Source organism: Oreochromis aureus, linkage group 1 (assembly GCF_013358895.1).
Source record: "Oreochromis aureus strain Israel breed Guangdong linkage group 1, ZZ_aureus, whole genome shotgun sequence".
NCBI classification, from domain to species: Eukaryota; Metazoa; Chordata; class Actinopteri; order Cichliformes; family Cichlidae; genus Oreochromis; species Oreochromis aureus.
Window position 1 is genome coordinate 24609431 of NC_052942.1, and position 288358 is coordinate 24897788.

Consider the following 288358-nt stretch of genomic DNA (forward strand, 5'->3'; position numbering starts at 1 on the left):
TTTACTCTGCAGACTTTTAGAGATTTTCATGCCATACTCATTCTTTTGGGTACAACAAACCAGTGCCATAGCTGACTTTCTTCCCATGTAGTGACTTATTTTCCTCTCTCCATCTGCTTCTCTCTTTGTCCCACCATTCTTCCCTTAAGTGGAGGCTGAAGCAGTGACGGCCTTACCCAGGGCTAAAGATAGAGCTCTTTAGAGCCTTCATCTGTCATTCTGTGACAGTATTGTAATCAGGCCCAGAAGATCCTGCCTACAGGCCGGACTCGACAAGGGGCTTGAGCAGTCCTAAGCCCACTGGACAGCTGCCAACCCACGGGAGGCATGCAAGTAAACCCAGCATAACCCTCATGCTCTAGCTAATGTCAGAGCATGGAGGAGAAATTTATACAAAGCTGCTGAGAATTGAGAACACTTAAAAAACATGACTAAATATTGGAGCTTCTACTTAGACTCCGGTGGTGCCACCAAAGAGAGGACTCCAGCTATTTGGGTATCAGTGTGTCAAAATAAAATGTAAAACCACAAACCCCCTGGATCTAAAAAAGAAAATACTGCATTCACCATACAGACTGATGGGAAAGATGGTCAAAAAAACAAAACAAAACCTCAAGCTGCAAACAACCTGAAGTTGATCATAGCAGTGAGAGCTGCTAATATTTATACTGGTGTAAATTTAATTTAGCATCAGTGACTGTGAGACAATATGTTTTTGGCTCATCCAGCCAAAAAGTGTTTTGGAAACTGAATGACTTTTAAGGAGAATTTGAAGTTCAAAGTTAAGTGTTTAACATGTTAATATAGCCGAAATACTAAGCATGTATGTGTGCAGTTGTTTATGAATGGGGATGGTTGTTAAGGTGAAACATTTCACCTTAACATTTAAAGTCCTCTGGGGTCCTGCGCTGCTACTCTGAGTAATATGTTTTGGTGTAACATTGCTTTGTTTTGCTTAAATCCAAAGATTTCAGATTACACAAGAGTGCATGGATAGTGTAAACACTCACAATGAAATTTCAACATCCTAACAATGGATTTTCCTAAATTTCCTCAAAAGAAGACGTCTTCTGCTACCATGAGTAAAACCAGGGATGGTTTTAATCGATGATTAAGATAGCAAGTATCTCTTTTTTTCTGTGTGTGATCATTCACATGTGTACATTTGCTCCTGTGCATATTCTCATCTTCATTTTTGTTTTTCGGTTCAGTTTTCTTATGATGAACTTTCTGGTGTGGGCAAAAGTGGAGGTCGACTGAGAAAAAGCAAAAGAGAGACAGAGATACTATCAACATCCTGTCTGTGTGACCTGGTGCTAATGTTCATGTAAGACAGCAATCTGCTGGATCGTGTAATCCCTCTGAGATTGCAGCACAAGGAAAGAAAGAAAAAACACGAGGCTGTGTTTATGAGGCTCATTCACAGAGATAGAACTGGATTATTATACTTCTGTAATCAATTTAACTATTAAATTACATTTTTTATTGACTGCATGAAAGTTTTATACCAAAATTTGCGCATAGCTTTTTAAATAGGTTTATTTATTTAAATGGTCATTTCACCCAAATTGCAAAAACACATTTTGTTATTTGTTTCCTATAACAAAAGATTTAATATCCACAGGTTTTTAGGCACCCACATCTGAAATTTCTTCCACTGCACACCAGAATGAGGGCAAATGGAATTTTATTTGTGGTTTTCACAGCACTCAAACTTAAGAAACCATCCCTATACTTAGATAACCATTCAGCATGACATACAATCAACAAGTTTTTATTGGAACTGTCTACCGAAGAAATTGGCCTTAAGGAAACTGGCAGTGTGTTCTGTGGATTCTCTTGAATAGAGAAGAGAGATGCTGTTTCCAGAAATGACTAAAATGTAACAATTCTAGTGGATAACAAATTCAGTCTGTGGGTCAGCTGCTGGCCTAAACGCCATTGCATTTTACAGACAGTGTAGCTGCAGACATTCATGGCAGGCAATCTATTCTGCTAACTTTCATGATCCCCCTGACTTTTCCTCTAGCTCCACCATGAGGTTAATATCTATGGAGGTGGGTAAAATGCCTCCACATGTTTTGCTCCCACTTGGAACAGTTGTAATCTGTTTGGTATCTAAACTGAATATGTTTGTTTTTTCTCAAAAACACTGATGTAAAAACGTGGAGTCACACAGAGCTGTGATGTAATGAAGTATCAGATGACACATCTCAAATTTTGGAATGATTAAGTAGATCTATCTTTATGTTAAGAATAAATAGCTTCACAGTAAACAGAGATTTTTGTTGCACCAAACCGGTTTTTTAACAACATAACCATTGAAAATAATGATTTGCTTTAGTACTACGTGTACCATAAACCACTGGTAAGCGTGACAGCAGAGAACTAACAAACCCCTCCTATAAGGTAAAGTCACTTATCACCCACCAGCATGCACACTTGCATTGAATATGACACGTGAACAACTCAGGGGATCACAAGTCCACAGAAAAACAGACGCCTGAAAAAGAGAAAAAAAGAGACTATAACAGGAGTATGTTTGCAGCCAGAGATTGGAGTAATTTCCTGAGAGTGGGCATGAAAACGCGGCTCCAGCTCTCCCAGGAAATGGGTTAATGTGGGAAAGCTGAGAGTTGCAGCCATGTTGGGTTTAAGGGTTAGTGGTAGGGTTGTGGTTAGAGCGTGTATAGGCCTGGAGCTGTAGTCAGTCTGACTAATGATAAATGGATGGTGCAAGTAAGAAAATGGTGGGTGGATGGGGCGGAAGTTCTTCCTGCTTTTTAAGCTGACCTTAACAGTCTTCTTTTTTTATGACCAGAGATTGAGAAACAGCTTTCCCCTCACATACAAACACATCCCCATACGAATCCTCATACATGCTAACATATTAAACATCTGCACATCAGTTCATTTTTGCTCTTTTTTTCCGCCAAATATTACACCAGTGTAATTAACTTTATAGGGTTTGGTAAATGTTCATTGGTATGCAGACAACACTTTAATTTTTTGGGGTCAGACATGGGCAGAATTCCCTAGTGTGCAGGTATCACTGGCTGGCATCAGCTTGCTCAGAGCTCATCGTCTCAAACTGCTCTTTTATTACAGGAAATTGCGTGTGGAATGAGCACCAATCTGGCTCCCTATGACACATCTGTACCAAGGGAGCCCACTGATGCAGGTCAGAGTTTGAATAGCAAGTGAGTCAGTGCAGTTAGAATCAGTCTGTTCACGTGTTTGAGTCCCAGTGGGAACCCACTGAGTTTTAAATGTTCTGTATGAACATATTTTCAAAGATGAGGCTATAATTGTCAAGGGTTAAAGTTTCTTTCTTTTATTTTAAGTTACAAGACAGTAACTTTGGGTTAGTAAGAGTTATAGCCTCATTTTTATTAGGATGATGACTTTGATTTGGGTTAAGGTTAATCAAGAGATAATAACCTTTGAGTTAGGGTATGTGTATGTGTGTATTTGTCTTTGTGTATGTCACGCATGTGTGTGTGGTCTGCTGAAATGATAGATGTGTAGAGGGAGGAGTGTGAGGCGGGCAGTAAACAGTGAGACATGCATGTAGGAGGTCTGGGTGCAGACTAAAGCCAGAGCTGTCAGGTTCCCAGACAGAGATACAGATAGATCCCATCCCTTGGTCTACACAGCACTATAAACCTTCCCACCAACCAGCTGGGATTAACAACCTTTAGACCAATAAATGATCAGTTTTCTCTGGTGCTGGGGTCATCATTAGGTTCTTAGGAACTGTATTGCTTAGCCAGAAAGATAAAAGTAAGAATTTCATGTGTATTTATTGTCTGTTTTCTTGTATTTTCTGATTCGGACATTAGGAAAACCCCAAAGAAGCTGTGCAACCTCCACGTGTGGATGGTGGTGATGCTAAGTAAATCATATAACTTAAATAAAGATGTCTTTATATTAAATAAATATTAATATTAGAAGAAGAAGTTACTCAAGTGTACTTTTATACTGCACACATTCATAGACTTTGAAATAAATACATATTAGAGTAATATATCCAGCTATTTTAAGTAACAAGACTAATGTTAATTAAATGCAGAAAAGTGTAAGTGGGTCATATTTAGAATTGTGTTCCTATTCACTATATACAAGTCAGTGTAACTTAATGAAGTGAGACTGAATTACTTTCTATACATTTTGCATAAATAAAAAAAACATTTGGCAATAAAGATTCTGAAAAAACTATGATTAAAAGTATCCCAGAATTCCACTGAATACATTTTAATAAGATAATCTTCAAGAAATGGATCACAATTGGAAAAAAGCAGGTGATTTGGCTTGCTTTTGTATCATTAATTCTAACTTGTTCTAAACTGGTGAACTCTATATGTATGAGCTTTTTGGCCATGTATAAAGCTGCATAACAGTGCTGCTGGAGTACTGATAAGATTTGAAAATTCTGCCAACCAGTGTGATCTTACGTCCGCAGGGTTTACTCTGAATTCCTTTTTAGAGTAGGGCAGAGTGGCGTATGTATTGATGGGTGTGCATATGTGTGTATGTGCATGAGGGTGGAAGGCTTCCTCTTCTGACCCTCTTTGCACCCAGGGGTCACACATTGTTTCAGAGGATGCAGACACCCAGGCTGATGGATGGCCGTTCAGTCTGCTTCCCCAGGCTCGGCGTTACTCGGGAAATCGTAATTCACCCCAAGGGAGAGGCTTAAGACGAACCAGGTCTTCTCTTCTCCGGCCGTTTGCTGCTGGATCCAGGATGCGATGAAGAGGGTGGAGAGCTCAGCTGCTTCAGCTGGCCTCTTAGGAGAGGTGGAGTAAATCTTAAGCTTATATTATATTATACTGCGCTGATGGCTATTGCCATATATGGGGCAACCAAAAATACAGCTTGTTTTTTTCCCTTCATTCTTGCATATAGCCACTATATGTGTGCAGTAACTTAAAACTCATGCTTGTTTACAGACAGCCTTTGTCATGTGTTGAGCTTACAATTGGGATGATACAGCCGATGGTCTCTGCTCTCTTTCAACAGATACAGCTACAACTTTTGTTATGATCCAAGGTCAAGTGCATTTTACAACAATTTCTCAGCATTTTGCAAATTCTAAAAAACACAACCGAAAACCTCTTTTCACATGAGGCGCAAGAAAAAAGCCCCTCTCTCATGGAAACAAGCTTGGTCAAACCACAAAAGGTACTCTCACATCCCCAAACTTTGAAGGAACTCTCTATTTCATACCCAAAATAACAATGAAAAACAACTTTAACTACTTTTCTCACAGACACATAAAGTGGACATGTGGACAAGTTGTTCCATTAGTTTTCTCAACAAGTCAGAGTACCTAATAAGACTAAAGACTAAGACTGATGAATCCTTAGTTCAGTGCATGCCATCACCACCCGTGCTCACTGCCAAGTATTCAATTAGGATCAATGAGTGATTAGGTGTAGATGAGGTAGAAATCATTGTAAGGCTTGGTGTGGAAAGTCTTTAAAATATATGTATCTGTGTGTGTGTGTGTCTGTGCATGTGTGTGTGTAACAAAGACAAAATGAGACAGACATAGGCAGAATTTTTTTCTGTCCGGTTTTGAGTGACTCAATAATACAATGAGCTTCTAAATGAGCCACTTAAAGACTCGCAGACCTGTCTGGGCTTCGACACCATCTGCTTTTGTGACTCATTAATTGAACAAATGTTTATAGTAAAAGACAAGAAAGAATATTAAATAGATGTCGAGTCATCTCACACTGTCAAACACTCTACGGCATCAAAACTATTTTAAAAAATCTATTTTAAGAGCTCTAAATTAGAATTTTTTAATCTTCATAGTTCTATTTTTCTTTTCTTTCAAAAGTCTTTTTATTAAACAAAGGTTTCAATGCAATGTATACAATAACACAAAGTGCTTCAGAATTTTTCAAAATTTCAATCTTGTTCCCACCCTGACCCTTAAAACAACAAATAACTGGCAGCCTGCTGCCCAACTAAACCAAAAAGACAGAGAAAAAAACAAACAAACAAAAACCAAAACAAAAAAAGCAAACAAACAAAAACAACAACAAACAGACTCATAAAAGAAAAGAAAGAGAAAAAAAATATGAGGGGGGGGGGGGGGTTCCTTGGACTACTCGGTAACAGTAGTTGTGGGCCTCTCAAAGAAGTCCAGAAAGGGGGACCACAGTTTATAAAATTTATTTTTACACCCACGAACTGTATATCTAATTTTTTCTAAATCCATACAGGACATTATAACCTTTAGCCATTGTGTGTGTGAGGGGGGGAGAAGAGTCTTTCCACTTCAGCAATATAGCTCGCCTGGCCAGCAGTAATGAAAAGTTTAATGTTCTGAGTCTGGAGTTGGACAGATTCAAATTCAGTTCTATTTCTCAATATAATGTCAGCAAGACTATCAAAGAGATTCAAATACTCCGCTTTAATATAATAGCAATGGTTTCTGTGGTGACTAATTTTCGGAAAAGATTAGAATTCGCAACCTCCACAGGACAACCATCTTAAAACTTTTTTTTTTACAGCTGTATTTCCCAAAATAACAACAGACAAGACTGCCAGAGAAGAGCTCAAAAGTTGAAAACATGTAATAAGGACAATCTAAACTTGTCCAGCAAAGTAGTCACACATTACCAAAGATACAAGAAACTTTCTGTAGATACTGCAAATTAATATCTTTTTTATTGTATCACATTCTTAAGTTGTACACAGAAATGTTATTACCACAGCTACTCACTGTACAAAACAAATTTTTACAACATAATTTGCAGAGCAATCACAGAAAAATATCTATAGCTGGGGGGTGGTCACGCGTGTGACGTCTAGAGGCTTTAAATGTAGCAGAAACAACAAATAAACAATTAGCCCTGAGAGCTCATAGACAGATATGATCTGCTTTTCCTGAAGGAGTCGCTTAGGAAAATGAAGGAATGGAATTATCTGTAGTGTGCATCAAGATGGCAAGCAGTGCCAAGAAGAATTAGATCCTGTTTGTTATCGGTGGCATACAGGCAGCCTTTGGAAATAATACGAACTTCATGAGACACTGTTTTCCACAGATTTTACATATTAAATGCAGAGTTGTGAAGTAACACTCTAAGCAGAATTTTCAGGTATCTGTACTTTACTTGAGTATTTATTTTTCTGACAGCTTTTTACTTTTACTTTTTATCTGTACTCTCTGTTCCTTTTGGGTTATCCGTTACCAGTGCTTATCGCATACAAAGGGATAAAAGAGGCACAAAGATAACGAGCTTCAGTTACACAAAAGCTGTAAGAATTTTACTTTCTTACTTTGAGTATATTTCAGAGCCTTCGCTTTTTCACTTTTACTTAAAAAGGTTGAATCAGTACTTCAGCTAAACTAAACGAAAGCCAGTGTACTGTTCTGTAGTGTGTGGCTAGTTTCTAACCTCATGATTCCACTAGATGGCAATGTGAAGCTATGAAAGCTGAGGTGAGCTGCCGGTTTTCTCTTTCAGGACTCACGTCTTGAAGCAAACTCACAATGAAATGTGCAATAAAAACCAATAACTCATCTTTCGCCAACAGGATAGTTCCTCTTTTCATAAATTTCACTATTTCCTTCTCATGCCGTTGAGCACTCTTATGACATTAGACCTTTCTTTTTGCCCTAAATTACATAAGCAGGATTTTCCCCTGCGCACTCTCTATTGATGTGAACTGCAAACTGTGCAAACCATCATGGTTAACTAGCCATAGAGGATCTGCTTCAGTGGTGACACTTTTTCTCTTCTTCTTCGACGGGGCACGGCAGAGAACGGCAACATGCAAATCTCGTGATAAAAATACACTTGAATCCTTCACCGGGTTTCTGCTTTTAAAAATGCAAATTTTTCTCAATTTTTCCTGTGTGCCATATTTTGCTTTCAATCCCCCCTCAAAAGTGCTTATTATACATGAATGCATTTTTATAAGTGTACTATGTTCACAATATCACAATCCATAACTATGCAATATTTACAACAGATCTACCACTTTTTGTATTTTTAATTCAACTGCATTAACAGGTAATTCCACCTTGGTCATGTGATGGTCATGTATGGATTATGGTATTTCAAAGAGGGAAGTGCATAATGTGACTGTACTTTCTACTAAGGCTTGTGGTCGACAAACAGCTTGGCCCACAGATTCATTCAGCTGTACTGGAACCAATTTAGAGCGACTTTAAATAATCCATAACAGCAGCACCTGCTGCCTGGCCCATGTGTGGGTTCTTATTCTGAGAGAGGTTGTGTAATCAATGTGACTTATGCAGTCGGTCCAACGATATAGTTGGAAACATGGTTTAAAACCACAAAGGTCCTGTTCCTCAATCAAAGATGGAGTTAAATGTAATCCACCACAGATCATGCATGCATGCATGCAAAAACTAAATACTTACAAATGATCAATTCACTGACAAAGTAATATAATATTGTCTGTTTGCTACATGATGTTGTGCAAACAGTGCTTGCTGTATTCTTCTTTTGCATGTAACTGATAAAATAAAGCAATATTGTTAATACTGTACATATCTAAAGAGAGTGATGTCAAAATGTAATGTAATGTAATGAAAGTCTGTTTCACAGGTATTTTTCTGCTATCACCTTTCTGGCTACCCACATCCCGTCACCTTTGTGCTTTGCATGCACATACACATGCTCAGACAGAGAGCACTGAGCTGTGAGGTTCATGTCAATATACCTCTCATGCTCGCCTAGCTCTGGTTCCTCTGGGACTGTTACCCCACCCTGGCGTTCCCCTTCATTTCATCATCCATCACCTTCTTTTTGTGTTGATAAGTTTTGCTTCTCTTGAACATGAAACACAAAAACATCATGCATGAATGTTGTTTGTTCGCATACTATGCATGTATTTCTGTGTAGTTCAATCAGTATGCGAATCAGTATGTTACCAGTAGCAGCTTATGCCATTTGCTGCTGCTGATAGCGGCAACATCAAAAGCTCCAAACAATCTTGTCAAAAAATAAACTTGATGAAAGTTGAGAAAGAAGTCTCATTTTGCCTGACATCAGGAAACCCAACAATTATTCTAGTGACTGTTGTAAAAGGTGGAAAAAGAACTCCAGACACATTTTAAAAACAGTTACAGTGTGGATCCAGCCTGTCTCAGTTAAATCGTTTCTAAAGGTCATGTATGAGGCCTGCAAATTCTGGCACTCAAAAAAGCTGACATATAGGTAAGTTTCAAACTGAAAAACAGTCAACTGTTTTAAAAACAATCGACATTCGTCATTCTCATCATAAATTAGTCGTTTCTCTCCCATTCAAGTTTTAGTCCCATAAACCACTTCTCTGTACTTTGCCACTGCACGCCTGTGGAGCAGCTGTTCCTCTTTTTTAGGGGAGAAGTTCACTGCTGGATCTTCTTTCTGGGCTTCTTTCTGTATTTCCTGTCCAGAAACAAATCAGGCGGTCAGGGATCACTCTTGTCAAAGAGTGCAACAAACAGGACGTAGAGTGATGCAATTTTCAGCTGTTCCTTCACCCACTGATTCAGGAATACTGCATTCACACATGTCGTTAAAAGGTGTTTTAACCCAAGCCTCTGATCACTTATAATTTTCAATTTAATCTTCTTTCAGGGTTTCTTTTAAATTACCACAAATGTTAGCTGTTGATACGAATGCCTGTTAGATAAGTCACATGTCAGATATTTAAAGGAAACGTGTGTACAAAAAGAATGAAGGGCTTGTCTAGCAAATGTTTATAAAGCAATAAACTACACGTGCCGATGTAAAGCAAATCGACTGTAACCTTTGAATACTTTGAAAGTGATGGTGCCTTACAATAAAACCCTTTCCTATAAATCTGTAAAGTTCCTTATTTTCACTTTTGCATGTTAATTTTTTTCCTCCTGCGTCACACACTTTCCAGTGGGTGTATGATTCTATTAAACAGTCTTGTTGTCTTCATTATGAAATTGATCTAACAACAAGAATCCGAATATCAGTTTCTGAATGTTTTTACTGCTCTTTGTTCACAACACATTAGCAGCTTACCCCACCCCACCCCCACCTCTCCACGCCCACCCCTTTCCCCCTCAAAAGACCACCATAGGTGTGTAACTAAAGGGACTTTTGGGTTGAAGGACATGAACTGATACTGATTAGAGGATATGATCCTAGATAAGTGGCTACCATAGTGTGTGTGTGGATGTACATGTGTGTTTGTGTACGCGTATGAGTGTGCGTAGGTGTGTGTTTGTGTGTGTGTGTGTCTACACAACGTGTGTGGTTAGGTGGCTTTCTCCCTGTGTCCCAGGATGTGGGCTCCTCGTCCACCTGTCTCTCCACTCACAGTGTCCTCAGTGCTCTCCCAGTTCCTCTCTGAATGCCTATTCTCATCTCACCCACACTGAGTCTAAACCAGTGTTCTCCCCAGAGACACCACCAACGCCTTCAGCAGCAATACTTGCATAACACAACCTGTTCAATGTAAATCATAACTTCCCACTGAGACATTTCTTACACTCTGACTAGCTCACCTTTCAGGGCAAAGAATAAGTCCTATAATTAGGCTCTTTTACATAATTCTTCAAAAATCTACCAGACCACAAATGATAAAATGACGTGGTGCGTGAAGATATTTTTCATTAGAACTTATGACTGTGTCTATTACATTACAGCTGATACAAACTGAAGAAAAAAAGGAAATTAATTTAAAGGTCAGTGCTGAGCCTGCAGCCAACCTCCGCACAATAAGTGAGGAGTCAGCATTAGAGAGAAATCAGGAAACAACAAAAAAACAAGGAAAAATAATTTCTTTAGTCTATCAGAGAAAGCTTTCAAATTGTAGTGATTCCTCTTTTGCTTAATTTCCTTGAAGCGCTGCTTTTCACGGGAAGAACTGCTTCCTTTAAGCGCCTATATAGAGCACAGATTGAAATGTTACAGCAGATGGACATGGTTGCGTATGATAGCAACATTACTTCTGTTTGTGATCAGTCTCTAATGGTTTATTGTGGGAAGCCTCAGACGCCACAAAGAGATGTTGCAATGCGACAAGAACCACACTGCAGACACTGAAAATCTGAGCAGAAAAGCGTCCCTTAGCAGAAAACACACAGAAGCATTTGTCTACTTCTCTTCCGTCTGCTCACCCTGCAGATCCTGCCATGTCAACACAGCAATGTTTTGGGGTTTTTTTAGTTTTTCAACATAAGTGAAAGGATAGAAGCAGTTCCAAGAATCTGTGTTTTAGAAATAAAAACATTAAAAATAAAATTGATCATTCACAAAAGTTAATGTTTTAAGATTTTGTCTCTTCCCAGAAAAACTTTTTCCACTATGCCATTTCTGTTCAAGTGGGAAAGAAATCATATTATGCAGTACTGTCGAAGAGAATATTTATCACAACACACAACACAACACAGCATGAGATACAAAATACAAGAGTACAGATCAAGTAATAGATCCAATCTATAAAGGTAATGCAGTGTTTCAGAGCACCAGTAATGTACCTATCTTTAAAGATAGATAACTATAGATAGGTAATTTAAGTGCCTAATAACTTGAAGGTATGTACTTTACCTGAATTGTGACTTAACAACAACAACAACAACAACAACAACAACAACAACAATAATAATAATAATAATAATAATAATAATAATAATAACAATACTAATAATAATAATAATCATAATCATAATCATAATCATAATCATAATAATAATAACATAAGGCAGACTGACAGACCAGTCTTGTAATTTTTGAAAGTGGTCTTGTGCAATAGTTCTGCTTTCTGAAGTGTTGTTGTTGTTTGTTTTGCTTTTGTTTTGTTGATATTTACTGTTTGTTTGTGTTTACTTATTTTAAATCAAGTACATTTTCACAGGGATGTTTTTCTTCTTTTTTGAAATTTAACACTGACCTGTGAATCATTCAACCAGACTTAAGGGGTGAAACTGTGCTGTGTTTACAATATGACTAATGTTGCGGACACATTGAGTAATGAATTAAACAACTGTTCTTTGTGACTTTGGTACTAGCAGCCTGTCACAAAAATATATAATTCCCTCGCATTTCTTTAATTAAATCTATGAAAAATGCCAAAGATAACACAGTTATAATCGTGTTTTGCACCAACACGGTGATTCCCAAAGAGCTGATAACTTGGTATATCATTGTCTGGAAAGCATCTGATTAAGGCTTCATTTGTCAGCATGACGGTGGTCCCAAACACACTGCTAAAGCAGTAAAAGCATACCTGAACAGAGAAATACAATGGGACACTGTCAGTCATGAATTGGCCTCCCAGAGCCCGGAGCTCACCATTATTGAACATTATTAACAGAGAATTGAACAAAGAGCAGCCCAGAATTGCACAAATTATGTTTTTTAGCTTATATACTATATTTCTGTGTTTGCACTTGTTTCAGTAAATTGACATCTATTTACCATTTTCCTAAAAAAAAAAAATATAACAACATGAGGGTGGACTCAAGATTTTTCAACTGCTTTGGATGAAATCGTTGTTGAACCAGTACAAAGCACAATATTTTAATCTTTTGATTCAAATTTTAAAATCTTTTGATTAACATCAAGAATGTATGTTTTAAACAAACATACATCCTTGGTGAAACTAAGGGCCTCTCTTTCTTCCTGTAAAGGCCTCCAAAGACAATCATGGTAATTGGAGGAGTCAAATTCATATTGCAGAGGGACAGCGTTTGTAGTTTTTAGACTCTCCAAACAGAAATACGGAAGTGAAGTAAAGCTTTGAGTGAAAGCATGAAGTGCTTGTGAGTCAGATCTGTGCATATGGAACATGGAACATGCACATATTATACTGTAGCATGGTTCTTCATTTACAAGACTCATGTGAAGAGACTAGTGAATGGCATATTTTTCTAAATGGCAAAATAATCAGAAGTTAGTGGTAGACAGGAAAGAGGGGGAAACAGGCAGACCAGCTCTGTAAAAAGGAGACATCTGCTTGGCAGCACTTCTAAAAGCTCTCTAAGTTCAGTGCCAGACATTTTAAGAAACAACAACAACCCGTAGAACTGAAAAGCCATGCAACCAGTTTTACCATTAGACCGATTTACTGTCTACTTTATAGGCTAACCTTGCTGGTTTCTGTGTGTAGCTGCAAATTTACTATACAGTATTTCCCAAAAGCAAATTCTGTAAATGCTGACAAAGTAATAATATGTGTTTATCTAGCAGTTTAGCAATGTGGCTGACACTTCAGCAGAACAATAAACACTAAAATAATCTTTACCAACAGAAAGAAAAACTAGATGAACTTGCAAATAATTAATCCCAAGCAGAGTTATTACATTTTAAAGCTTCAAGAAGGCTATAGCTTGAGCTGCATTAAACTTCAATGTTCTGGATGTACTGAGCATGTTTTCAAATTAAACTGACACTCATTTGTCATTCATGTGTATAATCACAAGAAAGTGTAAAATACCTAAAAAAAAAAAAAAAAATTAGTTTCTTCTAGTGTGTAACATGATATTTGAGGGTGGAGGGGGTGAAATCAGTTTCCTGTGACAGTTTTTGAAGTAAGTTCCTGTTCTGTGGAACTTAGACAGTACTCCCCCATGTAAATAACCACAAACACACACAGACAGACACAGTATTCCACCTGTGCGTTTATTCAATGAACCATTCAATATTCTAATTTAAGTGAAAGGTTTTATCCAGAGATGTCATATGAAGAGCACATGACTCCTTTAATTGGGTGATTTTTGTGTGAGTCATTGCAGCAAATCTGCTTGTCATTATTAAAAGCTATTTCAAGTCTTACCCATCCCTGGTACCCAGAAGCATCTACATACTAAAAATTTGTGATATTGGGTCTATAGTTATTCTTTTCAACCAATGGCTTGTACTTGTAGTTTGCGTTTATGTTTATGATTGGTCTATTTACACGTATTTGTTCTTTCTCTATTCCTGTAAATTCCACTCTGAACTTTTTCTTTTACTTTAGGTTCTTAACTTAATGAAAACAATATATGTGCACAATATGGTGTATTGAGTGAGTACAATACAATGACTACCATAGAAACCAATGCTTTTCGTATTAGGGAACCGAAAATACATACACACACAAACTGTGTGTGTACTAATAATTTTCATGTCACAGGGACCCATCAACATTCCTGAAAATGTATGTGATTAAATGCAGGGATCTGGAATTAAATTTAACCTGTTATTTGATTTTCTTTGGAAGTACAAAAACAGCAGAGCTGAAGCTGAAATTTTGTTTGTTTGTTTGTTTGTTTTGGAAACACTGGCCACTATATTAGATACACTTTGCCTTTTACCTTCAGAAGTGCTTCATGCAATATGCTCAACAAGGTGCCGGAAACATTCCTCAGAGATTTCAGTCCATCCTGACATGACGGCATCACACAGTCATCATACAGTTGCTGCATATCCATCCCAATCTCCTTTTTTGCACAACATCCTAAAGCCTCAATTTCCTGTCCTTCACTGACCTAAGTGGCCTCTAGCATGGTCTTCTGTTTCAAGTTGTGCATTCAGAAATGTTTCAAGTTGTGCATTGAGAAATGTTCATCTGGTTATCTTGGTTGTAATGAGCGGTGTTTTTACTTACTGTTGCTTTCCTAACAGCTCAAAGCAATCTGGCCATTCACCTCTGACCTGTGAGGCATTTTCGCAAACAGATCTGCCGCTATATTTTCACCTTTTTTTCTGTCTTTCTTTTTTTCGCCCATTTTTTTTGTAAACCCTAGAGATGGTTGTGTGGGAAAATCCCAGTACATGAGCAGTTTCTGAAATACTCAGACTAGCCCATCTGGCATCAACAACCATGTCACATCAAAGTCACTTAAATCACCTTTCTTCCCTATTCTGATGCTGTGTTTCAACTGCTGAAGTTCAGTCACTTCTTTGTTATACCTGCATGCCTAAACGCACTGACTTGTTGCCATATGATTGACTGATTTCATTTTTGCATTAACAAGCAATTGAATAGGTGTACCTAATGAAGAGGCTCAATAGTGTACATGCTTATTTTGAATTTTAATTCAATAATGATGAAATTGACTGGTTATTTAAAATCAAAATAATATAATTACAAGAGATCTCTTGGATGACGCTGTGTTAAAAACAGACATGATTCTGTGGTAGAAATCACTGCAGATGCTCTACACGAGCCCCCCTGAAAAGCACTGTCACTCTATCCAAGATGCTTTAATTTAATCATACTGTACACACTTCCCTACCAATAATGACACCATATACCCAGTTTAACGCCTTGTCTGATACAATCATGGCCCACAGTGACCAACTGTGTGAAACACAGAACAAGAAGTAGATGAAGAAGAAGAATGAATGAATGTCATTGTCTTATTGGGAATCATTTGATCATTTAATGGTACCAGTTGATCCATTCTCTTCCTGTCTTTTGTCATCATTAGTCACTGGGAAGATGTTTGCGTGTGTGGGGAAGGAGCAGTTGAGAGATTCCCTGACATATGTTGTCTAGATCCCTCTTTTAGTTTCAGATTGTGTCTTCGTTTCATCATTTCTAAGCCAGAGGCATAAACATTGTGTGTTCATAGTAAATGACCATTTTAGCAGTGGAGGAGTTCCCTCTAAATATACTTTTGCTGCTGTCACTGTGACAAAGTAAGTGGCAATTTTCATGGGTAGTTGCTTTTATAATGATTTAATAATTTTCAAACTCAATAACATGGTTAAGTTTTGTTTCACAAGAAGTGTATATGGATCCTGATGTCCTTATATGTTATTTGTTTTTAGCCACTTCATCTTCACAACCATTTGTAGTTTTTGTAGGTAAGCATTTTAAAATACATACATTCCTATTTCTTTTTCAGTTTCCAAAGTCTATACTAAATAATGACCAAGATTATTGTTTGTTCTTTGTTATTTCCCAACTGACATGCACTAGTGGTCAACTTATGTTTCAGTACGGTTTAGAGGCCCGGAAACTTACATGAGGGGGGTAATTCATCACAAACACTAATTTTGCTTTTGTTTCTGGTATCAGATTGTGATACCAAAAACAAATGTCTGGTATCAGTTTACCATTTAGGTGTAGAATGAAGTCATAACCTGTATATAAAAGATGGAAGCGGCCTGGTCAGTTACTGGTTTGTGAATTCCCATTGGAAGTTTCAACTTTAGTGTTATAGCCTCCAGCATGTTGTTTTTTGGAGCCAGAAATAACCCTATTTAGATGACAGGGTGAAATGCTAAGTTATTAGCTAAAACTAACAAGCTTGGTTAGCAATCTGCATCCATAGACTGTCGAGGCATTCCTACTAATAAGTATGCACCAAAAACAAAACAACACAAAAAAAACCCCCCAGCGATATTATTTCTAAGATTATAATATTAAAAATAATCCAAAAGACACCGACAGTACGAACATATGGAAGAAGAAGAACTCCAGTTAGCGGAACTGAACAGCCACACGCTCCAAACTTGTAGCTTTGGCTTAGTTAAGGTCATGAGGCTCATTACTTTGACCTTAGGATAAAGTTGCTGTTTTTTAATTTGTTCTTTTGTTTTTGTTTTTAATTGCACGTAACCTACAATAATACAGAAACCCAACAATCATATGACTCCCTATGAGCAAGTGCTTTGGCAAGAGTGGAAAGGAAAAACTCAGTTTTAACAGGAAGAGAGAACAAAGACATTCTTTGGAAAAGAGTCAGAGATTAATAATAATTAATAATTAAATGCAGAGTGGTTTATAAATAGATGGTGAGTGAAAAAGGTGAGTGAAGAAGAAACGCTCAGTGCCTCATGGGAAGCCCCCAGCAATCTAGGCTTATTGTGGCATAACTAAGAGAGGATTCACTGTCACCTGATCCACCCCTAACCACATGCTTTGTCAAAAAGGAAAGTTTTAAGCCTAATCTTAAAAGTAGAGAGGGTGCCTGTCTCCAGTGATACTGTACTACAAAGTCTTCAACAGACGTTGTATGTGACAAGAACAATTTTAAATTCAATTCTGAATTTAACACAGAGCTAGTGAAGAGAAGCTAGTATACTCTGATCATAACAAACTACAGTAGTCTAGCCTTGAAGTAATAAATGCATGAACTAGTTTTTCAGTATCACTCTAACACAGGATGTTTCTAGTTTTAGAAATATTGCGCAAATGGAAGAAAGCAATCCTACATATTTGTTCAATATGCAGACTGAAGGAAATATCCTGGTCAAAAATTACTCCAAGATTCCTCACAGAGTTGCTGGAGGCCAAAGTAATGCGATTTAGAGTAAGCATCTGGTTAGAAACCATATTTCTACGATTTTTAAGGCCCGAGCACAATAACCTCAGTTTTATCTTAATTTAGAAGCCAAAAATTAGAGGCCATCCAGGTCTTTAAGATATTCAAGTAGCTTGACTAATTGGTATGTGTCATCTGGCTTTAAGGATAGATAAAGCTGGGTTGAATAGAGGTGGAAATGTATGCTATCCCTGCTAATGATACTGCCTAAGGGAACCATGTATAATATAATCAGAACTGGTCCTAGCAAAGAACCCTGTAGATTTCCATAATTAACCTTAGTGTGGGAATATTTGTTTTAAGTGAGCACAAGGTTTTTGGTAAACCACTTAACAAAGTTTACAGCAAACTGATTTAAAGCCGTCACACAGGCAACCTGTCAGCAACCATCTAGTAACCACCAGTTCCTGGGGAAAAGTGTGGCTGTAACCAACTGATAAGTGGCTGCTGGAGGCTGGTAGAAGCTGTTTGCATGCTCCTTGTGATTTCTTTGATTCATAGCAGGTTGCTGCAGTTACTCATAGACCTTTTGCTTTCAAAGTAAAAGCTATGTCTCACTACTGCAACCAAAGCATTTCAAAAGCTGCACCTTTTCAAATGTAACTATAGCTTGAAGAGTGAATAGCAAGTATTTGCAGACAAGTTAGTGTTTCCATGCAAACTTTGAGTGAATCACAAGGTGGCTTTTTGGCACAGCACCCTCTTTGGAGCTGACTTTAACTGGTGACAGCCAGGAACCTCCTGCTAATCAACTGGTCAGGGAAACTCATTTTCAGGGAAACCACTGTTACAGTGTTCCAGACCAGACTCTAGGCCTGTGTGAGTAGGGCTTGAGTTCATACTAGTTATAAACTGTGAGTAGTTCGGACTAAGTTTTCGTTCTCCACACTGGTAAGATTACCTCTCTTTCTATTTTCTCCCTTTTGACAAACTGTCACTGAAATAGTGCTCCAAAAAATTAAGGAAATTCAATAAGTGCTTAGATTGTGTGTACTTTAGCTTGCAATACCAACCATTCCTGGACTACCAAGCATAGGATAATAAAATGGAACCCCTGGTTTCATTACAGTATGCTTTGGGAATATGCTGGCATAATTTTAACACATATATCATTATTTCATGTAATTTCCTTGATCTGAACAATAGTACTTTCTCTGCAGGTTATTTTTGTCAAAATAGAATAGTCCTTGTTAAACAACACATAAGTATGACTGTACACAAATGAATACAAATGTAGTTCAGTAAAAAAAAGTTTTATTTGAAACACAATCTACAAAAGGTTGAACTAAAGGTCTATCATTTAAAAAGTCTGATAGTAAAACCTATCTTTCATTAAATGCCACTTTGCATCTAAAACTTTATGCAACTTTTATCAACTCAACACTTGATAAAATTTGGTTGTTTATTCAGCTGGTTGTCAAACAAGAAAGAAACTCAAAAAGTAAGAAAAAAAGTCGCAAAAACAGCAAGAAGAAGATAGAATATCAAAAATAAAATTCAGTTTTGCAAACTAAATTGCTTTTATATATCAAACTGCTGCCATTTTGCAAAAAGACTTTGAATAGAAATCTTTATAGAAACGAAAGATTTGTTCGGACTTGAGTTGTAGGAAATACAGTATTTGAACATGCATGAATATGCTACCTGTTCTCTTGAGTTGGATAATAAAAACATCTTACAAAAATGAATCAGACGTTAGGCAGAGTTATGCCCTGTATTTATACAAAAGTAAACATTACTTGTATAGAAAAATTTGTCGACTTTCTAATATGGAGCTTCACCTTTAAAGTCTTATAGTCAAAGAAGAAATGTGCCCTTTCACGTTTGGCTCGCCAGTGTATGTTAGAAAAGCAAAGAATGTCCTTCCTATGTTCTATATTCAGTTTAGAGCAAGCCGAAGAGCTCTTGTCAGGTATTACTGCTCACATCTTAGGCAGTGATTGGCATGTTGTCCCTGTAAGTTGGCCTTTGAGGAGCACTGTAGCTGCACAGATCCTGGTAGATGCGAGCCATCTGGTCAGTGGCCACATCATCAGACATCTCTAGGTTTGGGTTGTTGCAGTAAGGCTGGGCACGACGCATGTTCATTGTCTCAAGCACGTGCTGGCAGTTCACTGAAGTGATCTGCCATGAGGAGAAAAAAAAACAAAAAATGATGTTTTTTGTTTTTTCTCAGAACAAAGCCATAACTAGCTCTTGTTTCAAAACTTTCAAGGCTCAAAAATAAAGTGAGTGTCTGAGTGAGACATGTTATCATTTCACACGTCTTACCTGGACGATGATCAGTTTGTTTTTGGCACTGTTGTGATCATGCAACTCTTCTCCAAAACACAGAGTCACTGTTGGATCAGGAGCAGGAATCTGACCCTCCTGGTACAGCTGTAGAGCTGGAGCGTATAAAACAAACGAACGGCTGTTTAGATAATCTTCGCAAATTATCAGTATCTAGTCTTACTTCCTTTAAGCGAAAGAAATATAAAACAAAGCTGTATTTTTCTGTAAATCCAAAATATGGAACCAATATAGAGCCTCACCTTGAAGAAACCTTCCTGTATCAAAGATCTTGACAACAGCATCCCTGTCAAGTTTGCCAGGCATTGAGCCATATTGCGAGCCCACATCTCCCAATCCGCTCCAGAAGACACGGCTCTGGCACAGCCTTTTGATGTAGATGCCGTCTTGGTTTGCACGGACCAATACACCTCTCTCCAGGTGGCCCAGAAGCTTGCGCGTGACATAGCGCTGCCGTTCAAACTCAATGAGTTCAGCGGGTGGGAAATAAACACTCTGCATGCTGTCTGAACTGTAGAGGGCACCCCGACCCAGGGGTTGTTGCGGAGAGATTCGGCATCCTTCAGGATGAGTCACCAGTGTGGAGTGCATTAGCTTTCCTCCATAGTAAAAACTGATCATCATTTGGCAGAGGGCTATAGAAGAAAACATTTGGTCAGATTCAGAAATGAAAACAAATATGTACAAATGTAACAAAAACATGGAAGCTGAAAGCTTGTCTACAAGTAGATGATATAAGGTACTCTCATGGATAACAATAAGCAAATACCTGAACTGAGACTGCTCGATGGCAAAGGTTCTTGATGCAGTGGGAAAGCTGTGAATTAGAGGAGGAAGAGGTGGGTTAAGGCCTTTTTTTCAAGGCAGTGGACACGACCACAGTGTCATGTCTTTACTTTGCTGCGTCATCAGAAATGCCATTTCTCTATTACAATCTCACGAAGAAATAATCACAAGAGTCAGCAAAGTTTTACAGGATGTTAGTCAATTCTTCCATTGCAGAATTCAACAGTCAAGTAAATAACCTCCATTTAGCACCCACAAATGCAGAGACATTGAGTTTTCCGCTGGGTTTATTTTGTGAATACATTCAAGCTTATGTCTCTCAAAAGTGGTGTCACAACAACAGTGTGATATATGAAGGCTGAGACAAAAGACTCAGTGACAAATTGCTGTGAATAGCTTCATTTAATCTAGCTGTGTGTTGCATTGTAAACTGGGTACAAAGTATAATCTTACCATTGACACTGCCCTGGGACCAATATTCTGGACTGGCTTGGATGCTACAGCTTTCCTCCTGCAAAAGGACAATAATATAATAAGATGTTATCAAAAGCACCTTTGTACACTTTACAGCTGTGAAGAAGCGGGACGGTTTTCATGCTGAGTGCAACAAGCGTGAACCCCGTGAAGTGCGTGAAGTACTGCAGGAGACGGCACAGTGTGGTAAGGGGGGGGGGAAAAAGTGACAAGAAAGCTAAGTGACAATAAAGGCTAAGTGCATCTAAATATATGTGGGGGTGGGGTGGAATGAAAAAAAGATTTTAAAGTTAGACATCATCTCACCTCTTTAATGAGCTCTTCTAGCTCGGGGTTGCAGTCCATATCTGTGATCTCACCAGAGCTGGTGGTAGCTGTCACAGCCATCACTGAACTTTTGCCGTCTGTGGGTGAAAGAATAGTAAACAATGAGTCGGTTCAAAGTGCATATATAGTCTTTTAATTATTCACTGATATAGGAACTACAGTCTGTAATTTGTATTTTGCTCTCAGTTCTAATCACAAATGAAAAAGTGATTTTGCTAACTGCTAGAGATAACAGAGTGTATTGTGAGATATGATAACACAAACTCACGTTTTTGCTCTTCTTCTGGAACAATGCGGTATACTTTATAAGGCTCAGAAATATCAAGCTGTGACCTCTCAGTCACCTCCTCGAAGTCAGGGCTTTTATTCAGGGCACAGCGAAGTCTGGTCTTCCATGTTGCAGGCTCAGCCTTGTCCCCCTCCTTATACTTGCCTTTAAACACAGCCCAGGCCTTGAGGATAAAAAAAAAAGTATATGATTGTACTGGATAAAACCTTAAGAATTTGAGAAGAGACATCATTTTTGTAAACTCTTCTTTAGAAAGAAAGAAAAAAGAATGAAAGAAAGAAAATCTAACAGTTATATAGCTACACCACAATGCATTAAAATGTATCGACACTTCATAACACCATAACTCTAAGTTAAAAATGCACAAAAAGGACAAAAAGAAAAAAAGTGAAAAATTATTTTAATAGTCTAAATCACATAAAAGAATCAGACTTATAGTCAAAGGAGAAGTGCTGGACAGCTTTAAGAATCACAACAGTTCTGGTTTTAGCGCGCAGGACTGCGCAAAAAAACAAAAAACAAAACAATCTTTAAATGGAGCAAAATGAGACGAACCTTAAAAATGGATGCGTCGACTTCTTGGTTGTAATCCTGTTTTCCTGCGTGTTTCCATGGAATTCGGAACATAGTGCGGCTTTCATCCTCCCACAGGAGTCCAGAATACTGCGCACTTTGAATCTGCTCCATCAGCCACTGCTTCAGCCTCCGACCTCCCGTGTTTGACATCTTGATGGTGGAAACTCCTTTTAGATGGCGCGCTTATAGCTAAATGTGGAGAATGTCGCGTAAAGTTCGTTAAATAGTATAAGTTAACTTTCTTTAAGATATTATGAAAATGTCTTATCTCTTCGAGCCGAAGTTTATAAAGCGCTATCGTCTTTTTAAAAAAGATAAATTAAAATCAAAGGCACTTACAGATTGACAGGTAGATAAGCTCTTGGCAGGGGGTTGTGATCTTGACAGAATGCGCACTGTCAGATTTAATCAAGTGAGCTCTCCGAAACGCATGCCTTTAAACTTTTTTGTGCCCCGTGTCATGAATGAATATATCTGCGGTAGGATTTGACAACGCTGCCACACTCTGACCAATGACGAGTACTGACGCTTCAGTAAGACTGCCCATACCGGAAGACTTTTTCTTCTAACCGTGGGCATTTACAAGAAATGGCCTGACACAGACGATGGTTATAAAGTTACTGCCTACGCTAAAAGCTGCGTGGACGCGGCGCTATGAATAAACCCGTAAAGTCACAAGTTACCTTGTGCTTTGAGGGGATTTCTACTCTCCAGACCAAGGTACTATATCCCTTCTGCGCCCACTCATCCTCCGATGAGAACGTTCAGAAAGTTGTGCAGGTAAAAGTGGTCAGCTGTCAGTCCGATGGTGAGGTGGACTGATTCCATGTGTCAGAGACACCTGGGAGATGTTCCACTCTTACCGTTATTTAAAACGATCGTGATATGTGAAATATTAGGCTCAAAACGGGGAACCGCAGCGTATTATTAAAACAAAACATTAACTATTACTCTTCCCAGTAAAAACATTTACTGTTATTCTCTGTCCATCATGAATTCCCTGTGACATCATTTAGGGACTAATGTGCCTGTTTATTACAGAAACTGACACTTACTGTCATAAATGAACTAAGATTTCAAACAGAAACATCAATCTGATTCTCACTTTTATATGAACATAGGCTTATATGAACTTGTGTACACCAAAAAAAGAATACAAAAACAAAGTAGCGAGCTAATTAAATACTCAATTCTTTATGCACATGTAGAGTCATTTAAATAATTTCATCATCTGTTAAAAAAACAAGACTTGGGAGATTTAGTTGGGATTCAGTTCAATTCATTACACATGTCATAACAGCAGGCTTCCAGTTAGCATTTTAATATTTTGCTTAACTGTAAGGTAGTTCTCTGGAAATCCTGCCAACAATTAACCTGTCTGGACATGCCTATGTGATTACAAAAATCCCCCCCACACACACACTTGGTGTGTAAAGGAATGTTAAGTAAACACACACTTTCAATGAGATACTGCTGTTCAGAGGAGGAAACTGGAAGCAACCCCACCAGCCCAGCAGGAACGAATTCCATGGAAAGACTTGCACTTCACTTCTTGGAAGGCTGGCTTCATAACGTAATCCTGGCTTCATAACGTAATCCTTATTTTAGACTTTTAGACTGATATTTGTTTCATTATGTAAAACAATAATGAAACAAATCTCATTTTTTTCCTTAAGGAAAAAAAATGAGATTCATTTCATTATTTTAACCATTCTAACGTTTTATCCTCAAATATACATCTTGAGCTAAATCTGCTTCACTATAAAGACAAAGACACCGTTGTCTTCATAGGTTGGATTTATTAGCAATTCCATTTTTTTCTCCATCACTGCATTTCATTATAAAACACAACAAACAAAACACCATAAATACACAATTAGGACAACAAACATTATCCACAAAACTATAAACAGAAATTCTTTAAAAATCTGTTTTGACACAGTAAAAAGATAACATCAGAGCTTCAGTAAAATCAGGAAGACTTTAACATTTGGACTACAGGCATCCTGAATATGTAGTTTTACTTTAAATTCAAATTCCCAAATTTAACCTGCTGTTAATAAACTTAAAGGAACATTTTGCCTTGTTTTCAATGTATTTTTAGGTGTCACTCATAGTGGTTTATTTGTAACGTCCACAGTGCGGTCTCCGTGTGTCAACCTACTTAAAAAGGTTTGGCTCTTCTTTAATCCTGTGTGCCTGGTGAGGGATAACTTAGTACCAGTCTTCTCAGCCCTGCAATGAATGCAATGAAGAAATAATTGCTGGGAACTGATAACAGTTTTCTTTTTAGCCTCACACTATTCTACTAGTTTATATAAAGTAGAATAAAATATATAAAGTTTTGTTGTTTTGGTGTGGATTGCTGATACTAGATTTTGTAACAAATATTGGTACTAGTGGTGTGTACACAGCTTGGAATTTTCTCTACGATGAACCAAATGAAAGTGAAAGTGCTAACTATACTGAAAGAGCAGTATCCAACTATGTCAACATGAATATAAATTACATAGGCAGTGATAAACTCATTGTTTTATGGTCTCTGTAGGTGGCTAGTACAATGCTTATGATGTATGTTGCAGCTATTTATATGTAGAATGAATGTAACAACAAATTTCCTGCTGTCAAACCTACAAACACAAAAAGCAGTGCTGATTTGCAAACTTGTACATATCAAATCAACCATCAGTTTGGTTTTAGATTTAACTAAGATTTAACAGATTAGATATTTATATAACTATAGGCAAAATGTTCATTTAAGATGCCGTTAACTGATTATGGCATTAAGGCTGCTGAGCTGAACATTGCAGGAGTCCATGTGGAAACAAAGGTCATCACTCATCATGGCTAAGGTGCTGAGGTGTTTAGAGTAAGGCGTCTGTGAGCACCAATACCCCTGTTTTGGTTGTAAGGGACTGTGGCGGGTACTGGTAGTGGTTATAGGTCTGTAGCACAATTCTAAATCAACCTCCATCTCTTCTTAAAAAACAGACGCGAATAAAGTAAAAAGTGCTCGATATGTAAGAGGGGATTTATATTATCTTATGCTTTTAGAGTTGTACTGTAAAAGCTATGACTGAGGGTTGATTTGGAAATGAGTACAGAATAGTAGGTACTGCCTATTTCCAGGCAGCAATTGACAGAAGTTTGACATGACCAGACTTGTGTTTCAGCTGCTTCCTTCATCATCATCATCATCAGCATCAGCATTGGATGGCATGGATGGGTAGCCACTGACAGTTATCCAGCTGTGATCACCTCCCCTCTTCTGGCTCTGCTGTTGCTCTGTGTACTGGCTCAGCAGGGCACCCACCTGCTCCTGGTCATTGAATGGACTGGGACGGAAACTTGACCGTAACCAAACTCTGTACTGAAGATGAGAGGGGAAAGGAAAACAATTAATTAAAATAAAAAAATTTATGGTTAAGGTCAAACTACATAATACAATTTTACATAACTCACTGTCATATATTTTATATACATGCAACATGCAAATATTTTAAGCCTTATTTGGGGTTTTTTTTGTAATGACTAATTCATAGCTTTTGAAAATCAGAAATCTCAATTTAATACAATTTTTCAAATTGAAAAAGAATTTACCAAAAGAAATATCCAACTTCTGACAAGTACGTTCATTAATACACAATACCTCGAGCTCCTTTACCACTAAATACTGCATCAGTGGAGTGTAGCATCGAAGCAATTAGCTTGTGGCACTGCTGAGGTGTTACTGAACACTTTGGCAGTGCCACAAGCACAACTTTAGCCTGTCTGTATTTTTGGTTCAGCTGTTTCTTGTCTTCCTCATAGATTATCTGTAGGGTTAAGGTCAGACGCAACAGAGTTGGCTGGCCAGTAAAGCTTGGTAATGCCATCGTTACCAAACCATTTGGTAGTAAAGCCTTGATGCATGCTCAATCATCCATGTTCATCTGGAGCATTCGTCATTCAGATGAGTGACAAAATGTTTCTCCCACTAAAAACTCAACGTCTAGATGAACAGAATCAACTTTCTGGCATTTGGCATCAGACACTGTGGGCAGGTGATGAGTTCTGCTGGAAAAGGAAATCAGCATCCCCATAAAGCTTGTCAGCAGATGTATGCATGGAGTACTCTAAAAATCTGGTAGACAGCTGCACTGACTTTGACTGGACTAACCACAAAAAGCACCAAAAGATAAAATGGCACCCCAAGTCATCAGACTGTGGAAACTTCCTGCTGGACTTTCAACGTGCCTCTACGGTTTTTCTTCAGATTCTAGAACTTTAGTTTCCAAATAAACTTCTACTTTCACCTGAAAAGAGGATTTTGTCCCATTGAGCAACAGTCCAGTTCTTTTTCTCCTTAGCCACATAAGTCTCCTTTGATACGGTCTCTGGTTCAGGATATGACTGATATTATGAATGTGACAGTTGTAGCTCCTTTGCCAAAGACTGTGCTTTGTTGGCTCCTGATGCACTAACACCAGCCTCTGTCCACTCCTTATGAAATTCACCCAATTTCTTGGCTCAACTTTTGTGTCAAGGCTGTGGTCATCCCAGTTACTTTTTCTACCACATTTCCCCCCCAAGACAGCTTACCATTAATATGCTTTCATATAACACTCTGGGAACAGCAAGCTTTTTTACCAATAATTTCCTGTGGTTTGCCCTCCTTGGGGAGGGCGTTGATGATCATCTGGACAACTGTCAACTCAGCAGTCTTTCCCATGATTGCGGTTGCATGTACTGAACTAGACTGAGGCACGCACAATATTTACACTGACTGAATAGTAATCTGAGATACTAGATTCCTGATTTTCATGAGCTAAAATACATCAACACAATTAAAACAAAAAAATAATGGAATGTTTCACCATGTGATGAATGCAGAATATAGTAAACTTTACATTTTAAAATTAAGTTATTTGAAAAAAAAAAAAAGTTTTACAATATTTTTTATTTATTTATTAACCTTTATTTAACCAGGAAGATCCCATTGAGATTAAAAACCTCTTTTTCAAGGGAGACCTGGCCAAGATAGGCAGCAGCAGGTGTCTCACAGTTACAGAGATTACTCAAACATAGGCATCAACAACACACATGCAACAATAAGTGAAAGAAAACAAATAAATACATTTTTTTTTAGATTTGCTAGTATAGTGACTTTTTAGTATAACTGTATTCATACTGTAAGTTACAATAACAAATATACAACATAAATTGTCCTCTCCAAAATTCACAGATCTCCTTGAAACATAGTTGCCTCATACCACATCTACAGTGTCTTCAAACAGTACATTAGTCTGCTTAACATTGAGAAACAGGTGGATTATAAGCTATAAATACATATCCACCCAAGTTTCATTAGAGAACATGTCAAAAGCATAGTTTGAGTATTCATACCGAAAAGCTAAATTTACAGAAAGCAGTGTAATTAAAATGGTGACACACTTGTTTCTTTTTTTTTCCCCATGGAAATTGCAACTCTATTGTTCCTCTTTTCCTAAACCTATATGTAATTTGTGCAGCTTTGTGATCATACATATATGCATAGATATATACATATATATATATATATATATATATATATATATATATATATATATATATATATATATATATATATATATATATATATATATATATATATATATATATATATATGTATTCCTGAGCATAGCAGAACCGTCTGCAGAGTCCTCTATACCCACAAGTCCAGTACTGTGTTTCTGGGTCAGTTCCCTCCCAGCTGCGAACATCAGGAGAAGCACGAGGAGAAGCACGAGGAGAACCAATATATATATATATATATATATATATATATATATATATATATATATATATATATATATATATATATATATATATATATATATATATATATATATATATATATATATATATATATATATATATATATATATATATATATATATATATATATATATATATATATATATATATATATATATATATATATATATATATATATATATATATATATATATATATATATATATATATATATATATATATATATATATATATATATATATATATATATATATATATATATATATATATATATATATATATATATATATATATATATATATATATATATATATATATATATATATATATATATATATATATATATATATATATATATATATATATATATATATATATATATATATATATATATGTATATATATATATATATATATATATATATATATATATATATATATATATATATATATATATATATATATATATATATATATATATATATATATATATATATATATATATATATATATATATATATATATATATATATATATATATATATATATATATATATATATATATATATATATATATATATATATATATATATATATATATATATATATATATATATATATATATATATATATATATATATATATATATATATATATATATATATATATATATATATATATATATATATATATATATATATATATATATATATATATATATATATATATATATATATATATATATATATATATATATATATATATATATATATATATATATATATATATATATATATATATATATATATATATATATATATATATATATATATATATATATATATATATATATATATATATATATATATATATATATATATATATATATATATATATATATATATATATATATATATATATATATATATATATATATATATACACATATATATATATATATATATATATATATGTCTGTTGTCACCAGAGATTCGAGTGTATTTTGAACCTTCTATGAAATATTTATATTATTTATATTTAAAGTATATTTTAATTTAATTTAAACTGTCTTATGTGTTTAAAAGGGAAGTGTGTGTGCTTGTGTGTATGTAAGTGAGAGCGCAAGAGAGAGTTGAATGAATATTTGCTGCTCCACATTGTTAAAAAAAAGTTTGTAGTTTCCTGATCCAATAACACCGAAGTGAACTCCTTCAAATGATTGTAATTAGGGGTGAGCGATATATAGACTATATTCGATATATCGCAAGTTTTTCCATGTATGATGGTTAAAGTGGCTTTATCGTAACCATCGAGTATAAATTTCCATGGCAATATTGAACTGTCTGCATGTAATTCACTGTGAGGTTTATTTTTCTGCCCACATGCTGCAAATGCATCATCAGCCCCTCCCAACCGAACAATTTTCTACCTGGTACACATGCGGTGAGCATGTGTGTTTATATACTACCAGGTAGCGAAAAATATGTCGACAGTGGGAATTTCAGAGGAGCGAGGGGATGAGACTCACTGCCATTTGTATTTCACAAGGAGGACGTCAAACAAAATACGGCAATTTGCAAAACGTGCTGTAAAACTATTGCCGCAAAAGGTAGCAGTACCGCAAATTTTTCCCACCAGCTGAAAAGTCATTCATTGCAAAACGAACAATGTTTTAAACTCTGCATGTCAATGCCTCCCTACACACCAAAGAAAATGTTAAATAAACCAGCTGTGATACCTGTGAATGTTCTTGGTCTAGGGTTGACCACAGAAAGAGTCTTACTGTGACAGTACTATCATACCTGAAAAACCTCTGTGTGCAACTGATGGTTAAAAAATGGTTAAAATAAAACATTTCAATTCATTCAGATGTTTTTTATATTCAAAGTTGGAAAAAAAAATATTGAATGGTTGATTTGAATGAGTATACCAGTGCAATTTCAGGCACTACATGCTTGAAAATAACATTTGTTTTTGGAGGTTATTTAAACATATCGTGACATATATATTGTGTATCGCGATATAGCTTAAAAATTTTTTTTTTTAAAAATCACATTATTAGATTTTCCTCACATTGCCCGGGCCGAACTGTAGTACAGTTTTTTGACTTCTCAGAGCCAACATAAACACTAGAAGTCGGTAGAAGGGGTAGTTATCAGTAAGTGTATTATATGCAGCAGCATTACTTTGCAGTAAACATTTAAATGTTTGTTTAATAAAAGGTCAAAAAGGGAGGTGCTGTAATGATGTCCAGGAATTATTCAATTATTTTGTGCAATACCTTACTCTTTAATGAAGTGAAAGTCTCTATCTTCCTAAAATTAGTACTGTCACACTCACCCTAAAAACCAAACAGAGCACGACTGACTCATAATATTAACAGAACTGTAAAAATTAATAACAAATCAAAGCAAAGATTTAAGATAAGCCATCGATAAACTCAGTCATATCCGAATCCTATACAACACCTGCTCCTATCTGTCATTATACCATCTTGATAAAGAATATGAATCATGTCAGAAGCATTTCAATTGGTACACAAACTGAAAGTAGAAACTCATAAAATCGGTAGAAGCTCACCCAGTGAGAAATTTGTTCAAGTCATAAGATTAGTAAATTCTGACAAGGCTCCAGTTTATTGCCCAACTTCACAATGAAGGCAACATGAAAGACCTGCACCTTTTTAAATTCATCATGCTACTCATAAGCAGATAGATCTGCGGTCATCACTGCCACAACCTACCAGTGCACCTGCACACCCACACAAACACGCTTTCCAATTGTCAGATTGTTCTTTTTGTAAATGACAACTCAGTGATCCAGTTACAAGTGAGCATTTGGCTAGCTTACAATATTATGATCTGTAGCAAATTTATAGATATGTTTAAGGCTTTTTAGAGAAATTGAAATTTAAAAAGCCTGGAGCTTTTTTGCTTCATTCAGCTTCAGGAACTTGTTTTTCTAACCTTTGTGAACTTTTACAGAATGTCTACAGACTACAAAGCTTTAGTCACTATGTATATTACACTGTATCTCACATGCACTGTAACCATGACCACTGATACACAATGTTGCTAGAGCTGTATTGAAGACATTGCTGAATTCAGATTCTTCACTTTCTATCTGAGACACATGTGGGAAAATCACAAATACACAAAACCCATTTCCCTTTAAATCCTCGAAGTCAATGCAAAGTCTACCATTTTTTTTCCAGTCATGTTATTTTGCAAGATGCTGACAGTAATGCTTAAACACGTGATGAGCAGTACCGAGCTAATGCAATCCCAGCAAACCCCCTACAGTTCCCCTTCTGTGTGCAACGACTACTCCAGTGCCAATGGAATAGAATCACACAGTTAGAGCTATCGCTAAATAAATTAGGTAAAATTATGCAAAATGTTTAAGCCTGTCTACAACCACATTTTACCTCTGCTGCCAGTATTTGAAATATTATATTATTAATATATATAATAAATAAATTATAATTAAAACGCTTTACAGTAACATTAACAATAAATGAGAAATGTATGGTTAATTAAACAAATTAGCTTTTACTATTAAACTAATGGTAGAAAGTTTGGGTACAACTGACGTAATCTAAACTTATCTGGTTAATAACTGTTGTTTGAAACATGTTTTGGATAGTTATAATGTAAACATGGAACTGATACTTAGAATGCTTGTTTTAAAGATTATACTGGCAGGTAGGGTGGCAGTGGTTTAAATCACAAAACTGTGAACCTAGACCACAGTTTGTGTCCTGTTTGACGAACTGTTTAATTTCATTTTCACTTTTGTTTACTTGGGCTTTGTCTTGCTTTTCGGTTAGGCTTAGGCATCAAGATAAGTCAGGTTTACAAAAAGATTTGATTTTCTGTTAAAATTCAAGTCAGGAGATGGACCAACGTTGCCAACAAGCGTGCACCATAGGACTGAAGCTAAAGGAAACCATGGATATATATTTGAGATTTGCTTTGACTACACGACCATAGTTACCTGGAAATATTTTCTAGGACAGACAATAAAGTAGGAAGTTAAAATTCACATTTAAAGGGGACCTATTATGGTAATTTGCATTGCCATGTTTTTATTTCTGGACTATGTGGACTGATTCATAGTTTTTTTTTTTTTTTAAATATTATCTTCTTCTAAACTTTGCTGCAGTTTCTTAGTTCCCACTGTAATTGGACAGTTGACTCAAAGGCTGCCAAAAAAAGTCGTCCTTAAGCTGTGAAAACAGAAAAAACCCATCTGAGAAATTGCTACAATATTAGGAGTGGCCAAATTTACAGTTTGGTAAATCCTGAAAAAGAAAGAAAGCACTAGTGAACTCAGACATCCACAGAAGACAACAGTAGTGGATGATCGCAGAATCATTTTCATGGTGAAGAGCAAAACAAGTGAACAACACTCTCCAGGAGGTAGGCGACATTCAAGTCTGCCAAGAAAAAAAGAAAAAAAAGACTGCATGAAAGTAAATACAGAGGGTTCACAGCAAGGTGCTGCAAGCCACTCATAAGCCTCATAAAGGCTTATGAGTGGCTAGATTGAAAAAAAAATAAACATCTAAAAAAGCAAGCACAGTTCTGAAAAAACATTCTTTGGACACATGAAACCAAGATCAACCTCCACTGGAATGATGGCAAGAAAAAATGTATAGAGAAGATTATAAGAACAGCTCATGATCCAAAGCATACCACATCATCTCTAAAACATGGCGGTAGCAGTATGATAGCTTGGGTATGCATAGCTGCCAGTGGCACTGGGACACTAGTGTTTATTGATGATGTCTGTGAAGGTTCACAGTCATCCAGGTCATCGTAGTCTAAGGAGCTTGGAAAGAAAAGCATCTAGACTTGTTGATGGAAGATATTTCACCTCTTATGTGAGAAGCTTCTTCAGTTCTAGGGTCAAAATGTGGAGAGTTCCAGATTTAAGCTTTCTGGAAGTGTCCCCCCAAGAGGGACAATGGACCCCCTAATCATCCTCTACCTAATCACATGAGCCAAGGTGTAAAAAACGGGTGTAGGTCACAATCAGCCAAGGTTTCGGGTGAGCTCATTGTGAAACCTAGCCCCACCTTATCGTGATTTCCTGAGGTCAAATGGCCCAGGATGTGAGTGGGAATTAAGGTGTCGATGTGACACAGTACAGAAGCAGCTGAATTCATTTTAGGATGTTCAGAGATGTACTGTCTGCTCAAATCAAGCTAAATGAAGCCAAATTGATTGTCACTGTATTATGAAATGCCGCAAAACATACAACCAAAGCAACTCAGGAGTTTATTAAAGCAAAGAAGTGGAATATTTTTGAATGGCCAAGTCAGTCACCTGATCTTAAACACAATAAACATGCATTTCATTTGTTGTAGACTAAACTTCAGACAGAAAGGCCCACAAACAAACAGCAACTGAAAGAAGCTGCAGTAAAGGCCTGGCAGAGCTTTCAAAAGGAAGAAACCCAGCATCTGGTGATGTCCATGAGTTCAAGACTTCAGGCTATCATTGCCAGCAAAGGGTTTTCAACCAAGTATTTGAAATGAACATTTTGTTTTTAGTTATTCAGTTTCTCCAATTACTTTTGAGCCCTTGAAATGAAGGGATTGTGATAAAATGCTTTAGTTCCTCATATTTTTTTTGTTCAAACCACCAAATCAAAGCTGAAAGTCTGCACTTCAACTGCATCTGAGTTGTTTCATTTAAAATTCATTGTGGTAAGTCCTTTAGTTGGTTACCAGAGGTGTAGAAGTGTGTCATGGGAGGTAGGTCCTAGATCAATAGGAAGTGCAAAAGATTGTCCATAGAATCTACCAAACAAAGGCTCACAGCTCTGGACAGAGGCCATGGGAATAAATGGCCTTTTCTCCCAAGACCTATCCATGGTACACTCTCAGCTGCAAGTACAATAGTATGAGGGCAAATCCATGCAGAGCTGAAAAGGAGCAATAGTGAAAGAACATCTTGGAGAGAAAGGTGTCACACAACACCAGCCTAAGAGCAGACCAAACCAACCTTTCAGAACAAAAAACAGTCAATAACAAGTCTGCAGAAGGAAGACCTGAATAGCACCAGGACCTGACATCCAAACATACTGGGTAAAGAAGCTAACTGCACTTCACAAAAGCCTGGCAAAAAACAAATAAGTGAGATGTTAACAGCAGGTGTTCATCCAGGTGTTCAGACTGGCTAAGACCAGGTAATCAAAGCACCATCTACTGGTTGAAAGAGCAATACATCAAGACTCTAAGAACAGTAGTCCAACCTGAGTATGGCTTGGATTGATGAGAAGAAAGTCTACTCAGCAATCTACACATTGGAAATACCTCCATGAGGTAAAAAAGATGATCAGAAGTCAGCTCAATAGAGGGAATAAGATCTAAGATATTATAATACACATGCTTTATTGGTCATTGGCTACCCATCTGGAAGAATAAGCTGGCCACAGAAAGACATGGATGCCACTCATGATCGATGTGCAACTTGCTAAAAAACATTTAACTAAATATTAGTGTGGGTTTATGTATATATTTGAGCATGTATTTTTACTTTTGATCCTGTATGAATTAGACAAAATCTAAAATAACTTCAGACTTGTGCACCAACTTCTTGTTTTTTTAAAAATTACTGAAGATGTATGCTGCATAATGATTGCACCCAACGAAAACCCAAAATTACCATGACATTTATGCCCATGATAAGTGGATGTAAACTTCTGACGATAACCTTATGTATATATGTATTTATATATAAGAAAAAAGCAAGGTAATATTCTGAAAGTGGATGAATCAAAACTAAAAACATTACAGGAATGGTTTTTTTGTTTTGTCTTTTTTAAATGTGTGATCACAGATTAGGTACCCTAAAAGTTAAAACAGCTATGCAAACCTGTGAAGCTGCTGGTGGCAAAAACAAAACAAAACACAAGCAACTTTTTAGAAAGGTGAGAAATGCAGAGATGATCCTCCGTGATGTGCAGCAGAGGAGCATTAGAAACCCTTGCTGTGAGTTCTGAACATAAGAGTTAGTACTAAGATGTGTAGGTGATTGAATGCAATATTAAGAACTTAGGTACTATTTTAAAGACTGGATTACTCATTGACAAAATGAGTAATTGGCTTGTGTGTACAAAAGACCATTATGCCATTGTGATATCAAAATATTTGAGGGTTTGTAAACCATTGCATATAACAGAAGATGATCGTGTGTGCTGGTTTAGTTTTCCAGTTGTAAATCTCAGATCTGTCATTTCAAACGAATACTTCTTGTCCTCAACAAGAATTACAAGCAATTTAAAAAAAAAAAGAATATAAATAGGTATGCATCAGTTGAACAGATTAACAGTTGCTAGACTGACCACAGACTGCCTGTGCTGTGTAATGGTGTATGTGTCATATCCTGTGTGCATGTACGCGTGTGGGCCTGTATGCCAATACACCACAAAGCTACTGCTAGAAAAAGATAGTTTCTAAGCACTTTATTTGACTTTGACTTTAAGCTGAAACACTGAAGTAGTAAAAGGGAATTGGATGCATTCTGTAGGTAGTGTACAGTGTGTGTGCATTCATGTCTTCTCTGTTTCTTTGCATGTTTACCTCTGAGACTTGTGTAGTCTGGTACTCCTGCAGCTGCTGCTGGAAGCCATAGTTTGGCCCAACAAAGGAACGAACAGCTTTGACAGCAGACAGACACTCCTCCCAGCTATAGTGGGTGACAGTCATCAGGTAGGCCACCACCATGGTAGTGCTCCGTGATACACCTGCAAGGCTGCAAGAACACAAAGGACATTTGGCTTATTTGGCTCTTTTCATTAAGCAGCTGGATGTTTAATACCTTACTTCCTACGGTTAACTGGTAAAAAAAAAACGGGACAGGCCACAAACCATCAGGACAAATGTCATGTTGACTGTGAAAGTACCTAAAAAAGACGGCTGATCTGTTCTGGTTTTGAGTAGGAAGCTGGCTGGATGTAAATACCTACCAGTGAACTAGACAAGATCCACCATTCAAGCGACATTCGTGGATGAAGCTAATGGACTCTTTAAAATGCTGCAGTCTGGAAAGACATAAAAAGGCACAGTAAAGTTTTCTGAGTCAATATAGTATTGCTCATCAAACAGAAAACAACAGTTCACTTTTACTAAGGTCATAGTACAGGGTTCGTACGCTTTTTTCAGGGTCAAATTCAAGCACTTTTTAAGCACTTTCAAGGTCCCTTTTTAAGCTTTTCCAGCACACAGTTGCAGCAACTGTGACGTTCACTAGTAGAACTGACACACAAAACAAAACGACTACACTACACACTAACTACACGAGACAACACACTAACTTGAGACTCCAAACATGATAAACATCACAAATCTCTCACGTATCAAAACTCTCTCTCTCTTTTTCGCTCACTCGCTCTCTCTCTCTTCCCAACAACCAAATGCCACATGTTGCCGTATCATTTTTTGATTGGTCGACATGGTACATTTTTCCACCAATAGGGAAGGAGTGTTTTTTCTTTTTTCACTCACAAGCAAAGCGTGTTTGCTAGCGCTCTCCATAAAAACGCCGTTTTACCGTTTCTTCCCGGAGTAAACGCCACTGTTTTATTCAGAAACCCCCAAAACATCGGTTTTACGTGACCTATCAACACAATTTAAAACTGGTATATAGCTTGAAGTCCGCACGCTCGACCCAAGTTGAAATGGAGACTCTGGGTCCGTCGACCCCAGAGGGTTAATCAGAAAGCCTTAAGTTAGCTAGTTATGTACCGGGCTAATGTTTAAAGCTTTCACTTAAGTAAATTAACTCATATTACTGCTAAGTAATGTTAGCTAAGTTCACAGCATATTCCGTAATAGCGCTGCCATACTGCATCACACTCAGTGCATTTCAATCATTTCTCCAGCGAGTTTGGTAGCTAGCAAAATAATAACCATAATTTAAAAAAAATAGCATGTGTAACGTTCGCGTACTGGAAAATTATTTACTAGCACTCACCTATCATGCGACTGGAGAACGCAAACTCCGCCATTGTTGTTTTCCATCAAACACTCATTAAAACAGCAACCTACAGGTATGTTAGCGCACTCATCCCCGACTGTCCGAGGGAGGGGCGGGGTCACATATTGAAACAGACGCAAGGCAGCCCAGGCGGGAAATTTTGCGTTTGCGACTCATTTTATTTCTCTATCTGATAAGAAAACAATTCAATCAGATAGCTATTTATTGTGAATGAAATACAGTTACATTTTCAAGCACTTTTAAGCACCACATCTGAAATTCAAGCACTTTTCAAACCTTGAAAAGACGACATTAGAATTCAAGCATTTTCAAGGATTTCAAGCACCCGTACGAACCCTGTAGTAACATTTAAGGAGTGTAAAGCTAAAAATGGAATACACATTATAGGATATGAAAAAGGCCACCTTGAACTGAAACTGTGTTGAAGGCCCAAACGTTGTGGTTCCATACAGGTTGTTAAAACCATAATAATACACTAAGATTAGCTGTAGAAACTACAGATTACTCTCAGATTTAGAGATAAGTTCAGAAATGTGTGAGGTAGTTTCAACAGATTTATGTTATATCTCAGAAACAGGAGAACATGCTGTGGTGTGTTTTTTTTTTTCCCCTTCAGCTACTCCAAGCTGTCATGTGAGAAAGAGGTTGGATATGCTCAAACAGAGAGTCTGTGGTCGACCAGAGCACAGACAGTAGGGACAGACAAGGGAAGTAAATGCCGTCATTTTGTCTTAACTGCAAAATTTGGTCTTTTTCCAGCACTGGTTTACTCAGTGCGAACAGAGGCATCATTTTAGGTTTACACCAAAAATACAGCAAATGCCATTTAATGGGTAAATTTAAAAATAAATCACCGCTAATTGTAAGATCACAACAATCCACACAAAACATCTTCCAATATAAAGCAGCATAATGCAATGCTACTGCTCCTTAAATATCCTCCTTATACACTGTCAGGAAACACTGCTGGTGTTTTGCATAATCAAGAATTGCATGGCTGATAGCGCTGTCTCCTGAGGAGCAGATGCTGGTTACTCAATAGCAGACAGGGTAACAGACTGGGGCTAAAATAGACTGTCACTTTACTTTTTTCCTCCTTCCTGAGATCCAAGCTCTTCTTTAAAAGATGTCTCCTCAGCACTTTGTTCTGTCATCCTAGCACAGAAGTTTCCGGCAGTCTTGTTTAATATGCAGAAAACTAAGTTGTGAAAAACATTTACGGTTAAGTAGAACTGAAAAGAAAATGACTGTGAGGAGAACACTGGAACAAAAATAGTCCTCTAGCAACAAAAAGCTGTTAGATTACTGTATGTTTAATATGCAAAATGAGCTTCTGCATTTCTATGGTGATTTTTAAAAATATAATTATATCAATATGCCTAAAACAACAACAACAAAAAATCATTTTTAAAAAAAGAGCTTCCTCAGTTATGACCAAAGCACATCACGTTGATGCAAATGCAAAAGTTTACACCTTCATGCTCTATGCACACTAACAGACTTTCTCAGAGAAGGTTCAAAAAAAGGGGAACCCCTGGCTCTCTACAAATATCTACATACATTGTTAGCAGCTATATAAATAACATTTAATGCCATTTCAATTAAGCACTTGCTGTCTTGGGTGTGAATTCCTCATAGCGTTCACTGTCTTCAGTGTGAATTTCACAAAACACTGACATCACAAAATGCACAGAAGCTTAAATAGGTTTAATCTGCTTGCTAGTTGCTAGATGCATTTATTTTGTTATGCTACTTGTTGTCTGCTGCATGAATAACAATAAAGAAGGGCTGTTTCTGCAGTCTGACCACAGTTTTGCTGTATTAGTATTATTTATGTGATTTAGGACACAGGTCTAAGATTTGCTGTCACTTTAGTTTTCTTTTGTATAGTATGTGATGATTCCTAGTGAGGAAGTATCTAAACACATCAACTTTAACCCTTTTCTGCTAAACTGAAGCAATCATAGAGGTTAAGGTTTTTCAGAAAGCTTTAAACTTTTACAAAATCCATGTGAGACAGTTTCTGCTGTGTACCATCAACATGTAACAGAGGCCATCACTTGTAATGACAGGGGCCCCTAGATCATGGCATGCATGGTGGGGCGGCAGTTGGCCTCACCCTCCCATCACTCAGACCGGCGATTGTGACAGAGGGGGTTTATTAAAGCCCTGGGTGGTCGATGCAAACAGCCAGATGTCACACTTAGGTTTCCTTCCTCTGCTGCCTGAGGGAAGGACGCTTGATTGCGACAGTGGAGGTCAGACATCTCCAGCCCAACAATCATCAACTTCCAACCAGCCACTAAACCTCAGTTCTCACCAAGTTACATTTGACTCAGTTCTACTTTTTTACAAACTAAAGCAAATAAAGTTCCCCTTCAAATCAAGGAGAGGTTGAGTAACTGTGGAGCTCAAAGTAACGCTGAGAATTTTTGACCCAACAAGGTAAAGTCTTTGACATAATGTACTGGAGATTTATCAAATTCCTAATAATATCCCACTTGTACCTATGCAGGAACCCTGACTAACCACATAGGGCACTAGTGCAGACATAACAACGTAAATCCTCTCCAACGCCAATAAAGATCTTAAAGTAAGCCATCAACCAGGGTCATATGACACTAAAGTTTAATGCTTAAACTCCAACTGAATAATGGCTCTTTACTGTCCCCTCAGTTCATGCTTCAAACTTAAAGCAACAAGGGATGTGTGAGGTCAAAGACTGCTATGACTAATGTGTCGTGTTAGCGGCTGCTCCCAAAGCAGCAACAAGTCAGACTCTGGATGAACAGTGACACATTAAACATACTTACTCATCTGTTATTTTTTTCACTTAACCTTTCTCTCACAAGCACATGAAAAATAAAAGCCCTCTTTTGCTCAATCTTTGGGAACAGGATGAAATGAAGTGAATATTAAATAACTTTAATCTATCATTAGATGGCTGTAACTCCTATGTATGACTACTATGTTTGAGTTACTGCTCTTCTCTCCTATAAATAGTCTACTGCATATATTTTGAAAATCGCAAAGGAACCAAGACATACTAGAGGGTGAAAAAGAATCCACCAATGTTTTTAAACCTTAATGTACGCGTTTACTCACAGGTTCTGGCTGGAAGCATCAGCTGCATGAATGCAAAGGTATGTCATGTCCTGCAAAACATTAGTGAAAAATGTTAGGAGACAGCTAACTAAAAATTGGACAAGTTGTGTAATACTAATAAAAAAGACACTCAAGTGAATTAGTGACATGATGTGTTAGCATCTCAAAAAGACAGTGTCTTCAAGAGAAGTTTAGCGCTCTGTGTAAGACTAAGAATAGTTTCCCAGATTACAATTTTAAATATTTGAGATTTCATCACATATGGTGTATAATATTATTTAAAGAATGACATTATTATAGATTAAAAAGAAATTACTTGATGCAAGAACAAGCTTAAAACCACAGTCGGTGTGGAGCACCAACAAGTTCGTTGTACATGTACAAGCTATTGTAATCTACTCTATTCTATGCAGAGGAGACGAGAGGGACTGTGTTGTTTATTGTCACAGCACATTTCAAACCCCAATGACCTTTGATGTCATAGGCAACATAGTAATGCTGAACAATATAAACTGTTTATTAACATAAGCTGACAAAGCTTTCTGCATTTAAAATAAGCGTGCCTTGAGTAGGACAAGCGTCTCTGTGTTCAACTGACTTTGATATTTTTGTGGTAAATTACAAAAAATCTGTCATAACAATACAACAAAGGAGGCTCCAAACTGATAGAAGCTAAATTTATACATGAAAAGAAAATGTTAAAACACTTTCAGAATTATAGTAATTGGTGTCCTTAGTTTCTAAACGTCTACAGGTTTGTATTAAAATAGGAAGTGGCACGCACGGTAGTAAACGTGTCCCTTTTCTGGAAGATATTGCTGGAATCAATTTCAAAATCAGTATACATTTATTTTTAATATTTCTTCTGTTTTATTTGTACAATTTTCAGTTAATATATATGAGGTATGGGGTTTTATTGAATTTTGATTTTTTTTTTGGAAAACATTGTAACCTTTTGTCAGTCTGGTTGTACATCAATATCTAATGTGTTCCCCTGGTCTTGGTCACTCAAAACAATGCATTTACAGTAAGCAGTGTGTGAAACCAGAGACAATGTGAAACTTACAGATATATACTGTGGTTATTAATATCGGTGTTCTAAATCATATTTCTCACACTTAACATTTTTCTTTACCAGAGTAAAAAAAAAGTTCACAGTTTTACACATCATAAGATTCTGTCTTTTAATACACATGAACCTCATAATTTTAACTGTCAATCTCAGTCTCAAAACTTCAAAGCAATCCAACCATAACTCATCACCACCCCCAGATGGCTGAAAGCACAAATTACATTATTAACATTGCATGGCTGACCTTAAAAAAAAAAAAAAAAAAACACCAGGTAAGATTTTCCACAGAAAGTAGCAATTTTTAAATCATAATACATCCAGAAATACTAACCATGATTTCCCACTAACCTCAAACACCGGTTTTGCATTGTTGTACACAGACAGGATGTGTGTGATGCCATTCTTAGATAAACTTTCTCTGTTTTCGGAATCTGTGACAAGGAGGGAGGGAAACATATCTCAACAGGTCCTTTGGTATGAATCTTACACAAATAATCGTGACTTTGAACAGTTACAAGCAGCTACAGTAGCAGGTGTGTGAGTAGTTTGTTATCCTGCAATATTACTTAGTACAGATGGGCTAGTGGTCACTTGTCCCTGTCATTTTAGCTATATTTAGCCATTATACTCTTACCGTCATCAAGGCAGCTAAAGTTAGAATGTTCCAAATGCCATATTAACTTGAAGAGGTTGCGTCGGACTAGTGTGAAACACAAGGCTCTGGATTGTTATTTTAGTTTTTATGCCACACATTCTAGCAATTTAATTTTCTTGTGGGCGAGACTTTACAATATTACATTATTTTACTCTTTAAGCTACAAATATATGTGCTTGAAAGGGGGGGCTTATGTTAAAAATATGTATCACCTTTTCATATAGAAGATTACGTTATGTTGAGTTAAAATTCCACTAATTAAACATTATTTGAGAATTAATAATACGTAAAGTGTGCTCAGAGCAAAATATTGTACTCTAATGCTACACCAAACACCTGGCCCAACTGGGCTTTCTATACTGTATGTAATTAAAGCAATAAATCTACATACATGTTTGTCTTACCTCTTATATTCCCAAGGTAGAGTCCATCAACAACCTGTGAAGGAGCAGTCACAGACATGTTGCACTTAGAAGTTCATTACAATTCAGCTTCAAGAACCTCGCATGAAAAGAACAAATGTTCTAGTTCGAGCCAGATTGGATTTAAAGCTTAAGGCTTAAGATCCTAGTGGAGCTATGAGCAAAGGAAACGTTCCTTATGGCCATACAAGGCTTGAAGCAATGATGCATGGTTTTCTGAATGATGTGATGGGTGGCAAACAGCCACTGAGTGTTACTGTACAGCTTTGGTACTATACCTATGAAACAATAGCTGTATGAAGGTAATTAAGTGCTGGATTGATTCTAATGAAACATTTCACTACAGTACCTGAACACTGTTGTGGCAGTTCAAAATAGATGCGGATGACCAATTTCATTTTTAAGAACAAAACAATATAAACAATCTTACTTTTTAATACAAGCAAAATGAGTTAGATTTTTCTTTTTAGGAGGACTCTTTTAACTGTCAGTTAACAATGAGAGTGCAATATCACAGCATCAAAACATGACATGCAGACACCGATGCTTAAGGTTGGCAAACAACAGTATTGAAGGTTAGAGTCTACCACAGGAGCTCTGGCTTGGATTCAAATTTGTTTTTTTGACAGGGCAGAGCGTGTCACGTGATTGATTAGCGACGAGTGATTGGCGCCTGCGTTTACCAGCCACGCTTTGGACTTTTAACCATCAAAAACACCCCCAAACAGCGTAATGACATGACATAAACAACAACAGCAAACCTACCTTATTCATTCCGTTGCCCATGGTATCCCTGGAACAGTCTGCGGTTAGCTAAAAGACTTTAATGCGTTGAAGAGCAAGGATATGGAATCCAAAATGCGAGGTTAGCCTGTGTGACTGCACTGACTCTTTAAGCGGTTAAATAACCTTCGCTTCAGACGCTACTTTTGCCTCATATTTAACAGCATTATTAGATTAAACTGCTTTAAAACCACTTGTATTTGTTTTAGCTTTGACCTCGTTTCAGCCCCAACAACAGTTCCGTCATGCTGTGTCGTCTTCCGGATTATTTTGACGTGAAGCGGGTGCAGCTGCGGGTTCATCCGGCGTGTGACATCACAGCATGTTGCAGGCGACACTACTGTGCTTTCTGAGCTTACACCTTCAGGGGGGAAGCTAGAGATAAGCTCACAATCAGACCTAGTATACAGTATAAGATTTAAACTTAATTTTATGAGGAACACAGAAAACCCATAGATATCGCTGCAATTTCGCCTCAGCCCCACCTGGATTTGAACATTTTTCGTAAACGGGGATCAAAGTTAACCCTGTATGGTTGTTTAGTCTTTAATGTTAGCCCTCTATGGTATGCTGATGCCTTCAGGCAGCAAACAACATTTTTGGTGATTATTATTATTATTCTTTTGTCACACAAGACACCTCCGTGCTTAGCTAAACAACGAGTAGAAGAGGTTTTGATCTTTGATCTGGGGGTGGGGCAATCCTTTCCGGGGCCAAGTCTGCATGTGACACAGCTTACAGTGCTAGCTGCTGCTAAGTCTAATTTCATTTTTATGCATGTTTAAATTGAAATACGTTTTTATGGCAGATTCTGATTTAATTTATTTACTAAAATACCATTTTTGGTTTGTTGCCTCAGAGCAGTATTATGCAGTTTGGCCACTTTTCTTCAGGCAATAATGGTAAAACATTGGCTCTAAATTCTGGTCCTTGGGGCTGCCTGTGCTCCCATAAAAGCACAGGATGTTTTCCAATTTCTTGTGTCAATGTGATGTTTGTAAAGATATGACACACGTTTCCCTCTCATTGTAATATTCATTACTCTCATAAGAGTACATTATGTACAAGAGTCCAAACATTCCTGGATCCAGATTTCAACGAACCAAGACATGCATCTTGTAAAAATTTTCATGCAAATTCCTCCACAACTTTTTCTGATTCTGATAAACTCCATCACAGCTCGGTAGAGCAGGCCACGTAATTATTGGAAGGTTGGTGGTTTGACCCCTGTGTGCTCCAGTTTGCATTTCAAATATCCTTCGGGAACTAACCCCAAGCTGCTGTAAATGCGAGTGAATGTTAGAATGCACTTGCATAGAAATACCATTGTGCTTGTGCAAATGGGTGAACAGAGTTGTCTTAAGCATTCTGAGTGCTCAGACAGAGTAGAAAAGGGCTATATAAGAACCAGTCCATTACACCCTTCGGCAGAAAAAGAAACAACCAAATAGTTGCATCTTATTTTCCTCAGAAAAACTGGAGCAATATTCAGCGGTCCATAGACCAAAATGTACTCAAAATTCAGGATTATGGTTACAGAAAATAATAAACAAACAGATATATATATTAGATATATTTCAACCTTAAGAATAATTTTATATCTAGCTGCCATAGTTTGTACCTGATATGTAAAATCAGTGTTAATGAAGAAGTCATACAGTTAACACAGTTAATCAGAAGTTTAACCAGTTTAACAATTTTTATTTTTATTATACACAACGACCTTAAGAGGAAGTGGTCTTCCAAAAATCACAGGTAATGTGAGGTAATGTGGACATCTGATAAATACAGAAATATATGTATTTTTGTATCTTTGAGTTGGTCTGCCTGTATATAGAACTGTTATGGTCCTCTTGGTCTTTTACTTTTTCCACTGCTTGTTTTCGTAGTCCCAGTGGGCTGAGAAACCCTGCACTGGGCCCATTCTCATGTCCAGCATTCTCTGCAGCTCCTTCTCTTTGTAGTCTCCCTCAAACGTATGTGGAACAGGTCCATACACTGGAAAGAAACAAAAAAAAATGAGTCAAGTGATGAGCCAGATTATACCGCAAAAAAATGTGTTCAATACTGCATTCTTTACTTAACCAACGTGGAAACCTGAGGCAGCTGAACATCAGATATTACACAGGTTTCCTTGCATATAAGCAATATTTTTCATAATTACCATATTTCCTCTGCCAAAGCACAACCAGCCCAGTGAAGCCAATGAAGAAGAAGACTCCTCCAACCACAGACTTCCACTCTCCTGATCCCTGGTTCATCTCAGCGAAGCTCTGCTTGAAGCTGATGCGGTACACTGTAAAGTGGAAAAACAACTCTAGATTACATTTTTTAAGAATTTGGAAACACAAATACTCTTGGAATTTAATATTACACCACTCCCATTATTTAGCATGAATTTAAACAATTTTAGTACTCGCTATCCTACATAATAGGAGTGGTACAGTTATACATTACATTAGTATAAATGGGTGAACAACACTATAGCATTATTGAGTCCTACATGCAATCTTCTCCTCATTAGAGAGTGCAACCCAAGAACCCTTCTCCTTCTCCTTCAGGGACTTCTGCTCTGCACTCAGGTTCTGCACATAGCTGACGTCGGGGAGAGGGCTGTCACGCCTGTCAAAGTATGCAGGGAGGGCATAGTCCTCAACCTTAGCAACACCTGCAGGGGAGACCACAGTAACTCATCAAATTACTTTCACACAATCCCTCAGTTCATGTCAATGCTTTTTTTAAAACCTTATTTTAGTTACCGGGCTTATTCCAAGACCAGATTCGTTTTAATTTTGTTCTTACATTTCTGCTCTCAAATGCTGGATCTAGTTCACTGTAGTGTTGTTTATCACTGTTTAGATGTACTGCCACTTGAAACTGCAGAACACTGCAAGTCAAACTGTGAAACTTGTCAACATTTTGATTGATATATTTATTTGGTGCAAGCTTGGTCTACATTGTTAGCTATCAAATAACATTATAGCTAACAAAATGTTAGAAATATTCACAGGTAGTATAAAAGATTGATAGTAGCTTTCAGGTATGAAAGGTGAAGCCACTGGATAAGTGCCTTAAACCTGCATTCTTTTTTATGGCCAGCAGTGAGGCCACTTCTCTGACTGGATAAAGACTTGTTAGATACAAGTTTATGGGAAAACAGCCCCATCCATGTCTTATATACAATTAGTGTGTGTGTGTGTGTGTGTGGGTGGGTTTCTGATTGTGAGCAGTGTTTAGTTTCTCATTTGGCCTATAATAAACTGCAACATTGCAGCAGCAACAGCACTCCTGAAAAGTCTGTTTTGTTTTGTTTTTGTTAATAAAGTAAAACCCAGCGTAATCTGTACTTAAAAAAAAACATTTTATCTCTGTGTATTTTTGGATGTAAAACTGGTGCATCTTCTTTAATCTATTGCCATACTTACTAACTTAAGGTGTCAGTTACTAGAGACAAGTTTTTTTTCTTCACACCAGCCAAGCTCCCATTACATATTAGAAATGTGGTATTACAGGAAGAACATGGATTAATTTTACAACACAAACAGCTTCATTTATTTTAAATGGCCAACTGAAGGTACATTTTAAACGTTTAGGTGTATATGAACAGAGATTTCAAAGGGTCAGTGGCACAAGCAGAGTCTATTGTTTTACTGCCAGCCATAAATAGAACACATTCAATGTATTTCTTCTTATACCTACCATGTCCTCCACGCACACAGACAGATGTGGAAATGGCACGTTTGCCAATAAGGCTTAGGGCTCTGGTTGCCAGCATTCTGTGGAAAACGTCATATAAGAGAAATTAAGAAACCGTATTAAGCACTAATAAAGGTTAAATAACTTTACAATTGTTTCTGTCTTTTAATTTTTAAAGTAAACCCCGTTTCAATACGAGATCATGTACATACATAACAGAGAGTAAGATGCACAGGGTAGGTGCTCCATATTTACATAGTACGCATCACAATCTTTTATAAGCTATTTATATACATAAAATCCTGACTCATTTTAAAATAAGTCAGTTACCATCAATATGTAAAATTTCCATACATGAAATAATCGTCCAGGTTGGTGGGCTTATTGTTAAGAGTGCAAAATGTTTGGTTTTACTACGACCGTCCAGCTAACCTGATGTTAGCATTAGCAACAAACACAAGGTCATAGCACCAGAGGATAAATATTCGTAGAAATACCAGATTCTCTGATGCGACCATGCAATATTCATCATTCTTCTATTGACTGAAACTACATTAATGCGTAATAACGGCAGATGACTGAAACATGTACTATCTTCACATCAAACCCGCCTTCATAAATCTGATGCTACATGCTAATGACAGCTACCCGGAACATTAGCCAGTCCTCGCTCCTATCCGCTCCGACAAAGTCACTACTTATTTCGGTTAAAATAGGCGATTCTTCGCAAGCCGTTACTTTTTCCTAGGATGCACATGACGTGGATGCTAAAATTATGTATATCTACGAAGGATAAGTAATTTATTATTGAGTTTAAAAAAATAAAATAAAATCATACCTCTTGTCTCTTTCTTGCTCCCGTCCGCCGACAGTCTGAAGGGAAGTGTGACTGGGAACGGAAAAACGTAAATTGTGCGTTTGACCGGATGGACTCTGATCTCGTTTTACGACAGTTCTGATTTACGGCACCACCGGTGCTACAGCAACGAGTGGAAGGTGGAAGTAAGATTAGCTTCTGTGACTGCACGCCGACTAATTTATCCAGCACAAAAGGACTGCTGTCATTTCGGATAATTGTAGAGCTTAATGAACTCATCACAAACTGTACTTCCGACCTCATATCGTGGCAGCAAGTTAACTGCTGAGGTGTACATCTACTTTTCTCCGGGCATGTTAAGTAACGATAGCTAACGGTAGCAGGCAGCTGTCCCCCCCTCCTTATCGTCTAACTTAGCCACTCTGGCAGCTTTAGTCTTTACTGAAATTCTGCCGATTTTCTTATAAAAATGCCTATTCAGCTGACAAGTCAGGCGTACTGTAAAATGCTTTTACATGCTGCCAAATATCCACACTGCGCCGTGAATGGATTGCTGGTGGCAGAAAAGAAGAAGGACAAAAAGAAAGACAGCCACAGTGAGCCAGTTCTGTGCGTGGACTGTGTGCCTCTGTTTCACGGTACTCTAGCTCTGGCACCAATGCTGGAAGTAGCATTAACGCTGGTAAGTATCTGCATATAGAGTTCTGTGAAAAAAAATATTTGCCCCAATTAAATAGAAAATGTAGGTTTTAAAGTGATGATTTCATTTACTGAAGTAAAAAAATCACTTAATTCACTATCCACGCCCAGGCCTGACTACTGTAGATCTGTTACAGCAAGAAATCACTTCACGTCTGTCTAAAAACAACTCAAAGTATTACATCTTTCTATGATCTAAAGGCACTCAGAAGAAAAAAAAGGTCACGAGTATGTGCTGGCGTGGAAAGGTTACACAGCAATTCTTATTGTCATTAGAATGATGAGAGCCATTATCAACCAGTGGAGAAAACTTGGAACAGTGGTGAACCCTCTCAGGCTTGGCCAGCCTACCAAAATCACTCCAAGAGCACATCAGTGACTCATCCAGGAGGTCCCAAAAGAACCCTAAACAACTAAAGACCTGCGTGTCACAAGTGTCACTTGCTTCAGTTAAGGTCAGAGTTCATGATTCACTGGCTGAAAATGGCATCCATTGGAGAGCTCTAAGGCAAAAACCATAAACCTGTTTACAACTGGCATGAAACTACCAGAGAATTTCATAATATGAACATCATAACAACAATTAAACACAGTGTTAGTGTGATGGTCTGGGGTTGCTTTTGCTGTTTTAGGCCCTGGAAAAATGGCTACACTTGTAATTAGAACCATGAATTCTGCTCTACCAGAAAGTGCACTTGGGTTATACAGCAGAACAATAATCTGAAAAAAAGGAGGAAGTCCAGCTCTGAGTGGTTAAAAAGAAGTACATTCACAGAGTGATAGTTTTGAGGTTACCTAGTCAAAATCTGCACTTAAATCTGTATGGAATGCTTTGGCATTCCTCCAGTTATCACTTGACTTCAGGTCTTGCTGCCAAGGGTGGCACAAATAGTTATTGGGTTTTAGGGGACAATAAATTTTTCACAGAGCCAGGTAGGTTTGGGTAGCTTTTTTCCCCCCTGACTAAATATTGTATTTTGTATTTACTCAGGGCATCTTTGTTTAATATTATCTTTTGTTTGATGACAAATTCCTGCTCTACTCTAAAATCCATTACTAATGTTGTCTCACTTTTATTTATGGTAGTGAGATTGGAAATAATATCAAATTAATGTCTGCAGCTCTGAAATAGTTATAAAGTTTCAGTCTAGCTCATTTTCCTATGTTTAAAATAAAATATACCTGACCTAAACTATGTTTCTGTTCTTATATCTCGACCTGATGGGCCCCTGCTCCAACTCCAGATTGACACTTGGTGTAAAGAAAATAATTATGTCATTGTCGGATATTATCAAGCCAACGAACGCACAAAGGATTCAAGGTAGAAACACTGGCGCCCTGCTGTTCCAGGGAAAAACAACCACTGAGAAACCATGCTGCATCCTGGTTTGGACTTCACTTTAATATATGCTTGATCTTTTCTCCTGCAGGCCCAACCAAGTTGCAGAGAAAGTGGCAGCCAGAATTTCTGAGAACTTCAGTGAAGCAGCAATTGTTATGGTAACTACAAATTATTGAGGCTGATGCAACTGGGTTACACGTTATGTTTTGGGGTTTTTTCCTCCAAAGCAAGTGCTGCATCCATTGTTATAAATGCATCCTCTTCAGGTAGCAGCTGAGTTTTAGTTCAGTAAAAATGAACCAAAATCCTTAAATACACTTGTCAGCACAAGCCTCTATTTATGTCTCTATTTATACAGTAATATATAATATTGTATAAGTAGAGTGACTGATGTGGTTCTACAGGTTGAAAATAAAGCCTCAAAATTCTTTCAGATATTTCAGTGAAATTTGCTATAATGACATTTATGATGATGTAGAAAAAAATGCTGAGCCCTTTATAGGTGATTGCAGCTCGCAGACAGCAGGATTTAATCCATGCAAACAAAGTGTAGCACATCTTTCATCCTTCTTTTCCAATGAGCTGCTATCACTGATGACACACTGCCCAATTTGAAGTGCGAATCTATCGCCACAAGGTGCCAGCAGCAGCAGCGGCATTGTAGTGCAATAGCAGTGACACAGCAAATGTAAGCACAATATCCTCGCATTTAATAAATGACAATGTTTCGGTCCTGTTGACCTTCAGCAAGAGCCTGGTTGTAATTTTATAGTTTAAACGTATTAGCTGTAAGTGGGAGAGTGTGCGATGAGTTCGAATTGTTTCTGTGGAATTTTGTCACACGTTTGGTTGTGCAAAGATTTTGAATTAGTACTTTGAAACATACTAAAACTGAAATAAAACAAAATAATTTCTACCCAGGGTGCTTTTTTAACCAGCTGCTTAAAGTCAGCTGCTTTTCCACCATGTAACCGCATCAGTAATTTCTAGCCACTATTTGCTCTACCTGTCATATGTAGTACAGCTGGCAAGTGCTCCAGCTCGACATATCCCCAGCTGCTTATATCTCCTCCTTACATGCCATCATACTCAACGGGGTGTTTTTGCCTCAAGTGGTGACACAAGTTTGTCGTTTCCACCTTTAGCAGGAACAGTTTTCTTCCATATTTTGCAAAGCATTGTTTTGTTGGAGATCATTGAAGTAGCTGCCTTTTTACTGGATCGTTCAGAGTCTGACATGCAGCTCTCAGTCTCAGACGTGTCTGGGCGAAATAATTACATGTATTATAAAATATATAACACTTTTTCTGAAAGACATTTTTCTTAGACCCTGGTCTGGTCTGCAGTTGTTGTTGTTATCACCTAAAAGTTGCACCTAAATTCACAGTAAATTTTGCGTGTTTTCCTGCAGGTGGACAGCAGTAAGTTAACAATGAGCTGTTCCGAACCCATCGTCTTGATCTATGATCACCATGAAAACAAGTGGAAAAGCAGAGAAGTAACGGCGTAAGTGTTAAGAGCTATTTTAGTGTGAGATTTTATCTCCCTCTGCCGACTATTTGTGCAGCTAGCTCGGAGCTTCCAGCATATTTACAACTCCAAGTGTTCTCTCATGTACTTGGATTATTTAGACAAAGTACATTACACTGTAATTACCCTGTATTTTCAGTATTAATAGCTTGAATATATAATTTTTCATAAAAACTGTTTTCCAGTGACTCCTTTGAGGACTGGAGCGAAGCACAGAAAATCACATCTGCCCTGCTGGTGGGCCGTTCCTATGAGAACTTGATTGATTTTGACAATCACTTGGATGATCTGAGGAACGACTGGACCAACCCTGTTATTAACAAGTCCGTCCTGGATCTGTGCTAAGACCTTCAGTCGGGAGTACCCATGACACACACATGCACGCGCACACACACACACACACACACACGCAAACAAATATATTGCTGCCAATTCAGCATGCACACTGCTACTTGTGTAGCACAGGAGAATGAAAAAGCTGAACCTATAGTCTGTGTTCCATAAAAAGTCTCTCTCGCTGATGGGAACTTGTGGGGCGCTGGCCAGTTAGGCCAAAATGTTTTAAGGGCAAGCATCATATGTGCACTGTTGGCCCATGTCCACCTTTTACAGGTTGATGCTGCAGTGATGAAAGCTTTTATGGATTTTTTTTTTTTATGCAACTTTGGGTTTTTTTCCCCTGCAATGGGTTTTGATATCCTGTTTTGTGTAAAAGTTTAGATTCTAGAGGTTTAAACCAATGCATTTGCTTTTAGCCATACAGAGATCAAGTTCTAAATTATTAATTTTTAGGTAATGATTTTACAACTGATAGGATAAATGTGTGTTCTTTATTAAATTTCTTGTTTATAAAAGATCTAAAGGAAAATTCACATATATAAGTGAAGTCTGAAAGTTTTAGATGACGCTGAACCAGAGATTTGGCCCATTCAAAAGCCCCAACTTTAATCCTTCCGTAGATGCATTTCTAGCGTGCATGCTTCTCGTTACTGCCACTAATGCGACGGAGAATGTCAGTCTGGATGATGCACGTGTGCATTTTGGCTCTTGATTTATGATCTGGAAGACCGGCTCTATACTGAATCAGATCACAGGAATGTGTGAATTTTGTTTTGTGTGGATATCCGTTCTAAGAACTAGATAAATTCTATGTTAACACTTAACTGATTATTCTAAATCCAAATATTAAAAAGTTAATATTTATTGTGAGACTACAGAAACACCTTTTGTAATTGAGATTAGAATTAATCAGTTAATTGTGTCGATAAAACATTTTCTACTGCAATTGTTTTGAGCTGAATGTTCAATGAAACTGATTTTTGAAAACATCTACATGTTTCCTAGGTCTCTTATTGCCTCTTATGTGTTAAACTTATTAAGCTGTGTCTTATACAGTCATTTGCAAAAGGACTGTTCAGCCATGCTAAGGTAAAGTGAAGCCTTACTGCTTCTATAGGCTTAGGTTTATAGAGCTGCATTTGAACAAACTACAAGTCTTCTGGACACAAACAAAGAAGACAAACTGAAAACACAAACAGCATATCAGTACAAACACCTCATACCAACAGTTGCGTAATGGAAGAGGGGTGATGATTTTTTTGCAGCCACAAGACCTGGGCACCTTGCAGTTACTGAACTGGCCATGAAACCCTCTGTATCTGAGGCCATCTGTCTGAGAGCTTGGTCAAAACTGGGTCAAGGAACAGGACAATAATCCACAGCACAACAGCAAATCTACAAGAAAACATCTGAAAAAGAAAAGAATCAAGGTGTTGTAGTTGATCCAGTCCAGACCTCAACCTCATTGAAATGCTGTGGCTGGACCTTAAGAGAACTGTGCATAAACAAATATCCACAAACCTCAATGAACTGAAGCGGTGTTACAAAAAACAATGGGTCAAAGTTCCTCCACGCTGTGAGCGACTGATAAACTCATACACAAAGCAAGCACTTCAAGTTATTGCTCTTAAGGTGGTTCTACAGCCAGAGCCATGTGAAAGCTTTCTTTTTCACATGACTGCATCTCTGCCGTGACAATTTAAAAAAAGCCTAAAATCACTTTTAGAATAATCACTGCCCAGCTTTGGGGTTTTTTGTATGGTTTAGCAGCAGCCTGTTGAATTAAGGTTTTTTTAATAGCTTTATTCAAGAACAAAATACACAGAGTGCTTTACAGCACAGAATACGATACAAATAAAATGGTATATTAAAAAACTAAATAAAAGCAATCCTGCATATATGGGTCTTAAGTTTATTTTTAAAGATATCAAGCAGTCCACAGACTTTAGATCCAGTGGAAGCAAGTTCCATAACTTTGGAGCCACAATCACCTTTTGTCTTTAACCTGGACCAAGGTACAGCCAGTAACCTCAGAGTGCTAGACGTCATGAATTGTTGCAGTAGCTGCGGTTTTCTAATAATTTAGTGGTGCAAAGTTCATATTCGCACGTGTCTACAGATTATTTCATGCTTTGTGACCATTCCAATCTATAGCTTCAGTCTCCCATACTCTGCATAATGTAATTCTTGTAAAATGAAAACTAAATGACAGTGTGGTCGTATCTGAAGCAAGACTGTGATGAACTCATGGAAGTTTTTAAACAAATGACACTGTATATTTTCCTAATATCCGTATTCATTTGATGCTACTTTCTACTCCAACACATTAAGTGAGAAAACAGAAATCTGACAGCTACTTACATTATTTTTAAATGTATAAAAAGCTAATAAAGTGGTCCCTACATTGACTAGTTACTCTTACATGCTACTTACACACTGCCATATCAGCAAAAATAAATAAATAATAGTAATAAACAAAATAAAACATGGAATTAAAACAGAGATGTTAGAGATGTGAAAGTGGTTTAAATTGTGAATGTAGTATTCTAGTTTCAGTAAAGATAAGTACTTCTTCTATCAGTGCACGAAAATGAACTGAAACTAATTCTAACTACAGCATGGGTGTATTTCTGCAGAAATACCTCAAGCACAGTCCACTGACAGGAAATATTCGAAGTGGATTTGAGAGCAGATGTTATTAAAATAAATGGTTTGGATTTATGAAGAAGTTTCATTGCTATTTTAAATAATAGATTGCGGTGTCTTCTGTCAATTTTCTTTGTTCGTTTTATCTTAGCAAATTTATTTGAGATGTGTGGTGTGAATGTTGTGAGGCCGTTTGTACAACCCAGGAAGAATCCTTTGGATGGATTTGTTGATCCCAAAAGGGAAATTACTTCAGCAGCAGAAAGAATAAAAATAAAAACAGTATAATGAACAACAGAAATATTTTTAAAAAGTACTACAGGAAAACACCGAAGGCTGTAAAATGTGAAAATTTCATGTAAAACTGTGATAAAAAATGAAATATGAATGAAATAGAAAACATAATAAGACTGAGGTTATGTAAAACAGAATTCTGCAGATTGGTAATGCAAGAATGGTTCTTTATGGCAACAAGGTTAAATAAGTCTGAGGGAGAATGAGCTCTGTAGTGTAGAAAGGAGCAGGTGTGATGGGTTGTCCATGATGTTCAGTGACCTCCTGTCTCTCACTGACCCAAATGCCTCCAGATAGACTGATGATCCTGCCGTCAACGCTGGCCCGGATGCTGGCACAGACCGTTAGAAGTTCTTCAACATCTTGCTGAACACACTGAAGGATCTGGACTTCCTCAGAAAGTAATCTGTTGATCCCCTTCTTGTACACAGCATCGCTGTAGGTTCTTCAGTACAGTCTGTCACTGAACACCAAGTATCTGTTGTTAGCTGTCCACTGATTCAGCCTCCTCACCCACGATTCTAATGGGTTTAGACCCAGTCACTGACAAAAACATCTAACTTTGTTCTCACATGTAAAAGGTCACTGCCACCTTTCTTGTTATTGCCTGGTGAATGCTGCCATCTGGTGGAGTTTAGTTGCAACTGCTGTCATTGTCACATGGCCCACTTCCTTCTTCCGGGCCAGACAAAGCTAAACTAAAATTTAAGGTATGGTCAGCTTCGTCACGGCCAGGCCCGCGCCTCACGCGTAAGTTAACAGTTTTAAAAATGCAATTTCCACCGAGATTCGAGAAATTATACAGAAAAACAAAAAATAAAAATGTGACGTGCCGTAAAACGGCACACAATAATGTTCACTTTTGCGATACTGCGCTTCCTGTTGATGACGTAGTTGGCTTTTCCTTGCCTTCATTGTCGGTTTATGCTGCCTTCAGCGCGGGAACGATTTGTAGTGCAGTTCCAGTGGGAAGGAAGTTTTTGAACACACATACAAAAAAACAAACAGATATGGATCCTTCGGAGGTCGAGTTCCTTGCGGAGAAAGAGATGGTGAAGATAATACCAAATTTCAGCCTAGATAAAGTCTTTTTAATCGGGGTAAGTCAGCCGTGTCTGTATTTAAGCAGCTGGTTTTTGACCAGATACTGAGACGTTGACAGTCACTGTAGAAATATTAGCTAAACCTTGTGCTAAAACCTTGTGTTATATCACGACACACTCAGTATAAAGCTGAAGGTAGGTATGTATGTATGTAAAGATATTTCTGTTTGAGTGGATCACTTCACTCAGCGACTGATTAAAACACGCACAAAAAAGCCTCATCTCTCAAACTCCAGATGGTGACTTTAACGAACTACAATCCATTTTACATAAATATAAGTCGCTCCAGCTAAAATAAAATATGTCTAAATATATTTCGAAAAAATTGAAGCTCCAATAATATTCGGTACCGTATCTTTGGCCTTTCAAAAAGTACCCCGAACGATTACTGATATATTATACTGCAGTTTTTAGTATCGATCAAGTAAATACAGGCTCAGCGCTGCAATAAAACGCACTTTTCAGCTTTATGTATTTTGTATTTTGTTTGTTTGTTTTAGATTATTTTATTTTTTGGGGAGACTTGGAATGTAACTGTGCCTGTCTGTAAAACACTTTGGGTCGGCTTCTGTTTTAAATGTGTTATATAAACAAAGCAGACTTGGCTCCAAAAATCGCGCATTAATGTGTTGACTGTCACCATGAAGAGTGTATGAGGTTTAAGAGAATTGTTGAACATTTTCCAAACCCCCCTTTTTTCTTTTTAAATAATAAAAATAAATAACAGCTAACAAGATCCTCCTGCAGCATGATGTGAATTTAATGACAGTACACTGTACTGTCTCAAGCTCCCTTTGAGCTTGAGATCTACGGACTCAGTGGTCTTTTTTTGAAATAAACAGCTAAATACTCATCTTTTTAAACTTGCTTTTGGTTGATTTTGATTTTGTTTTAGCTTCTGTGAAGCACTTTGTGATTTTATCTTAAAAGGTGCTATATAAATAAAATTTTACTTACTAGAGTAAAGTCATGGAATATTTTTCTGTATTTTTTACATAGCTGGCTGCACAAGAGAACCTTTGTTATTCATCAAGCTCTCAGGATGGCTCGTTTGATGTAAATCAGATTGTAGCTTGTAGTTACTGCTGTTGGAAAGAGACATTGTTTATCTTCTAGCAATGTTTTTTATTAATCATGAAAATGCAAATGTGTAGCTTTCCAACTTCACTGAAGTGGGGAATGCATTGTGCTGCACGATAAAATATGTGTATTTGTGTTCTCAGGGAGATCTGGGTCCCTTCAACCCTGGACTACCTATTGATGTTCCCGTGTGGCTGGCTCTAAACCTAAAACAGAGACAGAAGTGTAGAATTATTCCTCCTGAGTGGATGGATGTTGGTAAAGTTCAAAGTTTTTCCTGATGCGGTCTTTGCAGGTGTTTGTTTCCAGGCATGAACTCAGGTTTTTCCTTTTAATGCTGACAGGATTACTTAAAAATGTTTCACATGAGGGTCTTTCAGTATTTTGAGTATTATTTCCTTCACATTATAACATTTGTAATCATTACTAGCCTACCATGTTAAGCCTAGACCTGCCTTGCCATAACTTTGACAGTAAATAGTGCTAAAATATTTATCTCCTACGACTATTTTTCCAAGTTTGCATTAGGTAAGTAAAAAAAAAATTGGCACAAGAAATGCAGTAAGATTGTTCTCTTAGTTGTAAGAGGTAAATAATTCAGATTTTGTGTTAGTTACAAATGCAAAATGTGTAAAATATGTATGTCACTGTTGGTCTGTATGCTGTAAGAAATGCTGAAAAGAATCAAATTCATTGGTGGTTTTATTTGGAATTTCTGTTTTGCTTCTCCTACAAAAGTCAGCTGAAAAGAGAGGAATCTTGAAAATCTTTCATAGCATTTTTGTGTGTCGCTGCAGTTTGCTGCTGTTGACATTTTGCTTCACTGTGCAGAGAAACTGGAGGAGATGCGAGACCTTGAGAGAAAAGAGGATATGTTTACACCTGTTCCCAGTCCTTACTACATGGAGCTTACCAAGCTGCTACTAAACCAGTGAGTCATATACAATTAAGTAATCCACAGAAATACAGCCCTCAGTACTGTTGTGTGCTTGGTGTATGTGTCCCCTCCCCTTAAAAGAGAGGTTTCTGTGTTTCTGCAGCGCGTCTGACAACATTCCTAAAGCAGATGAGATCCGTACACTGGTCAAAGACATCTGGGATACTCGCATTGCCAAGCTCCGCCTGTCCGCTGACAGTTTCATCAGTCAGCAGGAAGCTTATGCCAAGGTAAAACTGATCACATGTAGGGTGTTTAGTATTCTCTGCTGTCACTTAACCATTGAGTTTTGAACATTTAATTGAGTTGAAAACAGATGCAAAGTAAGTAGAAATACAACAGCATAATAGACAGAATTACCAGTTCCACATAGAAGGACAATGTGCATTTATTTAGTATCCCTTCAGCTTGTGGACCCATTGCATATTGAGATCCTTAAGAAAAAGTGTCATCACCTTAAGTGCCCCCAATTTAATTGGCTGTATATAAGCATTCAGTAAATGTTGTCTATAAGTAATGTAGAATTTAATTTAAGTGTTCCATAATGTGTTTTCTTAACAGCTACACTCCCATTTTAGGTGTTTCAAAGTGCAAGTTTGTGCATCACACTGTCTTAAAAGTAAAGCTAATGTGGAAATGTCTTACACTTGCATTCTTTCTGATGACCTGCAGGGGGTGCTTCATGTGGTTGAGGGCTGACGGTATAGAAGAAAAAACCTTTTGGCTCCCTATGACCTCATGAAACACTTTACTGACATGTTTATGGTTTCAAACACAAGTTTCAAGCCTTATTGGAACAACATGATGGCTATTTTGATTCAACAGAAAGGACTGCCCCCATCTGAAAACAGACACTGCAGGCAGACTTGTAGTCTGTAGTAGCTTTTCAAGTCCGGTTTCATCATTATTAGGACGGCAACGGTGAAAACATTTGGCTTGAGGCTTCACATAAGGACCTCACAAATCAATGGGTGATGTCAGTTGAGAAAGTGCCCATCTTTTATATACAGTCTATGGTATTACAGCAAATCGGTGACATGTAACTGTCAACATAAAAAAGTAATAGTAATGAAAGATTCATTGGTCACTGGCCCCACCTTGACAAGGTGGGCCAGGTTTCACAATGAGCTCACCCGAAACCCTGGCGGATTGGGACCCACACCCACTTTCACACCTTGGCTCAGGTGATTAGAGGATCATCAGGGGGTCCTTTTCTCCCTCTCTGGGGGGATACTCCCACTGGGTTTAAATCCGGGACTCTTGGCCATTTGACCTTAGAACTGAAGAAGCTTCTCGGATGAGGGGTGAAACATCTTCAAGCAACTTAAAGAAGTCCAGACGCTTTTCTTTGCAAGCTCCTTTGACTATGATGACCTGGATGACCGAGAACCTTCACAGACGAAAGATTCATTGGTTATGTTGCAATTGGTGACAATACCAGACAGTGACAGTCACAATGAACTTTCACCTGTTTATCATTGAGTTACCTACTGTGTCACAGTGTTATTTTAAATCTTTGAATATACCTAATTCCTCTTTCTGTCGACAGCTGGACAACCTTACTCTGATGGAGATCAACACCATACGAGCGTTTCTTCTTGATACTCTCAACTGTATGTACAAGCTACGGTCCAACGTGCAGTGAGGGGCAGTTCATGGACTACTGGTACAAAAGCTCAAACACACACAAGGCTTGCTAAAAAGGGTTGGATTTAGCAAGACTGGGGTTAAACCTAACATTAAAGACAGTTTTCTGGAAAAGTGAAGAGACGTACTCAGCTATTTAAGTTATCATGTTGATCTCCGGTCTGTTTTGTGTGAATCTGCATGTAGTTACAGACTGAAAGCTTTGTATCTGCTGTTTGCAGTGAGTGTATCATTTGTGAATGTTGTCATTAGGTTTCAAAATGTATGTATGTGCATGTAAACAGAGTATATACATGTATACTTTTTTCCCCTCACAATTTTTAATCAGTCTTATTCTGATTTTTGATCTTGTTGTTGTGTTAGTGATTAAAAAAGATGTTTTCTGGTTTACTAGAATGAATGTGGTTTCTGTCAAACATTGGTAAACTAAACAATTCCTTCCTAAAATGTATTTAAGTGTGGAAAAAACCCAAATTAAAAGGAATTCCACTCAACTCTTGTTGCATTTTATTCTAAAGTTCATATTGGCCCCTTTATGAACTGTTCTCAGGATTGCATCGAAAGTGAATCAGTTTCCTACTCTCCTGTGCAAAATGTCCAGCAGTTAAACCAGAACCCACAAAGAGACAAAGGTTGATATTTAACATTTTTGAAATATTTTATTTTCTTTTTTGTCTGAAATCACAGCCATATATTCATAAATACCTAATTACTACATTCAACAAAGAATATATTACATTACAATGAATTCAAACAAGTACATTTTAAAAACAGGATTTCACAGCATCTAGACATCCTCCACTGAGTAATGGGGCTATTGCATGAGCGTGCGTGGGTTGGAGACACGGGGAGGCTGAGCAAGAGAGGCTTACCACACTGCACCTTCCTCCCCAGCTCAATGGCAGCTTACCTCAGCATGCATGCTCCCTCACTTACAGATAGGTTACGCTGTTGGCTCTCTTTAAAAAAAGAAAAAAAAAATCTGACTACACTCTGTATTCCTCTAAACTGGCTTACGTCTCATTTATATTAAAAAAAATTGTCTTGTGATTCATTTGGATGAAAGAAACTTGGTATTTGTTTGTGACTTGTACGTATTTGAAAGGTATGACATACAGTAGACACTTCGATGTAATATGCAAAGTCCCTGATCACTGATGTTATGTCATGTAATGTCTGTCCTGTAGACTGAAACTCATTCACATGCTCCCAAATTCTTGAGGCACTTGTAATAAAGTGTATGTAAGGGGGTAAGTTGTGCTTCAGTACTTTTTTTTTTTAAATAAATTAAATATTGGTACATTTTTAAAGTTTTTATTTGCAAATACTGAAATCCTTAACCCATTCACATCAAACATCCCACCACCACACCTTAACATGTCAAACAATGACCTGGACACCTCATTTCACTGTGTCTGAGGTCCCCAAGCGCACATAGAACCATAAGGTGGAGACAAGATGAGTTACAGGGTAGAAAGTCACTGTAATACGAGCCAAATCTCATTAGGAGGATGGGGGGCAGATGGAGGTTGTAAACAGATATCCAAGGTAAAGCAAACCTCTCTGATTTTAAATGTACCAGGAGCTGCTCAGTTAAGCGTCCTGCCTGGTTTCTAGGACATCTTGGCAACTTTGTGGGAGTGGAGAGGGTCCTAAAAATAGAGAAATGCAAAGAGTAGATGATGTTATGTCAAACATATTCAGCGGTATAAGATGGCCATTCTGGTTTGTATGTTTGGCTACCCAATTGCAACTAATAATTTACTATGCTATATTTTTATGATTATTTTGGCACCATTTCGTCTCATGGCTGCTGACAGGGGCTTGATCTTGTAAGGCATACCGCAAACCGTCATATCGTGTGTTTGAGTTCAATGCTAAGCGTCATACAAAGTAAAGTGAAGGTCCAAAAATAGGATAAAGCAATATTTATCTGCTGGCTGTGTAAGAAAATGTCTTACAATAATCAAGAAAATCAAGTAAAAAAAAAAGTGGCTTTGGATCTGGTTTCTGCATGAGTACTTAATTAACTAGTCATGCCAGCAACAGTAAAGCTGACCGGGAGGAGCTGATGAAATGGGCATTAAAACAGAGACACACTGCTGTGAATGAAGGGGGAGTGGAGGGCAGGAGCCACATCTCAGGACCTCTAAGTAAGCTTTGCTGAGCTCAGAGGCCAGATAAAGTGGCTGTGGCTGGGGTCTCAGCTGCGCAGTGCCGGGACAGAATAAGAGGAGTGCATCCTGCTTCCTCTCACTCTGCTAAATGTCGCAAAACAAGCTGTTCTAGCCAGCAGCAGTACAAACACTAAAAGCAAGGCTTTCTTTTTTTTTCAACCCAAAAAGCATAAACATATAAAATGGCAGGCTTTTTCTTTTAAAAGAACAATGATTAAAGTAATAAAAACATACAAAATTCTTTTTAAGTCTTCATATTATATACAATACAAGGCTTAAGCACCTTTTAAAATTCTTATTTTCAAATTTTCTATTTCGAAATAAAACATTTACTTAATTCTTTCCAAAAATGTGCATTTTCTAAGTTCTTCCCTAATTTGAACAGTTCTTTGTTGTAACACAGTACCACCAGGTAGTTCTTCAGCTTTTATTAAGTGCATTTCCAGTTCAAAAGCTCATGTGGCCACAAAGTAAAAGGAAAAAAAGAAAAAAAAATTCAGTCCCAAATGACCAAAGGTCTTCATTTGGAGATTTGGAGCTTTCAAGTCTTGTAACGACACCCCCCTCCAGGGGTAGCTGCTCCCTCATTGGCAGGATTGTCTGTGTAGCTGTGGCGGTGAGGGATGCAGGGACTGAACAATAGCGCAGCAGGGACTGAAGAATGAAAAGCAGGTGTCGTCTTGATCTTCAGGTTTTCCTGCCCCATACACTCACTGATCTTGGAGTTGGCTACGTTGGCACACATTAGTGGCTTGTGGTGCAGTCCCTGTTGACCCATAATCCAAAGACTGCCTGTACTTCACTGAATGGTCCGGTCTCCTGTGCACTCACCTATCTATCTATCCATCCATTCACTCCATTCATTCATTCATCGTATCTAGCCAGCCGTATTATCCTCCATGGAGCTATGAGGACCAGGCCATTAAAAATAAACTCTGGGTGTCAGTCTGAAAGGGGAGGAGGCTGGGGCCCAAGGGCTATCAAAATCAGCGTCAGGGTCACCTCGGAGGGTAACCTTTATAATGGCCGGCTCTTGGCCAGTGTGTCTGTGGCAGCGTCAAACACTTCCTGAAGTGTTCCATCTCTGCTTGTAGCTTCTCTCTTTCCACTGCCAGCTTCTGTCTTTGGGACATCAGCTCCTAGGTAACCAAGGACATTAAAAAATATATAAGAACATATATATATATTTTTAAATCACAGTGACCTTCATGAGAAGGCGAACCTATGCTATATATAACAATATTTACAAAGATAAGAGAAAAACAGAAAAGCAATAATATGAGTGTAATAAAGAAAAGCTGTCTGGATTCCAGTGATTAATCAGAAGAGGCCAATAGTGTAAAGCATCAGTTTTTACTTTGTTCTGCTATTTATGAAACCACTGATCCATGAAAATAAGTAAAGTGGTGCACCTACTCCTATTATACGTGCTCATAATTTCTTAGCAGAGCGCCGCTGCTAAGTCACTTGCAGTTATGCAGTAAATATTTTGACTTCCTGGCCTCAGCTTAAGTGGCTCCGTATGCTTGTCTTACCCCCATGGTATGAGACAGCTGCTCAGCAGTTAGACTAAGGTTGTAGTTCTGAGCTTCTAGTCTTCGACACTGGCTCTGCAGTACTTGTCGCTCCAAAGTTTGCTCTGGATCAGAAAATGGAATAAGAGAAAATGAAGAAAAACAGGATTAGCAGAATTTGGACCATCTATGTAGTAGATGCAGGATAATCTGCTGCAAACGCCTTCAGGCTCGTGCCTTCATTGTTAAAGGTCTTAAAATACACTAGTGGCTGGCTGTGAATGTGAGACAGGGAGTAATTAGAGATCAACTCAACCATTTTTCACTAATTTTCTTGTACAAATACTAATTACAAATTGAATTGTGTAAGATGAACAATGACTACTACCCTCTAGTGGAGACAGAATGTTACAACAACTTAAAATAGGAGATACATTGTACTCATAAGGAAGTGACACGAAAGCACAACAGAACATTACAGAAATAATGTGACAGCTCTTTCAAACTTCATAAATCATTACTTAGTTATTATCACCTGTTTTATTTACTTTTCCCAAGCATATGTAGTGGCAATAAACCAGAAATGTGTGGTTGGCTTTAATATTCTTTATTTCTACTGTAGTTTTTCATCCAGAAACGTATTTATATGACATAATTTATTTATAGAAACTACAAATGTTGACTACAGTTAGTTACCTTACTTTTAGTGTTTTATTTTTGATATATGCGATTGATTACCCAATGTGTTGTGGACGTTTTTAAGGGTTCTGTGACTTTTTTTTCATGACCTGCAGGAACAAAGCGCTCTCTGTGTTCCAGACATTCAGATTTACAAGTTTAAGCACTGTGTTTTTCTTTTTCTTCACTGAATATTAGCACTGTGTCTCTTTACATCTAGCAGGAGAATGCGTAGTTGAGTGGGGCTCACAGAAGTGAATAGAAAAGTAGGGCCTCGCTGCAGGCAAAGAGCTAAAAGGTGAAGCCGGGGCCAATTTGCATATTTGTAGATCATGCTCAATGACGGAAAAAATATATAGTTGAATCTAAACCAAGTAATTTTGATTTAGGGGATAAATCAGTGACACATATTATACTGTGGTGTATACTTAACCACAGTATAATATGTGTTTGTACACCATCAGTAATCTCAGTATATATTTCAAAGAATAAAGAAAACCCCTAATCCCTCATAGAATTATACAATGATAATAACCGAGGGACTGTTAAAGCTGTTTATGTATATAAAGTGATCTAATATCAATCCATGTAATACAAATGGGCAGAGTTGTCAGATTTTCAAGTAGTATAACTGCTGCACAGGCACCTCAGCTACTTACCTTCCACATATTCCTGATAAGCTTCAAATATAGATTCAATCCCCTGCCACTTGAAAACTGAAGCCTCTTCTTCCTCCTCATCGTCTTCCTCTTCAGAATCCTCTGGACCAGACACGTCCTCCCTCATCCCCGATGCCTCCCTGTGCTGAGGCATTGAGAGGTGCTGCCCGTTGGGCTGAGGGTGAGAGTGCAAAAGTGGATGTGGAAATGACTGTGGAGTTGAGCGGGACTGTGAATGTGGCTGTGGTGGTCGGCCAGGAGGGCCCTGAAGCTCGGGAATGTTGTAGTGAACAGAGGACTCCTGGAGGTGGGATGACTCTGACACCCCTGCGGCTCCACCTAATGGACAAATGTTGAGGAGAGGAAAGAGATGTCATATTTCATCAATTTTATATTTTACGGATGGGAATATTTTCCATCATTTCTTCATATTTGATAGAGTCTCCAAACATTATGTTGTCCTGCTCTCCATTTATTCACCTTTCCAAAGATACCTGTTAGACCTTATTTTGAGCTGTTTACCTTTATGTTTCTGTAGAGTGGACTGTAGCACAGATTCGTGGAACTGCTGGGCAAATTCCTCTCGGGCGAAGTCCCGGGGTTGTGTGCGCCCATTGATGCTGTGATGACCTTCTTTAGCCTGCAGGGGGAGTGGGGGCCTCAAGCTGTTAAGCAGGCTGGAGCTCCTCTTTGAGATCGGTCCCTCACTGGGCCCCCGGGCCTTGTCTGGGTAGACAGCTGGAGAAGGGGGTGCCTTTGGTCTTAATGTGTCCCCAAGGGGTTTTGGATGCCCATTGGGGGATGTTGGGCAATGCGAGGAGGGGCTGCGTGGTCTGACACTGTGGTGCTCCTCTGGTTCAGAGGGAGGCTGGGAGAATGCAGGATCTGCAATCATTTAAACATATGTTAGTGATGATGAGGTCAAGATCCACAATATTACAATACAATGAGACACTGTTGTTACTTTACATCTTCACATTCACGGCTCCAATTAAAACCCCTCTTCATTTGCATTCCATAGATTAGCACCACTTTAACCATTACTTCAGGGATGACAAGTTGTGTGTGTTTATGTTCATTAGCACGTAACTTACTAGATATCTGAGTTGGAGGACTTTTACACAGTGGATGTGGAGCATGTCTGATGGTATCCAAGGTCACAGTCTTTTCTTTAATTGCCTGTAGCAGCTCCACTACCCTTTCATTATCTAAAACAGAAAAAAAATTTTTTTTACATCAGTCCTAGTCTTATATCCAGTTTCACTCAGAAGCACTCATTTTGCCAAGTGTAATGTGTGTGTGTGTATGTGTGTGTGTGTGTCTGTGTGTGTGTGTAAAAGGAGGTGGCCTGACAGTGTGGGAGGCCTGGCATCTGTGATTAGGAAACAGTAAATGAAGAGTAAATGAAGAGTATTAGACTAAGATCATTGTAAGCCTACTGTTGCCACTCCTAATTCAGTCAATGCATGTGTGTCTATTTTTGAGATTTAGGCACATTTTGGCCGTGTAAAGAGACCCTGACATAGGTCAATTTTTGGAATGCATTGTTAAATATAATATATATATGTTATGTTACGTTAAAAATATATTAAATATGATGCATTTAATATAGGTATATGGCACTGACATGATCATTTCAACCCCTTATTTCCTTTGAGGCTTTAGTCAGCAAGCTACCTTGAGAGAAGGTAATGGAAGTAAAGCATTAATGAGATGTAGGATGAACTGAAAATGACTAGTACTCTCTAAGAGCTAAATGAGCATGCAATCACTCTTCTTTACACTGCTGAAATGAGATGTCAAAGAGAAAATATATGAATAATTGATGGAGGTGTTTGGTATGGTGCGTTAAAGGCACTGGGGCAGTTCTGTGCTGTACGAGTTACTAGCTAGATTGCCAAAGCATACTGATGTGTGCCCTGTTATTCCTTGATATAATGTTCAAACATTTGTCAGTGTCAGGGAAAAGTAGTCTCTATCCCCAATTTATGAAATTTTCTCATTGAAGGCAACAAGCATGACCTCTTTCATACAGGAGATCTTTACTTTTGCAATGAGGGAGCCAGTCATGCACTGATAGGCAAGGTTAGCTCTTCCACCAACCACAAAAAAGCAAAACTAAAAGATGCACATTTAAAATAACAGCAGAACAGACTACACATATATATATATATATATATATATATATATATACATACATACATACATACATATATATATATATATATATATATATATATATATATATGTATGTGTAAATATATATATATATATATATATATATGTAAATATATATATATATATATATATATATATATATATATATATATATATATATATATATATATATATATATATATATATATATATACATACATACATACATACATACATACACACACAACACACACACACCTGGAGGGTTAAAGCAAAAATGAGTAAGCAAATCAAAAGTGTAGAATGCTCTAATCTCTTTCTCACTAAAAATTGCCTTACCTTTTCTCTGCTGTACAGTCACATGGGACAGTCTAAACATGGTGAGGAATCGCTTCTTATCCTCCAACTCTGGCGCTCGGTCCATCTCCTCAGGGGTAAAACGTGTGCTGAGCTGAGGTGGAGGAGTGCGTTTTGATTGTGAGGCAGGTGGGGAGGGACTGTGCTCTCTGAGCATCCTCCTTCTCTTCCTTCTCTTCTGCTGCACCAGCTCATCCCGTCGGCCCACTGTGGTAAGGCCAAACACTCCCAGAAAGTCCAATTTCTGTACAGAGATGAGAAAAACAATCATCTTACTGTGATGTTTCATCATGAGCGCTCGTGTGTTCTTCAATCATGCAAAGGTACAGAAAGCACATGTGATGGAAAATCTTTTTACCTCTGTAGAGTCATCCAGTTTCAGCGGAGGCTGCTCTGCTACTCTCCTGAGGTGGGCTCTCACCTCTTCTTCATCACTCTCATCGTATGAGTCATCCAGCTCATAATAGTACCCTGCAGCAAACACAGAGGTCACCCCTGACTCTCAACTTTTTAAATCCTCTAATAAGGATGTTAGTTCTATATATATATATATATATATATATATATATATATATATATATATATATATATGTATATATAAAGAACTGATCTTTGATTTTCCAAGCAAATTATACATCTCATCATAGTATGTGGGTAAGTACCTTTCTCCCTGGCCTCCTTTCTCCTCTTCTCCTCCAGGTCCAGCTTGCTGACAGGCCTCCGGTGCTGCTGAAGAAACTCGTCATAGATCAACTTCGGGTCTGGGACCATGCCGAATGAGGCTACCTGTCCCAGTCCCATTGCTGGCCCAGAAACCACTGCTTGTCCATGTCTACTATACCCTGGGTGACCCTGGAGGCTCTTTATTCCAGCATTGGTTTTCAGGCTTCCCTCCAGTTCATATTGGCTGGACAGAGACATGGAAGCCCTCTGCTGGCTCAAAAATGACTGGGCGGATTTCTCTAAATCAGCAAGGTATGTGCTGGGCTCAGGCAGACCTGGGGGACCTCTCAAAGGAGGATATTTCTCCATTGCACCCCCGTCTCTTCTTCGGGCTCCGTCTTCATATCTGGAGGGTCCTGGGGGCAGCCGACTGAGCTCATAGTGTCCCATCCCTGAGGGCTCGTGGTTACGTCTCGACTCTGAGGCTGTGTCTATAAGAGATGCAGGGTTCCACAGGGTGGTAGGAGGCGGAGGGTGATGTTCACGCGGTGGCTGTGGAGGTTTGGGGGAGATGAGAGGTGGAGGGGCACCTAAGAGAGGGTTGAGTTCCCTGTTTCCTGGTTCATGATGATTAGCTATTGGTCTGCAGAGATACAACAGAACAGCAATTATTAATCTGTTATACATGCAGGGCAACACCCACATCTCTTCTAAAATGGAGAAATAGTGTTTCTGAATCATGCATGCTATGCAGGGACGAACAACATTTGCCCATATGCCCTGCCTACTTCCTTTCATCCATGTCAGTATGTCTGTGGATTTGCGTGTCTGTGCAAAGCAGTGTTATCAAGCCCAGACAGAGTAGCCCAGAGCAGAGTGAGAATGTGGCCAAGGCACACACACTGTCCTCCAGATATAGAGAGCTGTTTTTGATCTGGTAGGCCCTTGTAGTGAGGCATGCACACACAGGAAGAGTGCAGTATACTGAGGAAGAGGCCGGAGCCATGTTCTCCTAACAGGCTTCCGGAGAGGAGAAGGACTGACAGAGAGAGCTTAAGAAAAACAATGAATTATTAGAATAGAGCTCACATTAAATGATGAGAGTAGAAGAAAATAGCCTTAAAGGGAGAGCAAGGTTGTAAAGGAAAGAATGATACAGTGGGGGGGGGGGGAAGAAATGGTAATGGCAGACGACTGATGGACACTGTCTCAAACTTCTTTCCAAATCAAACCTGGCAGGAGCAGGCACTGCATGACCAGTCAAATTATCTATGCCTCCTGTTTGTGTTTTCTTTTCTGTGTGTTTGTGTGTGTTTGTGTGTGTGTCACTGAGTAAATGTGTCTTATCTGCAATCTGCAGCCTGTCAGCTGTGATTCTGCGATTATACTGTAGGTTACTGATAGCAGACGTGTGTATCTTTCCGGTCCTACCAGCATGAACCACAACCTCACTTCTGAATCAAACACAATAACACACACAGAAGCACAGTAACAAATAAGGTCTGGGGCTTATGCTATGCAAGAGTGAGAGGATTAAAAAAGTATTAGCCCTTGTGTATCTTAGCAGTTCCACTTGCTGGCTATTTGAACCCCTTACCCATTTCAACTCATGAAACAGCAGTCATCAGGATTCCTCTTCACAACCTACAACAATGCCTAAACAGTGCATCTTATTTTTCTACATGTCAGGCCTGGAAGGGAGCTTGGACAGATATAAAGTAGATGTGAAGCTTCTTACTCTTTTACAGTCCTGCCTGAAAACAAACTTCTAAAGCCTGCCAGCCTCCAAGACTTCAAAACCACAGGCACAACTGTCCCTATCAGACTAGCAGAGCCAGCCAAAAACCCCCAGAAATAGTGAGCACATTGAATGCATGCATGAATATTGGTGTCAAAAACCCCCCAAAGCTGCTCGTCTCTATCAGATAACAGGAGAAAATAAATACTGCAACAGCATGTATTGCACAACTACATGCTATGTTGTATGACATTTTTGCACAAATTGACTGGACTGAAACAAGCATGTTGCTTCACCTGTGTGACTCCATCCTGTGATCTGGAGTGTCACCTGGCCGACCCAAGTCCAGGTGCTGCTCCAGAACCTGCTGGCGGAATTCAGACACCTGGCACTGACGATCTTCTTTCTCCTGTCGCAGCTTGCGTTGCCGTGCCATCCACCTCTCCTCCTCGTTGTTCCTCTGAGCAATCATTGAGGCTGCAAGCCCTGTTCCTGCAGCGCCAGTCCCCATGTAGATGCTGTGGCCTGAGATTAGACCATGATGTGATTGGACTACAGATGGATGGATTCCTGGTGGGACTGGTTTGGGAGCTGGAAGAGCGGGCTCTTTGGTTTTGTCTGTAGAGAAAGATCGGTATAAAAGAATTTATAACAGATAATTACGTTCATGAAACAATTACTTCACAAATTAATTTTGTGTATTTATTTGGTCTATAAAATGGCTTTGAAGAGTCAGAAATATCAGAAATATCCACTTTAAAGGTACAAAGACTGTAGCTAATCGAGGCTAGGTGGGATGCACAGACACATACCAGCCCGATTAGGGGTTAGTCTTTCAGGCTTGGTTCGGTCCTCCTGTCCTCTCATGGCATGGAGCTCAGCCAGATAGTGGTTCTCCATGGCCTTGGATGCCTGCAGCTCTTTTTCCCTCAGTGCCCTCTCCTTCTGCCTCTCGAGTTCCTTCTCTCTTTCTCTCTCCTTCTCCCGTTCTCTCTCGCGCTCCCTCTCCCTCTCCCTTTCCCTTTCTCGTTGCCTCTCCCTCTCCGCCTCTTCCCGTTCCCTCTCCCTTTCGCGTTCTCTCTCCCGTTCCTTCTCTCTCTCAGCCTCTCGTTCCCTCTCTTTTTCACGCTCGCGTTCTCGTTCGCGTTCCCTCTCCCGTTGCCGCAGCTCATCCTCTAGCTGAAGCCTAAAAAACAGAGTGGAGAGAGAAACAAAAGAGGAAAGATGATGTGACTGAGGACAACCCATGACCGCAGCACACCACTTTGATATACCTCATATAAATACATGTGACTGTATACGGCACGCATCAATTAAGCAGGCTTTACCTGTCAGACTGCAATGCCGACAATGAAGGGTGCGTGAAATCTCCAGGGTAGCGGATGCCTGGTAGATGCATGTGAACAGCAGAGGGGTGGATAGGGGGTAAAGCTCCCCCTGTTGGCAGTGGGTAGAAAGGTGACCTCAAAGCAGAGAGGCAGAACGGGTCATCCATCCTGAGAGATAAAAAGCGAGAGAGAGAGAAAAGAGAGGAAAAGAGGGAGTCAGTCAGTCTCCCTGTGTGATAGTGCAGCGTTCACTTTCATTAACCTGTGTGCCTCCATCTTCCAAAGAAGGAACATCACAGGCTTTTCCATCTTCCAAGGAAGTAACAGTGTCTGTCAGATAACCTCAATCACAACACAGCATCCAGGAAGACAGTGCACTGTATGTTGATGCACTACTGTGTGTTTGTGTATGTGTGTGGCATTCGCTGCTCAAGCCCTCATTAAATCCATTACAGCACAGTGTGTGATGGGTGCTGCAGTCCTGTGATCTTGCTTGGTTGACAGACCAGGGGCACACAGCCTGTAAGACAGCCCAAAGCAAGCCTGGCCCTTTTCAACATACACACAGAGTGCACATGATCGTACACAGTGTCCATGAAAGATTCAATTAATTTAACAAATATTCCACACTATATTTCTGACTGTGTTTGTTTTGTTGCTGTTAATAATCATTGTGCTGTTGCTTTTGTAAAGGATGCCAAAAAAAAAAATCAATCAATCAATAAAAATTTCAGAACAATATTAATATTAACAATAATAATTTCTCACAAGCACACAGATGCTCCAGACATGAAGTAAAAAATTTAAAAGCAAGCTGTTGCTCTCCTCCTCTCATTTAATCCATAGGTATAGCCTAGCTTGGGTAAAGACATGGAAAATGGGTTGTGCCTTACACAGCTTCAAAACAGAAACAAAAGCATGCTGTTTTTATTTTATTAACTTTTATTATAATACTTCTAAAGTATGCAAATAACATTACTACAGCCTTCCGAGCAGTCATGTATATCTATTTTTAATCAGTCTGTTAAGCATTTTCTGATACAGCTGAGCCAGATATTTTCTAAGAGGCTTGTTAGCAACAGCCTGTCAGAAAATACAGCCTGCACTCATATAGCTATCATTTAAGACTCTGATCTGATCTTTTGCAAAGACTCCCAGTGCCCCCAGTGCTCAGTAGTAGAATGTACTTTTTAACAGACACTCTTATCTCGCTTCTGTTTGCAGACTTCCTTCCTTCTGTTGTGATAGTCTTTTATCTGGAATTTCATTTTAATTTGTGCTGTCATGTCTTTTTTGCATCTCCCTTTAACTTCTTTACACTTCATAATAATCTTACCTCTAGTTAAACAAATACACACATAAAAAAGCTAACAAAAAAATCATTTTAACTCTGAGAGCTTGAATTCAAGGTCATTTATACACTACTGCATTTACTGCTGAGCAGAACGAGCAGAACAAATATCTGCTTCAGTTGTATGTCCTGGTTTTGCACAGTTCACTCTCAGAGGAAATGGATGCCAAGTCAACAAATGCAGAGGCCTACCTGTATGAAGGGAAGGTTGAAGGGTGGTGCAGGTAGCTGTGGGAGTAGTAGGCAGCTGCAGTGGCAGGGTCTAGGCCCATGGGCAAAGAGGGCATCCGGAGGGCATCCTCGGCTGTGGCATAAGGCCGAAAACCCCGGAGATACTCCTCTGGTACAGGACCAGGTGGCACTGCGTTAGGCAACTGTCTGGGCAGGCTGAAGGTAACAGAAGGAGTACAAGCACAAAACACGAAAAAAAAAATATTGTGACTTCGATTTGTATGTGTTCAGTGTTGTGGAAATTCATTAAATTTTTACCAAGAAACTATACAAATTGCTTCCCAGCACCCATGTCAACAAGGCACATGAGCGTTGCTGCTGTATTTTTAATACAGCCTTGAATGAACATGTACACTTTGCAAATCCATAGAAAATGTTAAAGCAGGGATCGACTCACTTAAGAGGTTGAAACCGTGACTCCTGCATGACAGCTCCCGGAGTGAGACCAAAGGCATAGGGGTTTCCCAGGAGGTGTGCAGGGACTGAGGGGCCACCCTTTTCCTGGGAGAGGGCTCCTTCTGCGCCCAGACGTTCCCTGCTGGCCCCATGAGGCCCTGCGTCAGCCTGCAGGGAGATACAGAGAGAATCTTAGTCATTGTTTGTGAGGACCTGTGACCGTTACGGTTGTCACTGCTCATGGAGCCCATCTTACTAGCAGGCAGGTCGGGGAAATAATAGGCCTGCTTGTGGTGAAGCAGCCTCCTCACTCTCGCTTCCTACCTCAGGCACTTTTGTACATTTTCTCACACATACCACCTCCCTGTAAAAATAGACAGCTCAACAAATCTCCAAGGAGGATATTTGGTAAAATGGATGAAGCAGGCAGACAGGGGTAACAAAAAAAGCCTCACTGTTTTTGTCTCTAATTGTAAACAAGAGATGTCATCCTTATGATCGATGAGGATGTGGTAATGGTAGACAACAGCCGTGCTTCTAGAGATCTTAACTTTGATCTTAGCAAAGTGCGTGTGTGCGCATCAGCGTGCGTGCATAGCAACATCTACAGGGAAGACAACAAAGTCCAAAAAGCAACATCCCTCTGCCTCTGTTTCTCTTTCTTCCTTCTCGTTCACCTCCCTCTCTCCCTCTGGCAGCAAGCCTGGTCTCACTTATCCAATCCCACAACAAACACACACAGACACTCAGCAGGCACATACACCGTTTCAGAGCTACAAAGACATCCTGCTGTGGGAGTGGGAGTGCATTTTCAGAAGCTACAGTTTCCCTCTGACTACAAATGCAATTGGAGAAGTGAAAAACGCTACAACCCTTGTAAGTTGAACAAGAAAGGTGTTTATATAGGAATATACAGGTAAGGAGGATTTTCGTAGGACTGGTGGAACATTTATCTCTTGTTTCGCAAAATGGTACTTGAAGTTGGCAAGGGAACAACTAGAAAGAAGAAAAAGAGGGGAGAAAGCAAAGACAGAGATTAAGCCATAAAGAAGGTGAACAAGAGGGGAAGGCAGTTCCTGCCCCACTAAATTAACCTCTGGGCTCCCTGGGATTAGAGAGAGACCTTACAGCAGTATGACCCTCTCTCTCACCACTGACTCTGATAAAACAAATCCCATTTAGTGAGCCATTACCTCCACATCCTGTTCCACAACCACTGACCCAGACTGACACTGATGCGCTAACATCCAGTATTAAATGCCTCTAATGTTTAGACTCCCCACATAACCCTGTTTCTTAACCCCCACCCCCACTCCCCACAAAATCTTACTGTTTACTCCTTGTTATTTGTTGCGCTTCACTAAACAGTGTGGCACTTTATTCTCTCAAAGCACCCATCTCTATAATCACCCCCACTGCCATCGCCATTCTTTTCAAGCCTTATGAACACAGGGAGAGCTGGATGTTCCCCGCTGCTCCCAGCAGCCACCTGAAAAAGCACTTCACATATGTTAAAACTCTATCAGATAGTGACTTTGAAAGAAAATGCAATTTCTGTTTGCTCTTTGCTCCACCTCATTCCTTTTCGCACAGCCTTGCTGTCCAACACTGCTGATTTGGGGCTGTCCCGAAAGCCCTTGTAAGCCTTTCTCTTCTGAACCCACATTAACTTCAAGGTGTAATGTGTGTGTATTTCCTCAACCCATCCGCTTTTCATTATCATGAGCTTGAACTATCAGTGAGCAATAACTGTGAAAGAAAACCGTGGGTGTTACATTGACAGTTAATTGATTTCTATCATTTCATTCATTGATGACAAGCGATCGGAATTGGATAAAACAGCCCAATCACTGTGAGTGATTGCAGGAATATACTGGGCATTTATTTACGCATGCTCGTTATATGGTGTGGAGAGTCGGCAACCGTCTGATGTACCAAGCCCAAGCTGCACCTTTCCTTCACTATGTGTCCCCAGTACACAACCAGTACATTTTTGATGGCATACAATAAAAAAGAAAAAGAAAACACACACACACACACACACACACACACACACACACACACACACACACACACACACACACACACACACACACACACACACACACACACACACACACACACACACACACACACACACACACACAGAATGAATTCTAATTTATCTTCAAGTCCTGACCAATGAATATCTTGTATTTTTCTGGTGATCAGTAGTTGATATTCTGCGTTACACACACAACTTGTGTGTCATGAGGCAATCACGGTTTTATAACCATGGCTATGACTCAATAACTGTCAATTGGTGCAAGTCCCAGACATAGATTAACACAGAAATTGAATTAAGTGTTCCTTTCCAACGAATTTCACAGAAATCGTCTCATAAGATGATCAAACAAAGAAGCCTATAAAACAACAAATGCTGGTGCTGGACTGGTTTCAGCTTCTTCCTTTCACCATTTTCACTGTCACTGAAGGGCAACCAGTTATGCCAACAAGAGATGCTCGTGATTTTCACATTTTCAGATAGTCATTAAATAGATTTTAAATAATAATAATAACAGTGTACACTAGTATTTTTTGTATTAAAATGTAAATTCTCCTTTATTTTACCAGTGTCTGATAGTATGCATTGCACTACTACCATCAGAAGGAAACACAACAACAACAACAACAACAACAACAAGAATGCATTACGATTGCTAACATTACTAATACTAATATACCAGGATTGGTATAATGTATGGTTTTGTGAGATTAGCAGGCAAAGGGTAAACTCTGCCAGGTTAAGTTAGCATACCAAAAAATTACTAAAACTATGCACAAAGATTTGAGAGCGATGTGGGATCTTTGAAGAATGGCTGAAACAAATATGTTTTTCTTGAAACGTCCATCTCAGCCACTTACACTTAAACTGATCAAAGCAATTTGGAGACCTGCATTCAGCCTATATCTGTCATGAACACACATTTTGAGCTTGTTCTCCATTTGACTGTATATACATGTATGCATGTATGGATTAATGTACGGATGCATGCCTACCTAAAAACATGTAGCTTCTACATATAGCAGGTCAGGGCCACGAAAAAAAAACATGAACAACAAAGAGAAAACCTTCCATCCTATGAGAAAGGCACCTTATAGTCAACTCAGGCACCTACACATTCAAGCAGCCATCCCATTTTGACCTTTCACCTGCTAAAATACATGGCCTTCTATTCCTGCACTATTCTCCAGTAGCCTGTCATATACACACACTACTGAGCACAAATACAAGCACTCAAACTCAAAGACACATCCATTAACAGCCATCTTCCTATGTGTGAGCCAGGCCCCTGTAACCCTCAGTGAGGGTGGGAGACCCCGCGCATTGTAGAGTGCTCGTTTACGCCTCTCAGATGGAGCCATGAATCCAAATTGCCAATTATAAAGCAATTACAGGCAGCAGCGGGAGCAGACTCCTGCAGTCATTAAAGCAAAATGCCAACGCACCAAGCCCTCCCTCCTTCACTGCCTTGCCCGTTACCCCCCTCTGAAAGACAGACTCATCTCTCAGCCTGAGAGACACTAAAATGCTCTTTTAAAGCAGTGAAAGCAGGACACATTAATTTGTACACACAGCAACAAACAAGTTTTCCCGGACATGTTGCATGGGTTCTCGGAACTTGACTGCTCCTTCTGTTTGTAACTGTTTGCGCAATTCAGTAGCAGAAAGTTCCATTAAAAGTCACTTTTGTTGTACATGAAGATTTTGATAATATATGTTTGTGTATCCTTAAGGATTCTCTGGCTCTGGGTGAGTTATACGTGCTGGGTGAAGCGGCGCCCCAACAACAACAGGGTGTCGCTTCACCCTGTTGCTGAGCCTATAGCCAGTCACCCCTACCTCTTCTCCACATTACTGCAGTTAAATTTCTCATTCTTTGGGTCGACCTCTTAACACATACACCTTGCAAAAACATACACACACATACGTGAATTAGCATATATGTGAGCAACAGGGCATTCTGACCTGTACTCTTTTTCGTCCATCCTTTTTGAAGTTTCTGCGCTAACAAAATTATATAAATGGTGGCATCTCTACAAGGGCTTCCTGTGTGTCTGTCTCTCGCAGCTCTAACTGACCCTGAACTGCAAAAGGTTCATTTCATAAAAGCTATAGCTAGAGAGGGGGGAGGGTCAGGAGGGGTTTCCAAAAGAGAGGACAATGGTCTGAATGCTACCACACACTGCTGCCTGGCTGACCTCCTTATTCCCTCTTCACTATCCCCCTTCTGTTTGTCTCCAGGGAACCGTCAGCGGCTCAGAGAGTTTCCGCATGTTGCCGACTGCTGTTCATAACCGTGCACTTGGCCTGAACTATTAGCCCTAAGCTGAGATAAGGCGGCTTAAAGTAAGGCCATAATCCATAATCCACTCCTTATCAAAGCAAGCAGCTCTCCCTCTTTCTCTCTTCCCCACTATGAGTGGGTGCCAGGTTGACAAGGGAGACGACGCACTTGACTGCTTGGGTGAAAGGGGTGAGGCTGGTGGAGAGGTTGAGTGGTTACGGGAGGCCCAAGCCTGGGACTGTGGTTGGGCTGGTCTAAGGGCCAAGTGGGAGAGGGGGCGAAGGGGCACAGATGTTATCGGCCATTGAGGCTGTCACCTCGATGTCCCAGTGGCAGCTGGCAATGTTTAACGCACAAAGCCATTAGTTGGTGGTGGGAAATGAGACCTTTATAGACAGGGCATCTATGTTACCCATGTACATTTACAAAATACAAACGGCCACAGTGAAGAAATATTTACCTGGCGCCCCTCGCTTCTCCATAGGCCGTTGCTGGTCTTTGTTGGAGCAATGGTGACTACAGGTGGAGTGTTTGGCACAGTGTGGCCTGCTGGGGGTACCAGGACAGGACCAGGACCAAGAGGACCCCTCTTGGGTGTACTGACTGGAGAGCTGTGATTGGTGGCTGGTGAAGACACTGGTGGTGACTCACTGCTGATGGAAGATGCAGCTGGAGAAACAAATAAACAAAAGTAGGATCAGTCAAAGTCTGTAAGAAATAAGATGACAGTCCAGTTTTCCTCTGCTGGTAAAAGGTAAAATTAACATGATTCTGTAGCTTTTTCACAAGGGAATGAAAAAAGGGGTTGGAACATTACAAAAGCAATGGATAACACACACACACACACACACACACACACACACACACACACACACACGTAAGCACACACATATACACACTGAGGGCCAGATGGATAGCCCAAGGCCCCTATTATGAAGTGACAGTGATCAGGATGAGCAGCCTTGTGAGAGTCACACAGCCTTCACATGCAGAACACACATTCACACACACTACAAGAATACAGCTTCAACCACCATACTGTATGTATGTGGCGCTTTTAGCCAAAGACAGAAATCCCCCCCGCCACACATATACATATGGACACACACACACACACACACACACACACACACACACACACACACACACACACACAGCAGGTGGTGAAAAGCTGGCCCAATGAGCTTCTCTGCTCCACTGTAGCTGTGCCACATTAACAAAGCCCTCTTGGGAAACCCTGTAGCGCAGGGTCACGGTCTGGTCACATGCCTTGCTTTCTACACATTTTGCTTTTTCTCCCTCTAGTTGCAAATCTTTCCTATGATACGGTCACATTTTTCTATATCCCTCCAACTTTACCTCCTCACCAGCAGGCTACAGCATTTGTTGGGTCTTCCTTTTCTTTTCTTTTTTCCTTTGTTTTAAATGATACTCATGTTTTGCCCATTTAATCTTAATTTCTTCCCCTTTTCTGCCAACATCCTCTTTCTCTTCGACAGGACAGTATTGCTGTATGTCTCTTTCACTCAAGAGCAACCACAGCATTACGCAGTCAAACTGGGTCAAAACCTCTCTATGGGACACACACTTTGGTGGTGTAAAAAAGAAAAAAGAAAAAAGAAAAAGACTGCAACGATGAGCACTCATGCGCGAGTGTTTTTGTGCGTTAGACTGTTTACGTGCAGACATGTAAAATAAAAAGCAGCTGAAACCTCAGGCCAGTTTCAGGGCTGCTTCCTGTAAAAAAAAAAAAAAAAACCAAAAAAAAAACCCAGCAGATCTTTGCTCAACAGCCATTTCTTCCCTGCGTTGGTTTCCATGGCAACAAAACCTAACAGACAGCGTCAGCTTATGGTAGGTGTGGCCAGGACACTGACTGATTTCAAGTATTTAACTCTGACTAATACTACTCAATGGAAAGAATCGATAAATGCAGCGAGGTGACGTCTAGAGAAAAATCAGAGAATCTGATAAATCAAATCTGTGTGTGAGGGGAAGTGGTGGTAAGACTGGCAGTGTTAGGGTTTTTTTGGGGGGGGGCTATGTGAGAGCAGAAGATGGTTGATGATACATGTGAAGTGAGACACGAAAGTGAAAAACAATAGTAGATGGGGAGCGTTTGGGGGGGGAGAAAATAAAGTGAGTGTGCAAAAGGAGCGTGAGGTGAGGCGAGAAATAGGAGCAGAAAGGAAAGCAGAGAGATAAGGGGTGCAGATGGGTGAGTGGGTGGTGGTGGGGCTGCTGCTGCTGGGGGTGGGGGGGGGGCAGTCATATCTTGTCTGCACAATGGCAATTAGTGGCCTAATCCTCCCCCCTCACCTCAGAGAGCCATTACTCTACCCTGCAAGACAAGGCCAATCAATAGCAGCCCACTCAGCCTGGGGAATGGAGGTACACTTAATACAGCTCTAGTGTCACAGCCTATTCACTCATCACACGCTCACAACATGCATACACAAGGATGGGGAACAAATAAAGCTGGAGGAATGGAAGAGGTGTGTGTGTGTGCGTGTGTGTGTACATGCATGGAAGGGGGAAGTTGGGGGTGCTAAGCAACAGACCTATACTCCATCTATTTCGCTCATCCCCCCCCCCTTCCTCCTCCTTTTCCATGTAGAGGCAGAGCAGACCAGAGAAGAGGAGGACAGACTAAATAAGAGAGCAGGAAGAGAAGCGCGTGAGGGTGAGGAGGAAATAAAAGAGACAAGTGCCTTCTACCAAACGGCTTCATTCTCTTCTTACAGCTTGCAGAATTGATGTGCTCTTCTAAGCGTCCTTCCGCGATGCATACGCACACTCGTACACAAAGACCACAAACAGCTATTATTCCTCTATCGTTCCCCCCTCCTTCTCTTTAACAACACCCCATGCAACCACCACCCACCTACCAACTTTTCATACACCCTCCTTCGTTTTCCTTCTGTTCGTCAAACACAGCGCTTGCCAAGCAGACGTAAATCTGTCAGGCTCGATGCACAATTTTTATAAACACACAGTACTTACAACAAGCAATAGCAACTGGAGATGTCTACGAGGGGGGCTGCATGTTTAAATGTGTACCATTTTTACCCTCCTTCCTTAAATTTCCATATCAATGTGGGGGGGTTTTCCCCACATTACTATGGGCATATGATAGGAGGAAAAAAAAATCATATATATGAGGTGTGTGACTGGCACTAACCTGGTTGTTATTTGCCATTCTACCTATACCGAGGGGAGATGGCCATACATGGTGACCCTGCAGGGAGCGAGAAGAGGCAGGAGGAGTAGGAGGAATAAAGCACAAGCTGTTTTCCCCAGGGTCTAAAACAGGCTCATCAGCTCTCAACCTTCACTTCATTAGCAGTACTGATTGTCACTTGCTCAGTGTATCGTGGTGTGTGTGGTGTGATGACGGGGTTGAATGGGGGGGGTTGCAGAAAAAGAAAAAGAGAAGCCGTAGGAGACGGTAGAGAAAGAAAGAGCAAGGAAAAGACAGAAAGGGAGAGAAAGCTGTCTTGGTCCCAAGCTGCGTGTGATTAATGTGAGGCTCCTTTCTCTATCGCCTCTTCTATTACCAGTCCCACTCTCCCAGACTGCGTCCACACTTGACCGCTCAAGCTGAGCTGCACTATCATGCACACACACATACGATGCACCCAACAGAAGCAATAAACAAACTAAGTCGTAGTCAGAGGTGTTCCTGGGCAGACCAATGACCCAGTGAAAAAGTGCAAAAGTTGACACAACTCTTCAGTATTCAACACAACACAAAAATCTTTCAGTGTTGCCAAATGGCACCCACCAACCCTCTGCCGCCCCTTCACCAGCAACACCCCTGTCAAGACAGCCAAACAGAATCTGCTCTCTTCCACCCAGCCCACACCTCGTCCTCCACCCTCCTTCCTCCCAGCATGCATTACAACAACATCAGCACTTAATTAAACAGTCCATTTCACACCTGGTGTGCATAGCAGTGCCCAGCCAACCCTGCATCCATATGCCGCCTCACCAGCATGCACTAGCGCAAGCCTCAACACGTGCACTCTCACACACAAACACACGCATACACAAAAACACTGCACACACCTGCTACTACAGTCTTGGCCATGCACTGACAACACAACACAAAGCCTGTAATCTGCATCGCTGTGTTGGGGGAGGGGAGAGGCACACAGTGTGTATTGCTGTGCCAGCGAGAGAAAGGAAGACGGTACAAGATGGCGGATGGAAATAAGAGGAGCTATCCTCTGTCCCTTCGGCTGATGGTGCAAACGGTACATTACGTTTGAATGCCGCTCCGAAATCATGAGAGGTGTAAGGCTGCTGTGTATAGAGAGAGTTAGGAAGAAGGGGGACGGAAATAAGCTTGTTTGTAAGTGTTTCAGGGACAGTCACGGCCTGCAGTGTTTTGCCTTTGAGAAACACACACACACACACACACACACACACACTGAGCACAGCGAGGCTGTGCGAGCTCCAGGCAGGCTCCAGATGGAGAGGTCATAGACACACTGCCCCGCTGTCCCAGCATGCTCTGGGCTCCCAGAAACAAGGGAAGCCTCGGGCCACACACGCACACACACAGACACACACACACACACATACAGATACACACAATATGACCGACACCCCAGGTTCTTCACAAATCTACTAATTACTTCCTATCCCTCTTTTATCCAGCCAGCTCATTCCAACTATCTTGTATACCTTTATTCTCCCTCTCTTCATGTTCTCTCCAGGCAGTGCACTACGGTTGGTATGGACACAGCCATGAAACTCTTGTGGTGTTTATGTGTCTATGAGTGAGTAAGAAGAAACAACAGAGAAGATTAAACCCAGGGCTGCCTAATTAATCAGATATCAGCAGGTCTGCCTCTTTGAGGCAGTGTGTTAACTGTGTCTGTGTGCATTTGTGAGCATATGTGTGTGTTTTCAAGCAAGTGTGCACTGGATGAGAGTGTGTCCTTTATGCTGCTCCGATACTCATTATCCATCACCTCCCCTCTTCAACGCAGCACTCAGTACACAGAGCTATTCATTATACTCGCCACAGACAAGTGACAATGTATGTGTCTGTGTGTGCGCGTGAATGGGTGTGTGGGTTTGTATATAAACAGCAGTCGTGCTCAGGGTCTTAAATCAGTTCAGCAGCCGGTGGCAGTGATACTTGTACTCAAATCTAACTAATTCCTTCAGACCTGAGGACACTGAGTCATGGCACCTCGTATATACTGCACTATTTACCTCACAGCATCAACAGAGGGTGAGTGAGAAAGAGAGGCTGAGTCAAAAGGTAATGAGAGGACAGCAGGCTGCAGCATGCAAAGAAATCACGAGGCTTACACAGTTGAAAAGGCAACTGTTTGTATGTGTGGGGTGACTGGGTGTGTGCTCTGTATAAATACAGGCTCTGCAGACAGAGAAGGGACTTGAGCTTCAGGGGGACTCGTGTCTCTCTGCCCAACCTGGAGATGGTGCTCCTAACACAGGCAGTCAGCCCTTATGCCTGATGGCTGACTCACTGACACGTCACATCCTACTTCAACGAGGAAACAGTCAGCAGGCCTCAAAATAATAAAGGGGATTTCTTTTTTGTTCTTTTAATAAAACGGTGGTGAAGTTTTTATCAGACAGGATCTAGTATTTGTATGACATAGACAGACAGAAGCTCTCTGTCTTGGTAGATTGTGAATTACAGATGGAAGTAGACACACTTTTTTCACCTTTTAACACAACAAAAAATAGAAACACACAAGAACTTGTATTTTTGCTTTCCCTGTGTACTCTACCAACTAAGAAAAGGGGGCCATGTAACAAAGATAAGGGAAAAGCTGCATTTATAAAAAGGAGTCCACAATAAAAATGAAAAGGCAGTGTTTGACAGAGCGAGAGATAAAACTGTGACAAAGTAAAGGGGCTGGCATGCAGGGTGGAGGGAGTGAAGAGAGTTGATGGGAAAGAAGTACTGAGGGGGAGGTGAGGAGAGGTTGGGTCTGAGTGCTCTCTATGAGTGTAATAAATCCTCTGCAGGGCTCTGGGTTCCATACTGTAGTGGGCTGGGGAGCAAGGTGTCCAGGGACAGCCAGAAAGGAGGGGACCATCTGATTTAGGAGCCAGAGCAAGGGTGGACAGCTGGGGTAGCTGAGCCTCTCTGGAGCCAAGGCACAGAGCCACATATACAAACACACACACACACACACACTCACAAATAAGTGTTGTGCTATTGAGGTTCTCTTGTGTAGATTGTGGTTTATAACCTTATTTGTATGTTTACGTATGCACCGGTGACACTCGGGTACACGTATTTAAGACATATTTGCATGGGTCTACGTAGTAGAGAGACTAGTTTTGCATAAAATGAAAAAAACAAACAAAAAACAAAGCCAGAAATCTACTAGCAAAAATCCACAAAAACATTTAAAATGAAACATTTGAAGAGCCAATTCTGGTTGGTTTACAGTTATTAACAAGCAACTAAACCACTTAGTGGTTACTTCACATTCATACAGCTCCAACAGAGCAATTCTAGTGAAGTTTCATGTGTGTAACCACTGATAAGGAAGTATGTATGACAGCGAGTTGGAGAGTCAAGATACACACACTGACAAGCAGGCCCAAGTGTACATGGATTCACATACAGCACATTAAGTGGGTCAGCTAGAGTGGCTCCCTTCATACCAGCCTCTGTGGGGACACCAACTAATTAAACCCTATGTGGATATCCTTACACTGCTAATAACAGTTGAACACAGCTATACTGGTCTTGGAGTATGCACGCATGCACAAATATGAGCACTTCTCTAAACACACACACATATATACATACATATATATATATGTATATATATGTGGACACAAAAAGGCTAAATATACAACCACACAGACAGCTTACAGGAGGTGCAAAACACCAAGTCTAACAAGTATGGCTATGTGAAGCAAGATTAAGATATAAGACACACCTGGGAACAGGGTTTGGTATTACCAAAATATTTTCAGCTAACCATTTTACAGTCTGACCTTAATACCCAAATTAGAAACTGTAACCTTCACGTTGTATGGGGACCTATTATGTAATTTCCTGGAATGCTAGAGTTGATTTGCATGAATCATTGTTCAAAATGACCCTTAGTTTACTCACACTGGGTCTTGCTTCTGCCACTCAGTTCACCTTCTGTCTGAGAAAAGCCCCTTTAGCTTCATATCTTTTAAAAGCACCGTCTGTCTGATATGACCATATCGAGGCTACTCCATTGCTAACAGTTAAACATCATTTTTAAAGTGAAAAACACAACAGGAAATGCTCACATTTAAATAAAGACTATATATTGGTCTGTAAATTTACACTACTCAGATAGTGCATACAAAACTATTAAGATTTCCCTCAATAAAAATAATAATACGAACCAAATCATTCTATGCAGAAAACATAAACTTCCCTGTTTCACTATTTCTCTCCAATTTGCAATGTAGGTCTGAGCCAGGCCCACCATGTATAATGCTAAAATGTGCCATCATTCTTTATGTGAAAGGAACTCTTCCTACGGCACTACAGATCAGATTTTAGATGAGAATTCAAATTAACTGTCCAAATTTCAGTTCAGTGTAACATCCCTGTCATATGGGCCGGCTGGCTTTACCTCGCGGTTCTTCTGCCTGTTTTGCCAGTTTACGGAGGGCTGCAGCAAATCCCGAATGAGTTGACTGGGCAGCTGGGCTTCCATTGGCTACGATAGAGCCATTGAGAGGTGACGGGGTAAGAGGGCTGACCGTCGCCGTGGTACGGGTCGCCGTGGAGATCATTCCTAATGATGGTGACTTTGGCTCATGGCTCATGCCTACAAATGAAGAAGAAAGGAAGAGAATGGAAAAGTATTAGGGACCAATACTGCATTTCCATTAAAGAATGAGAAAAAATTCAAGGCATGAGGATTTGTGTAAATAAAAATACAGCGTGTGGTGCTGGGTTTCTGTTTGTGACAGCTGGAGAGGATGGGGGATTGGTGGTGTGAGGGGCTGAGGTGCAGAGGGGCTTTGGCTGTATGGCATAGGGTCAGAGGTGAGAGGTTAGGAGGGCAGGTCACTCTTTGTTTTGCTCAAAGAGCTGCAGTTGACTGCATGTGTGCCAGAGGTCCACGGTCATAGAGTTTACATAGCTCCTCTACTGAGCATGCTCCAACGTCACTACCTTTAAATAGAAATATCATATTTGTTTAAAAAAAATCAGCACGAAAATATTCAGAGTGCCTTTTGGTTCCCTCACATAACCATCACTTAAGAAAATGTTTCTCACACTGACACTGAGCTTGATTGAAAAAAACAAAACAAAACAAAACAAAACAAAAAAACACTACCAATAAAAGAAAATGCTGCGTTGCAAAGAGAAACAGACTTAATATAAAAGTGAAATTGATGGCAGTCTGGGTTAGAAGAAGCTTTGATGGCTGAAGGGGTTAGAAAGGGTGAGGAGGGTTGAGAGGGTCTGTCCTTTCCTTCCTTCCTGTGTATGTGTGTGTGTTGAAAAGTGACACCATGTTGACAGCCCCACGGTCAGTGGAATCCCTAAATGCCAGAGCGGTGGCTGATACCCCTGCGTGCTCAAGCAAAACACACATACACGCGCAGACGGACACACAAAGGAAGGCTCGGAGGACAGTTTAGCTTCAGACTCGAATATCTTCTGTTACATAAACAATAGCACACATACACACAGTTGTTCTGAATTCTCCCTTAAAAACAACATTTAAAATGAATTTTCAATGAACATGATGACTAAGATCTGCTTACTAAAAAGTATATCAATAGCAGTTTGGCAAGAAAGTTCAGATCTCAGTTTTCCGCAGAAGCCTAGCAGAGCCACAAAGGTACATTTTCACTTTTAAGGGTACTTTTTCTATATTAAAGCCTAGCATCCCCACTACTCGGGTAATTTTGGCCTCCGAAAACAAAAAACCGCTCTTGGAACAGAGTTGTCCTGCGTTTAGTATAAAAACTCCAGGATTTGGTTGGGCAGAAACAGAAACCTTTGTAAACAATGGTGCAAATGCCCACGTTTGTTTACTGATTACATCTTATCAGTCACAAAAATTCAGCTAAAATTTTACAGCTCCCATTCATTTTAGGATTATATTTTCCTTGTGTGGGTACTCCTGTCACTCCGGTCTTATACTTTTTTGTTATTTCCAGTGACTTTTATGCGTTTCATGTTTAAAAACACACACACCTGTCCAGTGAACAGTCAATGTGATTTGCAGTTAGGTTAGTAAAGCTGAAGACCATTTCTGAAAGTGTGCACAACGGAGACTGTTTTCATTTCAAAAACACTGCATTAAGTGAAAATGTATTATTGTGGATGTAGCCTGAGAGGGCTATAAAAAGATCATTTTCCCTTCTGAGAAGAGAGCAGAAGCAGAGCACCGTGTGTGTGTGTGTGTGTGTGTGTGTGTGTGTGTGTGTGTGTGTGTGTGTGTGTGTGTGTGTGTGTGTTTTCAAGTGGATACACACACAGTGGCAAGTCAGGCATGAGAGAGTGAATAGCATTCCCAACACCTCTCAAGTTGTCCTGCCTGTAACCTCCCAGTTACCCAGTGCACTTTCAATGAACCCAGCAAACAATTAATAATGGAATCACTAAAGTAACACACACAGAGCCTGGTGACAGACCGGCAAACAAGCAAAAGCACACACCAAGTTCAACTCCATTCCAGTAACGTGACTTAAGACAATAGCGTGCTACTCTTCCCTCCCTATTTAGGGAAAGTCCGACAAAGTCAGGAGGACATATTCAAGGAACTTTTTCTAAATGAGTAACTACAGAGACAGCAGCTTATGGTTGACTGTATCAACCACACATATAAACCACAGCACAAACAGAAACAACTGTGAGTAGCAGTGAAAGAAGAGATGAACAAGCACGCAGCCTGACAAATACACGCAGAGGCGCACATCCGGAGTTCTCGCAGCGGTTCAAGAACCCCCCTCACAGATAAAAAAGTGTGATCGAAGCTTCTTACTGCACAAAGGAGTGGAGCCACCTGGATCTCCCATGCCTGCATCTTCTCATTGAGCCCAGCCCAGTGCGCGCCGGTAACGAGTGCCAGGACACACACCATCTTACTGCTCCCTTCTCTCTCACTCACTCTCCGCCTATCTCTCTCGTCCTGCCCGTCCACTCGCTCCCTGCCTCCCCGGCTGCCTTCCTGTCTCTCGCACCGCAGCTCACAAAGACCATGTAGAGCTTATCTAACAAAGCAACACACTACGCACGCCGCCTCTCTCTCCCCTCCGTGCTCTCGCTCGTTCTCTCTCTCTAACTGAGAAAACAGAAATTCTTAGGCTAGCAGCTGCTGCGATGTCACATGACCTCACCCCCACCCCCTCCCCACAGTCTCCCTCACTCCTCCTCCTCCACCCTTCTCAACCTATAATTCCTCAGCCATTTGTAGATAACAGACACAGGCATGCATGCCCTGCAAAGGCGAATTGGAGGAGGGGGAGGGGAGAGAAGGAGGAGACGGAGGAGGAGGAGGAGAAACAGGGAAGGGTGCTCAGCCGGTCATCACATCTGACCCCATTGCTGGCAAGCGTCATGAAGCGTGTGCGTGTGGGGTCGTGTATGTATATACATGAATGGAGGGGGAGCAGGTAGGTGAAATATGCGAGGCTCCCTTTTTTTCTTAAGACAAATACAAAGAAGTTAAGAGAAAGAAAGAAAGAACATGCCCTGGCCTGTGTCAAGCCCTACAGCACAACACAGAAACTCTTTTGTAAAATATTAGCCTCAATTCAATTCAGTTCAATTTGCTTTATTCACATTTTCCACAATAGAAAATTCTCAAATTAAAGTGAAACTAAGGCTTTTTCAAAGCAAATACATAAAAAAAAAAATCATTCTTCTCCTTTTTACACGAATCTTTAGCATTTCACACAAATGAGGATGTCATACCGAAAAAAATGTATGTGCAATGTAACCTTTACAACACACACAGAGGTTTCCTTTGAGTAAACACACAGTATGCTACAATTAAAAAGAGCTGTTATCAGGGTGGGGGAGCCTAATGCGTAATAGTGGTTGGGGTGGAGGACTCAGGAAAAGGGTAAAAGTGTGGGTTTGACTTCCCCTCTTTCTGTCCTGCTGTCATTGCAGGGGTGTGAATGAGTTGTTTTAGTCATTTCCTCCTTCCGTCACTTGCTACTTTTCTCAGAACAGCAAAGGAGCAAGTGAGCGAAAGATACAATCATTGGGTTAAAACAACATAGTGGCCAGCGCTTCGCCAAATGCCACCTCCCAGAAATCCTCTCCGTTCCTCCAGAGAAGTTTGTCCCTTGTGAATACAGGACCACCACAGTCACCGCTCTTTCCGGCTCTCTCTTCCATTTTTTGTCTAAAACCACGAAGATCAACCAGCTGGTTCTGAACAACACATCCTATCACAGATTGGTGGTGGTGGGGGGCCTTATGCTTCTACATTCTGAGTAATCTACCAGCAGTCATGAGTAGCATAACTCATAAGGAATCCTTTTCTCATGGTTTAAGTCTTGCTTTGTTGCATACACACACAATCTATCCCCCTATCAGTCTGCCCTCATTTCCTGTCACCACCATCTCTCGTCCAGTAAAGTAAATACCCAGAAATGGAAAACAAACAGTGGCATTTTCCCAGTTAGCTTCCAACAACAAGACAGATAAACACCTACTACTTTAACATACGTAACGATTACAAGTCATGCAAAAAATCAGTGATAGTGTTATTATCATATTTCTTTCTAAACTGGAAAAAACACAAGCCATGCACAAGCCGTGTAGGCTCTATTTTCAGACTAAGTGATGATGAAGACGATGATCTAAGGAAAGCATGAGTAATGTCTCTTGAATTTCCAGATAAGTGGGCCTGCTGTCATTTCTTAACATCACTCAGTTACAACACGCTCAGTGTGTGCAGTGTCGGGCCTTTCATTCTTCAAACAACCAGCAGATGGCATTGTCTAACAGTCAATCAGGGGAATCCTCTGTCAGTAAAACAGCATATGTCACAGTCCTTTAATCCAGTAATACACAAAAGAAAATGGATACATTTTAATGATATCGTTGTGGATTAAGAGAAGGACAAACCAAGGTTAAGGATGTTAACGCAACATTTACAGAGATATGAATAAATTAGATCTATTGACACTGGGGCAAACGCTGAGCAGTTTTTCTGACAAGCCAAGGGTTAAAGGAGTCTATTACACACCAAGCTTACTGATGCAATTAACCCTTTCTGTTACGCCCTAAGGGAAAACAAATACAAAGCCCTGAAAAAAGAATGTAGATTACAACAGGCTACATACAAACATGATTCTACGCACCCACAAACACACACACAGAACAGATTGACTGCTAAATGGCATACAGTAAACACACTGTTTTAACACCCAGCTGGGAGAGAAGCAGATCACTAACTCCCATAGTCAAACAAACACACTGACACACACAGTTCCACCCTTTTGCTGGTTGGAATGCAGATTACGCTTTCATGCACGCTCGCACGCACACGCACGCACGCGCACACACACACACACACACACACAGAACGTAAATCCTCTTGGCTACTGTATGCCCTGGCCAGTAGAGAGATAATGCAGTGGCAGCTCTAGCGAGTGGTTAATCTTTAACCAGGAAGGGATTTGCCTATCAGCTTGTTAAAACTAGCAGTGCCGTTCTGCTGGCCCATCTATCTGATCCAGTCACCAACCTGTCTTGGCCAAGTCCAATACAGCACGGACTGAAACTGTACTGCCAACTGACACATGACAACTAGTGCGTTTCCATGCTTTACTTCACTCAGGCAGCAGATGCCTCTTTTCTAGAGGCATGGTAAAGCACACTTCAGTCGTGCCACAATATTGTGGCTCTGTTTAGGAACAGAGCCAAACCGGTCAGTGTCTCGCTTAAAATGAGCAATAAAAATGTCATTACAATAAACCAGTTGGCTCAATGCATGTGGTCGGGCAGGCGACTGAAGCACAATTTCTAAAAGCCTTGCTGTGCTCAGCTTTGAGTACTTCTGTAGCTCTAATGTAATATAGCTGTGTGGTCTGCTGTTGTGTTCCACTTCAACATCCCAGTTCTTATTTTCGCCTACACCATGAACGCTGGTTTCTGATAATCTGTTCTTTGATGTAGTACGATGTAGTATCAGAGCTATATCTGTCAATACAACGCAAACATTTACTCCCACTACTTCAAGGCTAAATGAAGTCTAGCACAGTTTGTTCCCTGATTAGTAAAGGACATTTGATATTTGTTTTTTGGTCAACAGGCCAGCATTAAATATTTGAATAAGGAACAGTGAACAAGATTTTAATGGAATGATTGAACTCCAAGTGACGTGCGTTTAGTTCAGTTTTTGCAGACGTGCCTCATGCATGTCATCAGCTAAGCATCTCGCCCAAAAGTAAGAGGGAAATTCTTCTTTACTTACATTATGGGCTCTAATCAGAGTTGCTCAGCAGAGTTATTAAAAACTGATGGCAATTCTCAGAGGGAAAGCATGCATCAGCTAGACTGTCACACCTAACTTCAGACAAAGTCGAGAAAATCAAGTTTAGACTTTGCCCAAAGATGGCCTCTTTCACAAACGGACAACAGGAAATAGTCTGCATCACTAGTGGAAATATATAGGTTTAGATAAGAGGTGGCGCCTGGGTAGAGACAAGGAGACAGGACACAGAGTGCCCACTCACTCACTACGAGTTCTCCAAAGAGTTACTTACTCTATTCACACACTGGCTCATTCAGACATCCGACTGATTCTGTACTAGGAAGCACGAAGAATCAAGTCCATTTAATACTTGACCCGAATTATTTGGAAAATGGCGCCCTCATATGTAACTGTTCTGGGTTATTACTACAAAGGTTCAGGGCTGCAGTGCACGTCTGACCAAACCTTTAGCCTTAGCAGCTCAGACACTGACAGAGGATGGATTTAGAGTCAATTTGATGAGTACATGTCATCGTGACTGGTTGACAGAAGCTCAAGGTAGCACAAGATGTGCTGACAGGAGGATGAAATAGATGACAGGGAGCTATGTAAGAAGTTTAACATGAAAGAAACTTCAGATTAAAGACACAAGGGAGACAAACGAGGGTTCACAAAACAGCAGTTAAGTAAGCTGCAATTAAGATTAAACCAACCTAGCTAAACAGGATGTAATATGAGCATAATAGCTGCTATCACTGCAAAGTTATCATGTGCCTAAAGCCGGCCAAAAAAGACTGCATAGCAACAGGAAACATAACTCTGCGGCTAACTAAATCTACACTTTGAGTGATATACTGTTTATAAATGGTACTCATGTATCCATAAACAGCAAAGGTTGACCAAAAAAAGATGATCTTTAACGTCACAGGCAGGTATTCCAAAACAAAGAAAAGCCACTTGACCAAGGACATAATATCAAAGGTGGTTGTAAATGCTCACAGATATGAGTCTGGATAGCAGACTCATATCTGTGAAAACAGACACAAACAGATGTATGTTTCATTCTCACTCGTGAACAACACATAAACCTCCACATTCACACATACGCAGACTATCCAGGAGCACAGCAGGATAAACCTGCTCAGGTAGTTCCAAGTTTGTTTGACTTCTTAGATGAGATGTCAGAGTAGTCTACCCTCAGGCACGATACAACCGATGTGTGCGTGTGTTTCCATAGACAGGCACATAAACACACACACACACACACACACACACACACACACACACACACACACACACACACCTACGAGTGCCATCTCTTTCACTCCATACCAAAGACAAAAACCTAATATCAGAGAAATCCTGAAACAGAAGCGCTGTGGCTGCAGAGAAGCTGAATCAAAGGCGACAGTTCCACTGGAGGAAGATGGAAGAAGAAAAGGAAGACCAAGACAGAGGAAGAAAAAAAAAGTGGTGGTGTAGGAGGAGGGGGGTGGGGTGAGGGTGGGGGGCTGAGCGAGAGATCAATCAAGAAGCCGAAAGAGAGGGAGACAGCATTGCCTGTGTCTGAGCTGTCATTATACAGCAGGCCTCCATTATGGAGCTACAGCAGAGAACAGAGTACATCTCTCTCTGACCTGGCTTGCTCACATTGTCCTGAACACACACACACACACCTAAACACACAAGCACGCAGACACCACTGTGCAACAAGCAAAGAGAGCAGTCTTTCTGTCTTCTACGTTGTGTGGCTTTAAATGATACGGCTGTGTACGTGAACGTGCATGTGTGTGAACACCTTATTATTCATCCCTCACCTCCTACTTCTCTTCCTCTCGTACACTCACTGTTTTCACCCCACCCCCAACCTGCCTTCCAGCAGCCAGCAACAAAAACACAGAGATTTCAAAAGACCAGCCGGCATCTCTCTCCCTCTCTTCACCTTCTTCTCTTCAATTCTCCAACGCACACACAGCCACAGAGAAACAGTGTGTCCTCGGGGCAGGCACGAGCTGAGATGATTTTCTCTCCTCTCCTCCTCCCTGCATCCGACTTACCCACCCCAACAGTGCCATTTCCTCTGTCTGTTAATTACATAGCGGCTGTGGTAGGGGTGGCTGGGGTTGTGGTGGTGTGTGCGCGCGTGAGCGCATGTCATCTTGGGAGTGTGTAGTTGTGTTCTCGGAGACACCAGCGTGGGCGTATGACAGAACAGTCTGGTTACGCTTCACAATGCTGCTTAGAGAGTGTGAACACACACATGCAGAGATACACATTCAGCCACACAAACACGCACAAGAGCCTCCTGTCTGTGTTTCTGGCTCTTTGTGGTCGATGCCCCAGGAGTCAAGCTGCTGTCTGTATGGCTGTGCCCTCTGCAGCCTCTTGCTGAGGGGGACACAGCCTTGCTGCTCCCCTGATGAGAGGGCCTGCTTCAGCCCCAGCCCAGCTGTTCGTCAGAAAGCATGGAGGCTGTTAGCTCAGATATTACCATGTCCTGCCAACTCGCTCTTTTAATCAACCTCACCTGTTACAGAGACTGAAAAAGGGTGACAGATTGGCTCCAAAAAAGGGAGGGTGACATTACAAATGTTACAGATCTCCCACACATGAACTCAAAAATCAAAAGACAAAAATCTGCCATGGAGCTTATAGTCTTTTCTGCACCTGTGTGGTTTTTTAGTGCACTTTTAGCCACATAAACAATACGTACACAGGCATAGATGACACACACAACGCTCACAAATAAGCAGACAACCTATATATCCCACAAACCTGAATAAATTGTATTGTTCTGAACTGTGATACTCTCAGTGCTTGGGGACATCATTGCATGTAACATATTTTGGTTGTTATCATCATTCAGCTTGCTCCCTCCTCCTCTCTTTATCTCCCTCCACAAGCCTCCTCGGGAGATGAGCACAGTTTTTTTTTTTTTTTTGCTGGATTCCCTACATACACTCCTCACTTCATCCGCTCTCCCTTTTCTATTCTCTCTGTGATGTACTCTTCTGGGTTGTGGTTGCCTAATTAGCACTGCAAGTGCTCTGCATGGGCCCTGACTCCCAAGCGGCACCACCGCACACACACAAGCAGACACACACAGAGACAGACATGCACACAGCACCCACTTGACTTTCCATAGCTGTTGCTGAGAGTTGGCCTGTTGTAATCTTGTAATTGGTATAATTGGTGTGTGTTCCTGGTCGTGCATGCGTGTCCAAATGTGTGGATGCTGCACGGTTTGACGAGTGAACCTCTCTTCTCTAGGCGAGCACGAAGAAGGCAAACCACTGTCACCATGGCCAAATCTTTGTGAGTAGCCACAAAAACAAGGCTTTGCCACAGAGCTGAGACTTGTGGTGTCCTTGATTCTCTCAAGTACTTGACAAGTACACCATTTGCAGAACAGTCATTCATTTAAAAAGTGATTTTAATATTTCACAATGTTCGAGGGTCAGTCCAGATTAATCACAATGGCTCTTGCAGTGCTTAAAAATTCAAATAAAAATTTCTCAGTAATATTACAATGAATATGAGCATTGCTTGTTTATTAGCTGGAACAGCGAACTGTGTGCTTTAAGATCAGACCCACAAAGAATGCAAAAAGAGGTTCAAAAGTGCAAATGTTCATGACTTATCTAGTTAGCACAGGGAAAATCTAGCTTTAATCTTACAGATCATTAGAACAGTTACACAAGCTTACAGAAACATTTAGTCAGTTGTTACTTGGTTATTTAACCAAAAGAAAAACAGCTGACAACAATTATTTTGACAACTGATCAGTCAATTTAGTCATGCAAAACTTTGTCAGGTTCCAGTTTCTCAAATTAGTTTCTTTATCCTTTCTTATCTTTTTTTTCTTTATTTTTTTTAAAATGACCAAACTTTTACCTTTGGCCTTTATAAATCTTTATAAATTGCATTATATTTTATTGTTTACATTTTTATAATTTTCTTTTAAAAGTGTGCATGAGAAGAAATCATTATTAGTCATAGAATTAAACCATTCAAGTATATTAAACTTTCTGTTAAATGTAAACATCCATTTGTGTTCTGTGTGCACATAAAACACAGGTGCCTGTACTTGCCATGGTACTGTGCAAATGTAACAAAAAACTGGATTGGCTCGCACCGATCCACAGATTTTGTGGTGCAGAATGTCTTAAGAGGCAATGAAGTGTGCAGCGTGCTTGTGCAGGTGTTGAGTACATCGGAATGATCTTTCTCAATGGCTTACTCAACATTTAAGAGATTCACTTACCATCCTAAAAGAACAACAAATCAGTTGATTGCCATAATGCATACATCCATGAGATTGAATAGATTGGGAAAACCATGCAGTGATGTACCCCCCTGTGTGTTTACGTTATCCACTCACTAAATTATTGGAAATTATGTCAATCGGTTGCAATGCAACGAGAAACGCATAAGGTTGATGTGAAACTGAGATAAGAGACAACGCGTATGGAAGATGTGAAACTGAGATATAAACAAAAATACAAAAAGAACAGTTCCCAAAATGGATACCCTTTTAGTTATGCAAATATCAGCCAGATAAAACAAGTCTAGCTGGCAACCAGATTCTCTGTGAGAGCACGTTTAACACGGCAACTGTGGCCTCCACCAACACAGGCATGCAGCTCTGTCCATGAGCTGATTAAAACACTTGGCCGCAAAATTGCTTCACTTCTTCAGGCACATATCTGACCTTGTGCTCATACACAATGAGGCATGCTAACAAACAGACACATACAATATGACAGTCAGCTGATATGGCAGATATCGCAGAAACAGAGGAAAAGACAGAAATGAAGGAAACAAGAGAGGCAAAGAGTCATGTTGAAGAGAGGTGGAAGCAGACACAGATAGAGGCAAAAAGAGATGATGATGTGATAGCAGAAGAAAAGGCCTTTGTTGAAGAGTAGCCCTTAGCACAAAGCTGGTTTACAGTGTGACTGGAGAAAGCACAAGACGGACAGACACGCTATGTGAATTGTGCTGAGGTACAAAAAAAAAAAAAATGGTTAATGAAAGAGGCTCTACGTGGTGAGGGCAATAGTCAAGTATGGTCAGTATTGAGTGTGTGTATGATTCGCTTATCTACTGCTCTCATGTTGCCTGTGTTGTGTTTATTTGGCCTGTGCTTATCAGGCTCTGGGGTATGACAACGACAGCAGCAAACATGAGCTACACAAACATACGCATATAATCTAAAGAGGTGGTTTGGTCTGCTCAATGTACCAAGAGCGGCTTGTGTGAATGAAAATGTTTTCTTTTTTATCGTACGCCTCAGGCGATCAAATCCAAACTGAAGCTTCAGAATACAAAGTTGAGACTGTGACAAAGTTGGTGGAAATTACTCCACAGATGAACACTGCGCCCTGTTGTCTAAATGAAATCACGATGGCTACCAAAGCAATATGTCTCCAATGCAGTTCAGGGAATGGCTCTCGAAGCATGGGACTCGACCACAATGGAGAGCAGTGTGACTCACCTTGCATCTATAAAGATTGCCCGCACAGTCCTCATGTTCGAAAAAGAAACCCTGAAAAATGTGACACTAAACAGGGGAAAACAACGATTTAAGCTCCAATCAAGCCAAAGTGAATAAAAGTGTTTCCAGTTACGAGAAGTAAAATATGGTATGGTCAGATAATATGTATAAAAGATTAATGGAGCCTATCGGTCAATAAAGTGAAGCCACTGGAGAAATGCTTTAAACCTACATTCGTCCAATGCCCAGCACAAGAAATACTCCTCTAGTTGCAAACAGACAATACAGACTGTATAGAAGTCCATACTTCTAGATTGATTCATGACCTAGTTAAAGACTTTCCTAATGAGTTTATAGTTCCAATCTCTATTTCCAAATCTTAATTAAAACAGCACGATGTTCACTGTGTGAGTTATGGTCCCATACAGAAAAACATAGAAGACAGAGAAGGATATGATTTAGGATATGGCTACACAGAGGCTGATAAATGGCCATCGTATGAGCATGCTGTGTCCTCTTTTTCTGAGACCTACTCAGCTTTAAAAACAAATGAATAAATAAATGAAGTGTTCAAGTTGAGGCTTCAAAATGGGACTTCCCAAGCCAATGTGTAACACTGTGGCCATCTTTTAAACACAAACTATAGTTTCAGGTGCTGGTTTAGCTCAGTGCGTGCGCAGATGACCACAGGCCGAGCGCCAGGCCCGGGTTCGAGTCTGACCTGCGGTCTTTTGCCGCATGTCTTCCCCCTTCTCTCTCTGCCCCCGCTTTCCTGTCCTTTCTTCACTGTGCCTGTCAAATAAAGCTGATAAAAGGCCAAACACAAACTATAGTTTAACTTGAGATGAAGTTGCACAAAAAAGTGCATCTTTTAGGTGAAAAATGGTAAAAGGTTAACTTGTGTGAGAGTGATAAACATCCACTCTTATAGATGAATGCACCATACAGGACAGCAATGCCCCGACACTAATTTCCATGTTTAACAAATTATTCTGATCATGTAAACACAGGTACAATGTACGTCCTGCTAGTTTTTACCTCTGAAAAATCAGACCTACTTAGAATATTTTTTTAGCAATGTGAAGCGATCCTATGCAAGTAACCCTCATTACAAGGACTTGAGTCTACAAATTGAGGCCAAGACTCTCATTAAAACTCTCATAGTCACGTCTACTTGTCATCAGTGTAACAACTGTACGTATTTAAATGCACTTATATCGGGTAGCTTTCACACTTCCTACAGCCTTCCTGATCAATTTCTGGAGAATTAGGCTACTGTTACTGAAGTCCTTTGTTTTTATGTACAATTAACTGTCTAGCCTCAAAATAATGTGGTGTGTCACAAGGCATGTGAGTGTGCCAGGCTGTATGACAAGGCCTTAATGTTTTTAAAAGCATGCACTAACCAATACACACACATATCATACTAATAAAACTAAGCAATGTTTAACAGCAGTGCTGGGTGACAAGACATGCATCTCTACACATTCTACAGAGCAGGTTTAGCTTGCTCTCATACACAGAGTAAACAAACACACACACACACACACACACACGTAAAGTAATAAGTAGCTTTATTACTGGAAATGAGGAGGAAAATGTTGCAGGCCTGAGAAAAAAAAAAGGAGAACATCAGACACAGGAAGCTTTTGGCTCTCTGGCTCTATACTTTACTACTTCTTTCTACCTGTGGAACTGTCTGCTTGGTCCTTCACCCAACGTCCCATCTGTCTTCCCTTCAGATAAATACTTTATGACCTGTTTGTTCAGCTGTCTTCACTGGTCATCACATTTACAGCTTACATTTACTACAGTTTTTTTTTAAACACTCAATAGGAGATTCTTAGAAAGACAATCAAACACACAAACTCAATTCGTCCCACAGGGAAAAGCCATCAAACCAAGGTTAAACCTACAAAATCTAAGACATGCCCCATGAGATTTCTAGCTAGGGATACAGAAGGGCAAAAACACAGAGAGGGAAAGACAGAGAAGGAAAGGAAACATGGCAGAGGGTATGTAGACAAAACAGAAAAAAAGCCCTCAATTTCCTAAACATCCCTACACTTGTGTTCTCTTCCATCACAGAGCCGGACCACAGACGAATCCAGCCCTATCACACAAAGAGAGTGGTAAATGCACCCACAATTTCATACCACCTAAGGACATTGTTGTAATGCTAGTAAAAGCCAAGCCTCACCCAGTAAAACACATCCCATTCTCTGTAATAGGGAACTATGTAAACCCATGCAAAGGCCTTTCTACAGTCTGTGCTATTCAAAGCTATCAATGTGGGCTGTTGATAAGAAAATGCAAAGTGGGTCACCTTTAACTCCAGGCTCCTTGTGTAAACAGTACAGGAAGCTGCTTGGGACTCTCCTAATCACTCTCTAAACAGAGCCAGGTGCTGTTGCCACAGACAAACTGTCACCAACACTCTGCTCAACACAGCTGCTGTCTAGCCCCCAGACACTCACAGCACTGCAGGCTACCACAGCATGACAAACAGCACAACGACACCTGAAAACATGCCAACCTCGTATAAGTGCTCTCGCAGCATAAAGCTTCAAGAACTTTTAAATGGCAGATTACAACTGAAAAAAATTCTGTTCCTCAGAGCAAGATTTGCATAAGTAATCTCCTACTCTTATCATGTGCTGAACCATCAGAGACATGTAAGTCTGTGACAAGAGAGGATAAATCCAACCAAAGTCAGCTAACTCACTTCTGCCAACAACAGTATATTTGTTCCTCTTAGTATATATAATATCTTGCTAAGACTTAATTTTCACAAACTGTGGTAGACAAACAAAGAACACTTTTTAGTGTCTCAGAACATTACTGGGCAATCGAAAAGTTTCTGTTAGTCACTTTGATAGGTAATGCTTCATTTAAAACAAGCAGAAAATCTTCATTATCAGCAGGTGCTTGTTTGCCTAAACTAGGCCAGGCACAGTAGAGGTTTTCCTGATGAGGAAACAAATTGCATCACATAGAGAAGTTGCATTACAGTTAAACATAAGTAGGAAATTAATACTCCTTTCTACCTAATGATATTGCATACAGTGTAAAGTGGTGGCTGATGATAAAAAAAAAAAGATTGTAGACAAGATCAGACAGACCTGCAAAAACTGAATGCTATTAATGCAGAAAACTCAACTGCTATCACAACCAGCGGAGTGTTTCATAGGTGCAAAGTTATTATCTTGTCCACTGAACAAAAGAGCCATCACAATTGCATAGTTGTGGTAAAAACAACAGGTACATTCATGCAGCAGCCAGGTTTTTATCCACCTTAAGTATAAAACAATGCAAACTGCACCGCCCTGCTTCCATCTAGTTTGTTAAGCAAAAAGGAGCTGAAAATGCATTTCCAGTTTTTAGAAGTGCAGTCAGCAAATTATACAAAAACTGTGCATCTGTGTCCTGCATGTCTGAAGACCCATTACAGTGACTTCTATGTAGTTTTTATCAATGATATTGGATTATTAATTACAACCTGGTTAAATTTAGTTAACCCTAACCCTGCCCTCTCTATTACCAATGAACGATCCTAACCCAGCAGCCTTGTGACGTGATCACTGTTCTGGCCCAAAAACCTAGTGAAATGCTTAGTAAATATATATATATATATACATATACATATACATATATATATATATATATATATATATATATATATATATATATATATATATATATATATATATATATATATATATATATATATATATATATATATATATATATATATATATATATATATATATATATATATATATATATATATATATATACATACATATATATATATACATATATATATATATATATATATATATATATATATACATATATATATATATATATATATATATATATATATATATATATATATATATATATATATATATATATATATATATATATATATATATATATATATATATATATATATATATATATATATATATATATATATATATATATATATATATATATATATATATATATATATATATATATATATATATATATATATATATATATATATATATATATATATATATATATATATATATATATATATATATATATATATATATATATATATATATATATATATATATATATATATATATATATATATATATATATATATATATATATATATATATATATATATATATATATATATATATATATATGTGCTGCAGTGGGAAAAAGAGACATAAAAATAAAACCCCTAACAATTCTCTCTGTGAAATCACTACTTCAGGCTTTATTTTAAAAGCACACAATTTGCAGTCCCATTGTAATAACAGAGATCCCTAAATAAATTAAAAGCAAGATTAGAAACTGCTTCTCCAGCTGAATGACAGGTTTTATAAGATGGAGAAAACACAGGACATCATCCATTCTGCTCTCAACTACATCCACATGAATGAGTTTCATTTTAAAATGAAAAAAAATCTCTATCCGAATGAACATGTTAGCATGAAAACATATACTGGAAGTGTCCCAAAGCAAATATGGCACGATGGGAAAGGAGTACCCGTGAAATAAAAATAAAATGGCACAGAGTACAGTGACCTAGCTACATGGTTTTGGCTTAATTTTTGTGTCTGATAATACCCATCAGGAAATGAAAGTAGCAGTTTGTGTCACTGGTTCCAACATTACTCTATTTAAGTGTAAATGTAAATTTAAATGTAGCCAAAGTTATATATTTTGAATTGAATTAAAACTTAATAATCTGTCTCTATCCTCAATTTTTTTACATCTAATAAACATTTGGTGATTACGAACAGTTAATTAAAAGACATATTGTGCTGAAAGGCGTAACATCAGAGGGAGTGAGAGCTGAATCTGTTAAAGCAGTCTAATATGGACTGTTTAAATGGCAGGTTGAGCATGTGTTCATGCGGAGGATTTCCTGTATGAAACACAAATTAGTGAAGTGGTGACACCGGCTACCATCAGAGGTAAAAGATGTCAGTTGTAGGCTCAAGTTAACCGCACTTGAGGAGAACTCCTAAAAGCACCTGGCCAGTAACCACATATCTAGCATATGGCTTAATCTGGATCAATATCTTGACTAAATACACAGTGAATGACAACTGTAAGATACATTTACAGGATTTTTTTTGATAGGAGTGAAACTAACTCTATACATATAGTGTCTGTGATAACCAAAATACCTGGGATGACACCATTTCCTGTTCTATTCTAGTGCCAACTGATGTGCCCCCCTCATTTACTTTTAATTGTCCTACACTGTATTTTTTAGCCCTTTACCCTACTGTAAGCCATTTCTGGCTCTATTCTGAGAAGCCGGACTGTTTCCCATGTCAGTTACAATAAGTAATGGATTAAACGCCTCGGAATTATGCCAAAAATGTCAGAACAAAGTCATGACAGAGAGATAGTCATGTAGCAATGAATGACCTATCACCACCACCAGTCAGCAGCTGTTAAAAAGAAAGCAGGAGGTCAGATTCCCTGCTCTTGCAGTTATGGCAAAGCTTATCAGCAGCAGCTAAAACACACAACAAGGCTCCTTCTGGCTATAGATAAACTCAACCCGCCGCACGGTGTGTGCAGTAAAGCCTGTTGCTTCACCGCTGTGTTTGCAGGCCGTGTTTTAAACCCAGGTTGTGTCCCCGACGAGACTAACGAGCGGTGTGTGCGTCTGTTTCGGTGTGTTCCCCACAGAAGAAGAAGAAAAAAAAATTAAAGAAAGAAAGTGAAGGAGCCCGTGGGATGTGATTCAAGACGGTCCACCTGCCACGCGCACGCGTACAAACACGTACAGGGTGAGATCCTCCAACCCGACAGCACCAAAATGGTCAAGATGCGTTAGCAGTCACATTTAGAGGAAATGCCCCGAGAAGGAACACAGAAAAGACAACAACTGCGAAGGAGCCAAACGAACTGAAGACTGCGGATTAACAACAAAGTAAATCCATCAATACAGTTTTAAACAGGCTAAAGAGTCCGTGTCAAAAGGGTCTAAAGTGAGCGTAAATGGCTTAACGCAGAAACCCCGGGCTGTGCTTTAATGGGCTAATAACAACAGTGAACCGGTAACAATGTTACAAGAAGTTCATTTGAGGGGGTGGGGGGTCGGCCGCTTTTCTTTACAGACCTTCGGGTAATCTGCATTTTAAAACACGATTATATTAAAGTCCTTAATAACAAGTGAGCAACGATATATAAATACTGAACGATATTAAGGGCTGGATGGCCGCGTGAGCGCACCGGAGCGACTCATTTTCTTTCTCTTTCTGTTGCACTCACTCTCTCTTGTCTCTTTTTCACACATTAGCACGCACACACAAAAGCACGCGCGCGCACACCAGCGAGGCTACACACACACACACACACACACACAGACACACACACAAGGGCTCGGCACCGACCTTCGAAAAATTAAAATGAAATAACAAGCACGCGTTTCCTCGATATAGTAACGACTTCCTCAACAAACCCTCGCCGTATGTTCGCTCGTATACACAAACAACCTCCAGGTTTGAAAACAGATTCACACAAAAAAAAAAAATCACTCACCGCAAACAAGTATGGGCTATTCCAGTGTTTATAAATTGGTTTAAAAAATGTTAGCAAAAAAAAAAAAAAAAAAATCTCCTTCCGTTAGCGGTGAAAGCGTTGATCCATCCTCCGTCGAGAACACAGACTGTGCACTTTTGTTGTCACGCAGGAAGCTCCGACGCCTAGCGAGGCCACAGCGACGGAGCACAGCAGAGCAGAGCGCCGGAGAGAGGAGGAGAGAGGCGGCCGGCTGCCGGGAGCCGAGAGGTGGAGCTTCCGCCCCGGCGGGGGCCGGACCACAGGCACACAGAAAGACTGGCAAGGCGGAGGGGGGCGGGGGGTAGAAGCACCTGCTCCCTCCCCGTCACGCCCCCAGTCAACAGGGCTGACCTCGCATAGTCATCCCAGCGGGACAAGAATGCACGTTAAAGTGCTCACCAGGATTTAAAGGGTTAGACTACTTCCTGATCAATTAAAATGAAATTCGCACCAAGTTAGCCTGTTATTTAAATTTCTGTTTTTATTGCGCATGCGTATGTATACCAATATCTAATATTAGTTATATTATTAGCTCACCTTCAATAGTATCTTACGAAATACATTGATCCAAAATAGATCAGTTAATTTAACCATATAGTCCAACAAAAACAGATGTCATTGCTCTTTTGTTTTGCTAATTACCACTACAGCATGACAACACAGGGTACAGTAGGTAATTTAAAAATGAAAGTAATTCCAGCAAATGTCCACAAGGGGACAGCCGATCACAAAAAGCACACAGAAGCCTCAGCTAAAAAAGCTTTTACCCCCGTCTGGCTTATCAATGGTTTTACTGTGGATTAGATACCAACGACTGCACAGGCTGTAAAATCAAAGCCAAACTTGTAAACAGTAAAGACAGGGTGTTCTCGTGATGCCAAGGATGAAACCGAGGATTAAGCAGGTGATGGCTGGGGAGGGGAGAGGTCTGAGGGCCTTTTGTACATTGTGGTGTACACGGCTAATTTAGGGATGCACTGGATCAAATGTAAGCTTAATTCCGTATAGCTCATTTGTTTGTACTATTAAACGGCAAAGCACAGCAGAAAAAAGCACTACCCAACACACACGGCGTGCTCTGTCAGGCAGCATAACCCTCCTCTATGCGTGAGCGCATTTGTGCACCACATGTCACGTCTTTCATCCAAGTGATAGTGTATCATTCGCCTCTACTTGACCTGTAAGAGAGAGTGAGAGAGCAGGTAGACAAGGTGTCCTGACTAACAATGCCGCACGGAGACTTCAGCCTTTGATGTACCTCCTGTCTGCTCAGCTCAGTTCTGCAGACACTATAAGGATCTCCTTTTCTGTTTAATTAGTCAAATAGACATTTGGGCATTAAAATCTATTTGCTGACTCAAAAATTAATATTTTTTATGGTCTTTTTTCAATCACTAATCACATATTAGCTATTAGACTTTAGTGATTTATCGTGATTAGTCATTTTTAGAAATAATGAGTCATTATTAGAAAATAATCTCTGGCATCACAGTATTTGAAATATTCATAAATATGTTTTGTTCTATAACAAGCATCAGCGTGACTGCATTAATCAGTGAGAGAACAAAAGGATCATCTAATACATTTGTAAAAAAAACCAAAAGACAAAAACAAAGCCGTTTCTTAATTCCTTTAGTCACAGGCCAACCTATTAGAAGCATGCAGAGACTCATTTTGTCACAGTTTAGGAAACTATGTGATTTTACATCTACACGAGTTGGAGATTCAGCTTTTTTTGTGCCTCTTTCCGACCCACCACATATTAATACAAAGCTGCAGCATTTAGCACACAGTGTAATTAACTTGTGTCCAAAAGAGTGTGAAAACAACTTCAAAACGCCTGCGCCATTTAAAACCTCCACCAAGTGGTTAAACATTTATGTTTTCATCCACAGTGTCGGGTGTACACGAATACTTTTCAACAAACACACATTTGCCTTTTCTTAATTGCTACATCTCTCTCAGCTGCAGGTGTACTGCCGTATAACTATGGGAGTCTGCAGGGCATTTCTGTTCTCCTCCTCCTTTCCTCTTTCACCAGCCTTTCTTCTTAACCTCCTGCACCTTCCTCCTTTGATACTAAACATCCCCCATTCCTACCATCCCTCATTGATTTGACTACTTGCCAGTTCACATACTCGCTCCTAACATCGCCTCCTCCTCCTCCACTTCATTTTCTCTACAGCCTTTACTCTCCTATGCATTACTTCTCCTGTTTCTCCTCTCTCTGGCTCCCCATTTTGCTTTCTCTCTCTCGCTCTCTCCGCCTCCCTCTCTCGTTCGCTCTCTCAGCAGCAGACCTGGCCTTAGGCATCGTTAGCTTAATTTAATAAAGGGGCTTAAGCTTTTGAGAGGCTTTTGAAGGATCTGACTGCTGTTACATTCATTACAATCTATCAGCCACAAGAGACACAGCCTTGTTGCATGGCTGAGAAAGGGATCGAGTGTGTGTGTGTGTGTGTGTGTGTGTGTGTGTGTGTGTGTGTGTGTGTGTGTGTGTGTGTGTGTGTGTGTCTGTGAACATGTGTGAGTATGCCGGCAAGGTTGTAATAATATTTGCTGTAATTATTAGAGCTATGATGGAATCACACACCTTGTGAACTCTCAATTCACTTCTGGTCTACGTCGCAAAGTGCCTGCCTATATGCATATGTTTGGTGGAGAGTGGCGTCTGGTCAAAGAGCTGCCTACCGCTACAAATGCATGCACGCTTTCCTTCCCTTCGGCATCTTAAAAAAAAAAAAAAAGATTTCTTCACCTCCTTTTTGAACTCCCTCAGTCCTCTCAACGACAAACAGCACAGATTCCCCCCCACCTCCTACTTCGCCTCCATCAAGCTGACGACAAGTGGCAGCTCTTTTAGACTTCGCCATAGGGAGACACAGTCAGAGTGGACGGGTTGGAAAAGACTTCAGCCACCCCTGTGGACATTGTGCCTGGGTCCCTTTTTTTTTTTAACACTGAGCTTAATATCCAGACTATACTAGGCTTTGCCTCCTACCTCCATCACCCACACAAAACCTTAGCAAAGCAGCAATCTCAGCAAGCACAAAGGATGCAGGAGAAAAAAAATCATCAGGCTTTGCATATGTCTGTGCGTGTACAGGCATATGTACATACGTGCATGTGTGAGAGAGAGCGAGAGCTGGAGGGCATATGCTATACCTCTGGGGTGTGTGTTCCACATTCTTCCAAGCCAGATATTAAATTAAGGCGAGAGATGTAATTAACATGCAGATCAGATGCCACACTGAAGACAGAAGGGGTCTTCAGTCAGTTACATGTTAGACAAGAAAGAGAGAGTGATGGATGGAATGACAGATAACAAAAGAGGGAGAAATACAACATGTCCCACATTATTTTCTTCAGTTACTGACCTGCTGTCAGTACTGCATCACCAGAAAAACAGAAAGAAAGTAGATGGTAAACTAATCATTAGTTGTGGCTAAGTAAGTATTTTCTTCATTAACTGACTAACCGGTTGCTCTGTAACATCATTTCAACAATTTGCAAATTATCGAGCAATTATTTATTTTAGGCAAATCAATTAAGGGAGTAGTGATTTCAGTCATTTTACGTTTATTTATATATAGATATACCATGTGTTGTACAATAATACAAGATAAAATTGAAGTTTTACTCCAAACAGTATATAATATTGTAAAAAAAAAAAGCAAAAAAGCACAGTATTAGATATTTCTTCCTCTTCTCTACATTAAAAAAAATGGCTTTCAGACCAACTTTCAGACAGCACAAATCTAAACTGCTTGCATGTTATAACATGCTGATGTAGGCTGTGGCTATGTACAGTTGATCAAATAAAAGTCTTGGAAGCAGTGCTGCAAAAACATGGAAAAAATAAACAACCAAATGAAATGCTGAGAATAGCAATAACACGGGGAAAAAATCTGCCATGTTGCGGTTAGAAAACTGTGACCTCATGCATTATACGTCACTTTATGTACTGTCCTGTCTTGAAGGTGAGGCAAATCTCTGTATATGGTGCTCTCCATCACTACTGAGGTACATCTGAATGAAACCACAAGTAATAAGTGGTCCAATATGAAGCCAGCATGTGACTGAATAGTGCTTTAGAAACAACAACAAAGCACAACTGATTTGAAATATGCCAGTAACATACAGAGTCTTATTAGTGATATAGACCCAGCTGTTTTTTTGCTTACCTTGCCTAACCCAGACCCCAGTCTCGTATTGTATTTCCACTTATGCATATACTTTGGTCAATTAGAAATCCAAGGGAAGAGCCGTCTTTAAGCCTGTGCATGCTGGAGAAGACTTTAATGAGATTAGGGGAGCGATGCACAGTAGTCTCTTTTACATTTGCTTTACGTGACTGTAAATATGCTGCTTATCTGCTCTGCCTGGTATCATGCATACATGCAGGCAGTATGCATGTATGCAGTTCCACAGGCTTACTCTTAGCACACAGTAGAGAAGACAGGGAAATAAATGAAAAACTAAGGAATACATTTCTATATGTTGAAGAGACGTGGATTCAAACAGGAAGTAGGGAGGTGGTGTGTGGAGCGAGCATGCTCTGCTGTGTTCCCTCCTCACTCCCCTTCTCTGTGGGTGTCTGTGTATGTGTGTGTGTGAGCAACAGGGGAGTGTGGTGAGGCCTATTAACAGACGAAGTGGTAATAGGCAGGGGGAGCCAGGATGTGTCTAAGCCACTGACCTGCCCATTAGCTCTCTCCACTCCGCTAAGCCCTCACATCGATCACCCAGCCACACATCATTGATCTGGAAAACCAGGCACGAGCGCACCACTCAGACATACCCTCCGTTTCTCAAGCCTCTCTTTTGCAGTGTGTGTGCGTGTGTGTATGAGGAAGAGAGACGGATGATGCGTCTGTGTGTGTGGGAGGGGGTTGTAAATGTGTGTGACTTTCTACATGTGCACTAACCCGTGTGCTCTTGTGTGGTTTATCTTTATGGATGTTAGACAAGCCCCCGGGTCTGGGTGGACATACACATACATAGACAACCTTTCATTAAACATGCAAAAGGGCAAAGGAATTTAAAAGCCTGCTGTTATATCATTCTTCCAATTATTCAAATATATTCCACCTTCCCACCCCTCTGCTGTGTATAATTAACAATGTACACTCCTTGATTAACCACACTGGCATAAGCTAATTGTCAGCTGTCATTCTGAATGTTGAGAGACAGACACCCTAAACCCCTACGCACACTGCCCACACAAACACAGACCAGCAAAAAAATATATGACGTTCATAAATGTTCATACAATTGTGTGAATATGTATTTCTACACTTAGTACACCTCCATTTCTTGTTAAGCAGGATGCAGGTCCCGCTCTAAATGCAGCAAAAGTTAATAAGAGCTGAATGTTTATGGGTAATACCTCAGCTGCTAATTAGATCAAATTGTTCCCACCTCGCTGTTATTGTAGATATGAAACCTCTCTGCCTGTTCCTTTCAATTCAGCAGCAGACAGAGGTACCACAATATTTATTTTCTGATAAAGAGACAAAGCAACCAAAAGAGAGGGATGAAGGCAAAGTACCAGGTTAAAGGCATTATCATTTTACTGTGATATTTACAGCAGAAGGGAATAGTAGAGGGGGAGGGGGTACACAGGGAGGGCGGGAAGGAAATGAAACGGAGCATCCAAACAGAAAGTGTGGAAAGGAAAGCGCTGGGATCAGTACAGATGAAGACATGCATGCATGTCAGGCAGCAGCAGATGTGCTCGTGTGTTTCGGAAGAAATAGCAAGAGGAAATAATAATTAATAAATAGGAAGATAGAAGAGGTGCACGGCGAAGAATTGTGTCTGAGACGTTTTTCCATATACAAACACAAGCAAGCGTCTTGTAAATTTATGCAAATGCGTTGTAACAGACAGCACAACAATCACTGGTACTATAGCGCTGTAGGTTGCCATAGAAAAGACAAAAAACACAAAACATTGATACAGATGAATCAGCCTTTAGCTCAGAATACTTTGTTCCAAGCTTTGAGGTGACACTCAGTTTGAAAGTAAGCTGTAATACCCCTTGTTTTTAGTTTGTACGGATTCAAACACAGGAATTATGTAAAGGAGTTTGACCCATTTGAATGAAAGAAGACTGTGAGTGCTATGTCTAATTACAAATTCTTTTGCGACTTGTGTATCACTTTTTAAATGCAACATAACCTACTCAAAGCCGGAATCTTTTTCTCATTATCCCCACCCTCTTGCATACACCCACTCCCATCTCCTCTCACCCACCCCTGTAAACTCGTGCACCCTCAAACAGATGGCACAGGGATGATGAAAGCCAAACCAGTTATTTATCTAATTATGACTTACCACTTAACAGCATAATCTCCCCCTGCAATTGTGAGGTATTCAAATAGGGGTGATTAAGGGGGTTATGCAAATCTAAACAAAATGCCTGCAGTGGTGTTAGTAGGAACAAACCAGCATGTCCACTTGAATGATCCTAATATGGACACGCTGCTAAGTTTTTAAGTGCTGTTTCTCAGATTTTTATGGTAAACATGTCCACAAATGTACAGTATACCATGATATATGGAGCAGTAAATGTACAGGAAATGAATAAACAGAGAGAGAGAGACAGAGAGATTTGGCAAAAGCCAGGGTGAGTTCAAGCCCATGCTAATAGGGTAATTGCATTGATTTCCATTTAGCTGCACTCTCTGATGTTATTTACAGCATTTAGCCCGGCAAACAAGCCCTCTCTCTCTGCTCCGGGTTTGCTTTTAACCAGCTGTGACATGCTGTCAACCCCTTTTCCTCTGCCCTCTGTCCCCTTCACCCTTTTCACAACTGCCAAAACAGCCAAATACATTATTAGGCCATTAATACCAGTCATGCTTACACATCCCTCCAGCCCCCTCCCTCCTGATTTATTCCAGTATTGCAGTTCCTCCCTCCCTCTCGCTTCTCCTCTCAGGCCTGCTGGTATGGCTGCTGAGCTGCTTTGAAGTGCCCGTGTTTATCCATTCGGTCTGAGATGTGGTTGTGCGTGGTGTGAGGTGGTCAGAGGGTTGTTTTTACCGCCCCCTCGACGGACCAAATGTCAAGGTCTTCCAAGCGTTAAAGTCAAATCACGATTTTCACTCAAGGTGTTCTGGAGGCTCCCATCGCAGCTGAGATGGACCTCCTCAAAAAGTTGTGGTAATAGCTGGCGCAAGAACTGTTTGTGCTTCTGTCCGATTTGCTCTCTCTATATTTCTGTTACAAGCATCGCTACCTGATGCTGAAGATCTGTTGTGCTAAAGTTAAAGAAAGTCTAGTCTTGTTTTCATAATGCTAGTCAAAGCTGGACTCCTGTGCAGACTCTGGTATCGCTGTAAAACAAAATGCATGAGAAAATGTAAACATGATAATGGGGCTTGTGCTGTGACAGATGACGGATTCAAATTCGACAGCCTATAGGAGTCTGTCTTTTCTCACCTGTCTCATTTGTTTCACACAATAGACTTACTATATGAGGAAATGAGTGTGAGAAAAAGGGCTGGCACTTTATTAGCATGCAGCAGACAGAGCATTGTATTAGCGCTGTATTAATGTGGTGGTCACGTCTGGGACACAGACAGACTGCATTAAGCTCATCATCCCTCTTCTGCACACATCAAGGACTCAACCAAGACCTGCAAGCTACCACAGTAGTTAAAGAGCAACAGGATTTGTGGAACATCTCCAGCCACTGATTTTTGTGCTTTAACAGTGTGGCAGGATATGCGGTTGCTATGTTATTATGAGCATAATGTATATAAGAGTGTACTGTGCGTTCAAGGTGAACATATGTGTTCTGAATCTTGTATTCATATAGAGCTTCCTCACATATGACTCACTTCATTCACTTTGAAGGACTGCGTAGGTGGCATAGTGGCTTCATATTAACACCACAGAAACACTAGTGTGCGTGCAATACATATATGTGAGTTCAGCATATGACATTAAAGCTTACCTAAAGCACACTGCAGTATCATCAGTTCCTGCACATTTTGTCATTCCCTTTCCCTGAACGTAGCAATGTTAGCAGGGTAGTAGCGCTCCAAGGCAAGTTCATCTGCATTCAATTTCACAAAGGCAGGAAAAGGCCAAGAAGACTACCAGCGGTCATCCACTGAATATGCTGTTTGCAGGTGTTGTAGCCTTTACTCAGTAAATTAAAGATGTTACAGTCAAAGGCAGAAGTAGTAAGATAAATTTCTTTACGCTTGCTCTCTTTACTTGCTCTTTTACCACCTCTTATTATTTCACTGACTGTTGCAGGTCTATTAGCGTCCACCCTCCAGTCAGTGCAGCCATCTTTCATATCTACCACGTCTCTTCCCTTGTGTCTCTGTTTGAGATTTTGAATTAGCTTAGATAATAAAGAGGAATACAACGCAAAAAAGATTATGCTTTATATAGAGACACAAGGCCCATGGCGAAGCATCATGTGCCACTGCTGCAAGTCCTGCTATGACAGTGCTTTTACGAGGAAAACGGGCATGTCTCCAAATGGTGTGAGAGCAAGTGAAAGTAAAGATTATTACTTTGCACTTTGTGTAGGTATGTTTTTCTCCCTTGCCTCCATTACGTTCTTTCTCCCTGGGGTTCAAACTGCAAAAGTGAGCACCCTACTATAAGACGATAAGGAAGGCTAAGGCGCTTCTATCCTTGCAGAACACACACACTCAGAGGGATAAGCTATGGACTAGTACGGATCCTTGATACACATAAACATGGAGAAGCAGACGTTACAAAGCACAAGCTCTCATCTCACTGCTAAGCAAGCAGGGAAAGGAGGGAGGGAAGATGAGGAGGGAATGAAAGGATTTAGTCTTCATCTGCGGATGAACATGCCATCTCCTCCTCCCTGTTAGCACAGATTCCCTTGCTTCCCTTTGCCTCTAATTGCCAATTCAGCCCTCCTTTCAGCTCTGTCAGTCTGCCCTCAAAACACCCACTGTCTTTGGACAACTGGGTTACTGATGACTGATACATGAAGTGTTTGGTAACACTTTACATTCCAAAGCAACATAAGCTATGGCTATGAACATTGGAAACACATTCTTTAAGCCAAGCACGCGCTTCACACTCCTCCGACACACTTTCTTTGCATGCAGATGGTGTGTGTTTAAAGCCAGCAGGGCAAGGCCGCGCATGCAAGAGTATCTGCGATACGTGTGTAAATGTGCTGGTCTGCGTATGTGAGTGCTTGACGTCTCACCTGGGGGACAAGAAATTAACACGAGCAAATTTTACAGCGTTCATTCCCGTTTTGCTGGTAACAAGACCATCTGCTAACCATACTGCCCCACACAGGGAGGGAAAAAAGGAGAAGCGGGCTGCACTGAAATCACTCCCACAATCCCTTTCTCCCTCTCTGTCTCTCGCTCTCTCTCTTTTTAGCTGCATCCGATCCACACTCTCTCCAGCACGGTGAGGGGCAGAGATAACACCTCAAGGCCATGGTATTGCTGCCAGCCTTTAAACCGCTTCGTCTCCCTCTGCCCTGCTCTCTGTGGTTTTCTTGATGAAAGAGAGGAGGCAGATCAGAGGAAAACATGGCAGCCCAAACACTTGAGTCCACGGCCAAGGCTAAAACCAGAGCACAGAGTCACGGCCCCTTCACCATCCACTTACAGCACAGACTTGTGGACACCCACATATATGGGAAAAACCCCCCCACATGTGCATACACACACCTCTTTTATTTTTTATTTTTGGACACTTACGACATCCACAATACTGCATGACTGCACCAGCATGCACAGACATGAAATTCTTTGTGTGCACGTGTATGTGTGTATTAGGATACAGATGGGCTCCGGTGGGCTGTGACAAACCTTCTCTGACGGCGGCTTAACGAGGGCACTGCCTTTTGGCTCGTGCATGTGTGTCAGTGTTGAGGAGCCAAAACACAAAGACCCTGATTAATAAACTCTTAAGTACACAGGAAACGCGTATCAATCTCTCTTCTGTTCAGCATGTTATACATGTCAAGTTTTGATTCACTGACATGAAAAATAAAAAAAAAAGTATCCCCTTGCTTTCCACTGCTCGCATGAGTACTGCTACTTTTTAGTAAAAACTCTCGGAAGTGTTTTGTTCACAGCCGATAATGACGGAGGAAAAGTGAGGGAGTGAGAGGAATACACTGATCTAATTAGCAGCTAGTTAGCAGCAAAACAGTTGAGTCCAATTAGGAGGTGTGTTGTAGCGTATGTAGTGAAGAGTTTAAATGCTATCCTGATTATCAACACTGTTTATTTGTTCTTCTACCGGGAGACTCACTTAGTGCATCTGACTGATAGATTTAGACAAACAGGGTGAAGAGAGGAGCGAGTGTTTATTTTAGATAGAGGTTGAGTTAAGCAACTCGGTGTGTGTGTGTGTGTGCATATGTGTATGCCTAAGGTTTTAAGGGTTGTAGAGTGAGTAAACATTTGTCCTTTTATGTATCCACCTGTGTGCTTGCATGCATGAGTCTCCATTGCGAGAGAGCACACTCGGAATCCCGTTATTATCCAAAATCTTAAGATACAATTTCCAGCAGCCCCAAACTCGGCTTTTACTGTCACATACCACAAACACACGCTGCCTCCCTTTCTCTCCCTCCCGTCCTTTTGGCAGAGTCTCCCCCTGCCGGCAGGTGCACACTCCGGTGGCAGCCAAAGTGCCAACCTGCCCTCCATATGCCCGCCTCCGCAGTGCCAGCTTACTCTTGCCACTCCCCACCAGGATTCAGCTGGCCAGCCCTCCCCAAATCTGTTCCCACTCCCCAACACTCACCCTCCCTTACAGCCATCAGTATCCACCCCTAGACATTCTTCAAACACACACACACACACCCCTAACCTCCTCTTGTCTCGCACAAAGACATGAAGCACTTTTGGCAGCCTGCTCACATTCACTTGTCTTATCTTTCCTTGTGCTTCATCTTCCCCCTTCAGCCCTTTTCTCACCTTACACTCTGCGTTACTCTGACCTTCATCTGCTCTACTCCCACCTCCTGAGCAACCCTTAGTTGTCGCGCTCTTTTTTGAGACCTCCCTTGACATAATGCCGAGAGACCGGAGCAGACACTCACAGAACAAGAAGCCAGGCCACATCAATCAGCGCAGGAGCGTATGACGACCGCGTGTCAGATCGATGCATCATCCTTCGACTGGTTGTACTCTGGGATTTATCGGGGAAACCAGCGTTGTAGGGCAAGTTTTACTCCTAGCAAGTTACTCTGGTTTGTACTGGGCTCAAGGCACCGACGCATGGTGTGAGTGTTTGAAACGGAGCATGTTTATACGTCTCCACTCACTTAGAACTGCTCACATAACCTTGTCTGACCGTTCAGCTTGTTCAGTTTTCCCTCAGGATGCGAAACAACCCCCATACCCTCTGACACCAAGCAACCAAATAAACACAAGTCAACGCATAAACACACAAACAGAGTGCCCAAAGAACTGGATGTGAGAGGATGAGCTATATCATCCCCCGCCCCTTTTATGTTGTCATCAAAAAGAAAAAACACATATTGTTCATCCACATGGACAAACAACAGCGCAGTGTTTGAGATTTATACCCAGCTATAGCTGCTGTGCTATTTATTTTGTGGACCCTGTAAGGCTTCTATAAACACAGAGTGATGGAGCAGTAATCCTGTGCCCTCTCCTCATTACTCCTCCTGCTGAGGAAGTCATCTGACCGGCCCCGAGCCATCTATTCAGGTCACAACCATCATCTATCATCCATCATCTAGTCTCTCCCAGTCACTCTGTCGCATGCTCACTCACACACAAATTCAGTGTGTGACATTAGTTTTAATATGGCATTTTAGACCCTGTCAGCAAGCACTTGCCCCATGCCAAACCACCTTATAAGAACGACAAAGAGCGAAGAGCTGAGAAAGTGAGAGTAGGTACACACAGGGACAAGAGAGGACAAAGAAAGAAAGAAAAATGAAAGTGAGAAAGAGAGAGACCTTGCCTTGAGTTATCTCCCGTCTTTAACGGGATGTGATGAGCTCTCGCCATTCTCTTAATCTATCTCCCATGATTCAATTCCATTTCCTGTGTGCCGAGAGGCTGGCAGCATGGCACCAATCAGACACACAAACAAGCGCACACGCACAAACACAATCTAAAAAGAAAAAAAAAAACTGCATGAAAAGCAGGAGGTTATTCATTCACTACAACATTTAATGTACCATACCGCACATCCTGCTGATTTGGTGAGGTCACTGGCTGTTCATTCTTAACCCTTCCAACACTCACATATGGTGACACAGGCACGTACCCTGGACCCAAGAGATGAAAGGGGCACTGACACCCCGCCTAACACCTGGCTAAGAGGGAGGCAACTGAACAGCATATGCACAGAAAGCTGGTAGCAGACACTCATCTAAGAGGAAAGTGAGAAAAGACTATGTTGCAAACTGCATCTAGAGAAAGTAGCTGTATGTCTATATAAGGAGGACAAATAACTGACTCAACAAAGAGAAGGAGGAGGGGTTGGAATGGGCAAATTGCATTTTCTTCATTTCTTGCCATAAGTGAAGGGGTTGCTTTGATGGTTAAGCTCTGAAATCCCATCGGCTAATGATTGGAAAGCTGTCAGCTTAAAAGGCTGCCCTCACCCACCACAAGAAACACATACAATGATACACACAAATACACACTGCTCTACGGAGCTTCAGAGTAGAAAAATAGCAGTTTCTTTATTACCCTCTCTCTGGGTAGTACGGTTCCCTCTTTTCCCCTCCTCTTCCTCATAAATCTTAGCCTCACACACTCCTAATTACCACAGGAAGTGAGGGAGGATTACCCTGCTTCTCCCCCTAACATCATCTATCTCCTGCTTTGTGCTTGTTTCTCCACCGACCATCCATTTATGGTGCAGTTAAAAGGGCAGGGAACATATGAGATCATTGACATTTGTCACCTCTCAGGTGTGAGTATATTTGTAACTGCGTAGCCGTGGAAAAGAGGCCGTTCGTGTTTATTCAAATCGTTCAGTGCGAGGACCTGACTGCTCAGACTGGTGTAGCGAGCAGGTGGTCTGGCAGGGAGGAAGTGCACAAAATGTAACTGAACCTTCACTGCACTGCAGAAGATAGTCATCTGGCAACCGATAGAGCTTATCCACTGTCAGTCTGTCTGTTTATCTGTATGTGAGGAAGGTTATGCAACTTCGTGCATCACCCTCCTGATTTTATGGTAAAGTTTAGAAATACAGATTCATTTTTTTTTTTAAAGCTATGAAAATATCTGCATCGCCAAAATAAGTTTTTTCAGAAAAAACTTTGGTTAGACATTTTATGTTGATTTTGATATCTGCTGTATATGTTCCAGGGGTGAAAGCAATAGATCATCAACTCTAGCCCTCTGGAGTCAGAGTTGTGTCCAGCATAGTGTTATAATGCTTGCTCTGTCAACAGTCATGCAAAGTGCTTGCACAAAAAGTCAAGTATGTGCTGCAGGTTAAAATCAATAAAAGGTTCTAACCTTAAAAAAATCCTATACACTCTTCGACCTTCTTAGCACCATCTTTCTCTTCATACCTGCCTCCTTTAGTCAGTCTGTCTAGCTAACATGGTCTGGGTGAAGTGACTAATCCAAAACACATTTTTTAGCCACCTGCCATTAGGTGGGGAGCAGTCAATACACACACTTTATAACCTGTGCATGAAGATGTAATTTGTTGAGTTGGATTAGTTGATTAGTCATAGTCTTCTCAAACTATCTCTGTGCTATTGGTTTTCTTAAATTAGTTTAAAAAAAAAGCGCAATATGGCTCCAACACCTGGATACAATTACTGTGCTCAATAATCTGAAAAGCTAGGTTTGAGTACTTTGCCAAGTGGTTTTTATTTCTTTATTTCACCAGATTTTATCAACACGCTGAGGTTGCAACCATTCAGGATACATTATTGGAACTTAGTGGTGTAGTCTGGATGAATATGAAGGCTGAGTTTGAGAACTGGAGCGTTTGAAGGAGAGTAACAGACACTGAAAGTAGCGTGTGTGTCATGTCATTTCAGGAGCCACCTGCTGCAGTGGTAACTACCACAAAGGCAGTTTGGAACGCTGGGGCAGGTGTTTATATGTCTGTCTGTGGAAAGATCTTATCAACATGGTAACATCACAAGCACAAAAAATGCAGCCACATAACTTTACAAGGTGAGTGGTTCCCATTCAAACCCAGTCACAATTTGGTCTCTGCTTTCCTTTTCTCTCACAGACAACACAAATTAGGTTTGCTCGGATATTGCTTCCTCTGTCCTTGTAGTCCTTGTATTACTACATCATAACAAATCAATTAGACAACTAGCCTCAATGAGAGCAGCATTAACTCCGAGTATTCCACACCCATTCTCAATGCATTTTAGTAATTTCAGCAGTCAGATGGTGGGAGGTTTACAAGGCGCTCTCCATTCTGCTGCCTAAAGTTAAACTGAAATTCATCTGAGTGTTCCTAAGTGAAAATAAATACCATCTATGTGCCCATGTGTTACTGTGTAATGATGTGCATCCATGGGCGTCTGTACGCGTGTCTGTGTGTGTGAACCCAGCGTCATCAGATGCAGGGAGGGTTTAATTAGAATTCTCTGTAGTCTAATTTGATTAGTGGAGGCAAAGGAAGATGAAGGAAATTAGAGATCAGCTATTTCTGCTGCTGGAATAATGTTTCAGGAAAGGCGTGACAGCACAGACACACACACACATGCACATGTACGCACATACGCGCGTTCAACCGCAAAATATGAGTGCGTCTACTTATGGCCCTCGCGTTCCGCTTGGGGGTCATTTCAGTTCACAGTGACTTAACTCAAAAGATCAGAGGTGAGTGTCCGCTGTGGTAGTTGAGTATTTCGTAGGGACTCAGAGACCGGACGTAGAAAACCTGTCAACGATATCCCTGGATGCACACGGTGCTGTAGAGAAAAAGCGTTTACCATCCCACTACTGCTTCTATATGTGCAATCCACAGCCTCAGAGGAGCAGAGCAAACAAATCCACATACAACACAAAGCATTGCACAAAGCATTACACAAACACAAAAGCATTGCATCTCCCTGGTGCCAAACTGACAAGACTACCGCAGGGCAAATAAAGAAAAAGGGCGAACTGACAGTAGTCCATAAATCATACTTGCAACTGTGATACCAGTGAAGCCCTCATTACCCCCCTGCACCTGTTAGTATACCAAATGTCTGTTAGAAAAGTGTGTAAGGGTTTTGTGTGTATGTTCATGTCTGCCAATGCAGGCGAACTAAATTTCCTGTCAGATATACAATAGAAAAAAAAAGGCTCCAGTATGAGGAAGGCATAGAAACAGTTCAGCATTTAGAGTTAAATGGGTATAATTTATAATTTTCACATCAAGCTATTTAATGAAGTCAACAGATCACTATTTTAGGACATTTTAAAACACACAGCATTAAACCCCAGCTTGTCATGTTTGCACTTTAATTTTTAAACAAATTAAACAGAAGAGATGTTCCCCCTTGGACTCTTTTAGTACGTTTTAGCACATTTTAGCGGAGGAGTGTGTGAGATGGTGGGGTGTGGGTGGGAGTGGGGGAGGGCATGACTCTGCACACCTCTTTTAGCTGATTAAGTTTGAATAATGGGTTGACTGAGGTTGTGCCACCGGTTGCGGCAGATGGCTGCCCCTCCCTGAGCCTTTCTTCCTGTTAAAAGGGAGTTTTTCCTTCCCACTGTCACCAAAGTGCTTGCTCACAGAGGGTCATATGATTATTGGGTTTTTCTTTGTATGTATTATCGTAGGGTCTACCTTACAAAGGCGTTGTTGCAATTTGGCACTGTATGAATAAAATTGAATTGAATTAAATGATGTGAGTACAGGTTCTCTGTAAAATACAAAAATGTGTGTGAATTTCTGGAGCTCCACGGACCCTGTAGCTGGTGGTGGCTTGTATCCAAAGAGAAGTGGAGGCCACAGGTGTGGAGGGTCAGGGTTTAACAACTCCCGGGTTTATGAGGAGGCTAACAGGGCAGCCGGAGAGACACGGCACCACCGACCTTTACAGCCATGACCGGGGCCGTACCACCTGCGGACTGGCGTGGAACAGATGCCACATCGAGAATGGGTCATAGCTTTTATAGCAAGGGCAGAGTGAGGGAGAGAGAGCAGCGGAGAGAAAGGGCGAGGGAGCTAGTAGTCCATCACCGTGACTGCTTTACTGCTGCTACTGCCATCTAATGACAGAGCTGTCAGAGCACATGGAGTGGGAGGAATGGAGCGATGGTTGGAGCGAGGAGCAAAGGGGGAGTAAAATAGATAAATGGATACAATGATAGAGCGAACTGTGGGATAAAAGCACAGTGGGAGGAGGAGAAAGATGCAGAGAGATGGGTCACACTTGAGTTGACGCTAGCATAAAGAGAGAAAGATGCAGTGGGGAGATTTGTAGGAATTGATCAGAGGAGATGGTCTCAGCTAGGAATAAACAGAAGGAACATGCAAAGGTATTGTGGTTAATTGGATATAATGATTTCACTACTCCACAGATAATCTTCTAACACAGTATGGACCCCTCTGCTGGTTTTATCAATGAATGCTCTCCTGTGGCTTAGTTTACCAGCGTGTGATGTTGCGCACATATCCACAAGCAAATTCTCAATATGCACATTTACCCCGAAATCGTCTCTACAGACGGCACTCTAGCTGAGTTTTTTTTTTGCTGGTTTTTTTTATTTTTTTTTTGAACAAGCACTTGGTAATCACCAGTGATTAGTCTACACTCTGATCTAGGGCTTAACACCCAGCATGGCTCCCACACATATCGATTCCCTCTGCGTGTGCATGTGTCTGAAAGAGAAGAGAAAGGCATTTTGTCCAGATTACCATGTTCTTCTGAAATTGATTTTCAAAGAGAGCCAGGGAGAACGGGAAGAGAAGACGATCACAACAATTAAACTGGTTTATTTCCAGATTTGTTTATCTGCGCATTTTGTTCTCCTCTAAAATAAATATCAGTTATCTTTTGGTAAACTGTGCATTTCAGTCTTTTTTTGTACCCTTTCCTGACAAGTAGGCTGGATAACAAAGTGCAAAGTCTGAATGAATCTGTCTACCTCGGGAGGTTTCAAGTAGACTCTGACAGGATTAGCTCTCAACACCAAAACCTTGTCAGTCTGTGGCCTGTCATAACAAAACTTCAGCCTCTCTTGCTCTTTAACCTCACCCCACCTGCTTGCTTCTGTGGTTTGTGGTTTCAGCTTCACAAGTTGTTTTTATTGTCACAGGCACAGACTCTGCTGCCCATCCTGTTTTCTGTAACTCTTACACCTTTTCCCCCTGTTTCTCAGCATGTAACCCTCAGGGTAGAAGTACAGACACCACTGGGGGGGACAACAACAGAGGAAAGAGATACAGTGGATTTGTGCATGACAGCCAAGCTTATTAGACAAGATCGTTGGTTCAGTGACCAATATAGCTAACATGCGCACACCAAAAAGATATAGTGTTAAAAATGCTGGGTTTTACAAACAGCAGGTATGGAGGACGATCATTAGAGGGTGACAGCTGTGAGAAGGCAAGATGGACATGTAGCTAGAAGAACAGATACCTGAGGAGTGTAAAAGTGGGACGGGGGTATAGTGACAAACAGTGACTATGACCCTCCTCCATTTTGAAGTGGTTGCTCCCTGGCTCTGCTCCACCTCGCCTGTGATGTAAATGCAACCCAAGTTCAAGTGCTTCTCCTTTGCACCTTTATCTCGACACCCCTCGCTGCTATTCTCTCTTAATACATTTCTTTCTCCACTTTCTCTGCCTTCTTCCCATCAATAACCACCCCCAACCCATTCCTCTTTATTTAACCCAACCTTTTTTGTTGTCAAATAATCATGGAGAACTAGCATGTGTCTGACATGGTCTCCAAGGCAACGGCGGTTAAGACGGGAAGGCAGGCAGGGGCTCATTTAGTGGCTGAATGAAAGAAGGGGGAAGAGAAGAAGCAACCCACAGAGCTAGGCGCGCACGCTTATGCACACACACACACACACACACACACACACACACACACACACACACACACACACACACACACACACACACACACACACACACACACACACACACACACACACACACACACACACACACAGACCTTACTAGCTTTGGCCACTGTCACAGCGAAGACCTGTGTCTCTAATCTGTGTGACTCTCCCGCTGCAGGCTACATTGGTGTGGGAGGTTTAGGGATCACAAGAGCACACATGTGCACACACACACACAGACACACACCAAGACACACATGCAGTAATGAAGAGTGAAGAAAGGGTCACAGATACCACTGGAAAAATAAGGGAAGAGGAGGACAAGGAGGATGAAGAGGGAAATAATGAAGATGACTGGGTGGTTAACGGGAGTCAGAGAGTCAAAGAGAGGAAGTCCTGAGGCATCAGAGAGGGAATGTGAGGAGATAAAGGAGGTTACAGCCAGCAACGAATCCCTCTCTTCTCTTAAATGTCTCCTGATTTTGTCTCATCACATTCTGCAGATTTCCCCAAAACAGTCTCTCTCTGCTTGTTCTGGTTAATTCTTATATTGCTCAGTTTGATTCAAGTGTAAACCTGGAAAATAAAGAGCCCTCTGGTCAGAGGCTTTGACACATGTAGAAAAGTAGTGCATTGAGTCTTTTGTCCTCCTCTCTAACCCCTGACACAAACACCTCTCTGTGTTTCTTTCTGTCTTTATTTCTCACACAGCAGGCACTCTGTGGCCTTTACCAGCAAATATCCATTTCAAAACCAGTCGTCTGAAAAGAGAAGTAGGCTTGAAAGACACGGTGGAGATAGGCACATGCAGAAGGAGGCTAAAAAAATAGTAGATAAAAAGCTGTTAAAGCTCGCAAATGACATCAGCCTATATTAAAGTACTTTGGTTTTTGTGTACTTCTTTGCTATTCAAGAAAGAAAAGTGTCTGTACCCTTAAAGAGGTAATCACAGGTATGACTTGAGTATTTTGTCTCTTAGGTTTTTTGTTACTACTTATTTATAACTGTTAATCTTTGGAGTCCTCCGTGTTTCTGCAATATCAACGCAAATAAAAAGGTGCTAGAAACATAAAAAAACATAACAATGTAATGTGAAATCATACAAAAGAAAGCAGTATACACTCAACTAAATATTTCATTTGAAGTGCAGCATATTTCATGTCTGTGCTGTGGGTCACGTCCTTAAACTAATACACAATTAATACAAAAATGTGTATGAAAAAAAAAGAAAGACTTAAGCGGTCGGTCATGGTCTAGCTGCACACTCTCCTGCTGACTAAAGCACATAAATTATTTATCTCTAAGAAGTGTTGGTGAAGTGTACTCAGTTAAGCTGCAGGGAGACAACATCCACACACAGATGAAAGCACACATTAAACAGAAGTAAAGCACCATTGTGCAGATTTAGGTTACGGTATAAAACTGAATTATAGTTGGATTTAGATTACGAAAAAGCTGTATAAAGAGCAAAAAGCATCTCCGAGTTGATGGAAGAGTACAGAGAGGTGTGTGGGTTTACAGTGTGTATGTCAAGCAATCAAGCAGGAGGCAAAGCATTTAAATATTTATGAACACATGAATACATATGCAAAAGCCACAGAAAGAGAAAAGAAAACATTGCCTCTCTCAAGTTTTCTTCTCTACTATTCTACCTCAGTCTGTCATTCTCCCCTCTTCTCTAACTGCCCTCTCTTGGCTGTCCTCTCCACAATCAGTGCCCAGTGAGCCACGAGACGCACTTAAGCGCCGACCGGCGGTAACCTCACGCCGCCCTAGTATTTTTTCTCAAACCCACCACACGCACGCTCATACAAAAACTGCAAACATGCACGTATGCATGTGAGCATACACACGTATAAAACCCCCAAAAGGATAGACCACACGTACAAAACTATGCATTTGCTTCTCTACTCATCGTGTAGCTGAATAAAACAAAGCAGCCGGGTTAGTGTCCCGTTTACCCGCTGACTTCCACGAGAAAGAGCTGAGAGGTTAGAGGAACAGAGTGCGAGCTGCTGTCACACAGCATTACCAGCCTCGGATCTCAGGTTCCAACCTCAGGATCAACAGCACAAAGACAAGTGTCTCCTCAGATGCACTCTAGAGCTAACCTCAAACCTCTAGAGCACTTTGTTACAACACACAAATACACGCAGAGAGAATGACACACATGCACAACATGGCCACACAAATGTGCATTTAGAAAATGATTTAATACGCACACACGTTCATTTTCACACCACACATGAATGACATAAGCTTACCTGGCAAGTAGTAAAGTGGTGCTTTTAGTCCAAACATGGTTTCTGTTTAAGTGTCATGAAGCCACAGCAACTTGTTTCAAATGTGCAGGCAGCAGCCCTGTCCTGGATGACTTCGACAGAAAGGGACTGTGCCTTCGCAGCCACCCAGAAACGAGGCTCAGTGTGTGGTGAGGCTGGGCTGGGACTCAGCCTGTCATCCCTGCTTTCTGGTCCTCGCTAACCAAGCGTGAGGCTGGGACCGCCCAGCCAGCCAGGACACACACACATACACAAACACTCAGACAGCCACACAGATACACACAGACAGAGCGGTGCAAGGGTCAACCCCAGAGCACGCCCGTGCTCTCGACCCCCTCACTCTTGCCCAAGATCCCAGGGGCAAAGGGTCACAACACTTGCTGTTCGTTTCTAAGCAGCAGCAGGAAACGCGCTTTCTCAGTCTCTTTCTTACATGAACACACGCAAGCGCACACACACAAACAGACACGCGCACACACCCGGCGAGTCGGGACGGCCGGAGAGAGAGATGTAAAAGCTAGCGGTCCAGTGTCAAGAAGAGGTGAAAAGAGGAAGGAGGGAGAATAAACTCAGGCTGGGTAAATCCTGCAGACAAGAGCAATGACTGATTCCTAGGACTGCCTTTTATCCCTCTATCCAAGAAAGATGATCAGAAGAGAGACAGCTCTGCTTCCTCCGCTACTGCTGCCACTCTCTCTCTCGCTCTCTCATTTTCTCACCCTCCCCTCTCTCTCTCTCTCTCTCTCTCTCTCTCTCGCTCTCACTGCCGATACACAAGGAAAGAGGTGGAGGAGAGGAGGAGAGAAGGAGGGCAGAATGAACTCCCTCCAGGCAACAAGACTGCCAGATAGCGAGGAAGGGAGTGTGTGTGTGTGTGTGTGTGTGTGTGTGTGTGTGTGTGTGTGTCAGTGTGAGGGGGTTGGTGGTGTTAGAGCAAAAGAAGAGCCTGAATAGGCAAGGGTACAGATGAGAAGGAAATACCAGCCAGTGCTGATGCTTCACCCGAGGAGGAGAATGGTCACAGTTCAATTTGGAGTTAGGATGACAGCTGATTGGACAGCACCAGTGACAGCGAGAGGCCAACGACTATCAAGGGAGCATCTGTTCTCACTGTATCAGACAGTAGGAAAGCATCAACCCGTAGAGAGTGCAGAGTGTGTGTTGTGGGTCTTCAAGGGCAGCTCACAATAGAACAGCTACGTATTTGGAGGAGGAAAATATAAAAGATCCCCCGCCTCCATTCTCTCCTCTGAAAATGAGAGTCCTCGTCTCTGTCTGCAAGTGTGTGGGTGCATTTGTGTGTCCGTCTAGGAAACTTGGCTTGTGCAGTCTTCTGCACAGACTGCTCACCATGCTGCGCCGACAGCAGACTTTCCCCCTTTCTCTCTCGCTCCCGCTCCCTTCATCATACACATTCGCATACACACACGCGAATAAACACACAAAACATGCTGTGTTATGCCCCCTGCTCCACACAAAAACCTGACCGAGATGGTGGCAATAGGGGTGAGGAGTTAACTATCTGCTGGGAAGCATCCATGCCAAACCATACCAGCCACAAAAACAGCAGGCGTGGGGGCAAGAGCAAGAAAGTAGGGGAAAAAAATAAAGAAAGGGAAAAGATAGATGATTTTGAAATAGTCTACCGGGATATTTTGCCCCTGGGTTGCTCTCCAACCCATTCTATGAAAAAGAGAGGGAGGGAAGGCTGGCAGGAGTTTAGTGAGGAAAGAGAGAGGAGGAGGCACACTGAGGGGTCCCATGCCTCCAGCAAGACTCGAAGGACACAGGAAAAGACAGCACACATCGAGAGAAAGAGCGGGAGTGTGAAAGACATGCTCATAGGCAAACAGGCCAAATAATCACTAACAAGGACTGGTGACTGAAGGAAGAGGGAGACACACAGAGGGACAGACTAATGTGAAAAGTAAGGGGAGTCTATAGATTGAGATGAGGAGTAAAGCAGATAGTCTTTTAAGTAAGACTAGCATTATAGAATGTGAAACTTCTAATATAAAGGTGGATAAGTTCAGCATGTTGACATTTACGCACCCGTTATACTGTATTCCTTATGGTTAAGTGCGTCCGAATAACACGCATCATCTTTGCTGAGAGGCATCTGTGTGATTCTGTGTTGTGTTGCAAAGGTGTGTACGTGAGGCAGGTGTTGAAGTGTCTCACACCTTGTGAGAGAGGTTGGGAGGTGATGTGTCCCCCTGAGGGACAACACCACCTAGTCTGATGACACACTGGCAGAGACAGAGACAGACCGGGAACTAAAAATACGACGCCTAATTTCCGCAACTTGGACCACATGAAGATGAGAAGGACCGAAGGAGGACAAGAAGATTTGTTCGTTTTTCAAACAACAGAGGCTTGCTTCCCACAAATTTAATAAAGATTTTAAACACATTTATGTAAATCTTCTAAATATGAGACTTCAATTAAAACATCTTCTAACTTATGACTGCAAATACATGTTTTAACAATATTGCTATGGGGAAAAAAACCCATTTTACCGGGAATAGGTTATCCCAGTTTTTTTTTTTAAGGGTTGCACCTTTGGTGACTTTTTTTTTTTCATTCTACTAGTTTTACATTGCTCACTTCTTAAACCTCAAATGCTGTGTATGCTTCTGATGATGGAAGATCCAGACTTTTTTCCATCATTTTCAGGATCTATTTTCATCGCCATTTGCAGCAGCCACCAATGGAGCTCAGGAAAACCACTTGAAGAAATTTGCTAAACTAAAGCAGCTTAAAAAAGTAGTTCAAACAACTTTGTTAAAAATAGGAATGATCAAATTCGCAATTGCATCCATCCATCTGTTTTCTTCTGCTCATCCAGATCAGGGTCTGAGGGGAGCTGGAGGAGCTGGAGTCTATCCTATCTGCTACATGGCAAGAGGCAGGGTACAACGTGGACAGGACGCTGGTTTGTTTCAGGGGTAACACAGACCGAGAGACAACCATTCATGCACAAATTCACAACTACAGCAAATTTCAAATCTCCAATTAACTTAACCCCTTGCAAGTCACTGGAGTGTTGGAGCAAAACCAAAATCAAAACTAAAGCCACCGCCTAGATTCAAATCGAGGACCTTCTTGTTATATATTATATCATATGGTATCATATCACAAAACATTTGCTATATGGTGATTTTTCCTTTGGCTTAAATTTGGGAGGTTTACCCACAATAAAGCTGCTGCTTGAAGAATGCACAATGTGTGCACGACTTCATGGAATAAGATATAAAAAGTAGGTAGGGATCTAAAATGTGAGTTTAATTACAGTAATAGAGAAGTTGTAACAAAAATAAATAAATAAATAAAAATGTATTCACCAAAATTCACTGTAATTTTAATTTCAGTGGTATTTTCAGTTGAATTAAATACACAAAAATCTAAAAATATAGTACAGTGCTGTTGTATTGCTGTTGTGGACTATGTTGAAATCAAAGTCCTGACCTCAGGATAGCAAAATATATGCTCAACCGCTTCTTTCAATGTTATCGTCAATGTTGGCATGCAGGACTGGTGATTTTGATTATTCTCACGCAGAACATGCAGAGCGCTTGAATGGACACATGCAATAAGTGTGCTATGATCTAAAAGTCATACCTCATGTTGGTTGATACAAAAAAAAAATGGCAGTCGGTGATGTAAAAATTTCAAACTGCTGCAGCATGACAGTTTTTTTCCTATAGTAAAAACCCAAAACAAACCCAAGAATTCCTTTTTGTTTAACAGGATCTTCTGTAACAAAGACATGAAACACCCCAAGTTTTAAATGCAAACTGAGATTGACCGTTTGCTCGTTTAGTTTTGGTTTTTTTACACTAGTAAAATGAGAAAAGGAGCAGTAACGTCACAGGTTACTGTGTTGAAATCAAATCATATGGGTTATTGCAGAGATGAAAAGTGGGACTGACAGGTAACGATAAAGAATCATGTGTCTGCTTTTTTATTTCGCTGCTCATTAAGGGACAGGCAGTGCTGGAGAACAGCTATTGTCCTCTGTTATTCAACGTAGTGTAATGAGTCACAGTTGACAAGTGCACTGCAGAAGAAGAAACGTACATGGAGGCACTCACTCACACACACAACACACACACACACACACACAAACACCCTCTCTCTCGCTCTCTCTCTCTCTGAAAGGGTATAAAAGCTCCCTGGGGACCGAGGCAGCATGTGAGACTGAAACACTGTGATCAAGAACTAACAGGGAGAGGGAAAGAACAAGAGAGGGGAAGAACAAAAACAAGTGAAAAGGGGGTTTAAAAAAAGAATAAAATGAAAACGGGATGGATAGGAAGACAGTCAGCTGACAAAGACGGGGATGAAAACAGGTAGAGAGACAAAGAGAGAGGAGAGCGAGAGAGAAAGAGATTATATATTCCTTAATTCTTTGGCTATATTCAGAGAAAGCAAGACTGAGCTCAGTCACACACACTGTACACATACACACACATACAAACCTGCCACACTCACTTCCTGTCAACCCACTATACTATTGTCTTCCCTACATCCCCCCTTCAAAGACATAATCACTCTCTGAAGCATTGTGCCCAAGTGTGTGTGTGTGTGCATGTGTGTGCTGGTGAGAGAGGGTTGAATGTATGACTTCTTCCTCAGCAGGGAGTGCCAGGATAAGACATCACTATAATCTTTACCTACCCCACACAGCCTCTGGAGTGCCAAATAGACTTGCAAATATAAACACACACACATACCTTGCATCCCTGTAACGCGCTGCACTCTGACATGAATGCAAAAAGAGAAGGTGTGGGATTCTCAAAGAGAAGAAAGAAATAAAGCCTGTGTTGCACGCAACATCACAAGTGAGGATGTGCATTCAAAAAACAAAAGTGTCGGGGATTTTCAGTGTAAATTTAAAGCAATTCACCTTTTAAATGGGGAAAAAAAAACTCTACGTCTTCAATGGGTTCTTTGGAACATACTCATTATATGACTGAATACAAAAAAGGCATTAATTAAAGTCCTCTCCACTTTGCAAATCCTTCTTTACATGCGGCAATCGATAAGCATCACAAATGACAACCATGAAATTGAGCATGAGCATAAACATAATTCAGAGCATGCAGTGATGCTGTTTCATTGAGTAGCTCTCTATTGGTAAGGAGATTTCTAATAGCCAGTAATTGCGATAGGAGAAATTTTGAAGTTATAGCATGGTGAGTACAATCCTTCATAGTGTGATCCTGCTTTTTGAAAATACACAATCTTGAAAATAATTTACTAAATATCGGATAAATAAAGTATTTATCATTTCATCTGTCAATGCCCAATGCATGTCAATCCCCTACAGAGCAACCAACATGAAGGGTGTGGCAAAATATCAATATAGCAGAAGATTATACAAATTTCTCTTGTGGTACAATTATCAAGACGTACATGCCAAGTACAGAATTCTTTATTGAAACATGCAGCAGCTAGAAACAGATTCCCGCAACACTGAAGTACTGACCTACAAAAGACTCATGACTCCTCGTGGTGGAGCAGCAAACATGGCTGAAACTGCTGTGGTACGATGCCAAAAACTGAACTGTAGATGTGCAGTTATTTCCACGTAGAATAGAGGTCTCCTAAGACCTTCTCTTGCAAAATCAGTAATATAAATCAAACTATTAAATGCATTTATCTCTATTTTTAGTTGTTTGTTTTAAACAACAGAACTAATATGGTTGTACAAGGGATGATAATTGATTCCCAAAAGCCAATATGTGTCATGTTTTTGTGTTTTTCAGACCAAGGGGGAAAATATTTCCAACTTAGCGAAGCAGCTAAAGGACCGGCATCCAGATCTGTTCAAAAAAACTCAAGTTGTGCAAGTTCAATTAACAGTAACATCATCTGAAGCATTTTCCTTTTCAGATTATCCTGAAATGTAAATCACCAATTAATTTGGAGCACCTGGCACTGCCACTATAAAGTCCACTTTGTTTCACAGGGCAAAATGTTTGCAATCTGTTTGCAAAGTGATGATGTGATGACCCCTGCTTCCAGATCCAAACTACTCTGCGTTTATTAAGGCTGTTGTCTCTTTAACATGTTTTAATGTATCTTGTTCTATTTAATCTGAACAAGCCCTTAAAAAAAGGCAGTGATCACCGTTGGCCTCTCTTGTTTTTATTACCACTATTCATTTTAAAACCTTACAATGTAACTACAGCCCAGCCTGTGCAGCAGTAAATTAATGACTAACCTCATATTGTGGATGGGCTATCAAAGGTCTTCTACTGACTGAAGTTTGGTCCGTTTACAGCATCCTGCCATGTGTTTGTCCCTAACCATCAGGAATCTTGACCTTAACTTTTACCGAATGGAAAAAAGTTAGCGTTCATCTTCCAGCTTCACTGTGCTAATGTGTTTATGTTCTGCTAACCATAGCTGTGTAGCTAGCCACCACGTGTATCATGATATCGTGTTCGCGGGCAATGTTGCTATTGTGAGTTGCTCTGCGAGTCCCATTTTTACCTTAACTGGCCTCCGTGAGCAGAAAAGACAGAGGGAGAGATTTTATTTATTTAAAAAAAAGCAGCATAAGTGTGTCCGCATCAACTCTGATGCGAAATAATATCGTCACCCTTCTCTCACCCTTATCTGCTAAGACTCGCACTCGCTCCGCCATTACGCGCTCCCATTTAAACTGACCTCGCACTGGTGATTAGAAGCCTGTGAAGTGTGTGAGCGTGTGTGCGCGTATATATTGGTCTTTGTGTGTGAGATGCTTCTCTCTGTATGCTAATCACAGCCTAGCGCTGAGAATTAATTTGCAAATGTGTCATTACCCATCAGGCTCAGCAGCAATAACCCTGCAATTACACAACTCTCACTTGGCCAGCTGAGCACCACACACACGTGCAGGCAAACGGATGTGTACACGCACATAGGCATGGGCGCACACGCACACACACACACACACACACACACACACACACACACACACACACACACACACGACTGGACTAAATGGATTCTGATTCTGGTGTTCTGGTGTACAGATGCAATATTCAGGAAATATTTCTACACAAATATATCTGCTTTGCTGCTGAGAGAAAATAAACGGTTCTGTAGGAGGTGTAGGAGGTGTAGGAGATATACGGTGTGTTTAGAGTCTAATCACAGCTCCTCGCCTCGGTGTCAACGGGACAGCAACCGAGGTCAGCTGCGCACTTTTCACTCACTCCACATTATCTGGAAGTGCGGCCTTGCTAAGAACTTCAACAGCATCACATAGAGCCTTCATATTAAGGATATAGCAACTGAAAAACGTGCATGTGTGTGCATGATTTTGAACACTTACCTGTGAAGTAAGGCATCAGGATGGGAGGTGAAGTGCGCAGTGGCCATGAGGAGGAAGGCAGTTGACATGGAAAAGAAAGAATACAAAGCTGTGAGTATCTATGTGTCACATTTCAGGCCGGAAATGCTTACCAACACCTTCTTTTTTAAACATCTTTAAAGCAAATTACAAATTAAAGACAAATTAAAGAAAATGCTGGATAAGAGACTGGTGAAACCACAACAATTCACGTTTCTTTGCAGGGTTGGAGGTGCTCACTGAAAAGGCTTGTGGTATTAAAAATAGCCTGTGTATTCAGTATATCTTATTATCCCAAGCTGCTGCCTTACATTACGCATAGAGAGAAGTAGAAAGGGTCAGTGTCAGGTCCACCTCTGAAGCTGAGGAAAGACTGACACTGTTTACCATTCGAGCTGCTAGATGAGGTTTTAGGTTGTTAGCTCACAACAACGTTTTAACAACCGCACTCAGTTTCAAAGTTGAGGTCAAGCAAGGGTGACGTTAAAACTAAATGTTTGCTCTGTCACTGGATGCAGACCACCTGCTCTTAAACTCTACTTTACACATCACATAACCTTATACGGTTATAGCTCCACCACAAATCTGCGTCTGCTACAAGAAACTAAGGTTAACGGCCCACACGCTCACCTAAACCACGCTACACTCCTGTCACAAATACTTCAACACTTTACGCACATTAGCTCTAGTGCTGACCCTGTTGCCCTGTGCTTCTGTGACACCAAAGGTGTTTAAATGTGGATGTATAACGTTCGTGTCTTTCAGCTTCCCAAAACCTTGTCCACGATTTCCACAATCTAGTCTACACAAGAGACAAAACTAAGACTGAATACGTTTTATCAACAGAGAACTAACAGTAATAATAATTTTAAAATGCTACAAAGACTCATGCCTTTGCTAAGGTTATGCAGTCTGGCAGACAAAAGACAAATAAAAAAACCTTAATATGGCAGAAACCTTCAAATCAAAAAGAGAAAAGAGAAGGTTTATTGGTTAAAATAAAAGAATCACAGGTCACCATCCAACAACTGGTGATGTTTTACTGCTGCCAATTCTGCTTTTGTGAATTTATTTAAAAAAGGAAGAAAAAGATGGTGAAGATAAACACTCGAATCTCCAGTTAATAAATAAATGTACTGGAGGCACTGCTAGCAAATAACACTGCAAGACTGAGTCTAGGCTGACTCTCTATTCTGGCAAAACTGATCAAACTGCTGCACAAATATCAGAACGCTTTCAGTATTGACAACCAAGGCCTGGAGAGGTTCTTGTCAAAGTACTGGATAGTACGAGAGCCTTGAGCCGAAGGTAGCAGGAACTGACTGACTGCACACAGCACATCTGGTCTGATTTGTGCTCAGGAGAATTTGCATTAATACTGTTACCAGCTACAAGGCTGCATATAAGATAAGATAAGATAAGATAAGATAAGATAAGATAAGATAAGATAAGATAAGATAAGATAAGATAAGATAAGATAAGATAAGATAAGATAAGATAAGATAAGATAAGATAAGATAAGATAAGATAAGATAAGATAAGATAAGATAACCTTTATTAGTCCCACACGTGGGAAATTTGTTTTGTCACAGCAGGAAGTGGACAGTGCAAGAGTTATGAAGCAAAAATTAGAATAAAATAAAATAAGAATAAATACAGTACACAACTGTACAGAATAGAATAAAATAAAATACTATATACAGTAGAATAAAAATAGAATAAAATATACAATGAGATAAAAATAGAGTACAAATGCTATATACAATTGAGTAAAAATACATACGCTTCCAGATAAATGTTAGTTAAGGTATTGATATAAATATCAGCAAAATAACTGTCCAGGCAGAGGCAATCATCCACTGGTCACATGTTACTTTAGAAGAGAGATGTTTGCACTCTATAGCCACTGCACACACAGACACCTGCCAGTTTTCGTTGTTGGAACGATAGCAATCAGATGAACACATTGCGTCATGCTCCTCCTGAGCTGACAGCTATCAGTGTTTGAAATTCCCTGCTTGGCCTTTGTTTCTTGATCTTTGTGATAGTGAACCGTTGCGGCTCAGCAAGCACCCAAATTTCTCACTAAATTCACAGATTTGCTTTTAGTGTCCAGAAAGCAGTAATGATAATATCATTGATGATGATAATATTCCCGAATCTCAAATGCTGTCACTAAGAGTTTAAAGTGGATTTCCTTTTAAAATATTCCCATCTATTTTGACCAAAACCCAATTCTACACTCACTTAGACCCACAAATTCACTGGAACCATTTGGCGGGAGCTGGCCTGAGCTGACAAACTGATGTGCCGTCATATCATTTCCCTCCCACAATGCCTTGTGGCACACCTGCTTTCTAGCACAGACAACAGAAGCGTCCCTGTTCTCAGTCGAAGGAATGCATCGCGCCACACGTCTTTGCTCTGATGAGGCTTTTTATAGTCACTCAGCTCTCTTACCTGCATCCTCCAACTCTTCATCTGTCTCCATATCAAAGACATCAGATCTGCTGCCTCTCAGCAAGTCCCGTTTTTATTAGACAGAAGAGCAGAGAACCAGAGACAAAGTACTGAACTGGAGAAGAAGGAAGGAGGGGCGCTTTAAAAGTGCTGCTCATTTGATTAACAAATATGTGTTCACATGTGAGCTGTGTGTTCTTCTGTTTAATGTGTGTGTGCGTATGTGGGTGTGTGTCTGTGTAATCACCCAGGGGCAGGTGTATGGTATGCAAACGCAGCTGAGGAAGCCTAGAGAGCAGACACAGCAGGAGAATCCTGCACTACAGCAACACCCGGAAAAAAAGAAAAAGCTGACAGGCTACGTATGCACACACACACAGATACACACACACACATATGATTAGACACATACACGTTTACGTACATGTGCAGAAACAAGAATAGCACACAGAATTCAATATACTTGATTTAATATTTAATTTTGTGCATGCATACACATGAGGCTGAGTCCACACACAAACACACACACTCGCGCACACACACAGAGCTGTTGGCGGTGTGTTTTTCGCTTGACTTGTGCTCTCCTGTGACATTTCCTCATTGGCTTGTTTGTCTCAATTATCCCTGCCTATTGGTTAACCCATTAACTTACACACAGGGAGGAGGAAAGGCGAGCGAGACCGAGAGAATGGGAGAAAGAGAGAGGGAGAGCTGGATTATGGCTCGACCTGCCTTAGGCGTGTTGTGCATCACACAACTGTATGAGGCCAGAAACACGGGCCTGGCCGGGCGCCAAGCAAACACACAAGTTGTACATGTAACAGGCAACGGAGAGCAGCTGACGGGGCAGCAGAGAACCAGCACCGCAGGGCCTGTTGGAGGGCTGAACTGACCTTCTCCACTCACCATTGTGCTTTTGGATTTGGAACACACTACCTTACAACATGGTTTGTATCTTTGTGTGTGTGTGAGTTTTGTATTTGGTAAGCACATCATTAAAAGCGCCAACGTGTGTGCCTGTAATGTTTGTGTGTTGGACGACTGCCTGTGTGTTTGTGTGTGTAGAAGGAGGTTGCCTTGCCCTGTGTCAGGCCTCTGCTGTGCTCAGTAAGTGAGGCGTGCTAATACTGCGTGTGCTCAGGTTTCACGCATCAGCACACAGTCGAAGAGACTTACCCGAGGTCACAGACTGTCAACCCCCCCTCCACACCCACCTTTTATTTTTCCTCCTCCCTCCTTTGACTCAATCCTTCCTTTTCTCACACTAAACACTTTACCTTTAGCCAAGCTTCAGCACTCCTTTGGCTCTTCCCCCCCTCCCTCTCTCCCACTTCGCTATCAGTCCTCCCTTCCCGCTGCCTCTCCTCCCACCTCCTCTTCATCCCCAGAGAATTCCATCATGCTCAGTCTTTTAGTATCTTTCATGTCTTTTACCTGTCAACACAGGAGAGAACGTGCGAGCCGCTCCCCAACAAAGGAAAAACACCCTCCTGTCATCTCAGAAAATGCTGCAGGGTGGAGGGGGCGCAGGGAGGAAGATCGACAGGGGGACAGAGCGAGGTAGATAGCACGGAAAGCAGAATCAAAAGGGAAATGTTGGGTAGAGGGAATAGAAATACGACGCAGAAGGAAGGAACTCGAGCCATTCCTGAGCAATTTAGCTGTGCAATTTAATATAGGAGAATGCCTAAAAAACACAATGCCATCATGCCACTGAAGATAACGCACCCTTGTTTTGCACCGTGAGCTCCTATCCTAATGATAAAGAGCAATTCACGTTACATGTGAACACAAGAACATAGACTTTCATGCATGACCTCCTCAGCTTCACACAGCTATAGTCTGTGAATCCTCAGGAGCTCAGTTCAGCTCCACCGCACTCCACAACAGTACCAGCAGCGCACATTCACACGGGATAAAACTATAAGCTGTGCAATCCAATAGGCACCTCACTCAATCTGTGACTGCCTCTCTATCCGATGCCCAATGGGTGTGTGCGTGTGTGCATTTTGTGTGAGTGAATCCTTTGCTAGTACTAATCTGCTGGCACAGTCCCCGTCCTCATCGTTGCCCTCGTCTCCGTATTATTCTGGGATTAGCTTGTGTGTTAGCCTAGCCGCAGCCCACAGCCCGAGCTGGGGAGAGGCAGCCATCTTAGAACAATGCCTATTGATGAAACACTAAGAGGCTTGATTGGATTAATCATCTCTCCCTCTCCCTTTTTTCTCTCTCCTCCTTTTCTAGCTGTCCCGCTTTGTTTCCGCTCCTCTACTGTTTCCCTTCTTTACTTGTGCCTTTCCCTCCTTCTCTTCAAAGCACAATAACACCCAGATTTTGTTGTCTCTCCCCGGCGAGGAGATGACGCTGTTAACGCCCCCTTGCTGGATAACGAACACAAACAACAGGCTGGCGGTTTACGAGGGCACTTCAAGGTAAAAAGTAAACATCTAATTAAGAGGAAAATCAAATAGCTCCAAACTGCTTCTGTGTGGTAATACATTTTACATTACGGTGCTTAAACAGCGAGGCCCTCCTTGATGAGAACAAAACACTGCCTATGATAATGAATGTTTGATTATAATTAAGAATATAATCATAGGAAAAGGTTGAGAAGAGAACTGTATGGAGGAGTCAGATGTTTCCTTTTTTTCTTTCCATGAAACACATGAGCAAGAGCTGCCAGAATGTGTGAGATATGACAGCAGCAGCAGCAGCAGCAGCAGCACAGAAAGAGAGAAATAGGGGTGAATCTCTACAGATTTGGCCTGTGTTTAGTTGGGGCACTCTACCAAGTGGCAGTCGCTAGCCTGGGCGGCCTTTGGCCTGCTGTCCCCACCAATCACATTCCAGCCCCAACTACGCCAGCGTGGACCCACAGCAACCCTCCAGCCTGGTGCCAAACGCCTGCGCGCAAACACACACAAAGGCACACACCGGCAACCACAGCTCACGCAAACACTGCAGCCAACTCCATTTTCAAACATGGATAACAACTGAATTAACACTCTGTGATCCTCTGCCAAAGCAGAAGGATGCTCCTTTATATATTCAAACACACACTTGCACGCACGTTAACGCAAACAAGCACGCTTAACCACAAACACACACATAAGACACAGACACACACACAGGATACACAAGAGGCAGTTTGGGTGGAGTTGTCTGCCTGTAGATTTTAAATGCATCTCCCCCTTATGTCCCTTATGTCTCTCTCGTGTTCTCTCTGTGGCTCTGTTTCGCTCTCACTGTGCCTTTTCTGCTTGGTGCAAAGATAAAAGCAAATTACAGTCTCATGCTGGTGTTGCTAGCGCTAAAGCTATTTAAACGGTGGCACCTCTGTTTTGTGCTTCAATGTCTGGAATGCAGAAATTGGGTTGAAAACAAGGCCGAGTCAGAGAGAGGGGACGAGGGAAGGCAAGGCCGGTTTTATAATGCAGTTGGGTCATCTTTTGTTCTCTCTGACCCGAAGCTCAAATCAGTCTAAAATGCAGCAATAATAATGATCAACATCAATGATAAATTACACCACCTTCTTCTCCTTTCCTCCTCCTTCCCCTTTTCCTCCTCCACATCTTATCCCTCTCCTGTTATTTGCTCTATCTGGGGGAGAAACTGAAATCCTCCCATCACAGTCGCAATCTGACCGCTTCTTTTCTTTATTTATCCTTTTCATCCTAAAGCTCTGTCTTCTTTGTTTTTATATGATGAATACAATGGACTGCTAATGTTGCACAAAAATATGTAAAGATATGAGCAAATGCAGATCTGAGACTACGCTTATTTTTGAACACACCTATTGTCACAGCTATGGGCATGTAAAGATGTTTTTCTCTGTTGAAAATCGCAGCAGGAAAACGATGGCAACCGCCTAAAAGAAAAAAAAAAAGGGAAAGAGGCAATCACCTGATATCATGGCTATTCATCCTGCAGAGCAAAGAGCTGTTTGGTCTTCCACCAACACAAAGAGAAAAAGGCCGTCCAAGAATCCCTCCTTTCTCTTCCCTCTCTGTCTTTTTTTTTTCTCCACAGATTAATCTGTCCAACAGCCGTATAAATCTCCACACTCGCTGTGGAGAAATGCTCTGCGTGGATCATTTATGTATGACAGAAAAAGGAGATAAACCTTGGTAAACCTCTCCAAGACACTCAATGAAAAAAAAGTCAAAATCAAACTCAATGTGTTTTTTAGGTCCTAAACTGACGTCATGTGACATATACTTTTTACATTACCCACTAAAGTGTGAGTGCCGTGTTGGATGTGCTGCTTGTTAAAGTGTCATGATCATTTACAACTGAGGTCAACATCAATGTTTTTTTGCTTAAAGTCTGGAGGAAAGGCGGAGGAAGGGATCAAGGGAAGGGGGTTAAGGGTGGTGGGCTGTAACCATGGTGCTGCTGAGCTTGGTCACTGTGGGAACAGGCATTTTGCAATGTTGAGGAAACGGGGGGAGTGGGGGGCTTTCTCTGAGTTTTCCTCTGTTCACACAAAATAACTCAAGAAAATATATTTGTTATCACATTGATAATAAATGCTGGCAAACAAGAACATACTGAACAGAAATGTATTTTACTCTAAGCTAATGATCATCATGATTCTTTTAAACAATAATGTTACAATTTTTTCATAAATATAGAAAAAGAAACTATCTTGAACCTTTTTAAAACATACTTTCATACCCTTTAGATTAACATGTGTTCTCATCACCTGGCATTCATAAAATAACAGCCTATCCAATATTAATCAGTGCCTACCATATTCTCTCTCTTCCAGGAACTGATTAACACTTCAACCCACAAGATGGAGATACCTCTATTTCACTTTTTTTTGGCAGTATCTCCAAAGCGTGCATAAATCCTGCTTGACAGTTGGAATGGAAAGGCCTGTGTCTCCTTGCAGAAACCTCTCCTATTAGATACAGCTGATGATCAGAGTTTTCCAAATTTATTATTTATTTCTTTTTAAAGGAGGAATTTGATCAAACAGACAGAGGCTCTTCTGTTTCGGGACAGTTATTGCAAAATTAGCGTCATCAATCTCACTGACTGCAATCCCTATTAACAGATCTGATCTGTGAATGTGTCTCTCCCAGCTGTCTGTACCATCCTACCAATCTTCCAATAATGAGCGGAAGCTGTGTGATTTAGATGCTATTTGTTTGCATAGATTGAACATAAGGTGTACTCGCGTGTGTGCGCATGATTGGTTTCCTGTCCCTGTCAGTAAACAAACCTGCTCAAACTGTCAAAGGGAGAGAGGCACTTTTAACAGTGACCAGTGCAGCAGGATTTACAGCACACTTACGATCACACCCTCAATTAAACCTACACAATAGTGTCTGTGTACGTGTGCGCGTGTCTGTGCTGAGTGGGATAATAACTACCGCACAGAATAGTGGGATGTAAAGTCTATGAGTAAGCACTGCAACACTTCGATTTCCCCTCTTGCCATGATGTCACTGAATTTATTACTTGCTCTTGCTTAAGACCATACCCGCTGTAAATCACACACATACACACCCTCAGAAACACACACACACACGAGTTGCTGTCTGTGTAAGGATTATGATGAGGAGCGGCGCACACGGGGGCTGTGATGAAGGGGAAACAAACAGAGCGTGGAGATGGATGATGGATGGCTCCACTCATTCAATGAGCCAGTCTGAGATGAACATACACTTAGGCAATACATTGCCTGGTCTCGGCCTCCATCTTCCTGTCTCCTGTTCTGCGACAGATAACTCTGTGGCACCTTGATGTGCTGATAGTACCGCTGCAGACCAGCAACAGAAAGATGATTTCCAGGCTGATAGGCGGGCCGTTGAACACCGGCAGTAGTAGAGACGTGAGTCATGGGCTGACACTACTAGCAGAGTGGTGACTCCCACTGAGTGGGGAATGGAGATAATAGAGGAGGGCCCACTCAAAGTCGAGCAGGGAGCAGTGTCAGGCGGGCTGGAGGTGACCAGAAGGGAGAGTAATTGCCTCACTGGATTCAAGGTGCTTGAAATGATCTGTGACCTGTTCCAAGTGTGTGCACTTGAGGGAGGGGCGAGATACATATTGTGCGAGGGAGGCATAGGGCAAGAGAGAGAAATGACTGTTGCAAATGCCCATTTCCTGCTGCCGTGGGGTCACGCCTGAGCCAGGAAATGTGGGTTGGAGTGGAAGGTGGAATAACGAAGGGATAATCTTGTCTGAGCTCCAGTGAGAGAGGGCAGGGGGCTTGTTATGAGAAAATGAAAGGGGAGAGGTGGAGGAAAGGAGTGCCACGGGCCATTAGAGACACCTCTGCTACACATAATAGCAGGTAGTGGAGAAAGGGCTGACTGCAAGCAGCTCAGTGGAGCTGAGGTAAGAGAGGGAAAGAGTAGGAGCAATGCGTTTCCTGTGCAAAAAAAACCGCACTAAAACAAAGTTACACTTGCCCACACAACATGCCATTTGTCAATCCAGGTATGCTGACATAAGCAAAGTAATGCCACCATTTGTGGTCATTATTGCCATACAAAGTTCATAATATATAATTACATTCTAAGTAATGACTATGATATAAATGAGATGTGTTCACTTGCTACAGAAAAGCTCACACAATTGTGTCACGTAACCGTAACACAGATTGTTAAATTCAAAAAATCAAACAGTGTTGGACAAAAAAAACGTCCCCAGTGATTTCTAGACTTTGTATCTTAATATGAAAATTATATTCATTTCCATGGTGTTAAATATTACACCAGCCAGTTCCTGGTACTTAAGTCTAGTCTGCAGAACAATAAGAATCTGTTATCACCATGTGGACTTAGTGTCTGCCTCTCGTGCATTACCTTCTTTCTTTTTTTATTATTTGTCTCATAAGTAGGTGGCAAAATTACAGGCTGAACAGAGAAGATGATGAAGACATACAGATGGTATTGAGAAAAAAAGATATGACTTCTCATCTCTTAACTCTTCTCATCTTCTCACTGCCCTGTGGCACAAACTGCCTAATCAGAAGGTATCTGCTTGGTTATGGCTTAAAAGCATAAAAAAGGGAGCGGGTCAGAGTTTTACACATGCTGCTGTGAACACAGATAGGTCCTCAGATTTTTTTCTTTTCCTTCTCTCCAACCTTGATGCTTCTCCCATTCATTCTCTTTATCCCTCACTGACTTACATGCTTCACTTCCAGTGCTGTATTCTCAACAGCATTTACTGAGCTAATTAAAGGGGCAGAAGGTTGAGCACTGCTCAACTGAGACAACTCCTTCTCTTTGTCTCTTGCACATGTGGATAACTACATATAGAAAATAAGAACTGCTTGTAAAAAGAGACCAGGTGAGGGGGAGAAACAGAAGGATAAATGAACTTCTGTGATAAACCATGTTGTTGATGTTGATGCTAGAATGCAAGACCTGCCTGGGACCGCATTTCTTTTCTCAAATTAAATGTTGTGGGAGACACTGGATGAGGCTCAGCATGTCTAAGAAAATGCCCTGCTCCCCAGAAGCCCCACAATGCAGATAAGCAAACGTGAAGTGACTAAATCAATGGCTGACTGAGTAAAAGGCACCTTCAGACTTTGGAAAAACAATGATTGCATGGCTTTATTGCATGCCACATAGTGCAAGAAGGATCTAATGAAATCTTGATCCGAATCTGTGAACAGACCATACGTGGTGAATCAAAGGGCTACAATGCAGCCGGTATCAGCTTGTGTCATCTGTGCTTCTCTTATTTATTAAAAACGCAGCTCTTGTGCTTCCCCCCTTTGTCTTATGGTTCTGTGTTCCTGGATTTTATTCAGAAATAATCTGCACAACACATCGAATGATGCAGCCTATGTCAGATTTGCAGAGTGTAAATGAACACATCCTGCCCCCCAACAGTTAGTTATGTTTATTTTAAGTTTTTGCCCCCCAGCTGCTCTTCCTGTGTATTTTGACAAGACAGCAGAGACAGTTTATTAGCCTCACATATAAGAAACAAGAAAAAAAGTTAAAGCTACAAGAAGCCATTACGGTCACTGAGGAAAAGCTTATACATTAAGCACACATGCTCTGTTTCTGCCTCCCTACAGGCTCACACAGTGCAAGTTACAAAGTTACATGTCTTTCATTGCTGGGTTCATCCTCTGAAAAGTGGATGAGAGCAAGCTTTAATTTGATGACGGCAAATTGCAGAAAGAAGCACAGAGAGAGGAAGGGACAAAGAGAGCCCAGGAGGAAAACAGATGTACTGTAGATGCAGGAGAGCAAAAAGCACGGCTTTTATTCTGAGGCTGTGCTGAGAGAAATGTCACCTTATTATTAGAGTAGAAAGGCCATTCTCTGCTACCCGAGAAACACGATACTCAACGCATTTTTACAAAATGTGTGGGTCATTCAGTATGAGGGCATTTCAAGAGCAAGGATGATTTCTCAGTCTATTATACCCAAGGCACTTTTTAATGAACTTTGGGGGAGGTTTTTTTGGAATTTTAATTCTCCTGTTACAAAAACACATTACTGAATTACTGAATTGAATAACAAATAAAGACAGCAATAAATGAATCACATAAATAATAATAAAGAAACAATCAGTGGTATTAAATAAATGCTTAAAAAACAAGAAAGACAAGCTCCTGTAGAATTTCAAGTGTTCCCAGTGGATGTCAAAGAAGACATTTCTTTGCTTAAATTTGAGCTATAAGCACTTTAGAAAACACTCTTATACTTTATGAGACTGTTTTGGACTTTTTCTGCCCCTTAGTGGTCAAAAATCCATTAGCTTTTTTTGTTTCTTTTTAAATTGTCCTTGACTCATATAAGGAACACTAAAACAGTCACAATAACACTTTAAACTAAAGAACTTTAAGCGATTAAAGGCTCTGGTTTAGTAAAGCGAAGATTGTGTTTTAATTGCTCCATTTTTTTTACATGTATTTAGAAGGCCAAGATTTTAGATGTAAGAAAAAAAGAAGCTGCCCAGTGAGGTATAAATAAACCAGTGTGTATGCAGGACCAGAACTTTATTCAACTTCAACTTTATCTAATGTGTCCTTATTAAAAAACTACTAATGCCATGTATTTAATGTTTTTATCTTCAACAATTTCTCTTGTTTTTAATCACCTCACTTTTTTTCATCACGTGTTCTCCAAGAAAATTCTCAAAAGTGTATGCAACAACAAAAAAAGGAAAATGCAACATCATATCCACTCAGTGCTAGATTACAGACAGAGAAACCAAACTGAAAGACCAAGAAAATTCTTTATAAACAATCATTAGCTACAGATCCCAAGTCTCCATCCCCAGTTTATTTATTTTCTGCTTCCTAACTCAGCCTTCCTGCCTTGTTTCATTTGTACCTTTAAAACTCGAGCCGGACTGAGTCACTCGCTGCGTCTGCGAGTCGTCATGCTAAAATTCTTCCCGTTTTCTGTTTCTGCTCGGCTCATTCATGGTCAGTTTGGACACACATGCACAAACTACAAGATGCTGTGTTTTCGTTATGCTTCTGGATGCGAACACGGTTGAACAGAGACGCAGATAATAATGAGGAACTCGCCATGACAAATTCTGTTTGTAGAATAGCCCTGCACCAGTTGAGACTGGATACTGCGGCACGCTTTTTTTTGAATGTGTGTGTGCTTTTTTTGTACGCACACACAATATATCCACATAAACAGCACAAGCTATATTAGCTGTGAGACCACTGAGCAATATGCATCCTGTACTGGATTCAGAATATGATAGTTTGCTCAATTTGATATTCACTTTGAAAGAGACAGTCTTCTTTTTTTTTTTAAATCATTGCATCGATCAATAGAGTCTTCACAAAGAATGTGTTTGTAGCAGGGACTGACCACACTTACTTGGTCGATAATTCAGGGAAAATTCTCTGTGGTGTTAAGAGTTTCCTGGTAGTGCTTCAGACAAATTCATTACCACCAAGAAAATTCAATGTTGTTAAATATGCTCAGGAAAGCTTTTGTAACATTTTTGGTATTTTCTTTTTCTTTCAGAAATTTTTATTTTGGTGCAAACCTTGTCACACATCTTCAAACTACCACTGATGTGACTGGTGATAGTGATAGAGCAAACATTTTCAGGAAAACACTACGCTAAAATGGATCATGAGATAACTTATTAAGATGATAGACACAACAGATTTGTGTTTTCTTTTGCCAATATTTGGCTTTTTATCCATTTGTTGTGTCAAAAACCAACATCCAGGTTGTGTCTGCTAATGTAAAGCTGATGAATCAAAGCGGGTCACGATGCAAGTGTGTCATACATTATTCCCTGTGCCTGTGCCTCTTACTGAGTGACTCTCCCCTAGTTTACTTGAACCTTTGTTTGTCTTGCTACACCCCCCTCACTCTCTCCACATACAGGAGCCATATGGATGCTGGTGGTGCTGCAGGCAGAGCTGGGCATGGGAAGATTATTGATGTTTGCTCTTACAAAGCCAAGGTCTAGGCCATGAATTGCAAACTCCAGCCTCCACTGGCCCCAGACATTAGTGGCCTCAGATAAGACATGAAGGATAGCCTGCATTATAAGAAAAACGGCTTCACTGCATACTCTCCCAAGCCTCCTTGCTGATATCTGCGCATATAACACTCACACATAAAGCACAACACAGTCGCACATGTACACATGTGCACAAAGCACGATTACAAGCAGTGATTTGTAATGAGTCAAGGATGTGTTCGTGTTGCTGTCATGGTACTTTGTGTTTTAAATTGTGTCCAACTTTTGTGTGACGATTTTAGATCATGTAAAAAAGGAAAAAAATAATTCACTGATGTCGCTGGCATAAAGAAATGGATTGAAAAGGCACTAAGAAAGTGTGTATTCCTCTGCTATATCAGTGGGTAAAAGTAAGAAAATCCTAAAACAATCTGCAGGATGAGGATTGAGACTGGAAATGGTACAAGTATATACAGTTGTGACATGCAAGAAAATCCAATTAAACTGTTAAGAAATCACAAGAAATTCTGTCTCCAGTGGGTTCAGTGTAGTGATTGGATCTGAGCTGGATAACATCCTAATTCAAAACTAAGAGCAATGTTACAGGCCTCGAAAACACCAGCGTACCAGTCTGACCACACAGCACCATCCAATAAGCATTTCCTTTGACCTCTGCCCCAAACTGATCTAAGGGTCAGGGGGTCTTGCTCTGGTGACTGTCTGTGGCCTCCTGCCTCGACCTCTCAGGTCAAAAGAGTTCAAAGGTTAAGTTACAGGCTCTAAAACCATTAGACATGTGGTCTAAAGCCCATTCATTACTATCTACAACCCTGAGACAACAACATGCTTTATTACTATCTGACCCTTTGGCTTCCTGGCATGGAAACCCTGCCCTGCACCTGAACCATGAGCAGCCCAAGCAAAGTCTGACACTGCAAATGGGACTCTGAGAACAGCAGTGAAGGCAGAGGTCACAACTTTATTTTTTATGCATTTTTTTTTAAGATTTGTGTTTTGGGGCTCTCCAGAGTTATACAACGAAACCATCGAAGCTGAGGAAGTTAAATGAAAGAAGTGTAAGGCCAGAGAGTGACATAGAGACTGTGAAAAGGCCTTTTTTGTTGAATCCTCTTTTTCCACTGAAACAAGAAAAAGACTGACGTTTAAAGAGAAAGAGTTCATGCTTTACACCTTAAAGCTTCCGGTCAGTGTGTATGGACACGTGATGAATTCTGGTTCGAATTCAGTTTGATTCCATTTTTATTTATATAGCGCCGGTTCACAGCAGCAGTTGTCTCAAAGCGCTTACCACACTGCTACATTTGAGATAATTTTTAACACTTTTCTTGTCACGAGGATGTGTGAGCTCAGACCTGATTGTGGTTATAATGGGCTGAGGTGTCATCTAAGAGTGAGAAAGCATGTGCACGGATAAACCCTCAGTCTCCCCTCCCTCCCCTCCCGTGCCCAAATACAAACTGACACACACCCTCACTCACACACATGATCTTGATCAACAGTGCCAAGCTCCTTCATTATTTAATCAGAACCACTCTTTGCAGTGGCTAAATTATTTAGCAAGTGTATGTTCACACAATCCCTCGCTGAAAGGTAGTACAAGGGTTTTCTAAAAACCCACTGCTTCCACACGCAGCAGCCATGAAGCACACTGCTTCTTGCCTTTAACTCTTCCTTTCTCTGTTATCTTTATGTCTCCTCCTGATCTCATGAGTAATACTTTTACAAACACGGCGAGATGATTTAGGAGACACTGGGTTAGCTAACTAACGTGCCACATATTTCAATAACAGATTTGCTGAATAGAACAGAGGAGAGCAGTTTGTCTCCCTCCCGCTGTCCTCCTGGCATCTTCTGGGCTCATAGAGGCAAACACACAGTCAAAAGGACAGAGACACTAATTCAGGATGCAGATGGACAGGCAGACAGACAGATGGACCGAGGGAAGGACAGACAGATTTCCACAGGCTCTTGGAGGTAGTCTCACCCAGACTACAGGCCGTGTCTGCCCCAGTCTGACTATCTTTGCAGCACAAGCCCTTCCTGTGGTAGAGAGAGCTAGAGGTCCAAAGGACCAACTTGCTTCCTGCTCCTCCTGGCCTCACCTCCTCCCAAGCTGCCAGGGCCCTCAAACCCCACATCTCATACACACACAGAGCGGGAGACACACGTGCACGTGCCACACACCCCGCCCATAAAGAAGGCCCTCCCTGCAGGAGCCTGCTGACTCTTCCAGGGACCAGACAGGTGGTAGGAGCAGAGCGGGCACGCGAATGCCAGCCCACTGCCAAGGGCTCTGTGCCAGTTGGCACACAGTTAACAGGCGCACTCCCTCAATGTAGAGCGCAGTACACACATGAAGATAACAGACCGACACATATGCTTGCCTTAATGTACTTGTGAGGACCTTTCAAAACTTCCCTTTTAACCCACAAACAATCTTGAAGAATTGATTACTTGCCAAAACCAGCTCAGAATCTTAGAACTGATACCAACAGACAACTAAATGACTCAGACAGAAACACACTAAGCCATGATAAAGCCTCTCTCTCTATATATAAATAAAGTAGCATAAAGTCATCCGTACACTCAACATATAATACACGTTAGAGTTTATTATGTGTTTAATAGGTATGTAACATATCTATTATTGTTATATGTAACGCTTCACCAGCTGAGCATTTCATTTCAGTCATTTTTAAACAAAAATAAATTTTTGTATTTTTTTGATATTGTATTTTGTCAATGATTTATTGTATTTGACTTTTTTAAAATGTGAAATTACATGCTCAAAGCAACTTTACAGCATATTTATTCAGTATGAGATGCTTAAATCAGGCCCAGTGATTCATTCAATCCAAAACTGCAGCGTAAAGGTGCAATAGGTCGACTTCCAGCCATCATTTGAAAGGTGCAGTTTAAAAAGGTTTGCGATAGGCTACAGCTAGATAGGCTGTGAATGTCTCGCTTAAAGTTAAAGTTAATCAAGGTCAAATAGTCTGAGGGAGAATAAAATGTACAGTTTACAAACTGAACATGAATATTTTTCCTTTTTTGAACACAAAGTGGTGGTACATTTATGTCCTCTCATTGCTTCAAAATTCACTGCCATGATAGAGATGGGAAAAAGCATACATGAATAAAACTTAATTAGAAAATCCTAATTATTTGACATTGTAGATTACATTTAAAATATTATTTAGAGTAAGTATCAAGGTTAAATACACTTATCTGGGGTGATGGATTAGCTCACCAGGTTGACTAATTAACATAAGGCAAGTTCAGAGGCTTGGATTTGACTCCACCCCAAGCCGTTTGCTGTGTATTCACCACCTTTTCTTTCTACTCTTTATTATCCTTTCATAAGACTCTTCAAAATAGTTTAAAAACCGAAAAAGATTAAAAGTAGAATCAAACCAATTATCTTGAAATGCTCTTTCAATATATATTTTTTAAGTGTGGCAACTATATAAATGTATTTCTTTTCAGAAATTTTGAATCCAAAACTTTATTTCTTCCTTGACAAAACTGGCACAAAGTAGATAATTCAAAATCAGCTCTCTGTCTGGTGGCACAAATCTCACACATACAGAGATGTGCATAGCCTCTCACACATGTCACTGGCAGATTTTGCAGCATGTGTGCTGATCGCCATATGCCAACTAAAAGAGAGGACTGATGTCTTCACTATCTCTGTATTAGACACCCACACATTACGCCATCTCAATGAGCGCTTAATATTTTTCCTCCATTTCACAAAGCCCTTTTATAGGCAATTATATTCAAACACAGAAACATACTGCACCTCTGAAACAACCAACACCCATTAAGAAAGCAAGAATTTCTGATCACCGCAGTATTTGTGCTTTGCCAGTGCTCAAGGTGCACTTTAAAGCACAAAACATGTCATTGCATATAATATAGGTGTGTCTAAGTGCGAGCAGGCATTAGATTCATGTGAGGCCAGAAATTGCAATAAAAATTCTACTGACTGTGAAAGAAGTCTCTAATTATAAACAGCCCTACTTTTTTATTCTACTCCAGCTGACAAACTGACAAGAACAATTGTCTTCCTCTCCCTCTTGAGACATTATACTTTGATAAAGAGAGTGTTATTCCTGCATGAGAGCAGAACATAAAGTGTCATAATATCATTCCTGAGCAATGAAAGATCTGACAAGACATCTACAGGAGGTTTTACGAGATGTAGGGAACTTGTTTTGTTGCTTTATTAATTTATATGCTGCTTCCACACTGTTACAATGCAGCAGGGTGGAGAACCTACTGGGTTTCTGCCAGAAACATTTTTTTTTTGACTGTGATTGGCCCGGTCCAGGGGTGGTGGTGGTGCTACCATGAGAACATGTTTGCCTGTAAAACATGGTGACAAAGAAGAATGCTCTTACAGATTAATGATGATATACTCCAACAATCAGGCTGTTAAAGCTGCAGAGAGTCCAGTAAGAAAGCAGTCAGATAGATTTAACATTAGCAGTTTTTAACAGACACTACCCAGCGATCTCCTCCTTGTGCTTCTCTTAACTTTTTCCTTCTTCTCATTTCATTCCGCCTGCATGCATTCACTCCAGCAATGCTTGTGTTTGGCTTTTTTCTACCCCTCTCCAATCAAGTTCCCTTGTTTAAAGTTACGTCAAGATTAGTCATGAAGTGACTTTTCTTGTCACATCCTTGTGACAAGAAAAGTGTTAGAAATGAAACACACTTTTAGATTCTTAGGCTACAGTTAAACCACCTAGTTTGCATTTCCTGCACAAACGTGTACACACACACACACACACACACACACACACACACATTATTCAGTATTAAACATGTCGACATATGCCAGCAGGGGCAGAGCAGGCAGGGTAACGGTTACAAAACTAACACTGCTTAATGGCTTTCTATTCTCTGCTGTTTCAGTCAGGAGTCTCCTTTAGTGGTGTTCTTAGTCTTTGCTCCGTAAAACAGCCCCTTGTCCTTTCTCCATGCCCCCCCCTCCTGCTCTTGAGAGAGGTCCTGTCCCGGGCCAGCAGAATTGTGGCCGACCTTTAACCCTTGCTCGCTAATTACAGCACCATGGCGACACTTCAAGTACTTTGTCGCCCCTAATGCTGCAAAAAGTGAGTGCATGTGCGCACACAAAGAACACACACACTTGTCAGGACCCACATTCCAAAATGCAACAGCACACACACACACACACACACACACACACACACACACACACACACACACACACACACACACACACACACACACACACACACACACACACACACTAGCACATACAGCTACACAAACACATTGTTCCAGCTTGCTTGCTCTACAAAGTCATTTAATTGGGGCCCAATTCAATAGTGAATGGCAGGGATCCCTGTGACCCAGCCATTATAATAGAGAGCCCACCCCACCCCTCCCTCCCCGGTCTCTTCCTCATCATCACTCCTACTTAGCCACCAAATCCCACTCTTCTCCCATCACCTTTCTCATTCTTTTTTTCTCATTTTTGTTTGCAGAAGGCAGAAAAGACAATTAGGAAGCAGAACTATTCTCCCTCTTCCGTCTAACAGCTAACAGAGCTTTTCCTCCCCTTCTAGGCCAGGAGTACAATATATCCCCTTGTTGTCAGCAGACAGGCATTCTGACAGTTATAGGCTCTAGTCTCCTGCTACCCCAAGATATAGATGATGCCTTGCACCCAGCTCCTTGGAAGGATATGTAAACATCTTTTATATCTACTTCTAGTAGAATTAAATATAATGCAAAATCAAATACAAACATAACTTTATTAATCCCAACAAAAAAGAAATGGTAAAAATGTGCATTTGCTTCATAGGTATATTTATACCCTTTTACTTTTTCCTTTTACATAAAAAAATAATTAAACATGTTGGATGAGAAAATTGATAAAATGGCAAGTTTAAAGACTAATTTACAGTATAGAAAATATCATAAGACTTCTGTAAAAACAGTGTTTACCATTCTATGGAATGGGCAGTTATGGGAATTCATCCTTCAAGCCTTCTCCTTATTGAAAGATCGCTGAAAACAACAGCAACAGCAAAATTTCATTAGCTCTGAGGTAGCGCAGGAGAAAAGGTTAACTGATTGCGACAATTCTGACAAACAACCTAAATTCATGTTCCCATATATCTTTAAAATGGCAACATAGTTTTATAGAGACACCCTCACAAGAATGCACAATAGTTTGACCTTTGAACTTCAGACCTGCTCCTCCTGTGAACAGAGCAACAACAGACATCTGGCATCATGGCCACAACCTTTGTGTTAAATAGGAAAACAATGAAGCCACTGCCCTGTGGTCACCCACTTGGAGAAACGGTCTTTAGGGTCAGATGCACTAGCCAAAGGCAAAGACCAGTACGAAGGTCCTGACTCCAGGCATCACAGTTTTTTTTCTAGGGATGTGGAATGTCACCTCTCTGGTGGAAAGAGAACTGGTGGAAGTGAAGTGGTAGACTCACAGACTCAAACTCCTGGAGAGGAGTTGATCAGGATGACAGGTACTTGGGAAGTGTGGAGACACTCCTTAGCCAACGGACAAGCATCTCCACGTTGTAGTTACCCGTCTCTATGTGATATTATATGTTCCGCCTACCCTGGGAACACCCTAACAGCAACTGTAAAATGCTGAAGAAGAAGAAGAAGGCATGCGTGCTAATACCCTGCTTACTTTCTTTCAAAGTGACCCGACTTGAGATAAGTGGGATAACATGTATGTACTGACAGATGAATGGACTGGCTGATAGAAGGAGGAAAAACAACAAGAAACAAGCAAGAAAAAAAAGATTCATAAAAGATTTATTAGCTGCATGGCTTCATCTGTATTTATTGGTCTGAGGTTCTGCTTTTTTTTACTCTTTCTCATTCTCTACTTGAAAAGCATACAGAGTCTCACAGGCAGGATGTGCACAATGTTAAAGGAAAACTGGCTTGATGCATTTGTGTTTGTTTTGCGTGTGTGTGCACGTGCTATCAGTGTCTAACAGGTTGAAGACTCTGGCTGCTTTTCTCTGGAACAGTTTGGGAAACAAATGACATTTCCTCTCCAAAGGGAGGCAGGAGGCAGATTGATACTGCAGCCTGTTTGAAGAGCGGAAGACACAATTATACAGGAAAGAAGAGGTGATGTGTATGCACTACGGATGAGTGTAGGAGTAAATGGTGGATGAAAAACCCAATCACGGAGATCAATGCAATGGGGAAACAATATGGAGAGAGGGAAAAAAGAGAGACGTACATACAAGGCAAAGAGCACAAATTTTTACAGCGAAACAAAAAAATTACCAGTGGTTATTACTGGTGAAAGAGATGGTGGGTATGGGACTGAATTTGACTCATTTCTATGTTCTGTAGAATCAGTTATATCAGTTATATCAGATGTTGCACGCTCCCTTTTGTGCACACATGCAGGCAGGATTATTAAGCTGGGTATTCCTGTTGATGCTGCACACTCTTGTGCGTGGCAAGCATAGCATTCATTACGTATGCCCCCCCCCACCTTCTCTTTACGTGGGTCAGTGCCACATACAAGCACTCACATCTACATAGGCACTTCGGTGTGCACACACTAATGCAAATATAGATACATGTATGCTAAGTGGCCCACAGACACCTAAACCTTGAGTCAAATGCCAGGAATGCTGCATAAGGGGCTAAAGCAGTCCTCTATGAATCTCCTCCTTTTTCTCTGTCTCTCTCTCTCTCTCACACACACACACACACACACATGCACACGCACACACACACACCTTACTCACAGCCATAATGTTTCTTGAAAAAAACCCCCAAAACCAAAAGTGGTATCCACATGCAGGTCCCTCTCCTTTTCATTTTCAGATAAAAAGAAGATACAGAGGTTACCACAGAGATAGGGGGGGTAAAGTCATGCGTATCATTTTTTTAACAAAAAAAAGGGTTGGTGAATGATTCATTTTTTAAAGACAGCGAGGAAAGCGTAGGCAGAACAAAGCAAGGAAAAAAGGCCACAGCCCTCATTTTTCTTTTACTCCACCCATCCTTGCTTTTTATCCTTTTGCTCTTTTTGCCTCCAATAACAGGAATATTACTCTCACCCACCTCTCTTTTATCTTTTGTTTGAGCATATCTGTCTCCTCCGAGCCTATATCCTGTGCTATCCGCTTTTCCCCGTCTTATCTGTGCAAATTCATGTTGTGCTGCTGTTCTCTTTATGTGCCTCGCATCACATCTCTCCGCTCGCTCTCTCTCTCTTCTTCTCAGTTTGACCCCACCTCTCAATGTTACTGAATGTCCTCTTTCTCCTTCTCTATTGTGCTGACGGCAGTGCCAAAAGAGGCACACTGTGTGTGTGTGTGTGTGTGTCTGTGTGTGTGTGTCTGTGTTAGATGCTTCTCTGACCCTCTAATCAGTGCGAGGAGAAACAGAGGAGGACTTGTGCTGCCCAGCAGGGTCAGAGGGCGTGTAGAGTCAGCCATTACCCTCTTTCAGACACACACACATACACTCACACACACAACGCTTGGGCTTAACGCCCAGTGAGGCATCTGCCTCTGAACAGACAATCCCGTGTACAACAGCACAGCAAGAAATGCACACACGGACATAAAATACACGCACAGGAATAGATAGGAAAGACCGAGCTACTCTGTATCTGTGCACTCTTTGACTGCTCCAACCCCGGGTCACCTTATCAGCTGTGTCTCATCTATCACAGGCACAACTCTCACTCTCCACACACTCACATACACACCTACACGCACACACACACACCACACACCTCTTAGGAAGCAATTTTAGCTTGTGTCGACATGGCTCCAGTTCTTCCAGCTGGCTGCTTCGGAGTACAGGGTAAAGATGCTGTGTAAACAACATCTAATATGACTCATCCACTTGTGAAGGAATCACTCGTGATGTATGCACACACTCAAAGATACACACCTCACATCATTAAGAGGAAATTATTTATTTCCATAACCTTCTAATGAGGTAATGACTGAATCAACTGAATGGGATCCAAAGTTATTGTTATCTTATAGCAGTTGTAGTTCCTACAGTCTCAAAGTGCCAAACAGGCTTACACACTCTCTCATGCCAAACTGCCTGCTATTACAGACAGAATGGTAGAATTTCATTTACCAATACTGGAGAAAAGACCTCTTGTATAGGCTGTTAATGAGTAGATAATCCTATATTTGTCAGATAATGCCATTAAAAAGGCAACAATTAGCCCCAACACCTCAAGCCTGGTAGAGACCTTCAATTTATTGGCAAGCAGTCAACTAATTGACATGTGGGTGCCAGGAATCACTTGTCTGTCATAGAGGCCACAGTCCTAATTATGCAAATTGTAGACTTCGATACAATTTAAATTATATTAGGTACAAAAATGAAAACCATGTTTTACTGGGCTGTATATTTGTTTCTAAATTTGGTAATTTTCTAGGAGTCTATGGGGATCTACTCAGCTTTGGAGCAAGCCTCAAGTGGCCGTTCTAGGAACTGCGTTTTTAATCACTTCTGTGTTGGTTTTGAAGAATGCCAAATGTTTGAAATCGGGATTAATGTGCTGAAAAGGTTAAACTGTCGTGGTTTTTAAGGACACTTAGGAATGAATAAAGGCACCATTATTGCTATTAGTAAGAACTGTGTTTTTCCTTTTATGACAAGTTAAAATGTCTGTTGTGAAAAAACGTCCGCTGCTACTTGTAACCCAGAAATAAAAATAATATAAAAAACAATTGGGACTAATTTAGACCATCTTTATGCATAAAAATATTTAAATTCTGCACATTTAAATTAAAAAAAACCCATTACTGGCTTAGAATAGAGATTCCCGATTTTTCCTGCTTTAGTCAACGTCTACTATGGCTTGGCTACTTAATAAAAAAAATATTCTTAAGTTTCAGTGCAAAGGGCTGTGACCTAAAACTGTACAGCGAAGTAGAATGCCGGATTTTCAACCAATTAATTACACTGAAGTTCACAGTTTTCTTCAGAGTAATGAGCTGGCAGCGGTTGAATGATATCAATTACGGCTGTCGTAATTGCCACCATCACTGTTGTCGTCATCATGCACTTTCATCACCAATATGTTCTCGTTGGAAATACAGTCATCGCCTTTGTTCGCCGTTTGATCCTTTCATCTCTCCTGTCCTCTGCTCTGCACTGTTGTCCTTTCCCTTCACCTCTTCTCTTTCCAGCACCCTCTCTTTCAAAATCATTCTACTCTCCTGCTCGGTGTGACGATCCCACACTGTTCCCTATAGACCGAAAGAAAGGCCGGCTTAACATTGTAGCAGCTTGGCAACCAGGCACTAAAACAGGGGGGGTGTAAAAAAAAAAGAAAAAAGAAGAAAGAAAAAAAACCCTGTGTTTTCCCTTGAGCCTCTTCTTCCCTCCATCTCTGACCCTCGTTTCTCTACCCTCTCTCTGTCTCTCTGATTCTCTTCTCTAAGCTGGCTGATGGTGGTGGGGTCGGGGACCCTGGCTGAGTGGAACTCATTACAGACTCCCTTCATTTCCATTCTGAGTGGGGCCTGTAGAGAGAGTGCGCACCAGGGCATTGAGGTGCACTCGCTCAGGGAACGGGGCGAACACATTGAGCAGGACTCCACTTATGAAGAGTGACGGCCAACAGAAACAGCCTTTAATACCCCACAGAGGAATAAGAAGGAGAGGGCGGGGAGGGAGAGGGGCAGGCTAGCACGCCAACCGCTGAGAGAGAAGCAAGGAGAGAGGGAGAGGCGGCAAGGAGAGAAAACAGCAAAGGAAGAAAATAGGAGGACAAGGCAGAGAGCAGGGCAAGCTGTGGGGCAGACACAACAAGAAGGCTTATTTAATAAACATGAGCTGGAGCCCAGTGCAATCGAGTGCTACAACGGAAAGCTTATGCAGATGAGAGGCGACCTAATGACTAAATGGAGTGGATGGAGAAAAGAAAAGAAAAGAGAGGAGGGAGAGATTAAAGAGGAAATGGAAGGCAGAGGCGAGGGAGTAGTGTTTAAGTGTCTGTGATGGAGTGTAAACAGAGGAGTTTCTCTGCTGTGTGGGGAAAGACTTTGTTAAACACAGAGAAGGAGGAGAACTGAAGGCAACACAGCTTTGCCCGTGATGCAGCTGTGCAGGTTAACATCAGACAATCAAGGGGATAATGAGGGTGCAGCTGGTATGGCCTTGTATGACCTCATCAGGAGAGGAAATGTTTAGATGAAAAGCGTTCATCTAAGCATTTTATTTGTTCTGCATTCTTCTGCGTGCACAACGTCTGCCGTTTGCCACGATCACCACAAACCGGGTAAATTTATAAAAATTATAGAGCCGTATTTGTGCATCACTGAGTTCCATTACAGATGAGGAGCCCCCAAGCTTTAAACAAGGGAATGCTTTAGAGGCATATGCAAAGGAGTGTTTTTTTGATAGTGTGTGTGTGCAGGAGAGATGGGTCCGGGCTTTTGGAGGAGGGAAAAAGCTGTTTACCTGGAACAGAGGATTATGGGACAACTCCCTGTGGTATGTTGAAAGCTGCGGGGGTCTGGGAGGGCTGGGCCTTAAATCAGTTTAGGAAACAGTCACACCTCTCTAAGTCCCTCACCACCACTGTCTCCTCTTTTTTTAACTGTCTGTCTACCTCTGCCTTTCACGCACACACACTCATGCTTCATCACCCCAGAAATATTCATCCCTTCTCCATTTCCTTATTTTTTTTTCTTACAAAATGTTTAAATCGCAGCTGGTTTCCCAAACGTAATCCATCAGACAGTATTTCATTTTCTCCCTGCAGAAGTAACTCTTTTTGCTCTTTTCCCAAATCGCAAAACAGATTCAAAATTGCAGTTTAGAAATAATTTCTAAAAAAGCATAAATGCCACACATAGTCAAATGAAAGAGAAGTTAAACTATAGAGGCAAAAAAAATTATAAGATATTTAATAAATTGAAGAATAAATGCTCTTAAATGAGAATATACCAGCCCCAAATGATGGGATTTCTTTTCTGCCAAGTTCTTCCATTAACTGGAAGCAAGTATCCATGTGGAGGCACAGAGGGCTTTGTCTCCATCACATTAGTGACAGCTTTGCCCTGCATAGTATATTGAGAGACCATAAAAAATACTGCAGTGAGATCCGAGAAAGGAGGAGAGCTGTGGGTGGACGCCAGATAGAACACTCCTACTCTAAACTGGGACAGTCTGTTGGCAGCGCACGGGCTGCATGTGTGTGTAAGCATGTATTACAATTGTTTCTGTTCCCGTGTTATAAAATGTTTGCATTCCTCACTTTGTTTTCTTCCCGTCCAAAGAGTGTAGGTGGATGATACTTTGGGCGCGTGTATCTATTTGTGTATTCTCACCATTGACGTGAGCTGGCAAGTGTGTGTCTCCCAGTGTGAGTGGGAGTGAGAGTGTATGTGCCACACTGAGTTTAATTAGCCTGCATGGTGCTAGCGGGGCTGTGGTCAGGCAGGGCTGTGGAGCAGTGAATAGGAGCAGGTGGCCTCTGCGACTTGAGCAAGTCAGGTCCAGTCTCCCGAGTGCCCCGCCACCGCCACCCCACCCACCCACGCAGCCCTGGCCTTGACTGATGGGGACAGAGGGCTTACCTGCATGCCTCACTGAGCCTCTCTAATCGCTAACATGCTGCCTTTTACCTGCCTGGCCTATTCGCCCCACAACAGGGAGGGCGAAGACTTTCTGTGAAGATTCTCTGTCTTTTAAGCAACTCAAACAGAAAAAACAGGGCCCATCTATATTTCTACAGCAAGAAATCTGGAGAAAGACCAGGTCAAGAGCTGACAGAAACATTATATCTCAGAGAGAGAAAAAGAGAGAGAAGGACGTAGGACAGTGAATGCCAAGTGGCAGCAGTGGCATGTCTCTACCACCTGTCCTGGGGAATATGAACCCCTCTCGCTCCTCCTGTTCTCTCAATGTGGGATGACACTGGCTCCCTGTCTGCCTATTTGGCTAACTGACTGTCAGCCTGTCCATCTATCCGTCTGACCGTCTGTCAGCCTCACTCCTAGTCAGTTAAAGTCTCCCTGTTCGTCAGCTTGCCCGTTAGCCCATTAGTCTTGCCTCTGGCTGCTACCTGCTAAAACAGCTTGTGAGCACCACCTGTATTCATCCCTTCACCACTTTAATGTCCACCTCTATCCTTCTATTTGTATCAATTTCTCCACCTCTTCTCATTATCCTCTTGGTTTTTTGCCATCATCTTTGCCGCCTCCCTCACTGTCTCCTCATTTCTTTCCTATTCCTTTGTTTCTTTCCTAGCAACTCTTCCATTATTTTTTCCACCCTTACCCCCTGGCCGCAGTTCAACCAAGCCAAGCACACTAATAAGCTTTAGCTATGCACAAGCTATCATGGCAACCAGTCATTTCAATTACAGCAACCACACGTGAACACCCCTGACACACATGCACACACACCAATATGTCCATGCACAGCGTGACGGAAAACATTACCTCCAAAACACAAGGATATAAGAGCTCGTTTCATTCTCTGCCAGCTACATTAAACTTCAAACAGGTCTTCCTCATTTTTAATATGCACACTCTGTAGTCTCTTAAACAGGAAATGACTTTTACAAAACATTGTAACTAGATTGAACAAACACTATGAAGACAGAGGTTATGCTGGGGGTAACATTTCCTGACACCTATCTCGGCAACAGGAAACATCTAGGACAGGCACCGCCAGCGTAGCCTAAAGACTCGGCTGGTGCGGGGTGTACAAATCTCCGTTTGAAAATGCACAAAGACACCAGAGAATGCATTCACAAGCGCAAGTGTGCATAAGCAATCAGTCAAATGCATATATATACACAAACTCGCTTACACATACGTGCACAGAGGACAGCAGAAACTCCTCCTGCCAGCCCTGCACCATCTGTCTCTCTGTCTGTGCTTCACAGCCGTGCCCAAACAGGGCCCCAGCAGAGCCAGTGTGAAATTAGCTGCCTTTGTGGGGCTTTGTCTGCTTGTGCATGTCTGTTTGGGTGTACCAGCACGCTTGGTTTAGATGCGTATTTTAGAACATATTTGCAGTCAGTCTGTCAAGAGGTAACCCATGTTGGATTTCAAAAGTGTGCGTGTGTGTGTGTGTACATAAGAGAAGTGATGGCACAGAGAAAATCCACCGTATCATCTAAGGACCGATTCCCTCGACCTCCGAGCAATCACACTGACTTCAGCCTCATACACTCCACCTACTCAAGCCTGCAAGTGAGGTGGGTGTCTGTTTACATGCTATTGTCTGCTCAGGCAGTTCCTGCAAGCCTATCTTGGCCTGGTCTGCCATAACTGGCTCCCAGAGTGCTCTTTGATATCCACTCAGCGGTCTGACCTTTCATGACCTTTGACCTGATCTTGTAACCTCGGGCTTTTGAGAGCTCTGTCCTCTTCCTCTCTGCCTACTAATACGTGATAAATCATGTCTGCTCTGTCACTGTTCTGGATTCGTGTGCACGTACTCTCTCTCTTATCTCTCTCGCTCTCTCACACACACACACACACACACACACACACACACACACACACACACACACACACACACACACACACACACACACACACACACACACACGCATCAATTATCCCACTGCCACATCATCACCTTACCCTGCTAACATTAATGAGTCCAGGGGTTAAAGGTTGTTGACATTCCTTTCACGCTCCTGTGTGAACACTATTGCATGTCCACCCCCACCACACACACAGGCAGACACAGGCCACAAAAAAGAGAGATTTGCTCACAGAACTCTGTGGTAATGTGAAAAGCTGAAGTTGTGCTCCTATATAGAGTTTCAGAGTTGAGAAAGTCTTGAGGCTGATTCAGTGTGTGGTCTGAGGCTTACACAGGGCAGTCTGGGCTGTTGCTAGCCAGACTGATGAAGAACGCTGCTGCCTTGTGACAGATAATCATTGTATTCTTCTCCACTGCAGAGTCTTGGCCAGGAGACAAACCGTCTGGCAAACAGACAGCTTTACGGCGCAGAGCTCAATCAAACTGTCTCCCTACCCAGCGGTAAATACACACACACACACAAACACACATACCAGCAAGCCTCACATACAAACACACACACATGGAGACCTAGAGCTAGCAGAGCCTAACTTAGATTGATAACACCAAGCAAATCAGTCTGTCGATTCCCAAAGACGGCTTACAGCTTTATCAACAGTGACATTTTGATTGTTGCATACTTTACTTACCTAATTAATTTAGAAGTGTTCTAATTCAAATGTCATTAACATTGTACACTGGTTGATTTCAGCCATTATTCCTTCATAGATGAACAGTAAAGTAGGCAGTCATGACAAAAGGAAGACAGCCTCTGCTTCACTGTTCCAAGAGCCCTCTGCTGGATGGATGCGGTAGACCACAAACCCTCGGTGCTTCACTGCTGTGTGTTTCAGCAGCAGAAAACTGTCAAACGTCAGAGTCAGATCTGATAGTCTTTGCTCTGCTGACATTCAGTCCTCTCCCCAAAGAGAAGCACACTCCTCGCTATCAACGCAAAAAGTGGTCAGGCCAGGCAACATGTACCGGGGATATAGTACAGTAACTGTGTGCAGTGATGTGAGGTGAGTCTAGCTTATTTGCTGCTTAGAAACAAGGAAATGGAAAAGAGCAGTCTATATGTTCAGAAAATTCTATGCATGTGTGCATATGTTTGTGTGTGTCGGCGAGAGAGAGAGCAAAGGGTGAGATCAAGCTTCTGTCTCAGTGCTCTGAGTACATTTTAAAGACGTATGTGTGTGAGTGTGCAGTGCAATCAGACATATGTGCATATCCTATAGTTTCCCCACTGCTTACTGACCCCTAACCCTCACTGCCATCGCTAGACCCTGCTACAATTGTCCCTTTGAGCCCCCTGTGGCCTCTGTGGCCCCCGAGGGGGGTGGTTGTGCGTGTGTGTGTGTGTGTGTGTGTGTGTGTGTGTGTGTGTGTGTGTGTGTGTGTGGTTCAGCCAGAAGACCAGTCATGGCAGTCTGATCCTGAGCTGAGCTAACAGGATTAGAGGAGCCAGGGCTAAGAGGGGAGGAGTCCCTGCCGTCTCTGTCTCCTGGGGATCAGAAATGACACTCGGCCTCAGCAGATGCCCTTAGAGCTGCAGACGACTAACTCCCAATACAGATTCAAAGGTGGGAGTGAGGGAATAACAACAGACCTGCGTAGGCAGCTGCCACCTTGAATCCTCAGAACTGCCAAGAAAACCTTTAAAGTGAAAGAAAAGCACAGACAAATCTTTCTTCTTCTTGTCAAAACTCCATTTAGGAAGGTACTTCTCTTAACTTTAGCTGCTCCCAATAGCCAGTGGTTTACTCCAAAAATAGTGCTCTTCCATTAAAGAGAAGCACTTTTTGTTAAAAGTTTGTGATACCTTTCAGCTAGCAATTGGTTAAAAGTAATTAAAACCTGCAGAGCTCATTGTGGGTGATTGATGCATTTGACGAGCTGAAACCAAATCAGACCACTTCAGACCAGTTTACATGTGGCTCTAATGATGGCTGGCTGAATCACATTGGGTTAATGAATTTAGGGAGTCTCTAATCAAATCTGTGTGATCTGGCAACAAGACTGACATGTGTGTGTGTGCGACTGTGTGATTTTGTATGTGAGTGTTTATTGATAACGTGAGGAAATAAACCCATCTGGAGCCAGGCAGGGGAGAGAAATTCTTGCTGCATGCTTCTGATACAAAATAAAACGGGATGTCAGGGTTTTCCTAAGGTGTAATAACAAGCATGAAGACATCAAAGTGTGGGAGGAGAGAAAAGCAGAAAGAGGAAGAGCGAGAGAAATACGGGGACTCGTATGCATGTCTATGAGAGTGTGCGCATGCATTCATAATTGCACATCTGGCAACCCAAAGAGCAAGGTTCCACAGTGACCCTATTTAGCTCTCCGTAATATACTCACACTCTCATTACCACCCAGTTTGTGTGTGTGTTTGTGTGTGTGAGTGTGCTTGTCTGCATGTGTGAGTTATTCTAGCTGCTTCTTCCATTATGCTGTGTTTAAACATGAGAGAGCTCTTTGAGACAAGAGAGAGCTGCGTGAGGGGATCAAACAGTCACACATACACACACAGTCAAGCACAAACACACACGCAGGCACACATCAGCGTGCTTATACATACACAATCTCAGACACATGCACACACACAGAGACGCAAAAATGCAATACACCCCCCACACTTCTCTGATTAATAAAGGTCAATTAGCAATTATAATTTCCATATTTAATCAGTCCCCTGTGGTGTTGCTCTGTGGCCTGAGCTTTGACAACTGGCTCTCTCCCGCTCTCTCGTTTTCTTTCTCCCTCTCTCTTTCATCTCTGCTCATGCTGCTCTCACTCCACCTCTCTTGCTTCATGTCACGCTCCTGCGCTCTCCCTATCTACGTCATTAACATCTGAGCACGAGCACCCTGCTTTTCCACCTCATTGTATCCGAGCCCCTCCCTTCTTACCATGTCATCCCTACATCCTCCCATCCCCCCTTCTCTACTTTCGAACTCCATTCTCCCTCGCTTCCCCTCACTCTCTCTCTTTCTGCATCCTCCCTGCATCCTCCTCCCTCTCTCTCACCCTCTCTCCATCTCTGATGAATGCATCCCCTCATTAATCTTGATGTTTTTCCTCTTGCTGTGTTCTTCCACAGGCCTTCAAACCTCTCGCTAATTGCAATTAATCACTGAGGGAAACAGATGCTGGGAACAAAGGCAACCTGGGGGGGCATGAGTCTGTACATGTGTTTATGTGTGTACGGCTATCAGCGTGCACATGTGTGTCCACAAATGTGTACAACAGGGGGGAGGTTCAATGAAGCTGTCAGTCAGTGTGCCACACAAAAGTTGGGTATCTGCAGGGTGCTGACATCAACCCTGGGCTTCGCGTGCTGGGGGTGTCAGGAAGAGTTCTCGTGTTTGCTTATATGCAGGTGATTTTTGTATGCTGTGCTGTACTTGCCTGACCCTGTCACAGCTCATCGTAATACCAGCCTAGCCCCCCTCTTTGGCATTGGCAATGAGAGCTCATAAAAAGATAAAAGCATGCGTACGAGGACAAGAGGAAAGAAAAAAAAAACGAGGAAGAAAAGCATTTCCTTGCATTAGCCATTTGGCTAATAGCTGCTCTATCTACATTCCAGCTTGCATGATAAATGTGTGACAGTCATTGTTCCAGTACAGCTAATGATTTTATTTTAAAAATTAAGAAAACATGAAGATGACACACCTACATCTTCCTTCCTACTTATGTGTGTTAGAATACGGTGATTACTAATGTTACTTTACTTCACATGCAGAGAATAATCCCACTCTCTCTTGTTTTGTTTTTTTTATTCCTACCTCCTCCCCTTCTCTCCCCATGCCTTCTTCAGTTGTCTGTCATAGCTGTTCAGCCTTCTGCCTTAAGAAACAGCTCCCTGAGAATGCGCACCATGTTTTGGGAGAATAAAGCACACACAAACATACACGGGCACGCACAGAAACACTACTGTTCAGCTGAATCATAGACAAGAGAGTGAGGTTTAATGTGTGTGTGCGTGCGTGCATGTGTGTGTTCAGATGTAAGGTGCTATTATCCATCACTACAGTATCTGCATCACTTATCAGCCACAAGGAGGCTGAGAAAAAAAGGCTCCTGGAAAACACAAGCACTCAAAACAAAATGGAGAACAAATGAAAAGAAACCACAAGTCGCATATTCTGCTGGGTACACGCATGCATTGATGCCAGCACACAAACACCTAAGCAGCGTAGTCTGAAATTACAACTACTCGAAGGAGATGTGAGCGTCACAAAGACTCATCAAACAATCAGTGGGAGACGCTGCGAGGCTCGGCTGTGTTTTAACACAAATCCACTCCAGGACGCAGCAGAATGTCCAACACAAAAGACTCCAGATAACAGACTCCTGCTTTTCTTCTCCCTCATTGCTGGGAGAGGATCATTCTAAGTAGCTTTGAGCCTCTGCGTACGGGGGCATCAGAGGGACAATAATGAAATCAAGCTGATCTGATATATTCTCTCAGAATAACACAATACGGTGACCCCTACATAACCCCGGGCACGCACCATCACCCTCCAAATGCAAAAGATCTTGGTGATAGCAGGACCAAAGGGGGAGCAAGGGGAAGGAGGGGGTTAAATGGAGGGAAGGTAAATGAGGTAGTGTAAAGAGTGTAGCGCCTCATGAATTGTTAAAAAGACGTGAAGCAGGTGTTGCCGTAATACTCAAGGAGGTGTGGGCCTACCCCATGCACCCCTTCTCTCATTCTCATTCTCTCTTTCACACAGTCACAACAAGTCACAAATACAAAGAAGTATCTACTTGAGGCATAAACAAAAACGGGAAAGTGACAAATGTTATTTAAAAATGATCACACGGTGGGATGATGAAGACTCTTAATGTATACACAAGTGTCAATGAGTCACAGATAATGGCAGCACAGTACACATGGCTCAGGCCTAGCACCTCTGCTCTGCAGTAACTTCATTTGTCACTGCTGTTGTCACACTTCAAAGCCCAAAGCATATTGAGCTGTTTCTCATTCCCAGTAAAAAGCAGAGAGGGAGGAGATCTTCACAGAAAGCCTGGAGAAAGCTCGATTAAGCGTCTACTGTTCTTTACCTGACAATACTATAACTTCAAGAAATGACAAAGCCTACTTCCCCAAACACACCAACCCCCTGCGCATGCCGACATAGTCCCCTGACAGTTCCTTCCCAGCAGGCTCCACTCAGCCTTTATTCATTTTTTATACACACCTCCTGTGAGTCTATTGCACGGCACGCAGCAATTGCTGCGCTTAACCCATTATGCTAGGTAACGCTCCCCGGAACGGTTGCTCCCTCCCCAGGATAAATTATTAACTTCCTCCACGTCCCGCCATTTATCACTGAGCCCCATCGAACAGAACAGGAGAACCATTGCTCATATCCATGGCAACAAGGGCCCATTTGTGCAGCAGTTGGATGCTGCTGATGATGAGGAGAGAGATGAGGAAGATGAAGCAAGAAGCCAAATAATACCTGCTTTTATCACGGTCTCTATTGGAAGCATGCAAGCCTGCGCTTCTTTTTGAGTTGATTTTTCTTTCGCCTCTACCTCTTTTGACAACCTCTGTGTGCAGCCCCTTGCCTCTTCCTCTGTGGCTCCTCTCGCCTTATTCACACTACCAGCCCTCTCCTCAAGTCTGAGATGGCAGCAGTATGGGTAATTAGATCAGAGCTTTTCTTTTGTCTCCATGGAGATGAATCATACAGTCAGAGTGACAGTCTGAGCTTTAGCGCTACGCGGTAACCTAATCAGAATGTTTGAACCCCGGCCAGAGTGGCAACATAACCAAATAATAGCAAGATGAACCTGCAATGACCTGCATCCCAGCGCACAGCAGGGCACACAGACGGGGGTGATGAGCAGGTCTGGTTAAACACACCAGATCACATCCCAAGATGTGTTTGTGTGCATCAGAGTATGTGTGTGCGTGTGTGTGTCTATGTGCATGAGTGAGTGCCTGAGCTTGAGAGGCGTAGGCCCTCACAGGTGTCCTAATTCATGAGCAATCGCAACTCATGAATAATTAAACGCAAAATGCAAATGTGCTCCTTTGATCATTTACATTCATGTCTAACAGCATTAATTAATCAAACAAACCTTTTCTTTTTCCCCAGTGGAATAGTAGGAAAAAAACCCCACCAGCAGTCAGAGCACAAAAACACTTAAACACATGTAGGCAGACAAATATACGAAAAAGAAAATCCACACAGTAAACAAGTTCACTAATCACACCATTTAGCTACATCTAAAGAAGCTAAAATTATGTATGTTCAGTCTGTAGAATGACTCAACTTTGTGGCAACCACTCGGTTAAGATAAGCAAGTATTCCTGCATGTAAACGGACTCTTATGATATCCCATTAAGTAGCTACACCTGTATGCTAATGTGGTTCACACAAAAACAAAAGCAATTTCAGCATAAGCTCTATGGTAAGCCATCACCTGATGTATTGCTGTGATAGTAAGCACACTATGAGATGCTACATCTAACTCACAGGTCCTACAGCACCAACTGCTCCAATATAAACACGAGCATAGTCACCAACAACCTATAACTGCATGCACAAGCTCGCACAGCATGATACAATACAAACAGAAAGAGAACTGAGACTGATTCTCCTGTTTAAAGTGCAACATTCTGTTGGCGACAGTTTGCTGTAACAGATAACCTCAAAACTGAACACAAGTACATGCACAGAAACCACAGCTGGCTGATCAGGATTTCATAGGCTTTTTGATATGCCCACTCTGTGAGATGGACCTTATAAACAGACTCTGTTCAGCTGACCTCTTGTTTATAGCAACAGTATCATACACAAATGAAAAACTCATAAAGCAAGAAACAGATCTCCCTCCCTCCTCTCTCCTATCTGTCCACATCCTGTCTCTCAGATTTTCTCAATTATTGGTCGTCTCCTTTGCTTAACCTCCACCCTCACCAAACGAACTCCTCTCTTTCGCTTAATAAGCCCGTTTGCATGCAGTGCACACTTTTAAACAAACACAGACTCTAATGCATACCTAGCCAGACTCCTATAACTCTCTGCTGGCACCACTCCCCTCCTGTCGCACCCTTCTGTCATCAATTCCTGCTCAGTGACAGAGAGCGGTGCATCTGACTTATGGAGGATATCAATATCTCAGACATAAAATGGAGAAGGGAAGGATGGACACCTCAGGCTTCTTTTAGGATGCCTCGTAAAGCTAAATGATAGTTGAAGGGGATGAGAGACTGAAGGGAAGGTGGGGCAAGGGAGGAAAAGCGAGTGGTGGTTGTTAACGTTATGGCAGGAGAGGCGTAAATAAGGGAGATAGAGATTTACAGTGTGCGGGTGACGTTTGAGAGTGAGGTGTTTGTTGAGTGGTGACGGTAGTATTAACAAGGTTACGAAGGACTGAGTGGTTCGCTTGCTGTTTGCATGTGTGTGTAACTGACGATTTACGTTTGAGCACAGTTGACAGTGTGTATTATCCAATGGCTGATCTCACCAAGGGATTTATGTTAACAGCCAGCATTCGAAGTGTCTAACAGTAGGCTGTAAATAGCTGTCTGTCTCCAGTGACATTGCCAAAACATCCATAAACCTGTCACCTAGGACAGTTTCAGTCACATTCGACAGGAAGGGCCAAGCAGCCATTAAACTATCAGCTTACACTGAGAAGGCAGGACTGCATGGTGGCGGTGGGGGGGTTGTGCTGCAAGCATTAATGAATCTACTAGAGCATTTAAAATAACTGGGAAAAAAGGTGTTTTACGAGGGTGGGGCATTGTGTGCATCTAAATATTCATAATATGGTTGAAATGGACAGGTTGACACCGGCTGGGGTTCTCTGCAGGCTGTTAACAGATACAGCACACTGAACTATGGTTAGCCCTCTGACTCACACAGAAGTAACTGCACCAACACATATGTTTGATAAGTACACACACACACACACACACATAGAGGTGCTTCAGAGTGAGGTCAAGGAGATAGTGTTGAACTGAAAAAAGGATCAATAGTGCTCTGAGTGTTTGTGCACCTCTTGCTTCCCTCCCACATTTTCTTTGCTCATTTGCGATCTCTCCACCTCTTTCTCTCTCTTCCTCTTGCTACCTTCATGCACATATACAATGCTACCTGTATAGCACGCATGCAGCAGAGCAGCAGCCATTACTGTACAGCAGGGCATTTCTGTCTCATACTACTGCAATCCTCGCTATGCCCTCATACAAGTGACTGTTTTACCATCTCTGCTGCGTGGTATAACTGTCACCACTGCATGCGTGTCTGCGTGTGTTTCTGGATGTGTCCCAGAGGCTGTGTTCATACTACTGTGGGAGATCTATGGCTGGTGACTCCAACTCACTGGCACCCTACTAGCAATAGCCTGGATGTGATAGGCAGATGAAAAGAGAACAAGGCAGTGACAGAACGACAAGCAGAGAAGAGGCAGAGAGAACATGTAAAGGACAAAATGCTTTCTTCCCTAGTTGGGAGCATCTCATTTTTTCTCATTAGGGGAACTCATCTGAGCTCAGAGGATAAAAGGAGGACTGATAGCCGGTATTTCTCTTTCACTCCATCTCTCCTCTTTCGCTTTTTCTCCTACTGTGCACATGCCACCTAATTAATTACACCCTACCATTGCATTGCTACAACAACCACTGCTGTCTAATTAACAGCAAGCCTCAATCATGACCCCACTTCTAGGGTTCTGGATCTGTTTGTGTGCGTGAGGTAGAGAGGTGGAGGAGGAGTACTGTAAATGTGTGATACGCTGTAGGGAGGATGGAAAAAAACAGCAGGCAAAAGAGAGAGAGGGAGAGAAGGGTAGGTTGATTAAAATTTAAGATGAAGAAAGAAACAAATGGATGACACATAGCTTGCAAGAAGGGGTGAGAAGAGCTTAGTTAAGACAAACCATTAATGAGAAGACAATTATTTAAATATGACAGATGCTCAAAAGAAGAGAGCAGAGATGGGGCAAGATAGATGGCGCATCTCCTCCCCAGTCCCAGCTGGACTTTATCAGCCAGACTGGAGCCAGGGAGGTTGGTGGGGAGTCCCAACTGTGGCGCGTTTCACCCCGGATACGTCACTACCAATCCCCTTTGAGCCTGCATGAGCCTGGCCAGGCCTTGGTGCTGCTTAAGCCTGCCAGGCCAGGCTCCTCGGCTCCTACCGGCCCAAACGCACTCATACTGATTTTATCAGAGAGAAGAATAGAGCGAGGCAGACACTCAACACACATCAGCTGTACAAGCTGCAAACCGCATATGCTACATGTAACGTCCCTGTGGTTAAATGGTCTGCAAAAAGAGATGAAGAGAGAGACGAAAAGGGCGGCAGCTGTAATTTGTTTAGTGTATGTGAATCGATTAGAGTTAGGGTCGCATTATTCTTCTCCCACGTCACACACAAGAGAACTGAAGCCCAGTGGAGCAATCAAGGGCTTAAATGGAGTTATGCGCACACACGCACATGCACACGCAAACACACACCCTGGTTTCCCGAGTGTCTTCTAAATAGTTTATGCAGAACATGAGGCCGTACGGATGGTAAATGAGAGGTGAAAAAAAAACACCCCAAAAACTGATGATGGGGACCACACCGGATGTAAATTATACACTAATGGGAAAATACACTTAAATGTAGATAACTAACAGATAAAAATGACACCATAATTAATTTTAAGGTGTCAACCTATATCCAGTGACTGCTTTATTAATAGTGTTAAAGCCACTTTGAAGAGCCAAGTAGAAGACTTTTCTTGTAATTACATCCAGACATATCTAGTGTTGCTCCCAAAAAAGTTTGTGCCTCCACAGGCATAAAAGAAAACCCTCATATTACAGCATAAAAAAGATCCATGCAGTTATTTCAGACATGTTGCTTATTTCACTTTATTATATAACAATAATAATAATAATGCAATGAAAGCTAATATTAATTTTAAGAAATTTTTATGTTTATATAGTATTTATGTGAAAGAAACCTGGACAGGATAATTTAATATACTTTATGTTACTGTATTTTACCATTTTAATATCAGCATAAGTGCAGTCAAAAGGAGAAAGCAGAGGTGGATATGACATTATCTGGTCAATAACATTTTGATAAATGCAAAATAATAAAATAACACGATATAATAAAGTCATATTAGATATTTAATCAAACTCACTTACATTACATACATTACACGTTTACATTTTTACTCTTGGGCACTATTATAAGACGAGTATACAGTCTTTCTGTATTTTCATGTACACAGTCGTATAAAGGCGAAAACGTGACACGTATATAGTTTCACTAGAACAACATAAATGGAAGATATAGAGGAGGATAGGAGAGGAAGAAGGAGAGAAAGTGAAACAGAATGTACTAGTAATGGGCCAACGGCAGAGAGGAGAGGCCATGTTCACTGTCAGCCATTAACATGGCCAGGACTAAATTATTCACTGCACTCTGTCACCTTACACAAGCCTGGGCTAACACAGACTAAAGAGGGCTGTGTGCGTATGTGTGTGCATGTGGGTGTGTGAGAGTGTGCGTGTGAATGAACTGTGGCTGGTAGGAGGTGGAAGGGAAGGATTCCTTTAAAGAAGGGGCTCAGTAATGCCATCCTGTGGCTAGAAGAAGAAAGACTATGTACAAGCTTTTTCAATTAATTACACAAGCATTCGCAACCATACAACAGATCAAGAACACGCCTTTATGTTACTCTGAAAAATGTGCATGCAAATAATATACAACTGCTAACCTTCTCTTGCCCTTTGAGGGTACGACAAGCACACGCAAATACATAAACATGCAAGCACAAACACCGCAAGCAAAACCATTTAAAAAAAAGACACGAAAGAACAGAGAACTGTTTTGTGTAGAGGAAGCTGATTTCCATATAGCCTGCTGGTTTACTATGGAACAGGAGAGCGTGGTTAGGAAGAGCAGCTGGGCAAACAATACAACCTCACCTGGAGTCATTTATATGGATTGCTTGTGTGGCTGTGCCCATTTGTGTGCGTTATGCCTATGTGTGTGAGGGTTTGTGTGTTTGGTTGTTATGTCGAGAGGGGTGTCTCCTGTTGCTGCTCTTCTTCATCATGTTCCTGAAAGTGCCGTTGGCAAGGAAACCGGGAAGAGAGAGAGCAAGCGCGAGACACATGAGAGACAAGTCAAGGAGCACAGTTTCGGGTAAGAGCAAGACAAAATGGGGAACAAAAGGCAGACAAATGAGAGAGGAAAAATAAAAGCAGAAGATCATGGCAGAGAGTGCTGGTGGCTGTTGGAGGAGCGGGGCTAGAAGAAGATGGAGGAGGGAGTTACAGAGGGGAGCCAAAGAGCATGTGACAGTGCGACCCATGCCTCCCGCTGACAAGCTTTATTACAGTCCCACCTGCCGAGAGACAGCAAAAAGCACTTAGTCTCAGCCAAGTCGTCTGACAGTGGAGGACAGTTTGAAGGGAGGGAAAGAGAGAGGGATCAGAGAGTGGAAAGAAAGGAAGGAGAGAGGCTAGAAGTGGAGCCTGGATGGGAGGAAGGGATGATTAAAGTCATGGGGTTGCAAAAAGGGCTGGAGAGGAAAGGTGATATAAATAAAGGTGACGCACAAAAAAAAACATGACAAAAGCACAAATAAAAATGAATTCAATATTGTTATTAGATGACCACCACTGGCAGAAATACGCTTTATTGAAATATTTTCATCTATAGAAAACATCCTCACTTTTACTTGTACCCACTGTGGATTAATTTGTAGCTCTTTTGGTGAGCTATTGCATTGCTTGATTTTCTAATTTTCCCCCATGTTCTCAATAATGTCGGAGGGCACAGTGGTGCAAAGATGATTACTGTCACCTTGCAACAAGAAACTTTTGGGTTTGGCTCCACCGACTGGCTGCGGCTCCTCTGTATCCTCCCCCTGTGCCTGTGTGGTTACTCAGCTTCACCCGAAAGCTCAACGACATACATGTTGAGTTAACTGGTGATCCTGGCCATAGGTGCAAATGTGATTGAGAATGGTTGTCTGTCTCTCTGTGTTAGGCTCGGTGACCTGTCTAGAGTGTACTTCCCCCTTTTTTTGCCCTATGACAGCTGGGATAGCCTCTACAAAGCTTGCTGCCAGTTTTTAGCACATCAGGCCTAATCATGCTTGAACACCTGCTTCCTTTCTCAATGTGAGGTCAAAGGTCAGAGTCTGGAAGTTTCTCACTAAGCTGTCTTTTTTTTCCCCCTTTTTTTTCCTGAGCTGTCTGGAACTTTGGCTGATGGCTTCCATGCTGGGCCTCCACCTCACATTAGGTGGTCTCAGTGTGTAAATATAGCATATCTTAATACATCTAAATATATTTTTTCTCAAGTCCAAAAAAGGGACTCACAATGCACTGAGTTGACAAGCAGTACTGGCAACAGGTTTAGTTACTTGAAGTTAAAAAGCAACACTTTCAAAAACAACATAAATTTATTAATTTTTTTACCCAATAACATGGGGTTTAAGCTTTTTGGATAAAAATTGGCAATGCATTTCAACATATTGTAATTGATGTAGTTTAAGATAATTTTAAAGCATTGCACATCAAGCTTTACAAATCAGGTCCTTTCAGACCAGCTGTGGTGAGTGGTATAATAGTAGAGTATAGCAAGTGCCTGTACAAGAAAAAAGTTAAGCAAGGGACTTTCACCTTGGAGAGAAGGTGTTGAATCCCTTGTGAAGCCAAAAGTTAGCCTATCTGGTGGGAGGCAGTCAGGAAAAGAGAGATGGAGAGAAGAGAGCTGCAGAAGAGGGTATACTGGCAACAAGCTTGTTGCAGGAGTAGTTGATGAAGACACTTCTTTATCACTCTTGACTGTGTCATTGTCATTGCGCAGAAAGAATGTCAGTTTTCAAACATTGCCTCCCCGAAGGTGTTAGGATAGCAAGGTAGGTAAGAATATTGATATATGCAGTATAGAGCTAAATATCCACCCAGAAATAACAACGCGGTTTTAGATACTGCCATCATTTAGTGCACCAGCTCACATCTAATAGAGCTCCAGCCTGATGATGTATCTGCTGATGAGCTATGGCCAAGTAATGACATGCTCCGCTGCCTGTGAATCTATAGGTCTCTTCCCTAAGTCTACACTTTCAGGCTCCCAGGCTCTGGTTGGAAAACCACAGTCACTAAATCAAACCCATCCGGAGGGAAAAGGAGGGAAGAGGAGAGAAAGTGAGAGAGCGATGGAAAGAAAGAGACAGTGAATATGGGGGGAAAAGGGGGTCAACAGCCTGTTTCTCGGCCTTTCAGGGAAAGGAATGTGTTGGAAGGGGTACAAATCAACCAGGAGTGACTGCACAATAAGGTCAGTGTGACCAGAGGAGAATCCCGACACAAATGCTCGACTTGCACATATAAACGCACAGGAGCAAACACATTAAACACACAAATGCAAACACAGTGAGTGATTGAGTCGGGGCATAAGCTCATGCCCACCCTGCGAGTGGCTAATAACCATGGCATGTTGCCAAACCCACTGTCTCCTCACTAATTCCCCCATGCACGCCAGCACTGGCGCCACACACTGCAGAACAGGGCTCTGTTTCTCAAAAGTTCTATGATCATTACATTACTGAGTTACTCAGATAGATGAATGAAAAAAACAGGCACACACGCCATCCAGTTTGCAAGGCCCTGAAGAAAAGATAATGAAACAAACAATGAAAACACTGTGAATTAATATTTGTTTATTGAGACTGCCTGCTCTCACTTAACACACACACACACACACATATCTCAATGCCCACTCTGATGGGCTGGAAAAAGAGGGCAGAGAAGTGGCACTTTGCCAAGTGTGGTGCTGCCAAGAGACTCAGTATACCCCAGTCTCCAGCGGCATTTTAATCACACACATACACACACACACACACACACACACACACACACACACACACACACACACACACACACACACACACACACTTTCCCATCTGCTGTGCTTCATAGAAGCGGTGGCAAGCTTGTCACTGTCATTTGAAGTTGTCCCACCCTCCCATCCCCACAGAGGGGGACAAAAGAGAAGAAGAAAAGAGAGGGAGCCGTGGAGGGGGAGCAAGCAGTGGCATTCCTCCCCATGCTTCCTCTGTCACCCTCCAGTCGTTCTCTATTGAGCGCATTCCTTGCTACCACATCTTCAACTCACCATCCTCTCCTTCCCCACCCCTCAGTGCCTCAGTCGTGTAACCTCTTTGCTCTCTTATTCCCTGCACTGCTCCTTACATACACATGCCGATCTGTCCACTGGACAAAAGACGGGGGAAAGTGCAGCTGTAATCATCTTCTTACAGCCGGCTTTGTTTAATGTTTGCATGTGTAGCTTACTGTGTTGTGGCATGGCTGTTTGAGCAGTCAACCTGCTGTCTTCCCTAACACTCTTAATGTGGAATGTTAACCAGACACAACAAGCTCAGTCTTTCCAAGCAGATGCAAGTGGCCAAAGACTGTTAAGTACCCACCCTCTGTGCCCCAACCAGTACCCACACCCTACCTTCAGGGGTGTTCCATGCTCCCACTGTGGGTAATTGTGATTGTATTGAACTGGCCAGAAGCCAAGTGCGCTCAACTGCCAAGTCTGCCAAGTCCAGCTGTGCTCTTGCGATCAAAACACACTCACAGCTCATCTCATGGCAATCAGCATGCGTAATTCCCTTGTCAAAATGTACATATGTACACAACAACATGAAGGTATATGTTTCTGAATGGATTTATTCAGAAGGCTGCTCTGACACAGTGGAACAGAGCAGAGTAAAGGCTAACAAAGGCACGAATCAAAGAAGCTGTGAGACGGATAAATGCTCCAACAGTTGAGATAAAGAAGAGAATAGCACCACAGATTCCCACTCTATATACTCTTACTATTATATAGGCGATATAAGTCCTGTGTGTCACTCCCTCTATTAGAAATCTGTGCAGTTATTGCAGCAGGAGGTTTACCTTTGTCCTTCCTCACCACTAATGATGTATTGACTGTGTAGTTGCTCTGAGTGGGTTGTGAAGTCTTCATCAAATCAAGGGTCCACAAGCATGAAGCACATCGTGGTCAGCCCAGTTCAAACCCTCTGTTTCCTGCCATATGAGGGTTCACTGCAATGGTTTTGAGCATTTGAAATTAAAAGTGGCTCCTTCTGAAATATTTCTGATATGATGTGACCGAGCATAGAGTGCAGACTGCAGTGGACAGTAGGAACTGTCTCAAATCATCAGTCTATCGCTATAGCTTCACTACGGTTGCTGCATGGGGACATTTAATGATTTAAACCCTACAGCCTTGTGATCATGACTGACTGTGTACCTCTTTACTCTATTCCGTGTGAACACGAAAAGCGTGTCTTGTGTCACGTTTCTGGCCCGAGAGAAGGAAATGGGCCGTGTCATGTCAGTGTGAGCTGCAGCGCAACACGCATGATGAAGAGCGCTTAAATAACTCATGAAAACCCTGTTCTCATACCACAGTAGACCACAGGGAGGATCATTCAATGTTACGTGTGTGTCTGTAGATGTGAGGTCCCCCCCACCCCTTGTCATGACTGTTTAGCCAAGTGCCTTTGTGGTGGTGCTACAGTGTCTGTGTGTTTAGTTAGAAGGAGAGCTTTAGATAGTTTCTGTAAACGACAACAGGGCACTCATGGCTAAACAGAAATAGCCGTGGAAAAAAGAAAGAGAGGCCTGAGCAGGAAGGAGCAAAAGAGAGAGAGTGCTGAAGAAAGCGACAGTGGAAAAGAGATAAGAAACGTACAAAACGGTGATGTTTATTAGTGTAAACATTTCCATAAATAAAAGAGAGAAGAAAAAGGGAATTTTGCATTCAGTTAAAAGGCAGTTTGGCTAAACTGATGAGAGGAGACAGCAAGCGCTTTCCACATAAACACACTGAGCTCCAAACCCCTCTGTTGTGATGGCCTCCCTCAGGACATATAGTCACAATTTGTTTGTGGCTGTGCCTGCTTCATCATAACATCTTCAACCTCAGTCCCATCCTCTTAACCCTCAGGTCAAGCACCACTTCCATGCACTATAAAGGAGATGTGAACTGATGCAAAACATGCAATTTCTATAACTGATTAAAAAGTGTATTTGATTAATCGATCTGGAAGTAAACTTTCAAGTTAATAACAAAAGGGGGCTTTGTAAAAAAAAGTTGGCTTTGTAGGTTTGCATTGCTGGTGATTAGGAGCAGCTGCTATAAAACAATGCACTCAAAGGATGGTGAAGAGATCAAACGCCTGGGACATTTGCAAAACAAACTGCAGGCAAATCATCTTCACGCCCCATAATCTCACTCGGCAGCTTGTATCGATAGATAGTTGTGATGTGACACGATGGAAAAGAAGCCGTTAATGTATGACGCTTGGTGATACGTATTCTTGGTATACGGATGAGGTGAAATGGGGCTGAAAAGTGTAAAAAAGGCAGAAGTATAAGAGTACATGGTGGGACAAGCACGAAGAGAGGAAGTCAAAAGTAATTTTTGTCACTTTTCGGTTAGAGTGTCAGAACTGCCAAAGACCTCATTTCATTCACTCCGGGGGTCTCACCACTTCCTGTGTTGCTACATAGCAGGGTCACACAGATACCTCACACAGGAAAAAGTAAGCACAGATAAGTTGCTTACCAAGTAAAGAGTATATATTTCGAGGGTGTGGTTCATTCTAGCTGTAGAGTGTTTACTACTGAATGTTCTGAGTGACAGACTCTCGAGTAGTTGTGGCCACAGGAGACACACAGAGACAAGATCAACAAATGCAATATTAAACATATCAGTCAGTCAGATAATACTGCTAATGGCTGGAAAATGGCAAAAGGAAATTCGATTGCACTGCTTTATAGTGCAGTAAGCTCTGTAAAATCACAGTAGTGTTAAGTGAAATGCTTTGAATCACAGATCCCTGGTGCGTAAAAGACAAATAAAAGGTTTCAGTGTTTTAAGCAAAACAGAAAAACAACAAAGAGAAGCAATAGTGATGAAAATAGGGAAAACGGAAGCATAAAACCAGTGGAACGAGTGGGTTTTGAGAGTGCAATACTCACTGGAAAGCTGACGGTCTGCTCTCTCTGCCTCCAACAAGGTCAGTGGCCGAGGAGGAGTGTGGTCACCTGTAGTTTGTGAGGGCCCCGAACCTGCGTCCACTTCCGTACTGGCTCCTGCTGCAGCCTCAATCACAGTACTACCCTGAAACGTAGAAAGACTGTAAGGGTACCGAGGTATAAGAGGCGTTTATTAGGTCTAAATACATTTCCTAGAATAACCATCAACAACAACTCAGTTTAAAGATTCTGCTCCTGCGAAAGTGACAGTACGAGAGATGCTGTGGAAATGTTTGCAAAACATACATGTTCTTACTTTATCAGGGCTAAAGCAGAAATACTGGTATTGTAATAAACTTTAAACAACAACAAGAGATTGATGGTGCAAATATAGCAATTAACTGCAGATCTATTTTGACTGCAAACATTTTTAGCTGCTGTCACAGCACTCAGATTTCTGCTATAAAAAGACAACAACCGAAGGGGGCTGCAGCTCTGGGTGAAGAAATGTCCCTTCCCTGAAGTGACAGAGCTACAAAACAGAGAGACAGACAGACAGAATCAAAGAGCGAGACAGAGGGAGACTTTTCCTGACAGACCAAGTCTGTTTGTATGTGCTCTACTCTGCCCCCTTCCACAGCTGAAAGAGGAAAGATGGATGAGACATCAGCAGAGAGACAAGCTGACCATGAAAAGCAGAGGGAGAAGCAGAGGGTGGCTGTCAGCGAGGTGAGAGAGAAGAGTGGGGAAGACTTTAAAAAAAAAAGAAAAGTAAAAAAGACTGTGATGGCTCCCTCCATTGACGAGTAGCAGAGAGACAGGCAGGGGAGGTGCAGCACATCTTAAGACAAAAAGGCACCCTGGGCTTATGAAATATACATAGCTCTCAGCTGGAGACAGAGACACGGAGCGACAGAGCAGAGGAGGGCCCTGAAGACTGACGAGACTCCACTAGCCCTCCTAAACACACACTGCTAAAAATAAAATACACAGACACATTCCTAATGACTTCTCATGAGGAGCCGGGGGGAGTAGTTAGAGTCTCTCTTTCCTCCTTTTTTTAAGTGTGTGTGCCCGCCTGACTGACTGCATGTATTCACAGACATTTGTTGATGTTTGTGAAACATCAAGGTGCATCAATGCTTCCTCCTACAGTTACAGGTTGAGTGGGCAAACCCAAAACGGTAAATATGACACAACAAACTGACAAGTGCTTTGGCAGTTGGCCTGTATGTAAATTCGCATACTGGTCAGGGGATTTTTGTTTTTTTGTTAGCTCAACCGCTTCTCTCAAATCTGCCCACGGGGCTTCTTTTCAGGCCCAGACAGCTGCCTGTGCCACACCAGCAGTTAAAAACCATTTAAAATACACCTCACTTAACAATACATTCACCCTTTGTTCAAGCCAATGATTCACCTCTCCTACGCACTTTTGGTTACGGATATGCCACTGAGGTATTAGGACTCTCATCCCATTGTATTTCTGTGCACCTGTCTAACCAGCAAGAATGTCACTGGGTATTTTGACTTCTTTGCTTTATTATATCTTATCTTAGCCTCTTCATCAGGCATGTTGGGTATGCTTTAGGACTCTACACACCTTAAAAGCAAAGTAAGGGGGAGGACAGTGCAGGCAAATAGTCATGTCTGAGCCCGTGGATTAACTCTACTCCAGACAACACACACAACAAACATGCTCACGTGTTTCCTAACCTTTTCTGCCTCTCGCTCTCTTTTATCAGCCACTTTGGTGTCTTTTTTTCTTGTTTAAAAGGGACAAGTAAATGGCTTATTTATGAACTCCCTAAAGTGGATGTAAAACTATTAAAAAAAAGAAAGGAGAAGGGCACAGAGAAGCAGCTAGCAGGGCATGAACTTCTGTATCTAGTCAAGGACATTAGCCTGTAGAATTTAATTACTCAGATATTGTTTCTTTTCTCATCCACTAAACTGGATGGCAGGAAGCAGCACTTAGAAATCCAACCCTCAACGAAAAAGCCAAGATAACAGGACTCATTGATGCTAATTTAGATGTTGGCATCAAAGGCTTAAAATGGCTCAGTTAGGCCCAAAATATTGGGAAGCGATATATTTTCACAATGTCTTGGTGACACAACATAACCCTGTGACTATATACTATACAGCTTTAAGATAAGCAAAGTGTTACCTTCTCGATGACTAGCAAATAATGTAGCAATTCACGATTTGTTCTTAATCTGTTTAATGTGTTGGAATGCTGATATTTGTTAATACATATTAACTGCAAAGTGCAGCTAGGGCTAAGGAAATCTCTGTGACGCATGTCTTTGTTTGTTCCCAAGGTGTCACACAAATTGAAAAACTTCCAAGATGACAGCAGGAAATTTAAGAGGAAGACAACTGATTGCACATCCAACCTAACCCAACCAAAAGCTCTTAATTTATTTTAGAAAAACTACAAGTAACTACCTCTTGAGCTGCCTGGCCAACTCCATCAATCACTAAAACAGTAAATCTGAATCTCACATTTATGCTGTAGTGCTAAAAATAAGAAAGAAAAATGTGCCCGCATAAATAAAACTGATCTAAAGCTATATAACCACTCTTTTATTTGAAGAGCTGTGCCTGAGTGTGCATGCACACTTATGTTGACATATGCTTTCTGAATAGACCAGAAATAGACCAAGGCCATTTAAGATGCAAAGCAGGAGTCAGGAGGTGAAATGAGGAAGATCTACAGAGGTAGTACTAATTGAGGTTAATTCCAGAGTTCAGCATTATCTCTCTAATCGGTAAGGAGGGTGTTAGTAATGGACGATGTCACAGGACATAGAGAGAGCCTGCCAGCACAAATCACTTGCTGTGCGAAGTATAGTATGCCCTCCAAGGATCACAAGACATTAGTAGCTGAGAGCAGATCTTGATAGGCGGCTACAGATAAACAGTCCAGAGGGTACGTAGGCTTACATGTAGAAAAGTGTGCATGCTTGTGTGCCTCTATTACTGTCTTAGAGAAAAAGGCTTTTCAGTCAAGAGAGCCACGACCTCTGTAGTTATCTGCCTGTCTTAACCTACATATCACCTGTCAGCTTCTAAACAGCGTTGACAACCTCTTGCACGCATCCACTCACTTCTAGAGTCTGTATCACTTCCAAGTGAGACGCAGGGAGTGATGAGGCAACACATATGCACATCACTCAAAAAGACATTTAGCCTTTGATAATTACTCTCTGTCTCTCTCATCCACACTCACTGTGGCCTAACTAAGGCCTCTTCGGCGAGAAGCACTTTAGTCACATCCACACCATCAATACTTAAACCCTGCACAACATCTGCAGTTCAGCACCTTCCAGATTCATTAAGGAGGAGGACTGGGGAGGACCAAAGGATACGTCAATAAGCAAAGCTGGTGTGCGCACATGTGTGTGTGTGTGTGTCACCAGGGTGCAGGGCCATCCTTAAGCACTGCTGACAGTCTAGACAGGAAATACACTTGAGGATGTCAATAAGTTAGTCAGCGGGAATGACGAGAGATCAATACTAACACAGGATGATGTCAGTGGCTGCAGATGAGATCACCTGAAGCATCAGGTATGAGGAGCTACATTAGATGTGGCTTGATATAAAATTAATGGTATTATCACATAGTGCGGGTAAGAGAGAAAGTGGGTGAACATAAATTTTTCTTTTAATTACTCATGACATGCTGATCTACAAATACATGAAGACATAACTGATACTGAGTCCAGACTTTTGAAAGACTTTCAAGTAACTGAAGAAGCTTCTCGGATGAAACTCAAAGAAGTCCTGTTGCTTTTCTTTCCAAGCTCTTTAGATTAAAAACACAATTCCATGTATTGTCTTTATTACCCTGGCATTACCGGTTAAATCACAATTGTGTTGAATCGTTAAACCTTCTAGAGGAAAGGAAATTTTTCATAAGAAAATGCCACGGATTAAAGCTTCAACATTTTTGGGAATAAACACCTTTAAGTTGCATAAAGCGATTCTCCCTTGAGATCTGTGAAAACGACGAGATGATGCTGATTTCACCCACGGGACATGACTGCTTTATATCACATTGCCTTTCTTGCCGTGGCGTTTGCTGTGAGCGCCTGCGTGTGTGTGCACGCCGCTCGATGTGTGTTTGCGTGTGTTCTCAGCTCTACTGACATTTCCTCAAACGTGGTTGACATTTCCAGGGGATTTGAAGACTTGATCCCTTCTGTGTTTGAAGAGCTGTGTGCTGCCCTCCTCACAGCACCGAGGGAAATGCTGCAGCAGAGCCAGCAGCATGCCCTGCCTTCAGGGCTTTAGTCTACAGCATTTGGAGCGGCCCCGTCCTCATTCACCCGTAGTGTGATCAGGAGAAGACCTGCACTATACATTGCCTGCCTTTTAGAGATGACTGGTTCACTGCTTGGTCTTTTCCTCAGTCTTGCTGTTTTCCCCTGAGGTGTGGAGTGTTTCTGCTTTTCTCAACTGAGGCAGAAAAGCTATAAGCAAAAGATATGAGAGAAGAAAGTAGATAGAGATAGTGTGGGAGGGAGTGAGAGGGAGAGAAAACAAGAATGTGTGATGGAGAGAGGGAGAGATCCGTTTCTCCTGCTACAGGCTGGTTAGTGGAGCGAACTGACACAGACTGACATCTCTCTTCCACGGAGACTGAGTTAAAAAGAGCTTGGCTACTCTTTGTCCATTACTCTCTCTCACTCTCTCTCTGTCTCCAGCTTTCCCACTTCTTACTCTTTCAGATGTCCAACCCTCTCTCTCTTTCTCCTTCTCTCTCTGACCACCCCGAGGCTCCCATGTCTTGCTTTTTCTGCCTGGATGGACTGTGCATCAGTCCTGTCCTAGCCTGGGGCTCAAATTACACCCTACCACCCTGTGTTAGCCTCACATGCGCGCGCACACAAACACACACACATATGTACACACACAAAACGCACAGAAGCCCATACGGTAGCCGTGAGGAGGCCCAGGGCCCAAACACAGGTCAGGGCTGGGTCAGTTAAGGGCAGATGGACAGCAAACCCAAATGAATCAAGCCTCACACCAAGTAAAATAAATCCATATTTGATAGTGTGTGTAAGTGTATCTAAATACTAATAAAAATATTAATCTTGTGGCATATTAAAAAATCTGCCTGACATTCAAAAAACTGTTGAAATGAGAAGACGCTATGTCAAGACCACATGTCTTGCATGGTCAGTTCAAAGTCATCCTGTCATTACCACAAACCTGAAAACTGATGCTAGGTATGATCTTGGTCTCCTGTCCTCAGCAAACATCATAAATGCTCCTTAAGCACCAGACTGAATCAGCATTATGTCTTTAACCAAACTACATCTTTATGCTGCACGAATAAAGTAAAAGTAACTCCCCAGGACCATAAGATCCTGTAGGTCAGATGATCTGTGTGAGTGTGCTGATCTGACCTCACTATCTCCCTGCCCTTCAAATGTCAGTGATGTCATGGTTGTAAAAGATGTGTTTCCTGATGGAGAGCGGAAGGGAAGCATTCAGTTGCTTCCTGGGTCTATTTGTCCCTAGGAGCAGGATGCAGGGGTACAAGTGACTCAATAACGATGTGTCACTTTATTGACCCCCATGTAGGGTACACAGTATCACCTCCTTCAAGGCAAGTCATACTACACTGCAGACCAGGAGCATTCAGATTTAGTGCTTATAGTACTGTATATATGGTACAGACAAAAGCATGTATAGTTTATTTTACTCCTGCCTGTTACCCTTCATAGTTTATCTCCAAAATTCAAAGTCAAAGTTACAGTATCGCACTTCTATTTCAGTTATTTGAACTGAGGCTTAGAAAGGTTAAACCTGCAGTTAGGGCTAAAGCTGTGGGTTGAAAACAAACTAGATGGGTGTCAATAAATCAAGAGAAATGCTGCTTTACGGCAATGCAGTGTGTCCTTGAGTTAATGTATCAAATGCTACATGAATGCAATCCGTTTTTCTTCAGCCTCAGTCACAATGCTCTAACAACAAAATATCATTCATATGGCAACATGCAAGCATGCGCACACCCAGCTGGGCACAATGCAGGACTGCATCCTTCTCTCAAATCTGTTGGGAACTGTAGCAGGAAGAGGGTAAGTGCTATTGATTGGCTTCTTCCTGCTTCAGTTGGCTGTCAGAGTGAAAACAAGCTTGACCATTTGACCGTATACTTTTTTTTAAAAGTGTAGCTTAACTACATACACACTTAACACACATAGAGCTCATATTTCCATTCATCTAGTAGAGAATCAGAATCAGGTCCCTTGTGTTTACATGAAAACAAAGTACTTAAAATTATGTTAAAATATATTTTTAAGTGAAAGTGTGACAGAAATAAAGCAGTTTGTAATCATTATATGAGTAAATTTAATTAAGAAACCAGGCAATGGACTCATGAGCATTAGCTACATACGTTTTGGATCAGGCTGTTCTTTAAAATCACACCATGAAACTCATCTATACTGCAGTTGCCTGTTCTGCTTGTATACAAGTACCAAGAGAAGCCAGCACGAAGACAGGCACTTGGGTCAATATAAAACACTCCTCTGGGCAGCACTGTGACATTATGAATAGAAACCTTTGGTGTTCGATGGTATTTTGATATGAAGCAAAAGAAAGCTGGAAGGATACAAATCAGACAGAGATAAAGTCTATAAAAAGACACTGATGGTGACAGATAGGCTGCTCACTGTGGCTTAAAAAAATCAAAGGGAGGGTTGGAAGCAGTGGTAAAGGGGTATGCACATATGTGGGTGGACTAATGACACTACTTTAAAAAAACAAAAAAAACAAAAACAGCCTACGTAAAGATATTATCTACACGTTTTTATTGCACAACTCATTGAGACAGCAAGAAATTAACTGGTCTCTAAAACTAACTTTCTAAAACAAACCAACTCTTTAGTTACATGCGCACAAACGCCTCAAATAAGACGTAAATGAAGCAAAAACCTTGTGAAAGGGAACGATCATCTCAATCATCTTCACAACTGACTCAGCTGGTCAAATTATATACTGTGCAACACTGCAAAATTTAAGTATAACAGTTGTATTAAATTACATTTAAGGTGCAATTATGACTCAGAGAAACAGTCAGCATTTTCAGTAATGTTGTAAAATCAGTTTTACTCACACTGTTTTCAGTCAAGTGAAGTATGCACAAGTTGTAAAAAAAAAAAAAAAAGGAAAAAGAAAAGAACAAAACACAGTGATTCGATTTATCTACCCGTGATTTATCCCATCATATCTAAGGTTCAATATTAACCATGTTAGCATTTAAATGTCTTTTTTTTATGTGCAGACTTTATTGCACCATTTACTGGGAAATGTGAATGGCTGGTGTCAGCCAAAAAAAACACCCACTGCTGTGCTCATATATCTGTTGTCAGGCGCCAAGAAAATATATACAGTAGGTAATATATACAGCAGAGCACAGCAAAACAACTCTGTTCTCCAGAGAGAGAAGAAAGTAGGGAGACAGCGAGAACAAGATAGAGAGAGATATACTGATAGAAGGAGAGAGAGAGAGCGAGAAACACAAAGGGCTGTTTTCTGCTGGGTGGGTAAAGTGTGTCCAGGGGGCAGCTGAGTGAGCACACACACAACACAAAGTCTGTCATTAGTTCCAGCTTTCTGCAGACACAACAAACGGTGTGTGTGTGTGTGTGTGTGTGTGTGTGTGTGTGTGTGTGTGTGTGTGTGTGTGTGTGTGTGTGTGTGTGTGTGTGTGTGTGTGTGTGTGTGTGTGTGTGTGTGTGTGTGTGTGCATATGACAGAGAGAAAGAGAGAAGGAAAGAGAGAGTGACAATGCATCCATGTGCGCCGCTGGGTATGTGTAAAGGTTTTGTGCATGTGTGTGGAGTTTTAGACATTGACAAAAGCCTGTGTTGTTGAGCTTGTCCTCTCTGATGTACTGCTCCTTCAGGATCACAGGCCTGTGCAGTCAATACTCGCTCTGCCTGGCTGTGCGGATGTGTGCGCGTTAGATTAGTCACAATCCTCCTTTCTCCTCTTTTCATCTTCTCCTCCCCTCTTCTCTCTCCATCCTCCTCTCAGTGTCTTCCTCTGACACAGCCACACACACTGCCTCCTATCTACCAGCTGCCACTTTGCAGCCATTCATCAGAGCTACGATTAGCGAGCGGAGGAATGTCATGTAGCTGCAGCCGACTTCTCACCCCGACCCTGACCTTTCACCTCTGGGTGACCCCTGACGACCCGGAGCAGGAGCAGCTGCTTTTACTCTGTGATGACATGCTCCATTAGGCCCGACACCTGCTGCTACACGTATCAAATCACTCTGACACACACACACAGTCTTGCACACACTCACACATAGACATAGAAACACACACACACAGAGAAATACATACAATTTGTACACACAAAGATGCAAAAAAATGGGTGGTAGAAGCAAGATTCACAACAGTTACTTATGCACAGGCATACACAAACACAATGGCCTTTGCACATGCTAATGTAGAAAGGCGGCTCTCTTATGGGATTACACAGTCATTACAGAGAGGGGGTCATGAGGGGCACCTGTAGCTGAGAGGCTCCACAGTCTATTAGGATCCAGTGTGTGTGAAAAACAGAGAGAGAATAAAAGAGACCAAATATGTAGTATATAAATTGAGGTATAAGCAGGCCTAGAGTAGTGTTATACAGCCAACACTAGCACCATTCAGTGGGCACTGTGCATATGTTCGGTGTGCAATAAGACCTTCTTTGTATGAGTGAGTGTGTGTGTGTGTGTGTGTGTGTGTGTGTGTGTGTGTGTGTGTGTGTGTGTGTGTGTGTGTGTGTGTGTGTGTGTGTGTGTGTGTGTGTGCGCGCGCCCATGTCTGTGTGTGGGCCCCAGGCCGACTCTGACAGCTCAGTGGTAGCCATCTGCTGGCAGTCACACCAGGAGAAAGCAACCGCAGCCAAACAATGGAGAGCAATGACAGGCCAGGATTTGTGGGTAGTTTTCTATATGTGTGTGTGCATGCATGCTTGTGTCGTGGGGTGGGGAGTTCTGTGTGTATTTTAGTGTGGTGTGCGCGCTTTCCCTTCAAAGATCCAAATGAGCCCCTCTCTATGAGCATGTGCAGAGGGGCGTGGCTGTTGTTGATAGGCTGTCTCTGTTACCAGGCGATAGATTAACAAGCCCAAATGGCCATCTGAGGAGGATAGATAGCATGGGCGAGTGTGGGCTCACTTCATCTGCCTAGTCTATGTTTATATGTCCGTCCAACCCTTTTCTCTTTAATGTCCTTTATCACTCCATATCCTTCTCTGTGTAAGATTGAAGTTCATACATAAAAAAACAAAACTAAAAAAAATGTTAGGTGGATGTGCACATACTGCACTTTGGTGCACACATGCACAATTTGCTTGCACATTACATCAAAGACTTTCTTTGTATATCCATCAAAAAAAACCTGTTTGTCAAACTCTCTCTATTTCTCTCTCTCTCTCTCCATCTGCAGGTAGAGTGCCATCATGAATGTAGACAGATGGTTTGGTGTTGGAAGGAAGCTGGCTCCCTGGATTTGACACAGCAGTCTGAGAGCAAGCATCATCCAGCTGGGTAGAGGCCTACACTGCCTTCTATAAAGAGCTTGCCAGGTGGCCAAGAAACAGGCTGCTGGTCTCCTGCAGCCACTACATGCATTACCCTGTAGTCACTATTCTGCTATTATATCACCAAACATGACACAGAGCTGTTTTTGACACAGACCAACAAATAAGTCAAGACTACAAGTCAGAAGCAGATGAACTGAAAAGCAAAACGCCAACATGGAGGGGAGAAATGGCTGATTATGAAAAGAATCCTTCTCCCTGCACTCCATTTGACCAAGTGCACTGTCTGTGTTGTGTGTGTTGCTTTGGCCATCCATGCCGTTGGATGGCAGCACTTCAAAGGCAGCCATCAGCAAGTTCCTTCTCTTCCACCTCCCGCTGTTGCTAGTTTGTGTGTATGTTTGTCAATGTGTGCATGTGGAGCAGTGCCTCCTGTAGCTGGGGGCTACTGGTGATCACCACTACCGCAGCGAGGCTGGCATTGCATGCCCGCTGGCACACTAACAGGGCACACCTATTTACACAAACCCAGACTGAATGGCAGGCATTGTCTGGGTGAGAATGCAACACTTAAGCTTCTGATTAAGGCAGAACAAAACCCTGAGGGGCAAGAGTGGTGAATGCAGGGAGGGAGAGAGCCAGAGAGGGAGAGGGAACGAGATGAAGGGAGGCAGGAAAGCGAGGCTCTATAAAGGGGGATCTCATCTGCTGTAGCTGTGGGAAGGTGAGATAGGAGGGGGAATTTGAGAGAGGAAATGAAAAGAAGGAGGCGAAAAAGGCGAGAGGGCAAGAATTGGCAGCCATGTAAGGGACTCAGAAAGGCAGGCATGGGAAGTGAGAAGAAGAGGAGGTAGGTGAGGATGAAAAGCAGTGGTAGGAAGGGAACCAAGAGGGAGGCAGGGAGGAAGAGGGGTGGTGGGGGGATGAGCAGGGAGGCAGGCTTAGGAAGAGATAAAAAGACAACACAGAAGGAGCCAAGCAGTGAGGCAAAGAGGGAGAAGACAGAAGGAGCTGCTGTCGAGGTATCCTCACTGATAAGAATGAAGTGATGCTACCCTTTAATAGCAATGAAAATAGATAGATAGCGCCCTCCAATGGTGGTCGTGCTCTAGTAATGCACTCTAAATCCTGCCCCACTTGTTCAGGGACTGTACTGCAAATAAACAAGAGAAGCCAATTCCAAATCAATTAAAGTGGTAACACAGTCATTTAAGCTGCTTTCTAGTTGGTTCTCAAACTTGAATTTGACACTAAGGATGGATGGTTTAACAAAAAGATGTAATATTCACAGAAAGCATGTAAAGCTTCTTCATTCAAAACAGTTCAGGCACACATGAAATTCTCGGTTTATGTATGTGTGTGCGTGTGTGTGTGTGTATACAATTAGCGGCACCTTGGCAACGTATGGGCAAAAACAGAATGCGTACGACAAGGGGTGAGCTACTCCCTGAATGTGTGTGTATCCTAGCAACAAGACAGACGTAGTAGCAGAGCAGTGAGCAGCTGGCAGCATGGGACACAGAGGCCATGATGGATTTAACATGATGTGCGCGTGCGTGCGTGTGTGTGTGTGCGTTTTACATTTAACAGCTGTTAAGAGATTTAGGTATGGCTGTTTGTGGACATGCTTAAACACTCACCACCACTGTGTCAGTTCGTCAACTGAAATATTATAAGCAAATAAACTCACATGATGGCAGTTCTTGTCCATCAAAGTAGGCATTAAATATGCAATTGTGTATCTATGTATGTACTGTAATTAGACAACTTTAGAACCCATTGATTAGTTAGCCTGTGAGCATAAGAGACAATATTTTGGGGCTTCCTGTGTCGACATCAATTACTTGCTGTTCTGTCTACCAATCACTGTTTTAGGAATGCAGTTTAAAAAACAAAGATATTATATTTTTTCAAATGAACTCCCTCCCCTCTCCATCATGCTTACTTGTATGGAATCAACACTGGTCAAACCACAAAAGCTTGATGGATAAATTATCCCATCCCTTACCTAAACATTTTCCATATGTAGAATATATGCAGTGATTATTCTATAGACAACAGGAAATGGAAAACCCAGACTCTTTGCAGAAGTGAAATAGCCATGAAAATGCAATCTATTTTCTATGATGATTGATTAAATCCACTTTTGTAAGTATTTACCAAACAGAATGAAAGATATTTCACAAATACCCTCTTGTCCATGGCAGCTGTTGTCCATGTGCATGTTTACGAAAAAAAGGAAAAATGCATGTCCATGAACATGCATCACTAGATTAAATTTCATGACCTTTGCAAAATTCCACAAGATTGTGTTGAAAAAGCAAATAAACTATAAATAAACCAAAATAAACTGCCTTCTCTGCTCAAGGCTAACATTCCCATGGCCAAAATGTGGAAAAAATATTTTCAAAAATTGAAACTTACATCCTTCTTTAGAATTTACAATATGAAGGATCCTTGTTTACCCCCAAACTGCCTTTCCTACTGCCTGAAACATCAAAATCTGTTTACTGGTCTCAGAAGTAATACTTTGAAACACGTGATCTATCCAGACTTCTATAGGTCATCTATGCCTGAAGGTGCTGTGTCAAGGATACATGAGCCTCTACTAGCATGAGAGAGAAATCTTAGAGCAAAACAAATCTGTCAGTAAAGACAGATGCACTTTCAGTTGTGAGTCTGGTGCTGTTAAAACAATGCACTACTAAAATCAGTAGAGTACTCTTTGGGTGTTTTTGTAGTGTTATTTATACTTTTCAACATAGTTTCCAATTAGAACATTCAGTATCTGAGCAAAACATGCTCATGGTTTGTTCATCTGTCTTTTTATATATCACATATAAAAAGAGCCACCCCAAAGGTCTTATTTTATCTCACGGTCTTTTCACAGGGACATTTGTCCCTGTGCAGCCGATTACACAAGCATACACGCACTATCTGTAGTGCCAGTAGTCCTCAGGACCAGATGTGCACCAGCAACTGTGGAAGCTCTCCATGGTAAGGTGGTTTCCAAACCTCAGGCCAGTTGGAGGGCCCTGGCCTGGGCAGAACTCTGTCTCCTCGGGCCTTACTGACTGCCAGCTTCTGCTCCACGGAGGAACGTCACCTAACAGCTAATCACCAAGTCTAAACCGCTTCTGCAGTGCAGAGCCAAACCACAATAAGGAGATAACACATTTCACTAACACTACTGCAATCATGTGGCCTCATACCATATGTCCCCATGCTCTCTGTCTTTCAATACTCAGCAGTGGGGTGAAAGAGTCAGCGGGGATTATTTACACACACCATTACATCGCCTCAAATTTGAACATTAATCTGAATGATGACACACATTTCCTTGCTACACAAACAGGCGAAAGGGATGCCGATCAGAAGAGAGCAAGTTTTATTTAATATACGTCATATATACAAGTCATAATTAACATTTAAGATATCTAAACAGACTGTTGTATGTTTGTAATACAGCAATGATGGCAGGGGCAGATGGTGACGAAAGAAAACAATCAAAAAAATTTGGAGTGTTTTGTTTCTATTTGACTCTGTGTGGTACACTGCTGCTAACCCAATTACATTATTCTAACCCCTCCTCTCTGTGTTTTTCTCTGCAGGCGGTCTCGGGAAGTGTGATGTCTTTTAAAATGGCGCCTGCTTCATGTGTTTTATGTTTCCTCATAAAAAAAAAACTTCCTTTAAAGCCTTTGCTCACCAGTGTTCTCACTATCATAGGATGTCAAGCAAGCAATAGTGGGAATCACAACACAGAGCTAGGAAGAAAGAAAGACTGATTTCAGGAGGTTTGCCTTGCCACATTTTTATATGTCTTTGATTTTTTTTAAAATAATTCCAGTAATGATTTCCATATCTTGAAGGATTTAATTTAAACTGTGAGGTTGAAAAAGTTTGATGAAAAACAAAAACAAAATATAGCCTGACAATTTGTGCATTTCTTTCCTTTCCTATCATGTTATTTATCATACGACCCATTGGACGGAGTGCTACTCTTAGATACAGAACCACTGCTTTAGAATTAAGATGCTCTATTATAACAGCTGCAAGCACACATTCCTGGTCATTACTGACAGTGCCCTGTGTTCTTGGGTGTTGTTTTTTTCATGCATATCCCAATTTTTGTAAGCTGGGCAAGCTGGAGGCATGAGCCTGCCAGGTCAGCCTCTATAGGTATCTTTATAATGAATCGATGCTGGAGCAAAGGATTCCCACAATACCCTCCTAGCTGAGGAAGATTGCTGCAACAATTGGAAAAGATGAGACATTCTGCAGAAAAGTTTAGGGGGAAAAAAACCGCATCTGTGTCTGCATTTAAATTATGTAATTCCTTTACATTACATCCTTCTGTTGGTAATCCAGGGCTGAAGCAGTGCATTTTCTTCAGCGGGGACATTTATGAGAACCTTGAAGCAAGTTAAGAGCACCAAGTCAAGGTTATAGTGTTGTGTTTACTTCACTATTTGAGCAACGACCAATATGTCAAGCAGTCTCACCTTATCTTGGGAGTTTTGAGAAAATACTTCCCCCTGTTATAACTTTTGAGAGTTTAAAATCCTATCCTAAATCTCCAGATTCAATGAGCTCAAGGTGAACATTCTGAATCGTATTACGAGTAACATAATTCAGAATGTCTGATACTTGTGGCAAAATGGCACACCAGCAAACAGGTTTTCAGACTGAATGATACACTGAGGTGCTTAGTGGTTATGCTTAGGGTTCAATCACACAGCACTAGAAGCTGTAGAGCGACCGTCTGGCAACCACTGGCTATATGCTAAATAAATAAATGAATAAAATAAAAAGCACATATTCCCCAACTGGTTGAGAGGCATTGCTGGATGTTCCTGGCAGTCACTGTGAAATCAGCTGCTAAAGCCCCATTAACACAGGCCTGGAAATGAGCTGGCAGCCCCCGGTAAGCACCAATACTACCAAACGTGTATATTCCCTGTCTGTTTGGCAAGTATTGCTGGTGGTTGGTGACAATCACCAGCATGAAATTGGTCAGAAAGAGGTATACAGCGCTGCAGTGATAACCTCCTTGCTTCGTTCACTCGAAATTTGTTGTGGTTGCCAGGAGTTTGCTGACTTAACTGCAACTACTCTTAAACTACTCACAAAGCAGTAGTGAATCTGCAAAAAGTGCAACAACAACTGGAAATGGAGACCATTTGCCTTCAAAGTAAAGGTTATGCCTTACCACTGTAGCCTACACATTTCAAAAACAAAAGGTTATCCCTTTCCAGTTTGCATGGCACTATTTAAGGAGTCACTACAGCTTGGCGAACAAATGGCAAAGGTCTACAGATAAGACAGCGTCCTCCAACTGCAGCAATCTGCTAGTAACTAAAGCAATACCAGCACCCTTGTTGTGACCAATTTCACCTTTCAACAGGCAGGAACCTCTAGCATCCAGTTCCCAACTGTTCAGGGAATACACATTTTTCCCCAGTGACCAGAGTTTGCCAGGGGGTCACTGACCAGTCTCTAGGCCTGTGTGACTGAGACTTTAGAAAGGATATTGCAAACACATTAAGCTGGATCAAAGAACCTCAAACCTGATATTAAACAATTTCTGATCTACTAAGGATTTCTTAACGCCCAGTGATGTTTTTATTTTGGATTTTTTATCTTATAATAAGTGTTATAGAGAAGCGTTTTTAGTTTTTAGATTTGTTTCATGAAAATGACGGTGTGGCAGCAGGGAAGTGAGCACAAAAATCTCCTCAGCACATCCTCAGTGACACACACTTACACAGACACACTCAAAGCTGGCTCATATGCATGTCTCAAGAGTCAGACCACAACCGAACCATAAAACATCCCAACCACACACACGCACAGACACTGACACAGACTTCAAGACTCTGTACATTGCTGCGCTGCTTCCATCTCAGTCCTTGATGCTCCCCCCACCCCATCCTTCTCCTCAGTCAATTTTTTATCAATTCTCCTGTTTTGCCCACTTGGTCCATTAGAGTGTTTTAAGGCCACATTAATAGCCTCACAGCACGGCACATGCCACCATCATATCGCGAGATAGCACTCCCCAGTCAGCTCTCTCCATTTCTTTTTCTCCATCCTCTCTTCGTCCATTTCACTTTCCTTCTCATCCAGTCGTCGTGAGAGTGTGTCCGCGGGCTAAAACAATCGATCACTTCAAACTCCTTGTAGTCCTTTCTGAATCAATGTCTCGTTAAGAACTGGAAGGGGCTGTAATAGTGTGCTCTTGTAAGTGTGTGAACATGTGTGATCAGTGTGGCAGAAAATGAAAAAGAGAGTCTGCCAGAAGGAAACAAAGAGAAAGAGAGTTCGGTACTATAAAAAGGAATCTCACAGTGCTGTTCATCCTGGGACACCAACTATTAAAATAAGCTGTGATCTACTTCCTGGGGGACAGGAAATCATAGAGGTTGGGCACCCTGGAAACTTATGTGGATGGGTCAGCAATAGAGAGAGAGAGAGAGAGAGAGAGAGAGAGAGAGAGAGAGAGGTATAGGAAGGAGACAGCGTGTGTGCATGTGTGTGTGTGTTTGTGTGTGTGGAAGACTGTGTGAGAGAAATGAGCCAAACCTCACCGCTGACTTGGCCAGGGCTTCTGGAGCCAGAGAGAAAGCCTTGCTAACCACAAACTCTCTGTCTCCCTGTCTCTCTCACATACACACCCTTGTTGAAAGTGTCTAACTGTTTGAATACGTCATTTCAAAACATGGGTTACTGGCCAGGACAGCGAGGGAAGTAGCTTGTGAAAGAAAGAAGGCTATATATGAAGAAAAACTGCAGTGGCTGGGACAAAGTGAGCGGAGAACAATGCCTTAATTCATTTTGATCCTGAGAAAAAACAAACACGAAACATATTCTCCCGCTACAGTTGTGTGATCCTCTCACATCTCCTGCCCTCACCACTCCACTGTATTTAAATTCCCGTTGCTGCAGCTCATTATATTTCCCAAATGCACTAGAGTAGGTGGTTGCATTGCTGCACTTAGAGTCAATAGCGGGACTGCAGAGCCATGAAAATGAATAAGGATAGAGGCTCTTCACACAACATCACTGTGTAAAAAGGCCTGGGAGTGCTCATCTACAGCATGGCTGCTCTTGGCCCATTTATATTTCACACTGACACTACATTAGCTGCCCCTGGATGAGCACAGAGTCTGCAAACTCGGCTCTGCCTTACCCACAGACAGTGCCGAGAAGTAACTAATTACATATGAAATTTAATTTCACACTAAGTATATCCATAATCAGTTACAGATGCAGGAAAAAATGTAATCAAATTACTGTTATTCTTCAAAATGTTGGGTGATTTTAAAAGGGCTAAATATGAAAGTATTCCCTTCAATAAACGAATATACATCTTTCTGCAGTGCAGGAATGCTGTTGGGTCACCAAAGCAGTTGGTACATATATGATATTGTTAAAAATGGGACGGCCTACAGGGACCTGTCTCTAGACAGGCTTCATTCAATAAGCAGTATGTGATCAAATTTTGAGTATTGATTTTGTGACCAGCCGTCCAGGCCAAGGTGGATTGCCATGTCATAAGGTAAGAATCTGTTCTGTGCTGGATATTCAATAAATGTCTTTAATACAACGCTATATTAAGTTTAGTTAAGAGTGGTGAAAACGCTGTCTGCATTAAAATGCTTCACGTCAAACCCAAGCTTAGAGAAAAATTTTACTCTTTATTCTAAGTTTATAATATTACAGTTACAATACTTCTATTAAGTAATTGAAACTAGTTAATAGTAATTAGTAACTAGTAACATTTTTCACAGATGAATAAGAATTTATTTCAATGTTAAAGTGAAGAAAAAAGTACCAAAATGAGAAGCTTGCACCAAATTCAAATGCCACAACTTCAATGGGATTCTGACAATGAAAGATAAAGGTAGGCTACAGAAAAGGGCAAGAAGGAGCGGCGGGTGTAAGAAGACGGCTTATTTATGGAAAAAACGTAATAATACTGTGTAGTACAAAGGTTTCTCACCTCAAACAGGTTAATCTGTCACCTCAGGCAACCCTGTCTGAACGCCTGGACATCTGACAGTGCACACAAACACACTAAGACATAATCAGACACACACGCCTCTGTCTGTGTCGACACAAGCTTGTAGGTAGGCTGAGAAGCGTTGCTAAAGGGACTGCGTGCAGGTTTTCTTTGGCATTTTTTCTTTTTTGTTTGTTTTATTTTTTTTTCCTTATGGTAGAGGTTTAGGAAAAGCTACACAGAGTTGTTTGTGTGTGTGTGTGTGTGTGTGTGTGTGTGTGTGTGTGTGTGTGTGTGTGTGTGTGTGTGTGTGTGTGTGTGTGTGTGTGACAGACTGTGTGCGACAGAGTGTGCTAGCAGGCAGAGACAAAAGGAGCATATGGCAGCAGCAGCCGAGGCTGTAAATTAAACATAGAGGAAGATTAGATAATGAATGTGTGCTCTGAGACAAAGAGACAACAGTAAGCCAGAGGCGGAGCAGACCGCTCCAGCACCAGAATTGTACGTGTGTATATGTCGTTAAACACATAATAAATGCGTGGAGCAAACAAATAAGGTGACCGACTGGCATGAAATCATTACAAAGAAATAAAAAGACAAAAGAAATGAGATACATGGGGACGGGGGGCTGTATATAAAACCTTGACCAGTCACACGTGTGAGGGACAGTGACAGCAACACGAACATAAACATTACCTCGCCCCCCAGCTCAAGAAAACTGGACCTCTCCTCTCTAAATTACACATAGTCTGATCAAGCATACACAAAGAGTCATACGACATATCAGCTCCGAAAGTTAACACTACTTTCACTAACATAGTAAAGAAATAAAGTTCTTATTTTTCTGTTTTCTGAAGAATATCATTTTGCTAGAACAAATCACGTATCTTTGGCAACCCAAACTTTACAGAGTTCCCTTCATTCACCCAGTAATATGCAAAAACACATTCAAAGGCAGAACGCATGAAGCTATTTTTGCCTGACCAATGACACTTCAACATGTAGGTCGTAAAGTGGCGAACCTCTCTACCTGCTGATTTAGAAAAAATAAAACATTAAGAGTATTCTGTACTACTGTAGATTAAACTACTCAGTAGTATATAAAATATATAAAGAAGTTTTAACCTAACCACACACAGGAAAAAAAATGCTGAACGGAAGTATATTTATAACAATAAATAAACATGTTTAGCTCAGAGCCACTATAGTCAATAGAGGGTTATTTTTATATCCAGAAAATTTAGTGGTGTAGCTCCACTCTGGGACCTCCCCACTCTTTTGTAAGAGTGAAAAGCATACAGTGGGATGAGTTTACCTCCCTGCCCTTCTGTGTACATACATGTAAAGCCAGAGGCAGAGGAAATCAGCAGAAAGACCCCAGCACAGAACATAGCTGATATCAGAGACAACAAATATGACTTTGGTTAAGTCAGATACTGGATGAAAGGAGAAGATGGGCTAGAGGCAGGTTGCAAAATGGCTTGCAGATGTGCACCACCTGTAGGCCACTGATAGCTGATCTGCCAGGACTGAGCTTGAATTTGTGGCCTGCTTGAAGACATGTAATGCTCAGTTATGTTATTTTGAAGTTTACTGTACATTTTATCTTATCTTATAGTTATCTTATATTTACTTCAATCATATTTTCAATGTAAGACTTTAATTTAAAATTTAAAATTTTAAAGTTTTAATAATTTAATTCAGTATTTTTGTCAATCTAATATGTATATATCCATACATAATCATCACAGAGTATGTAAGTACAGTATATATGTCTGTACTCTGTCTCGTCCTTAACGTGTGGGCTAATCTGAGCAACACTTTGCACAAGCATCATCACACATACAGCAATTATTAACATCTATATGATTTTCAAAGACATGTTCAATGTACGCTGTCTGTAGATAACTTAACAGTTACAAAAATTTGTGTCCTTGGTAAAATTTTGTATAACTCACTGCTAAATTTGGAATGAAAGATTTGAGAAAGCACCACAGTCCTGGGAAAAAATGCCCATAGGGTGGGGTTTTGCTAATTACTATAATATTTATGTTATAGGATAGTATTTCTTGAGATTTTTAAGAATTTATATATGAATCAGACTTAAGATATTTTATAACCACATAACTAAAATGCTGGATGATGACAACTCTGTGGTTCAACTCTGTGGTAGTACCCTGTGATTCCTATTATTAAATGTCATGGGATTAGAAACTGAGTCTGTAACATACTAACCGTGTCCATATTCTTATCACCTAAGCATGCACGTTTACACACTTCAAACACAGCTTGAACACCCACACACATACGCAGACTGAACTTCTGCAAGCCTCTATCTTGCTCTGTGTGTGTGTGTATGTGTCTGTGTATGTGGGATGGGGTGGAGGGATAGAGGGAGTATGGTTTAGGGTAATCTGTCACTGTCTCATTACTGGGCCACATAAAGCAGGGAGGTGGGGTGGGGGGTATAATGCAATAAAAAAAAAAAAAAAAGGAAAAAAAGAATGAGAAGAGAGGGAGGGAAGACGAGGAAGGGACCAGGTTACCCTAATTCAATAATGGATATCGGCTGGATGCAGATGAAACTGATGTGCACCTCAGCTGAGTAACTTTAGTAATCATTTGTATCTCAGACCAGAAGCAGCAACTAGGAAAAGAATGTACGTCACCTTAAACTGATTTAAAATGTGAAATACTTCTCAGCCTTTAAATTCTTTAGAGCTTTCAGAAATGCTAGCAGCTGCCTTGAGGATCAAAACTTACTATTTTCTTTTACATATCCGGCATGCAGGAAATGCATACCCACAATGAAGAGGCCTTGCAACATGGCGAAACTACAAACTTGTATTTGTATATATATGTAATACATACATTCCTGAGTTGTGAGCACAAGCATGAATAGTGATAAAGTTTCTGTGTGTTGTCCTCTGGAAAGAGTGCGTCAATAGTAAGCCCTTGATATATATTTCCTTTAGACTTATAGATACTAGAACATTAGCAGGCCCTGATATTTCTTTGTACAGCTAGTAGATGATACTATTTCTCCGCTAGTTACATACCTTTTTAATCTTTCTACACTTTGTTAGGGAGCTTGAAATTCTTCTTAGTGAACAGCTAAAAGACTTCCTTTTTATAAATCATCAGGTTTCAAACATACAATCTTTTTTGTTGTTTTTTTTTTTGGGGGTGTTTGCAGGAAGAAAATTGTTGAAAGGTTTCAAAATTATTCATTAGCCAAGTATCAGTGTGTGCAGGTAGTAGTCACATATAGCTTGCTCAATGTAACTAAAGGAGTGCCCCAGGGTTCAATTCTAGGACCACTGGTATTTTTTGCATTCATCTTGGTCATAATATGACAACAGCAAGCTTTCATTTTCATCAAGCAAACAGTATGGTGAGGATTTGATGATGTCCTCCTACTCCTAACCAGGCACTCTGTTAGCTACAATCAACTTTTAATACAGTGCACCTAGTGTGTGATTTAAAAATTGTTTTAAATGCGCATAAATTAAACTGACAATGTTCCCAAACAAAATAAAAACCACTGAACCTCTCACATATCAATACAGTTCAGGACTCTGAGATCGAGTTAATATCTATTTGTAAGTACTTGGAAATTATAATTGATGACTCTCCCTCTTTTATACTGCACATTCAGTTGCTGGTGAGAAAATTTAAAAACATGCCCTCTAAGGCAGAAGGGAAAGAAAAGTAAAGACGGATTTCAAAAGTATTAAAATATGTGGTTATCTAGAAAGGACCAGCAGTCGGTCACCTGCAATGCAGTCTTGAGATCCCTTGCCAGGCATTTTAACCCCCTCTCACAACTTGCCTCAGGTGACCTCAACAGCTCATATAATGGTGGGGTGGGGCAGTGCTTTACAGAGGTTTCAAACCTTGGCCCTGGTGACAGCAATGACCCATGCTGTTTTTCAACTCATGGCTCATCTGATGACTCAAATGATTAACAGTAGGTCACGAACCCCCAAAACCGTCCCCCAGCAGAGGTTAAATACCTGGGATTCTCCATCAGTTGTTTTAGGACTGAAGAAGCCTGGATGAGAGGCAAAACGATCCTAAAGTCCAGTTGCTGTCTTTTCAAGCACCATGACATGAATGCCTGAGAATCTGCACAAATGTAAGTGCCAGGCCAGGATCTTGTAAAAAGAGATTTTTAATATCAAGAGTCATATTTTAATAATAAATATATAAATGAAAGTCTTTACACTGTATGTGTATGCGCACACACATGCACACACACAGATTGCTTTGACTACACCCACATGTATCACCGCTGACTGGAAGGCTAACAGGGGGGAACCATAATCACACACACACAGGAGATAAAGGTGATCTGTTGGAGCCATAATGAGGGAACACTGTTGTTGTGAGCCAGTCACTGCAGCTCTGATTACAGGCCGGTGTTCAGTTTCTATACTAGGAGTAAACACATGAGAATACTGCCACTGTGGGGATTTGACAGTAAGCACACACACACACCCACACACACACACACACACACACACACACACACACACACACACACACACACACACACACACACACACACACACACACACACACACACACACACACACAGGTTGGTATAGTGTAGATGAAAACACAGCCAGAATATGAGTGCCTTCATGTGTGAAGGTTTAGTAGGCTGAAGCCCAACACACACAACTTTCCCTGCTTACCGTCTGTCTCTTCAAAAGACAAAGCATGGCCTTTACTGCCCCCAGCTCATTAGCTGCACCAGAGATAGAGGTAAACAGCACATGCAAAGACACTGATACGTTGTGTTTCTTCACTGATGCTACGGACACCTTAGCAGTTTAGTGGCATTTGGCAGTGGTCAGAAAAGGATCATCTTCTTGCTGACATGTACACACATAGCAAGAAACTTATTTCTCTATAACCTATGATTCGTTGCAAAACTATTAAAAAACTATATTGCTAACATTTCCCCTCTTGTAGCAGAATCCACTGTGGTACTGTAAGTGAACTAAAGTATGCCTTTTTTACTGCCTGTTGGTAGATTTACAGAGCATTCAGCCTGCCACCAGGGATTAGCTCAATTCTCCACTCAATCTCACAAGTGCACACACTATATGAGGGGATCTACTTATGTGTGTGACTGGATGTGCATTTGTTTGTATTAATGTGTGTGTTCGTGTATACACTCAAGGGTGATATTAGTTAATCATAGCCTTCACTCAGCATAAATAAAGACCAATTACTGTGGATCCCTATGGGCCCTTCGCTATTAGCACACTAAAAACCCTAAAGAGTGTTGCCCCATAGCTAATACAGCCTTGGTGTAGCAGTCAGCCTTCTGAATCATGATGATAAGCAGAGGGTAACAGAAGGACAATAATTACAGGATCACAACTACTGGGGCTGGATTAGACATGCATGCAGCAGGGAAGATCAGTAAGTACTCAAAAGAATAATGATAAACATCATGAAAAGTATACCTTTTTGATAAGTGCTAAGCTTTATTTATAACTGACTTTACATTAATAACCAAAAGAAAAAAAAATTGGGTTTCTGCCAGTGATTAAAAAAATGAGATGGGATTCTGGTTGACAGTAAAAGAGAGCTACTTCTACATATTGAGTTGTCCATTCATTTATGTGTCACTGCATGCATTACACTGTTACATAATGAAATGGGGTTCATATCACTCCTTAGTTCAAAAGTGTATAAGACCTTAAACAGTGTTAAACCGTCTTATCTTAGACACAGAAAATACTGCCACGCATGAACAGGGATTGCTGCAGTTCTGCCAAATAATTAAACTGAGGAATCCAAGAGTTTTATTTCAAGAAAATAAATACTAAATTCTGTGAGATGCCACAAGCCAGAGTCCAACCTTTGTAAAGATCAAAGTGCATAGAACTGCAAACTTGCAGTTAAGTTTATGTTATAATAATTAAGTGGTTTTATTTTCTCTGCAACGGCACGACAGAAATATTTAAAACACATCTGTCCAAAGTAATGAACTAAGCTGGAAGGCATTGCATATGGCACACCCTGTAACATCAAAATCTGCTGTTAAGTGTAAACTTCACCCTTTTGCCCATTCGGTTGAATTTTGTACTGTGATCTTTAGCAAGATTTAAAAAAATAAAAAGTTGAACTAAACCACTGGGTCCAGAGTGCCACTGGGAATTTATCTTTCCTTTGACTTAATGTATACATGTGGACAAGTGAAACAGCAGCCACAGAGATATGTGATCCACAACACGTGCACAAATGCAAAAATACACACACAAATATAGTGGACCCTTGCTGGCAGCCACTCATCACCCGGAGAGGCCAACCTAATTTGGAGGACAGGCTCCTCTTTGCCTGCTGGGGAGGCAGCAGGGATTATGAGCCTTTATACACACTAATCTAGTTTAGCCACGCTGGGAGAGGGAATCTGTGTATCTCCCTCTGTGTGTCTTTGTGTGTCTTTGTGTGTGTGTGTGTGTGTGTCTTTGTGTGTGTGTGTGTGTGTGTGTGTGTGTGTGTGTGTGTGTGTGTGTGTGTGTGTGTGTGTGTGTGTGCGGGGGGGGGGGTGCAATAGAGACAGTAAAACAGGAATATACATCACTGGAGTGCAGAAGCACGTATGTATGTGCAGTATGTGAATTCTTCGATATTAGTGCGCTTGTGTGTGTATGGGTGTGTGTGTGTGTGTGTGGCAACCTTGTCTGTGTGAGCAGAGATAGGGAAGCTCTCAAACTGGTTAGAGATGTGGCTTAGCCTTTTGTCCTTTGACAGCTGCTGGCAGAAACTACATAGGAACAAAAACGCACACATACAAACAGAGCTAAGAGTGATGCGCAAGCAAGAACACACATCTTGGCATAATCAAAGCTACAGGCCTGTTATATCTCAGGCTCGATGTTAGTGTGCGCAATAGTAAGAGATTTGGGACAAAAGTGTCCTGTCTCGGGAGGTTGGAGGTTAAACAGGCTGAAGGCAACCATCTGCAAACCCAGGTGTGGGTGAACTGGACAGACAGCTGGCTTAAACACACATACACACACACTCAAGTGGAGCACAATGCTGACAGGACAATTTCAAAACCTGCCTGGCATGTGTTAGCTCACTGTTTAAAATGTGTGTATCTTAACAGAGTCACGTGTTGTTGGCTTCCTGGCTGAGTCAAGTTGGTCAGAGAGGCCAGTACATTATGTTGCCTCTGTGTGTGTGTTGTCAATGAAACATGGGCATGAAAGCGAATTGGTTTGAAGCACCGATGCAGTCCAAATTGCAAAACACGGGAGACAGATCTCACGGCCAAACCAGAGCTCAGGCCACACTGGGAATCACAGAGGAAGATTTTAAGGGAGAGAAAGAGAGAGAGAGGAAGGAAACCAAAGAGCTAGGCTAGAGTGATAGAGGATTAGGAGAGAGAGAAAAGAGAGTTAGGACCACAGACTGTACAAGCTTACAGTGTGTATGAGCGCTGGTTTGAGTAATTACAGACTTGCCTGGTGTGTGGAGCCGAGAGTCTACCACAACACAGCCCAAGTGATGACACCATACACCACACACACATATGCAAACACATATGCAAGCACACACACACACACACACACACACACACACACACACACACACACACACACACACACACACACACACACACAGTAATTACCGTACAAAGCATTTAAACAGCTGCTCCATATCCCCACTCTTCAGAAACCACACATACATTCATGCACAGTTTCCAAGCCACCCTAGAACTATTGCACTGTTGCACAAGGAAGCTTATTTACACACACACACACACACACACACACACACACACACACACACACACACACACACACACACACACACACACACACAAATACACAAATGGATATGCAAATGTAAACAGACAAACACACACAAGCCCGGGCAATTACTTTTAGCCTGCTTTGACTAGAGAACAAATGCTTAGGTCTACACCCTGGCTACATACCTACTGGTGTCTCCATATTTTCATTAATTGGAGATCTCCATCTCTGCATTTGCCTAGCAATAAAACACTCCTGAATGGAGCAATCACACCATCTGGTGGCTTTCAACATTATTACACATCCACACAAAAGCTGTCAAAAACTACTTTCTTGACAGAGAAACATTAATGATATGGAGCTATAGCTAAAGATAGGAGAATTCCACTGAGGACAAACTAAAAATGACTCATAAAATGCACACCTTGTCCTTAGGACAAGATGTCTCCAGAAGCAGGAAGCCAAAACAGGTTATCTGGCCTGACCTCGGTCTCTTTGAACAGATCAAGCAACAATAGCAGACGCCGTTGGTCTTGATTTCTGGAATTGGCCACAATGTCCCGATTTACTCTTTAACTGGAATGTCTGTCTGCTGTGTGGCACTTCCTGACAGGAAGTACATACAGTACAGAGATAGAGAAAGAGACACCGATGGAGAGACAGAGGGGGGGGAAAAAATGTTAAAGTCCAACACAGGATAAAATAGCATAATTAAAATAGCATTTTGATCTCTGCTCCTTCAAATGTCAAAGCATCCTTGATAAGACACTGAACCTGAAGTGGGAGGCGAGCACCTTGGATGGCAGCTCCGCCATCATTAGTGAGTTCAAGAGAACCTCCATTGTTACAAGGCTCTATTTAAATGCACACCATTTACAATGTAGGGTTCTTAATCTTACATTTATTCTATTTTTAGTCCAAAATATAGCTTTTACTGTACAAATAAAACCCTCTATTTCTTGCAGAGAGTTTGCTTCTATTATATACACATACATTATGTGTTTACATTAAATTTGGTGTAATGGTCTTGCTTTTATTAGTACAATAGCCATGCACAGAAACAGGGACAGTGTGTTAAGTGGAGACAGACTGATGAGTCATGATGGGCTCTTCCTCCTCTTTTCTTATTTGTAACCCCTTGCATGTGATCTTCTCTGTCTCTCACACTGTATGTTTCTTCACTCCTTTCTCTTTTCTCCTAACTCCAAACCGTATTTTTTGCCGTCTTTCTCCTTCTTGTATTCTTAACCTTTTTATAACCTCTACCCAAATCCCCCCAGTCTCACCCCTAATCATCTCCCTTCTCTCATTCTCACACACTTATCTCCCTGTGTGAGTTATTACACTTCTTTCCCTCTTATCTGCTCCATCTACCATTTGCTATAGAAAGACATTTCCTCCTGGATGACAAACAGAACCGATATACAACATACAAGGGGATTAGTGTAGAGCAGTACATGATGCGAAGACCCTCAAAAGTCACCTCTGAACTTGTTAAGGTAAAACATTTGTGGCAGAGAGGGAATGAATGAGGAGGGAAAAGAGAAGGTCAGGGTTAAACAGAGAGACAGAGAAAGAGCGAGGGGAGGGGGAGGATAAAGGAAAAGAGCAGATCAAGGCATGAGAGCTTTGTGCTCCCTCTCTTGGCAAGACTCGGTGGTTGTGTTGCTCTGTGTGTAAGCGTTGTCTGTGTACAGCGAGTGTGCGGGCGCATACACACACATGCCTCTGCTCCTGGCAGACTCAGACTAGGCATTAAAATTATTGGTGCCGCCAGCGTGCTGCGGCCCCCGCTGAAAAGGAGGGAGGTGAGCAGGGAGGGCAGGAGGGAGGGAGGGATGGAGTCACCAAGTGCTAATCAGACCCATGTGTGTGTGGCCAGTGCTGCTCTGAACAGCTGTTCCCATGCTGAGGACCTGGCCACCACGCACACAGAAACACACACACACACACACGCGGGAATTTCCTATAAAGCCATACAGGTATAATTCATTTATAGATAGAACATACACCACCAAGGCGAGTGTGACTGTTTATAACACATATATAGCAGATTTTTGAAAATAATAATGGTTAAAGAATAGTGAGGAGGGACTGAGGGATAATGCACTTGTGTCTTTCATTCAAATTACTATTGTTCTAAACTGAACTTTTAACCTAACCACATCCCTTTTTTGTCTGCTTATTACAAAGTTTTGGATTTTCTGAGAGAATACAGATACTACGTGTCAGGGGAAAAAAGCAAAATAGAATATGAAAAGACAGTGAGAGGGCTATGGAAGTGGCATGTTTCCCCCCCTCCACCTGGGGGACAACAGGAAGAGTCAAAGAGTAGAGAGAGGAAGTGCTGTTATTTATTCTATCAATGGAGAGAGGAAGAGACCCCCACTTAACAACCCTCCAGCTGGCAGACACCAACCCAAAACACACACACTCTCACACACAATCTACAATAAAGAGGACCGTGATCCATCTTACTTTGCGTGTTTAGATTAGCCCTTGCAGCTTTAATAATTGGATCTTTAGTCTGCAACAGAGCTCTGTGGAGCAGATAAGCATGCTACAGAAAGAGGATATCTTTGTGAGTGTAATGAGGCAGAGCTATCACGTGCCCTGCAAAATTAGTGTATTTGTGGTGGGCAGGGAATGTCAGGAATCACCCAAGAAGGATGCAGGGTCCATCCGGTCAACTCTCACTGCATACATTTGGCTTTCTCCTTTTCTCTCACTCTCATAAGTACTCAGGACTATAGCTATAGATGGTGTGTGTGTGTTTGTGGTGCGTGCACAGAGCAAAAGATGCAGCTGAGATAATGATAAAAGAATCTGGAGCCGATAAAGTTGATTAACAGCCAAAAGAAGGAAAATAAAGCCTTTAACCAAAGTCACAGGCTGTCTGTGTGCGTGCACATGTTAAATAGAGAGGTGAAAGAGTTAGTGGTCTATATGTGTCACTTTCTTACCTTGTAGTTTTTAGAAGTCAGGCTCACATCTGTTTCTGTCTGCCAACCCCAAGCAAGACACTCCTCATCTCACAACAGTCTCTAGAAACTATGTTTGTAACGCAAAACACGATGGTAGCCAATCAGAGAAGAGCATTCAGCTGATGACAGAGATTTCACAGGACATGAGTAATCTGAATATTTAGACCAGCCAAGTATTTGTGTGCGTGCTAGAATGCAGGTGTGTAAACTAAGTGCAGATTCCCAGCGGTGACAATTCTGTTTTGCATTAAAAAAAAGCACACACACACATACACACATGCTAAAAAGTGAGTTACAGTGGCACCAATACAGACAGACAATAAGATGTGAATCAGCAGAGGGAGCGTGTATAAGTTTGCAAATGACTCATCGATAGCTGTGGTGTTACTTTGAAAGACAGAGAGTCAGTGTAAAAGTGGAGACAGGGACGTAATTGTTGTGGAGCCTGAGCAAAACCACACAAATATGCTGTATTATGCACAAAAGCAAAGCTTTCGCACACAAATGCCAGACAGATGAAAAAGGGAGCAAGATGTCCAGTGTAGCCAGATGATGGAGAGAGAGCGAGAGAGAGGGGGAGAGAGAGAGAGAGAGAGAGAGAGAGAGAGAGAGAGAGAGTGGTGTTATGAGTGAGATGAGTAAATCCAGACTCCATCATCAAACAGATGTTAAATCACAGATGTGATTCTGTCACTGTAAACACACATTTTTTGCTCAAGGAAACTGATATCGCTCATGTTCATCTGTTTAAATGCTCTGCAATCTTATACAGTTCCTCAGCTGGTGCTCCCCACAAAAGAACATTCAACAGGCTGAGACTCACCTCGGAGGAGAGAGGAGAAATAAGTGGTAGTGGTGGTGGTTGGGGTCCTGTGTTTAAAGGGTAAGGGTTAATGCTGTCATAAAGACACACAAGATGAAAAGCACAGGCACTAGACCAACCAAGAGACACGTTTGACAGAGTTAAATAAGTGAAAGTGAATTTATATTGTAGAGTGAACTAACAGGAGTGTGAGGGGAAAAATCATTGACTGTGACACTGATGTGTCAAGTGCACCTCTTCACTTCCATCTGCAGCAGCTTAGAGTTACTTACAGGTGCAGTAATGATACATTACTGGTTTCATTTACAGGGCAGTGAGTAACACTCTGCACACACCTTTACTGTAACGATCAGCAACTCGGTCCTCACAATGAACACGACCCCTCCCCCCAAAAAGACTTCAAGTTTTCTACACAGGTGGGGGACAGTGAAAAACAAATCGTTTTGCACAGTGTTGAAACGTCAAGTGACCGGCCAGCTGGGATCCGGTTCCTGTACAGTAAAAGTTTCAGTGTCTTTGTAGCTCCCTACACCTTCTGTCCTGTAAGGAACAATGGATACAATAAAAAAGCCCCTCACTCAAAACAGCCCGCAGCACCCGGACCCGGCACCATCCCTTTAAAATAAGCAGCAAAGAGCTATTTAAACAGGGCCAGGTTACAGCCCCTCATAAAACAAATACACACAGGAATAATTGTATCAACACAGCAACCTGGCAGGGTAAGAAAAAAAAAAGTTTCTCTGTGGGGGGTACTAGGACGCAATGCTGAAGAGTAGTTAGGTGGTGTTGAGGGGTGGTGTGTGGAAACGGGTGGGATGGAAGAGGAAAAAAGGGGGGGAGGAAAAAAAACAGGTCCCACAGAGCTACCGTGCAGGCGCCAGCAAAGACAGCGAGGGTGGAAAGGCGGGGAGGAGAGAGGGAAGGAGGGGGAAGAAAGACCCTGGTGAAACTCTCAACAGATGCGTGAAGCCCTTGTCAGCATTCCTGCTAGGTAACGCAAGGTCAGGAGCAAGCAGGAAGACAATATGAGGACTATTTGGGCTCCCTGAGCGCCAGATGTGTTTTAATAAGACGGCTGCCCTCCTAGCTAATAAGGTCAGCCTCTGGCTCCAGCCAGACGAGCAAACAAGTAGACTCTTGGCAGGAATTCAGCTCCAGCTTGGCACAGCCTCCCTCCCTGCTTCCTGCCTTGCTCTCTCACTCATTCACTCACTCTCTCTCACAAGCTCTGAGAGATCGATGGAAGCCGACTCTGTCTCTCTCTCCCTCGCTCTCTTTCTCTCCTTCTGTGCGGGTCTGCATGACTCATTCCGTTTCATACACCCGCCTTTTATTAGACACTTCCTTTTTTTCTCTGAGGGAAGAGGGAGAACTACTGCCTAAAAACTGGAGCCTTTGAGAACATCTGTGCTTGACTCATGCACTGAACACACGCACACCCACACACATACGGCCGCATAAATACACACACTCAAACAAGTATAAACACACGATTTATACCAGTTCACCTACTGAGTGGTTCACACTGACTACCTTTTACAACCAAAAATGAAAAAAAAAGCAACTCGCCTAATGCTGATACATAAGTAATGAGAAGCTAAAATTAGTTATAAAAATAAACAGTGGGCCAATAAATCTGACTCCTCCAGAGGGGAAAATAAAGACGCGGCACCGGCGCCAGAAAAGATTGGCTTGCTCTGCACTGAAAGGGAGACAGAGGAGGTGAAGAATGAGGTGGAGGAGGAAGATTTAGAGTTTAGAATGAGAATGAAGGAGAGAAAAAAACAAAGATATAAAGATCCAGAGCCAGAATGAAGAGTCCTGGCAGCTTGGTTGGAGGTGTAAGCAAGCTCCTGCCACTTCATGGAGCGCTAAAAGAAGACCATTCTCAAAGTGAAGGGCAAAATATTCAACAAGTAAAGCAGTAGGAGAAAAAGCGATGGAGGGAACAAAGTGGAAACTTTCAAAAGTAACAACACAAACAAAGTGTTGAGTAATTTTACTTTGATTAAACACACACAGAGAAATCTGAATGTAAGAAATGATTGCACACTCACTGCACTACACGACAGCCTCCTAGCTCCCTATTATGCACTAAGGTCAAGTTGACATCATCTTGGCCTCACACAAAAATCACCCCATCAAAGGCAGACCCTCTCGTAATGGTGCCTGCAGTTTTCAAATATTTACGTCAAGGCTGAGCCACTCAATGCCACACACACAGGGAAAAATCTGCTCCTGCATACACATCACACCCCCACTCTCACCTATACGTCCTAGTGACACACACCAGGTGGACACACATGATAAGCTAGCAGATTAATGGAAATCGTGCAAAAAATGTTAACACATTTTTTACTGACAGTGTGATTGACTCTAAAAAAGCCAATAATGTCAGTGTATTGTCGTGCTGAGAGACTTTCAATTCAAGGTAGACTCTACAATAATACATACAGAGAAAAACCCAACAATCATATGACCCCTATGAGCAAGCACTCTGGCGACAGTGGGAAGGAAAAACCCCTGACAGAGGTTTCGGGGGGGCAGCCATCTGCCATGACTGCTTGGGGTAAGAGAAGGGAGACAGGATAAGACTTTGATACGAGGAGTTTCACATTTAACCTATTATTCGACATGAGCGACGACAAAGATACGCTTGGTAATCTTCACAAAGAAATTACTGTAATTATAATTTGGTTGTGTCAAACGGCGCTGTAAAAAAATTAAGCGAAACATGCGAATTCACATTTTCCGGCTCGTCTATTCTATTACCAGTAAGTGAGGCTGGTGTACCTCCATAAAACAGGAAGCACCTCATAATGTAGTGAATAAATCTGCAGCATATGCCAATTTGCAATCTTTTTGCCTATCTGTAGTTAAACAGAACCTATATTGTTTTCACAAGGAAAAGATTAGCTTCATATCACGAGTCCTCTGCTGTGGTCATGTGTCCTGTTTGTCCATTTGTCTGTGTTTATTGGACATGAGGTTGAGGAGAAGACGACCATCCATCACTGGGTTAGAAAAGGTTTCTGTTCCAGGGGTTAGACCTTCCTGTTTTAAAGCCAGCAGACAGGGAACATTTGGCTAGGTGTAATTCGATATGACCTCGTCACAGTGAGTTTGAGGTTACAAGGTCAGCAGGCCTTATCATTCAGCAGCAGGCCCTGTTTCTGCTACACACAGATCCCCGCAAGTCACTGACTCAGACCCACACACATGTACAAACACATATGTCTGTGTTCCCACGGTTGCAGCAGGTCTAATGGTTGATGTATAGCAGCTTGTAAAGCGGGATTGTCAGTCGGTTTTAACAGCCTATCACAGAGATCCAAAAGGACCACAGCCATGCATGTAGGCCCAGACCACTGACCGGCTCAGCAACACTCCATAAAAGCAGCTCTGAGTCCAGGCACACTTACTCAGCCAAGTACAGGAAAACAACAGAGAGAAAAAAAATAGCTTTGATCTGCACTGACAGATACTCAAGATGTTCTACCATTCAAAATGCTCCAATGATCGTGAACATAAACTGGAAAGCTCATACTCTTTTTCATACACAATTGCAACCTTATCCAGCCCTATCCACACCTATGATAGTATTTTTAAAACTGTACCTTTATCCCCGCGTTTTCATCTTTTTTCCACAAACAGTTAAAGGTCATTGAAAACGTAGCTTTGGGAAAAGCTTTCCAAGTACTTCAAATGTTTGCAGTGTAAACATATAGACAGGGGAAGGGTTTATCTATTATTTACTGCTTCTCATTGGCCAACTTGACTTTGGATTAAAGTTACATCTCTGCCTGTTTGTTTGATTCTTGCTCTTAACAGCATGCTTCAATTTTGTTTTGTGCTTGTGTGGAGGAAACAAATTTTGGAGAACAAAGAAGGGACAAAGGAAAAAAAAATATGCTTGTGCACGTTTGAACTAGACCTTATACACAACTCTGGACGACTCTGACACCTGTGGAGCCGTGCATCGTGGGAGCTCATTCAAGGCCTGCACTGAGTCCAACACTGAGGACACATGTTTCACATTGAGCTAAAGTCAAACAGCATCTGATCACTGTTCAGCCAGCGTCAGTCTGTCTGAGGCTCTGGTCTGCAGAAATTGCTGTGCTTATTGCTCTCATCAGGCAGACCAACAGGTGGACAACAACTGGCTCACAGAGAAGCCCACCTGGTCTGGATCCAACAGAGTATGTTATATACACAAAATAGCGAGGACATGAATAATAAAATAAACTATCTTTAAAAGATGCAGAATCCACTTGAAAAACACTAGAGTTTTGCTTACATCACACCACATTCATATATTTCATTTACGTGTCTGGAGGGGATCTATGAGTAATTCACTGTTCCTGTTTGTGCACCAAACCCCCAACGCCTAAATCCTATAGTGCATTGGATAAAAGCAACTCAATTCAGTTCAGTTTTATTTATATAGCTCCAAATCACAGCTGCAGTTACCTCAAGGTGCTTTATACTGTAAGGTAAAGATCCTACAATAACAAAGCAGATAATTATTTCAATTAAAAAGAAAGAAATGCAAAAAGGATTTGGTGTCAGCATGTGCCAAGTTGTTAAATGCTGGCCTAATGAAATTTTAGAATAAAGACATAATAAATAAACTCTCCCTCAGTATATATCCAAGTTACAATGCTGATTTAAAAATATATGCCACACAAAGGCAATAAATTGACACAAGCACAATTAAGGAATGAGTCTGATAAGAGGCACCTCTGTGTCAAGTGAGTATAATCTTGACAGATAAATATTCATTAGCAGGTTGCTAATCTACCTGACCTGTGACCTGCTGTGACCTCGCTCTCCTCTGAGGGTATCAAGGAGCACAGCTGTGGGAAGATATGGTGCGTACAAAGACTTTGATCTTTATTACTCTTCCCCTCCTTTTGTCATTCCTGCTCGATATGATGTGTTCATATTTGAGTGGGTTTTAAAATCAAATGCCTGCAGTAGCACACAAAAATGTTATGTGTTGGCTGTAGTAGCACTTGAGGGCACCAATATGTCATTTTAAGTTATAGATAACATCAGTGAGTCAGTTTGTGTGTTATAACAATGTGGTATGCTAATCAACTGGAAAGCACTTTGGTGAAAAATGACTTGAAAACGAGCCCCCACTGTAGCGAGAACTACCACACAAGTGGTTTTAACTCCTTTGGCAGGTATTTATATGGGTCTCTCTGTGGAGGGATATTGTCAACATGCAGGATACAGTTGCAAAGTTTTACCAAAGATGCATGTGCTCTGAGAACTCATTGCTGGTACAGCTGGCGTCCCCTTGCAAGTCTGTATTTTAAGCATCATTTCATTTTAAAATAATGATCTAAAAGCATATTAAATTGATTCCCCTGTTCACAGCTGCATGTTTATTTGTTGTAATCTGAAGAGACATAGATTAAAGAGTCGCAAATGAGCTGAAAGACATGTTTTATAACCATTAAAGCCAGAAACATCAAATAACTGCCAGAAAATTCTAAGTGTGTTTGTTGATCACTCTGACAATTTTTATAAATAATGAATTTAGTATATTCAATATATTTGCTTAAAATGTGTTGTGCAGATTATCTAGGGGGGGGAAAAAATCACACTGATGATGTAGAAATCTCAAAACCTCAAATAGGACACATTAGATATTAAGGGTTGAATAGCTGGGCAGTGTTATCATTATCATTATTATTATTATTATTATTTTCTTTTAAGATATTGTTCAGGTAAAATAAAACAGTTGCACATATTTCTCTACTCTTTTACAGAGTTACTAGCAGCTCTCCTGGCATTTGGACATATTAATTATCGCCTTTTCTTAGCAGAGGACTTCGTACTTCTCTATAATTTGTACCAATTATGAAACCCATAATACAAGACAACACACAACTGTTCTGCATGTAGAATAACACCACCAGGAATGCAAACATATGATTGTTATCCTTAACAAACTCTGCAGGCTTACACGGCACAGATAGCATTCAGCTGTCTCTCTGACCTGAAGGCACAACAGGCAGCGAGAATGACTTATGTTTAGAGGAAATAAAGTTCTGAGCCAAATCTCAATGACCCCGACAGCTTCACACAATTAGTCATACATACATATACACATTACTCATACTTATACACTCACAAGGCTCACCCTGCCTCCACAGTTTGTGTGTATGCATGACTTCAATAGCCACCTTCTTCGTACTCTCGCTGAACTGGAGAAGGTTACAGGTTACAGATGTGTATATATAATCAAAGAAACCAATTAATTATATGATCCACAAAAGCAAAGTAAAAGGACATTATCATGCTGAAACGGAAAATAAATGCATAGAATAAAAATATGCATTTTTCTGTGAAAATGTTAAAAAAATATTGATTTTTAAAACAGAAAAAGGTATAGAATAATGCTGATGAAAAAAATAAGCACTTAGCAGATGTCACAAATCTACACAAATCCTGACAGTCTGACAAAGTCTGTAATGGTCTAGAGCAGTGGTCCCCAACCCCCGGGCCACGGACCGGAGTCGTTTGGTACCAGGCCGCGAGAGTTGAGGCTCGTGTGTGAAATTTATGGTTTTCATCGTTATTTTTTATCGTTTTTTTCGTTAACTCTGTATTTCCCCGTGTGTTATGAATATATCATCTTTTTTTTGGTACCAGCACTGGTTTTATTTTGTTGTATTTATCCGCGACATCTTAAAGGCTGTTCCGTGAAAATATTGTCGGACATAAAATGGTTGGGGACAGCTGGTCTAGAGTTAATCTTTAAGATCCACAAATAAGTAAATGTAGAGATATAATAGATATTATATCATTCTTATTTTTATGCCCAACTAAAAAACCAAGACACTATACATATAGTATGTACAAATATAAGCAAAACAACATACATGCAAACCTAACTGAAGTTCACTAAATAGGTCACTTGGTAAAATGGTAAGTAGGAGGTCAATTAAGTTCTTTTTTTTTTTTTTAGAAATGTAGTCAACATTTCTTACTGGATGAAAACATGTAAAGCTGTCTTCCATACAAGGACCTGGACTCAACTTTGTGGTTGATTGAGTGAAAAAAAACACAAAGCCCTTCAGTAGATAAGTGCTGATTTCAAGTTTAAAAAGTTTATACATTTTGCAGCTTTGCACACTAACTCATTCTTAAAAAATGCTCCAAAAATGTGTCTCTTTGCCTGACTAATGTCTGCTGCCTGATTTAATTATAATGCCCTTAAATTTTGTCACTTAACTCTGTGTCTAAAAGAGATTGACAGAGGAAAGTAAAGGACCAGAGACAGACAAAGAAGAAAAAGTGATGCTGATGTGTGGACAGTGAGGTCATCAGTTATCACCGTGGTGACCTGAAGTGATGCGAGAGAACTTGTCATCACCTTTCCAAGCAGACACGAAGCGCTTGAACCAGAGAGACAGAAGAAAAGCCCATGTGCGGAAATCTTAAAATGAAAAAAAAAAATCCAACTGGACTTCATAAATCATCTACACATGGTATAGTTGTGTGTTTCTCTGCATATGCGCCTCTGTTGGTGTTTATGCTCCAGAGATCCATCTCTCTTCTACATGCAAAGTTTCAGTCATATGGTTGTGTTCAGAAGATCACCACCAGAATGGACACCTCTTCAGTCTTGAATGCCCCCTCCTGAGGTGTGAGCTCATGTCTGCACCAGGGATGTTGCCAAAAGAGCACAGAAGCACGCACAACGTAGAGTCTGTGCGTGTGTGTGCACGTGTGTGTCTGTGTGTAAATGTGCATATGTATGTAAGCATGTGTGTGAAACAGATGGGAGGAAAGAGAGAAATTAGAGAGGGGTAAAAGAAGAGTAGCGACAGAAAGTCTGCAAGAGCATGTGTGTTTCTGTGTGTGTGTGTGTGTGTTGGACTGAGGGGGCTGTGAGGAGTAAGAGGCGGCGGGAGGGGGGAGGGGGGGTAGAAAAGGGAGAGGGGGAGTGGTGTGGTTAGGCATCCAGAGTCAGTGAACATTTTTCTGGCAAGCTTTCTCTATGCTCCTGGCTGCTTGCCCGGCTCTGAAGCAAACTTAAACAAACTCCTGTTGCAGCCATCTGCTGGGCCCGCGGGATAAATCACAGCACTGCTCCGCTCTGTACTGCTCAGCCGCACCACTATCAGGTTACTGTGTTAGCGGCCTCACACACACACACACACACACACACACGCACACAGGCACACACTCACTGACTGTTAGGCATGCAGGAACACATTACAGTTCTCCCTCTCATCCACGCACACACACAGACACACTGAGTAACGCGTCAGCCTGGAGCCAGGGCCTGCCATGGGGCTCACACCACCAGGAGAAGCCAGCAACATGTGGCCCTGCTAATACCACAGGGAGAGATGAAGAGGAGGACGGAGGTGGGGAGAGAAACAAAGAGTGGAGAAGGGGGGGGGTGTTGAGAAAGAAAGTAGATGAATGAGGTGAAGGGGATGAGGGAGAGAAGGAAAAAGATGGACAGAGGACACAGCTGGAAGAACAAGAATAAGGAAAAAGAAAGGGGAAAAAAGACAACCTTTGACACCCAAGTCAAGCCAAGTGCTATTTTTATAGCCCCCTGTAGAAGAGGGGAACATGAATACATCTAGTACCCCTCTGCCTCTGTGAGCTTTCATAACAAGTTAAGCCTTTTATAATGGCGACTATCTGAGGATGATGGTTTCCACATCATACTCGTCGCAATGCTTATGGTAAAGGTTTCTCTAACGTAATACTTGCCATCTTTTCCAATTGTTTGTGTTATGGCTCCTCTTAAGAAATGTTCTGACTCAATAACATTGTCAGTAAATCCTGACATGAGTCTGTAATGATGCAGCTCTACATGAAGAGGTTTTCAGATCATTTGACAGCTCAAATCTGCTTTGGTGGCTTACCACTCTGGCTCCTTCGCTGTGGCCTTGAAAGTAAGCTCTGCACATCAACCATGACTAGCACATCGCTCCACATCGCACACAGCTCTTGACCATGTGGGATATGCCACTGACCGAGCTGGCAGGTTGCATGTTAGGATAATACTAGCCTCGCAGCCTTGGATTAGGTTAGATATGCTTTCAGTAAGTCATAGACATGACCAGCAGTGGTAAACTGCCACGTGAAACCTATATTAATAACATGTCAACAGTGCAAATGGCATGCTTGAAAGAGATAGCGGGCAAAAAGTAACAAATAAATAATGACAGGCCTTCTGGAAGTGTCTGTGGTATCTATCTGTCAGACAGATGCAGAAACTGTATCAGTTTATTTCTGACTCATAGCCTGGTCACGTCAGTGTGGGGAAAATTCACCCATGGAAACTATTCACAAAGTCTCCTGACTATGCCTGTATGTTTGTGTGTGTCCATGCATGTGTGTTTGTGTTTCTGTGACTGTCCACTTAACGGTATGTTAAGTAAAGGTAGGTGGAAGTTTACATCACCTTTCCTTGTTTGCATGATGCTCTGGATAACTAGAGGTAACTCAATCTCAATCCAAACCAAAGGTCAAATGTTGCCACTTTCCTCAGTAAGTTTTTTTAAACAGGCACTGCCTAAAATTGTAGCAGTACCACAATTGTGCGATCACTTCAGCATTACTACTTTGATGTACAGTGCAGAGATCAGATAATACTAAATGTGGCAAGGCTAGTCTGTATAGTCTGGATTCTTCCAGACGCGCAAAAGTCTCTGGCTTCATGGGAGGCTCAGTCCAAAGCTCCCTCTCCGTCTCCTTCTTCCCAGCTGTCCTGAAGCTGGCAGGACAAGCTGAGTATGTGTGAGACCAGGTGGCTGAGCGGCATGTGTGGGGGTGCTGGTGAAGGAGGTCACGGCCAGCACTTGGGGATGCTTGCAGGAGGAGGGAGTAATCTAAGAAGGGAATGTCATCCTCAGCCAAAATAAGCTCCCAGAAGATCACCAGTAATGTTAATCTTTATCTCTTCATTGGTCGGCTGACAGAAAGAGGTGAAGCGATCTGGCAATTGGTTGGTCAGAGCCGGGAGTCAGAGCCCCTGTTTGCTGAGCGGAGGGGAAGAGGGTGTGTAGTATATTTAGTCCACTCTTTAGTCTCCAGCTGACATCTTCAGTTGTCCTGACAGCAGGGTAAGGTTGAATCTTCTCTCGCTCTTCACCCCATTAAAAATATCAGCAGGGCAGCAGGGCAAGAGCAAAGTGGGAAATGAAGGGGAAGAGCCAAAGAATGAAAAATCACATTTAGGCGGACCTTCACCAACACTTGGGAGGTCTAAAAGACCAAGACTAATGACTAGCACTTAATAGCAATGAATAATATCCAGTCAACTGAGAGCACAAGTTACATGTTAAATGTCTGGCAAGGAAATACGTCTGCTATTAGCTACTGTGCTGCCACACACACACACACACACACACACACACACACTCCAGTTGCATCCAGGTGCAAAACCACCCACACGCACATACACACACACAGAGTGCACACATGCACAGCTGTGGCACAATCCAGCTGCCTTTGCCAACACAAGAGCGAACACCTGCCATTGCTCCCAACCACCTGGTAGACACACGTGTGCGCAAAGACACGCATTCACACATGCTTGCAGCTGTTCAGTATGTAAATGATCAGAAACATTACTCTTTGTGTATATGTAAGTGTTAGTCTGTGATTGTGGGTGAATGTATGTCATGGTTAGAGCGCAGCTGGTAGAGAGGGTTGAGCATTGCACTGTCCTCTATAATTACCACAGTCAAACCAGGTTTACTACTGTATCGTGCCCATATCTAAGTCTGGCACAGGACGACTGCCTTTATAGCCTAACCACTCTTAAACATTGCAACGCCAAGCAAGAAACACTGAAGAATTTTTAAAAAAAAAGGCCCATGTGAACTGGAGGAGCAGTATATGACAAACCGATTTACAGTATTTACACATTTGAACAGGCCTTAAAAAGTCATAGAAAAAAATAAAAAAAGACAAACAGCTTTCTTAGGTTGAAAAAAAATGAAATACAGGTGCCAAAATTCGACAAAAAATGGTTTAAATAGGTTAAACAGAAACAATCACTATTATTTACAGTTTTTTCTGAATGCTTAAACCCTAACTGTGATTCTTATAGCACAATTTCTAAAACTATTAATACTTAAAGCAAAACCACTCACTGAGTTTGCAAAACTAAAAGCACAAACACTGCTTTGCACTCAGTTTGCCATTTTGTAACACACACTTTGCAAACCTGTAGCTACAATCCACTGCACAGCACTCTTTTTGCAGAACTGTAAATACAACTCACTCCTTTACACTCAATTTCCAAATGATCAACACACTCCTAGCAAAACTATACACATTTAAGGCCATTATTTACGCTATTTTGCCAACTGTCTGGCACACTGTCACGTGTGAAAACTTTTTTAGATAATTAGTTCACTTTGCAATCAGCCTAAGCACTATAATGCAGGTAAGCTCTGTGTGTGGAGTACAATGGAGGGAGCAGGAAGAGTGAGAAGTAGAGGAGGCCGAGGAAGAGGACATGGAGGTGAAGAAGTAGGATGAAGAGGACGACAAGGACAAGGAGGAGCAAGAGGAGGATGAGAAGGGGGGAGAGGAGGACGAGGAGCGGGGAGAGAAAGGGTAAGAAGAGTAAGAAATAGAATTGCTGATGACATCAGAGCTACAATAGTGGACCATGTAATCAACCATGGAGTGACCCTGAGGGAAGCTGGCCAACGGGTTCAGCCTAACTTGAGCCGCTACACTGTAGAAAGCATCATAAGGACATTTTGAAATGAGAATCGGTTAGTACAGTCACTCTGCACTAAGACTTGTAGCACTGCCATATGCCAATGAGAAACACAACAATACCATAGATGTAAAAATACTGAAATTGTTACTTTACAGAATTGCTAGACGACCAGATGCTGGGGGCAGAGGAAGAATGTTCACTGCAGACCAAGAAACCCATATAGTCAATATGGCGATTGCAAATAATCCTATACTTGGAAATAAACACTTGTGTTTGTTTTGATGTGTGTGAATAAACACCAGTACTTGAAGTTTGGATTCGTCTATGCTTACGGCTCTATGACAAAAGTATGACCTCAAACTGACATGGCATACCTTGTGCACAGAGAAAGCAAAAGCCAGGTGTGTTTTTTATTCATACCATCAGTGTGTAGTTGGTGCATTGTGTGCTTATTAATATGACGGCTTGTGTTAACTGTTGGATACAAAAATACCATTTTTACAAAGGTGTGTAGAGTTCAGCAAGGGTTATTCGCTTTTACAAGAAAACTACAATGTTTTGCTGATTTGGTGAAGAGTTTTCTTATTTGTGTGTAGAGTTTTGCAAAAATAGCCAATATTTACAAAAAATGTGCTCAAGCCATCAGAAAAAACTGTAATCACGTGTTCTCACACAACCTTTATACAAAGGTAACAGTCGCATCACTTGAGGCAATTTATTCCTCTGGAGTTTTAAAAGATTTATGGAACGCTTTGTACTTCCTATGATTTATAAACAGATTCTGGTGAGTGAAATCAGCAGCTTTCCCCCTTAAGCTGATCTAAAACATATTTAAGGCTTTAACAGAGACATCTTTAGGGGAGCACGTTTTGTCAATTGACATTTGTATATAACAAATGAGAAAATTATTAACACTAATACAACTTTAAATACATCTGTGCATGGAATTTAATGATCATGTCGTACACTCCACAGACTCAAAAGGGCAAAGTGATCAAGATACGCTGAACAATGAAGCAGAAGCAAAATTCCCACATACCTGATCATAGCTGAGAAAAGCACACAAGCTTATATTGACACTGTAAACCCACTTTGGTGACTTAATTTCCAACATCCTCTTGTCTAGTCCACTTTATTCCTGCATTAGTTTTGATAAGTAAAACTGGTAATTCATTTTTAAACCAATCCCATTTGGTACACAGATGGGGCTACCAGCCTGTACTTTCATGTATATGATCAACAGGAATGACAAATTAGCTCTACAACCTCTAATCTTTACTGCTGATCTTGCTAAAGGTTCCCAGTTGCATTGTAACTCGCACAGTTTCTTACTGATTTTCAGTATTTTGATCCTCTGCAGCAGCGCTGCTTTCTTTCCATCTCTTTGCGTTTCCTGAACCTCAAATCAAACTGCATAAAAACAACTTTACTCATGTGAAAAACCTTTCTCTCCGAGAGCAACATGAAACAGTGAAAAAAATAATTTGCATTCAATTTTCTCAATAACTATAATCGAAGTCTAAATGACTATAATCAGGGCTTGTTAAAGTAAGTACAACATTAGGCTAACAAGTGACAGAATATATTTAAAGGTGCATAAAAAATAGAGAGGCTTTCCGAAATGGATTGCTCACAAAATTGATCTACAACTCATCTAGACTGATTTGGATGAAGCTCAGACAACATTTATGAGTAGTCAATGCAGAAATCCTTGCAATTCCAAAAGGTTCACAAACATTTGCTCTTAGCGGTGTATAGGTTTGTGGTTTTGAGGATGAGACATAAAAGGTAAGACATGAAACACTGGAACACCTCAATCTCATCTACTCCATGTATGATCTGATCTGTCCAGTCAGATATGGGCAAGAATGCAGCACTGGGTAAAGGCTAGCGGGAAGAGACTCAGTAAAGCTTTGAAAGCTAAATCAAAATCCACCTCCAACAGCTTTGAAATTAAGCCTCTCAAATCCCAGAGGATCCCAGGTGAAACGCAAGGCTGTCCGTCAAACTGCACTGCTAGCAGAGGACAGAACCACAGCTGCAGAAACTTTACACAATCCACGCAACATGACTGGGTTTGAACAAACACATGCACACTCAAAGACACTTTGTTCCACACAGGCAAGGACTATGTAAAACACTCTGCGGTTAGCGCGCTGTAATGTTTCCTTTCATGAAGATATTTTAAGAATCCCTTTTTTCCGATTTTCTTCTGGCTGCAATTTAAATCCAATTAACCCGCTCACCTTCTCTCAGCCTCCAATTCTACTTTTTTCAAATACTTCCAATAATTCATCCACAGTTAACATCACATCTAAATTTAATGTTGGAGTCACTTCTTTCATTAAGCTATAAATCTTCCCTGGTGAAACTGTCAAGATGCTGATGTGTTTTTACCGTGACAGTGAGAATGTAACATTCATCTTTTTTTAAGCTAAACACACAATACTTCCTGTAAACACACAGTAAACCACAGAAGCACCTTAAATACCACACTACTGCTTACACACGAAGCAACTGAGTGATTTGAGATGTAGAAATCTGTCTCTGCCCTCGGAGCGGATCACCAGTAACAATCCACCCAAAACAGCCTCCAGCATACCGCCACTCAAATATAAACGTCATGTGGATACCCCGACAGAAAGATCGATCATGCACATTTTATCAGTGTGTCTAGCTAGCTATTATTTTATTTGCTGTGTCGATCCTTTATGTCATTGTGCAAACACTAGACACACCAATAGTTGCAGGGAGACAGTGGGTTTAGCTAAAAGCTTCACATTTTGAGAGCTACACCATCTGTGGGAGGACACCCTGTTCTTCTTCTTCTTCTTGAAGATGAAAATGGTACTTTATGACTTCATGGCTGCATGTTTGTAGTTGTTGCCAAGCAGTAGAGTGATCAAATGTGCAGTTATTGTGTGATTTGGAAAGGAAAACTACTGTGACCATCTACTTAATTGATTTTGTAGGTTTACACCATACATTTGAGTAATTAAATACATGTAAGGTAAACAAACGTAAAGAAAACTGAACGTGCAATTTAATGCATCATTTGGACATCAATATGACTATAAGGAAGAGAGCTGCACTTAACTAACCCATCAAGCAACTACTTAAACTACTTAAAAACACACACATTTGTATGTATAGCCACTGATTCACAACAGCAGTCGTCTCAACAAACCATCGGGTAAACGATTACTTGTACAAAATTCTGCTCTCTCTGGAAACAGAGCGCATACAGGTACATTTAAAATTGTGCTGTTCGGCTTCAACCACAAAAAGTCATGTATGTAGAAAAAGAGCAGCATTTTTAATAAAAAACAAAATGCACCTTGTTGATTTTTAGCATGCATTAGTAAATATACTGTTGTGCTGTTGTGCGGTCTTATAAAGTGAATTGCTTCTGTTTTTCAGTCTAGTCTATGGGGTGCACAAAATAAGAGCACACTGCAGCACAGCACACTTTAACAGCACTACAAACTAACTCATTCAAAATTGACCAGAGCTGAAAAAACACTCATCTGAAAGAGTTTAATCAGAAAATAAACATTATGGCTTTCTTCTTTTCCCCCTAATAAACAGTGTAAAAAATAGCTGTGGAGTAACACTGAGGAAAATGCAGTTAGAAAAATCTGTTTGCGATAGAGGGTTATATACTTTCAATCAGTTTAAGATTTATATTTTGAAAAAGAAAAAGTGTTTGTCCAGGCATTTCCCAAACCACTGAATAAAACTGTAAACCGTTTGCGAAATGCAGCTCAGCGGACATCTGTCTCACTGAGTGCAAGTGGAAGATCTGCTGACCAGCTGCCCCTCCCCAGTCGCAGGCTGGAAGTCTATACTTATGCACCTGTCAAAGGTTAACATGTTGGACCTGTCAAAGGTCGTGTCCAACATACTAATTAAACACACAGTAGCACAACACAGAGCATGATAACGACCCATTACTTACGTTTGCCAGTATATCTGCATATAACATTCTGGCTCTTATTTCATGTGTTAATCTGTATCTCGCAAAACAAGCAAATATATATTTCAACAATCTGACACTTCATATTGCAGTTATAAATATGTATAAGAATAGAATAGAATAGAATAGAATAGAAGAGTTTATATTTATACAGCCACTTTTACCAAACACACTGCACTAAGGGGAACCAGATGGGCACTCCCTCCTGACAGCCGAAATCCCTGCGATGACAGATCCTCTCAAGCATACAGCATGACACTAGAGGACAAAGCACCTGTTCCCCCTGCGGCTCTCTTGCACAGCCCCTTCCCCACAGAAACACTGGCACTTTCTCAGCCATGAGGTCATTGCCTCACACAGGCCAAAACTGGCTGTGCCACCTGCAAACATCCCAATCCAAAATGATCACCCAAACCTCTGCTCACGCTGCCACTGTTCTCATGTAGCCAACCTTATGATCCACTCGCCTTAGTGGAGAGAAAACCCTGTCCCATAATTACACTATATCACACTATATATATCTGGAGTATCCCCTCTCATGTGACTGTTATGAGCTCATCTAGCTCACATGTGAATGCTTAGACAAAGAATAAAGACTTTGGTTTTAGCAAAAGGCAGTATGGACTGTGCAGTACAACTTTATCACTCACAATTTGAGTGCCTACCAATATGATCCAAATCCATCCTTTTTTCCCCTCATTTAAACAACTAAGCTGTTAATAACACATTTCTATAGACACACGTCTGAACTCCAGATGTTTAACTAACCATGGCGGGATTTTCCAAGCATCATCTGGGTTACTAATGACACATCTTTCTTTACAGCATGTGACTCAAAATTTTGTTATGCATTTGCATGTTAGTTCAGGATAATGAAGTGCATTAGATTGTTGGCTGTTTTCTTTTTTTTGTGACACTGATACTAACTGTCACCTAGAACTTCTTTACAGAGAACAGGGAGATATTAGATAGACAGCTCCAATCGGAGTGTGAATAGCATCCACAGATGTTCTTCACATGTCCTGTGTGGCCAGTGTGTCAGTGCTTGTTTGCAAGACAGATCTGTTCATAGAGCAAGCTGGCTGTCTCCTCAGCTCTTCATTAACACATCACTATCCTTGATTTACCCACACTGGTCCCCTATACAACCACACGTCAGAAAATTTGCTGTTGATCATCTGGTAAAATTAAATTTTGCTATCAATTTGTGGACCACTTATGCAAAGAGTTTATTGCATCGAAATTACTTCTTACGATACAAGGTTATTTGTCGTTAAACCAGCAGATTAATGCACAGTATCTTTACACAGAACATGCTGCCAGATTACCCTAATATGGGAAGAATCTGGGTAAAAATGTCACAACGCATGAATGAATGCGGGTCTGGGAAAGTACCAGCTTGGTTTGTACAGAGTGCTTTCAGTGCTTAGGTAGAATAGAAGCGCGCTATATAAGAACCATTTACTTTGCTACCTACTTTAGCGAAGATCAATGCCAATATCTGTGTATACATTTACTGTAAATATGAATAGGTAGACCAATGAAACAAATCAATTTAAAAAGAGAAAGACGTTAATGAACAATTTCTTCACCTCACTCTATTTTTTTTTTAGTATCTAAATGGACTAATAAAAGTAAAACTGAACTTTAATTGTACAAATTCCTGTTGGTGACAGACTGGTAATTCGATTCTAAAGATGGTGAAGAAAATTAAGTATATACATAAAGTACCACAAACCTGATTAGAAGTGCTGGCTTCTTTTTTCTTCATAAATCTCTTGAGAATTTTTATTATTATTGCCCATAAAGACTTTCTTTACAGTAAATTCCTTCAAAATGCTCCTGGGTGAATGAGCTCAAATCAAAATAAACTATTCAGGTGAGACCACCTGAAAAAATCCAAAAAAAAAAAAAAAAAAAAAAAGCAAATACAGGACTGTTTTTGTCACCATAGCTTTCCTCTGTTCTTTATAGAAGTGAAATATCTGAGTGCTTTCAGTCTCCACTTACTGAGACATTCACACAAAACTACTGTTGTTCCCAATTCAGAGTACATCATTGCACTAAACTTCAAGGACTTTCAGTGATATTAATGTATTTAACATAATTATTTCCCTGCAGTTCTTTATCACGCCTTTTAATTTGACTCAGAGGTTGCATTAGGACAAACACAGTATGCACTGACAGCTCAAATCCCAGCATACTCAAGTCAATCCAAATCCCAGCATATTGGGTTTTGGAATGAACAGAGCAGAATTTAAAACAGTAGGAAAAAAAGAATATGACTGTGCCATCTCTCAAACAGCTTTTTTTTCCTTCTTACCTTATGTCTAGACTGTGGCGGCGTTGATTCGTGTTCTTTCCTCTCCCCATCTGAGGCTCCGGGCTCCAGCCTAGCCCTGTCCTGCTGCATGCTCTGTCCCACCTGCACCATTGCCTTACATTCCTTACATGAGCCAATCACCAACCTCCTGCCATCATCCACAAGGAGCATTCGTGTGCTGCGAGGTGCATATAAGAACACAGGTAGTCTGGCCACAGTAACAGCGCACAGCCTACCTTGCCTGCGCTGCTCCTGCCTGCAGAAGAAGCACACAAAAACCTCACAGCTGTACTGGCGTGCCCAGGGTGAACTGGGTGGTTGGGGGTTGGCACTGGATGAGCTAGAGGTAGAAGGGGTGGGCTGACCTAGACCTTTGCTCTCGTGCTGGGCCCACTGAGCATGCAGGTCATGGTAGCAAAGCTTACAGGCTGACACCAGACCTGTGGCATCAACTGGCTTGGCATGAGGTGCAGGAGGATGGACGGTGAGAAATGGAAAGAAAGGCTCCCTCTCACCACAGCGACCAGGCGGGTTAACATGTAGCTGGTACTCTCCCCCTGCACACAGCTCAGCTCCACACAGGTAGCACACTGACATGGAGGTGCTGGGATGTGAGGCCACCCCTGTTTGAGGGTGGGCTGATCCAGAGACATCGATAGACATGGCAGCATGGTACCTGACAAGGAATGAGCTGACAGAGGTGATGAGGTCTTCACTGAGGCTAAGTCGATACGCACTCCAGATCTCCTCCAGGATAAAATGGCACTGTGGACAGCAGTGCACACGGCCGTTCCTCACTCCCTGTGCATTAGGGGGGCAAGGCAACATATTAATGAAAGGAAAGTACATCACGCCACGGGATTTGCCAACCCCTGCCTGTGCATATGCTACTCTCATGTCTCCTCTACACTCCTGTCCACAAAGGAAGCAGGCCTCGTGGGAAGCCTTAGGTTCAGGTATGCATTCCATGGGCCCTGAGGATTTTCCCTCCTGCTGAGGAAACTGGGAAGAATGAAGTCCAGTTGTGGTCTGGTTGAGGGGGACTACATACAAACGCTGAAGGACAGGCACATCAGCCAGCTGAAAGCTCTGCCACTGCTGCAAGAGAGAGGTGTGACACCTGCCACAGACAAAGGTTATACCTGCTGGACTAATAGGTATTGCATTATGGGGTGGGGAGTGAAGCCACAGGAAGGGAAAGAAGGGCTCACCCTGTGCCCTCTCTTGTTTCTGAACACTGACTTTAAAACGCCCATCATGTCTGAGCCCAGCGCCACAGATGTAGCACACACACTCTTCTGGACTGGAGTTTGCAGTGTGGTGTGGCTGATCTGCCACAGGTCTACGTTGTGTTGTGCGGTCTGTTTTGCGGTCATACGATTCCCTGTCGTCATCGCTTGTAATGTTAATCTCATCTTCAGAGTTGTCAGAGTTATTCTCCCTGGGAGGAGCCATGTTACATTTAGAGATGACAGCAGCGGTGCCAGCAGAAGACGCAGAAGTGCTGGAGTTCTCCTCGCCTTTTCCCTGGTACAGCAGCGATGGATGCTTGGAAGGAGCACAGCTGCTGTCGGCTACACGCTGGATCTGATGCGACTCCACATGTCTGACATTCTCCTCCTCCAGCCACCGCCTGTTGCGCATAATGACCCCGTTGTCTTGCACAGGTGTGTCAGAGAGCGAGCTGTCATAGCATCGCCGGGGGAATCTCTCCTGGGATTTTGCCAAAGATTCTGGTGATTGACAGACATTGTTCATAATTTTAGCACCGCGCCTCGCCGTCAGAGCACTCTCCGCTTTTGGCGATCCCTGCGCCCTATAAACACCCACCGGGTAACGCACTGCCCGCTGTGTATCTGGGCTGTTTTTAATACCGATGCCATTGTTCTTCCTGCTGCTGTCTCTGGGCGATTTTCCAGATGCTCTCACAAACTTGTCTTTGCCCACACCGACTCTGTAGGCAAAATCCATCTCCTGATCTGAAATGTTCTCGTTTTCTGAAAAAGAAGAGAAATCAGACTCTGCGCCCCCGTCGTAGTTTTGGCTACTGACACTGATCCTCCTCTCCAGATCATAGGAGATGTTCCACTCCTGTGGGACCCGACGAGAGTCGCACTGGTACGGACGTTTCAGCCAGTACATGCGCTTCTCAATGGGTGTCCTGCTCCGCTCGAAAGAGTTCCACTGCTCCGTTAGAAAGCAGTGACATACAGCGCACACCAGTACATGACCATCTGGGCTCACTTCACACGCACCCGGGGCTGGCTCCTGATTTTGGAGAAACGGGAAAAAGGGGATCCTCTCTTTTTGATATGCCACTTGTAACCTTAATTCCTTCCCCGGTGTAACTCCGCTTCCACATATAAAACAGTGAACAAGTCCCCCCAATCCATTCCGATCAGTCCTGGAAATGTTACCGGGCAATGTGCTGTCTTCACCGGGCATAGCTGCAGCCATGAGTCGGTGTTTCCGAGATAAGGGTGCCAATTCCTGGTCACGGGGGGAGTTCATTGTTTCACAACATGTAAGGCTAAGCTACATGGCATAACGTCAACAACACACTCATATTCGTGATGCACACTTGCGCCCAAGTCAGAGAAACCATGCAGTCAATTTCTGTTCAAGTTACTCACTGAGTGATAAGATAGATGATAGTCCATTGAAACGACAGCGTGCGGCAAAAAAACCGTTAACTGTTATTTTTCAAGCAAAACATCCATAAAACATCCCAGTAGTCCTTGTTATCTGAAGACTGTAGTCCACATTATTGCACTCGGCATCCGTGGGTATGACAGAAGAACAACTTGGAATCACTGTCCGCCTCTCCTGCAAACTTTCCTGCCTGCGCCATGTAACTTTGGCTGCTAACTCGCTCACACTGTACACAGCGCCATCCTCAATTCATGGGACCCGCTTCGACACCCCAAAGGAAACCTCCACCCCCTGTCAGCCCCAGTAATAATTTTACAGAGAGCACACATTCCTTCAGTAGCTGCCCATGCGTCAAAGTACTGACCATGCACAGGATGTCCACAGTTTACAGGGGGCGTGCATCAGCCCGACGATCAGGCTCCTTCGTGGATCACCTGTGAGCAAAACCTCAAAAATCCATTAGGGAAACGGTGTAGGATAAACTTTCCATGAACACTTTTTTTTTTTTCATCGATGCACAAAGGTGAATATTTATTTTTCCAAAAGCAGACTTCTGTTAATTTAATTACGCATAGAAATTCATGGATTTTTTAAAATATTTATTTTAATGTATTCGAATTAATAGAGTAAGAGACTGTATAAAACTGATTTTTCCAGAAGCGTACTCTATTTACATATATCAACAAATTAGTGGAAATTATTTCCCAGTAAGTTTTCAGTGTTATTTAGAATTTAGACTACATTATTTGGTGATTTTTAATGTTTCTTTACTGGGTGGAATGAAAAGTAGGAGAGTCATACAGTTATTCTTTTATGACAAGTATGCAAGCCCTTTTGCTTTCATATCAAAATAATTCTGAACTCCTAGACTACGATTAATAATAATAATAATAATAATAATAATAATAATAATAATAATAATAATAATAATAACAGCAGTGCTAATGGCACTTTATTAATATAGCACCTTTACAAAAAGAGTTTAAACAATCCTTTGACAGAAGTGGGAAGGCAGAATACTCAAAGGTCAGATTCACACAGAAAGCAGATATAAAAGTCAACAAACACAGAAAGATTAGAAAATAGAAATAAATTAGTGAAAGAGTGGAGTCAGTCCCCTAAAAGAGGTGAGAAAGAGGGCTGTGAAACAAAACTGACCTCCCTCTAACATACGCCCACTCTTCCCTTTGCTGACCTTTAGCATTTTACACAACAAGACTGGGCAGCAGGACAAGTCCAGCAATAAGACCACAACAGTAAGCAAAAACAATTATGACTGTCTGTCCCATTGTGTGCTGCCCCTGGGCCCATCTGCTGTTCAGTGATCCACTGATGTCAGAGAGTCAGAGGCTACCACTTTCTACTTCTGCATTTCTCCATTATCTGCTCCACTATTTTGTCCTTATCGCTACTGTGCCACCTGAAGAAAAATGTATCCTCCTCAGTCTTTTAAGAAATCTTAGAAAAATGTGATCGATCATGCGCACAGAGAGCATAGTTTAAGAATGAAGTAAACCAAAGAAGGTGCTCTGATTCATTGCTGTTTTGCATTTAAATTGCATACTCTAGTTACTCTTTTCTGGCTTAAAGTTATTCCTAACACATACTCAAACACTAGTAGCTTGTAGTCAACATAGATTTACAATACTGCCTTGTACTGTCAGGCTTTGGTACTGCATCATCTGGGAAATCCCCCCTACCCAGCCAGTTAGAGGCTCATGCAAGCAAATCATAGATGAGCAGAAGAAAAACACCGTGGGGTTATAAGAGGAGCAAAGGAATGCAGATTGCAAGTGATTTGAATAAAATCCTCTTGTTGAGTAGTGCAGGGCCTCCAGGAGGTTTGTCAGAAGAAGGTGATGACAGAAGTGGGGGGAGGGCACAGACACTACGTTTTGTGCATGTAAGTGTGCGCACTGAGGGAGGGGACACCTGTCAATGTGCTTTAAAATACATAAAATTTCATTTTGTTTTTGTTCTATGTTTTTGATTACTATACTTTTTTTTTTTTTTAAACTACCTCTAAACTCAGAGATCTTTGAATGTGTCTGTTTGGATGCATTACTTCAATGTCCTGCATGTGCCTGTGCTTTAATGGACATATGGGAGGCATTATTTTACTGTTATACCACAGGACTCCGCAGTTCACCAGTGAGACCTCCTGGAAATTAGACATATCAATAAGAGGCAAATAGGAAATGGATTACTACTATCTTTATCTACCATCAAATGGTAGAACTCTGTAAGAAAGTTCTGTTTCAAAGCCTAAAAAGAATTTAAATAGCAAAACTCATATAACCTGCTGACTGTGGGCCATTTTCAGCTGGAGAGTGGTTGTAACTTACAGCACTTGCAATGCCTGAATCTAATTTTTGGTAGTTTGCTTGTTTTACACTAAACATCCCCCAATCAACTGTATGTTTTTTTTCAAGAAAAGTAGTGCCACCTAACACCTTCCCCGGGTCTCTCTTTATCACTTTATACCCACCAGTAGGAAATCTTCTACTTTTCATACCTGCTCTTTCTATCAAAGCCTATTTGTCCATGTCATAATGCTCAGCTACACCTACACAGATGTTTTCTCTTATTTTGACTGATTAGGCCTCTCCCACAGGACTTGCTGGGCTCAAACAGACTGAGCCTGATTGACACCCCTGACTCTTTTTGTAACTTTAGTCACATAGCTCAGCCTCTTTCCTCTCTCTGTACCTCTCTTTTTTAAATACTGTTCTGCTGTCAATTTGGGGGGCTGTTCACAAAAGATGTGCATTTTTCCAAAATATTTTTACGCTGGGTTATATCAGACACTTGTAATATTTGTGTTTGCTGAGAATAACTGGATACCACTTAAGTCTTGTTACATTAGAGCCCAATAAACTACGCAAGTCTAAACCCCTTCCATTTATATTTTGCCTAATTTATTAACTTCATTATTATCACTTGAAAAAAATGGAATTTTGTAGTGTTTTTGTCAGCTTCAACATTTACTTTTTTTCAAAGTAAAGGTTTAAAAGTGGCAGATACCTTTTGACGCCAGAAATAACAGCCACGCTTAGCTTCCAGCCACAGCTCTGTATCCTGCCAGGCAGGAAGTGAGGGTGTACATGCCATTACAGCGAGGCAGCACATAAAGTGAATCAAGCCAAAGAGTCACAAGTTCAGTTCCTTGATGGAGAGTCACCACAGTGAATCCCCCATTATCTGCTCCCTTATAGTGTCATCGTCATTGTTTGCAGTGTTAATAGGCAAAAAAACAACAAAATAACATTGTGGGATTTTAAGGTTGTGAGGTAGTTCAAGGCTGGAGTTTTCACAGTAGACAATATTAGAATGTAACAAGACGCATCTCAAATTCTCAAATTGGTGAAAAAGGTTTCCTTATCTGATTTAACTCCTTTATCAGCAGTCATGAGGCATTTCAGGCATACACAGAGGAGACAGAGACAGAGAAGGGCAGAGGCCTGGACTTTTTCCTTTTTGTTTGCTTATTGATTTGTTTCTGCAGGATTTCTTCCCTCTCTCCAAGGTCAGGGGTGTAACTAAGGAATGTGTTTCTTCTGAGCAAGAAGATTTAATGTCCAGCTCACACAGCGTGGACTGGACCACTGCTCATTCACTTATTTGGATTAAGTCAGATGAGCTATTCCCTCTGCTTTTCCGGCTCAAATACAGTTCACTTACATTATTTTGATAATATTAGTTTATGATCCTTAACTTAGCCTTTTCTTCACTCATCTCAAGCTGCATTTTCTTCATTCCTCAGTCCACTCCAAACTGAGTTTTGTGCAAATGCAAAAATTGAGATTAATGATAGTCATGTGATGTGCAGGTCAGGAAGCTTCTACTTTCCCTTGTAGTGAACCCCATCATAGATGCAGTTGACCTCTCCCCTCTTTCCCACAGAGGCATAGCCGGGCTGGAGCCTGAGTACATGTGTGTGTGTGCGTTTGTGTGTCCTCAGTGACACAAAGTTGACCTACACCACTTTCACCTGTACTTGTCAGTCAGTCTTGAGGCCCCACCCTGAGGCTCTACACCCCTCCCAGTGCAGACTCAAAAGTCATGACATACCAACGATGAACATTCCTCCCTTCTCAGGTCACTGAGACGCAACAGATGAAGACTCTTCAAGGAGAAGAAGAAGAGAACATTTGGGGAGGAAAGAAGAAGTAATGAGAAGAGCCAGAAGGCTAAAAGACAGAGCAGAGAGAAAACGTAGGGAAGGAGAGGTGATAAGTGACCCCGGTGTTTTGCTGTGATCCACATGGAATTGGAGAGCCTAGAACACCTGTTCTCTGTGGCAGATGTTATCCAGAGCTCCGTTTGAATAGCTGGTTTACTTAAATTTCTATAACCTTGAAGCTGGGGTGGTTTCAAAGTTGTCACGATACAGTTTAAGGATGTAGAGAAAAAAACCCAAACAAACACACACACATATGCTAACACGCTCTATCAATCTCTCTAGCAGCAGAAGCCTTCCATGCCCCTCCCTACTACTATTCCTCTCTGGCACATCACCATCTTTTGACTGAGCAGCGGCAGCTAATAACCAAAAAAGAAATAATGATGAGGATGAAAACACAGGACATCAGGGGCAAGAGGAAAGGCCAGCCGAATCCGGGGATGGTGCTGCTCGTAAAGAGACGCCTGGAATAATGGGAAAGGAATGTGGTGTAACGACTCCCTTGGGTCCGGCCCAGCCGAAGGGTTTCTGGCCCAGTAACAACAAATGAGAATGCTTGAGGCTTGCAGGGTGCACACATAAGGGCTTTAACAGCACCCTGCAGTACACACACACACACTTATAGGCCTGCACATGCACATTGATCTACACAAACACACGCACACTCCCCCCCACCCCCTTCCTGTGCCGACCTACTGGAGTCGGCTGTTGTTGTTGGCTGCTTGCCGCCTTCGGAAGAAGCGCGCCCTCATCCTCTTGCTTCTTTCCTTTTCTTCACTCTTTCTTTTCCTCTTTCGTTCTCTCTCTCTCTCTTGCTGCCAGTGAAATGCTGATGACATCTTCAGCAAGGTCCCTGGAAAAAGTGATTACCGCCCACCCTCACCCATATCAAATAATCCTATTTCTTGTCTGCAATCCCGCCTTTCAGTTCATTCACCACTCAATATCCACCTCAGTGCCTCCTTCTTACTCCATCACTTTTCTGTCCTCATATGTTCCCGTGCAGCTGACCTTGGACGTGTGGGTGTACATGCATCTTTCTCTTGGTTTTAGCAGTCAGCTCACTTATCTATTGCCCCCAAAGTGGAGCCTATTCTATCAACCCCTGGCAAACAGATTTACACACATTAAGTTTCAGCTGTCAAGAACTAGTATTTTCTTCTCAGGTTCTGCTCTTTACCCCATGTGATCGCAGTGCAGGAAAGCCCCTTTGCTCCTGTTCATTTTGCTCCAGTGAGTAGAGGTGCTATCTGATACATGAGGTGCCTGACATACACACAGCTTGTATAAAGAGTCTTTAATTCCTTCCTCACAGACACACACATGTACATGTGTACACACACACACACACACACACAGGATCTCCTCTCATGGCTTGGCTGAATTCCTGGGTGTGTTGGTCACGCGAGGAGCAGCGTCAGTGCTGAGGCACAGCCAGCATGATGAAAAGTTCAGAAAGGAGAGCGGATGGAAGCAGACTGGACTGCCTCCACCCCCTCTCCTTTCTCCTCCATCCGCTCTCCTTTCTCTTCCATCCAACCCATCCGCTGGCTAGAGCTATCTTTATATTCAGCTCTTTGACTCACCCATTGGCCCTCCTTATCAGAAGCATTGTGAATTTCCAGAGAATGCCACGGGATACAGAAAGTCTTGTTTCCCCAAACAGAGGTGCATTTTAATTATAAAACTGTTTATAACTGCAGGAATTACAAAAGTTATTTTATTTCTTGGATATACAATGACTCATGCATTTACAGTGTAAGTGTATTTCTCATTCTTGAGTTTAAGTTCTTGGGGATTATCCTGTACTTCTGTTTTAAATTATTATCAGTGTGGAACCGTGACAATTTGTAACATCTATTTTACTCCATTAATGAATTCCAAAAACTTGGATGAGCCCCGACCTTTGATCTATAATGTTAACACTATCTCAAAGACTCACTTTTTCTGTGACAATTCATTGTGGTTATTGCTCTTTATTAATTATTATTATTGCTCTATTACATGTAATAGTGCATGAAGTTTCTGTAATAATTACATGTAATAAGATCATAAAAACCTATTTTGCTGCTGTTGCATAGTGCATCACCTAAATGCATGTGTGCACAACACTGACACTTGTTTGTCTGAAAATAAAATGTTTCTGCTTTGGTTTTCCAGTTGAGTTACCCTTTTCCATTTTTATGCATAGCCATCGAAAGCAGAAAAATCAAGTGATCAGTGGTTTGCATTTCCAAAGAGCAATTCTTTTCTTCTCCCATGCTCATCTCATGCTCTCCACCATGACAACTGCTTTCACAATCCCCCCTCCGAGAGCCATGCCGGGCCAAGGGCCAGAGTCATGAGGAGCAAAAGAGCCTCTTTTCTTCTTCTTTCTTTCTTTCTCTCTGACAACACATTCCATCGCTTTGAAAATGCAGTCCTGAGTAGTTAAAGATCTCTTTTCTCAGGACACTCTTTCCCCCCACCATGCATATGGTCCCATCATATACATTAGGCAGTGGAGCCAGTATACTGGCTGTGGAAGCAGAAACACATGAGAATAAAAAGCCCATTTACTTTTACAGATTAAAAACCATTTACAGAGAGATGACAACCATTCAGAGTATTATTACAGTTTTTTTTCTATTAAATTACTTTCTTAATTTAACCTTTCTCATCTATCACTGCATTCATTTTCTCTGTTGGTAATAGTGCTTCATTTTCACAACAGTGCTCTCTTGTCTACTATTATAGATTCGCATAACTGATTTGTTTTTATTGCAATGACATAACATGCAAAGACATCACCCATTTGCACCACTAGATGTCTCTCATTTTGCAAAACATTGGACGGTGTGCTGGGCTGCTATTCGCTCTAGAGTTGTGTACTGTAATATTGTTAGAATACCTCAGGCATCTGGGCTTTGGTTGCATCTGCTACATACAGGAATTTGTAATTGTGTTTTTTTCTGCTATGTCTGTGAGGATGTCTGTGGTATAAATCATATCTGTGATTATGCACAATGTCTAAGCGAGTATCTGTTTCTGCAAACATGAGGAAGTGTGTGTGTGTGTGGCACTGTTCACCACAGATGTGCTGTGCAGGTGGTCACATTAGTCTCCTGTGTGCTAAACTGCAGTCATGGGGAGGTCACTTCCAATAGCTCACAGACAATTTCTATTTGTATATAAGAATGAAAACACACAGAAAATGTACATTAAGTTTTCACTTTATATACGGATGTAAGTTTGTCTCCAAGTTCTCAGGAGTGTGTGTAATTGAGCACATGTGTGTTCGTCATGATGCCTCACCTCAGCTCTCCCACAGCTTCCCAGCAGCTTCCCGAGGATGAAAGCGAGTGAAACCCCAGACTAGTGGGGCTCCACAGCCAATTAGGATTGTTTGTTTAGCCAGCCACGGCCGCCTAACAGAACAGGAGCGTACAGCCAGCCACACAGCCCTGCAGGGTAAACCTCTCCTCTCTCTTTTCCTCTCTTTTTTCCACTTCTCTAAACTCCAGCGATTCCATCTTCTCTCTTCACTTTCCACCCTTTGTCCCTTTTTCTCCAATTTCCATCACCCTTCAGTTAGATTCAGCCTTTCCAAGGCTTTCCAAGTCATTAGGTGATAATAGTGACCAGGTTTGTGTTTGTCACTGCGTCTAATCCATTCCTTATATGCCACACATAAATGTTCACATTTATTTAATCATTGGTTATTTTCTCTCTCCAACTCTCTGAAACATAGCCTCTGGTAACATTATATTCCAGCTGTGGCAAAGCCTGTCATACATTGTTGTATTTCCCAGCAGTTCAAAATCTACATTTATCCATTCTTAAATTGCTGGACTCAGATCATGACAGTACTGTGGTTTCTTCTCGTCTGAGTTTTACTGATTTCTGACCAGCGCAATCCCTCCAACCTTTTGTCTGATATTTTCATTGTGGAAAACTGCCTCGGTGAGTTATCACTGCACAGGATTTTGCACGCATATTGGTGCTAATCATGACAGGACTTTTCATAGAGGACAACGACAAAATCAAACCCGACGGGGAGATTTCATAAACATGCCTGGATTCACACACATGCATGTATATCAGCTATTCACTATTTACATCTTCCTCCAGAATTCTAATGTCTCTTTATACCAACCATCTTCCAGCCACATTTTTCCTGCTGTGGTTCACGTTCCCATGAGATTCAAAGGGGAGGTGGTAGCCATCAACTAGTATCCCCCGCCTCATCCATCACTGTGATCGGAAACCTACATCTTCTCCCTTCCCTACCTATTCTGCTCTAGACCAACATCTGTCATCTACTTCCTCCTTCTACTGCACTTTTTCCCTCCTTTTCTCATTAGGCCTAACATCCCATGATGGATCAGCTCACTGGCAGACGCCTGAGGGGGGCTTTAGGTTTTGCACACCATGGTGTGTGTTGGTGGTAGACAGAGAGATGGAGTTGTAGGTTACTACTTAGATACATTTAGACTGTCTAAGTTAGATTCTCAGCACAATGGTAGTTTTTCACTGGATTAGCCACTATAGTTAAACATGTGTGCACTCAAGTATAAAGTGCATTTGAGGATGAGTTGTTTTTCATGGAGAAAAAATGTCAGTGGATATTTCTCAGTGGAGTCCTCTTTAACTTTCCTCAGACTAAAAAAGCATCATGTTTTTTCTTTTTTGTTTGTTTGTTTTTTATGCACAAATATGATCACACATCCAAATGTGCACGCACACCCATATGCATGCAATGCATACATACTGTAAATACAAGCACGCACACATACACGACTCTTGAGGTTTGTGCTTCCAGCAAAGCAAACATTTTAAAAGGATCTTTGTATACCTCTGCACACTCTTGCTGTGCAAGTGAATAGGTGGGGAAGTACCTGTTTACACACTCAGTAACCCAATCACTGTGTCACACAGGCACCGAAGGGCCAAAAGGTCTGTATGCCCCTCACTCGGCAATAAGTTAACTTGAGAGAATTCCCTTTGAGATCACAGAGCAGATAAATGACACTCTCACGTAAGAAGGTCAGCATGCGACCAGAGAAAAGCAACTTCCCACATTCACTATATTGAATTACTTTTGGAGTGAGAGTGAGAGCTGGCAATGCACATCTGACTTCACCAGCAAGTAAAGATAAGTTGCAGACAGAGTTTAAGAGAATTTGCCTCTGTTAGCTTAGTCATAGAGCATTTCAGAGTGGGAATAAAGGTCTGTTCACTGACTCGTTCCACATGGGTGCCTGTGGTTTGGGCCTGTCGTGACCACAGTGCCTGGGTGCAGGCATATGTCTGTGTGTGTGTGTCTGTGTGTGCGTGCGTGCGTGTGTGCATGTGTGCGTGTGTGTGTGTGTGTGTAGGTGTTTGTGTGTATGTATGTTATCTAACCATTCCTCAAACCTTCAATCAACATGGAGAGCCAAAGATCATGGAAACCAAAAGCTGAATGATATCATTTTACAAGACCTGACAGCACTTCTATGAGTAAACCTGAGGTGCTGAGAATTAGTCAGAGACAGAGCTGACTAATTTCTTTGCATTCCTTGCGTGGGTGTACCTGGATCACCTGAACTCTGAACCTGTTGCGCCAATTATGACTGTTTCTTTTATATTTTTAATAATAATAATAATAATAATAATAATAATAATAATAATGGATTGCATTTATATAGTGCTTTTCAAGACCCTCAAAGTGCTTTGCAATTCCACTATTTATTCACGCTCACATTCACACACCGGTGGAGGCAAGCTACAGTTGTAGCCACAGCTGCCCTGGGGCAGACTGACAGAAGCGAGGCTGCCATATTGCACCATCGGCCCCTCTGGCCAACACCAGTAGGCAGTGGGTGAAGTGTCTTGCCCAAGGACACAACAACCAGGACAGACAGAGCTGGGGATCGAACCGGCAACCTTCCGGTTACAAGATGAACTTCCCAACAGTAAATCAGAGTTTTACTTGGTTTTGTGTGATTTTAATTCAAGTAACAGGCAATAAAATGATACATGCTCAATCCATTGTGCAAACAATGCATGGAACAGCATCTTAAAGGGGTTATGTTAAATACTGTATTTCTCAGCTGAGCAGTTACATTTTAAACCACTCTTTACAGGTTGTTATTGACAAATGAGCATGCTCATAACTGAACCAAGATATTAGTTTCCCCTTAAAAAAATACACAAAAGGGAAGAGAAGTACAGAAACTTCAGGCACAATTTGTGTGTAGAAAGAAAGCTTTTGTTATGTTTAGGAAAGTGCCGCCCATTGGATTTGCTAACAGACAAGTGAAATCTGCATTTTTTATTGGTAATAGCAAGTAAAGCATGGGCATATGCAAAACTAGTACTAATGGATATGTAATAATTTTCAGGGAATCTTGCAACTTTTTTCTTTATCTAACTTTGCTAACACAAAATAATTCAATCAACAGAACATTTATTTAATGATGGCCATGAAAAATTCATCCCCCTTATTTTTCAGTCTCCCATCGGAAACAACATCAAGAAACAAACAAAACAGAAAAACTGTCTAGTCTGTGTCTAGCACATTACAGCTCTTCTCTCGCAGTTTGTGCGTCTCTAACTCACTGTCAGGTTGGCTGATCTGTTGCTGGCCTGCAGACTGGCAGGGCTATTGTTTTAATTTCCCTTCCATTAAGCACAGCCCTGAGAGAAAATAGAGGAAAAGTAGGAGAGGAGACTGGAGGGGAGGGGTAGGCAACCATCTTGGGAGGATCTGTTGCTACTAGACAGCGTGTTTATCATAACAGCTGCTGTCCACAGGGGAAACTTGGCAGGCAACATCAAAGGCTCATTCATAGCCCACCTCTACCATCTGACACACATACAAAGCCATGCGTGCAGGCACTTACGCGCACACACTCGCATGCTATCCTGCCATCCATTGTACACAACATACTGAAAGAAAACAAATAAAAAAAACAACTAATAAAAAGTTGAATTCTCAGGTTAAAGGAAGTTATGTTCCAGCGCTGATTACCTAAGCTGTTAGCTCTCGGCAGTGAGGTCTGTTTTTACGATTGTTCTGGTTTTCGTGTAAATGAATTAAAGTTCCATTTGAGTGGCGCCCCTTGTATATGCCAACACATTCTTCAGATCGAGAGCTGAGCTGGCCTCGCTTCAACACATCTCTCTCACAGACTCCCTTTAATAGGCAGCAGCCCCTAGAATCCCTCCGCAAAACACAGAGAGAGCAAGAGAGTGAGGGGGGAGGGAGGGAGGGAGCCAATAAGAGCATTTTTATGCATCACTTTTACCAGACTCCTCAAAGGCTCACAGGCTGAGGTTACAGTTTATATCCTTGTTAAGTCTCCCAGTGCTCTGGAAAAACCCAATCCTGCCACTCTGCTGCCATCGTGAGACCAAAAACACTAACTACAAAATTGCAGTGGACACGGGTTTTTTTTCTTCATATATATGTACACCTTTCAAATCACTTTTAATATTAGCCAAACAATTACTCTGGCTTTGAATATCGAAATAAAGTGATGTTAGTATATGAAATTTATTGTAGCTCCTATTATAAGTATGGAAGTTAACTTCTGCGTGTTACCAGATATGGAGAGCTGGCTACCGAAACATTCTAATTTAAACATTATTATGAATAAAATCACTTTTACAAAATACAAGTAAATAAATAAATAAATCCAGATTTTTTTTTCTCAAGCATGCATAGTCAAAAAAAGGCACCTTTCTTATGGCTGGAAAAAAGGAGAAAGAGTTTGTGGCTCTTTTAAAATTATTTGTCAGACAAAGTGGAAACTGAAACATTGGATAAATGGATAAACAGACACACAGTGCCAAACAAATATGTTAGACCACCACCCACAGCTGCTCTAAATTACTGGTGTGGAGAAAAGAGATGTTATTTTTCCTGCCATTTTTTATCAGTTCATTTTACTATTTTCAGTTTTATTATTTGGATATTGTTATCGCATCATAATCATATAACAAGCATTTGCATTGATGCATTTATTGATATTACCTTAAAGTTTGCATTCATTTTAAGTTCACTTTTATTTACTTTATTTACTTTATGTACAGGTGCCAGTATAATCATATGATAATTTGTCATTGCAGGAGCACCTATGATTATTTTACACATTGCATTTGTGCCTTAAAGGAGTTGTGACTCAAGAAGTCGTCTCTTGAGGGTTATAAACTTTTGGTTAGGATTAGCCAATCTACTGTGAGGATGACCTGAGTTATTGAAGGATTGCACATGCTTACAATACATTTGTATTCTGTTCTTTTATTATTTTTATTCATGTATACCTTTTTATTAAGTTTTAAGTAGTGGTATCAGATTGAGACATTTGTTTAATACCTTTTTTATATATTTTACATATAAGCCAAGATCATCACACATAGGATGGCTTCAGCCTGGTTGCATAAGCAGAGAGGTCACATAGGGTGCAAGGCAAGGGTAACATATGCACAGACATACACACACCCACACGTACACAGACATACAAGTGAGTTTATTTAGGTGAAAGGTAAGCATGCTTGCTAAGGTTGCAGTTTTTGTGGGTGTAGGTGATGGTTTGATAAGAGTACAGGATGTCTAACTGTCTTGTGGGGACTGTGGGTGCGGGGACTGCACCGAGAGAAGGATGGAAGCCAATGTTCTTTAAAAAGGGGTCAAAAGTTAACTGGGGTTTTGTGGGTTTGATTTGGACGTATGCAAATATTGTATCTGTTTAAGACATGAAGGGCGTTGTATTAATCTGCCCATATAAAACCTTTATGTTGTTTATTGTTTGAGAGATCCACCTTTGATGTTCTGCAGGGTGTGTCTCCCACACGTGTGATTTTCATTAAAGTCATCGCTTGAATTCATCTTTTGGACCATTGTGGTTACTTGCATTCCTCCTGTGTTTTCTTCCCAATATTTTGAACCCAACATTTTGGGGGCTCGTCCGGGGGGGGGAAGTACAGGACGGAAAGGGGTCCGAGGTGTCAGGCGCTCAGGCATCGGTCAGTGGTGACAGTGAGTGACAAGCCGGCATACATCAAAAGGTAGGCACCACCTGTTGATCTTATGAACCAAAGTGTGTCAAATTGGGCTGTGTAAATTGAAAGTCTGCTCACTGAAATTACTGGTAAAGGCCTGTTTTGACTTTGGTGAAAAATCTGAAATTGAAGTAATGATAATGAAACGTTGAAAATGATAGTACTGGTTAAAGAGAATAAGTGTATTTAAAGCAGTTGGACTGCATAGAATGAATTTAGTATAATAGGTAATTGGTGAAAGTTTGTGACATTCAAGTCTCAATTGAATATAAAGCCGGGCTTGAACATCAATATAATTGCTTGTGTGATTTTAGGTGATGTTTTCAAAGTAATTAAATTATCTTAGGGACGGGACTAGGGAATAGTCTTAGGAAGCGCAGAGCTCAGATGTGACGGTCTCTCCTGGTCAAGGACGCTTGACCCTGACCTATTAATGAATAGGGTTAGTCCAGTTTGGCAATCTGTGGGGTACGGGGCATCCCAAAATACGCTAAAGTGATTGAATCACTTTTTACTGTCCGGGATAGTATATTGCGCTTTTTGGTCAGAGAAACCGGGTTTCAGGCGTGTAGTATCAACTTAAAACTTTCAGGTGAAGCTTGGGTTGAGTGGCGCTTTTAAATTGTGTTAGAAGTTTAGAAATCAGGCAGCGGTCCGGGATCGATAAAGCGGTGACATTGGTTGCAAAAACTCGGGAAGTTTGTCCGCTGGGCGGTTAATTTAAAGTTGTCAAAATTATTTAGGTGTTGATAATGTCAGGCCTGATATTTGTGGTGGTGATTGTTGGACGTCATTGTAATATAATGTAAAAGAAAAGAATTTTGTCTGTGATCAGCTGGTGAGCCTGCGCGTGCTGCAGCGCTGGAGGTTATTTTTAGATGATGCGGGTGTATGCAAATGAGGTGACTGTTGTGGAGTGCACAAAGGAGTTTTATTTTTGTTCAGCGTGTTATTGAATGTATAATTATGCTTTGCAAATGTTCTTTATAATCAAATGCTGGTTTTATTTATTATAAGAAAGTGAATGAAGTTTTGTTTCACTGCTGTGATTAAATGATGAGGAACTGTGGTGTGAGTTTGAAAGTGTTTTTGATTTAAGCAAAGTATGGTTTTAAGCAATGTATGTTTGATGCTATGAGAGTTTAAGTTTCCTTTTAAAGCTTAAAAGTTTATAAATATATTACTTAACCCGTTATCTGTTGATTTTAGTATAGTATGTGGTGTGTTTAAGGGAAGCAAACTGTAGCCTAATTGAGGTTATATGAGCGTGTACAATTTTAATTGATTACTGTGAGTGTATAAAGATAAAAAGGACGTCCTAATTTAGTTGAAATTTTAAAGTCTAGTTTAAACTGTACTTATAATGTACGGTAAATTAAGTAGAGGAAATTATAGGACATTATCAGGAGAGAATTGGTAAAGATTTATGAGCTGTCTTGATACAGAGAAACAGGAGTTTGTCAGCTTGAAGTGCTGAATGATGCTCGGTCTCTGTGATCAAGTTCAGACATACGTTTTAAAAAAAAATGAGCCACTAATAAGTGTGACAGATTGTTAAAGTGATAAAGTAATAAGAGCATCCATGAGCACACAATAAAGTGGACTTGTTAGGGTCAGTGTAGGACCAACTTTGTGAGAGGTTGAACTAGACTTGTGCTTAGGGAAAACTCTAAAGATTATTTTATTTTTAATTTAAAATTTTAGGCTGGATAAAATTATATAGAAATCCAACCATGCTGTTAGAGGCGTCCTGTAAGATTGAAATTACACGAGTGGTAGGGTCTTTGGTGGAGGTTAACTGTGTGTGTCATGTAGAGACGGAGGATGACCCATATGAGTTGACAATATGGGAAGAAGTAGAGGCGGAGGACTTAGATGCTTATTTGAGCCGTTGTTACTTTTTATTTCAGGGGTTGATTGAGTTGGCCGGGAATGTAGACGACCCGGGATGGGCGCCTTCTTCTGCGGCTAATTTCCTTCTTTCAATGATTGAGGCTGTTGATAGTGGGTCTGATTTTAATATAATGGCATGATGGTGGCCGTGTGATTGCTTGTGACGTTCTGGAGCGAGGTGATTTTAAATGAATAATATGGGTGATGAAAGTGTGTGGGTGAGATTGTGTGGATGTGGCGGTGTGTTTGAAATGGAGGAGATTTTGCAGAGTGTTGTTTCAAAGGGTGTGATTGAATGGGTGTAATTGTGAATTAGATGAGCCTGAGTTTAATCGGTGTGTCGCTCTCTTCTCTAGAGCATGGTGTGTATTTTTTATTATTAATGTAGGATGATGGCGCCTTGATGCAAGTCTGCGCTGATTTGATGCTCTGTGAATGGAGTTACATCACATCGTGCACACAGGACAACATACAGTGCTGGTGTCTTTATGAAATTACCGTGGAAAATAAAGGAGTGTGATTTAATGCGAATGTTGCTAAACTCGGGGATAGTTTCTGACAGGTTGGGTAACTGTGTGTTGTTGAGCAGGTGGAGGAGGAGATAGTGGCTGATAAAGCGGTGAGACTGATTCTGAAACTGAAAGGCAGACGTAGCGAGGTAACCCGGGAGGAGGAGCCGAGTGACGTCATTTGGGGAGGTAAGTCTGTGTTTTAGGAAATGGCTGACAGCCCAAGTGTGACATCAAGTGGAGAAAGGGGCTATAAGCCTCTTAAGCAGCAGCTTGAACAGCTCAAGAGAGCCATTCGTTTGGCTGGTCTTGGAGCATCCAAATCAGTGGAAAAAGAGTGTCAGGTTATGGAAGCGGAGGTAAGTAAATTTATTGCTTCCCAACAGAAAGGATTGGAGGATAAAATAGCCCTAAATATAGTGCTCAAAGCGGAAGGAGAGAGATGTGAGCAGAAAATAAAACAACTGGAAAAAGAGTCAGAGGGGCGTTCAGTTAACCGGAAAGCCAAAGGAGAAATTAAGGACTTAAAGGCAAAACACACGCAATGTTGCAAGTGGCTGTTCTTGTGGAATGCAGCATGTTCCTGGATGAAGGAAGAAAAGGAGGATGTAACAGGAAAAACAGAAGAAATGGTAAGTATCGTGGAGTCTTTGAAACAATTGAAACAAGAACATAAGACACTAGAGGACCAGATGAAGAAGCTGACTCCAAAGGCAGAGGAAGCTAACCAATCTTACACCCCAAGATTATATCCCTGGGCCACATTGACACCCAGTGCCCCACCACCACCATATGTCATGCCTATGATGACTTTTGAAGGAGGACACGTGCGTGGCCCTGAGGGTCAAACAGGCGTGGTCCTGGGGGGAGTTGCAGACGTGCAATATGTGAGTGCACCCCTGACAATTCCAAGTCTTCCCTGTGAAGAAGGGTTTAGCGCGGTGGACACTCAGCCCATGGGTGGGGAGGGACAATGGCCTCAGCTGCAGATGTAGGCTTGTCCTCGCCTCACCATTCGCTGACTGGTGGTGACGTGGCCCAGGAAGAAGACCCGATGGAAGGACCGTCAAGGCCAGAGAACCAGACTGAATTGACCTCTCCAATGGGGGATATGACATCACCAGGAGACGAACTCACATTGTCCAAATTCAAGGAATTGCCAACACCAGCCCGGGAAGCACCGGTCCGGACAGGGATCCTGGCCAAACTGAAGAAGGAACGATGGGAAGGACAAGTGCACGGGTGTATGAATGAGGACGAACGTGGCCTGTTGGAGGTTTTGCATACACTGGATGTGGTTAGACAGAAGACAGCAAGAGAAATGTCAAAGGTAGAGAGAGCTGCCTGTGTGACATCATCAGAAGAAGAGAGTGATGAGGAAGAGGACATGAGAGAAAAAGCTGAAGCTGACCCAGGTCCAGTCATCAGCCTGAGGAACAGAACGGTGGGAAAAAATCCAACAAAGGAGGAGACTGTAGGAGCACGAGGAGTAAGGAGGTCTATGTTTGACCACTCAGAAGGTCAGGGAGGACAGGGAAAGCATAGGAAAGGGAAGTCTAAGCTAAAATCTGTTATGCCCCTAATAGTTGGACCTAAACAACAGCCAATTTATCGTGCATATAAGGTCAGAGATTTGGAAGCCTTGGCTTCCCAGCTCCCACCAATAACTGAGGGGGGAGCAAGTTGGTTAAGGAAATTAGCGGCACTGACCGAAGGAGACGAATTGGCTATTGGAGATTTTAGAGGTCTGGCTGGACGTTGTATGGTGGGTGGAGGTCTGTCTGATGTAGAGGAGATAGCTAAGACCACTGAGTACCCTAATGATGTTCCCTATTACAGAGTGCAAAACGAAATAGCAAAGGCAGTTCGTGAAAAATATCCAGCACCCAACACTGGAGCTATACCAAAGATTATTTGGGATCCAAAAGATACCCCCAGAGAGTTTTTAGCAAAAGCAAAGGAGCAGTGGCTGTCGCAAACAGGCATACATCCCGGCCAGGAGGGGGAGCATCGAGCTTGGTTTCGTGCCGCCGTTCTAGCGGGACTGCCCAAACAAGTCGCAGCTGACCTAGAGAAGAATCCTGATTTTGCCGTGGCAGATTCGGTGCAGTGGGAGCGACATGTGACCCATCGCTTGCAGCACGAACAGGATAGTGTGAACAAACAAAAGAAGAAGGAGCTGGAGGAGGCTCAGGCGCAACTGGTGAAATTACAGTTGATTGAGGCAAGAGATAAAGCGGGAGAGAAAAAGAAAGAAGTTAAAGAGAGTCCTAAGAGAATGATGGTGGCAACCCCACAGCCTGATCCTGTGCCTGATTGGCCGGATTTGGACCCGAACCTCTACCCTGATGACCGCTGGCCCGCTAAGGCACCAAGGCAGCGCCAACCTGCAGGGAATTGGGGAACCGGGGGATCGCAGAGGGGCGTGGTGGATCCTGGAGGGGAGGACAAAGGGCTCAGAGTGCAGGGAATCCCAGCAACGCAGTTTGGACCACTGGCTGCTTCAGATGTGGAGCACAAGGACACTGGGCTCGAAATTGCCCCAACCCGACCCCCGAGCTATCAAGGGCGAGGCTATCAACCCCAGGCACGTGGATCCCCGAGAGGAAGAGGTGGTTTCAGGGAATACATCAGGCACCAAACCCAAATGCGGCACCAGCTGCTCAGTACCCAGTAGTCGACTGGGGCTGGGGGCGAGCAGTTCTGACAAAACCGGAGAGAGCAGACAGTGTGGGAATGGCAGAGCCCATGCTGTCGATGTCCGTGGAGGGACAGAATTGTCCTTTCTGGTGGACACTGGAGCAACTTATTCAACATTGAAAGCCACACCAGACAGAGCATCACTCTCCTGTCACACGGTTGAGTGGTGGGCTTTTCCGGTGTTCCAATGACTCTGCCTCTCACTGATCCAGCATTGACCAAGCTGGGAAAACAGACTTTGAAACACCAATACGTGGTGTCACCACAGGTGCCTGTAAACCTCATGGGCAGGGATCTGCTTGTGAAACTGGGAGCTACAATTATGTGTTCTGCAGATGGACTGACAGTTGCTCTGCCGGGAGGAAAAGAATTCCCGTGCCTGGGATCACTTTCAAAGACTCAATATCTAGTCCAAGACTCTGAACAACCGAAAGCCGACATTTACTGGGGCAGGTTGGTGGGCGAAGACATTCTGAGACAATTTGTGCTGTGGAAACCCTGGATAATGAGCCTGGCCGTCTATTCCCCGTCACGAGATCCATTCCATGTTACCCTGTTCTATGATAGAGAAGATGATGACACCTATCGGGAACATTTCCAGTCTGAGCTTGAGGGTCAGACCTGGAAGGTGCATTGTAAAAACATTTATATTGGACCAGAAGGTGTCGCCGCGGCTGTGAAATTAACTGATGAACAACTGCCTTGGTACAATGTGGGAGAGGATTCAGCTCCGCACATTACCTTAGCGGTCCATGACGGGCACGAGGCGAGGGATCTGGGACCGATGGTTAGCGAGCACTGGATAATGCTTGGTGGCAGTCCACACAAATTCCTAATGTTTCTTATGCACAAAAATGTAAAATATATCGAATCAATTGTGTCTGTGACAACACAGTAGTGCTTGAACACAAAGAAATTTCCAGAACACATGGTAGGGAGAGAACTGATCATCCTGATGCTGTTGCTGAATTGTCTAAACTGCCTGACAGTCTGTGGTCCAAAGGGCCCACGGACGTTGGTCTGGCTACTTGTTCACCTGTTCTGTTCCAGCTCAAGTCAGATGTACCGATTAACAGACCGCAGTATAGACACAAACCAGAAGCGGAGGCAGGGATCGCAGAGACCATTGAAGGGCTGCTGCAGGTAGGAGTGTTAGAGCCATCATACGCACATTGGAACACACCTATTTTGCCAGTAGAAAAGCAGGGGACAGGAAAGTACCGTATGGCACATGATTTGAGAGCAATTAATGCCATACTGTGTACTGACACTGTGCCTGTGCCAAACCCATACACAGCTTTAACTGCACTGAAATGGGATCAAAAATGGTTCACCTGTATTGATTTAGCAAATGCATTCTTCTGTCTCCCATTGCATGAGTCACTCAGAGACATTTTCTCATTTACATACAGAGGCCGAAAGTTTAGATACACTCGGCTGCCACAGGGCTTTGCATTGTCTCCAGGCATTTTCAATCAGGTGCTGAAAGAGGCCTTGTCTCCATGTCAATTGCCTGAAGGCTGTACATTAATACAGTATGTAGATGATCTCTTAATTGCAGCCCAGTCAGCAGCGGCTTGTACGGCAGCTTCTCTGGTGGTGTTGAACAGACTGGCAGAATGTGGCTTCAAAGTAAGTAAAGAAAAACTGCAATTAGTTCGACCAGAGGTAACATTCCTGGGCCGGGTGATTGCACACAAATCAGTGGGGTTAATGAACACACACAGAGACCAAATTCTGACACATCCAAAACCGAGAACTGTAAAGGAATTGCTTTCTTTTCTTGGCTTGACAGGTTACAGCAGACAGTTTATCCCAAACTATGCAGGAAAAACTGCCCTTTAAGGGATCTTATTAAGACAGCTGGCGTTCGAAATCTTAAGGCAGTGTTGCCTTGGACGCCTGACACTGAAACAGCGTTCATTTCACTGAAACAGGATTTGTCTAGAGCTACTGATTTGGCAACACCTGATTACAATGAACCATTTTATTTGGATGTTTCTGAAACAAATGGCATTGTAAATGGTGTGTTGTTTCAGAAAAAAGGGGGAAGTAGGCAAGTGCTCATGTATGTCAGCATAAAATTAAATCCAACAGAAGCAAGGCATCCCACATGCACACAACATGCAGCAGGGTCATAAAAATCATTCAGAAAACAGCACATGTAGTGAGAGAGCACCCTTAAAAATACTGACTACACACAGTGTAGTGGCGTATGTCAATTCACAGGCGTTTACTATGACATCACTGGCACAACAGAGATTGAGCAAAGTCTTAGACGCCCAAATTTGACATTCACTCATGAAGGCATTAACATGGCAGATTTAATAGGATCAGGAGAACCACACGATTGCGTCAAAAAAGCTCAGGTGGAAGAGAAAATCAGAGAAGACCTGAAGGCGGAACCCATACCTGGAGCCGAAGATTGGTTCACAGATGGATGTTGCCACAGAGATGAAGAAGGATTGAAGGCAGGGGTACGCTGTAGTCTGCAGGATAGGAAATGAGTATCAGGTCAAAGAAGCAGGAAGAATTGAGGGACAGCAGTCAGCCCAGAGAGCTGAAGTGATAGCCTTAATTCAAGCTCTGAGATTGGCCAAGAACAGGAGAGTGAACATCTACACTGACTCAGCATATGCGTTTGGAGCAGCGCATGTGGAATTGGCCCAGTGGAAAAGAGCAGGATTCAGAACAGCAACCAATGCACCTATTTGCCACCAAAAGGAAATGGAGGAACTGGAAAAGGCTTTGGGAGACCCGGATGAGGTAAGCATCGTAAAATGCAAGGGTCACTCACAAGGAACCAGCATGGTGGCAAAAGGAAATCAGAGAGCAGATGAAGCCGCAAAGGAAGCAGCCGGCTACAAAGGACCAAGACAAATGATCCAAGTGATAGCTGAAGAGGAAGTGATCACCAACAGGATTGAGGAGGTGAGACAGGCTCAGGAGGAGGCCACACCAGAGGAAAAGGGGTGTGTGGCAAAGAAAAGGAGCCTGTCAGGACGGTGGCTTGTGGCGGGGGCCAGACGGGCGTCCCGTCCTCACAGCCAAAATGGCGAAACAGAAGGTAAGTGAGGCCCATGGGCTGGCTCACGTGGGTGTGGCACAGATGGAGAAGAATCTGTGTCATTGGTGGCATCCTGATCTGAGAGAAATGATAAGGGAAAAGGCCAGGACGTGTTTAATTTGTGGAGTACACAATCCCAAGCCAACGGTCAAGCCCGAATCAGGTAAGTTTCAGGTGCCTGAGAGCCCAGGAGAAGAGATTGTTATTGATTACACTGACATGATTGATGTAGGTCCTGGTGGAGTCAGGTATTTGTTGGTGTGTGTAGATGCTTTGACAGGCTGGCCCGAAGCATGGCCAACAAAGAAGGAGGACGCGAAGAGTGTAATTAAGTGTTTAATCAATCATTACATTCCTCGACATGGGTTTCCCAAAAGAATTAGATCAGATAATGGAACTCATTTTAAAACCAAGATTTGGCAGAAGTGGAGAAAATGTTGGGTGTTCAGCACAAATTTGGAACAGTGTATCATCCTCAATCTCAAGGGAAAGTAGAAAGAATGAACTTAAATCTGAAAAATAAGATAGCTTAAGATTTGCACACACACAGGGCTGAGTTGGGTTGCAGCCCTGCCGATTGCTTTGATGACCATACGTTGCTCTGTTAATCAGTCCACAGGATATAGTCCCCACGAGCTGCTGACCGGGAGGCAGTTTCCGGCACCCTGGACAGTAGGCCCGGTGGAGCAGCCCAGGAAAACTAACAGGTCTCACACTGAATATTTTAATGAGTTGAAAGCACTTGTGTCCAGTTTCACAAAACAGGTGGCGTGTGAGAAACCCACGGGAAAGGAGAGGTTCGGATGCGAAGGCTGTCTGGCTGAAGGTCATTAAGCTTAAAGTGGAAGGAGCCTCGCTGGACGGGTCCGTTTGAGGTGACTGCCCGGACGGCTACAGCGGTCCAGTTGAAAGGGAAAGGTGACACTTGGTTCCACTGGACGCAGTGCGCAGCGGCAGACGAGGGCTTGCTGGGGGAAGGCCAAGCACCATCTAACACGGTTGGAAATAAGAGGCAGAATAAATCCTCTCAGCCGTGCAACGGGCCAACCAGTAGTCCACCTGGGAGGTCAAGAGAGAAGAGCAGCCGAAGAGAAGATCGCCACGCCACAAAAAGGAGTGGTAACGAACTGATAAGCTGAGAAAAGACTGTAATAAGAGAGAGTTGAAGTCTTATGCTAAAGCACAAAAGTTGCATTACATAATGCCATTACAAGAATTAGAAACCTTAGAAGATTTGCCTGACACGATGCCATCACAACAACCAGAAACTCGTGAGGGGAGAAAAGATATTAAGATGTTGCTTTCTGTGGTATGTTTGATGTCAGTCATGATACTAATCATGGCCATATGTTTTTGCTTTATTTTTGCAGACCGCCCCAAGCAAACTGTCTGAACGAGGAGGTCATTCCAGCCCAACACCAACTGAGACGCCAAGTAGTGAAAGTAAACCGTGGGTGAGAACAAAGCGTGAGGTCTCAGGTAAAAGGACGAGTGTCTCAGCACATATGGTGGCTTAGAACTAGATTATGTTAATGGTTCCACAACGGCATTTACGTTTGATTTATGTGATGTTATAAATTGTAAGGGAGCAAGCAGTGGCTGGAGAGGCTATAACGTGTGGGTCTGTTGGGATTATGCGGTAAACACACATTGCGAAAGGGAAGTCGGCCTTATGAAAGCTGGTGCGGAACTGGAACCAGGTGAGGGGTTACACGGGGAAAATTGGGAGCCGCCAGAAGTAGGATTAGAGAATGAGCTAAGACTTCAGAGGGATTATAGTTCATCTCAAAATCCATTGACTTTGTCATTGGGAAATTGGCGTCGTAAAAACCCTGTATATTTAGTTTTAGGTGTAGAAGCTGTAGGAACTGATCCAAAGGGGTTAATTAAGGTTAACTTTCTTGGTAAGGCAAATCCCATAAAACTCGTTCGAGAAGATGCAGGAACATACAGGACTAACAATTCACCAAATGCTGTTATCAATGTTACAGGAAAAGGGGAAAGCGGGTCGTTGGACGCTGTATCAGAGGAGCAGGAACCAAAGGATAGACGAGTCCTGTCAGTGGACTATTCCAGATTAAAACCTCAGGAGTTGATCGAACGTGCCACAGGGTTCAGTGACAGCAATATCTGGCTGGATTGGATGGCTCAAAATGCGAGAGAACAGGAAGTGTCCAATTGTATAGCTTGTGCGTCTGCTAGGCCGCGTTTGTTTACAGAACCTGCACCTTTACATCCAGAAGACCACTGGGGCTATGACTGTATGTTGCGAATGACCAGAGGAGCGGTGAGTACTGGCAACTGTACTGTGTTGTCCAGTTTATTCCCACCGATTGACAAATATACCAAAGCAGGACCATTTATGCCCAGAAAAGATAACTATACGTGTTTTAAGTTTTCCACAGATAGAGTAAAATATAAGCTGGGAGAAATTGACCCAAACTGGTGCTCTGTTATCCAGACGGGGAGAACCACAAATAATGTAAGTGATGCGACCACTCTAATTGGGACATGGGCTAGAAGTGGGTTGTATTATTATTGTGGGCAAAAAACTCTCTTGGTTCGTGTTCCTCTGGGAAGTGTGGGGACGTGTGCAATGGTGAGACTAGGAGCACCACTCACGTTAATTGGTAACCAGCTAAAGGCTATTCCACAGCACAACACACGCACATTGACATTGAGGCGCAAAAGACACATTTTGGTAAAACGAGGGGCTGAGGGGACACATGCTTATGATCCTAGGATGAATTCACCTACCTGGATTGATTCCATAAAGGTGCCCAGGGGAGTCCCGAATGAGTATAAACTTGCTGATCAAATAGCCGCTGGGTTTGAAAATCTTCCCATAATTTCTGCTTTCTTTCCAGTGACCCCAAATAAGAATGTAGACAGAATTAATTACGTCCATTACAATGTGCTGAGACTCTCTAACCTTACCAGAGACGCAGTGGAAGGGCTATCTGAGCAAATGGGTCCGACTTCTTTAATGGGAGTGCAAAATAGAATGGCGCTGGACATGTTATTGGCGAAAAAGGCGGGGTTTGTGCTATGTTCGGTGATCAGTGTTGCACTTTCATCCCGAATAACACTGCTCCAGACGGCTCGGTCACCCGAGCTCTGGAGGGTCTGAGGAGTCTGTCTAAAACTATGCATGAAGACTCTGGAATTGAGAATCCGCTGGAGGGCTGGATGACCTCGGTGTTCGGACGGTGGAAAGGGTTAGTAATTTCGGTCATGCTTTCTTTATCTGTTTTAGTGGCTATTCTGGTCACTTGTGGCTGTTGTCTCATTCCTTGTGTCAGAGGTTTGATAGAGAAGGTGATTACGAGGGCAGTGGACTCTGGAGCTGTGACTCCAATGTCCATGATGCCATTGACAAACATGGAAGGAGGCATGTGGGTCGAGGAGTGACACGACAACCAGTGTTGGTGACCTCTGGATGTTTTTCCAGAGGTCATCAGAGGAATTGTGGAGAAAAGAGATGTTATTTTTCCTGCCATTTTTATCAGTTCATTTTACTATTTTCAGTTTTATTATTTGGATATTGTTATCGCATCATAATCATATAACAAGCATTTGCATTGATGCATTTATTGATATTACCTTAAAGTTTGCATTCATTTTAAGTTCACTTTTATTTACTTTATTTACTTTATGTACAGGTGCCAGTATAATCATATGATAATTTGTCATTGCAGGAGCACCTATGATTATTTTACACATTGCATTTGTGCCTTAAAGGAGTTGTGACTCAAGAAGTCGTCTCTTGAGGGTTATAAACTTTTGGTTAGGATTAGCCAATCTACTGTGAGGATGACCTGAGTTATTGAAGGATTGCACATGCTTACAATACATTTGTATTCTGTTCTTTTATTATTTTTATTCATGTATACCTTTTTATTAAGTTTTAAGTAGTGGTATCAGATTGAGACATTTGTTTAATACCTTTTTTATATATTTTACATATAAGCCAAGATCATCACACATAGGATGGCTTCAGCCTGGTTGCATAAGCAGAGAGGTCACATAGGGTGCAAGGCAAGGGTAACATATGCACAGACATACACACACCCACACGTACACAGACATACAAGTGAGTTTATTTAGGTGAAAGGTAAGCATGCTTGCTAAGGTTGCAGTTTTGTGGGTGTAGGTGATGGTTTGATAAGAGTACAGGATGTCTAACTGTCTTGTGGGGACTGTGGGTGCGGGGACTGCACCGAGAGAAGGATGGAAGCCAATGTTCTTTTAAAAAGGGGTCAAAAGTTAACTGGGGTTTTGTGGGTTTGATTTGACGTATGCAAATATTGTATCTGTTTAAGACATGAAGGGGCGTTGTATTAATCTGCCCATATAAAACCTTTATGTTGTTTATTGTTTGAGAGATCCACCTTTGATGTTCTGCAGGGTGTGTCTCCCACACGTGTGATTTTCATTAAAGTCATCGCTTGAATTCATCTTTTGGACCATTGTGGTTACTTGCATTCCTCCTGTGTTTTCTTCCCAATATTTTGAACCCAACACTGGTAATTACCAAAATAATTAAAAAAGTTGTAATTGTTGATCCACTAGCCTATGCACGCTCTTTCTTAAAAATGATATTTTTTGACAGTTTTGAATAGTTTTCTTGACAAGTGGACTAATACATCTGTAAAGCACTGTATGTTGACATACACAGGTATATTTCTTATATTAACTGTTTTGCACAACCTGTGTAATATATGATGATAGAAAGTCGTCGTTTTAAGATTGGGCAGTTATTCACATAACTCAGATAACTGAACATGTTTACAGGCACTTGTCATAAACCTTTTAAAAGATAACCCTTTTATTAAATTTTGTGATTGCAGATATAGTATAGACGACATTTTGACTTATGACAGAAGAGAATGGTGCAGATGTTACTTATATATCTCTTACTGCTTACTAAAACCATAGATTTTTGAATAATGTAGATTTGTATTTATGTACAAATGATATACTGACAGAAAAAAACACGCCCATGCAGTTTCCATCAATTTTTAGCCCATTAGAGTGACAGTCATTTCCTAGAGACCTGTGCTACCCATAACTATAACCGCTGCCACAGAATACTTCAACCGACCGTGTAAAAAAATTATTGCATGTCATTACAATATAAACAACGAAACCACAGACACACATATTGCGCTTTTCTTATCTAAATGTTAATGAGTATGCAGTTACCCACATCCAGCGGTTCATTGCCCCTGTGTCGTAAGCTTTTATATATGGAGAGAGAAAAAATATGAAAAATCAATTTACCCTAATAGCAGTACTACTGCAAGTAAATGCACCCCTTTATGATAAGGTACAGCTGTCTGTATGGGTTATGGTGTTTATTGGTCTATGGTGTCAAATGTTAAATCACAAAATTATTCTATGACTTATTTTACATTCTTTGATGAATTAATTCATGATTAATTAAAAGCTGAGGTGATCTGAGCTTGTGAGTAGGATGCCTCTTCCCAGGTGAGGTGTTTGGGGCATGCTTAAACATCTCATCCCACCTCCTTGTAGGCCCTGTGGTAGGCCCAGGACAGGCTGAATAGTATGTCTTCAACTGGGATAGTAATACCTTGGTGGCCTGTCAGGCGAGCAGGAAGAGGTGGCTGAGACTGGATGGATGGATGGATGGATGGATGGATGGATGGATGGATGGATGGATGGATGGATGGATGGATGGATGGATGGATGGATGGTTGGATGGATGGATGGATGGATGGATGGCCAATTGGTAACCAGTGAATCTGAACAGCTGTGTATGCTTGCAAATATATCACATCTCTAAATCGCCTTCATAAAGACCTTTGAGAATTGTTTCCCAAACAAGCACACACAAACACACACATAACACACCTTGTTAGCCTGTCAGGATCTATGTGTGCGTTTGTATCATCGAGGTGAAATGTACTTCTGGAGAATTCTACTGCAGTGGGGATTAAAACAAATGGATCTTTCAGTGGAATCACATAATGAAAACTATACAGTTATCTTCTGCTCCCGTCACAAGAGGTTTCACCTCTGGTTTAGAGTGTAATAATCTAATAAGGTCACAATGGCTTTTGTGTTTGAGTCTATTATTGTCTCCTTTGAATGAAGGACATGCATTTTTATTTTAAGCCTACAGCAATTAATGGGTTGCTCTTTGGGATTTTCTGTGTCATTAGGGATGTAGCATTGTTCATCTGTCTGCCTGACTGCCTGTCTTTCTACCTGTCTGCAGTATGTTGTGCTGTTATACCCTCTTCTTCTGGATCCCTCCCTTATGCCCCTGAGGTTATCCAGCTGAAACAACACAGAGCAGGGGATACTTAAGAGCCCTGCTCTATCCTCTCTCATACGGCACCGCCAAAACCCTAAACTCTCCCCTCATCTCCTGCCAAAACCTCTTCCTCGTGGCACAAAATGTCAGCTGCATTTGACAGCTGCCGCAGTGAATTAGCGCGAACGTCATTGTTTAAATCAGTATTTGTACTCTACAGGGAAAAGGGACAGCAACACACCTGTTAACACATGTATGAATGTCTTTCATCAGAATGGGATCTCACCTTTGATGAGGTAGCAAGTCACCATGGCAACTATGGAGTCTTTGGAGGGGTGAAAGCAAAAGACAGAAGGGTGTATATGAAGTGACAGATAAGTAAATAACAGAGCACCACTGTGCTGAGGGGCACACTTCGACATGTTGGTATGACTATGTTAATTAGAAAATCTCAGCATGCTTCTCTGATGAGAAGAGCTGTATTAGTTCAAACACAGCTATGACAGCCTGAATACAATCAGGCTTCACACTTTGTGGTGATAATGGTCAGGCTCAGGCAACGCACACACACACACAGACAGTCACAATAACATGAAAATAGCACAGAAAAAAAAAACAGATGGTGTGGAGTGGAGTGTGAGAGGGGGAAAGAATACAGTCATTCAGACAGACGGAGGCACTGATGCTGTTTCTGATGAATGGGCTCCAGAGACCCAGAGACAGGGACAGTCACCTGAGCTGCCAGCAGCTTCATATTCTGGGCTTTGTTCTCTTTAATCTTCTAACCTGTAGCTCATCTGGAAAGATGAGACCCAGTTAGTGACTGTACGCAAGAACAGAAGCCTTCAGATCTGACACCGACAAAGCCTTGCTCATTAACTTGACTGGCAGAGAGGATTTACACCATTTTAAAAAGATCTGACAGTGTGTAAGACTAGCAGGTTTGGTCTGTGCAGCAAATGTGTTTTTTGCAATAGCTACAGCATTGTTAGACCATTATTACTCATAAGTCATTAAAGTCATCAATACTGAAGCCTTTAGATGGAAGCAGATTATGATCTGCATCCCAAAAACACTGCATGGGTAAGTATCATGTATTCCTAAACTGAAGCAATTGCAGAACCACTAATTACAAACACATTTGTTTTAACACTTTTGCACAGCAGAGGGCAGCAGAGGGTGTTTATCAGTCCTCAGAAAAAGTCACCATATGCAGTATCAGTGCACACATGCAGAAGAGACTGTTTTGGTTCACCACACAGGAATATTTTTTTCTACACGTGTGCACGTGCTTCTAAAAAAAAAAAATCATCTTTCACATGTGCAAGCAGGCTTATAATGTAATAATTCTATTTTCATCAACTGTATTACTCTGTGTTTACATGATACATTAAAATGAACTTTAGTGTCAAATGCAGTAGATGCAAGAAATGCATTTAAAGGTGCAGAAGCGGGTAGAAGTGGTACAATGCAAAGATTGAACTAGCAATGTGGTTAAACTACAATGATACTAAACTTACACCCACACTTATATGAGTGAGTGGAGCGAGCGTTTGTATCAGTAGTAAATGCTAAGGATCAGAGGCAAAAGAAGACTACCGCACATCCAGTCACACATTTGCACCATGTGACCTGTCAGTGCCTGTAGACTCAAAGAGACATAAGAGAGAGCTTTGGGATGGAAGCCAGACACACAGAGAGGTGTATGAGAGTGCACCAACATAATTATTTCATGTGACCTGTTGTGAGTGTACTACACCCAAAGGCAACAGGGCTTGCAGAGATCTAGCCATTGGGGTGAAAATGATATGATTCAGGTTACCATAGGAATGGACATACATAGAAAGGGCAACCTAAATATAAGCACAGTAATGAGCTATGTATGCATGCACCAACTCACTGTATTTTCGTGTTCGCGCATGGCTGCTGCTTCATGCTTAATAAATCTCAACTCTGAAGGACCCATCTGCATGAAGAGATGCCCGCGAACAAGCCAACAAATATTTGTACGGACAGCAGTCACGTTTTGCTGAATCACTCACACGCCCAGTCCTGCTTCTAAACAGCAGACAGGGTTTCTATTTGGAAATTAGGGTGGGGGTGGCAGTCAGTGACATCATTCCCCGTGACGCCTGTGGCATCTCTACAAGGTTGGTATTGGTGAGGAGGGAGAGATGATGGGCTGCTAAAGTCTCCCCACTGGGCATGTACAGCAACACGCAGCTATACACAGGCTGACGTCTTTGGCTCCTGTTACAAACACACTGGAGGCACACAATAGGCCTCTTTTTTTAGCTCCGTTGAGCACTGTTAAGGGTGACCTTCTCCATATGTTTCTAAGCATATTCAATCTTTCTTTCTACCCAGTTCACTTGCATTCAGAAAGAGTTACATGTTCTATGCTTTTATGGCAGATTAAATGGTTTTACTGTCTCAGCATGTCCTGGATGTCTGCCAAATCACCTTGACCAGCAAGTTCATTCAAGACTGTTTCACTCAAATCTTGTTCCTTCATTTATGACGCATCTCGCTCAGCCCTCGTGGCTCCACTCTATTCATTTATTCTTCAGATCGGTTCTGTCAGCCTATAATCAATATCGCCCCCTACATTTCCCTTACTCAATCTCGCCTGCCAAAGCCCATACTGGCCTCTCAATATAACAATCATCTGACCACCATGAGCCTAATTGGATTTGTGTGTAGTGGTCTAGTCTTTTTTATGGTTTAGCCTCTTAATTATAGGGGATCACTACTGTTTGGTGTGGCTGTCTGACCTCAACCCCAATTCCACACCTTTGGGCGAAATTGGAATGCCAGGCCTTATCCATAACTAATGACTAATGCTCTGGTAATATATAGAAAAAAATAACAAAAGAACAACATGTAGCTGGCTTTTAAAATCCCATAGCAGGTCACAGAGGACATTCATATTAAATAGGATTGGAAGAGATGTTCAGCAGCATCCTCATGTGACCAGTAAACATCTGTAACATTTGACAGTGTATTTTTATTCCAGTGTCCACATACTTATAGAATAGAAGACCAGAATAGCTGTTTTTTAATCAATGCTTGATAGAGAATACAATGGACTGGCATTTATTTAGTACTATATGTGGGACTTTTCAAGTGCTACAAGGCATATTGACTTTTTTATATATTTGTACTTTATTCTATTCACCAGCTGCATAGAATAAAGTACTGTGCATACAACTGCATATGACCAACTGACCCCTGACATTTGGAAGGTGGAAAGAATCTACAGTCCCTGGTGGAAACCCACACAGGCGCAAGGAAGCCATACAAATTTCACAAAGAAATACCTCTTGTTGACTAGATAATATTTTCAGTGTTATATAACACAGTAGTAATGTATGTATGTTATTGCTATTATGGCAAGTGTTATAAGCACAATGACTCAGTGTCATTCAGCTTCAAATCCTCCATAGATCACTGCAAATGTGTATTTTTCGCCAGTAACGGCTGAAGAGAAAATGCTTCCTGTGTCCTTAATAAGAAATGATAGTAAGACACTTTAAAAGTGGCTGTGGCAGACCTGTCAGTTGAAAATTGATGGTGTCCCAGTCATTATCTCCTCTCAACACATGGCTCTTCAATGCAGCAGCGCTGGCACTTCAAAGTATGCTTTTACGTAAGGGCCAAGCAAGTGGTTGTTTCCACCTGCTTGTTAGTGTGGTGTGCTCTGTTTACTTGTATAAGGTCAGATGTGCTCCGAAGAAGGAGGAAGTATTTTGGATCTGTGGATTATTTATGAGTGTTCCTTTGGCCCACAGTTCTCCCCTGGTGCCAGTGCAAGAAATTTACTGTGTCTGCAGTAGTCTGAATACTCATTGCACTATTTAAATACAGAGCCCAGAAGGACAGTGAAGAAGGTAAAAATGAAGAAACACAGTAAAGGAGCAGGAAAACGTGAAAACAAAAGATCAAGATTACTCCATATGTGAACAAATGTGTGGTATGAGAAGCAACTGTATATACAAAAACATTACATTAGTGTAGCGATACATAAAAATAATAATAATAATAACAGTATGCAGTGAAAGGAAAACGAAGGAGAATAAAATCTTTTATTTATGGAGGGAATAATGCGCTACCTTTTGTTTTATGCAGCGTAATATTCCTCGGAGCAATAACTCCAGCTACACTCATAAGAGAAAGAATGTTGGTTTTATTATTTAAGGCATAGCAGCCAGCCAAGGGTTGGAGGAAATCGGCAGGACATGAAACAGTCATTGAGAGGGCTGGCTAAACAGCTTTTTGAAGTCACTTTGAGCACACATATGATAATTCATTTTAGTTTTTAAGTGTCAGACATGTCACATTACCTTTACATAACAGCTTTTGCAGCAAAGTCAGTCCATACATCTCTTAAAATTTAAATATCTGACACAACCTGCCAGCATTTGGAGTGGCAATATCAAGAAGTAATGTAGTAACATTTAAACTTAACCTTTAACTATAGTAGCTTCATTTAGCAGGGAAAGCCAGCCATAACAACTACAGTGCAACTAGTTGATCTCTACTTATTGTTGTTATCCAGCTCATTTATTTGCAAGCTAGTTGAGAAATATTTTATCCCATGAAGCCAGCTAATCACCTTCATTTCAAAATGATATCAAATCGTACAACCAGATCATTTTTCCTGCATCACCACATTATATTTTTCCAGGAGCCTTTTGTTGTCCAACCACAACCACACTAAACAGATCAGGACAGATTAAATAACCTCAGACCAATTAAAAAAGGTTGTCATCTACCAAAGGACACAAGTAGTGTGTATGTGACATACTTCTCACACCTGAATTATACCAGCTATGGGGAGGGTGGAAAACCATTGTCTCCACAGGGGTGAGTTCCAATCCTACTTGGCAACAGTGAAATATAGTGCACTCACACTTGTGTGTGTGCTGTCAGCTTATGTAGATTATATATATATATACATTTTATCTGTAAAATGTTTTGACCTGGCAGATGTGCTTGAAAAAAAATACAGAGAAAGAAGACAGAAGAACAAATATATGAATATCACTTTGCAGAAAAACAAGAGATATAATATAGCAAATTCTCAACATGAACTCAACATGCACTCATAAACAAATTAAGCAAATAAACTAAGAAAAACGGCAACATTAAAAAAAAACATAAATAAAACAGTGTTACTAGGCAAAAGAGACAAGAAATGTAAAAAAAATAATAATAATAATAAAGTAGGCAGGAGATTTCAAAACAACATAATGAATTTTCCACAGATTTTTCCAAGGCTCATTTTTCCAATTAATTATTCAGGTCCAGGGATCACTAAGACAAGTTTATGGCTACACTGCAGCCTTGGCTGCTGCTGAGTCATCAGAGCATTTCTCTCAATTCCTAACATAAATTATTTAAACTGGACCCAGGAAACCTCTTTGTGAGCATTGGTGAACTCTGTTATTAGAGCCAAAGGACAAACTTTGGCACAGGTTAAAGCTGCACAGGTGGAATAAAAGCAGAACTGGGCCTGTGGTCACAGTCTAAAATAATCCAAAAGGCCTTAGGGAGAATGTAATCAGAAGCTCATCAGAACGCCATCACAGGAATGCAGCAGTTATAAAAGCAGCACTTTCTACACAGCGTGAAGACCAGAGCTGATTACCACTGCTTGGTAATTACACAGATCCACGCATCCTGGTGTTATTGTTTGTTTGTTTTTTCCTGCATTTTACTGTCTTCACATTCATGCCAAAAGAACTCTGTTATTACATGACTGATGACATATGATGTATCTAATGTATCTTTCAAGGAGTTAAATAAAATGCAGACAAGACAAATGTGCTGTGCTGCAATCAAATCAAACGGTGAATGCGTTCATTTCCCGGTTCACCACTTACTGCTTCTGAATATCTGAATCTCATTTCATCTGCACTCTTATTTCCCACTTAGTGGAGCAAGCTGCTGAGCATGCCTATTAACAGAATTAAATTGGAGTCTCACAGCAGGTTTTCATTGACTGGCCATATGGATTCCCACTGACTGGTGGCTGAAAGTATTAATCTGATAAGCAGAACAGTTCCAAAGTGTCAGGAAGCCTTCAGCACTTCTTTAAGTAAGCAAAGTTTGGCTCAGCTTCATTTGACTGTTGGCCAACGCAGATCAGTCATCACTAGGAGATTAACACGAAGATTAAGCAGGGTCTTGTTCTTAATCTGACACCAATCTCCCAAAACAAAGCTCATGTGTAGTATGTCTATACATAGTCGCACACAAAGGTTTAACTTAGCCCTCTTGACCTTTTGTATTAGTGCTAAAATAAAATACACCAGCTCTCTGATTTTACTGTCCTATGGTAGTATGGTTATTTAAAATAAATAACATTGAAACAGGATTAAGGTGTGATGATTTTATTATCAGTTTATAAAGCATTTCTTCAGGTCTGGCTGTACCTTTCCCTGCTTCGAGCTGCAACCCCCTCCCCTTCGTAAACAGAATAAGGGTAGGGTGTCAGCAGCAATCGATTCAAAGGACATGTCCTCAGCCTGGTATACAATGGCGATGGCTGCAGCTCATTGCAGTGTGCTCCTTTATGAATGGGGAGCAACAGCAGCTCCTTGAAAATTAGATGCTCAGTCGACCGACAAAACGGACACCTTGGGAATGCACACATGCACAGCTCTGCAGCTGCCCTAGCACTGACGGCACAGTACTCTAAATCGCAGATATCAGAGATCATGCCAGGTGGATGTGAGCTACAGGAACTCGCAGAACATTTGGTTTCCATCAAAAATGCCTTTATTAACCTTAAACAAAATGAGTTACATTAAAACCCGAACATGAAATGAAGGTATGTTTCAGCTACACATGCGCACATGGTTACGTTCCATTGCAGAAAATAGCTTGGGGTGTAGATGTTACAGTAAAAACTGGTTGCACAGGAATTACAGAAATCAAAAATATCACTGACAAGACAGCAGATCAAGGAAGAAATGTTGTAAAATGGTCGTAGACAGAGGTGAGTTAGGCTTTCGATGGTGAGCAAAAGCAAAAATACGACAAATGATGGCAAACATTTTGTTCTGTAACTATTCACAAGAAAAGCTTTACAACATCACATTTCCTTCCTCTTGCTGCCCACTCAGTCAACTACAATCATAAGTCGCTCATATTAAAAGTTATCAAACACTAAATATATCTCATGTCGCCTCCTTCTTCACCATCAGAGTTTCCATATTTCATAGTCACTTACACTCACCATCTTAAACTTCTCTTACACATCTCTAAGTGAACTCACAGCTTAGTATGATGAGAGTACACCGATATTTGTGTACATAGAGTGTCCAATATAGTCCTTATTTTCATGTTTGTTTGTGTTTTACATTTTGATGCATATATTAGGGATAATCTATCACATCTTATTGTTAAAACATTTTGGGAGAAAATATCAATTTGTGGCATTCCTAATTCTAACAATAGCCATTACTCAAATGTTCCTGGAGACAAATTTGTTTGCTTTAACGAGTTTTTTTTTTAAACACAGTACTTTGATAACACTTTACAGCACCAAAGGATAACAAGCTTGTACCATTCTAATTTCTCAATTCTGCCTTTAAAATGATTCAAAGTACACACAACATAGAACAGCAGGAAGACATTCAGTATGAAACATTAACACATTTACATACATACTTATATATCAGTGAGTTATGAATTGATTATGGTGAAAATCTAAGACCACAGACCCATCTTCTTTGTAGTAGAGATGCACCAATAGCAACAGCAGTGTTGGAGATGCCAGAATAAAAATAGCATCCAGATTTGTCATCTACAAATGACATTTTTATATTGCAAAACTAGTTCGACAGTTGCATTAACGGGGCTGTGGGATCGCCACAGTTTTCACAGTTTTTGCGATGCTAAACCAACAGGTTCAAATGTAACAGATAACAGACAACACAATTATATTCACACAGTCTCTTGTGTCAAGCAACCCCAACACTCTATTGTTATCTAGTAAGTAAATACGACCACATATGAGCCAAACATTAAATTCAAAAATCACAGTTTGTGTTGGCAGTGATCAGTTGGCTATTGATGCATCTCTCTAAGCCCACATCAGTCACCTCAGCCTGGATAATTAATGCTTTCTGGTATTGCATTGCATGGATGCTTGAACAAAGTTTACACAGACCAAAGCAGACAATATGCAAATACCCACTGGTGTAACAGCATAATACACTAAATTCTGCTATGACAGGACATTAGATATTCACAATGTATTTAAATAAACCAATGAGAGAAATTCAGCTCTGTACGTTCTAAAGTTAAGTTGCATGATAGGAACTATGATCGCTCATCTCATCAAAACTGATCTAATATGATCAGGTAGAGCACTGTAGCCCTGACATAAATTATGTCATCTTTGGAGACAACCGATACTGATGGATTCACAGTGGAAGTGCTCCAAAAACTAAGTGGTTACAGGAATAGTCTCTGTCAACATCCTGGCACGATGGCCTCATTAAATGGAGAGCTTCCCTGTGAGGCCATGATGATGTAAACAAAGGCCAAAGTGATGTTCAGATTACAGTCTGAGCACTGGAATTAAAAGCAACATGTCTGCTGTTCCTCTAGCAGCTAAAGGCTAAACTTTGCACATGCTCGCTTTGATATTATTGTACAGATTTTTAAAAGCGCGGTGGATATTGGCATTTAACTGAAATGATTTGAACAACAGATAAGCTTCGTCAGCCACAGTGAAGGCGAGAGGCTTTGGAAGGCAGCTCGCCTCTGATCTAAGTAAAAACACCTTAGACGTGAGACACGCTTTTGTCCAGAAATGACAATAACATTTATAAAGGTGTACTGTGTGATGAAAGCGAGCAGACAGTTTGCAATTTGAGAATGAAAGACAGTGAATCAGTTCACATAATTTTGGTAAAGTGTAAGAAGTGTGAGGAGCAGCACTATTCTTGCACCAATGACTATTGTGTACATTTAAAGCAGCTAAAGCTAGTTAAACACAGCCACCTGTGTGATAGCTACTTGGACTATAGACAGACCTGCTCTGTGAAAAATATAGTTAAGCAGTGTTGTCAAGAATCTTAGATATTTTTGTTTCGAGGCTGTACATGTACAATAAGACGGTTTTCTTTAAATATATTAGTTAAAAAATAATTGTTGTGAAAATAAGATCTGTTCTTTAGCAGTCAACCTGAAGAAGAGAAGAAACAAAAAAGGTCCACGTAATCAGAGGTAAACTTAACCTTTCAAACAGCCACTTCAGACATTTTCCTTGTGATAAAAGCTATGCTAGAGGATTTCATTCAGATAAAACAAGAAATTACTGTAAAGAATAAGAGTCCTGAAAAACCTGTTCTTTATCTTTATCGTTATATTCATATATATTATTTAGTTTAATATTACTTCATTGTCTTTGAACTTTGTCAAACCACCTTGTTCTTCATACTTTAAATATGCAAAACGTAAAATAATTTATGTTGAATAGGCTACAAATGTATTGCTAAGAGGCAGATTTTTGTATGGTTAAGTATGATGTCCCTGGATTGTTTTACATTGTAAATTTAATGACGATAACCATCTAATGCATTTAACTCCATTCAAGCCCAACGAAGAAAATACTGTACAACACAAATCAACAACTCCCTACATCATGGCTTAGAATAAGGCATTTAAATGGCGTGATAGTAGGAAATAATAAGTTGAATATCTAAATTAAATAATCACCTTATATCTCCATCTTTTATCGGGGGGGATAAGACATGTTTACCCCTGTCTGCAGGTGACCACCAGGGGCGTATGCTACCATCAGCTAAAATGCTTTCTTTTTGCTTTTGAGTCGATGTTTGCACACATGCAAACTGACAGTTACAGCATCTTGAAATGAGTATGATGCCTGAAGTTGGCATTACCCGGCACGTTCTCCGTGGCGCGTGTTTTTATATTACATAACGAGAACATGCCCTCCCAAAGGGCACCAAGCTGTACAGAGCCCTGACATCAAGGCAACATATCGAACAGCATCCCACACCGGGAAGCCTATCAGGCTTAAACAGCAGGCCATTTCAACCCTCGGTGCGTCGCCACCACAGGGTCACTGTTTGAAATATTGTGGTAAAATATTTTCTCTGTCACGGAATGTATACAGCTGACAATGACGGAATAGTAATAATACGAATCTTTTGTTTTACAGGCTAATAAGGTACCCGGGGATCAATTGCGCTCAAATGGCGCAAGTGTGTCACTGCATACGCCAAAGCTCAGATAAAATGAATCCATCCGTTTTCCCATTCCCGAGGTGGAGACATCTTGAACCGGTGACGACGGACTTTGTAGTTGTTGCCGTTATTATTGTCCCAAAACTCTTGCCCGCCGACACAGTATTTAATTGCAAATTGCAATGTTCCTCCGTTGTCTAGGTAGGTGGGCATAACTATCTTGAAACAGAACTTGTCAGTGACACCGTCGCTCGAGTTAGGAACATAGGACGCCAAACTGTCCATAAAGGTTATCCAGTTGTTTAGGGAATACCGCAAAGAGACGCTCTTTTCGAAAGCCAGATTTAACACGCGCACGAAGCCGCAGAGGCTGAATTCGTCTGCCTCCACGGTCTCCAACAGGACTTTTACCTCCCTCACTTTCTGCTCGAAGCCGGGTAATGTGCCTGGGTTGGTGAACTGCAATTCCATGAACACAGACTGCGCAGGAGCCCGGGGGAATTTTGTGTCCAAGTGATGAAGGTGAAGGGGTCCCTTGGGTAATTTTGCCATTATGCGCTCAGGCACCTCGGGAACATCTGTGTCGTCAAAGTGCTTCACTGAAATGAGCTCCAGGCCCAGGGAGTCCGCGAAACGGACTTTTTTCTTAATGGTTGGGCTTCTGCTGCGGGCGATCTCTAACTTTGCTCTCTCTGTAGGTGTAGGCAAAGACTTGCACCTCCGACGCAGATTAGGGCTCTGTGGAGGCTTCAGGGAAATCTCTCTGCCCCTTGGCCTCTCATCCACCACTGCGCTCTCGATAGGCTCACAAGTGGCGTTCACCATGTCAAAATCCTCCCCATCTTCAAGCCTCGGATTTGACGCTGCAAGACTCCCGAATAGTCCAGCTATGCAACTGTAGTTCCTCGGCAGGCAGTTCTTTGGGGGAAGCATGACCGCGACAGGGTGCGCAGACTCCGCTTCCATAAAACGCTGGAGTCCCTGAACTGCAGAGCCGGAGTAGTCGTGATGGAGAAAAACCGGCGATGCAAGAGATGAAGCCGTCAGGTGTTAGTGTGCAACTCCGGGATAGGTGCTCTGCCTGCGTCAGAAGCTGACTCTCTGCAGCCTTGGACCAATAAACCAAAGTGTTGTTGCTTTCCGCAATTAGTGCGACTCTCCTCTTGCAGATGCTTCATTAAAAAACTAAAAAAACTAAAATCCACCATAAAATAAATATGAAGAATTGTTTGCTCAAAAAACAACAGCAACAAAAATTTCCAATTCCTTCCTCTTCACATCAAATATCTCCTCGTTTCCACTTAAACGTGGGAAAATTCATGCGTGTTCTCTCACAGTTGATCTCTTCCCGGGGCAGAGGTTGACGTCTCATCTACATGTACGTGCAGAGATGCGCGTTTAACAGACCAAAATGGTTTCCTTCTTCACAGGTTATCAGCTGGTTTACTTCCCTGTTTGAACGCTGCGACATTGAAAAAAACCCTGCATGAAATAAATAATGTAGGTGCATCAAAAACAGTATGTGCTTTTGTCTTCAGTCTGGTACATCCAGATATTGTGTGCATAACTAGATTATCAAGCGGTCCCGTGTAAAAAATAAAGCTATTGTGTTGATTTTTTTATACTTAATACAGATATAGGACAGTGTAGGCAGTAGTCTGCAGCAGGAGCGCAGGAACCCCTCCCCCTTTCTCTGCGTCATGCCTTGACGGTACGGGCTTTTAAGTGTCACCATGACGACGGCGTTGGAGTTGGTCTCTAAAGGCATTCACCGCTTCTTCCGCTTTTGTCCTACAAAACTCTCAACCGGGAAATAAAAAAGTCGCCACCACGAAAGATAGCACACAGCAGAAGTTGTTTGTGAGTAGCAACAAATATTATTCATGTATTTCTTTAATTTCCTTGTTTAATAATCCAGTTTGCTTTAATTTGCTAAGCAAAATAAGTTGATCATATTTACAGTAAAAGTGCTACTCAAGATGCATTTTTAAGTATTTAAGGTAATTCTGTTTTCTATGACCCTTTCGAGATCTCACCATGAGTCAAAGGACTAACTACATCATGACCTCGCAAGAAAGGGATCACACAGCTGTGGACGGAGCAGACGGGGAGCTGTCAGTACCGGAGAACCCAGCTGACGAGCACGAAATAGCAGAAAGGAGACTTGTTGAAAGCCTTTTAGATACCAGCGAGGAAAACTTCTTGAATGAGAAGGAGCTAAATGAGTTCCATTGTTACTCTGGTTGGGAGGATGCTGTAAGTGATCCAATATCCTGTTACTGTACCTCTCTTAATTTGTTACCTATATGTAGTTGCAAATGTTGTTTTTAAGTAGCCTAAGTGTCTTCTATGTCACAGTTTGGACATAGGCGCCTTCCCTAATTCTTATTTTTTTGTGGTTTTTTTACACTTATGTGTTTCAGATAATCAAATTTTAATATTAGTCAATGATAACCCTAGTAAATACAAAATGCAAAAAGACATCCATGAGAGAGGTCCAAGGAGAAAATCATTCCTGAACAAAAAGAACACAAAGGCTCTCCTCAAATTTGCCAGAAAAACATCTCAATGATTCTCAGAAGTTTTGGGAAAATATTTTGTAGAGTGGAAGGTTTGCATTCCATTACATCTGATGTAAAGCGAACACAGAGTTTTATAAGAAGAACATCATATTAGCAGTCAAACATGGTGGTGGTAATGTGATGATCTGGGTACGATGAGCTGAAACACACCAGCAAGTCCCCCTCTGAATGGTTTAAAAAAACAAAAACAAAATGAAGGTTTCATAGTGGCCTAGTGAGTCTTAAATCAGATTGGGATATGTTTGTCACGGTTCTGGGTCCGTTGGACCCAGTATTTTGAGTTTATTATGTTTTGGTTTAATTTTGCATTATGGATTGTTTTCTTATTCTCTTGTAGTGCTTGTGTTGGTGGCGGCGATGATGATGATGATTATTATTAGTATTATTATTATTATTAGAGTTTCTGTTTATTCGTGTTTTGGAATTGTGGTCATGTATTGTTTGAGTTCCATGTGTTATATTCTGCCTCTCAGTCTGCGTCCTTGTTTAGTGGTTTATGGTTTCCTGTTTTGTTTTGAAGGCGTGTGCTTTATGTTAATGTGAGCAGCTTTGTTCCCCCTGTCTCGTTAGCCCTGATCTCTCCCTGCTGTGTCTCCCTCCTGTTGCCGATTCCCTCATTACTGCCCTGTGTATTTAAGCCCTGTGTTTTCCCGTGCTCGTTGTCGCGATCTCCCTCATGCTGTGTGTTTCTCCCTGTGTCTCCCTATGTGTGTATTGTTAGATTTGTCTCAGTTTAGGTTTTTGTAGATGTTCTTGGTTTAGCAATAAACGCTGCCTTTTGAGTTCAATCCCGTTTCTAGTGAGTTTGCGTTTGGGTCCAATTCCTGCCTGCACACAGCGAAACATGACAATGTTGACATGACATGACCATTGATCCCTGAAAACGTTTCTGTGTGGCTGAATTAAAACAATTCTGTAAATAAGACTGGATCAAAATTCTACCACAGTGATGTGAAAGACTCATTCCCCGCTGCCAAGGGTGGCACAATCAGTTAATAGGTTTAGGGGGCAATTATTTTTTCACATAGAGTGAGAGCGATTTGGATAACTATTTTTCTTAAAAAATCATCACTTAACAACTAATGACCTTTGTCTGATATTAATATTGATTATCTGAAACATCTAAGTATGACAAATATGCAAAAGAAAACTTTTTTTGGTCACATTTTATAATGATGGACAGAATCTGACTTTTTTGCAGTAAACTAAACTGCAGCTGCTGATGTCAGTGGCTCCAACTTTCGCCTTGCATTTTTGAAGTTGATTAGTCACTATCAGCATCATATTGATGGAAAAGACAGCAAAGCTATTTAGCCAGCATGCACAGTGTCTAATCTAAATGGAATATCTTCATTCGCGTATTATTAATCACATCTGTGCTTTTACTGCTTTCCTCCTATTTGCATGTTTCTTACTTGATTCAATAAGTATTTTTACTTTGTGATTTTCAGCTTTAAACATATCCAAACTTAACAAAAAAACTTGGTTTTGCAACAGGTTTATGGTTGGGCCAGAGTTGTTCCCCTGAGCTGCATACTTTTGACTTCAAACACATACAAGAAACCAAAGCATAAGGAGGCTGACAATGGAACTCCTTCATCTGATGACCCAGTACCTTCTAATGCAGACAGCTCAGTCAGCATTACAGAGCAGCACTGTGAGTCTCATGCAGGCCTGGATAATTTTAAGAAGTTTGTGTCAGTAAATCAGCAGACAGGATCTTGGAGTCAAACTGCTATGGCAGCTCAACAGACAGATGCTGCAGAATGTCCTTTCCTTAAAGCCATGCAGAGAAATCAGACACATCTCTTACTGGAAGAAAAGATATATGAGAGGGGGATGGATAAAGAGACACTTTCTCAGCATCACCATCTGTCTTCAAAATATTCTGTGCCAGAGAACAAGCCTGCTAAACCTCGGAAACATAGTCATCGTCCCAATAACAGAGTGGTTCCCATTAAAAACTTCACATTTCTACCACCTATTAAACCACCTCACCTGATTGCCAAGGCCAGTGATCATCTCTGTAGACACAAGAAGACTCCAGAGAAACAAACCTCAGAGAAAAACTGTTTCCTTTTAGACAAGCAGCGTGGAACAAGGGGAACTAGAGTGGACACTGCTACTAATTCAGATATTTCCACTTTCTCTGCAGCGCTGACCTCCAAGTACCAGACATTTTGGCAAAACCCTCACAATGTTTTGATACCAAGAGGTATTGAATACAATGTCTTCCAAACCTGACTCAATGCACGTCTCTCACAAGGAATTTCACAAATCCAAATGCACCCTGTAGAGCTGCCTCTTCTCTGCCTCACTTCACTTTTAAGCTGAATGAGGCATGTGAAATAAACATCTGTCATGTGAACATTTAAGTATGCAGTAATTTTAGTTTCTCAGGTACAACTAAGCAAAGGCAACATCTTTTATTATAAAGGGCATCCTGTCTGTCACCCTCACTCAATCACATTTCCATTAAAATACACTTAGCTGGAAGAAGAAATTCAGCCTGGCATAATAGTAGCACTGGTAGTCGCTAATATTTTTAAATTTGAGCAGACTACAACTTGGCCAGAACTTTAACATCGCACTGCAGCTCGTTTCTCATAATATAAACTATGGCCAAACTACTGCAGCTGCTTAATACAGTTTAACTTTTATATTAGTAAACAAGGGATTGGTAATTGTTAGGGATTATGGGTGGAGCCAGGGTTCTTTCTAAAAATGCCAAGGGTCATGTTGGTTTCCAAGGTCAACATGACTCACGGCCTGTTTTCAGTCAGTTGTTATAATACTGTTTAAGCTGTGGCAATTTTGTTACCTTATTACATTTATTTGTATTGCTCTAATTCTTTTCCCTACCTACATAGATGTAAAATAAATGCACAGGCCTGGATTTAGTAGGTTTATACAGGGCAGGTTGTAACTGCATCAAAAGAAGAAAAAAGGTACAATATTATAAAGGTTTTTTGTGTTTTTTTAGAAAAAGCTAATAGTGCAAAATTTGTTTCGCACAACCAAATCTTAAGAGACGATGACATCATGTGTGCAATTGTAATACTGAACTCAAGATCACTTGAATAAAAGATGTATGACCCACTTATGACCTTTTTAAAAAAAAAAAAAAACATTGATCGTGTTTGTCCATCTTTCAGCAACTACTTTCCTATTTTTGTTTTGGGGAAAAAAAATGAGCACAGTCAACACTTGCCAGCAGTTTATTAACGACATCTACAATCTATCTTGAACAATAATTAAAGGCAGCCATTAAGTTGACACATGTAGGCAACAGAAAAATCAAATCAATTCTGCAAAAACAAATATTTTGTGCTGGAAAAATATCTGCACGCACTCCCTACAAGGAGAAAGTAAAGCACTGTAATGGACACCTGAAAGTGACATAGCTTTAACCCATTCAAATATAGGCATTTTTCCCCATTCCACTAAACCTGCAAGGAAACAGCTATATTGTATTAGAATTTAGGAATTACAAGTTGGAATTACTGCTTTAAAACGAAATGTGTTCAGACTTCATAGGCGTGAAACCTTACTAAAATAGCGAAATTATCCATAAACCCACTGGGAATAGTGACAGAAACAAAAAACAAAAAAAACCCAAAGCATAATATGTCTGGGCACAGTGTCATTATTGTGTACATTCTTCAGATTTAATAAACATCCATAAAGTGTAATGACATTAAACACTAGTCATTTAAGATGTGATGGAATCAAAGTAATTCTTTTCAATCAAATGCTGCAAAGGAATATTTTCATGTGACAGCGTAAATCTTTCCATAAACATGAAGCAGATGCATTCTCACATTGCATGCAATCACGATAAAAACACCAATACTAAACAGATAAAACATGCAAAACAAAGACTGAAAGGATTTGGATATTTTTCATTGTTTATTCATCACGATATATTCTAGTATAAACATGACTTTAAAGCAGCAAATTATCTGTAACAGAACTCAAGTTAATACTTGGGTTAAGGCACCAACACAACAAAAATGGAAAATAAACAAGGCCTATAGCTCTATGTTCTCAGGTAGAACAGTCTCTATGTGGTGCCTATGAGGTAACTGAGGTCACAGTATAACAAAAAAGAAAAATGGGGGTGGAAAAAAAAGTTACATTTAGTGATTTGAAAAAATTAGTGTGGAAAATTGGGTCTAAAATGTAAGTCCTTTCCGTTAAAAGAACAAAACAAAACACTGTGCTAATCTGTGCTAATCCTAGCTCTAATCCACTGTTTTTGTGTACTGTAACATTACTGGATCACTTCAGCAGTGTACTGCTAATGTATACACTTACACCCAGCTAATGAATAAGTTAAAGACGATGACAGCCTAGCCTGCTTACTGACTTAAGTCGACCTCTTAACTAGAGGCCTTGACACAAAAAGTGTTTACACAACATTAGACTTCACAATCACATTTCAATGCAAGGTGCGCAACACGGGACAAACATTTTGTTTTTTACTTTGTGCCAGGTTATATTTCAACAACACATCTTTTGCTTTGAGCAATGCAAAGCCTTTATTTTGAAAAAGAAAATCTCACTTGTCATGTTTTCAACTGCCTGCAATGTCAGAGTTTATAGTCTTGTTGCCACTGACAAGGTAACATTGAAGATGCAGCATTCAGACGCACATGTGCAGAATCAATATTTTATGTTGTGCTGCTTAAAGGCTTCATGCGCATTGCATACGTATGTAAACTAAGCGTACAATATTGTATACTGTACAGCTGAGATGAGATTGTTTTACAGCAGTACATCTATATTTGAAAGCTGTCATACAAGGTAGCAATTTTACAAGCCTTTCATGACAGCCATATATAGGTATGGATGTCATCCCTTTCAAGTGCAGAGCTAAACTTTATGTAATGTTAAGTATTTTTACAACTTCTTAAGACCAAACATTGACCAGTCATAGCGGCTACGCACTGAAATATACAAGTAAGCTTGCATTTTAGACAAGACATGTACAATGTTACCTTATGTGCAAATAAATATGTAAACTGTCACGGGAGCTCATGGGTCATGCCCACTGAGCTAATAAAGTGCAGCAATGCTGTCAGGATAGACACCAGGAAGGGCTCTGGACATTATGCCCCCAGTGGAATGGTTGAAAACATATCTGCAGACTTCTTGCTGCTAAGACTATGGTTTGATTTGCCAGAGGACAGCATAAACCATTTACTCTTAAAGGAAGAGGCAGATATCAGAAACCTTTATTGCAAAGCCATGGGAAGCTTCAGCTGTTGGGTTTCTCAGAATGCTGAAACAGAGCACAAAGTTCTTCACATGTCTGGGTTTCCACAGAGCTGAAATGGGACTCCATGTTCCACGCCAAGTCTGCTGACAGGAAGTCATCCATGACAGTTTGGGTTTCGTTGCTGGTCAGGAACAGATTTCCTAGGCCTTCTGCTTGGCTAGTCACAGTCTGTGTCTCTGTGCTGTTCAGCAGTCTTGCATTCTCTCCTTGAGTGACAGGAGTCTGAGCAGAGAGACTCGTGGCAAATGAAGGGAGATCTGTTTGTGTTTCTGTGTCTGATGACTCTGTGCTCATAGAAAAGCTTGAATGTCGCAAGATGCTGCTCAGGGGCATGTGGCTTCCGGCATTCAGCAGAAAATTGAGGTCAGTCTGAGTTTGAGTATCAAATAGCTCCAAGTCGCTGGCTTGGGTTCGGCTTGGTCCCTCACTTTGGTCCAGATCATCCATCAGTAGGAAGTCTGTCTGTGTCTGAATGTCTAGAGACTCCATTGGCGTGTCACCACCCAGTCCTCCCAGCTCACTCTCCTCGGTCTGTGTCTGGATGTGCACAGCATTGAGGAATTCTTCAAAATCAAAGTCGATGCCGTTATGTTGCTCTTGAACAGAGCTGAGACTTGACCCACAGCCTGCAGAAGCCTCTGTGAGCACCTGATGCCCTGACATACTGTCAGACAGGATGTTTTCCAGGTCATTTAACAAGGTCATTGTTTGGGTCTGGTTGTCTGCCATGTTGTTTGCACTCAGCTCATGCGTCTGCACCCCAAAACACATACCACCCTCTGATTTTGAGTCCTCATATATAGTGCTTCCTGCAGCACAAAGGGTGTCATCAATGTCCAAAGCTGTTTGGGTTGACACACTGAGGGAGTCATTGCCAAATAGGTCTGAGCACATGACAGCCTGGTTCTGAGCCTTCTCCTCTGATTGTGGCATGGCAAAGTATGTCTGTGTCTGCCTGGTTTTGTACGGAAGCACAGAAGAGGATGAGCAGGGAATTTGGCTCAGGCACTGGCTGTCTGTTTGAGCTCCAATAGATGATGTGGATTTGGCTCGGGAGAAGAAAGTTTGGGTTTCAACACTGACTGGCAAAAGGACTTGGGCACTGACACTGATGTCTGTTTGGGAGCAAGAAGACACAGAGGACTCACCCGCAGAGCACAAGCCTAGTCCCTCCCCAACCCCTACTCCTGTGGGCATTTTTGACAAGTACGATTTGTCTGTCTGAATGTTGGTGGAAGTGCTCCTTCCTCGCTGTGCTGCCATGCTGATAGTTGAATCCTCTGGACCTACTGGATCCAGATTAACTTGCACTCCTGTGCTAATAGGCCCCTGGCTAGAGCGGGAAGTAGGCATGCTATCCTTGAAACCCAAACTTTTAGCATCAAGTTGGGGTACCACTGCTCCTGTGGCTTGTGGAAGGAGCTGAAGGGCACTAACAGAACCTTGGCTATCTACAGCAAGCACTACAGACCTCAGAGCCCCACTTTCTGTAGATGGAAGGAGTACAGGCAAATGAGCCACCTGCATCACAGGAACACTAACCAAAGCCATCTTGGGTTTTGGTAAAAGCAACTTCTGCAGGCTCCTCCGGGAGTCTGGGATAGTAACGGTTGTATCAGAAGGGAGAGAAGTGTCTGTCTGCTCTGTGGCAGCAGAGATGATCTGGAAGGTTGAATCATTGATCTTAACCTTTTCAGAACCACTTAACAGTTTTTCCATCTTTCTCTTTTTTACTGGAGGAATTCTGCAAAATAATAAATAAATGAGATAAAATGATAACAATAATAAATACATAGAGAGAACAAAATACAGTATATCAATGAAAGTGTTGGGGTTATCCCTGTACATGCCTGTGCTCTGTTGGAATTTCATGACCCGTCCTGTAGATATGTGAGAGTAAAGCAGCCCTGCTAGCATAGGGGCAGCCACATGTACAGTGGTAGGTCTTTCCACAGTCTTCTATGTGCCTCTTTAAGTCCCACTCTGTACTGTAGCCATTGTTGCACTTGGAGCACTTATGTTTCTTTTCTGCATGCATCTTCATGAAGTGCTGAAATGAAATGAATCAAAAGCAGAAAATAGATTTAAAATAAAAATGTCCAAACAGAATTTGGAAAGGATAGAACATGTCCATTTACTTCTTTCTAGTGATTCACCCAGTTAAAGGTCACAGTATAATTTAGGCAAAACTAGGAAAGAAAGGCAGCTTTTCCCTGTGTTTTGCGGTGCTACAAGAATCAGAGTAGAAATGCTAAGATGGTATTTCATATTGATACATGTGTTTCACATTAGGCAGTTCTTTTTTCCTCAACCTATTGTATCAGAGGCTTTCAGTTATGCAGACTACAGGACACTGTATACAACTTAATCATGCAGGAAATTATTTAACACTGCTTACATTAAAAATGAAGGGTTATTTTTTTAAGTTGCACAAGTGGTTCTTAAAAATAGAACAATAACTGATTACATGTCACAGAGGAAATGCTTACTTGCTTAACCAGGGAGAACTGTGAGAAAGGTCTGTTAGGGCCTCTGGGACAACCCTCAATAGGACAGCAGTAAAGCTTCTGAGAGCCCTTCATGTCCTTTCTGACCGTGGGATTGACAATACCATCCTGAGGGTGATAATGACAACAAAGTATTAACAGAGGACAAAATACAGATATATCCATTCCAGATATTTAGATCAGACATGTGAACGTAAGACTTAAAAACACATTTCCATGCTGTGTTTATATTTAAGAAACTCAAATTACAATATAATTGCTAATGATATAAAGGTTGATTTCCCCCCAATACTGTCGGGTCTTTACCTTACTATAAGCACCATGGGATGACTGTTGTACATACAATTGTCTCTGATTTATAGTATTGAAGAGATTCATGTGCTTGTGCTGTGGAAAAGATAAAGCTAACAAACACTGTCTGCTTCGTGATAAGAATATAACTAAAAAGCCAAATTTTGGAGACAGCAAATCCAAATTTTGTGCTTTTCTCAACTGCATCATATGGTCGTAGGCTGAAGCCTGAGTCATGTCACGGCTCTGTGATTGGCTGTAGCTCAGAAGAGAAACCAAGCAGATTTACTGTCTTTCCTATGGCATGGCTAGCCTATATCAATTATAAAGGTCAAATCTTCTCTCCAACAGACTGGCCAATACAGTGGCAAATCAAAGTAATAGTCTCTAAACTTTTCTTTTCTGCTAAGGGAGGTGATATGGTTTGAAAGGGAAGCAAATTCTGGATTAGAATAGTCTCATTAGCTTTATGGACTGACCTGACTGCACACAGTCAAAAATAAAAAAATAATACATATATGAAATTTTTTTTATTTTTAAGTCTTCATATGGAAACAATAGTGATGAAGCAGCTGTGGAGCGCTGCATCGACGTTATGGTGCTGTTAAATATAAACAGATATAGCCCAACTCTAGCTCCATCAACTATGCAGAAGCACTGAGTGAGCAACTGTGGCATTTTATGCACTTTATCATTATGTCAACCATAATATCATTACGGCTGCTGACAGAAGTTTCACATAGCTGTGGATTAAAAGTAACACAGGCAAGCTGTGCTGCCTTCTTGTTGCTCGCTTTCTTTTCTTTCCTTTGTGCCTCTTACAGGCACAGTCTGAGGAAAGTGTGAATGCACCATGAAAACCCAACACAGTGACCAATATAACCCTTTATTCATGGACTGCAACGAACATGGACCAAACACAGTTCACCCAGCTTTACTGCAGCTTTTAAAGTTTTGGTGTAAAAACGGAATTGTATTTAGAAACTGATTGCTTAACTTTAAACTACACCTGCAACTCAGATTTAAATAGTAAAGCTTTTGGTTTCTTTAGGCCTTTAAACGCTCTCCTTGCTGGGACAGCATGGATTACTTCTAGGAGCTCATTCAAATTCTAACATTCACCTATTTTAAACAAAGAGCTTAGTCTATTGCAGGACAAAGGCAGTCTTTCCCAGCAAAGAACTTCATTCATTGGGAGACAGTGAATTATTGCGTCCCACGAAGTGCCCAGTCCAGTGAGGACAGAGGAACTAGGAGTTAGTACAGCTGAGGCGGTTTAAACATTTAGACCAAAGTCTAAGTATTGTGTTCGTGATAGACAGCACGCTGTTTGTGCGGCCGTATTCCTGAGAGACCGTAACCATACAACGACAAATAGATTTTTAGCTTTGCGCACACACAGCCCATTTAGATACTCCCAAATTCCCTGCCCTAGATTAACAACTCGCTAAAAACTAATATTTAATAATAAAGGGGGTATATCTGTATATTATGAATGCAATAAGCACCTAATTTCTCGTGACAAATGCAATAATTGATAACATAAGCGGCTAGGTGCAGTATAGCTAACTCGCTAATAGTAAACAGTCACCAATTAAATAACAGTCAAGAAGAAACTTAGTTAACTTTTACCAAAGCTCGACTATGTTGTCCCAGCGTTATTGGCAACACATTACTACGACCATACGTGCTAGCTAATTCGAAGTTATGGATGACTTGCGTTTTTTAAAAATGATAGTTTTCTCTTAACCGAATTAGCCAAGTTAGCATCGCAGTTGAGTTCACTTGTAAACCATCGGAATTAGATTTAGTAATTAGTTACCTTTATTCTGTGCGACTTAACCAGATGCATGTTCAACGCAGGTGTGTTGGGGAGAATCTTGCCACATCCTTCCACGGTGCATAGGATGTTCGTCCTCACTTCTTTGGTCAGCTCCACGATGGTGGGTTTTATCATTTCCCGAGACTGCGGCAGAGCTTCTTCGTTACAGTTTAGACTGCCGGCATTAGCGTTATCACTGTTACTCGCCTTGCCCGTTGAAGAGGCAGCCATGTTTCTGTGTTGACAGTGCATTCCGTGTTTGGCAGAGAGCCCCAGCAGCAGCATTGTATGAAAAGGATCATTCCGTCCCTCAGCGCTGCCTGTAAGGCTGTATTGCCACCTTTCCACTCTCTTGTCGGGCTCAAAGGCAGCAGGGAATTTTTGGCTTACGTCACATCCTAGATAGAATTCGCACTTCCGTTTTGCAGAATAATGTGATTTTTAAATGGTAAATGGCCTGCATTTGTATAGCGCTTTACACAGTCCCTAAGGACCCCAAAGCGCTTTACACTACATTCAGTCATTCACCCATTCACCCATTCACGCACACTGGCAATGGCAAGCTACAATGTAGCCACAGCTGCCCTGGGGCGTACTGACAGACAGACAGGCTGCCGAACACTGGCGCCACCAGTAGGCAAACATGGGGTTAGTATCTTACCCAAGGATATTTGGGATCGAACCACCGACCTTCTGATTAGTGGCTGACCTGCTCTGCCACCTGAGCTACAGCCACCCATATAACACATACGGACGAATAATTATACTTCGAGTGCATATAGCGCGGACTCTAACCCGGTTCAGCATCACTAATGACAAGTTCTAGATTTTTTGTTTTGGAATTTTTTATTAATGAATGCGACCCAATTAATTAAAAACTGAATATTTCATTTTTTCTATATTTTATTCCTGCAGTTATTTTTGATGAATCATCCCATTTTATTCTCCCCCAAAAGGAGAAATTATGTAATTAATGTTGGTGAAAATCAGGTTAAGATTGCACTAAATGTGAAAATAAGTAAAAATAAATAAATAAATAAATAAAAATTGTGCATCACAACAATGTAACAGACCTTTGGAGACATGAGCCAAAGATTTCAGCCAATTCTGCTCCACTCATGTTGATAAAAATAATAATATACACCATTTTTAGTATGTAATACTTCAATGTCATAGGTTAGGGCCACATGACTTCACAGTGACACAAAAAGATTAATATACTATACTATATATTTCCATATTAACAATGCTGACATCAGCATAATCCATAGAAACCACTGATGTCATCAGGATGATATAAACACACATAATCTGGGAAAACTGCACACATCATCATATTGTAATAAAAACAGACTAATGTCAGCATGTTGAAATAAAAAAAATCATAGAACAGCATGTCTTTTGGCGGGACTTGTGCTTTCTGTTTGTATGTCACTAATGTTTGGAGAGATGTTCTGCAAATCTTCAGACTCATTACTCGCCTTTTAATTCTACTGGCCTCCACTACAAAACACTTGAAAGAATACTGTTTATCAAATCAGAGTTTTCACTTTGTCCTCTCAAAACGTTTAGATTCAGTGTCTGCGTTTGTCATCGCATCAGACCTCAGGGTCCAGTATCTTTCAAATTTCATATACAGGTCCTTCTCAAAAAATTAGCATATTGTGATAAAGTACATTATTTCCTGTAATGTACTGATAAACATTAGACGTTCATATATTTTAGATTCATTACACACAACTGAAGTAGTTCAAGCCTTTCGTTGTTTTAATATTGATGATTTTGGCATACATAACTCATGAAAACCCAAAATTCCTATCTCAAAAAAATTAGCATATTTCATCCAACCAATAAAAGAAAAGTGTTTTCAATACAAAAAAAGTCAACCTTCAAATAATTATGTTCAGTTATGCACTCAATAATTCCTGCACACGCCTGTACACGGTGGCTCTGGATGTTTCTACTCCAGACTCAGTCCACGTCTTCCGCAGGTCCCCCAGGGTCTGGAATCACAATCTTCCTCAGGGTCCGGTCACCTCTTCTTATTGTGCAGCGTTTTCTGCCACACTTTTTCCTTCCCACAGACGATGTCCTAAAATGTACACCGTAGGGGACTACGGTGTACATTTTAGGACATCGTCAGGTCTCAGGAAAAAAGTCATCAGGTATCAGACAAAAAAATGTCAGGTCTCAGTTGTCAGGAAAAAAGTCGTCAGGTATCAGACAAAAAATTATCAGGTCTCAGTTGTCAGGAAAAAAGTCGTCAGGTATCAGACAAAAAAATGTCAGGTCTCAGTTCTCAGGAAAAAAGTCATCAGGTCTCAGAACACAAGGTATCAGACAGAGAGAAAATCTTCCTGCAGGTGGCGCTGTTGTCATGTCCCACCAATGACTGTATAAAAGATGGACATGCAGAAACCTGTCGACCTGAAAGAGGCACAGAACAAAGAGAGCAAAACAAAGTGAGATGTACCGCTGGATTTTCACCGACTGGACTTGAACAAGAAGGGATGAAAAAGAGAAAAATTTATATTTCTCTCTCTCTCATTTGTATTTTGTGGACTTTCCTGTTAGGTGTCAGACTACTTTTGCTTCTCTCATTCAGTTAGTTTTCTTTTTATATCCTCTGTTACTGTTACATGCCTCATCGCAGTTTTATTATATTACATATCAAAATTCACCAGAATCAATTTGAACATCTGATCAACAGAGAAAAAGTTAAAAAAAAAAAAAAAAAAACCCAACTTTTTTCTTATATTTCAGATATGAAGGATTTTTTTTATTTATCTGTGATGTCTTTTCACATTTGTTTTGAATTTTGGGGTTAATAATGTGAATTTGAAACTCACTGATTGCTTGAACCAGAAAACTGCAAGTTTATACTGCAAGCAAAAATATTTCAAGTGATTTTGTGGTAACAGTAACTCAACATGCCAAACTGTCTCTGTAAATGAGTTAGGAAGTAGTATAAAACAAAAAAGCTGAAGAGCATCAGCCACACCCCGTGTGCTGTATTCACAGCTGAACCGTCGCCGTGGAGCATGTGCTCATAGGACAACACCCTAAGGTTTTACTATATAAGAGCCAGAGTGTGAGTGTAGCGTGAGCGAGTACAGTGTGATTGCAGGAGTGTCCATACTTTGTCCCGGGTGAGAATGTGCGATCCAACGTGGGCTAAGAGGAGCAGCGACGCTGCCAGGGAAAGTTGTTAATGATTGTTCAGATAAAGATAAATGGTGACGCAGTGACTAATGATCCCACATTTCACCTTGATCATTTATATTACTGTACTGACTTCTGCCATGTCTCGTTGACTTAATTTTAGTCACGTGCATTTCTGCAAATCCTCAAAGCAATCATCAGAGATTTGTCCTTCTTTTAATCACTTTCTCTTTCTGGATAAATCCTGATAGAACTGCCTAAGAAGTAAATCAAGAAACTACACATTAGAACAGTAAGTTTATCATTGGTGGCAAATATATCTTTGATGATAAATGTAGCGAGTAGAGTTGCATATAAAAGATGATTTCCAATCAAGAGCATAAATTCAGTGCATTAGCAGCTTACACTTTCATAACTGAGAAGACTTTAAATAACTGTAGAGCTTCAAACCCCCTCACCAGGGGTGTATTAATTATATGCACTGTTTGAAACAGACTTGAAACAGTGTTGTGTTTGTGTGTGTAGCACTCACCTTCTTTGTGGGGTCCTCCTGGAGTTTGGAGAAAAAGAAGGAAATGAGATGAACAGATAACATCTTCACTGATAAGAACCACCACAAAAAGTCTTCCAGCTATTCTTTGATACTGTCAGCGTGCGTGCCAGGTGAGCACACTTCACTAAAATAAGGAGAAATGTGTTTTTCCCCGATCCTTTCCACTCTGCTAGGTGTGATTTTTTTTTACGTTTGTGCTCTCATTGTCTCTTGCCGAGTCCACTGAGCAGATACCAGCCTCTGCGCCAATTCAATGATTAACAGCAAGCACAACCCCCTTTCTACAATCATTTCCTTTAATGTGTCAGATACAGGCTTGCTTAGTGTTTTCATCATAGTGGCTCGAGTGACTTTTCCTAAACTTTGGACTGAAGATTTTAGGAAACTCTAAAATATTTGAAATCCAAAGTCACTGATAAAGACCTTCCCCCCCCCTGCGATGCACTGTAAGTGATGTATCTTGGCCTCATTAGACAAATTTGTAAGACAAATTAATAATGCAAAAAATAATAAATATAATATTATGGATCAAACTGCATGTATGCACTGTATATTTTGGGAATATATATATTTTTAAAAAGGAGACAGCTCATATTATGTTGCAGTAAACCTCCATTTTAGAAAACCTTCTTCAGGCTCTTTTTGTTTCCATCCCCTTGCATGAGCTGCAAATCACATTGACACAAAACACTACAAACATCAACACATTTAAAATACTGTTTACTATCATATCATTTCAAGCATACAAAAAAAGAGAAAAAATATGACATTTCATCTGTATAACAGGCCTGCACCCAGTTCAAGCTCTCACTTTTTTCCTCAGTTAAAGAAATGTTCATAGAAATTGCGTATTAGAGTCTGACGACTGAGAAAACTTCAAGCATTTAATGAATTTCAGTGTCTTCTGGTGTCAAAAATGCTACTGAAACAGCACGTTTGACAATGATGTCTGTCAGTTATTGGTGTCACAAAGAGGACATTCTCTCACCAGACACTTGATCCTTCATAGACAGAGAGACTGGAGCTAGAAACATTTTCCAGCTTTAGTGAGTTTGTACATTTGTTGATTAGAAGAAAACATTTGGTTAGATCTGTAGCACAGGAACAAGGTGTTTTTTTTAGTTTTAAAGCTGGAGGTCAAAGCTTACTGGGATACTTTTAGTGCTAGAAGGAGTTCTCACATCCGTCTTAAATGCTTAAAACATCAACAAAGGCTGATGTCAGTTTTTTGCTCTTCACTGAAGCAAAATGAAAAGGTTCTTCATTTCTTCTTCTTTTTCCTTTTCCCTTTGTTATTACCCTGATGCTCCAGATCGAGTGCCCTCTGACTGCTGTTGTCTTGCTTCTGATCTTTAGACCATTCCCTCTGCAGCTGCTGGAGCAAATCGGGCGTCAACAGCCCGTCTCTCACCAGACGACTAGCCAGAGAGCTGTCCATCATCTGTCCTGAGGCTCTCTGTCCCCTTTGACCTCTGCTTCCAGTCAAAAAATTTGTGCTACCAGTTCCCCTTCCTGTCTGGCTATGCCTGTTGCTCTGTGCCTGCAGTGGGTCAGTGACTGTTGTGTCAGAGGCTCTGATGAGCCGGGTGATATTTCGCACACCCTGCTGGATGATATCATCAAGTTCCCGCTGGATTTCTCTAATTAAGGCAGTATCTGGAAACATGTCCATAAAACGGTAGCTGCGGAGGCAGGTAGACACAAATAAAGAGGATTAATATGGCAAAACTGGAAATTACGACAACAAAGAAGAGTTCATACAAACAAACACATCGTGATCACATATTAAAAAGGCATAAAAACAAGTGAGGCAACTTGCCAAAGGTGGAAATATAAAGCTACCTTAACCAGAGGTAGAGATCCAACACGTCATGGACAGCTTCCAGGTGAACCAGGTCTTTAATGTTTTTAGGTGGAGCCAGAGGCCAGCTGATGTGGCGACAGACCCAGTCAAACGTCAGGGGTTCGTCTCGACTGAATTGACGGGCAAACTGGAGAAGAAACATGATTGAACCATCAACAGTGCAGATGACATGCTGTACACACTCAATAATAAAGTAAATGTTAAACATATACTTTATTTTTGTTGAACACAGTTTTAGTATTTATTATCCAATCACAGTTTTATTTACACAACCAAATGACCTTCTATAGGTGCAATGCTATTGCTCTAAACTAAATACTCTGAGCCTTAGCACACACGAACAATAGAAATATGCAGAACTTAACCCTTAACCTCAAAGGTTGCTCATTCATGGGAATTTTATCTACGCTTGTTTTATCAGTTTGATAGGAGCATAAAAAGAGTCAGGTGTGACAGGAGGGTTATTACGCCACTGCCTCACTGGGTCAACTTCCTTACCCTCATTTCATCATTTTTACTCTCCTCATCAGCACCCTCTACTGCTCACTCCTGTCCTTCCACCATTAACCTTAAATCGCTGTTGTCTCATGTTTACATCCACTCACTCACCTTAAGGAAGGAGGTACATACAAAAGGCTGCTTTTTGTTGATGGGAGCAGTGCAGAAGACGTAACGTGACCTCAGGTTAAGCGGTATGTGCTGAATCATGTCCGCCAGAAACTTAAAGTCATCAATGCTGCAGACAAAATACAAACCATCCACCTGAGAGAGGCTGACAAATATGTCCTGAGAAGGGGGCAAGAGAACGAGAGCATTTACAATCTTGAATAAGACGTGACTTTAAAACGTCAAACAGTAAAACACACACAAAAAAGGACAACTGAAATACAAAACGTGCATTTTCCTTTATGTACCCATTCACAGCTTAAACACATTTGTATTAGGGCACATTTTGCTTCATTATTTCAGCACGCATGCTGGACTTTGAAAAGTAAAGTTAGCTATTAACGTCTTCAAAAAATAATAAATAAATAAACTAATGACAATCCTTTGCTTTTAGTTTTAGGGGGTCTGCGCTGAAACACAAAACAATATTTAACTTTCATTTTTGCTACAAAGGGGAAATTGTAAATATTAGTGCTGTCAATAGATTAAGAATTATTAACCAATTAATCGCAGATTTTTTCTAATTTCTAATGGAGCTCTAACACCTCTGCGGTCTTAAAGAAGGCCCAACAGCGTCTCCACTTTCTGAGAATCCTCAGAAAAATGGACCTGAAGAAGGAGCTGCTGACCGTCTTCTACCGCTGCTCCATTGAAAGTGTGCTGACATATTGCATCGGTGTATGGTTCTCCAGCTGCACCACAGCACACAGAAAGGCACTCCAGAGGGTCATCAATATGGCCCAAAAAATCATTGGACATCCTCTTCCCTCCCTGAAGGACCTGTACAGCACTCGCTGTCTCAAGAGGGCACGCAGCATCCTACGAGACTGTACACACCCAGGACACCGGGTGTTTAAGCTGCTGCCGTCTGGCAGGAGGTTCAGGCTGCTGAGGTCCCGAACAAACAGACTCAAGGACAGCTTTTACAACAGGGCAATAGCCCTAATCAATGCAAATAGCTGACCTGATTGGCTACCTGCCTGGACTTTTTTTTAGGGGGAGGTAACAATGTTTAAAACAATAACAATAGTAATATTTATATTTATAACAAGGTGCAATAATAATTAATGTGCAATAATAACAGTGTGCAATACACATAACACTTATTCTTCTTTTTTATTTCTAAGTTAATATACTGTGTTGTGTTGTTTGTGTTGCGTTGTGATGTGTCATATCGTGTCGTGTTGTGTTATATGTAGTACCGACGTAGGACAGTTTTTCCAATTTCATTGTACTACTGTACTATGTATGACTGTGCAATGACAATAAAGAATTATCTCTTATCTTATAATTAATTGCGATTAATCGCAATTACTTGATCAATAGCCTGGTTGCAATTACTTTTTTTTAACTTCATATTTAAGCTTGTAACTGACATTTATGCAATATAATGAAGTAAATGCAGAATAAACACAAAGAATGTGTGCTGAAAATTCAAAGAGAATTTGAATAGTTTTCTTCAATCTTTTAGCACAGGTTAAAAATGCACATGCAGTTAAAAATTTTAATCACGTTGACTGTGACGGCGGATAAATCTGCGTTAACGCGTAAAGATACTTTTATGCTACTAAAAAATTACAACAGTTTTGTCATGAAAATGTTATTTTATCAAATTATTTCATGTACCGGTAATGTAATGTAATATAGAAAGGATACATGCAGCAGTGTGCTGGACCAGTCAGTTGTATTTGTTTACATTTAGGCATTTCAGATCTTAAGTCTTAACCAGACTTAAACAGACTTTTTCAGGTGGTTTCACAAACTGTTGAGGAAAAAACACAGCGACGAACAGTCCCAAATAAAAACATGCAGCTCCTGAAAAACTCACACTACAGTGAAATACTACTTTCTGTTTCAATCTGAAGACTGCTCAGGCTTTATTTTACCACCTTACCAACTATTTAACCCATCTCAGTAAACTCTACTCACTGATGAAGACCATGACATGTAGCTGGAAAACTACAAATCTTTTCCCCCGTTTTTATGCATTTATTTTTAATTCTGCTGTTTGAAGGTCTATAATGAACATTTCAATTCTCGCACTGATCACTAAACGAGCGGCTCTACTCACAACAAGGTTGGACAGCGTTGCATCGGGCAGATGGTAAGCAAACATCTCTATCTGCTCTGCAGTTGGATGGAGTCCTGCAGTCTGAGGCAATCAATTGGAGAATAAAATGAGAAAGATTTGTTATTGCAGAAATGCTGAACGTAGGTTTTGTGTTTGTGTGTAAAATGATCACCTCTATAGGATCGACAGAGTGGCTGAGTATTTCTTTGAGGACGGGGAGATCGTCTCTGTGCATGGTTGTAACTTCTCCCTCTTTAAACTTGGAGGAGAACCTGCAACAGGTGGCAGAAGATGGAGTTTAATATAGTGGCCTAACAGAAGCTCAAAGGGATTGTCTGCATTGTTGTTGTCAAAGGAGGCTGACCTCCCAGCACGGCCAGCAATCTGCAGAGCCTGAGAAGTGCTGATGGTCTCCATCTGTTTCTCCCCCTTTCTCATTAACGTTAGGCTTCACCAGACTGTTGAAGATGATGCGTTTTATACTCCCGGAGAGAGAGAAGGGGTGGTGGGGTGAAGTAAAAGGTAAGGTAAAAGGTAAGCACACAGATGTGAGCTTGATAATGAACAGTATCCTATATGGCAGAAAGCATGCAACCACTTGAAAGACAAAAAAAATGATTGATATGGCTCTAAAAATATTTCATAAAGTATGTTTTGCACTTACAGGTTAAGCCCCATGCCTATAGCATCCGTAGCAACCAGAATCTTGCAGGGGTCATCAGGGTCATTAAACTTCTTTGCCTGGGACAGCTTGGTGCCTGTAAATCAAAATTTTGACATTTAACCATTTTTCTCCTAAAAATTGACTAAACTGACTTATTGGCTCAGTTCTACACAAAGACATACACTCACTGGCCATTTCATTAGACAGACCTCTTCAGGTGCTCATTAATGGGTTGCATTTACCCATGTTACGCATTTTAAAAAATGTCATCTGGTCTTTTGAGTCACCAGTTTTGCTTGCATGTTCATTGGATGGTTGGGTCAGAATTTTGCATAAGCAAGACAAAACCATGGATGACTCCTGCCTTGTAACAATTGTTCAGGCTGGTGGTTGTGTTATGGTGTGGGGGGTATTTTCTTAGGCCCTTAATACCATCTGAGCATTGTTTCAATGCCTGAGTACTGCTGCTGACCATGTCCATCCTTTTATGATCACAGGATACCCATCTTCTGATAGCTGCTTCCAACAGAATAAAATAAAGCTCAAATAATCTCAAACTGTTTCTAGAACCTGATAGTGAGTTGACTGTACTCAAATAACCTCTACAGTCCACAATCCAACAGAGCACCTTTGGGATGTGGCAGAACAGGAGATTAACATCTCGGATGTTCAGCTAATAAATCCGCAGCAACTTTGTGATAAAAAGCTCTTCCAGCACCTTCTTTGGTCTATGTCATGAAGAATTAAGACAGTTCTGAAGACAAACGGGACTTCAACCAAGAACCAGAAAAGTGTACCTTAAGAAGTGACTGTTGAGTGTAAGCATTCATGTGACAAATATAAAACCCCTCAGATACTCACCTGGAGGTAAGCTCCCATAGATTACAGCACATTCTTGCCCTCTGGCCTCGATCTGCCTGCTGATAGAATAGATGTCATTTTTACTAAAGCACACGATGCAATCTCCTGGTCTCAGGTTGTCTAATGACTCCACAGCATGATCCAGTATTGAGAAAGGAGTTAGACGCTGGTAATTGTGAACCTGCAGAGAGAAGAAGACTGAGATGAGACGAGAAAAAGGGGATCTCCAAAGATGAGGTTAGAAACATCAGCCAAAATCTTTTCTTTCAGATGTTGCGTCTATCACAGTCTCACCTCCACCTTCTCTCCAGTGGTGAACATCTGGAGAGCTCTATGGCTGCAGGTTCCCCACACACGTGGATCTCCTCTGCACAGAGACCTGCACAAATGCACAGAATAATAAAGTAATTTAGGTTTAAAAATAAATAAATAATAATAATTACATTTCTGAGTATGTTGTTGTCAATGGAAAATTGTACTTAGTAGTCAGTATAAGCTTTTAATGATATAAGTTTGCATATGATAGAATACTGTATGTTGACCTTTTGATGACTTAGACTGTTGTCCACTACAAGACTGTTTTATAAATTCTTTCTCACAGCGATAATAGCTGAACAAGCAGGAAGAGGACAGCTGGATACTTTTATCTGCGCTCCCTAACAAGAAGAGGGGCCGCGTCCTTCTGAAACTCACAACACACACACATACACCTCAACCACTCTTATCTTCACTCCCTACGCACTAACATTCCTCTGCCTATGAATAGACGTATTCACTGTTGTCACCAGTGACTATAAATGCACGAATAAAGAAGTACACTGTGTGATTCTCACTTGAGACTTCACCCATGTACATGTGTTTAAGTATTTTGTCTCACTGTGTTTCTGTTTACAATTGGCAGATTTCTGTTTGGGATTTTTCCCTTAACAGTTGTACAAACCCAGCAAAGCTCTGGTCCATGCCCATCCTCTGGAAGGATCTCGGATCATTTGAATTTCGTCGATTACAGCAACCTCATCTATAAACACAAAAAACTGAGGTCAGTATCTACCTTTTAATCAGTTAACATACACAAAATTTCAATAACTACCTAATATGAATTGATAACCTCTCCATTTTCTTTTTTAAAAAATATATTCATTTTTTTCAGATTAAAAGACAAATGTATCCTTTCTAGATCAAGGTTTCAAACTTCATTGAGTGCCATCCTTTATAATTTAATCATACATGGTTATAAGGGGAATTTTTGTTTCCCGTGACAGATTATTTATTAACATCACAGAAACTCAGGTCAAAGAAAGAATATCAGAACAGTGCCTAAAATATTAAACAGTATGTAAAGAACATTTAAATAATGATTATCACAGGCGCACTTACACGGTGTAGTGACGCTGCACATCTCAATGGTGCAGGCCACATGACCAGCTGCTCGACCCTCTGGGTCCACGAAGGTCCTCTCCTCTCCAGTAACCAGGTCACATGGTACACCCTGAAGCACACAGAGAAAGAGCAATTAATGTCAGTATTAATAGAAAATAAGACACCTTGAGAACATACACAATGTGACCTTTCTCCACACACAAACACACTAGGACACATGAAAAGACTTTGATGTTTACACAGGAGCACAGTTACGTACAGCATCGTTGCTCTTCTCAAAGATCTCGTGGGCCAGCAGCTTCAAGGGGCCACAGTACACACCAGACTTAGCAGCCAGGTAGCGTTGGATGGCATGGTAGGTTTTACCACTGTTAGTTGGTCCAGCGTGGAAAATCACCTTCCTCTGGATGGCACGAGCCTCGGGGTACCTGGCGAACACATAAATATGGTTTGGTAGCGGAAGCCAGAAAGCTTCTTTTAATGCGACGTGTGTGGCGTTTGGTCGGGTTTAAAATACACACCAGTTGGCCGGGACCCTGAGGTCTGAGATCTTTCTCAGGTCATCCATACAGTCCAACATGGGAAAGATCTGCTTGGCGTGACGCATGAAGTATGGATAGACGTCATCTATATGACCTGAAGAAAATCAGACAGAGGAATATTTCTAAATATAACGATCACTGAACAAACAGTTTCAACCGAGTAACAGTTACTCCATAAAGAGACAAACCTGTTCCACAGCAGATGTCGTTGAGGATGATGTGCAGGTCGGCTGGGAGTGACGTCATCTCTAGGATATACTTCCTGAAGCTGATGAAGGCCTGGTGGAACAGACGAGCTGCATGCGCATAGAGAGAAAACAGATAAGCCAATGATATCTAGTGTTGAATTTGTGCAAATTTCTCCGCTTGTGTAAATTTACAATTCTCTTCCTAGATATTCATTCCGTTACTTTCCCATTGTTATGAGTATTGATTAATCCACTAAGTGTTGTCAATCAATTATTTTATGCTGACAAAGAGAAGTTCCAGTCAAAAAGTTGTAGTCAATCATGATAACTAATGAGAAGATAATAGGCCTTGGCCATGTTATGTTAAAAGACATTGGAGAACCTTCAGCATCACTTATTAAAAGATTTAAGTGAGTCTATATATATTTCACCCTTTGTGGATTAGAGAGAACCCTAAATAGATTCAAACCTTGATGAGTGTATGTAAAGTTCTGACCACATCTGTATATAACCCCTTCATGTAGCCCCTATAACCTATTTGTCAACATATAAACAAGGTTTTTAGACAGAGGAAATCTCTTTCTGGCATATGATCACTGGCTTGTGGCCTTCCATGGCTAAATTGACACACACGATCAACAGATGATGAGTTTATTTCCCTCACCATCCAAACCCGAGTCCGCTGCCAGCTTCTGCATCTCTTTCCTTTTGTAAAACCGATTCAGAACCTTCAGCAGCTCATCTGAATCACAGACACAAACAGCAGAGACAAGAAGATGTTGCATCATCTGAGAAAATCAACTCCACCTTTATAATCATTCGTAAGCAATAGAACAAGTAAATTCTTTAATTATATTTTATTTAAAAACAAAAATAAAAACAACGCCCAGTATTATCTTGTACATTATTAAGTTCAGAGTAGTTTAACTGACCCACTTAGGTTTCGTTTACTCACTTTTATCCAGCGGCTGGGTGAGCTCTATTCCCACACCGCCGCCGTCTGCCTTCAGGGAGACGGGGACAAACAAGGAGGTGTCCGGAGGTTTCGGAGAGGAGCTGTTAGACGAAACATCCCTGCTCCAGACCACTGTACCGGGTCGGGTGAGACCCTCAAGGACTACACAAAAAGCTTGCCAGGCTCACTCCATACGGTCAGGTAAGTGTGAATAAATGGCTCACACAGCAACAGAGGACGGTCAACACCATTGACTGTAGAAAACATGGACGACGCGACCCCGCCTCCTACCATTGTGCAAAAATGAAGCGAAAATATCCCGCTTGTGGAGGCTGCCATCTTGCAAATTTGGAGCCAGAGTCTGCGCAGTAGTGACTTGAGGTGGAGCGACTGTGTAACGCTCCCGCCCACACACCCGCTGGACATGACCGCAAACACGCCCCCCTACACTTTTTACGTAGCCCGGCTGCTCGAGTTTTTTTGCTGGTTTACCGCGACTGACGACTCGTTTAATTAAGGTAAATACAACCATGTCACTGTTATAAAAAAAGACGCACAGCTTATCATCTTATAGTTCTAAAATCACTCTGTTGTTAATTCGTTAGCTAGATTAGCCGCTAGCATACGCACTGTGTTGGAGGCTTATTGCTAGCTAGTTAGCGATGCTACACACCTGCTACTCTAATAGTCTGTGTTATTGAAGGATTCAGCACTTCTTATGTTTGTTTTTATCCATTTTTAGACAGCGATGAGATCATCTGCACACTCTACAGAAGCCCAGAGTTACTGTTAATATCAAAAATATAATGCTGTCCTTTGAGATTTTAACATAAGACTGTGAGTGTAATGGATCTAAAACTGTTTAAATCTTCAGAGCCCTCTACAGCCTGGTAACATGGAAACTTTAAAAACATCAGCAGAACGTTTCAGTAGTGTAGTGTGATTTATTCTTTTCATTTAATAATAGAGTCCCTATTATATCAACAGCTACATTCACCC

At 41.3% G+C, this 288358-nt stretch overlaps 9 protein-coding genes, 1 long non-coding RNA gene and 1 pseudogene across 14 annotated transcripts in view; 4 read left to right on the top strand and 7 right to left on the bottom strand.

The window, feature by feature from the left end:
- Positions 1–18503: 18503 nt before the first annotated feature.
- irf8 (interferon regulatory factor 8) lies at positions 18504–22477 on the bottom strand. Its single transcript, XM_031759556.2, has 9 exons — positions 22350–22477; positions 21990–22199; positions 21414–21597; positions 21125–21222; positions 20798–20855; positions 20328–20375; positions 19801–20193; positions 19538–19653; positions 18504–19390 (listed from the first exon to the last, which is right to left on the bottom strand). Exons 2-9 carry the CDS (start codon positions 22158–22160, stop codon positions 19196–19198), a joined length of 1263 nt encoding a protein of 420 aa, XP_031615416.1. The 5' UTR covers positions 22161–22199; positions 22350–22477; the 3' UTR covers positions 18504–19195.
- A 1312-nt stretch (positions 22478–23789) lies between these two features.
- Positions 23790–43356, bottom strand: dusp22a (dual specificity phosphatase 22a). The gene is made up of 7 exons (XM_031759546.2): positions 42833–43356; positions 42050–42083; positions 41339–41421; positions 39919–39968; positions 35783–35857; positions 35397–35568; positions 23790–25380 (listed from the first exon to the last, which is right to left on the bottom strand). The coding sequence occupies exons 1-7, from the start codon at positions 42851–42853 to the stop codon at positions 25180–25182; spliced, it is 636 nt and encodes a 211-aa protein (XP_031615406.1). The 5' UTR covers positions 42854–43356; the 3' UTR covers positions 23790–25179.
- A 1167-nt stretch (positions 43357–44523) lies between these two features.
- LOC116335747 lies at positions 44524–47496 on the bottom strand. Its single transcript, XM_031759499.2, has 5 exons — positions 47385–47496; positions 46550–46626; positions 45354–45518; positions 45015–45146; positions 44524–44848 (listed from the first exon to the last, which is right to left on the bottom strand). The coding sequence occupies exons 2-5, from the start codon at positions 46623–46625 to the stop codon at positions 44712–44714; spliced, it is 510 nt and encodes a 169-aa protein (XP_031615359.1). The 5' UTR covers position 46626; positions 47385–47496; the 3' UTR covers positions 44524–44711.
- A 16-nt stretch (positions 47497–47512) lies between these two features.
- Positions 47513–52264, top strand: emc8 (ER membrane protein complex subunit 8). Its single transcript, XM_031759498.2, has 5 exons — positions 47513–48045; positions 49307–49383; positions 49493–49562; positions 50816–50910; positions 51120–52264. Exons 1-5 carry the CDS (start codon positions 47833–47835, stop codon positions 51277–51279), a joined length of 615 nt encoding a protein of 204 aa, XP_031615358.1. The 5' UTR covers positions 47513–47832; the 3' UTR covers positions 51280–52264.
- Positions 52265–55114: 2850 nt separating this feature from the next.
- On the top strand, positions 55115–59474 carry gins2 (GINS complex subunit 2). Its single transcript, XM_031759547.2, has 5 exons — positions 55115–55313; positions 56540–56654; positions 57228–57327; positions 57437–57563; positions 58883–59474. The coding sequence occupies exons 1-5, from the start codon at positions 55224–55226 to the stop codon at positions 58976–58978; spliced, it is 528 nt and encodes a 175-aa protein (XP_031615407.1). The 5' UTR covers positions 55115–55223; the 3' UTR covers positions 58979–59474.
- Positions 59475–60280: 806 nt separating this feature from the next.
- On the bottom strand, positions 60281–224488 carry gse1 (Gse1 coiled-coil protein). Of its 5 annotated transcripts, XM_039611231.1 has the most exons (18): positions 224447–224488; positions 221431–221608; positions 174256–174397; positions 84177–84374; positions 77018–77226; positions 72231–72397; positions 71795–71989; positions 70252–70419; positions 69736–70109; positions 69220–69541; positions 67185–67828; positions 66881–66993; positions 66505–66766; positions 65103–65216; positions 64531–64893; positions 64009–64347; positions 62693–62796; positions 60281–62296 (listed from the first exon to the last, which is right to left on the bottom strand). In XM_039611231.1, exons 1-18 carry the CDS (start codon positions 224482–224484, stop codon positions 62156–62158), a joined length of 4071 nt encoding a protein of 1356 aa, XP_039467165.1. In that variant the 5' UTR covers positions 224485–224488; the 3' UTR covers positions 60281–62155. The 5 variants fall into 5 exon arrangements, with proteins under 5 accessions (XP_039467165.1, XP_039467162.1, XP_039467168.1 ...); XM_039611228.1 differs by lacking the exon at positions 224447–224488 and having other exon boundaries at positions 221431–224415; XM_039611234.1 differs by lacking the exon at positions 224447–224488 and having other exon boundaries at positions 174256–174392; positions 221431–221547.
- A 33688-nt stretch (positions 224489–258176) lies between these two features.
- On the bottom strand, positions 258177–263379 carry LOC116335790 (protein phosphatase 1 regulatory subunit 3E). The gene has a single exon (XM_031759554.2). It carries the CDS (start codon positions 262934–262936, stop codon positions 262013–262015), a length of 924 nt encoding a protein of 307 aa, XP_031615414.1. The 5' UTR covers positions 262937–263379; the 3' UTR covers positions 258177–262012.
- An 18-nt stretch (positions 263380–263397) lies between these two features.
- LOC116335795 lies at positions 263398–267680 on the top strand. The gene is made up of 4 exons (XM_031759558.2): positions 263398–263470; positions 263605–263830; positions 264000–264226; positions 266050–267680. Exons 3-4 carry the CDS (start codon positions 264008–264010, stop codon positions 266794–266796), a joined length of 966 nt encoding a protein of 321 aa, XP_031615418.1. The 5' UTR covers positions 263398–263470; positions 263605–263830; positions 264000–264007; the 3' UTR covers positions 266797–267680.
- Positions 267681–267754: 74 nt separating this feature from the next.
- atmin (ATM interactor) lies at positions 267755–274829 on the bottom strand. Its single transcript, XM_031759562.2, has 4 exons — positions 274454–274829; positions 272323–272448; positions 271684–271883; positions 267755–271577 (listed from the first exon to the last, which is right to left on the bottom strand). Exons 1-4 carry the CDS (start codon positions 274736–274738, stop codon positions 269813–269815), a joined length of 2376 nt encoding a protein of 791 aa, XP_031615422.1. The 5' UTR covers positions 274739–274829; the 3' UTR covers positions 267755–269812.
- A 4042-nt stretch (positions 274830–278871) lies between these two features.
- On the bottom strand, positions 278872–287492 carry LOC116335755 (annotated as a pseudogene).
- LOC120439931 overlaps positions 287084–288358 on the top strand; it is a 6883-nt gene continuing 5608 nt past the window's right edge. The window contains exons 1-2 of the long non-coding RNA XR_005612848.1: positions 287084–287225; positions 287370–287560. This is a non-coding gene — a long non-coding RNA (uncharacterized LOC120439931). The remainder of the gene's footprint in view (positions 287226–287369; positions 287561–288358) is intronic.

Bases quoted from the DNA above. Each gene is read 5' to 3' on its own strand.
- irf8 (XM_031759556.2), bottom strand. From the start codon at position 22,160: ATGTCAAACACGGGAGGTCGGAGGCTGAAGCAGTGGCTGATGGAGCAG. The intron at 21,223-21,413 runs GTGAGTTTGTGT...TTTCACCCACAG, and splicing joins TCCAGAAGAAGAGCAAAAAC to ACGGCAAAAGTTCAGTGATG. The intron at 20,376-20,797 runs GTAAGATTATAC...TCTAATTCACAG, and splicing joins GTCCCAGGGCAGTGTCAATG to CTTTCCCACTGCATCAAGAA.
- dusp22a (XM_031759546.2), bottom strand. From the start codon at position 42,853: ATGGGCAACGGAATGAATAAG. The intron at 41,422-42,049 runs GTAAGACAAACA...TCCTTGTCACAG, and splicing joins CTACCTTGGGAATATAAGAG to ATTCCGAAAACAGAGAAAGT. The intron at 39,969-41,338 runs GTTAGTGGGAAA...AATGTTTTGCAG, and splicing joins ATGCAAAACCGGTGTTTGAG to GACATGACATACCTTTGCAT.
- LOC116335747 (XM_031759499.2), bottom strand. From the start codon at position 46,625: ATGCTGGCAACCAGAGCCCTAAGCCTTATTGGCAAACGTGCCATTTCC. The intron at 45,147-45,353 runs GTAGGACTCAAT...TCCACTTTACAG, and splicing joins TAATGAGGAGAAGATTGCAT to TGTACCGCATCAGCTTCAAG. The intron at 44,849-45,014 runs GTAATTATGAAA...GTTTCTTTCCAG, and splicing joins GCTTTGGCAGAGGAAATATG to TGTATGGACCTGTTCCACAT.
- emc8 (XM_031759498.2), top strand. From the start codon at position 47,833: ATGCCTATTCAGCTGACAAGTCAGGCGTACTGTAAAATGCTTTTACAT. The intron at 48,046-49,306 runs GTAAGTATCTGC...CTCCAACTCCAG, and splicing joins TGGAAGTAGCATTAACGCTG to ATTGACACTTGGTGTAAAGA. The intron at 50,911-51,119 runs GTAAGTGTTAAG...ACTGTTTTCCAG, and splicing joins AAAAGCAGAGAAGTAACGGC to TGACTCCTTTGAGGACTGGA.
- gins2 (XM_031759547.2), top strand. From the start codon at position 55,224: ATGGATCCTTCGGAGGTCGAGTTCCTTGCGGAGAAAGAGATGGTGAAG. The intron at 56,655-57,227 runs GTAAAGTTCAAA...TTCACTGTGCAG, and splicing joins TCCTGAGTGGATGGATGTTG to AGAAACTGGAGGAGATGCGA. The intron at 57,328-57,436 runs GTGAGTCATATA...GTGTTTCTGCAG, and splicing joins ACCAAGCTGCTACTAAACCA to CGCGTCTGACAACATTCCTA.
- gse1 (XM_039611228.1), bottom strand. From the start codon at position 223,941: ATGAACTCCCCCCGTGACCAGGAATTGGCACCCTTATCTCGGAAACAC. The intron at 70,110-70,251 runs GTAAAGCCTGCT...TCTGTTTTTTAG, and splicing joins TCGGCATTGCAGTCTGACAG to GCTTCAGCTAGAGGATGAGC. The intron at 64,894-65,102 runs GTAAGTTACGTG...AAATGATTGCAG, and splicing joins TCCTCCAACTCAGATATCTA to ATCCTGCATTCTCCCAGCCT.
- LOC116335790 (XM_031759554.2), bottom strand. From the start codon at position 262,936: ATGGAAGCGGAGTCTGCGCACCCTGTCGCGGTCATGCTTCCCCCAAAG.
- LOC116335795 (XM_031759558.2), top strand. From the start codon at position 264,008: ATGAGTCAAAGGACTAACTACATCATGACCTCGCAAGAAAGGGATCAC. The intron at 264,227-266,049 runs GTAAGTGATCCA...GTTTTGCAACAG, and splicing joins ACTCTGGTTGGGAGGATGCT to GTTTATGGTTGGGCCAGAGT.
- atmin (XM_031759562.2), bottom strand. From the start codon at position 274,738: ATGCTGCTGCTGGGGCTCTCTGCCAAACACGGAATGCACTGTCAACAC. The intron at 272,449-274,453 runs GTAACTAATTAC...TATCACCCTCAG, and splicing joins TTAAGTCGCACAGAATAAAG to GATGGTATTGTCAATCCCAC. The intron at 271,884-272,322 runs GTAAGCATTTCC...ATTTCATTTCAG, and splicing joins AGTTCTCCCTGGTTAAGCAA to CACTTCATGAAGATGCATGC.